This window comes from Hyperolius riggenbachi, chromosome 6, assembly GCF_040937935.1.
Source record: "Hyperolius riggenbachi isolate aHypRig1 chromosome 6, aHypRig1.pri, whole genome shotgun sequence".
Classification (NCBI taxonomy): Eukaryota; Metazoa; Chordata; class Amphibia; order Anura; family Hyperoliidae; genus Hyperolius; species Hyperolius riggenbachi.
Window position 1 is genome coordinate 370,120,475 of NC_090651.1, and position 238,788 is coordinate 370,359,262.

At 46.2% G+C, this 238,788-nt stretch overlaps 4 protein-coding genes across 5 annotated transcripts in view; 3 read left to right on the forward strand and 1 right to left on the reverse strand.

Annotated features, from left to right (window-relative positions):
- Positions 1-14,536: 14,536 nt before the first annotated feature.
- Positions 14,537-156,646, reverse strand: LOC137521934 (uncharacterized). 2 transcript variants are annotated; one of them, XM_068241880.1, is made up of 9 exons: positions 156,574-156,646; positions 82,922-83,012; positions 44,760-44,804; positions 43,918-44,321; positions 40,166-40,228; positions 36,728-36,994; positions 18,850-19,057; positions 15,240-18,050; positions 14,537-14,803 (listed from the first exon to the last, which is right to left on the reverse strand). In XM_068241880.1, exons 3-8 carry the CDS (start codon positions 44,792-44,794, stop codon positions 17,963-17,965), a joined length of 1,065 nt encoding a protein of 354 aa, XP_068097981.1. In that variant the 5' UTR covers positions 44,795-44,804; positions 82,922-83,012; positions 156,574-156,646; the 3' UTR covers positions 14,537-14,803; positions 15,240-17,962. The 2 variants fall into 2 exon arrangements, with proteins under 2 accessions (XP_068097981.1, XP_068097982.1); XM_068241881.1 differs by lacking the exon at positions 36,728-36,994.
- LOC137522281 (chymotrypsin-C-like) lies at positions 80,638-115,291 on the forward strand. Its single transcript, XM_068242311.1, has 9 exons — positions 80,638-80,689; positions 82,392-82,493; positions 104,566-104,654; positions 105,974-106,074; positions 107,841-107,966; positions 109,112-109,248; positions 109,732-109,877; positions 113,356-113,508; positions 115,143-115,291. The coding sequence occupies exons 1-9, from the start codon at positions 80,638-80,640 to the stop codon at positions 115,158-115,160; spliced, it is 924 nt and encodes a 307-aa protein (XP_068098412.1). The 3' UTR covers positions 115,161-115,291.
- On the forward strand, positions 129,305-189,660 carry LOC137522282 (chymotrypsin-like elastase family member 2A). The gene is made up of 8 exons (XM_068242313.1): positions 129,305-129,344; positions 137,307-137,395; positions 138,889-138,986; positions 140,870-140,998; positions 145,825-145,961; positions 146,058-146,203; positions 156,142-156,294; positions 189,548-189,660. Exons 1-8 carry the CDS (start codon positions 129,305-129,307, stop codon positions 189,563-189,565), a joined length of 810 nt encoding a protein of 269 aa, XP_068098414.1. The 3' UTR covers positions 189,566-189,660.
- Positions 189,661-233,282: 43,622 nt separating this feature from the next.
- The window catches only part of LOC137522283 (chymotrypsin-like elastase family member 2A), a 13,054-nt gene continuing 7,548 nt past the window's right edge, over positions 233,283-238,788 (forward strand). The window contains exons 1-2 of the mRNA XM_068242314.1: positions 233,283-233,322; positions 234,698-234,786. Of these exons, the coding sequence (XP_068098415.1) occupies positions 233,283-233,322; positions 234,698-234,786 (129 nt within the window). The remainder of the gene's footprint in view (positions 233,323-234,697; positions 234,787-238,788) is intronic.

The following is a 238,788-nucleotide window of genomic DNA, read 5'->3' on the forward strand; positions in this document are numbered from 1 at the left end:
CTCTCAAACTGCCCTCCCTCTACTGTAGCCAGTATTGAGCAAAAATGCCAATATTCTTTTCGCAATATATTTTTCTCGTTTCCACACTACATTTTTTAGCAGTAAAAATAAAAAATGTTTCCACATTTTTGTGGTTTTCGTGGTGAAATGACGATTTTTGCATCATGAAATTTTTCTCATAATCAAAAACAGCATTTTCAATGCAAAAACCACTTTGGAAAAAATTCCCAAGCAACTCCGACTGTACCCTCTCATAAGCATCACCCCTTCTTGGGGTCCTACTGCACCCTCTCAGTATCACTGAAGGAATAAACTCTCATATCCCCACCATGGACTGAACAGAAATGCTTGGAGATGGACAGATTGCTAACATAAGAGTCATTGGATCTCGAAGGCTCCACAGCAATGTTCCACAACCCTAGTACATAGCGATCGTGTGGTAAAACCTACTTATTGTCTGCAGCAAAGATTACAATGGATCACATAAACAACTATACTAGAGAGGCAATTAATATCAGTGCTGGACAAAGCCAACAGTGGGCCCCTGTGTAGAATAAATGAGTGGCCGAGGTCATAACAGATCATCGTTTCATCGGTGGATCCAAGTAATGTTGATAGCATAAAAGTAAATAAATCTAGATTACATTCTATAGGCACTGTATTGATGTAGAATACATGTTTTACGTGTACACTGCTGAGCCCACAAGAAATTATGACATCATATCGCACATGCTCCTGAGAAAAAGAGATGAACTTAAACTTTTTTAAATGGAAAAAGGTCCCATCTACAAACGCATATTTTCATGTGGCTGAATAGTGTATTGGCTAAGTGCACCACCGTTGACATGGGTGAGGGTGACCAGGGTTCAAATCTTGGCTAGGGTCAGTACCTATTTAGTAAGGAGTCCTTAGGCTATTTATATAGCACTGACATCTTCGGCAGCACTTTACAGAATACATAGTCATGTCACTGACTGTCCTCAGAGGAGCTCACACTCTAATCCTACCATAGTCATAGCCTAATGTCCTACCATATTATTATTATGTATTTATGTAGCACTGACATCTTCTGCAGCACATTACAGAGTACATAGTCATGTCACTAACTGTCCTCAGAGGAGCTCACAATCTAATCCTACCATAGTCATAGTCTAATGTCCTACCATATTATTATTATTATGTATTTATATAGCACTGACATCTACTGCAGCACATTACAGAGTACATAGTCATGTCACTGACTGTCCTCAGAGGAGCTCACACTCTAATCCTACCATAGTCATAGCCTAATGTCCTACCATATTATTATTATGTATTTATATAACACTGACATCTCCTGCAGCACATTACAGATTACATAGTCATGTCACTGACTGTCCTCAGAGGAGCTCACACTCTAATCCTACCATAGTCATAGTCTAATGTCCTACCATATTATTATTATGTATTTATATAGAACTGATATCTACTGCAGAACATTATAGAGTACATAGTCATGTCACTGACTGTCCTCAGAGGAGCTCACAATCTAATCCTACCATAGTCATAGTCTAATGTCCCACCATATTATTATTATGTATTTATATAGCACTGACATCTCCTGCAGCACATTATAGAGTACATAGTCATGTCACTGACTGTCCTCAGAAGAGTTCATAATCTAATCCTACCAAAGTCATAGTCTAATGTCCTACCTTATTATTATTATGTATTTATATAGCACTGACATCTTCTGCAGCACTGTACAGAGAACATAGTAATGACACTGACTGTCCTCAGAGGAGCTCACAATCTAATCCCTACCATAGTCATAGTCTAATGTCCTACCTTATTATTATGTATTTATATAGCACTGACATCTTCTGCAGCACTGCACAGAGAACATAGTAATGACACTGATTGTCCTCAGAGGAGCTCACAATCTAATCCCTACCATAGTCATAGTCTAATGTCCTACCATAATATTGCTATTATTATGTATTTACTGTATATAGCACTGACATCTTCTGCAGCACATAGTCATGTCACTGACTGTCCTCAGAGGAGGTCACAATCTAACCATTCCCATAGTCGTAGTAAGAGGCAACCAAATGGGAAAAAACGACTCATGTTGGCAAAACCTTTTGGCATGGGTTCCCGTCTTTCTGTTGTCATGTCGCATTTTGAGCTCCACAGGGGGAATGGAACGCAACCGTCACGGGACAATAAATGCAGAGTCTGAAAAATGTTGTATGAAGGTGTCGTTTGTGCAATCACTCGCAAACGTCAGTAAACGCATTGAGATGATTGCTCCCATTTATTTCAGTGCAGGCATCTGTTGATCCCGGTAGTAAACGAAGCCCTTGAAAGCCCGTGTGAAAGGGTTTTTTAAAAGACCACTTTCACGAGAAACTTTAACATTTCAAATACATATTTGTAGGTGGGGCATTTTTTTCCAGAGTAGAATGCACTATGAATTCCTTTTCTGCAATGTTGCTGTTGCATACAGTAGTCAGATAACAATCTGACAGGTTTTTGACAGGTCTATAGTCACATGGGGGGTTCTCAACATTTCCCTTTTGCTTATTGCTTTACAATGACACTGTGGAAAGGATCTATACAAACATGTGGGGTAGCCTTCCTACTATGCACACTATTTTTGCAGTTGGACCGAGCAACTGCTGTTGGCCGAGGCATAGGCTGAAGAGGCTCCAGTCTCAGGGCGCAGTGTAGGAGGGGCGCACAATTCATTCAGCTGTCATTCCCAATTGTGTTTGAAGCACAAAGAAATAAGAAAAGGGCATACATAGCAGTGACTGCAAGTTAGATAACTAAAGATTAAGGTGTTGGGGGCACCTGGGGCGCCTCTTAGTCTAATAGCAATGAAGGCTAGGATGGGAGGGATGGAGGGGCGCACTTTGGTGTCTCAGCCTTGGGTGCTGGAGGACCTTGTCCCGGCTCTGGGGCTGAGCCCGCGTGGTGCACTAAGGCTGTCTCTCAGTGCGTCTCTCTCCCCCCCTCTGGTTGTTTGGACTGCCGTCTTGCTGCTAATGTAACGTAAGTTCCACCTATCTCACCTTTACATTGCTTTGCGCTTAGCACGGGCTCTTATTACCAGGGCCGGCCTTAGGTTTCACAGCGCTATTTTCGCGATTGAAATTGCCGCGGCCGCGATTTCAATCGCGAAAATAGAGAAAACTAAAAGGCGTAGGGCAACGATTTAGGTGTCGCCAGAAAGAGGAGAAAGAGAGCTTTAAAATGATATCAATCTTTCCATAGTTACTTGTATTACACAGGGCGACTAGAGTTGGGCCGAACGGTTCGCCGGCGAACCTGGTTCGCGCGAACCTAGGTGGTTCGCGTGCGGGTACCGCACGCGAACTTTATTGCGGAAAAGTTCGCCCCATTGCGGTTCGCCCCATAATGCACTGAGGGTCAACTTTGACCCTCTACATCACAGTCAGCAGGCCCAGTGTAGCCAATTAGGCTACACTAGCCCCTGGAGCCCCACCCCCCCTTATATAGGCAGGCAGCGGCGGCCGTGGCCACTCGTGTGCCTGCATTAGTTAGAGTAGGGCGAGCTGCTGCAGTCTCTCATAGGGAAAGATTAGTTAGGCTTAACTTGTCCCTGGCTGCATACCTGTTCATTGATCCTGCCACTGCATACCTGTTCATTGATCCTGCCACTGCATACCTGTTCATTGATCCTGCCACTGCATACCTGTTCATTGATCCTGCCACTGCATACCTGTTCAGTGATCCTGCCACTGCATACCTGTTCATTGATCCTGCCACTGCATACCTGTTCATTGATCCTGCCACTGCATACCTGTTCATTGATCCTGCCACTGCATACCTGTTCATTGATCCTGCCACTGCATACCTGTTCATTGATCCTGCCACTGCATACCTGTTCATTGATCCTGCCACTGCATACCTGTTCATTGATCCTGCCACTGCATACCTGTTCAGTGATCCTGCCACTGCATACCTGTTCATTGATCCTGCCACTGCATACCTGTTCATTGATCCTGCCACTGCATACCTGTTCATTGATCCTGCCACTGCATACCTGTTCATTGATCCTGCCACTGCATACCTGTTCATTGATCCTGCCACTGCATACCTGTTCATTGATCCTGCCACTGCATACCTGTTCATTGATCCTGCCACTGCATACCTGTTCATTGATCCTGCCACTGCATACCTGTTCATTGATCCTGCCACTGCATACCTGTTCAGTGATCCTGCCACTGCATACCTGTTCATTGATCCTGCCACTGCATACCTGTTCATTGATCCTGCCACTGCATACCTGTTCATTGATCCTGCCACTGCATACCTGTTCAGTGATCCTGCCACTGCATACCTGTTCATTGATCCTGCCACTGCATACCTGTTCATTGATCCTGCCACTGCATACCTGTTCATTGATCCTGCCACTGCATACCTGTTCATTGATCCTGCCACTGCATACCTGTTCATTGATCCTGCCACTGCATACCTGTTCAGTGATCCTGCCACTGCATACCTGTTCATTGATCCTGCCACTGCATACCTGTTCTGTGAACCCACCACTGCATACCTGTTCTGTTCAGTGGACCCGCCACTGTATACCTGTTTAGTGAACCCGCCACTGCATACCTGTTCTGTTCAGTGGACCCGCCACTGTATACCTGTTCAGTGGACCCGCCACTGCATACCTGTTCTGTTCAGTGAACCCGCCACTGCATACCTGTTCTGTTCAGTGGAGTTTGGTGTGTCAGTGTGAAGCAGTACCTTAATTACACTCCCTGATTGATGTATACACATGCAAGATGTTTTAAAGCACTTTAGGCCTGTCATTTAGCATTCAATGTGATTTCTGCCCTTAAAACGCTGCTTTGCGTCAAATCCAGATTTTTCCCGGTGACTTTTGGCGTGTATCCCACTCCGCCATGCCCCCCTCCAGGTGTTAGACCCCTTGAAACATCTTTTCCATCACTTTTGTGGCCAGCATAATTTTTTTTTTTTTTCAAAGTTCGCATCCCCATTGAAGTCTATTGCGGTTCGCGAACTTTAACGCGAACCGAACCTTCCGCGAAAGTTCGCGAACCCGGTTCGCGAACCTAAAATCGGAGGTTCGGCCCAACTCTAAGGGCGACACTTTCCCCAGTGTCAGCAGCTCCATTCAGCAGAAAAAGTCGCCCTGTGTAATACAATGTAACTATGGAAAGATGGATATCATTTTAAAGCTCTCTTTCTCCTCTTTCTGGCGACACCTAAATCGACGCCCTACGCCTTTTAGTTTTCTATATTTTCGCGATTGAAATCGCGGCCGCAGCAATTTCAATCGCGAAAATAGCGAAAACTAAAGGACGTAGGGCGGCGGTTTATATATCATTGGAAAGAGGAGAAAGAGAGCTTTAAAATGATATGCATCTTTCCATAGTTTCTGCACTGCTTGGAGTCCCTTTAAGATTGCAGAGATTTGACCTATTATAAGGAGCTTTTATACAGAAGGTGCAATAGCATTATAAGAGCATTGTAAATGGCACAGTGTTTTCACATTGAGTTACCTTTAGCTTAGGTTCAGCTCCGATGAGCAGAACGCAGCAGCAGCAATGCTTTCCCGATGGGAAAGTTCACATTGCTCCGTTCCGCTCTCTGTGTTCCGCTCGTCGGAGCGGACGTTCCCGACCTGCCCCATCCTTCCGCTCCGATTCACGGAGTGGAACGCAGCGCAGGAGCGGATGTGCTCCAATGTGAACTGAGCCTAAAAGCCCCTTGAAATAGGTTAAATCTCTGCAATAAGTATAAATGATTCATAGTTACATAGTTACATAGTTATTTTGGTTGAAAAAAAGACATACGTCCATCGAGTTTAACCAGTATAAAGTAAAGAGTAAGATTCAATCTCCCATAGCATGAAATGATTTATTGAACTGTTTCCTTGTTAGCACTGTTAATCGATTTCACTACTCCTGCAATCAGCTTGAGTGACTCAGTCTCTTAAAATGATTCAGTCTCTTAAAAATGATTCAATCTCACCACTTTCCCACGTTAAAGGGAACATTAAAGCGGACCCAAACCAAACATTTTTTTAATTCAAAATATTTAGTTGCACCACTCTGACACATACAAAGATAAATAAACACTCCTTCAAGCCTATGAGCATTTCAGTGCATGCTTTTCCCCCTTCTCTTTTCATAACTAGAGTTATACAGGTGGCAGCCATTAGCAATTCCTCCTTTGCTGGACACCTCCTACTCCACCAGTTTGCCGGATTCTGTCCCGGCAATATGAAAGGAAGGGAGGGGATCCTCCAATAAATGTAAAATATTTTATATTTGTCACCATGCAGCTGAAAAAAGGCTGCAATTTATCGTTCTAATTTAGAAAATAGATTTTATTTCTGAAATCTTGTATTTTTTATTTGGGTCCACTTTAACTGAGAGGGATATGGATGTTTCCTTTTAAACAATACCATTTGCTTGTCAGTCCTGCTGATCTCTTTGGCTGCAGTAGTGACTGAATCACACACCTGAAACAAGCATGCAGCTAATCTAGTCTGACTTCAGTCAGAGCACCCGATCTGCATGCTTGTTGAGGGGCTGTGGCTGAAAGTATTAGAGACACAGGATCAGCAGGGGAGTCAGGCAACTGGCATTATTTTAAAAGGAAAAACCCATATCCTTCCCAGTTTAGGTTCCCTTTAAAAACCATTTCCCCTTGGCCTGTTTGAATCACTTCTGCTTCTGCCGATTTGGCTCTTTAGTTGTATAAAATGCAACTCACATAGTATCTGGGAGGGGTGGAGGAGACACAGGACTCAGAATCAGAGAGTCTTTTTTAGATTGGGCAGCACGAGTTCCGGCGGGTGACTCGTTTGTTAGCAGCCGCTGCCGTTCTCCTTCAGCTGCTGAACCTTACTTATATCAAACTACCCGCTCCTCAGGTTCAGCATTTATTATAACCGCTGTAACGGTGATTCCTGACTGCAGTGGATTACACCACTGAAAACTAGGTAGGCAGCAGTTATGTTTGTGAGATGCAAGTAAAAAAACACCCCTAACAAATGGATTAGCCTCCCAGTCCGTCATCCATCACTGTTTACATAAACTGAGGATTACATGTTGCTTTCATAGCTCCCAACTGTCCCTTTTTCGGGGGGACAGTCCCTCTTTGGGAGCCCTGTCCCTCTGTCCCTCTTTCCTCCTCATTTGTCCCTCTTTCAGGACTTTGTCCCCCTTTGTATATAAATATATATGTATGTCTATATTAAAAATGTGTTTGATTGACTCTAAATTTTATTCCCATCCTTTAAATTGATGTATTACTAATTTTAAAATGTTACTATGAAGGAAAATTAACCAGGATAGAAAGGACCAGCGTGGTTTGAATTATAAAACAACATATTTTTCTTATGACATTTTTATGGTATGCGTGACTAGAGGTGTGGTGGGACGTGGTCAAGGGTGTGGCAGGGGCGTGGCTTAAGTGTCCCTTTTTCTCATCTCAAAAAGTTGGGAGGTATGTGCTTTGATGAAACCATTCATTCTTTTGAAAAACTTTTCACACAATTTTAGAAGGATTTTTAATATTTTGTGCATAAATCACTTCTTTTTTTTTTTTTTTTCATCATTAGCGAAAGAACCCCTTAAAGGGGAACTGAAGTAAGAGGTATACGGAGGCTGCCATATTTATTTCCTTTTAATCAATACCAGTTGCCTGGCAGCCCTGCTGGTCTTTTTCTCTGCAGTAGTATCTGAATAACACCAGAAACAAGCATGCAGCTAGTCTTGTCAGGTCTGACTTTAAAGTCTGAAACACCTGATCTGCTGCACGCTTGTTCAGGGGCTATGGCTAATAGTATTAGAGGCAGAGGATCAGCAGGGCTGCCAGGCAACTGGTATTGATTAAAAGGAACTAAATATGGCAGCCTCCATATACCTCTTACTTCAGTTCTCCTTTAAGGAAATTAAAGTTAAACACTCAACAGACATAGCAAAGGAACAGAATGACTTTAGGCTGGTTTCACACCAGGACGTTGCGTTTTAGGGGACGTTATGGTCGCACAACGTGCCCCTAACACAACGCCTGTTGCTCCCTGCTTTGGACGTCAGAGTGAGCCGCGTTTTGCAGCTCACTCTGGCGTCCGTGATGCGTACTCTTGGACGCATGCGGCATCACGTGGTCCCGCCGGCCAATCGCCGCACAGAGCGGCCGCTCCAGGAAGTAAACACTGCACGTCACTGAGTGCAGTGCATATTAATTAGCCATGTGCCTGTCCGCTCTCCGCTCCTCCCCAACGTTACTGAGCATGTGCAAGCAGTCTAACGCGGCTCTGCCGCTTACAAAGTACTGCATGCAGTACGTTGTCTTATGGCGCAGCGTTACTAAGTAATGCAACGTGGGCACTGTGAACAGCCCATTGATTTTTCATTGCTGTGCGGTGGGGTGCGTTACAGGCTGCTCTAACGTGCGCCTGTAACGTCCCACTGTGAAACCAGCCGTAGGCAAAAAAATATCACACAAGCAATATAAAAATTAAAGCAAACTTTATTAGTACAGTATAAAGAGATTACATGATGTATAGATAATAACCCATATAAAACCCAATAAAACATTATTTCCCAAAAAGAACACATTCTTTGTAATTACAATCTATGGATATGATGACTGTATAACTGACATAACTGTACGTAAAGAATAATTTTCATTTGCAAAATAAAAAGCGAAAGATAACCAACAATTACATAATGATTGAATCTGTGTATATGAAGAAAATGAACGTTTAATTTCAAAACATGTTAAATATGCAATTGGACATGTTATATTTGGAATGAAGCAGTCAGATAGAATGCCAAGGTATTTTGGTGCTGCATGTTTTAGAATGGGGCGCTGAAGACCACCACACCAAAAAAAGCTTGGCATAAACGGGTAACATTGGACCTTCTAACGAAGCAGCATGTGCCAGGATTTTACACTTGTCGGTTCAGTCTCAGCCCTGCTCATTTTGGCACTAGGGTGGGTTGGGGATTTTGCTACAAAGTGAATGATGCCAAACTGCCATAACGGAATCTACACAAAAAGATTTAGGCGTCATTATTTTTTTCAATATGTATATGGTGCTGCTATCAGCCTAATAACATGCTTAAAGTGAATGTTTACCAATTTAAAAATAAAAAAGTCAGATACTCACCTAAGGAGAGGGAAGGCTCAGTCCTAATGAGCCTTCCCTCTCCTCTCCCAGTGCCCGTTCCCGCGCAGGATCCCCCGTAGCAGTATTCGACCAGTTCGGTCAAATACTGCCACTTCCGCAGCCGAAGGGATGTTTCGGAAGCCTTCGGGAGCACTCGGGCTCCCAAAGACGGGCCGCTCCATACTACGCATGCGCGAGCGCCCTCTATGAAGCACTCGCACGTGTGTAGTAAGGAGCGGCCCGTCTTCGGAAACCCGAGTGCTCCCAAAGACCTCCGAAGTCCCTGCGCCGGCGGACGCGAACGGGGGAGCCAGCGCAGCACCGAGGGCACTGGGAGAGAAGAGGGAAGGCTCATTAGGACCGAGCCTTCCCTCTCCTTAGGTGAGTATCTGACTTTTTTATTTTTAAATGAGTAACCATTGGCTTTAAAGTCCTGATTATTTTATCAATAAGTGTTATTAAAGAGGAGCTGTTAGGTATAAGGTCTCAGAGAAAATAAACACATATATCAGTAGCTAAATATTGGCTGTACTTACATTACATATGCATTTCACTGTCCACGTTTGGATTTCACAGAATTTTTATATAGTATTTGCAGAGAATGATGCTCCTGACAGCTCATGACAGGTTCCATGTTTGTCTGTCTCCTATGAAGCCAAATGTGTCGTCATGTCCTGCCTGCTTCCTGATGATTCCACTCACAGAAAAGCTCGTACTGAATAACACTACTGTGCAGTGAATATTAATTAGCCATGTGGCTAGGAACAATAGCGGACTCCTGCAGTGTACTCTGCCGGGAGATTTATCAGTGCTGTGCGCTGGACAGAGTAACATGTTATTGTTACTTGACCCTGTAACTTCTCATTAGCAGCCGAGGGGAAGGCCCCAGAATGCTTTGCTGTATGGTATGCGGCTTGCGGCTTTTTAAGAGCTTGGGTCTAACAGCTTTGCTGATAAGCACACATCAAATGAAAGAGATTTTTATCTTCAGTATTGCCTTTTTGGCTTCCTTCTAAACTGTTTAACACAGGAGAATAGAGGTTTAAATTAGCTTTTGCAGCCTGACAGTTACTCTTTAAAATAAAAATATGGAAGTTTAGTAACAGCCAAACTTAAAGTGACCTTGATAAGGTTCCCATTAACGATACAATTTTTTCGTTCAGATTCGATCTTACAACCCAATTTGACCGATCAAAACAAATCAGTAGGCATTTATCGATTTTTCCCATTAACAGGACGATTTAAGAAGATTTTACATTCCGATTTCATCATAAAATACAACTTTTGGATCTATATTTTTTCCATTTCCAATCAAAGAATTGTTTCACATCGATTTGCGCCACACACTGCGCAGTTTTCCAGTGTGATCATAAAAATCCCTTCATAAAGAATTAATCTGAAGGAAAAATTGTACCGTTAATGCGCACCCTTGCAATTGCTCACATAGCAAATTGCTTGAGCCACACAAACCATGTCTCCCTATTGACTGGCAACCTATCATGTCTCTCAGTGTCTAGGCTACAGATGGACCCGCCCTCTCACATGACAGACATGGTTTTGCTGTCCTGAAAGGGACTGGGGTAAGAGAAGGCTTAAGTTTATCATTGAAAAGGGGACAGACACATGTGAATCGGGCTGAGCAGGTAAAATTTGGTCATTTTATTGAAAACAGGGTGAATGCCTATTCTTAATACTTGCATTAATAAGAAGAAAGCAATTACTAGGGCTATAACTATTTTTAGTACATCCCTTAGGGCCCTTTTACACTTAAAGCGTTGGTATGCATAAGTACGGGTCGGTACGTGTTTTTTCCATTGCAGTGCACTGTGAAAAAGATTTCTGTTAAATCGCGTATAGTGGGAACTGAGCCAATAGGAAACATGGTCATTACTTTGAAAATCAGTTATAACTGAGAGCAACTGATTAAGTGTAAAAGGGGCCTTACTCTAGTTTTTTGTAGATAATTATTATTACCGTCACACAAAGCTGACAACAAGCGATAAACCGAAAGTCTTTATCATGCATCCTCGTATGACACTCTATCAACAATCCACGGACACTAAGAGTAAATGTAATATCTCCTGTCCCCTGAGAGCTCCCGCGCATGCGCAGAGGATGTGTTGTCGTATAACGTTGGTAAATTCTTCACACACGGATGAATATTACACGATAACGACCGACAATGACACAAAGTTTCAAGCTAGTTAAAGTGAATGGGAATCTGGAAAAATAATCAACTGGATACTAACGTAAGGAGAGGGAAGGCTCTGGATCCTGTAGAGCCCTCCCGCTCCACTCTCGGTCCCCGTTTCAGTGCTAGCTCCCTGGTAGCAGTATTCCACCAATTAGTCAAATACTGCTCTATCTGCCGGCGAAGGAGGGTTTGGAAGTCTGCGGGAGCCCGAGTGCTCCAGAAGACGGGCAGTTCCATACGGCGCTCTCTCACGCACAATCACGCATGCGCAACATGGATCAGTTCATCTTTGGGAGCATTTGGGCTCCTGAAGAGTTCCAAAGCCTCTCACGGAGGAGGAGTCAAGCAGGGAAGCCAGCGCTTAATGGAGTGGACCGGGAGAGAAATGGGAAGGCTCTATAGGACCCAGAGCCTTCCCTCTCCTTAGGTAAGTATCTGGTTGATTTTTTTTGTTAAGATTCCCATTAGCTTTAAGTGACTCTGCCCAACAATGGGTAGGAATTCTCATCCACTGTCGTTAGACCTAACACACACACACACTGTTGAAAGATCGTTCATTTTGTGATATATTTTTAGAGATCAGTCTACTTTGTATGGAGACCATTATTCTTACTCCTTACATGGGTAATTTCTGTCAGAAGTGCAGGTATACATGCCTGCAATGGAGTCACTGATGACACATGCATATACTCACCAAAACTGTGGCTGCCACACCCACAACAATGTGATGAAACATGCACTGGTTCATGTACTAGATACATTGTTGCGGCTAGGCCATTACAGCCACAGTAAAGGCGCTGGGAGATACAGGAGATCATTAAAGCAACTCCTGAGAACTTCAAGATATCATAAGTGACCCAGCAAAGCCAGGACTGAATTCTGTGAAATCAATTCTTCAGTTAGAGGGTAAGAAGTGATCAGTTAAGGTTCACTTAACTGATGCCCCCTAGTGGTTAATTAATTCAGTCCAAGTTGGCTGAATTGATTTTGATATTTTTCGGGGACCACCAGAGATACCTTTATTAAATCATACTCGCAGGTGGTGCGGATCACATGTCACAGTGATCACCTGATAGATCATCGATGCAGTTACATCAGTATGCCTCTACAACTTGCAATCAAGAAGCAGAGGAGGACAGCTTGCTGCAGTGTGCCCCAGCACGTCACAGCCATCGTTTTTCTTAAATTAAAATTGGGGAGAAGATGAGACGGCCGACAAGATGGTTGTAATTCTAGCTTGCATGCAAAATTATTGCAAAATGTATGCGGCTTGGAACTGGACCAATCAAGTGTACTTCCTGATGATTTTGATTGGTCAATTTTCATGCTCCATAAGATTTGCATTAAATTTCCAGGCAACTTGGATTTTTTAGCATTTTATTGACCGTGTCCATTGAGGAGGTGTAGAAGTGATGGGTTGTTATTTCTTCCCGTGTCTCCACATGAATTCCTGTATTTGGTGACCCTGTCTCCGGAACAGGAAGTGAGGGAAACAAAAATGGGAATAAATAACCTCAATGATATCTGAAACTCTCGCACTCACATTTAAGAAAAAAAAGTTTATTTTTTGTTTCTTTCTGTCACTCTTGAAATTTTCCCCCTGACTCTATTCTTAGTGACCTTGCGGTTAATTCACAAAGCAGCCTTAAAGAGAAACTCCAACCTAGAATTGAACTTTATCCCAATCAGTAGCTGATACCCCCTTTTACGTGAGAAATATAATGCTTTTCACAAACAGACCATCAGGGGGCGCTGTATGATTTTGTGCTGAAACCCCTCCCACAAGAAGCTCTGGGACCGCGGTACTCTGGGCAAACTGCCACAATGTAACAATGTTCACAGACAGGAAATAGCTGTTTACAGCTGTCCCTAAGGGCCCTTTCACACCAGAGGGATTTTTCGGCGTTTTAACGCCACGGCTGAAGTTGGCGTTTTGCTAGGTAAAAGAAAGTCCATAGACTTTCATTTTACCTTTCACATCTAACTCGGCGTTTTGGAGCATTGCGTTTCAACGCTCCCAGGAGCTTTTTCAGGGCTGTTAACAGCCGAAGTTGGCTGTTGGCGTTTCAATGATAGTCAATGGAAAACGCCAACTTCAGCGTTTTCAAAGCCTTTTCAAAGCGTTTTACAGCTATCTTGTTCACTTATTTTTATAGAAGAAAAAAAAAAGGACGTTTTCATATGGGCTGTAAAACTCTTTCAAAAGGCTTTGAAAACGCTATGTATTGGCGTTAAGCAAAAGGCTGACTTTCAGCCTTTTCTACCTCAGCCTCTAGTGTGAAAGAGCCCTAAGGGCCCTTTCACACTAGAGGGCTTTTTCGGCGTTTTAACGCCACGGCCAAAGTGAGCGTTTTCCAAGGTAAAATGAAAGTCCATAGACTTTCATTTTACCTTTCACATCTAACGCCGCGTTTTGGAGCGTTGCGTTTCAACGCTCCCAGGCGCTTTTTCTGGGCCTACCGCGGCGTTTCTTATTACAATTGATAGTGATGTATTGGCGTTAAAATGCCTTGAAAACGCCTTCAAAACGACTGCAGCCAAAACGCAGCGTTTTAACCTTTTACCGCTGCCTGTAGTGTAAAAGAGCCCTAACAGCCAAAACAGCTAGGAGCAGCTACATAACCTGCCCACAGTAACAAAGTCACCATGTAATAAATGTCAGAATGTAAATCGGGGAGAGGAAAGATTTTACAATGAGCAAACACTGCCTAAATCATTTATACATAATTATGGTAAAAATGAAGCACTTTTTTTACTACATTATTTTCACTGGAGTTCTCCATACACCCCATACACACGCTCATTAGCGGTCTTTTATGCAGCACAATTATCAAACAACTTTTGTTGTGAAACAAGTTGAAACAACCAAAACAAAGTTGCTTGCTATTGTTCACACAACTGATAAAACTGATAAGATGCCAATCCAATTGTTGGATTGACGTCTTATCAGTTGTTTGAACTTTTTTGGGTTGTTTTAGCTTGTTTCACAACAGCAGTTGTTTGATAATTGTGCTGCATAAAAGACCGCTGTTGAGAGAGTGTATGGGGCTTAATGCTGTAACGCATGGATTAACACACCTTATTTAAGTGCCTAATTATTAATGTGCCTAAAGCCATATTGCTTAAAACTTATGTCCGTCAAATATATAAGTAACGACTAAGGCAAGAAACAATCCCAAATGGTTTACCACATTAAAGACAGAAAATATACTTAATTTTAAGATATAATATCAATATGCCCAATGGAGACTGTGTTATGTATTCAACAATGTGTTAAAGGGTATAAAACTCAAAATTGTATCTATGCTTCCAAATATTAAGCACAGCATAAAACTACAAAAAAACAAAACAAGGAAAGGCTGCTTTCAAGTCATTGGAAGGCCCTGATAACATTGCCGGTTAAAGGGACGCTGTAAATTCAAAAACTTCCCATGGGGGGTACTCACCTCGGGAGGGGGAAGCCTCCAGATCCTAATGAGGCTTCCCCCATCCTCCTGTGTCCCACGAGGGTCTTGCTGCAGCCCTCCGAACTGCCGCCCGACAGATCCCACAGCCTGTTCAATATTTACCTTTCCAGGCTCCAGCGGGGGCACTGTTGCGGCTCTTCTGATGGAGATTGGCGGAAATAGCCGATCTCTGTTGGGTCCGCTCTACTGCGCAGACACCGGAGACTTGCGTCTGCGCAGTAGAGCGGCCCGACGGAGATCGGCTATTTCCGCCTATCTCTGTGGGAAGGAGCGGATACTGCGCCTGCGCTGGAGCCAAAGGGTTAATATTTACGTCGCCGCCGCTCCGGGAGGATTTTCGCCACCGCTGTGGGACCGATGAGGACGGGGGAAACCTCAATAGGATCCGGAGGCTTCCCCCACCCGAGGTGAGTACCTCCTAGCAGAGTTTTTTTCGTTGCAGATTTTCTTTAAAGCTAACTGATAACATTGTTTGTTTGTTGGACACATTATCAGATGGTCTTGTAATTAAGTAATTACTGAGGAAATAAAGTAGATAAAGTTATCCGTTCATTCCTGGATAGAGGGGAAGCTTTTCATATATTGCATATTTATGCTTCCCAAACAGCTGAAGACAATTTGATCATTTTGGAAAAGTAAGGGCAATGTCATCAGTTAGATTCAGAGTGAAGAAGAAGCTTGAAATTTTAACCCTTCCAGTAAATTGGAAACCATTTATATCCTTTTTTTCTATTAGTCTTATGCTGTGTTTAATGTGCTAGATCAAAGATAAAGTTTTGAATTTAATACCAGTTTTCAGAAATAACACTTTAAATTTGTAAACCGTTACATGCTAAAGTAACATGCTTAAAGATTCACACATCACAGCATAATGCCCGGTTCACATTAGCATTCCCTGTCCGGATTTTCCTGATCTGATCCGGACGGTATACTGTACAAACGGAACGTACGTTCTGCATAGCAATGCAAAGGCTATGCGGACGTTCACACGTGTCCGTTCCGTACAGTACGGAGCCAGACCGGATCCGGACTCCGGACACTTTTCCAACATGCGCTATTTTTAGGGTCCGGATCTCCGGCCCCCGCACCCGGACCGGAGCCGGACCTGAGCCTGACAGCACCATCCGGAACACAGAAACCAATGGGAAACGGAAGGCACAGAACACACTGCCGACAAAAACCTGACGTTCTACCCCACTTCCTATGCGTATCCAAGCGGCCATTTCGGATGGGGACACATGGGTCAAGCATGTCTGGAGTGGAGCAGCAGTGACTTACGTGCTGGAGCTGTTTGGCAGAATGTCGGAGGTGGAGGTGAGGCCTACAGCGGAGGAACCTGATTCTACAGGTGCACCAGGTGCACCTTCTGCTGACCCCAACATTTTTTTATTTAAATTTCACTATTTTTTGCCCACGGATCCGGATGGCAGCCTGATGCATGCCTGATACAAACGGACCGGATCCGGATCGGATCGGAACCATACGGTTCTGATCAGGATCAGGTCCTGATCCGATCAGGATCCGGTCCGTTTACTTGCCAAAACGCAAGTGTGAACGGGGCCTTAATCAACCCATTTGTCTCTTAAACAGAAGTGAGGGAAAATCTTCCCAACCGGTAACCAGACAGAAATAAAAAACAAAATATGAGGGTACGTAGGGCTTCCCTCCATCTACCCAAAATGGAAAAAAATTACCTTGATCTTGACATAAGGCAAGCTCCTCACCTGCCATATAGTCACCAGATCTTTGCAAGCCAAAATGATCATTCACGATTATCTCAGCCATCAGTTAGTGACAGTAATGCCCGCTGGGCTCAGCCGAGATGCACCTACTTCCACAGAAGAGGAGGGGCGAAGCAGGAGGCTCCCCTACAACACCTCGGAGATACAGAAACCAGCCAAAGATACTGCCACAGCCAACTAAGTGCAGAAGACAAAGGATGCGTGCGCAAACAACACGCCAACAGCTGAAAGAACCATCACTACAGCTGTCAAAAGTTAAATATAACTGCACCCCCTTTGTTCCTAACCATTAGTTGGCAAGTTGACTAGAAAAAAAAGAGTTGAAAGAAAATAGTTGAAACATTTTGAAGGATCAAAAAAGATATATGGGCGTAAATAAGGAATCCAAAGAAAAAATAAGGCATCTTCAAATGGATACTCTTCTCTGTTGCAGAAGACATTTCATCACATTTACAGAGTGACTTCTTTGTTCTAATCAGATAAGGAGATAGCAAGGGAAATTTATGTAAACATTTAGCTCAGTCGGTCTAGCTAACTTAAGCTGATAATGCAGATCCAGATAGTTTAAGTGCCTGTTTAATGTTTGTAGTGTATCCGAATTATCCAGGCAAACAAGCTAAAACAGCATGGTTGATGATAAATGGTGCAGAAACCCCCTTTTTCACGGTCTGAGGTGGGTTTTTCCAGTCACATAGATGGCCTCTTTAACCCCTCTAGTGAACCAGTTTTCTACTCAGTTTATAATGTGCCATACTCAAAAGAGTATCCTTTCTCCTTGAGAAGTAGGTAGACCGCAGAGTCCTTACTTGAATAATTACCCCTGCTATTTTGAGGCATTTTCATATTCAGGGGTGGCTTGATTTATCAAGTGTAAAAATATCTGCTTGGCTCAGTACGCTAGACTGCATGCAACACGTTTTTTTGCTTGTGTGGTTTAATGGTTGGATCTTTGGGATTTACAAGTTTCTATCTTAGTGACCTGTTGGGTCTAAAGATAACAGTGTTGGTAGGACTGATGAAATGTGTTCTACAGCACAATGAAGGTGTCCAGCTGGCCCCACCTTATTTTGTCTTTAGTGGAACAGTGACCTAGACACATAAATAAATGGCAGGTATTACTTTTCAAAGCCTAACCAATTCGAGCGTAACCAAATTCTTCTCTAGAACAGGTATAAAAATTTACTGCAAACACAATATTAATGGGAAGAAGAAAAACAAGAAAAGAAAAATCATGCAACATTTCGGAAGCATCATCTAAAACATATGAAATAATTGGACTGAATAGCTGCACTTGCAACCACGCAAGGTACACATATACTGGATAAGCAAGAAAATGATTGACGGAGACTATTGGACAACCAGCTGTCATGACTCGTAAATTCGAGGACGGCGCTAGTCAAGGTTCCCCTCCTCCTGGAGAACCATTCAGGGGCTGTAGAGCAAGGGGGTCTTGTGGTTGCTGCTGATGGTTCTTCGGACACAACCTGCAAATACATCAGATACAGTTGAGGACATGTGCAGCCATGCGTGCAAAATAAATATTACAAAGCAAAAAGAATTTGTGTACTTCTTTATAAAGTTATATTGAACACAAATATCACAACTGTAATGGAGGCGTTGGACTGTCTTCTTGACTTCTCCTAATTGTTATGCATATGTTCAGTTAAAAAATATCCCCTACAGTCAGAAAAAGAATCTACACTTACTTTAAATTCAGGGGAGAGTATTGGCCACACATTGGCGGGGAGAGGGGACACTCAACCTTCCTCCCTCACCTCGGGCTCTCTCCTCAGTGCTCCCCCTCCAGCATCAATCAGTGGCAGCAGGCAGCAGGCAGGAAGGAACACATACCCTCATGCGTTCCACGCACCTGGAGGTTCCGCTCCCTAAGTGTTTGACGCTACTTCCTGTTTAAACACTTAGAGATTGGACCTCCGAAGTGGATGGAGGTGTGTGTTCCTGCCCGATGCCTGCAGCCACTGATTGATGCTGGATGGGAGTGTTGAGGGGAGAACCCGAGGTGAGGGAGGAGGGGGGAGTGTCCAAATGCAAATACTTCTGAGTTTATGCAAATCGTTATGCAAATACCTGCAGCTTGAAAATGGACCAATCAATTTAAACCTGGACTTAAAATGATTAGTCCATTTTCAAACTGCATTTATTTGCATTAAAAAAATGCATACATTTGCATGAACTCTGATATATTTGCATCTCATTGATCATCCCTACTGTTAACTTGCCTGTATTTAATAAAGCTTTGCTGAAAGCGTGTGTTTACCTTACCTGTTTCTGACCAACAGGGCAACCATGGCAACTACTATGGCAATTCCAGTCAGAACGCCTAGGATAATCAAGGTCAGCATCCACCAAGCATTCCGAATGGTGTTGTTGTCTTGGACATCCGTGTTCTGCGTAGGTGCAACGCGTTGAGTTGGAACATCTTCACGATGAACAAACTTTTCTAGAGCCGATTTCTCATCACTGAACGAGCCTATAAAATAAGTAACGTTAGCTGGCTTCATCAGGCTTGGCTCTGTGTAGAGCCTGATTAACTAAAGTCTTTTAGGACTGTTGGATATCAATGGAGATAATATAAGTAAACCCTCAAACCTCTTTTAGTCTTTTAGTGCACACCAAAACCTCTAGCAGATCTGCAAAATGCTAGCAGTTTTTGGATCAGATTTCAGAACGATTCTAGGCCTGTTTAGAGAGGTTTTCTACACATGCCTAGCGTTTTTTGGAGCGTTTTTGTGTAGCAGATTACAAATATTGTTACAGTAAAGCTATTACTGAACAGCTCCTGTAAAAAAAAACGCCTGGAAAACCGCTCCGATCTAACGTTTGCCAGAGCGGTGCAGCAGGAGGCACGTTTGCGGTTTGCTAAAAACCTCAAACCGCTGGTGTGCACCATCCCAATTAAATACATTAGCCAAGCGTTTTCACAGGCGAATGCGGTTGGCGGGTCGCTCCTAAAACCGCTCGGTGTGCACTGGGCCTCAGTCGTTTGAACTTGAATAAAAGATTGGAGGCACAGCAAAATAAATAAAAGAAATACTAAAAGAAGGGCACTTATGTCCTACAAAAAATAAACAAACAAGGATGGCAAGGGGGGTGCGGTTTGGATTTTTTAAGGAGGAACTGTAGTGAAAATAACATAAATGATTAAAACTACAGATTTCTAACATTATTCGCTTAGGCTATATTCACACTTTAAATCACCAGCACTACCGCAAGTGCTGAGCGATTTATTGAGCTTTTTAAAAGCGCTTTTCCCTGTGCTTTGCGTTTAGAAAAGCGCTTTTCTAAGCACTTTTGCTGACCGATTGAGATTTTCACTTCCTGACATCAGTCAGGAAGTGAACTCTTTGACCTGGAAATGAATAGATACAATGTATAAATTCCTAAAAGCACTCAGAAATCGCTATACAAAGCACTTTTCAAGCACTTTGCAATTTCCCTATACCTTCCATTGAGCCAAAACGCTCAGAAAATGGTACATGTAGCGCGTTTGTGATTTTAAAGAAATGGAAACGCCCACATGTGAGCACTCTCATAGGAAAACACTGCACAAGCACTTTTAGAGCGGTTCCTAAAATCACCAGCGCTTTACAGAAACTCTCATAGTGTGAACAAGCTCTGTGACCTTGTTCACATTGCGTTCTGCTCGCGTGTCCATCCGCGGTGGGCTTTATTTGTGGTGTTTTTTTTTCAATTACCGGCGCATGGGTGGGCGATTCGTTTTTGTGGTTAGCGGTTTCCGATGCGTTTTTCCCGAGCGTTTTGGTAATTCACTCCCTGACGTCAGTCAGGAAGTGAACTCTTTGACCCGGAAATGAATAAATACAATGGGCTTGATTCACAAAAGCGTGCTAACAGTTAGCACGCTGGTAAAAAGCCCTTTATCACGCCTAAACTCAGTTTAGGCGTGATAAGTTTAGGCGTGATAACTATAGCACCAATTGGGTTAGCACCGCAGTGCACAGCTGATCAAGTTTTGCACTAGCAAAGTCTGGTGCGTGCGAAATGTCGCATAGAGTTGAATGGCACTGCTTTGCGCGCAGGACTTTGCGCGCGATCTAAACGTATCTAAACTTATCACGCCTAAACTTATCATGCCTACACGGGGGGTAACTAGGCCCCACCGGGCCCCCCTGCAGAATTTCTGAGCGCCCCCCCGGGGCCTGCTCAGGGCCGTTTTGTGGGGGCTGGAAGGGTCGCAGCATGAGGGGAAAGCCATGGCCACAGTCGACGGAGAGGGGGGGACGTCCCTCACCTCGGGGCTCTCCCCTCTGCGCTCCCCTCCAGCTTAAATTTGTGTCCGGGCAGCGGCGGCAGCAAACAGATACATAGCTTCCGTGCGCTCCACCAGCCTGCGTTCCTCTCGCTAGCCTCTGACACGACTTCCGGTATAACAGAAAGTCCCATCAGAGACTAGAGAGAGGAACGCAGGCTGGAGCGCACGGAAGGTATGTATCTGTCTGCTGCCCGCTGCTGCCCGGACACACATTTAAGCTGGAGGGGAGCGCAGAGGGGAGAGCCCCGAGGTGAGGGACGTCCCCCCTCCCCGCCGACTGTGGCCATGGCTTTCCCCTCATGCTGCGACCCCTCCAGCCCCCACAAAATGGCCCCGGGGGGGGGGGGAGCAGTGGCTGCAGGCCATATCGTTACCAGTGCGCCTAAACTTATCACGCTTAAACTGACTTTAGGCGTGATAAGGGGCTTTTCACTAGTGTTGGGCGAACAGTGTTCGCCACTGTTCGGGTTCTGCAGAACATCACCCTGTTCGGGTGATGTTCGAGTTCGGCCGAACACCTGACGGTGCTCGGCCAAACCGTTCGGCCATATGGCCGAACTAAGAGCGCATGGCCGAACGTTCCCCGAACGTTCGGCTAGCGCTGTGATTGGCCGAACGGGTCACGTGGTTCGGACCCGAACGCGCTCTGATTGGCCGAACTGTCACGTGGTTCGGGTAAATAAATACCCGAACCACGTCATATCTCCGCCATTTGTCTGTGGGTTTAGCTTTGGGTAGGCAGGCAGGGTAGTTCGCGCTCCAGCCACGCTAGCCAGGGTCCCCCCCAGTCATTGTGTGTCGCTGCTGGGAATAGTAGTACACCGCTCGCTCAGCATTCTGTTTACTGCCACTCTGTGTACCTCGCTCAGCCACACTATATAGCATTCTGTTTACTGCCACTCTGTGTCTGCTGGGAATAGTAGTACACCGCTTGCACAGCCACACTATATAGCATTCTGTTTACTGCCACTCTGTGTACCTCGCTCAGCCACACTATATAGCATTCTGTTTACTGCCACTCTGTGTCTGCTGGGAATAGTGGTACACCGCTCGCTCAGCCACACTATATAGCATTCTGTTCACTGTTCTGTGTCTGCTTGGAATAGTGGTACACCGCTCGTTCAGCCACACTATATAGCATTCTGTGTACTGTTCTGTGTCTGCTGGGAACAGTAGTACACCGCTCGTTCAGCCACACTATATAGCATTCTGTGTACTGTTCTGTGTCTGCTGGGAACAGTAGTACACCGCTCGCTCAGCCACACTATATAGCATTCTGTTCACTGTTCTGTGTCTGCTGGGAATAGTGGTACACCGCTCGCTCAGCCACACTATATAGCATTCTGTTTACTGCCACTCTGTGTACCTCGCTCAGCCACACTATATAGCATTCTGTTTACTGCCACTCTGTGTCTGCTGGGAATAGTGGTACACCGCTCGCTCAGCCACACTATATAGCATTCTGTTCACTGTTCTGTGTCTGCTTGGAATAGTGGTACACCGCTCGCTCAGCCACACTATATAGCATTCTGTTTACTGTTCTGTGTCTGCTGGGAATAGTGGTACACCGCTCGCTCAGCCACACTATATAGCATTCTGTTCACTGTTCTGTGTCTGCTGGGAATAGTGGTACACCGCTCGCTCAGCCACACTATATAGCATTCTGTTTACTGTTCTGTGTCTGCTGGGAACAGTAGTACACCGCTCGCTCAGCCAGAGTATATAGCATTGTGTTTACTGCCACTCTGTGTACACCGCTCAGCCAGACTATATACCATTGTTTACTGACACTCTGTGTACACCACTCAGCCACACTATATACCATTGTTTACTGACACTCTGTGTACACCGCTCAGCCAGACTATATACCATTGTTTACTGCCACTCTGATTCTGCTGGGAACAGTAGTACACCGCTCGCTCAGCCAGACTATATACCATTGTTTACTGACACTCTATGTACACCGCTCAGCCAGACTATATACCATTGTTTACTGCCACTCTGATTCTGCTGGGAACAGTAGTACACCGCTCGCTCAGCCAGACTATATACCATTGTTTACTGACACTCTATGTACACCGCTCAGCCAGACTATATACCATTGTTTACTGCCACTCTGATTCTGCTGGGAACAGTAGTACACCGCTCGCTCAGCCAGACTATATAGCATTGTGTTTACTGCCACTCTGTGTACACCGCTCAGCCACACTATATAGCATTGCGTACTCTGCCAGTCAGTGTGTATATTGCTGGGATCAGTAATACTCCACTCACCGTCAACCACTATATGAGCTCAACATGAGTTCCCCAGAGACCTCCGCTGTGAGCAGCACTCCCAACAACAGCAACAGCCAACGCCCCACGCAAGCTATAACATCCACCCCAGCAGCCAGTGGTCAGCAGCAGCCCTCCCCGGAGGAGAACGTTGTGTCCATCAGTCCGTCGCCAGAGCGATTAATGAGGGCTGCCATTGAGGAGATGATGGGGCCTGATGTGGAGGAGGAGGTCTGGCTCAGGCCAGCATCCCAAGTTAATGTTGAGGACGATGAGGGGTCTGTGTCTGGGGATGTTGGGGTGGCAGAGGTGGTGGGTGGGTCAGACTCAGGAGAAGAGTTGTATGATGAGGATGATGATCGGGACCATCTGTATGTGCCTCAGAGTCCGACCCCGGAAAACATGTTGTATCGTGTGTTTAGGTACTAAAATCTGCGTTCCCTCCCAGTAGTGTTGGGCGAACAGTGTTTGCCACTGTTCGGGTTCTGCAGAACATCACCCTGTTCGGGGTGACTATATAGCAGACTATATAGCATTGTGTTTAATGCCACTCTGTGTACACGGCTCAGCCACACTATATAGCATTGTGTTTACTTCCACTCTGTGTCTGCTGGGAACAGTAGTACACCGCTCACCCGCCACTGTATAGCATTGTGCTCTGTGTCACTGCTGACAATAGTGGTACACCGCTCACCCACCACTGTATAGCATTTCTGTACTGCCACTGTACTGCTGCCAGTCAGCATGTACTTTAAGGATAAGTGAAATGAGGAAGAAATCCGGTGAAAGAGGGAGGGGCAAGGGAAGAGGTGTTTCCCCTGACGGTTCACGTACAGGCCACAGGGGAGCACCCAAGAAAACCCACTCAATACTGCCCATGTTGTCCAGGACAACAACCCTCACAGATCCAAAAGAACAGGACCAGATAATTACTTGGATGACCTCTCAAGCGTCCAGCAGTGGGTTAAGCAGCACCAGCACATCACGCACGAGGTCCGAGTCCTCAGCCAGTTAAAGTCTGGGCTTTCTTTGAAGACTGCACTGAGGATGTTACCATGGCGATTTGCAAGGTGTGCAAGACCCGCCTGAGCAGGGGGAAAAGTATTAACAACCTCTCCACCACCAGCATGAGCCGCCACATTCTATCCAAACATCCCACTCTGTGGGCAAACGCGGCAGGACAGGGTACCACCAGCAACACTGCCTCCCTTGGGTTCACCAGACTCACCACCAGACCCGCCTCAGCAGCAGCAGTAGCCCAGCCATTGCGTGGTTCACAACATTCACAAACATCAGACGATGCTGACACTGTCACTTTCCGGACTAGTGCTCTTGAGGTCTCCCAGTGTTCATCAAACACAACAACCAACAGCCCTTCGGTGTGCAGCGCTACGGTTGAGTTGTCTGTTTCTGAGATGTTTGAGCACAAGAGGAAATTGCCAGCAAATGACCCCCGGGCCGTGGCAGTAACAGCCAGCCAGCATAGCCAAGCTTCTGGCCTGCGAAATGCTGCCATATCGAGTGGTGGAGACAAACAGCTTCAAGGGCATGATGTCAGTGGCCATCCCACGTTACGTGGTTCCCAGCCGCTACCACTTTGCGCGCTCTGCAGTGCCTGAGTTGCATGAGCACGTGGTCAGCTAAATAACCCGAAGCTTGAAGAATGCCGTTGCCTGCAAGGTTCACCTCACCACTGACACCTGGACGAGTGCGTTCGGCCAGGGTCGATACATCTCCCTTACCGCGCACTGGGTGAACCTTGTGGAGCCTGGCAGCGATTCCTCACCTGCTACGGCGCGGGTGTTGCCCACGCCGCAAACAGCTGGATAACAACAGCAGCACCTACCTCTCTGACTCCTTCTCCTCCAACGCATCTCAAAGCTGTACCTCATCCGGAAATGCTAACCCAGCACCAGCAGCAGTAGGATCGTGGAAGCAGTGCAGCACAGCTGTTGGCATGCGTCAGCAAGCGTTGCTGAAGCTGATCTGCCTTGGGGATAAGCAGCACACAGGGGAGGAAATTTGGAGGGGAATAAAGGAACAGACGGATTTGTGGCTGGCACCGCTGGACCTGAAACCGGGCATGAAGCTAGACACCTGGCACGAACTGGCAATGTACGCAATAGAGGTGCTGGCTTGCCCGGCAGCCAGCGTTATGTCGGAACGCTGTTTCAGTGCTGCCGGAGGCATCATCACAGATCGGCGTATCCGCCTCTCCACAGAAAATGCAGACCGTCTGACTCAAATTAAAATGAATCAATCCTGGATTGGAAACGACTACGCAACACTCCTGGACCCCAACCAAGTAACATGACCGATGAACATCTGGGATGGTTTAGCGTTTCCGGTCCCTGTTTATTGAACCTCTCATCTGTATTACATTTATGACTGCATGGCGGCAAAAAGCATTGCTGCTATATCCGCACGCTTTTTGTCCTCATGCAAGGCCTGGGTTGTTGTGTCTCACAAAGCGTGGCCTTCTCCTCCTGCGCCTCCTCCTGTTCCATCACGTGTGCTGCTGCTGCTGCTGGGTTACCGTTGCCGCGTGGTCCCTGTTTATTGAACCTCTTATCTTTATTACATTTATGACTACATGGCGGTACAAAGCATGCTATCCGCACGCTTTTTGTCCTCATGCAAGGCCTGGGTTGTTGTGTCTCACAAAGCGTGGCCTTCTCCTCCTGCGCCTCCTCCTGTTCCATCACGTGTGCTGCTGCTGCTGCTGCTGCTGGGTTAGCGTTGCCGCGTGGTCCCTGTTTATTGAACCTCTTATCTTTATTACATTTATGACTACATGGCGGTACAAAGCATGCTATCCGCACGCTTTTTGTCCTCATGCAAGGCCTGGGTTGTTGTGTCTCACAAAGCGTGGCCTTCTCCTCCTGCGCCTCCTCCTGTTCCATCACGTGTGCTGCTGCTGGGTTAGCGTTGCCGCGTGGTCCCTGTTTATTGAACCACTTATCTTTATTACATTTATGACTGCATGGTGGTACAAAGCATGCTATCCGCACGCTTCTTGTCCTCATGCAAGGCCTGGGTTGTTGTGTCTCAAAGCGTGGCCTTCTCCTCCTGCGCCACCCTCCTCCTGTTCCATCACGTGTGCTGCTGCTGGGTTAGCATTACCGGTCCCTTTTCCTGGAACCTCTTATATGTATTACATTTATGACTGCATGCCGACAAAAAGCATGTTACCTGTGCAAAGAAAACAGACATTTCCCGCATTTAAAAGACAGTTTTCCCTTTGAAACTTTAAAATCGATTTTCTCAAAAACTATAAGCTCTTTTTGCTAAATTTTTTTTTCCTCTTGTACCCACTCCCAAGGTGCACATACCCTGTAAATTTGGGGTATGTAGCATATAAGGAGGCTTTACAAAGCACAAAAGTTCGGGTCCCCATTGACTTCCATTATGTTCGGAGTTCGGGTCGAACACCCGAACATCGCGGCCATGTTCGGCCTGTTCGGCCCGAACCCGAACATCTAGATGTTCGCCCAACACTACTTTTCACCAGCGTGGTGCAATGGTTATCACGCCTAAAGCCTTTTAGGCATGATAACTGGGTTATCACCGCTTTGTGTATCGAGCCCCATGTGTTTATTCTTAAAAACGCGAAAGCAATCGCTGCTCAAAGCGGTTTTGTGAGCGTTTTGCGTTTTTCCTATAACTTCCATTGAGGCGAAGTTGCCTCAAAAATGGCTTCAAGCACCGCTTTTTAAAGCGGAAAGCAAAAGAGCTGCTCATATGTGAACTGTCTCATACAGAATCATTGTGTAAGCGCTTTCAGGGCGATTTTGAAAAATCGCCCGGGGTTTAAAAATACCAAAAACGCCTGCAGTGAGAACAAGCCCTTATAGATTATTTAGTCAGTGTTTACCCATTGTAAAATCTTTTCTCTCCCTGATTTACATTCTGACATTTATCACAGGGTGGCAACAACTTTAGTCCTGTTATGTTCATTACTGCAGAATGTTTGCATACTAAGTGTTCCGAAGACAGTAAAAATAATACCTGGGGGTGGGGCGAGAGAATTTTGCTAAACAGCCTAGGCTAAGCATCACTGGGAGGGCGGGGCAAAAAACCAATATACAGCAATATATAGACACAGGAAGTGTTTCTGATGCAGACACCAGGAAAATTACTGTATACGTGGGTATCCTTAATTATTTATTATTTGTCACTACAGTGCCTCTTTAAATATGATTAGCTATGAAACCATAGTAAGAGTTGACAAAGGCTTAGTGAATTGGAATTAATGCTGCTTCAGTGATGGGCAGCACTTGTAATATGAACTTTTTAAACACATTTCGGATATCATGAATTTATGTCCAGATTTATATGTGCAGTGTTGGTGACTAGAAGTAGCGTTGCTCATCATGAGCTAATCACGAGTAACCATGGTGGTTACTCGTGATTCAAATGAGTTGTAATTGTAGCAGCTGAATGGCTGTATGCGGCGGGGTTAATTACCCAGAATGCCGCCATCCGCCCTGAGCGACCTATTGGTCACGTTGCAAGCCTCGCCATGGCACGCTTCCTCCTTCAAGCCGCAAGGATGACATGCGCTACAGCGAGGCTTGCAACGCAACCAATCGGTCGCTTGCAAGCTCTTTGAAACTCAGAGCGGATGGCGGCATTATGGGTAATTAACCCCGCCACATACAGCTGCTCAGCTGCGGCAATTAGAACTCATTTGAATCACGAGTAACCACCGTGGTTACTCGTGATTAGCTCGTGATGAGCAAGGCTAAATAAGTAGCATCAGTTACACAGCCGCTAATTCCCTTTTATTAATATTTGCTCTGGTGTGCTATGAACCCAAATGCAAGTACATTACTAGGAGATAATTTTCATCTTCTCTTTAAAGAGAATCTGTACTCTAAAATTCTTACAATAAAAAGCATACCATTTTATTCATTATGTTCTCCTGGGCCCCTCTGTGCTGTTTCTGCCACTCCCTGCTGCAATCCTGGCTTGTAATTGCCAGTTTTAGGCATTGTTTACAAACAAAAGACATGGCTGCTAACCAGCATGTGATAGGCTGAGAGAAGCTCAGTCTGTGACTCATACAGAGCCTGGAGGGGGCGTGGAGAGGGTGTGTATGACTTCTACCTATCACAGCAGAGCAGCACATTCCTGCCTGAGCCGAAAAAGCCGGCAAAGGAAAGAAGATTAGATGATATAACAGAGATAATACAGCCACTGTGCAACTAGGAAAGGCTGCAGTAAGACAGACCACATTAGAACAGGTATAGCAACTTATAGGATAGAAGAAATCAGGCTGCAAAATTTTGTTACAGAGTCTCTTTAAAATTACTTTTTAGCATTTTAAAATTGAAAAAGTGCCCCAATGTTGGTGAAAGGGTACTATCAAATTTATTTTGAGTATGTATATGGCTTGAAAGGCATTTTATGACAAGGTGGGAAAATATCATCTAAGAGACAATTCAGGAGAAAAAAAAAAAGAGTTGGATATGGGTACTTTTGCCACTCAGTAAAATAAATGTTTTGTCTGCTTATTGTCTAGGTCCAAGGAGGAGGACATTCTTGCTAGGGACATGGCTAATAAGCGAGAAGGGGAAAGGTGGTGGGCTGATGTGTCATTGGCTGAGCATTGTAGATGGGAAAGTAGTCAACGTCTGAGTTAAAACGAAACTTCCTGCTATCAGAACTTAAGGGGATCTTAAGCGTTCCTAAAAGGACAACTGGGAACCAGTACCTGCTAGAGATGGTCAATGATCTGCAAATCATTCCAAGATTATACAAATACTGTATGCAAATGTGCAAATTTATGTAGGCTTGAATCAAATTTTCGACATCTCATTGACCATCCTAGGTCCTTGCCACATCAGGGATGGTCACCATTGCTTACCCGCCATCTTATTAGTTCTAATCCCCTCCCTTGGAAATACCCCCCCCCCCCTTTAATTGTAAGCCTGTTTGGTAGGACCCTCCTCCCCATGTGCTCTTCTCTTCCACCATATGAACTCAATGACTCATCTGCTATATTTATCACTACATTGCAATCTGTGCACCATTTTTTATTGTTACATCACAATTGTGTGCACTATCTTTTAATGCTGTAATTTTCCTGAGTAACATTGTTTAACCACTTCCCCACCACAGGTTATTTTCCCTTAAAAACCAGACCAATTTTCACATTTCACTCCCCTCCCATTCATTCATCAATAACTTTACCGCCACTTATGACACCAAAATGATCTATACATCGGGTGGTATTTTTTGTTAATTATTTTATTTTAGCTGCATTTTAAGTGGAGTAATAAGAAAAAAAAATGAAAATATGCCGTAGATAAAACCAACATGTTTATTTTTCCCTTTTATTACAATGTTTAAAGAGACACTGAAGCGAAAAAAAACTATGATATAATGACTTGTATGTGCAGTACAGCTAAGAAATAAAATATTAGGAGCAGAGACACAAGTCTAATATTGTTCCCAGTACAGGAAGAGTGAAGAAACTCCAGTTGTTATCTATGCAAAAAAGCCATTAAGCTCCACGAATTTCAAAGTCGCAGAGAGCTCTGTCTTCTGAAGCTTATTATCTCAAGTGTCTGGCACTGTATTGTTTTTTTTTTCCTGCAGAGAACAGTACAAAAGTTCACTAGCCTGCTCTGTAAAATCATTTAGAATGCTGAGTATTGTGTAAACTGCAAATAGTAGAGAATGATGCAATGTTATAAAAAAACCTACATAACTGAAAATAAAAATATGACACTATTTTCTTTGCTACTAATGTTCTAGTAATTATCCATACTACACAACTCATTTATTAAATCATATTTTTTTTTAGCTTCAGTGTCTCTTTAAATTGTGTCCCTAGTACAATGAATCACGACAATATTTTATTTGTAAATAAAGGTGTATTTTTTCCATTTGCATTTCTTTATACTAGATCAGTAATTACAAGCAATACTTTGCAAAAGTAGTAGTGATATACCATAATGGCATACACATTAAAAAAACTCCCTAAGGTAACTATTATTTTTTTCAGCAATAACTATATTTTTTTAGATAGGAGGGGGAAATGAGGGATTAAAATTGGGTATTTTTTTAAAATGTATTAACATTTGTAAGAGCATTTTTATTTTTGACCACTAGATGCCCCCATACTATCCTGTGCACTGAACCAGGGCTGTGGAGTCAGTACAAAAATCCACCGACTCCGACTCCTCAGTTTAGGATTCCACAGACTCCGACTCCGACTCCTCGACTCCGACTCCTCTAATTTGCATATTACAATCTTGTTGATTGATTCTGTCATGCTGCCCCTATGTTTTGGAACTCCTTACCTCAACAGATCAGGACAGCTCCATCCCTGGACGTGTTTAAATCCAGACCCACCTGTTCAGTTTGGCATTTGCAGAAATATAACTTTTGTTGTGTGAATACTTCATCCTACTAATTACTGAATCTGAGAGAGCCTAAGCGCTTTGAGTCCTATGGGAGAAAAGCGCTATAGAAATGTTATTGTATTGTATTGTATTGAAAGTATGTAACGTGAAATTCGTCTTAACTGCTAACGCTTAGGAATTTTAAAAGACAACTGAAGTGAGAAGGATATGTAGACTGCCATATTTATTCCCTTTAGACTAAAACTAGTCCTTGGTAAGAGTACTTGTAAAAGGTACAAACCGGAACAAAGAACATCTATAAGGCCCTAGGCAATGTAACCGTGGGTACATGTAAGAGTGATGTGCAGGTACTCTGCAGGGGAATAAGGAGATTCTTCCTCTATTACACATTCTTCAGGCACAATCTGAACATGGATCAGGCCCTAGGCAATGTAACTGTGGGTACATGTAAGAGTGATGTGCAGGTACTCCGCAGGGGGAAAAGGAGATTCTACCTCTATTACACATTCTTCATGCACAATCTGAACCAGGATTATGGGTGATAGACAACACCTCTGTGTTCAATGTGCACAACATTCTCAGTGGATTCCCTGCAGCTCTGTGGGGACTGCATATGTAGAGTATAGTACTACTGTGTAACAAAGTAAACCTGAGACAGATGAAATTAAAGTTTTATACATACCTGGGGCTTCCTCCAGCCCCCTTCAGGCTAATCAGTCCCTTGCTGTCCTCCTCCGCCACCTGGATCTTCTGCTATGAGTCCAGGTACTTGAGCAAATCAGACGTAGTGCCCATGCACACACTCCGCTACCGGGAGCGTACTACACCTGCACAGCCAGGGCCGGATTTGTACTTTCCAGTGCCCTAGGCCTGCTGTCATCTACCCCCCCCCCCCCCCCCCGCCACCACCACCACTACCAAAAAACATTCTGACCAACACTGACTATCGATCATTGGTTTGAATGGGCTCATTTCAGTTGTGCTGCTCTGCCTCCCATTCAGCCAAGAATCAGAGGATGCTCTGTCTGCTCAATAATTCCTGCAATTTGTGCTCCTGCCCGAATGTGCACAGCAGCCAATAGTGTTCTGGGAATGCATACTTGAGAAATGACGCTGATATATGTACTTGTCAAGAATGCATAACACTATACTGGCGTTGGTTGCTGTGCACATCTGGGCAGGAGCAGAAAACTTGCACAAGTCGCAAGTGGCCAGAGCATGCGCTGCTTCTTTGTCCTCTGTGAGACTGGCTGCAGTCAGAGCCACAAACAGGTGACAGGGAGCGTGAGTGGCCAGAGCATGCGCTGCTTCTTTGTCCTCTGTGCGACTGGCTGCAGTCATAGCCACAAACAGGTGACAGGGAGCGTGAGTGGCCAGAGCATGCGCTGCTTCTTTGTCCTCTGTGAGACTGGCTGCAGTCAGAGCCACAAACAGGTGACAGGGAGCGTGAGTGGCCAGAGCATGCGCTGCTTCTTTGTCCTCTGTGCGACTGGCTGCAGTCATAGCCACAAACAGGTGACAGGACAGCTTAATGGAGAGGAACAGAGAACAGGTAAGTAGCAAACATCCTATCAATACCCACTTTGGATGTTTGGTTGTAATTAGAGCGGACCTGAACTCAGAACTTCCTCTCTGCTTCAAAAGATACACAATAACATAATAACCTTTAAAAAAAACATTTCTTTGTTACAGCTGATACAAATCCTGCAATAAATCGGCAGTGTCTACTTCCTGCTTTCATGGAAGCAGACATATTGTTAACATCCTGTGCTTTCAAATTAGCTTAGATGTTGTGGCAGTCAGGGGACACAGGAGAGATCAAATTACAATGTCAGATTAGACACAGATGAGGGGGAATTACACAGGCTCTCTAAAAAATACAAGGTAGATTTTTCTATGTTTTCCTTCTGTCCTGTGCAAGAGTTCAGCTCCACTTTAAAGCATCTGAATGATATTTATTTATATTTGAAAAATCTATGTATCTCTTTTGAATGTTGAAAGTACATATGGTGGTTTGCTCTAACATATTGACAGTATACGGGAACAAAGTCTTAAGAAGGCTTATTCACAGACAGATTACTTTTTTTTCTTTTAAGCCAATAAATGGTATCATCCTCATTCAAAACTCTCTGCTTTTGCTGTGGCTAAAATGGTACAATGCTTTACTGCTACAGGAAAGGAGAAGGATGCCAAACTATACAGACTAGCATAGAGGTAGTAACAGCTCAGGTGACAGTGACAGTTTAGCAATGAAAGTAAAGCAAACAGCATTTTTATTCCTGTCATAGATGGTAGGAACAGAAAATGAGTCAGGAAAGAGTTAACTGAGACCACTGCTGGCTAGGAAGAAAAAAAAACCCTAAAGCCATAAATTTAAGTAGACTAGAGATAAGAAAGTGTAATTTACAGCTGCTGGGGTCAGTGTATCACAACTGTAAAGGAGAAAGTGAAGAAATTAGCAGGGTTCACTGATGTCTTTGAATGCCTGCATTAAAACTCAGCGGAACTAAGTTCCATCTGCTTTGTAATGCAAATCCCTGGTATTTCTCACATCAACTTGTATGATCATAATAAGAGGAATTGATCATCAGATGAGGTGACAGCAGATGTTGATTGAGAGAGAGACTTGCTGGAATTGAGGAACTCTGGAATTCAGCTATTAGTGCAGAGCAGGGCGCTGGCTGGGTGCACTGTGGGACCAGAAGAGGTGATTAATTTTGACATATGACCTCTTTTCTCTCCAAGTCATGCTCCCCTTCTTATCTTATCTGATTTTATCGCCCTAGGCCGTGGCCTTTGTGGCCTTTCCAGAAATCCGGCCCTGTGCACAGCACTATTGCGCAGGTACAGAATGTTCCTGGCTGTAGGAGCGGCATGCGGCCGGACTGCACTGAGTGGCTGAATTACTGGGACTCATAGCAGAAGATCCAGGTGGTGGAGGACAGCGAGGGACTGATTAGCCTGTAGGGGGCTGGAAGAAGTCCCAGGTATGTATAAAACTTTTCTTTTCATCCGTCTCAGGTACCCTTTAATGTGTAGTCACCAAACCACATTTTAACAACATATCAAATTATTTGATTTCATGAGCAAAGAGTACATTTGCATTAATCAGAATCAACACAGAATTATTTCCATCTCATTGACCATCTCTATTAGTGACACGGCTACACATCAGGCTTTATTCTTACAGCATAGATGTTATTTAGTATATATAAGAGATTCCTGTGTACACATCATATATACTGTACAGTCACAATCAGATATGTATATCTGACTTTAAAAATACGGAGCACAAGTAACTAATTTTGATTGGTTTACAGTATTTCATTTTTGTGGACTAAGCAGAGCTATTACTGTATGTATAAAATATTCATGATTACTATTATCTGAGAAATAGAACATTTTATCATATTTTTCCCGACTCCGACTCCAGGCACCCAAAATTGCCCCGACTCCGACTCCACAGCCCTGCACTGAACAGTACACAGGAAGTAGAGAAGAGCTGTGAATGACGATGGATCGGGCATCTCATTGATGCCAGATCATCATTCACTATTGGCACTGTGATCGGTGAATGGGAACACATGTTCCTATTCACCATTTGGTACTTTGCCACAGTGGGCGGTCACGGGAGATGTGGGGGGTCTCAGTAGCTTTTAGAGGGGGCACACAACGGTGTAAACAGCTCGATACGTGTATCTACGGCCCTGGTGCTGAAGTGAAGTCCACAGGGTCGTAAATACACAATGCAACGATGGGGAACTGGTTAATGTCTCCCATATCTTGTGTACAGCTTTGTGTAATATGATAGCGCTTAAAGTTTAATAATAAAAATAGTCCCACTGTTATAGAGAGAAAAGGTCATGGTGGCCACATTACTATGGTGGGGGTGAAGAGGTAGTCATGGTGATCACACTTGTTATGTAACTCCTAACAAAAGCTCCCCCTGGAAGATACCATTTGAGAAGGGAGAGGGGGGTGTGACTCTGGGGGGGAGGAGATTAGCTGGAGGAACCCATGACTTGTCGTTATGCCATTAATGTGTTACCAAACAAATGATTGTATTTATCCCTGGCAATGTCTGTAGCAATATCGGGTGCTGAAATAAATAGGATGTATTTAAAACAAACCTGAAGCTAAAATAAACTAATGAGATAATGAATTATGTGTAGTACAGCTAAGACATAGGACATTAGTAGCAAAGAAAAAGGTTTTCCAGTACAGGAAGAGTTAAAAAACAAAAAAAATTTCAGTTGTTATCTATGCAAAAGAGCTTCTCTGAGCTATTAGACCTGGTGGGTCGAATGCAGTCCTGTTTTATGAAGCACTTACATTGCCAAGAAACAGCGAGAGACAGCTTGAGATAAGGTTTTACTGCATGAAAGTTCAAAGAGTCATTAGCTCTACTCTGTTTTACTGCTTAAAACAGAGGGTAGTTTTAAAACTGCAACTGTGACAAAATGATGCAGTGTTATTAAATAAAGCTAAATAACTGAAAATAAAAACGTATGAGACTCTTTTTTTTTTTTTGCTACTGATGTTCTATTCATTATCTGTAGGCTTGAATAAGGACAACATGTTTTTATACTGGTATGAGGCTCAAGGCCAAGGCAGAGGCTAGAGAGGCTCCAGCCTCAGGGCGCAGTGTAAGAGGCGGCGCACAACTCATTCAGCCATTGTTCCCCTGTTGTGTTTGAAGCAGAGAGAAATAAGTAAAGAGGATACATGGCAGTGACTACAAGCCAGATAACTAGAGATTAAGGTGTTGGGGGCCCTGTGGCACCTCTTAGTCTAATAGCAATCAGTGTGTGACGGCTGGGGAGGCAGGGATGGAGGGGCGCACTTTGGTGTCTCAGCCTTGGGTGCTGGAGGACCTTGTCCCGGCTCTGATGATGCTGATGATATTTAATGCCAAAACTCTTTCTCAGCCTGTATAGCTAAACTTGTGAACCCAGAATTTAGGATGCCTCTGTGACAGTCTGAGTCCCAAGTCTATGAGTATTGTGTAAAGGAGGAGTCTTATCTCAGCTAACAACCTCCCACCCCATCTAGATGTTCTATTTCACTTAAAGAGACACTGAAGCGAAATAAAAAAAATGATATAATGAATTGGTTGTATAGTACGGATAATTACTAGAACAGTAGAAGCAAAGAAGATATTCTGATATTTTTATTTTCATTTATATAATTTTTTTTATAACATTGCATCAACATTCTCTAATATTTGCAGTTTACACACTACTCAGCATTCTAAATGATTTTAAAGACCAGGCTAGTGACCTTTTGAACCCTTCTCTGACCAGAAAAAGAAAATACTTTGACAGACACTTCAGATAACAAGCTTCAGAACACAGAGCTCTCTGCGACTTTGAAAGTCGTGGAGCTCAATGGCAATTTGCATAGATTACAACTGGAGTTTCTTAACTTCTCCTATACTGGAAACAACATTAGACTTGCGTATCTGCTCCTAATGTTTTATTTCTTAGCTGTACTACACATACAAATCATTAGATCATTTTTTTTCACTTCAGTGTCTCTTTTAGACATCTTAATGATGTATTTATGCTTGAAAAAAAATCAATGTACCCCCTTTTGATGTTGCATGTATATAGCTGTCTGTTCCATCAGCCTGCAAGCAAACAGGATTGAAGCCAGACGAAGGCTTTGCAGCTGAAAGCTCAGTTATACATACACTCGTCAGATTGGCAGCAGATAGATAAGAAATGCATCTGATTATCTATCTGATGCGTTTTTAGAACATTTTTTACCAGGATAGAATTCCAATAGATTTCAGTTTGAAATCTATTGAAATTCGATCTGATGGCATTTTTTTGCCATCAGATTTCCATTAAGGCCAATGCAAACTGATAAGCAATCTCATCAGATCGACCTAAATTTTCCACCCTGCCAGTTCGATGGAAATCTATCGAAATCGATCGAAATCGGCCATCGATCGGTGGATTGGCCAACCGATTTGCAAACAATCAATCGATCGATCGATCGTGATTGATCGGTCGGCCAGAAAATCGGCTGAGCGTATGGGCCCATTTATTCTTTTAAGTTAGCCAATAAATGGTATCATCCTGACTCAAAACTTCTTGCTTTCGTCATTATCTGTACTGCACATACAATTCATGATATCATAAGTTTTTGTTTTTGTTTTTTTTGCTTCAGTTTTGCTTTAACAAGTTGCCCTTTTACTTGTCCCCCTGGCTTGTACCTTCATACGTTCCGCGCAGGGTCATCATGTGTCCATACTCCAGATAGTAATCATCGTGCTTCAGTTGGGTGACTAGTAGTAGAAAGCTCTTGTTGATGAGAGAGACATGAATGTGTTTGCAGGGCCTGGTGTTTGGAGAGATTTGAGGAAGGATTTCGCACACGGAACGCAAACCTTGCGTGATGCCCAGGATGACGTCATCGAGAGAAGCATTGGTGTGGAAGCTGTAAGCGTGCCAGGTGCCTGTGAACAGGGAGGCTGCAGAGGCTGGAAAAGTGCAGAAAATGAAAATGATAGTGATCACGAGCACGTGTGTATGGAGGAAGCAACATGCATAAGCTTGGTCATGGATGATTTGGTGCTCTAGGACCTAGGCCCTCAACGTGTGGTACACATACCCCAGGGGGTACTTCTGATGGTTCCAGGGGTTACTCGGGCTTGTTATGCTTGACCGAGAATAACAAATTTACAGTTTTAGAAAATGCTAAATCTTATTTAACGATTTGAGGACCGTGGTGTTAAACCCCCCCTAGTGACCAGGCCGTTTTTTACTAAAATGACCACTGATTCTTTAAAGAGACACTGAAGCGAGAAAAAAACTATGATATTATGATTTGTATGTGTAGCACAGCTAAGAAATAAAACATTAAAGCAGGCCATACACTGGCTCGATTCACGGCCGTTTCGACAGCAGATCCGATCCTGGGATCGGATCTGCTGCCAATCGATTGCGCTAAACGCACCCGCCGATCCGATTCCCTCCCGAAATCGGATCGGACCGTCGATCGCGCCGTGCGGGAAATTACCCTCGATCGCCTGGCGGTAGGAGCGCGTCGCTTGCGGCGTACGATTCGGGCCCGATCCGAGCATGTATACATTACCTGAAGCTGGCTCCGGGGTCCTCTTCTCCTCGCTGCACCGCATTTCCGCATGTCCCAGTGTACGCTTATACTTCCTGTGTCACTCCGGTGACCAGGAAGTTGAAATAGAGGGCGCTCTATTTGAACTTCCTGGTCACGGAGTAACACAGGAAGCGCCGGGATGGAGCAAGAACAGCGGTGCGGTGCAGTGCGGAGAAGACGCCCGGGAGCCAGCCTCAGGTAATGTATATGGGGGGGGGACAGGCGGCAAGAGCAGCTGAACAGATTGTGATCGGTTTCAGGCTGAAATCGATTCACAATCTGTTTGCAGTAAAGGCAGCCATACGATACCCAACTGATCAGATTCGATCAGATAGGGATCTGTCAGCTGGTCGATCTAATGGCACATCGACCAGTGTATGGCCACCTTAAGATCAGATACATCAGTCTAATTGTTTCCAGTACAGGAAGAGTTGAGAAACTCCAGTTGTTATCTCTATGCAAACAAGCCATTAAACTCTCCGACTAAGTTAGTGTGGAGAGGGCTGTTATCTGACTTTTATTATCTCAACTGTTCCTGGACTATTTACTTTTCCTCTGCCAGAGGAGAGGTCATTACTTCACAGACTGCTCTGAAAGAATCATTTTGAATGCTGAGTATTGTGTAATCTGCACATATTATAGAATGATGCAATGTTAGAAAAAACACTATATACCTGAAAATAAAAATATGAGAATATTTTCTTTGCTGCTAATCTTCTAGTAAATATTCATAGTACACAACCAATTCATTATATCATATATTTTTTTCGCTTCAGTGTCTCTTTAACGCGGAATGAAGCCCAGCATTTCTTCTTTGCTCTAAAAGATTATTTACAGCATATTATATACTACCATTTTTTTTTTCTAGAACAGCATTCAACTACTAGTTAAACACAGGCCTTACTTAAACTCCCTGCAGAGACAGCCCACATCTGAACTAGTAATTACCTTGTGTTTAACATTAGCTTGTGTTTATTTAATTGTATCAAGTGAGGAATGTAAACACCTCTCTGACTGTGCAGACACTCCAGAATACAGAGAGCTACTCAGAAATCATTCATGGGTACATTACAAATACACCAGTTATGAATAAAATGCAATTGCAAAATTCAGAGCTAACCCTAAGGGCTGGTTCAGACGGGCGTTTTTGTGGCGTTTAACGCAGCGTTTCAGACGCAGCGTTTTTTGGGATCTACTGCCATCCCATGCAAGTGAATGGGAGCGTTTAGAGCTGGCTTTTGCAGGCTTTCATGAAAGCCTGGCAGTAGATCCCAGCGTTGCGTCTAGTCTCAAAAGCAACGTGCTGCTTTCAGAGGCAGTAAATGCGAGGAAACAATAGCAGAGATCAGAACTGCTAGCCTTGAACGCTTTTCAAAAGCTTTCAAAAGCTAGCTTTTAAACGCTGGCGTTTGAACGCAATGCCAAGCAAAAGCTCAGCAGATGCCCGTGTGAACCAGCCCTTAAGAAACTCCAGTTGTTATCTCTATACAAAAAAAGCCATTATCTCTACGACTTTCAAAAGTCGTGGAGAGGGCTGTTTTCTGACTTTTATTATCTCAACTGTTAATTAACTATTTACTTTTCCTCTGGTAGAGTAGAGTTCATTATTTCACAGACTGCTCTGAAAGAATCATTTTGAATGCTGAGTGTTGTGTAATCTGCACATATTATAGAATGATGCAATGTTAGAAAAAACACTATATACCTGAATAAAAGTATGAGAATATTTTCTTTGCTGCTAATCTTCTAGTAATTATTCATAGTACACAACCAATTAATTATATCATATATTTTTTTTCGCTTCAGTGTCTCTTTAAGGCCTAGCTGCAGGGCCGCACAACTCAGCACACAAGTGATCTCCCCCCCCCCACTTTTTCCCCCTTTTCTCCCCACCAACAGAGCTCTCTGTTGGTGGGGTCTGATCGCTCCCCCAATGGTTGTTTGTTTGTTTTTTAATACATATTTATTTATTTTATTTTTTCAACTAACGCGGTCTGCATTTGCTGATGATCTAGAAATGGTCTACTGCTGCCTCCAGAATAGGGATGCTCATTCGATTTCGTGGAATTGAAATTTCCGAATTTCCGATCGGAAATCTGAATTTCCAAGCGGAACTCTGAAATTGGAAAACGGAACTCGGAAATCGGATTTCTGCAGAAATACTGCATTACTGCAATTCGGTAATTTTAGGCCAATCACAGAACTCGGAAGCATTGGACCAATTTGGCAAATCAGAGAATGCAAAAAATGACCCAAAAAAACCCACTACTCGGAAATCGGAAATCCGAACTCGGAAATTGGAAACCGATCAGAAATCCATGAAATTGGTAATCGGCATTGACGGAAATCAAAATTTCTGCAGAATCAGAAATCGACATTTCCGACCATCCCTACTCCTAAAAACCTGCTGAGGGGTTTGACAGTCATGTACGGTGGAAACCCAAAGTACTCTCACAGTGACCCAGCAGTGCAGTATGTAAGGACATGTGGTGCAAGTCATGTGTACACATAGTAAGCAGCACACAGCAGTACTCACTTTGTGTGACGGCCATGCACAAGCCGGTGAGGAGGAACAAAGTGGTGAATGTCCCGGACCGACCTATAGACGGGGGAAGAGAGAAGTGATATGGTTTTCTTATTTATCTATATTAAATAACAACTGTAGTCTCAGAATAACATTAATAAAATGGCTTGTTTTTTACAATATTCGAGTGAATGAAAAAAGGTCGCCGTGAAAAAGGGGCCGGCTGGAAAACGAAATGGTGTCGGTGGCTAACGAAATCTGATAACGATAAGTATTGTTGTCAAACTTGGTTAACGATAAATACCGTTGTTAAAATAGATGGGACATAATAACAACAAGATATTAATATTAAAAATTGTTACGTAATTCAACAATACAGCTTAACCCAACTCTACTCTCACACAGAACCCTCCCCTGGTGGTGCCTAAAACTAACCACTCCCTTGGTGGTGCCTAACACTAACCACCCCCCAGTGGAGACTAACCCTAACCACCCCCCGGTGGTGCCTAACCCTAACCAGCCCCCTGGTGTTGCCTAAAACTAACCGCTGCCCAGGTGATGCCTAATCCTAACCACTCCCTCTGGTGGTGCCTAACCCTAATCACCCCCCGGTTGTGCCTAACCCTAACCTCCCCCCCCGGTTGTGCCTAACCCTAACCAGCCCCCTGGTGTTGCCTAAAACTAACCACTCCCTCTGCAGAAACACCCTTTTCTACATAAAAACAATAATATCTTTGATAACATAAAATCTGTACATACAAACAAAATAATATGATAAAAACTATAACGTTGCAGGCCTCTAAAACGATAACATGCTTCAAAAACTTTAATGTTGTAATGTTGTTAACAATATTTATCGTGGCGCCCATTTTTCTGCTTTTTTTTGTATTAACGATAATTGCATTAAAGTCTATAGCGGTGCCCTTTTCGTCCACTGTCAGCCGGCGCCCTTTTTTCCTACTGCCCAATTTTCAGTTATAAATTCCTGTATTAAAGGGGCACTATGGCGCAACAAAGTGTAAAATTTAAAAGTGCATGTACACCTATACAAATAAGAAGTACATTTTTCCCAGAGTAAAATGAGACATAAATTACTTTTCTCCTATGTTGCTGTCACTTACAGTAGGTAGTAGAAATCTGACATTACTGACAGGTTTTGGACTAGCCCATCTCCTCATGGGGGATTCTCAGCATGGCCTTTATTCTTTATAAAGACATTCCCTGAAAATGATTTATACAAATATGCTAGCCAGCCTCCCTGCATGCTGCACAGTTTTTTGGCAGTTGGATGGAGCAATTGCCATTTACTAAGTGCTTCTGAAAATAAAGTAAATCCTGAGAACCCCCCATGAGGAGATAAGCTGGTCGAAAACCTGTCGGTTCTGTCAGATTTCTACAACCTACTGTAATAGATCCACACAAAGGACCGGCACCACACAAAGTACTTAAGGTTTTATTGATGCAAACATGATATCAACAACAGACCGCTGTTTTGGCCTCCTCAGGCTTTTGTCGAGTTGCCTAGTGATCACTTGGCAACTTGACAAAGGCCAGAGGAGGCCGAAACAGCGGTCTGTTGTTGCTATCATGTTTGCATCAATAATACCTTAAAGAGCTATAAGTACTTTGTGTGGTGCCGGTCCTTCATGTAGATCTATTGCTGTGACAACCGGGTACCGGAGTGAGGATCTTGGCACACCAACATTATTTATTGGAGCCTTGGTGGTGCTCCTGGACACTTGATAAGCATACAACCTACTGTAAGTGACAGCAAAATAGGAGAAAATTAAGGTATGTCTCATTTTACTCTGGAAAAATGTAATTCTTATTTGTATATGTTTACATGTACTTTGAATTTTACACTTTTTCGCTATAGTGCCCCTTTAAGTCAGTGTTTGCCCATTGTAAAATCTTTTCTCTCCCTAATTTATATTCTGAAATGTATCAAAGGTGGCAACATCTTTAGTACTGGCAGGTGATGCTCTGCGGAATGTTTGTTTACTGAGAGCTCTAAAGCCAATTGGAAAGATCTCTGGTTTCTTTGAATGTTCTGGGGAAAGAATTCTGAATTATAAACAGCCTAGGCCAAGCTTCAGTGGGAGAGCGGGTCTATCATACCAATATACAGCACTACATTGCTATAGAAGTGTTTCTGATGCTGATTCGCTATTGTTTTGACGGTTTCTCTTTAATATGAAGCAAACCCCAGGAACTTCTCACTCATACTGGCCTCAATTCTGGTATGGTTATTAAACAAATTACCTCTTATGAGGTAATTTACCTCATGAGGTAATGCCATTTAGTAATTCTGGTAGGTTTTAGTCATGAGATAAACTGTGATCTAATTCATGAGGTATTTTGCATTAATTTTACCGAAAATATCTAAACTCATGGAAATTAGGGGCAGGTTAGCACATTATTTACTGATCAGTTTAAAGGTACTCCGAGCGCTGACTAAAAACGAAATTGGTACTCACCTGGGGCTTTCTGCAGCCCACCGTCGGTCGGGAGGTCCCACGGCGTCCTTCTGGCTCTTCTCCCAGGGCCTGGCCAGAAATGGCTCCCCGTCAGCTCCTGGCGACACTGGGCCCGAGTGTCGGGCTCCCTCTTCCTGAAAGAAGTCGTCACCATGCCGGCCGCCTCGTGTCATCACGGCGGTTGGTGTGACAGTCATGCCGGCCGCTGTGATACCGCGAGGCGGCTGGCGTGGTGACGACAGACGTGACATATCAGGAAGAAGGAGCCCGACACTCGCCGGGAGCCACCGGGGAGCCATTTCTGGCCAGGCCCTGAGAGAAGAGCCAGATGGACACCGTGGGACCTCCCGACCTACACTGGGCTGCAGAAAGTCCCAGGTGAGTACCAATTTCGTTTTTATTTAGCGCTCGGAGTCCCTTTAAGACCTGCCTGTACCTGGAAGTAAAGTAAATTTGTATGCATTTTGCAGTTTTTAGTGGAGTTCCTATTGCCGTTTTAGTGGAGTTCCTATTCAGGCTGTGTAATAGAATAATAGAAATAAAACTCCAAATATTAACTGGATTTTTTTTATAAGGGATGCCTATAAATATACTTTTCATACATAATCAAATATACCCCCCCCCCCCATTAAAAAAAAAAAAAAAAACATCTTCCAGTGTATAGGTAACCATAAGTTCCCCCAGTATAGGTAGCATCCCCACTATAGCTAAACAGAAGTAGCTCCCTCAATACAGGTAACTAACCAGATGGGCCCCCAGTATTAGGTAGCCAGAAGTAGCACCCCCATTATAGGTAGCCATATTTGAGGGGGGTGGTACTAGGTGGTACTAGGTAGTCATAGGGGCCTTCAGTATAGGTAGCCAGAAGTAGCCCTTCCCCCTCAGTACAGGTAGCCAGAGGAACCCCCCAGTCCTGGTAGTAAGATGTGACCTCCTCCTTCCATGCAGTGTAGCATGAGCGTAGGAGAGAATTAACTCACCTCTCCAGACTTCACCAACGATTTCCAGGTGTCTCCATCACTATGATTATAGCACCCTCTTTCATCACATAACGCGTGTGGTACAGAGAGGGTGCTGTAGTCATGGAGACAGGGTGCAGACAGTGAATTAATACCTCTCCTACACTCTGCTCGCACTACTCTGCACCTCAGGAGGACTGCTGCGGACCCCCTTACCGCCACTCACAATGAGCCCCGTTGGAAACAGGCCCTATAACCTCCCCTATGGTGCTCCCTAGGCCACTAGATCCCTGTATGAATTTAGAGCTCACTGTATGAATATACCTACCAGAAGACACCCCAGGAGACAAGACCACATGTTTGGCGTTATTGTCATCAACCAGATTTATCTCAGAGTGTTTATGCTTCTCTGAGTGACGTTTTTTCTGGTTCGATCTTCTCTTCTTTGCGTTTCCTGTCTTATCTTCTTTTGACTTCTGATCTTTCTCCTCCACGGAATTTTCTGGGTTAGTTTTATCGGTTTCTTCTTCCTCCGTTGTTTGCAGAATGGACTTCTCTTGGACGGTGTCAGGTTCGGCCTCTGTTGGTCTTTCCTTGATCACTTCCACTGAAGAATAGTTACTCCACAGCCGCTTGGGAGGAAAGTCTTCTAAGCTTTTAGGTGGCTGAGCTGCAGCTGAAGAACCATCTCCATATTTCTTTGGGTGAACTTCCTTCACAATTTCCTGAGACCTGCAAAGAGAAAACAGAGATATTTAGCTCTTGGTTTTGGTCAAATGTTTTTCTGTTAGTGAGCCATTTAGATGTCTGGGCCTACTTTGTTGCTACAACTTTGTTAAGAGAGTCATGAGGTTGGCTGCTCAAGATGGCCAAGAAAGCAGTTAAGAGTTTTTTTGTTGTTGTTTGTTTGTTTCTTTCAAATGAAATTAAGTTTTTTTGCATTTTGTCTCAGAGACATAAGAACTACTCTTTTTCATCCACCTACTGTTGCCATGAATTGAATCTGATTTGCTTAATGTGTACCTGAAGTGACATATAGCTTAATAACATGATTATACTGAACAGTACCATTCTCACTCAGAGGTTGACTATGGCTCAATTTTCTTTTTTAGCAGTTTAATTCTGGCATACTGTCCATACTCTTCCTCTATTCTCTTCTTTATCACTTACCTAGTTTCCTGCACAGGTAAAGGGATCCGAGCCATGATTCAGATTCTGTTGAGAAATGACAAGCACAAATTAGTCAACAATGGTTACTACAAATAACGGATAGTAAATACAAACTACAAACGTGGGATTTTCAATGTGGATCTTAGAGTGATTATCTGCTTACTAAAATTTCACCACTAGGTGTCACCAGCTATACCGCGGTTTCCTACACAGCCAACTGTAGCCTAAAGAGTCAGAACCAACAATCTTCTCATTGAAAAGTGTTAGAGCACCTTGATAAAGTAGGATTATACTCAAACCAATTTTTTATAATGAAAACTAAAATACCAGTAACTACTCTTAGTTACATAAAAGAAAATGTAAAGCAGTCCCAAACATTCCATGTGTGTACAAATGCTTATTTTAAATGCAGAGAGCAGTAGAAGCTTGCTTATCTCTCATCATCGGCAAAGGCAAGAATCTCCCTGTACGTGTCTTCACTCAGCTGAAAAAGAAACATCATCACCCTGGCAACAGCTGAGTCACTTTAGCAGAAAGAGAGGGGGGCAGAGTAAAGACACAGGCACAAGGAAATTTTTGCCTTTGCCAATGAACAGAGATACGCTAGCCCAGGGGTCAGTAACTGTAACAATATGTGTCAGCAAGTAACAGAGTCCTGATTATATGGTGATCTGCAGAATCACCAATAATACAAGTATACCAGCAGCTAATGTGATAGCAAGGATAGTGCTTGGTGCAACAGTAGTACTGATAGGTTTAGCTATACCGCACCAGAGGAGCTGGTGGGCACTAACAGTACAGAGACCCTCACCAGAGACAAGGGCCCTCTGGTGAGAGTAGATTGGTCAGACTAATCGAGTTGGCAACAGACAGACAGATACGGTACTAAATCAGAAGGCAAAGGCAAAAAGGTTTTAACAGGCAGAGTCGGCAGCAAGATCAGATGGGCAGAAGTACAGAATAACTGAGAGTAAAAATAGTCAGAACGAGCAAGAGTCATACACAGATAATAAACAGTATTTCGATTATAATTATGGCTATCAAACAATTCCTATCACTGTGTGAAATCCCCGGTTTCCTCCCGGATCAAAGCACACCGGATCTATCTAAGGTCTGAGCGCTAACACGAAGTATTCGCAACAGCAGACAAGTTCTAACTGAATCCTCCGGGCTTAAGAGCCCGAGGAGACCCTGAGGCACGCCCCCTTGTGCCCAGCCAATCAGCGGCGGCGGGCACATGGCGTGACGTCAGCCGACCCGCAGGTCAGCTGAGACGTCTCTTCGCCGCATAAAGGTCGTGACACTGCGCGCGCACACGCGTCAATGCGACCCTATGAGCGGCAGACAAACCCGTCCTCGGCGTGCTAGACGCCCGAGGCACGGGTGACCGGATAGGCAGGGAGACGGAGGCAGCTGCGGTGACGGTGCTGTTAGCCGCAGCTGCCCCACTATTTGTTCCAGTAACCTTTTTGGCTGAGAGAGCCATAAACGCCACATATTTTGAAATGTAATTCTGCGAGAGCCATACAATCTGGTACAGTAGGGCTCACGTCCCTGTTGCCATGGTGATGTGTATACATTTGATCCGCCGGGCAGTGGAAGTGTCAGACATCAGCAATTTCCCCAAGAGCCAGACAGGAGAAATACCGACTAACAGCTTGTACAATTAGCTAGCTGACTTGGGGGTTGATTCACTTTGTAGGATGAGATCCCTGCACTTTGGCCCAATAGGCTGCCTGTCAAGTGACAGGCAGCCTATTGGGCCAATCAAAGTGCGGGAATCTCGTCCTATAGAATCTGACAGGGCCCAGAGTGGAACAATTGGAGCAGCCGTTCATTTTGGGGGGAGCGCGAGTAAGTTAGTAGTGCATGTTACAGCAGCAGCGTGCACTACTTTGAAAATGTTACTTGTGCTGCCACACTAAGCTGCGCTGCTTGAGCAGTGTAGCTTAGTGAATCACCCCCTACTGATTTGTCTGTGAGCCAGATGCAGCCATCAAAAGAGCCACATCTGACCCCCGAGCCATAGGTTCCCTACGCCCTGCGATAGCCTGTACTGCTCTCTGCAGTGAAAATAAATGACTTTACAGACAGGGAATGCTCAGGAAGGCTTTCAAAAGGTCTTTTATGTCACTTAGACTTTGTCCACATTTAAATCGAAATCGCTGACGCCATCGGTTTTCGATTTTTTTGCGCAATTTTTTTTAGTGCCTCCCGGCACTTACCTGCGTGCTGCAATTTTTTTATGAAGCACTTTTCTAAGCGCATTTGCAGAGCGATTCTGTTTTTTTCACCCGGAAATGAATAAATACAATGTCTTTATTCATAAAAGCGCTCGGGAAATCGCTATACAAAGCACTTTTTCAAGCGCTTTGCGATTTCCCTATACCTTCCATTGAGGCAAATTGCCCCAAAAATGGTCCAGACAGCGCTTTGGCGAGTGGATCGGAATCGAACCGCTCAGATGTGAACTCTCTCATAGGGAATCATTGCACAAGCGCTTTCAGGCCGATTTTGAAAATCACCCGCGCTTAAAAAAAGGCGAAACCGCCCTCTAGTGAGAACGAGCCCTAAGAGTAGTTACTGAAATTGAAGGTTTGGAAGTATAACGCCACTTTAAAAGATTATACAATGGGCAAACACTGACTAAAATCATTTATACATCAATATTGTAAAAAATAAGCTTTTTTTTATTCATGAAAAAAAACTTATGATATAATGAATTGTAAGTGTAGTACGGATAAGGAATAGAACATTAACCCCCCTGGCGGTATGAAAAATTCCGCCAGGGGGCAGCGCAGCAGTTTTTTTTAATTTCTTTATTTTTTAAATCATGTAGCGAGTCCAGGGCTCGCTACATGATAGCCGCTGCTCAGCGGCATCCTCCCGCCCTCTTCGATCGCCTTCGGCGATCTCCAATCAGGAAATCCCGTTCAAAGAACGGGATTTCCTGGAGGGCTTCCCCCGTCGCCATGGCGAAGGGGCAGGATGACGTCAGCGACGTCGGGGCGTCATTGGGAGTCCCGATCCACCCCTCGGCGCTGCCTGGCACTGATTGGCCAGGCAGCGCACGGGGTCTGGGGGGGGGGGGCGTGCCGTAACGAATAGCGGCGATCGGGCGCGAGGCAGCGGCGATCAGTGTGCTGGCGCAGCTAGCAAAGTGCTAGCTGCGTCCAGCAAAAAAAAATTATGTAAATCGGCCCAGCAGGGCCTGAGCGGCACCCTCCGGCGGCTTACTCCGTGTCACACACGGGGTTACCGCTAAGGAGGTTAATATCAATAAATAAGTCTCATATTTTTATTATATATATATATATATATATATATATATATATATATATATATATATATATATATATATATATATATATATATATATATTAATATTAGCTGGACGCCCGGCGTTGCCCGGGTATGTATTTGGCTAATGTTGGCTCTGCCCACTTTTCCTAACCCTAACACACAATTACTTAATGACCAAGTATGTCAGCTTTGTGGTCTTTGGCATCAATAATTTGCAATGAAATAAAATTAATCTGATTGGATGTGGCTCCACCCCTTTTCTGAATTTGAACCCCAATCACCCAATGGCCAATTGTACCAGGTACAGGTGATTAACAGTGCAAGAATGGCAGCAATTAAATATTCCCCTTAAAAATCAATAGGTGGATTTTGACTGGCTTTTATAGGCTCCACCCACTTTTCTGAATATTAATCCCAGTCACCCAGTGACCAACTGTGCAAAGTTTGAGAACCCTACCATTAACAGTGTTAGAATGGCTGCAGTTTACATTTGCGCAAAGAAATTTTTATTTTTCTCCACCCACTTATTTCCTAACATTGTTCAGGTATGTATTTGGCTGGTGTTGGCTCCGCCTACTATTTCTAACCCTAATACACAATTACTCAATAACCAAGTTTGTGAGCTTTGCGGTCTTTGGCATCAATAATTTGCATTGAGATTAAACAAATCTGATTGGCTGTTTGTGGCTCCACCCCTTTGTCTGAATTTGAACCCCAGTCACCCAATGCCCAACTGTACCAGGTTTAAGGCTTGCGCCATTAGCAGTGCAAGAATGGTAGCAATTACATATTCCCCTTGAAAATCAATAGGTGAATTTTGATTGGCTTTTGTAGGCTCCACCCACTTCTCTGAATATTAATCCCAGTCACCCAGTGACCAACTGTGCAAAGTTTGAGAACCCTGCCATTAACAGTGTAAGAATTGCTGCAGTTTACATTTTCTCAGTGAAATTTGCATTTGTCTCCGCCTACTGATGACCTGGCATTGCCCGATTATGTATTTTGCAGGTGCCAGCTGCGCCCACTTTTCCTAACCCTAACACACAATTAATCAATTACTCAATAACCAAGTTTGTGAGCTTTGCGGTCTTTGGCATCAATAACCTGCATTAAAATGAAACAAATCATATTGGCTGTGTGTGGCTCTACCCTGTTTTATGAATGTAAACCCCAGTCACCAAATGATCAACTGTACCAGGTTTGAGGCTGGTGCCATTAACAGTGCAAGAATGGCAGCAATGAAATATTCCCCTGAAAAATCAATAGGTAATTTTTGATTGCCTTTTGTAGGCTCCACCCACTTTTCTGAATATTAACCCCAGTCACCCAGTAACCAACTGTGCAAAGTTTGAGAACCCTACCATTAGCAGTGTAAGAATGGCTGCTGTTTACATTTTCCCAGTAAAATTTGTATTTGTCTCCGCCCACTTATGACCCAGCATTGCCCGCTTATGTATTTCGCTGGTGTTGGCTGTGCCCGTTTTTCTAACCCTAACGCACAATTAATCAATTACTCAATTACCAAGTTTGTGAGCTTTGCGGTGTTTGGCATCAATAATTTGCATTGGAATGAAACAAATCTAATTGGCTGTTTGTGGCTCCACCCCCTTTCTGAAATTGAACCCTAGTCACCCAATGATCAACTGTACCAGGTTTGAGGCTTGTGCCATTAACAGTGCAAGAATGGCAGCAATGTAAATATTCCCCTTGAAAATCAATAGGTGGATTTTGATTGGCTTTTATAGACTCCACCCACCTTTCTGAATATTAATCCCAGTCACCCAGCGACCAACTGTGCAAAGTTTGAGAACCCTGCCATTAACAGTGTAAGAATGGCTGCAGTTTACATTTTCCAGTGAAATGTGTATTTGTCTCCGCCCCCTTTTTGGTTATGGGAATAAAAAGTATCCTATACTTTATTCCAGGTAATGTACTATGTGTGTGCCAAATTTCATTCAAATCCGTTCAGCCGTTTTTGCGTGATCGAGTAACAAACATCCAAACATCCGAACTTTCCCATTTATTATATTATTAGGATACACAGTATATATACATTGTTATACTATTGCATCATACTGTCATATTTGCAGCTTAGAAACCACACTCTGGCCCGTATGCAATTAACTTTTTCTCCTGAGTTTTCTCCAAGGCGATAATTTTTCATCTTCTATTAAAAATAACTTTTAAGCATTTTGCAATGGGAAAAGTACCAAAAAGTAATTGTAAAAGTACTATAAACATTATTTTGAACATTTTCTTGCTTGCTGGCGGTTTTAAAGGCACGTTATTGAAAAGTTTGAAAATATCACCTAGGTGAAAACTAAGGAGAAGAAGTTAATTGCATTAAAGCCCTAAAACAGGGGTCAGGAACCTTTTTGTCTGAGAGAGCCATAAACGCCACATATTTTAACAAAGTAATTCTGTGAGAGCCATGCAATACGTTTCAAACTGGGACAGTAGGGCTCACATCCCTGTTGCCATGGTGATCTGTATACAGTTTATCCGCCGGGCAGCAGAAGTATCAGACACGTCTTCAGCTTCTCTTGAGTTTCAGTAACATCAGCAATTTCCCCAAGAGCCAGACAGGAGACATACCGACTAACAGCTTGTACAATTAGCTAGCTGACTTGGGGGTTGATTCACTTTGTAGGACGAGATCCCCGCACTTTATAGGCTGCCTGTCAAGTGACAGGCAGCTTATTGGGCCAATCAAAGTGCGCGGGATCTCGTCTTACAAAAGTCACTGGACCTGACAGGGACCAGAGTGGGAAAATTGGAGCAGCTGTTTGTTTTGGGGTAGCGCGAGTAAGTTAGTAGTACATGCTACAGCACTACTTTGAAAGTGTTACTTGCGCTGCTTGAGCAGTGTAGCTTAGTGACTCAACCCCTACTGATTTGTATGTGAGCCAGATGTAGCCATCAAAAGAGCCACATCTGGCTCCCGAGCCATAGGTTCCCAACCTCTGCCCTAAAACAATGCAGAAATAATGACCCTTTGAACTTTCCTGCAGTAAAACCTTATTTCAAGCTGTCTCTCACTGTTTCTTGGCTGTTTAAAGAGACAATGAAGCTGGAAAAAATATGATTTAATGATTTGTATTTGTAGTACAGCTAAGAAATAAAACATTAGGAGCAGAGACGTAAGTCTAATATTGTTTCCAGTACAGGAACAGTTAAGAAACTCCAGTTGTTATCTATGCAAAAGAGCTATTGAGCTCCACGACTTTCAAAGTCGCAGGAAGCTCTGTCTTCTGAAGCTTGTTATCGCAAGTGTCAAGCATTGTATTTTCTTTTTCTTTCCAGAGGACAGGTCAATAGTTCACTGGCCTGCTCTGTAAAATCATTTAGAATGCTGAGTAGTGTGTGAACTGCAAATATTAGAGAATGATGCAATGTTATAAAAAACACTATATAACTGAAAATAAAAATAGGAGAATATTGTCTTTGCTACTAATGTTCTAGTAATATCCGTACTACACAACCAATTCATTATATCCCCAAAGGAGTAAAATATTAGTTTAACCTCCTTGCCGGTCTAAAAAATCCGGCAAGGAGGCAGCGCTGCACTTTTTTTTAATTTTTTTTTTTTAAATCATGTAGCGAGCCCAGGGCTCGCTACATGATAGCCGCTGAGCGGCGGCATCCCCCCACCCACTCCGATCGCCTTCGGCGATCAGAGTATGCAGGGAATCCCGTTGAGAACAGGATTTCCTGCAGGGCTTCCCCGGTCGCCATGGCGACCGGGTGGGATGACGTCACCGACGTCGTGGACGTCGTGACGTCAGAGGGAATCCCGATCCTCCCCTTAGCGCTGCCTGGCACTGATTGGCCAGGCTGCGCAGGGGTCTGGGGCGGGGGGGGGCGGCTCGGCGCGGCGGGTAGCGGCGAATCGGCGGCGAGCGGCGGCGATCGCGTACTACACGCAGCTAGCAAAGTGCTAGCTGCGTGTAGGAAAAAAAAAATTATGCAAATCGGCCCAGCGGGGCCTGAGAAATCCTCCTGCGCAGGTTACCCCGAACTGTGTTCGGGATAACCGGCAAGGAGGTTAAAAGAAATCTGCATTTTTGTTATAAAATTGTTACCGGCAGAGTTCAGAGCTGGGCAAATCTTTCTTGTAAGTTTCATTAACTGCTTGAGAACCCCAGGTTTTTTTTTTTAACTCTTCTTGTACTGGAAAACAACATGATACTTTTTTCTTTGCTACTAATGTTTTATTTATTTCTTAGCTGTACTACACCTACAATTCATTATCTCATAAGTTTATTTTCGATTCAGGTTTACTTTGATAAAAAGATACCTTTTAAAAAATCCATCAGTTGCTGTGAATGTCGGACAACCCTTTCTATGCGGTGCTTGAGGCCCTTGCATGTGAATGACACGCCTTGGAACAGATTGACTTGGGTTCGAGCCAACCGCAGGTGAAATCCCATTTCTTTTACTTATGTAAAAAAAGCCTCCATTTGTAACTATGCAACAGCACCTTGTGCCTGGGGCTGGAGATTGAGGAAGGGAGAACTTTATGTACACACAACGGCAGCCGTGTCTGTCAGGGGTTTACCGTAGTCATAGCAACACACGACACACCTCGCCTTCATCATTACCTCAGCATGAAACCCTTTTCTTTAAAAAATTGTTTAGGAAGTGTAAAGTTAGCCATCTATCTATCAATGATGGGCAGAATGACCAAGACACAGATCTCTAATGTATCTGATCGAATCTGATTAGAGAGAGATCTGTTTGCTGCCATATCAGGAATCAGCCTTGTACGCAGGGGCGCTGCTAGCCCCAAAGATATGTGCCCCTGATCTATTCTGGGGTGCCCCGGATGTCCCTCAGGCAGAGTCAGCTGTGGTGCCTCAATGGTGGGCATGCTGGGAGCTGTGGTGCATCAATCGGGGGTATGCTGGGTGCTTTGGTGCCTCTATGTGGCTGTGGTTCTTTTATGGGGGCATGCTGAGAGTTGTTGCCTGAATAGGAGGCCCTTGGGAGCATGGGAGGGGGCAAACTAGAAGGTCAAGAAATGCTGTGGGGCAACTGCCAGATAACCTGGTGGCAGGTCAGTCCGCCCAGCAGAAAGCCAGTGCAGAAGCCAAGTAACTCTGCCTAGTTATGTTTAATTTGGCACTGCCTATTTATGTGTTATGCTGCATTCTTTTTTCTTTCTCTTAATGGCGAAGGGGCTTTATGGAACATTTTGCTGGGCAGGCCTACTTTGACCACTTAAGTACATGTAAATTTGGCTCCACCCATGACCACACCACATTCTGGTGCGTGGCTACACCCATTTTCTGGCTGGAGTGCCCAAAAGTACCCCAGATCTCTTCGGATCCTAGCAACCCACATAGCTCCCAACTGTCCCTCTTTTGGAGGGACAGTCCCTCTTTGGGAGCCCTGTCCCTCTTTCCTCCTCATTTGTCCCTCTTTCAGGACTTTGTCTATCTTTCTATGTAAATATATATATTTCTCTACTAAAAAATGTGTTTGATTGACTCTAAACTTTATTCCCATCCTTTAAATTGATATATTACTCATTTTAAAATGTTAATATAAAGGAAAATGAACCAGGATAGAAAGGACCAGTGTGGTTTGAATTATAAAACAACATTTTTTTTTCCGGAAATCTTTATGGTATGCGTGACTAGGGGTGTGATGGGGCGTGTTCAGGTGTGTGGCAGGGGCGTGGCTTAAGTGTCCCTCTTTCTCATCTCAAAAAGTTGGGAGGTATGGCAACGCCCCTGCTGCCCCTCAAATGTAAATATGCCCCCCCCCCCCTTTCATGTCTGTGCATTGTAATCTCACCTGTCAAGCTTCATCGACTCCTGGTCTCCCTCGCCATCTCCCCCTAGAGCCACATCACACAGAGCCCCCACGAGGTGGCACATATACCACGTAACTGCGCATTGTCAGTGGCCGGGGGTACATCGCATTTATCAGTCGTGTAATATTGCAGTAAGGGCCCTTTTCCACTAGCTTCAAAAAGTGGATCACAGCCATTTGGCCTATTGCAGAAGCACCACAACATGTAAATCGTGGTGCTCATTTCCCACTAGTGTGTGGGAAAAGAGGAACTGTAACACAGGATTGAACTTCATCCCAATCAGTAGCTGATACCCCCTTTCCCACGATAAATCTTTACCTTAAATAGATCATCAGGGACGTCTGTATGGATGATATTGTGGTGAAACCCCTCCCACAGTGCGATGTCATGACCATGGTCCTACAGTTTCCTGTCTGTGATTGCATTGTGGGAAATAATTGCTTTTTCCAACTGCCAAGCATAGCAGGATCTTCCTCTCAGTAACGAACATTCCGTACAGATCACCTGGCAGGACTAAAGATGTCACCACCAGTGATACATTTCAGAAAATAAATCAGGGAGAGGAAAGATTTTACAATGGGCAAACACTGACTAAAAAATCTAAGTCCTGCCCATAATTATCTATAAGGGACATGGGGTAGGAGAAAAAACACAAAAAGAGCGCACTCAGAAAACTGATGATAAAAGGGAGACCAGTCGGTCGTAGACAGATCTCACCTGATGTGGTGGCTGAAATGCCCTTATGGGTAGTATCAGCTTGCAGGCTTTTGTCCCTCTCAGACCAGGGACCAGGTCAGAAGCAGGCTCTTTGTCCAAAGGGATCCTGTGGCTTGAAGCAGGATATCAGGAGCAGCTGTCTGGTTTGTAGCTGTTGGAGTCCCAGCACTGGCTACAACACCAGAGCTGCAGGCACCTGTGGGCTGTATGAGACTCAATCCCTTAGCAGAGAGAGTCTCCTTCCTGAAAAGTTAGCAATCCACACACTGCTCTGTTCAGATACACCACAGCAGTGGCTGGGTGGTGAGCAGTAGCACTGAGGTGGCTGAAGGAAAGCACAGGAGACCCGTGCTGGAAGTAACTGATTCTTTAATTAATGTAACAAATACAACTAGTTTCAGGAGGCCATTCCTCCTTTCTTTAGGCAAACCGTTACTTCCAGCACGGGTCTCCTGTGCTATCTTTCAGCCACTTCAGTGCTACTGCTCACCACCCAGCCACTGCTGTGGTGTATCTGAACAGAGCAGTGTGTGGATTGCTAACTTTTCAGGAAGGAGACTCTCTCTGCTAAGGGATTGAGTCTCATACAGCCCACAGGTGCCTGCAGCTCTGGTGTTGTAGCCAGTGCTGGGACTCCAACGGCTACAAACCAGACAGCTGCTCCTGATATCCTGCTTCAAGCCACAGGATCCCTTTGGACAAAGAGCCTGCTTCTGACCTGGTCCCTGGTCTGAGAGGGACAAAAGCCTGCAAGCTGATACTACCCATAAGGGCATTTCAGCCACCACATCAGGTGAGATCTGTCTACGACCGACTGGTCTCCCTTTTATCATCAGTTTTCTGAGTGCGCTCTTTTTGTGTTTTTTCTCCTACCCCATGTCCCTTATAGATTTCTCTGCCACTGCAAGTGGACCACACAGTGCAGCACCGACTTCCATCACCCAACACATCCTCTACATATAGAAGACTAATTTTATCCAGCTCGCTCCCCCTGTTCTCATTTCAGCACGGGGGTTATTTAAGTTTACCTATCTGCCTGCCCATAATTATTCATACCCCTGCCAAATTTTGACTTAAAGTTACTTTTATTCAACCAACAAGTTATGTTTTGACGGGAAATGACATAGGGTGTCTCCCAAAAGATAATAAGACGATGTACAAGAGGCATTATTGTGAAAAAAAAAATTCTCAGCTTTTATTTACATTTGAGCAAAAAGTGTCCAGTCCAAAAATATTCATACCCTTCACAAACTGTCACAGTCTGTGGGAAATCCAAAGTTGTATACCACTCCAAATAGTCCAAGCTGTTCTAAAGCACCCTAATTACCCTGATTAATTGGGAACAGCTGTTTTAATCAACTCAACAGGTGAAAAACAGCAGCTCTCTGCAGTTGGTTTGTGGACAGTCATGGCTAAGACAAAGGAGCTTAATGAGGACCGGCGGATGCACATTGTGGCTGCTCACAAGTCAGGAAAGGGCTACAAGGCCATTTCTAAATGTTTTCAAGTTCTAGTGGCTACAGTGCAAAGTATTATTAAAAAAAGTTCTGCACTGTGGAAAATCTCAGAGGACACGGTTGGAAGCCAAAAGTGACACCTGTGCTGGCCAGGAGGATAGTGAGAGAGGTGATAAAGAATTCAAGGATCACCACCAAGGCCATCCTTGTGAATCTGGGCTCTGCTGGTGACAATTTCTCAAGGCAGACAATCCAACGGACACTGCACACTGCTGGGTTCCACAGATGCAGACCAAGGAGGACGCCACTTTTCCAGATAAGGCACACAAAAGCTCGCTTGGCCTTTGCAAATGCTCATCTGGACAAAGAAGAAGACTTCTGGTCTTCTGTGTTATGGTCAAATGAAACAAAAATTGAATTGTTTGGTCACAATGATGTTTTCTTCATTTGGCGTAAAACAGGAGAAGCCTTTAACCCAAAGAACACCATCTCCACTGTCAAACATGGTGGTGGTAACCTAATGCTTTGGGGGTGTTCTTCAGCCAGTAGACCAGGGAACCTAATCAGAGTAAATGGCACCATGAAAAAAGAGCAATACATGAAGATTGGGCACCAGTGGACATTTCAGCATGACAATGACCCAAAACACACAGCAAATGTGGTAAAGAATTGGTTAGTAGACAACAACATTAACGTTTTGGAGTGGCCCAGCCAGAGTTCTGACTTAAATCCAATTAAGAATCTGTGGAGAAGGCTAAAGATCAGGGTGATGGCAAGAAGATCCTCCATCCTGAAAGATTTGGAGCTCATTGCTAAAGATGAATGGGCAAAAATACCTGCGGAGACATGCAAAAAGCTGGTCTGCAATTATAGGAAGCCTTTGATTACTGTAATAGACAATAAAGGCCTTTCTATTGATTATTGAGAAGGGTATGTATATAATTTTGGACTGGACACTTTTTGCTGAAATGTAAATAAAAGCTGATAAATGTTTTTTTTCCCCACAATAATGCCTCTTGTACATCGTCTTATTATCTTCTAGGAGACACCTATGTAATTTCCTGTCAAAAAAGTACCTGCTGGTTGAATAAAAGTAACTTTAAAGTGAACCAGAGACGAAGCACCCTCATGTATTTTACCATATATATCAGTGGGAACATTAGAGAAAACACCTACCCTGCTCTCTGTTTTATCCTTCACTGCTCAGCCTGCTTGTTAGCAGCCCTGATACAATCCCTGACTGAGCATTCAGTCTGGCTTTGCTCATTATAGCTGAGTCATTATAGCAGAGCCAGAAGGGGGCAGTCTTGGGCTTGAAAAGACATCAGAGAAGACAGACTCAGCTATAATGATATCAGGGCTGATAACAAGCAGGCTGAGTAGTGAAGGATGAAGCAGAGAGCAGGGTAGGTGTTTTCTCTAATGTTCCCACTGATATATATGGTAAATACATGAGGGTGCTTCGTCTCTGGTTCACTTTAAGTTAAAATTTGCCAGGGGTATGAATAATTATGACCAGCACTGTATAAATGAATATTGAAAAGAATAAGCAATTTGTGTTCATTATATAATTTTCCTCTTTAAATGTGTACATGTATTTAGTTTTGTGAGCTAATTTTTGAGACAGGTTTGCTTTATTCCCAGCGATAGCCGTGCTGTTTGTCAGGCACTGATGTCATACACTTCCAGGAAACCGAAAGCCCAAAGCCTTTCACACAGAAAACAGGTCTGGCAGGCCACAGTGGTGGAGCGCACTGCAGTAACCCTCTACATATCCCTTCTCTCAATCCATAGCATGCCGTATATTGGACATTAGCAGCACTGTGGCAGTGCTCAGCACTCTCGTTTTCGAGTCTTGGGTGAAAATATCCCCACGGACACTATTTACTTGATGTATAATGGAACTGAATGGTGGTGTTTGTGTCCAACGCTAAATGCACACTTTGTCATCCTTAATCAGTGAGTCGTTCTAAGAGATGGTTTTAAAGGGAACCCGAGGCGAAAGGGATATTGAGGCTGCCATATTTATTTCCTTTTAAACAATACCAGTTGCCTGGTCGTCCTGCTGATCCTCTGCCTCTAATACTTTCAGCCGTAGACCCTGAACAAGCATATGCAGATCAGATACTCTGACTTATCTAACTCAGGTTTTACTCGATTAGCCACATGCTTATTCCGGGGTTTTTGACTCAGACACTACATATGCCATAAGATCAAAAGGACTGCCAGGCAACTGACATTGTTTACAAGGAAATAAATATGGCAGCCTTAAAGGACAACTGCAGTGAGAGTGATATGGAGGCTGCCATATTCCCCTACCTCTCGTGTCCCTACCTCTCCCTCTAGATTGTAAGCCTTTGGGCAGGGTCCTCCTCCTTTTGTGTCCTACCTGATCATGCACCTCCATTACTGTGCACCCATGCTATGCATCTGAGTGAACCTAACTTGCCTAATCTCCATGCTCCATCCAGTGACTGACTAAGCATTACCTGGTACTCATACTGTACTGTGTGATCTCCATGCTCCATCCAGTGACTAAGCATTACCTTGTACTCATACTGTGCTGTGTGATCTCCATGCTCCATCCAGTGACTAAGCATTACCTTGTACTCATACTGTGCTGTGTGATCTCCATGCTCCATCCAGTGACTAAGCATTACCTTGTACTCATACTGTGCTGTGTGATCTCCATGCTCCCATCCAGTGACTAAGCATTACCTTGTACTCATACTGTGCTGTGTAATCTCCATGCCCCATCCAGTGACTGACTAAGCATTACCTTGTACTCATACTGTGCTGTGTGATCTCCATGCTCCATCCAGTGACTGACTAAGCATTACCTGGTACTCATACTGTACTGTGTGATCTCCATGCTCCATCCAGTGACTAAGCATTACCTTGTACTCATACTGTGCTGTGTGATCTCCATGCTCCATCCAGTGACTAAGCATTACCTTGTACTCATACTGTGCTGTGTGATCTCCATGCTCCATCCAGTGACTAAGCATTACCTTGTACTCATACTGTGCTGTGTGATCTCCATGCTCCATCCAGTGACTAAGCATTACCTTGTACTCATACTGTGCTGTGTGATCTCCATGCTCCATCCAGTGACTAAGCATTACCTTGTACTCATACTGTGCTGTGTGATCTCCATGCTCCATCCAGTGACTAAGCATTACCTTGTACTCATACTGTGCTGTGTGATCTCCATGCTCCATCCAGTGACTAAGCATTACCTTGTACTCATACTGTGCTGTGTGATCTCCATGCTCCATCCAGTGACTAAGCATTACCTTGTACTCATACTGTGCTGTGTGATCTGGTCTTTCTTCTATTCCTGTATTGTCATATTGCTGTTTGTCACCCCTAAATATTGTCTGTAACCTAAACTAATGTCCAGCGCTGCGTAATATGTTGGCGCTTTATAAATACAATAAATAATAATAATAATAATAATAATATTTATTTCCTTTTAAACAATACCAGTTGCCTGGCTATCCTTCAGTTCAGTTGTCCTTTAAAGGGACACTTAAGTCAAACAAAAAAAATTAGTTTTACTCACCTTTGGGCTTCCAACAGCCCCCTGCAGCTGTCTGGTGCCCTCGCCGTCTCCCTCCGATCCTCCTGGCCCGCCGGCAGCCACTTCCTGTTTTGGTGACAGGAGCTGACAGGCTGGGGACGCAAGTGATTCTTCGCGTTCCCAGACATATTAGCACCCTCTATGCTGCTATATGGTATATGATATATGCGATAGCAGCATAGATGGCGCTATTGTGGCCAGGAACGCAAAGAATCACTCGCGTCCCCAGCCTGTCAGCTCCTGTCACCGAAACAGGAAGTGGCTGCCGGCGGGGACAGGAGGATTGGAGGGAGACGGCGAGGGCACCGGACAGCTGCAGGGGACTATTGGAAGCCCCAGGTGAGTAAAACTCATTTTTTTTGTTTGACTTAAGTGTCCCTTTAAGGGGCCCATACACTGGTCAATATCAGCCATCGATCAATCGATTCTATAGAATCGATCAATCAAAAATCAATTCTGTCAAATCTATCAATCGATTTGCGGCTGATTTCAATCGATTTTGTTCGATTTGATCTATCTGACAGGATGGAAAATCTAGGTTGATCTGCTGCTGGCCCATAGAGTTGCATTGGATCTAATGGTCCAATAATGCATCTAGATCCATTTTCAGTAGATTTCCAATAGATTTCATTCTGAAATCCATTGGAAATCTGTTCCTAGTGTGTGGCACACATCGGATAGATTCCTGTCAGATTCGACTTGACAGGGATCTGCCAGAAATCTATCTGATAGTCGAATCTGCTGCAAATCTGTAAGTGTATGGCTACCTTTAACCCCTTAAAGGACTTACGAGCCCAAAATTTAAAAAAAAAGTTCCGTACCTGTATGATTTTTGAAGGCATGGAGGATGCCATCCGTGCAGTTCCGCCGGGTTCCCGCTGCTTAATCTCCCCCCCGGCCGGATCCTGACCCCACAGCCCGGGTCTCTTGCCTCCTCAAAAATGGCTGCCGGAGGAGGCCGCGGCTGCGCAGCTCTAGGGCCTTCCCCCCGATCCCGGGCTGTGGGGTTGGGATCCGGCCTGGTGGGAGATTAAGCAGCGGGGACCTGGTGGAGCTGCACGGAGGGCGCGGATGGCGTCCTCCGTGCCTTCAAAAATCATACAGGTATGGAACTCTTTTTTAAATTTTGGGTTAGTAAGTTCTTTAACAGCAGCGTGGCAGCCCCAGGACCACCAATTGGCATGAAGTGCTAGGGGCGGGGATTGCAGGCGATCGCCACTCGGAGACTGTTAGATGGCGAAACTGCTGTCTACTGCTGTCTATTTACAATGCAATCTACGGCAGCGCTGTACTGGGGACAGCTGTGTGACACGGCTGTACCCCTGGGAGGCAGGAGAGCGATCGGCTGTCATAGGCTGATGTCTATGAGAGCCGATTGCTGGGATTGGCTGCCGGGAAGAGGGAGGGAGGGTGGAAAATAAAATAATTTTTAAAAATGCCCAAATTTATTTAAAAAAAACACACAAATAAATTAAAAAAAAATAAACAAACACCCCAGCAGCAATCAGAGCCCACCAACAGAAAGCTTTGTTGGTGGGCAGGAAAAAAAAGGGGGAGAATCACTTGTGTGCTGAATTATACGGCCCTGCAGCGAGGCCTTAAAGCTGCAGTGGCCTAAATTGTAAAAAATAGCCTGGTCACTAGGGGGTGTAAGCCTACGATCCTCAAGTGGTTAAAGTACCACTGTCGCGAAAATCTTAAAATGTAAAATACTTGAAAATGTATACAAATAAGAAGTACGTTTCTTTCAGAGTAAAATGAGCCATAAATTACTTTTCTCCTATGTTGCTGTCACTTGCAGTAGATAATTGAAATCTGACATTACTGACAGGTTTTGGGCTAGTCCATCTCTCCATGGGAGATTCTCAGCATGGCCTTTACTCTTTTTAAAGACATTCCCTGAAAAAGATATTTAAAGATCCTGGCCAGCCTCCCTGCGCGCTGCACACTATTTTTGGCAGGTGGACGAAGCAACTGCCATTCACTAAGTGCTTTTGAAAATAAAGAAACCCTGAGAATGCCCCATGGGGGATGAGCTAGTCCAAAGCCTGTCAGTTCTGTCAGATTTCTACTAACTACTGTAAGTCACTGCAGCATAGGAGAAAAGTAATTTATGGCTCATTTTACTGTAAACACAAACGTACTTCTTCTCTGAACATGTTTACATATACTTTACATTTTAAGATTTTAAGATTTTTCACGACAGAGGACCTTTAAGAGTTTTGCAGGAAAAAAATAAACAAAAGAAACCGTCATTTGCAGAAGAAGCTGGAGAAAGGTTAGATTGTTTTGTTGGCCTACTTTTGGGCCGCACCTTTATCAGAGACACCTCAGTTTCCGTGAGTCAGTGATTCACAAAATAATTGCTCTTAAAGGCTGTTAAATCAATCCAGATCAACAGATTGAATTCCTTAAAGCAGACCTGAACTCTTGTACAGGACTGAAGAAATACATAGAGGCCTTCTTCTCCATCTTCTCTTCACTTCCTGTCCCGTTCTGTGACAAGCGGAAGTTCTAACAGTAGAGGGCGCTCTACTGTTTGAACTTCGCCTTCTCACAGGGCGGGACAGGAAGTGAAGAGGAGATGCAGAAGAAGGCGAGCTGGAAGAAGGGACAGCACGGACCCGGGGACTTGCGCCAGCGGACAGGTGATAGTATTGCTGCTTCAGTCATCGCCAAATCCAACGCTGCTAACGATGCGCTCCCGACCCACTGGCGATCGAGTGAAATTTTCCACCTGGACAGATCGACTGAATCAATTGATTTCAGGTAGAAATTAATCGGTGAACGATTTCACAGTAGATTTCATCACAGTGATCGAATCTGCTGTATATCGGCGGGAAATCCACATAGTGTATGGGTAGCTTTAGCCAGTACACTATCTAGCTGACCCCCTAACATGAAATCCTAACATCACAACATAACAAGCTGGCATTCTCTCATCGTAAAGTAGGATGAAACTCCATATTAACAGAAAAAAAAAAATCCAATAAAAATGATTTTGCTGTTTTTAGTGTTCTCTGGCAGATTTAGGAGAGAAGTGATATGAAAAAATGAAAATAATATTTTTGCTGCTTCTTTGCTGTTTCCTGGTGACTTCACTTCTGCCCATTCCTTATTTTTCAACCAAGCTTAGTGTTTATTTTCGCTTCCTACCGCCACAGCCAACTGTCCCTCCCAGTGCTAACATTACTTGCTGCTCTTGTGACTTGATAATACTTTTAACTTTGAGATTGTCTAAAGGGGCCCATACACCTAACAATTTTCCCGCCGATATACAGCCGATTCGATCACAGTGATCGAATCAGCTGTGAAATCGCCGCGCACACCGCTGACAGAACGATCGATTTCCGTCCGAAATCGATCGTTCCCAATGATTCCTGTCAATCCGTCCGTGCGGAAGATTTTTCTCGTTTGCCGGCGGGTCGGGAGTGCGTCGATAACGGCGTTCGAATGCCCGATGACTGACGCAATACAGCGGGTATACATTACCTGTTCCGCCGGCGCGACTCCCCTGGTCCCCACTGTCTTCTTTCCATGCTGGGTTCCGGACCGCTGCAGCTACACAGAACTTCCTGTCCCGGCAGGAAGTTTAAACAGTAGAGCACCCTCTACTGTTTAAACTTCCCCTGGACAGGAAGTTCAGTAGCTGCAGGAACGGTCTGGAGCCCGGAGCAGAGAAGAAGACAGCGGTTACAAGGGGAGTCGCGCCGGCGGAACAGGTAATGTATGCAGGGGGGGGGCGGCAGCGGCGGCAACAGCGGCAGCTCCACAGATTGTGATCGGTTTCAGGCTGAAATCGAGTCACAATCTGTTTGCAGTAAAGGTGGCCATACGATCCCTCTCTGATGAAATTCGATCAGAGAGGGATCTATCTGTTGGTCAAATCTGATGGCAAATCGACCAGTGTATGGCCACCTTTACTGCCTTAGGATTTGGCAGTATGGAGGGAGAGGTTTGGTCTTTGTTTTATGGCTATAATAGTCATATGCTGTAGTTTAGTCAGATGATGGGAAGGGTGTGAACTAATACAAAGGTCAGAGGGTATTACTAATAAGAGGGCGGTAGCTGTGGCTAGTAGGCTACCAATTAAAAGGCTGCCTAATACAACCTTTGCAACCAAAATTATGGTATGGGGCCCAGTGATTTATAGCCTTGCCCCTGCAAGCAAATTTATTTTTACTCATTACATACAGTATGTGCATATTCACTGCGTTCCAAATTATTATTTAAATTGTATTTTTAAGTGTCATAAAGATTAATGTAATGTAAGAGGGCTTTGATATTAACCACTTAAGTCAGCGGGTATTCAGGTAATAATAACGGTCCGTGATCACAACCCAGATTTGAACCATGATCACGAAAGCATTCGGCACTGAATCTGTGATCGAGAGGTGATCATGATCTGACCTTGTGATCAGGACAAACAGCTCATGATCACAGGTTACCTATGATCACGAGCTTGTGATGAGCAACACTACTCATTACATACAGTATATGCATATTCACTGCGTTCCAAATTGTTATGCAAATTGTATTTAAGTGTCATAAAGATTAAATATTTTGTTTTTCAATTAAACTCATGGATGGTATTATGTCTCAGGGCTGTTTTGAACAATGAAATTAATCTCAGACACCTCTGATAACTAGTTTGCCAGTTGAATCTGATTAAAGGAAAAACTACTAAAAAAGTGGGTTCCACATTATTAAGCAGACCACCATTTTCCAGCAAAATGAGAGAGAAAAATGATCCCTCTGCTGTTGCAGTGTGAAATAGTTGAAAACAAATACATCAGATTAAGAGAACAGCTGCTAAAATGCCGTTACAAAGCAGTAAACACATATTTGAAGCTGCTGATTGGTGCCTCCGGAGTCCAGCGAACATCCAAGTGCAGGATTCTCCAGAGGATTTCAGTGCATTAACCTTCTATTCAACCATCCCTAACCTAAGCTCACAAGCAGAAACAGCTGCAGTGGACCCAGAACTACAAAAAGATTAATTTTTCAAACAGTCTTGTTTACTGATAGTGCTGTGTAACTCTTCATGGTCCAGATGGATGAAGTGGTGAATGGTTGGTTAAAAGCCACCACATCCCTGCAAGGCTGCAATGTAACCAAGTAGGTGGTAGAGTACTGTTTTGGGTTGGAATCATGGGAAGAGAGCTGCTCGACCCCTTTAAGATCCCAAAAAGTGTGAAAATTACCACTAAAAAGTATGTGGAGTTTCTGACTGACCACTTTCTTCCAGGAGGAAGAAAAAGAAGAGCTGTATTTTCTGGGATAAAATCATCTTCAAGCATGACAATGTACCATCTCGTGCGGCAAGGATTACCTTTGCCTCATTGCCTGCTATTGGCATAAAAGGAGAGAAACTCATGGTGTGGCCCCCATCCTCTACTGACCTCAATCCTATCGAAATCCCCATAGCTAACCAGCCTAGGCTGTGACATCACTGGGAGGGTGGAGCTACATTCAACATGCAAGAATATATAGATGTAGGAATTGTTTCTGATGTTGAAACCAGGAAAATTACTATAAAAGTAGGTATCCTGAATCTTTAACGTTCAAAGCATTTTTTTTCATACAGGTTTGCTTTAAAAAAAAATTGTGCTGAGAGCCGTGCTATTTACCACACACTGATGTCATTCCGTTTACAAGAAACTGAAAGCAATTCATATACAGAACAGGCCTGGCTGGTCACAGTAAAACATGAAAAGTGTACACTGCACTACCACCCCCCCCCCCTCTATATAGCCCTCCCCCAATCCATTTCATACCATATATGGACAATAGCATTTCTGCTGTTCAGTTAGTGTTGGGTGTAAATATCACCAAAGTGCGACTATCTCCATGCAGTTTGTACTGATCGCTCTATATTTGTGTCGATTTCCTCCTTGAGGTTCGGTTTACTCTCAAAAGCATATTGCTAAATGCCTGGCCAAACTGGCTTTAGCAATACAATCCATCACACACAGCCAATCTAATACAATTAAATATTCCACATGGTGTTAAACCACGTGCAAAGATGCTTCTGTTGACCTGATTGGAGGGTGAAACGTGCATGATGGAGCTACAGTAACTCCACTGACATTATTTATTACTAGCTGATGACCCGGCGTTGCCCGGGAATGTATTGGGCTGTGTTGGCTCCACCCACTTTTACTAACCCTAACACACAATTACTCAATGACCAAGTTTGTGAGCTTTGCGGTCTTTGGCATCAATAATTTGCATTGAAATGAAACAAATCTGAGTGGCTGTTTGTGGCTCCACCCTTTCTGAATTTGAACCCCAGTCACCCAATGACCAACTGTACCAGGTTTGAGGCCTGTGCCATTAACAGTGCAGGAATGGAAGCAATGAAATATTCCCCTTGAAAATCAATAGGTGAATTTTGATTGGCTTTTGTAGGCTCCACCCACTTTTCTGAATATTAATCCCAGTCACCCAGTGACCAACTGTGCAAAGTTTGAGAACCCTACCTTTACCAGTGTAAGAATGGTTGCAGTTTATATTTTCCCAGTGAAATTTGTATTTGTCTCCTCCCCCTTTTTGGTTTAGGGGGGGAAAAAAACATTAAATATGTTATTCCAGGTAATGTACTATGTGTGTGCCAAATTTCATTCAAATCAGCCATTGTTGTGTGATCAAGTAACAAACATCCAAACTTTTGCATTTATAATATTAGTAGGATTATTATTATTTATATAGCACCAACATCTTCCGTAGCGCTATACATATTACAAAACAAATAGTGGGGAGCAAAGAAACACAAGACATTCAAAACTCTGCACAATCAGGACATCCAGCAATACAAATACATAAATAGTTGAAGAGTGGTTTGAGATATCACCAATACTGGTACATGCCCATATGATGGATTACAGCAGAATAAGAAACACTAGGAGGAGGTCCCTGCCCTTGCAAGCTTACAATCTAGAGAGTAGTGAGTTGGAGACATTAGTGAAGAAGACACAGGAGTTAGTGGATGAGACAGTGAGCCTCCACAGCTGACTATAGCAAGTTATAGGGTCTGTTTCCACTACACGTAGATTCTGGATGCAGAAAAACTGACTCCAATGAAAGCCTATGGGCCTGTTTCCACTAAACGCAATTTTTCTGATGCAGATTTCCCATAGGCATTCATTGGAGCAGGGATGAGCAGAAACTACGCCATTGCATACTTACGCATCGTAGTTCGTATCTACGCATCGTAGTTCGTAGGTGAAGTTTCAAAACTACGCTTACGAATTTACGCGTAGAGAAGTACCGCTACGCGTAGCTTATGCCCACTATGCATAGTTAACATGTGTATTGCGTAGTTAACTACGAATGCGGTACTCGCGTCTAATTTTCCGCGTGCGGCTGCATGCTTACAAATTTACGCATTGGAATGTACGCATCGAAGAGTTCACGGTAAGCATTTAACAGAGGAATTAATGCGTAACATTTTCTGCATGCGGGCATAAGCATCCGCATACACTACGTTTCGCACTACGCGCAATTGCGTATTTTAACGAGTAGTCTACAAAATGCATACAAAGCGAATATTTGATTTCGAAGCCGTAGTTTGGCAAAGCGTAATTGCGTAAAACTACGCGTATTTCCAGCGTAACGAAGTTGGCTGACTAGGACCATCCCTGCATTGGAGTCAATTTTCTGCATCCAGAATTCGCGTGTGGTGGAAACAGGCCCTTAGGCTTGTCTAAACAGGTGTGCTTTGAGAGAATGTTTGATGGTTTCTAGGTTCGGAGCATGACGGACAGGCTGGGAAAGAGAGTTCCAAAGAAGAGTTGATGCTCATGAGAAGTCCTGGATGCAGGAATGAGAGAAGGTCACCAAACTAGAGGACAAGAGGGTCTCCTGAGAAGAGTGAAGGTTCCGGATGGGATGGTATCTGGAGAATAATGAGGAAATGTATGGCGGTGGCAGCTTGTGCAGGGCTTTGTATGATAGCGTGAGGAGTTTACAGGTGAAACTCGAAAAATTAGAATATTGGGCAAAAGTTCATTTATGTCAGTAATTCAACTAAAAAGGTCAAACTAATATATGAAATAGACTCATTACATACAAAGTGATATATTTCAAGCCTCTATTCATTATAATGTTGATGATTATGGCTTACAGCTTACGAGAACCCCAAAGTCAAAATCTCAGACCATTAGAATATTGTGAAAAGGTTCAATATATTAGGGTGTGAGTGTCAGACTCTAATCAGCTAATTCATCCAAAACACCTGCAAAGGGTTCCTATTTCATATATTAGTTCCACCTTTTAAGTTGAATTACTGAAATAAATGGACTTTTGCACAATATTCTAATTTTTCAAGTTTAACCTGTAAACTGGGTCCTTTGAGTAAATGGTAACCAATGGAGAGATTGGCAGAGAGGTGGATCAGAGGTGCGGGAGGAGACGTGGATGAGGCGAGCAGCAGGGTTCAGTATGGACTGGAGAGGTACCAGTGTTTTTTTTCGTAGGCCACAGAGTCGGGTTTTACAGTAATCAAGACGGGATTTTATTAAAGGATGTACAAGCATTTTTGTAGCTTCCTGAAAGGAAGGGACAATTTCCGCACTGACATCATTGTACATGGTGATACAGAACAAGCAGCAGGGCATGATGTGGTGTGGGTCATCATGGTTGGATGCAGCCGTAGACCACCAGGGAAGCTATATTGGGGAAGCCCTAGACCACCAGAAAAGCTATATTGGGGTAATCTCTAGACCACCAGAGAAGCTATCCTGAGGGAAGTCCTAGACCACCAGAGAAGCTATATTGTGGAAGCCCTAGACCACCACGGAAGCTATATTGGGGGAAGCCCTAGACCACCAGAGAATCTATATTGGGGAAGGCCTAGACCACCAGAGAAGCTATATTGGGGAAACCCTAGACCACCAGAGAAGCTATATTGGGGAAGGCCTAGAGCACCAGAGAAGCTATATTGGGGAAACCCTAGACCACCAGAGAAGCTATGTTGGGGAAACCCTAGACCACCAGGGAAGCTATATTGGGGAAGCCCTAGACCACAGGGAGCTATATTGGGGGAAGCCCTAGACCACCAGGGAAGCTACATTGGGGTAATCCCTAAACCACCAGAGAAGCTATATTGGGGGAATCTCTAGACCACCAAAGAAGCTATATTGGGGGAATATCTAGACCACCAAAGAAGCTATATTGGGGGAATCTCTAGACCACCAAAGAAGCTATATTGGGGGAAACGTGGGGCCTGCCAGAACATAGAAGAGCTTTATTATTATCAATTAGTCCTATTTAACCTATGGCACGATGGGTGAGAGGAACCGTTACTTGCTTACACCTGGTTGAATGCCTTTGTAATCTTACCATCTCCTCATAAATCACAGTACAGCTCATAATTGTTGGTTCTTAGTACAGCTTAAGCTTGACATAATTATGAATTCTCACGTGCACGTAAATCACATGCTTACAAGAAATTAAATGTCTTGATATCGGGCAATAAATCTTTCTGGTGTAGCCCAAGGCTTAAACTACATTCACACCTGTCCAATCTGCTTCCTGAAACTATCTTTACAAATTGTTTTGGGTGACAGTTTCGGTATGAGCTTTGTACAGACGTGCTATTTGGCTTTGAGCCAAGCAGCATGTTCTGCTCTAAGGAGGAACAATCATTAACCCATCTCCATTCTCCACTCAAAACATACTCCCAGCAAGATGGAACTCTAGAAGCAATAACTTCCTTACTGACTGGTGTAGGTAGTATAGGGACCATTTCTATGGTGAGGACCTCAATACTGGTGAAAAGGTCTAGTGCAGAATATTGCATGCAACCCATTTTGGAAGCTAATGTATGCCATTTTTTTTATACCGAATACAGTATTGCAACCTATTTATTTTATTGCTCCTTAAGTTCCAGATTGCTGCAAGTGTGTTTTGACTGGAGAGGGTAGATAATTGTTGATATGTTAAATGACCACTTCCCTCAGCACCTGCTTTCCCCTTAAAATTCTCATGCCAGCAGGATAAGCATGGCTGCCTTGTGTCTCTGCTCTGTGGAGGGGGTAAGAGCGAGGAGACACATGGAAGGCACCTTGCTAAAGGAACATTCTTTGCTCTATGGAAGTGGAGGGAGGAGACACATGGAAGGTACTAGGCTGAGGAAACATTCTTTGTTCTGTGGAAAAAGAGGGAGGAGACACATGAGAGGGCCCATGCTGAGGGAAAATGTTTTTGCTCTATGGAGGGAAGGGAGGAGACATGTGGGCGTTACCAAGCTGAGGGAACGTTCTTTATACATGCAAGAAACAACAGACATTGAGGGACAGCAATCCAACAAGCTGGGGGTCGCTACAGGGAGGCCAGCAACAATGTGGCTGTGATTCACAAAGCTTATTCACCTGTTTTTACCTTCTCTATGTTACTTTTTTAAGCTGCCAAAGAGCAAAAATATAATATAATTAAGGCAAGAAAAGTTAGATTGAAATGAAATTAATAAGGAACAACTTACTTCAAGTGATTGTTTTGCTTGTAAATGTTCTGAAATGTTATTTTTATCAATTAGGTGACAAATAAGACATTTATGAGAAGTTTTGTGAATAGAGCCCATTGTGGGACATCTGTACACACGTTACATTTACAACCAAGGCTAAAAGCAACGGTCAATTTGACCAAAGAAAAGCCACAGTGTGTATGTCGATTTAGAGATGATGGATCAGCACAATGACCACACTGTGACAATCCAGCCCCGCGATCCCGTCTAAAAGACGTTAAAAGACCGGTTGCTGGATCGTCAGAAGAAGGTAGTTAATGTGACAGAGCATGCCAATCCCATCTAATCTGCTACCGTTAGCGTTAGCAGGAAGTACGGTGAGCAGACTGACAATAGAGATTGGTCACACAACTGCCGACAATATGCAATGTGACAATCACTCACCAATCTCGTATTACTAGGCTACTGTTGCCATGCAGGTCTCATGCACTAGAGACTTCTGGAGGCAGATTCACTGTGTGCCATGTAAACGGTTAAGATTGGTTGGAGGGGCCCATACATGTACAATCCCGATTGTTTGTATAATCGGTAAACTAAAAATATCGGTTTTGCGTTGGAAATCGGGTAATTTCACTGCCACCACTGTCCGGTTGAATGGAGCGGACAGTGTCCAACTAGCTACTCCTAAAAGGAAGAAACGGTTATTTACAACCTAGCTAGCAAATCAACAATTTATAAGAAAATTAATAACACAGTGTGGTAGTATGATTCTTCAGAGGGAAGATTCATTGTAGCAGGAATCAGATGACCAGAACAGGCACAAGACTGAACGATAAAATTGTTAGTTTTATTCTAAAACCACATACACACAGCCTACTTTAGCCCACAGATAAATATACCTGTCCGGCAGAACAGATTGGTTTGATAGAAAGAGAGTAGAGATGAAGGCCATATGCAATTCACTTTTTCACTTGAGATATCTCCAAGTTGACATTTTCACACCTTGTCATAAAATCCCTTTTAAGCCACCAGCAAACCATAAAATACTCAAAACTATTTTGATAATACTTTTTCTTTACATTTTAGTACTTTTTAGATTGCAAAATGCTGAAAAGTTATTTTAAAAAGAAGTTGACAAATTATCTCCTAAGAGAAAACTCAGGTGAAAAAGTTAATTGCATATGGGCCAGAATGTCTTAATGTACAGTTCAAATACCGTTATTGGTAGTCCATGCGGCAATCGCAAGTCTTTGGCGGAAAGTCCAAGATGGCGATTGCCATGCCTTTGTGAGAAATAATCCAAGTGCTTTGCCAGTGTCCAGCTGGCTGTCCTATGTTATTAGACAAAGAATTCAGATTATGGACTTTGGACCTTGGACAACCTGGGCCGAGTTAAGTTATAGCCCTTCACTTCAGCAAGGAGGAGTTAGGGCGGGGATCACACATCTCTTTGGAACCTGAGAGGTGCCAGCCCCTTCTCATGGAGACAGGAATATATCTGAATCATGATAGGTATTCTATCTCCAAAACCGTACAGGTTATGTCAGAACAGAATTTATCAATAACAATGATCTCAAACTTGAGGGGTCAGACCCCTGGGGTATTAAAGGGTTACGTTAAACCGGTCTTACTTCAATTCTGGGAGTCTGATTAGTTAGGAAACCTCTCAGAACCAGCGTGCCACGGAATCCCACAACCTGTACCGATTTGATGGGCATAGAGACTTGCAATGCCATGAATTATGAAAGAATTATGAAGAAAATGTGAAGAAAATATGGATATTGGGGATTCCTGGGTCACAGTGGGCCAGCTACTTCCAGGGAAAGTTGATAAGATCTATCCCTTTTGCTGCTCTGGGTGAAGGTGTCAAAAATACAGACACCCTTCTCCCAGAAGCTTGGTTTTTTACGATTTCTGTCAAGCAGAAACTAGATTGATGGCCTTGGCCCACAGCAGGGGGACTATGTCCTTCCAGGGCACAGCTTTTCACACTTAGTTGAAAGGTCCTGTAATTAGAAGCTATCAAAGAGCCAGGGAGAAAAAAAAAGTTGATTTAAAAAAAAAAATGTCATTTTGGTTGCTTGCAATGAAACTTGCATTCGTGACGTAAATGGCGCACACACGGTTTTCTCAGGAACCGTGTAAGCGTCACACACACAATTATAAATGATGAATATCATTAGGTGGAATTCAGCACACACAATTATAAATGATGAATATCATTAGGTGGAATTCAGCAATGGATACTTAATGTTCACATTTCAGGTTTTACATGGGAAGTTTTAATCACTCCCAAGAGGACCTGTCTATAGTTCTTTACAGTAAAAGATGAACTCTAGCCAGTGTCAAATATAGCCTAAAAGGAAGTTTGAAAGTTAGAAAGGGTGCGTCTTTCAAGGTCCAGGCCTGATAACTTCCTCTGAGCTCACAAACATCCAGGTTTCCTGCAGCCATCAGGCCCTGCTTACTTTTGCACTCAGTGCCAAAAGTATTGATCAGGCAGGATGAAAAACGTAAAACAATCAGGGGGAGGGCAAGAACATTGGCAGATTGATGGCCTATAGCTTTGCAATGCATTGAATAGTACAACTCTGCAGTTCGATTAATCTTCAATAGATTCCCTGCTGGAATGTATTGGAAATTGATGTGCAGTGTATGGTAAGAATCCATTTCTTATAAATCAATTGTTTTTCAGAAAGGAATCGATTTTTTTGTTATGCCGACACACTTACAGTCGTAATAAGGATAGTAAAACACTAATAAATATTACCAATATTTTACTACATCTAAACCTAACCCCACTCTCACACACAGAACCCCCCCCCCCCTCTACTGATACCCTAAGACCAGGGGGGTGGTGCCTACTCCTAAGACCCCCCTGGTGGTGCCTAACTTTAAGACCCCCTTGGTGGTGCCTAACTCTAAGACCTCCCCCCGGAGGTGCCTAACCCTAAGTCTCCCCTGGTATTGCCTAACCCTAAACCCCCCCCCCCCCCACTTCCTGAGGCCTAACCCTAAACCTCCCTTTCCTGACGCCTAACCCTTACATCCCCTTCCTCCGCTGCAAATAATGTTTGTACAAAAAGCGATACATTTCTAAGATAATACATTTCAAAACGATAATTTACAAAATTGTAATTCTCAAAATTGAATTTCAAAATGATTAAAAAAAAGTTAAAGTGATACTTTTCCGAATGATATTTTTCAAAGTACTTATAGTTAAAAAGAAAAAAAATAGGTTAGAAAGGCCAAATTCCTTTCTTGGCGCCCAATAGCCGATATTTTGCATTAGCACCTTTGGGACGCCCAAACAATCCATTAGCCACAGGTACCCATATTGCCTTATTCCGGGGGCAGCTGATAGTAGAATATTGGCAATCGTATGTTACTGATATTCTAACTATCGCCATCATCTGGCGCCGAATGAACAGGCGCCGAGTCAATAAGTACTCATCCACTCCCGATTGCAAATACAGAAAATCTTCCATATTTATGGAGCTTTAGAGCACCAACATCAGAAAAATAATAATCCAGAGCATAGAAATCCTGGATTACTGGGCGCATTGCATTATGGGTACTCAACGGATGTGAGACCTGAGCTGAAGGATGTTTGAGAAGTCAGTATATTGGCAATGCAATTGAGAGGTTTCCCAGTTTTATGCCCACGCACACAGGGCCGGCCCTAGACTTTTTGCCGCCTGAGGCAAAATTTAAAAAATTTAAAAAATAGTTAAGTTCCAGCATATATATAAGAGGCAACGGGCGGGGATCACTCACCTTTTCCGCGTTAGTGGGCGGCGTTGCAGGAAGTGACGTCAGTGGAGCGCTCGCTGGAACGCGGAAAAGGTGAGTGATCCCCGCCCATTGCCTCTTATTTATACGCTGGAACTTAACTATTTTCAGCTGGAGGGGAGCGCAGATCGGGGGACCCAGGCGAGGGAGGCGGGGGTCCGACCCCCCCTCCCCACCGCTAGGCCCAATACCCCCTTTCTGCCCGCTACTCCTCCAGCTCGGCGGGCGGCCCCCCACCCACGGACAGGCGGGTGCTGCCCCCCCAGATGTGCCGCCTGAGGCAAATGTTTCACCCCGCCTCATGAGCGGGCCGGCCCTGCATGCACAGTTGTTCACTACATTTATAGTATAAGCTTCTGTTCATTTAAAGAGGAACTGAAACCCAGGATTAAACTTCATCCCAACTGCCCAATGGTCAATAGCCCTCCAGTGGAAATCCACTGGTTTGGAGTTAGCTTTGGTTACTCAGCGTCTTGACTTGATGATGTTAATTGATCGAGTCTATTATTATAGTGTTGAGAATATAACAAGATTTGATCTTATTTGGGATGCATGGAAAACGTATAGACAATCTTAGTTCCCCTTGGACAGATGTGTGATGGGTTTCTATTTGTTTGAATGCCTCTGACATTCGGGACTCTTGTGTTTAGACAGGATGTTATTTTTCTTTTCCCTTTTTTGTTTTTTTTATTTTTCTGTTTGTTTTTATTTTGGGGTTGGTTTTAGTTTAGAGGTTTTTCTTTCAGTCAAGAAGAGCAACGTACTATAGAACTTATTAGATTGGACTGATCCCTAGGATCTCAGTAGGAGGCACTCTTGTGCCCCATTTCCTAGGTTGAACGGTATGGACATTGGTATTTCGCTCTTCAATATATATGTGCGTAGGATGTGTATCCATGTTTGATATTATTCTTTTTTTTGTATTTGTTCTGCTATCTCTAGCTTGTTGTTGTATTTGCCTTATTGTACAATAAAGCTCTTTATAAAAAAAAAAAAAATAAACTTCATCCCAATCAGTAGCTGATACCCCCTTTCCCATGAGAAGTCTTTACCTTTTCTCCAACAGATCACCAGGGGGGTGCTGTATTGCTGAATGTCAGTGAATGGATAGTGTACTGGTTAAGGGCTCTGCCTCTGACATGGGAGACCAGGGTTTGAGTCCTGGCTAGGGTCAGTACCTATTCAATAAGGAGTTCAAGGCAAGACTCCCTAACACTGCAGGGTGGCCTCCTGAGCGCGTCCCAGTGGCTGCAGCTCTTGAGTGCTTTGAGTCCAACAGGAGGAAAGCGCTATACAAATGTTTGCATTATTATATTGTGGTGAAATCCCTCCCACAGTGTGATGTCATGACCATGGTCCTGACAGTGTGCTGTCTGTGAACCTCGTTGCATTGTGGGAAATAATGGCCTTTTCAAATTGCCAAGCAAGCAGCATCTCCCTTTGTGCATAGAACAAAGGTACAGATCACCTGACAGGACTAAAGATATTACCACCTGTGATACATTTCAGAATGTAAATCAGGAAGAGGAAAGATTTTACAGTGCACAAACCCTGACTAAATAATTTATAAATTATTATTGTAAAAAAATAAGCAATTTTATTCATTATGTTAGTTTTACTACAGTTCCTCTTTAAATAAAACTGTGGGATACGTAATTTAAAAAAACAACAACAAAAAAACATTTTTACGAGAAGGAGGAGGGATACAATTGTTTTTCTCACAGTTTACTTTCACACCGGGTTCACATGAAAGGAAGACAGATGATTCTGTATCCTTCAGCTGTTGCCTAGTGCGTTGCTTGTTTATGGATTCCACACGTCGCATAACTACAGATGTGATTACATTATGACTTCAGCTGGTGAATGTGGTTTATGTTTACATGTAATGCGAGCCATTAGGCCACCAGGCTGACGGATATAACAGGTGACTCATATGGAAGCATCCATCTGAAAATGGCGCCTGTGAATAATGGCGCACAGTGTTGCCGCTAATCCGTTTGCCGCTTATCGCTATTTAACGTTAAAGCCTTATTGTTATTTAGCGTTAAAGCCTTATCGTTATTTAGCGTTAACACACAGAACCCTCTCTGTACCTATCCCTAACCCCTAAACCCCCCCGGTGGTGCCTTACCCTAACCACCCCCCTGGTGGTGCCTAACCCTAACCACCCCCTGGTGGTGCCTAACCCTAACCACCCCCCTGGTGGTGTCTAACCCTAACCACCCCCCTGGTGGTGCCTAACCCTAAGACCCCCCTGGTGGTGCCTAACCCTAAGACCCCCCTGGTGGTGCCTAACCCTAACCACCCCCCTGGTGGTGCCTAACCCTAAGACCCCCCTGGTGGTGCCTAACTCTAAGACCCCCCTGATGGTGCCTAACCCTAATCACCCCCTGGTGGTGCCTAACCCTAACCAACCCCCTGGTGGTGCGTAACCCTAACCACCTCCCTGGTGGTGCCTAACCCTAACCACCTCCGTGGTGGTGCCTAACCCTAACCACCCCCCTGGTGGTGCCTAACCCTAACCGCATCCATCTGAAAATGGCGCCTGTGAATAATGGCGCACAGTGTTGCCGCTAATCCGTTTGCCGCTTATCGCTATTTAACGTTAAAGCCTTATTGTTATTTAGCGTTAAAGCCTTATCGTTATTTAGCGTTAACACACAGAACCCTCTCTGTACCTATCCCTAACCCCTAAACCCCCCCGGTGGTGCCTAACCCTAACCACCCCCCTGGTGGTGCCTAACCCTAACCACCCCCTGGTGGTGCCTAACCCTAACCACCCCCCTGGTGGTGTCTAACCCTAACCACCCCCCTGGTGGTGCCTAACCCTAAGACCCCCCTGGTGGTGCCTAACCCTAAGACCCCCCTGGTGGTGCCTAACCCTAACCACCCCCCTGGTGGTGCCTAACCCTAAGACCCCCCTGGTGGTGCCTAACTCTAAGACCCCCCTGATGGTGCCTAACCCTAATCACCCCCTGGTGGTGCCTAACCCTAACCAACCCCCTGGTGGTGCGTAACCCTAACCACCTCCCTGGTGGTGCCTAACCCTAACCACCTCCGTGGTGGTGCCTAACCCTAACCACCCCCCTGGTGGTGCCTAACCCTAACCACCCCCCCCTGGTGATGTATATTGTACTGTAACTATACCTAACCCTACTCTCACACAGAACCCTCCCTGTACCTAACCCTAACCACCCCCTTGGTGGTGCCTAACCCTAAGACCCCCTGTTGGTGCCTAACCCTAAGACCCCCATGGTGGTGCCTAACACTAAGACCCCCCCCTGGTGGTTCCTAACCCTAAGACCACCTGGTGGTGCCTAACCCTAAGACCCCCCAGTGGTGCCCAACCCTAACCTTGAGAGTGTTACATTAAATCCATTTACCGCTTTGCAGTTAAATAACGTCTGCAGTTTGGCTTATGTAGGGCGCTATTGATAAATAACGTTAGTGTGTGCCACTATTGATAAATAACGTTAGTGTGTGCCACTATTGATAAATAACGTTAGTGTGTGCCACTATTGATAAATAACGTTAGTGTGTGCCACTATTGATAAATAACGTTAGTGTGTGCCACTATTGATAAATAACGTTAGTGTGTGCCGTTTTTCTTCTTTTTTCCCTGTGCGCCATTATTATGCAGTACTAACGATAAATAGCGATAAGCGTATCTTTTTAATGCGGCGCCATTTTTATGCATAGGCGCTGTGCGCCATTATTCACTGATCCCCCCTAACCACCCCCCCTGGTGATGTATATTGTACTGTAACTATACCTAACCCTACTCTCACACAGAACCCTCCCTGTACCTAACCCTAACCACCCCCTTGGTGGTGCCTAACCCTAAGACCCCCTGTTGGTGCCTAACCCTAAGACCCCCCTGGTGGTGCCTAACACTAAGACCCCCCCCTGGTGGTTCCTAACCCTAAGACCACCTGGTGGTGCCTAACCCTAAGACCCCCCAGTGGTGCCCAACCCTAACCTTGAGAGTGTTACATTAAATCCATTTACCGCTTTGCAGTTAAATAACGTCTGCAGTTTGGCTTATGTAGGGCGCTATTGATAAATAACGTTAGTGTGTGCCACTATTGATAAATAACGTTAGTGTGTGCCACTATTGATAAATAACGTTAGTGTGTGCCACTATTGATAAATAACGTTAGTGTGTGCCACTATTGATAAATAACGTTAGTGTGTGCCACTATTGATAAATAACGTTAGTGTGTGCCGTTTTTCTTCTTTTTTCCCTGTGCGCCATTATTATGCAGTACTAACGATAAATAGCGATAAGCGTATCTTTTTAATGCGGCGCCATTTTTATGCATAGGCGCTGTGCGCCATTATTCACTGATCCCCATATAAATAGCTAGGGAACAGATTGCTCCTTTGTATTTCTTTGCAGAGGTTTTCTTCAACCAACCTGCTTGGATATTGGAAGTGACCATTTACAGCCGACCTGAACTCAGAACTTCCTCTCTGCTCTCAAAAGAAAAGCAACAGCATAATAGCCTTTACAGAAAAAAAAAATGTTTGTGACAGCTGATACAAATCCTGCAAAAACTCTGCTTTCGTGGAAGCAGACATAGGGTTAACATCCCGTGTTTACCAATTAGCTGCTCTGCCGTGGCAGTCAGCTGGCACAGCTGGGAGATCAAATTACAGTTTTAATTAGTCACAGATGAAGGGGAATTAGACCGGCTAAACACTCTGAATGAATTTAATTTGAAGGTGTCATGGTCTTTAAAAGTGGGTGTGGCTGTTTATGTCCCTTTGTTCTATCCTTATGACCTTTATTCTAATGCTTTTTATGAATGTGTTCATTACTATTCTGACCATCAATTATTGTACGCCCAGGGCTGGTTCTAGACTTTTTGCTTCCTGAGGCAAACTTGTGAGGATGCCCCCCCCCCCCTCCCCCAATTTGGAATGATCACGCAGCACCTGACAATTTACTCTGCTTCCTCTAATGTTCTCACATGACATGCTGCAGCTCAACACAAAAAAAATGCTGCCCCTAAATTCCCTGCGCCTGATGCAAATGTTTCACCTTGCTTCATGAGAGAACCGGCCCTGAGTATGTCCCATATTACAGTGTGCTCTCTATCATACTTTCCTCAACAACCACGATGGGGAAAAATGCCGAGGAAGCCCTGTAAAGTACCCAGTGAACCCTGGTTGAGAAACCCTGCTCTAAATACATACAGGGTGCATGTCTCTATGCTTACCTTCTGTCCTGTGCAAGAGTTCAGCTCCACTTCTACCCTTATAGCACTCGGCTCTACATAACGTGTCACTTTTGGCTGTGCTTTGTCATACGTCATGCTTGGGAAACTCTTTTGTAGCAGGTCGGGTCACATGATAAATGACATGAACAGAAGTAATTGGCATAGCAGGCATGTACTGTATAAAGCATACAGTCCTCAGGAAGAATTCATTGGGTCTGATTCACAAAGCGTGTTTGTTGAATGATCTCACCTTACTTCTTAACTACCAATTTATCTCTCCTTAAAGGGATACTTAAGTCAAAAATAAAAAATGATTTTTACTCACCTGGGGCATCCCTCAGCCCCCTGAAGCTGTATGGTGCCCTCGCAGCCTCGCTCCGATCCTCCTGTCCCCGTCGGCGGCTACTTCCGGGTTCGGCGACAGCCGCCGACAGGCTGGGAACGCGAGTGATTCTCTGCATTCGCAGCCGCTATATCACCCTCTATGCTGCTATAGCGTATATGTTAAACGCTATAGCAGTATAGAGGGTGATATAGTGGCTGGGAACGCAGAGAATCACTCACGTTCCCAGCCTGTCAGCGGCTGTCGCCGAACCTGGAAGTAGCCGCCGACGGGGACAGGAGGATCGGAGTGAGGCTGCAAAGTCACCATACAGCTTCAGAGGGCTGAGGGATGCCCCAGGTGAGTAAAAATAATTTTTTATTTTTGACTTAAGTATCCCTTTAAAGTGACCCTGAGCAGTGACTTAAAGAGAACCCGAGGTGAGATTCTAAGAATGGAATCAGCACACAGAGGCTGGGTCTGCCTATACTGCCCAGCTTCTGTTGCTATCTCAATCCCCCTTAAGTTCCCCCTGCACTCTGCAATCCCTCATAAATCACAGCCACGCTGTGCGGGCTGTGTTTACTTCTGTATTGTCAGTCTCGGCTCTCCTCCCACCTCCTACATAGCTCCGGTCCCCGCCTGTGTCCCTTCCCTCCAATCAGCAGGGAGCGAAGGGACGCGGGCGGGGACCGGCGCTATGCAGGAGGCGTGGGGAGCGCCGAGACTGACACTACAGAGGTAAACACAGCCCGCTGTGACACGCTGCGTGTCGACAGCACTGCTGTGATTTATGGGGGATAGCAGAGCGCGGGGGGGCTTAGGGGGGATTGAGATAGCAACAGAGGCTGGGCAGTATAGGCAGACCCAGCCTCTGTGTGCAGATAGCATTCTCAGAACTCACCTCGGGTTCTCTTTAAATTAAAAGATTACACTTACCTGGGGCTTCCTCCAGCCCACCGTAGGCCACGAGGTCCTTCGGCATCCTCCTGGCTCCTCTCCATTTGCCTCCGCTGGCCCCCGTTACCGGCGATACCCGGGCCGGGTGTCAGGCCGGCTCTTCCTGGTTCCTGACGCATGGTGTCATCACGCCATCTGCTACGCGTAATCACAGCCGCCGGCGTGACAGGTCTGCACATGCGCGGTTTGCTAAACCGTGCATGCGCAGACCTGTCACACCGGCCGGTCGTGAAGACACCATGCATCAGGAACCAGGAAGAGCCAGCTCGACACCCGGCCCGGGTATCGCCGGTAACGGGGGCCGGCAGAGGCAAACGGAGAGGAGCCAGGAGGACGCCAGGGGACCTCGCGGCCTACGGTCGGCTGGAGGAAGCCCCAGATAAGTGTAATCTTTTCATTTAAGTCACTGCTCCGAGTCACTTTAAATGACTCAACTCATGATTTATCTCTTTATCGCTTTGGGCCTGATGCAGTATAGTACAGTAGAGTTGAGGGACCCGACCTTTCAACACGGGATAATCCCGCAAAAAACAGGACGCTTGGGAGGCCTGTGAGATCCCCAAAATCAAAATCTAAAACCATTAGTATATTGTGAAAATGTTCAATATTCTAGGCTCAAAGTGTCGGATTCTAATCAGCTATTTCATCCAAAACACCTGCAAAGGGCTCCTATTTCATATATTAGCTTCACCTTTTAAGTGAAATTACTGAAATAAATGATCTTTTGCACAATATTCTAATTTTTCGAGTTTCACCTGTATTTGTAAGTTGAGTCTTATGTTAAACATGGTGAAATGTAGATAATGATTTCCTTTAGACAGCTCTGCATTTGGTTGGTTGTTTTTTCAAAGCACTTATAAATTGTTTTAAACTACTTTTAACAGTTTATATTAATTGTTCTTTATCATGGAATATCTGTAGTGGAGATTTTGATGTTACTATTTTGTAAGTTTTGCATATTTATACTATTAAGCTGTGGTGTTTATATTTTTTTTTTTATAAAAACCCTTTTGAACACTAAACTACTTATAACAGTTTATACAACACTGTAACAGTCAACAACTAAAATATGAAATAAGAAAAACGATGTTGTATATTTTATTCATGACGACAACTCTGAAACATTGTAATTTGAGCCAGTGGCGTAGCTAAGGAGCTTGGGGCCCCAATGCAAGTTTTACATGGGGCCCCAAGCATCCTATTGATGTGGAGCCCCAAAACCTACCAAGGACAGCTGCAGTGTCAGAGAGGTGTATTTGGAGTAAGTAAACAGTTTATTAAAGGGATTCTTAAAAAGTGGCCTGAGAGCCAGCATTTCTACTTTGCTCTAAAAGATTCCTCACAGCTTGAAAGCTACTTTTTTTTTAGCAGAACATCACTGAAATGGTTTAACAAAGCACTTTCTCCTGCTATTCAGCTTCAGATTCGCATCCAAACTGGAGATAACAGTATCTTTGTTTACATTCCAATGTTGTTAATATGTGTAAACACTGTGTAACAAGCTAAAAGGAACTCTCTGTGCTTCAAACACACACAGAGTTCAGAATAGCTCATTAAAAGATGTTATTATGCAATAAAAAGCAGTTTGAATAAAATGCAATGACAGCTATTAGGGCACAATAAACTACACTTTGGAAACTTGTAATTTGTAGACAGACAATATTACTTATGCACAAAAGCAAATATGTTAACTGTATAAGTAATAAAAAGTAGGAAAACACATTTTTACTGAATGTTATGTCGGAGTTTTAGACCACTTTAAGTCTATTTAAAAAAATCATTTTTTACTCACCTGGGGCTTCTACCGACCCCCCGCAGCCATCCCGTGCCATCGCAGTTACTTACGGAGCCTGCGGTCCCCCCGCCGCCAGCTAATTTTGGCCGACGGACTCAATGCGCCTGCACAAGCCTGCCCACGTGTCTTCTTCTTCGAGTTCCTGTCTGCAATAGTGCTATTGTGGACAGGAACTCGAAGAACACTACACATTGCCAGGCCTTATCGGTGAATGGAAACTAGCTGGCGGCGGAGGACAGGAGGATCTGAGAGTGACTGCGAGGGCACGGGACGGCTGCAGGAGGCTGGTAGAAGCCCCTGGTGAGTAAAAATTATTTTTTTTTTAAAAGACTTAAGTATCCCTTTAAGGATAACCACTATGCAATGTACATATAGAGGTGTTCATTACCAGCATGATAGCACCGATTAAAAGCTAATCAGATAAATGAAGGAGTGCCTCTAGGGGCCCTGGTGCAGACCCAACCTCGGCATCCCCTATTGCCTCACCACTGACTGATTGAGCAGATTGTAAGTAGGGGACTGACAGGGGACTTCCTGAAAGCTGATGGAGTCAAGCAACTGCTATCTGGCCTGTCCCTGACATGATAATCACGTTCGTGTAAAGAGTCAGTAAAAAGATTGTGACTTTGCAACGGGTTCTACCTAAACTTTTCACTTGGAGTTGCAAACTACGGTAGACACACATAGTGTAATCTGCTATTTTGAGAAAAAAACAAGGCATTACTTACTGATAAGTCAGATCACGAAGAACAGCAGCCACACAGGAATACTGACAGCGCCCACTGGGAGTAGGTTGCTTGTTTTGGTAGAAGAGAGGCACTGCTCAGAGAAAGAGGAGGAGGAAGATGATGAAATAAGTAAGGAAGTCAGTTGATATTCCATTCCAGACCTGCCCAGCACTGTTTAACTCCTGAAGTTTGTTTTCTGTGTGGATATTGGAGAACCCAATAGGTGACAACTCAGGACCAGGGCCAATACAGAATTCACTTTTTCTCCTGTGTTTTGTCCTAGGAGATCATTTTTCATCTTCTCTTTAGAATCACTTTTCAGCACTTTTCCAATTGAAAAAGTACCAAAAAGTAGGTGGTAAGTGCTATTAAAAGTATTTTAAAGGATACCCAAGGTGACATGTGACATGATGATATAGACATATGTACAGTGCCTAACACACAAATCACTATGCTGTGTTCCTTTTTTTTCTTTCTCTGCCTGAAATAGTTAAATATCAGGTATGTTAGGGGCTGACTCAGTCCTGACTCAGACAGGAAGTGACTACAGTGTGACCCTCACTGATAAGAAATTCCCCTTTTTATATATTTCTTGCTCTCAGAAGCCATTTTCTGCTAGGAAAGTGTTTTATAGCTGGAATTTCTTATCAGTGAGGGTCACACTGTAGTCACTTCCTGTCTGAGCCAGCCACTTACATACCTGATATTTAACTCTTTTAGGCAGAGAAAGAAAAAAAAGAACACAGCATAGCCATTTGTGTACTAGGCACTGTACATACACATGTCTATCTCATCATGTCACATGTCACTTCGTCCTTTAAAGAAAAACTGTAATGAAAAAAACCTCTCTGGGGGATACTTACCTCAGGAGGGGGAAGCTTCTGGATCCTAACAAGGCTTTCCCCATCCTCCGGTGTCCAGCGCTGCAGACCCCCCGAACAGTGGCGAGGAAAATATTTACCTACCCCGATCCTGCGCAAGCGCACTCGCGGCTCTCCGGGCTAAGGCAGAAATAGCCGAACCCGATCAGATCCGCTCCACTGCACAGACGCGAGTCCCTAGCTGCAGCGCAGTAGAGCAGATATGATCGGGTTCAGCTTTTTCCACCTTGCCTGAAGCAAGAGCCGCTCGTGTGCTGGCGCAGGATCGCAGAGAGGTAAATATAGCCTGCGCACCCAGCGCTGGATTCCTCCCTCATTGGGACCCTGATCGCCACCTGGTGGTGCTCTCCTGCACGCTGATCTGGATGAAAAAAATTGTGATGTGAGAGAGATGAGAGACCAGGCTTATGAACCATTCGAAAACAGCCTGCGGACCAGTGGTTAGGGACCCCTGCTTTAACCCTCCTGGTGGTAACCCCGCGCAAGGAGGTGGTAAGCCGCGCAGGAGGATTTCTCAGGCCCTGCTGGGCCGATTTGGATATTTTTTGTTTTTTGCAACACGCAGGTAGCACTTTGCTAGCTGTGTGTGCATTCCGATCGCCGCTGCTACCCGCCGATTAGCCGCCGCTACCCACGCCGCGCCGCCTCCCCCCCAGACCCTGTGCGCTGCCTGGCCAATCAGTGCCAGGCAGCGCTGAGGGGTGGATCGGGATTCCCTTTGACGTCACGACGTCGATGACGTCGGTGACGTCATCCCGCCCGTCGCCATGGCGACGGGATAAGCCCTCCAGGAAATCCTGTTCTTTGAACGGGATTTCCTGATCGCAGATCGACGGAGGCGATCGAAACAGGTGGGGGGATGCCGCTGCGCAGCGGCTATCATGTAGCGAGCCCTGGGCTCGCTACATGATTTAAAAAGAAAATAATAATTAAAAAACACTGCTGCGCTGCCCCCTGGCGGTTTTTAATAGACCACCAGGAGGATTAAAAGGCATTTTATTGAATGAGTTTAAAAATATCACTTAGGAGGGAACTTGGGAGAAAAAGTTAATTGCCTGTGGGCCATGGACCCTTATTCAATCCACTTTTTCTCCTGGGTGATATTTTTATACCTTACCAATAAAATTCCATAGAAGCCACCAGCAAGCAAGAACACTTTTTTTCACCTACTTTTAGATATTTTTTTAGTTACTGAAAAGTTAGTGTAAACAGAGGATAAAAAATATCTCATAGGAGAAAACGTAGAAGTATTAAACTTGTATAAGGGCCAAGGTGACAGATACAGAAAACTAAACCTGCAGTAAGGGGAAAAAAAAGTCAGAATTAGGCATCCCTTGCTATCTGACTTGTTTGAAATGGCACAGTTACTGGCCTGAGGAAGTGGGCAGGACCCACGAAACACATTGCCTGTGCAAATACAAATCTTCTTATTGTTTAGTCCTTGTTCGTGTCATTGGAGAGGTAAGCCACCTCTTATTTTCTTATTTTTGTAACACTCCTACCTGCTAATGGTTCCAGCAAGGTCTCGGGCAGCACTGGGCTGCTGCAGGTAGCTTCCTCTTCCGATTTCTGCAGCGGCATCCCCAGCACTCCTGCGGCTGTGACTCAGCATGTAAATTACTCCAGCCTTCCCAGGGGGACGTGCCCATCCCAGAGCAGTTCTTATAGGTTGAGGAGGCGGGTCTAGTGGGTGTCAGCTGACACACTGGTCAGCTGCCACTTTTCTGCTGGAACCTTTGCTGATTAGCCAGTTACTTTTCTGGGCTGGTCTGTGATCTTTCCCACCTGTATATAAGCTCTGTTCAATCAGTTGCTTACTGCCCGTGATAGCAATCAGTACGCTGGTATTGCTGGGAACTTTATCACTCCATAATAATCATATTATATTTCAATGCGACTTTCATTATTGTATTTCAATGCGACTGCCAGACTGACTTAGATACGACCTTAGCTTTACTGACCACTCTCTCGCCTAGTCCTTTGTACTGCAGCCATCTGATCTAACGTGTATGACCTTAGCCTGTTACCGACTCCGATTCTGCCTAGTCCTCTGTACTGCAGCCATCTGATCTAACGTGTATGATCTTAGCCTGTTGACGGCTCCGATTTTGCCAAGCCCTTTGTACTGCAGTCATCTGATCTAACGTGTATGACCCTAGCCTGTTACCGACTAAGATTCTGCCTAGCTCACCGTACTGCAACCAGCTGATTTTGTGTATTAGTCCACATAGCACCTATCGTGATAATTTTATTGTGCTTTTAACAAAGTTCAGGTAAACCTGTAGATGATCCAGAGGCTTCTTCAATCCTCCTGCAGCTCAGGAAACTCTTCTTCTTCTTGGCCACTCTCCCGTTCTTGCATGAGCATGGCAACACTGTGCCGGTTCATCGCTGACAGCACAGAGGAAACAAAAACTGTGTGGCTTGGTGCTATTGCGCAGGCAGTCATTGTGCCTGTGCAGTGCAGCTGTGCTCGTACAAGGACGGGAGTGGCACTGTGCAAACATATTCAGCAAGCCCTATGTTCGGAGGGTCCCAGCGATGGATTGGTAGGGGGGGGGGGGGGAGAGGATGGGTGAAGCCCTCTACTGACGTAGGTGTCTAACTTTCATCATTTTTTTTTCACCTACAGGTATACTTTAACCATATACATGACCTCATATATATATCAAGGAAAAGCTCTACACCTCAATCCAGAATGCACTACAGTGCACTCACTCAGCTGGAGCGGCCCCTTCTATATATATATATATACAATACAATGTCCACAGAAGGCAGCGCTACACAACTTAAACCATGGGGCAATATATGCTCTAAAAGTTCATATAGGCTTTATGTGATCCACATCCACTTCTAAATGGTTAATCTTCTTAATGTTCTCAGTGTCTTCCTAATTCTTCCTGCTACCTCCACCAACACCCTGTGAGCTGACACTCACCGGACACAAAGACCTCCACTCAGGTCTAGTAAAGCCTTGGGACACTTCAGGCCGTCCCCCACCACACCAAGAACGACTTGTCACCACTCTGTTCTTTTTACAGCAGATGTATCTTCAAGCGTATAAACCTCAAAACAAATGCCTCACATAGTGTTAAACCATCCAAATTTATTAAAATATAAAATTGATTGCACTCACAGACTTTCTTCTTTGTATTATAGCATAGAGTTTGGGTACGGGCTCTCCCCCATGTAGTTGGGCCCCGGCTGGCACCTGTAGTTCCTCGGCTGAAGATTTCAATGGCATGCACCTCCACTTCCTCCTCAGGCCCAAACGCCGCTCGTCCGCCCACTCTAATAAATAGCCGCTTTCACTTCCGCATCCTATGCCCGCCTTACATGTTTCATCTACCGACTTATCAGAAGCTAAGTTAGCTTCTGATGAGTCGGTAGACAAAACATGTAAGGCGGGGCATAGGATGCGGAAGTGAAAGCGGCTATTTGTTAGAGTGGGGAGTTTGGGTACGAGGGAGAGCCCGTACCCAAACTCTATGCCATAATGCAAAGAAGAAAGTCTGTGAGTGCAATCATTTTTATATATGTTACGGCCAGAACCCGTAGTGTGGCCACTTCGCGTTCTGGCCAGCCACTTCGGGTTCTGGCTGGCCAATGTGCAAAGTGGCCGCAGCGCAGCGGCCAATGTTAGAAATGTTATGTTTACGCCGTCTCGCTGCGGCCAAATTGATGACAACCTTGCTTAATTTAATTCAATATAGCCGGCGGCAATGTAATAGATGAAGCCGCCTGCTTTCGCACTGGCTCTCTCCTCCCCCGCCTCTCTCCTCTCCCCGCCTCCCATACAATAAGTAGCAGCCGGCGGGGACATGCAGCCGGAGAGTCGTTCGTCGCGGCAGGGGCAGCAGAGCGGGGAGGCTGCAGACATCGCTTCTGCCAGCAACCGCTCTGCAGGAACGGCAGGATTCCCCTGTCGCGACGAACGACTCTCGGGGACACGCGTGTCCCCGCCGGCTGCTACTTATTGTATGGGAGGCGGGGAGAGGAGAGAGGCGGGGGAGGAGGAGAGAGGCAGTGCGAAAGCCGGCGGCTTCATCTATTACATTGCCGCCGGCTATATTGAATTAAATTAAGCAAGGTTGTCATCAATTTGGCCACAGCGAGACGGCGTAAACATAACATTTCTAACATTGGCCGCTGCGCTGCGGCCACTTCGCACATTAGCCGGCCAGAACCCGAAGTGGCCACACTTCGGGTTCTGGCCGTAACATACAGGGAGTGCAGAATTATTAGGCAAGTTGTATTTTTGAGGAATAATTTTATTATTGAACAACAACCATGTTCTCAATGAACCCAAAAAACTCATTAATATCAAAGCTGAATATTTTTGAAAGTAGTTTTTAGTTTGTTTTTAGTTTTAGCTATTTTAGGGGGATATCTGTGTGTGCAGGTGACTATTACTGTGCATAATTATTAGGCAACTTAACAAAAAACAAATATATACCCATTTAATTATTTATTTTTTACCAGTGAAACCAATATAACATCTCAACATTCACAAATATACATTTCTGACATTCAAAAACAAAACAAAAACAAATCAGTGACCAATATAGCCACCTTTCTTTGCAAGGACACTCAAAAGCCTGCCATCCATGGATTCTGTCAGTGTTTTGATCTGTTCACCATCAACATTGCGTGCAGCAGCAACCACAGCCTCCTAGACACTGTTCAGAGAGGTGTACTGTTTTCCCTCCTTGTAAATCTCACATTTTATGATGGACCACAGGTTCTCAATGGGGTTCAGATCAGGTGAACAAGGAGGCCATGTCATTAGTTTTTCTTCTTTTATACCCTTTCTTGCCAGCCACACTGTGGAGTACTTGGACGCGTGTGATGGAGCATTGTCCTGCATGAAAATCATGTTTTTCTTGAAGGATGCAGACTTCTTCCTGTACCACTGCTTGAAGAAGGTCTTCCAGAAACTGGCAGTAGGACTGGGAGTTGAGCTTGACTCCATCCTCAACCTGAAAAAGCCCCACAAGCTCATCTTTGATGATACCAGCCCAGACCAGTACTCCACCTCCACCTTGCTGGCGTGTGAGTCGGACTGGAGCTCTCTGCCCTTCACCAATCCAGCCACGGGCCCATCAAGACTCACTCTCATTTCATCAGTCCATAAAACCTTAGAAAAATCAGTCTTGAGATCTTTCTTGGCCCAATCTTGACGTTTCAGCTTGTGTGTCTTGTTCAGTGGTGGTCGACTTTCAGCCTTTCTTACCTTGGCCATGTCTCTGAGTATTGCACACCTTGTGCTTTTGGGCACTCCAGTGATGTTGCAGCTCTGAAATATGGCCAAACTGGTGGCAAGTGGCATCTTGGCAGCTGCACGCTTGACTTTTCTCAGTTCATTGGCAGTTATTTTGCGCCTTGGTTTTTCCACACGCTTCTTGTGACCCTGTTGACTATTTTGAATGAAACGCTTGATTGTTCGATGATCACGCTTCAGAAGCTTTGCAATTTTAAGAGTGCTGCATCCCTCTGCAAGATATCTCAGTATTTTTGACTTTTCTGAGCCTGTCAAGTCCTTCTTTTGACCCATTTTGCCAAAGGAAAGGAAGTTGCCTAATAATTATGCACACCTGATATAGGGTGTTGATGTCATTAGACCACACCCCTTCTCATTGCAGAAATGCACATCACCTAATATGCTTAATTGGTAGTAGGCTTTCGAGCCTATACAGCTTGGAGTAAGACAACATGCATAAAGAGGATGATGTGGTCAAAATACTCATTTGCCTAATAATTCTGCACTCCCTGTATATACATGACCTCAGCCCAGTGCTGCTCGACCTCAGCCCAGTGCTCAGCCATATCCATGTTCTCTGCCTGGTGCCTGCTGTACCCATTTTTTGGCCTGGAGCATAGCTATGCCTGATAGTGTTGCAGCTTGAATTCGGAGCACCCCAATAATGCTGAACACCACACTTCAGAACCCCTTTAGTACGGAACAAGCAGACATGGTCAGGAGGAGTTCACTACTTATGCTTCAAAGCCCATTTTATGTGACTCCGGTTCTTCCTCCCTCCGGCTTTGTTTCAAGTTAGTTATGCCGAACACCAACAACTGAGTCCTTGGCCTGAGGTTTGACTGTACTCATTTTTTTTTTTTGTAATCCAGCACCAGACCAAACCCATGTCCTTAGCCAAGCGCTTAGTTGTACCTATTTTGTTGGCCTGGTGCTCATCAATACATGTGCCTTTAACTTTGTGATCAACTACACACATTCTTTTGGTTGGATATCTGGTTATACTAGTTCTGATTAAAGGAGCAGAAGTGCCAATAAAAGGTTGTTAGGCATCAGGATAGGCTTAATGTTTAGGAGGTAAGTTAAAAAAAATGTATCAACAAGGTGGTTTTCCTGTAAACCTGTAATGACAAAAAGTTCAGTAACACAGAGAAGATGTGATTTGGCGAGTGCACTCTACAAAAAAGCCGTGAACCATATACAAAAATGATGGTGCAACATCCAGAATCAATAGAAAGTCCATTCAGTGATATCGAAAGAAGTAAAGCATTCCAGGAGCAACTCATCCAATATAAAACTTGAACTTTTAATTTGCTTCTTTGTAAAAAACACAATGGTAACACACGGCTAAAATACAAAATGTATAATACTTAACAGGCCATTGCAGATGGATAGAGGTGCGGAGGTGAAGTCGACGGCCGTTTCGCCCCACAATGAGGGCTTTCTCAAGACCGAACACCCCAAAGTGGTGGAGAGTAAGGCTGTATAGCACGGTTACCTCCCCCTACACAGCTGGGTGCGGCAATGCAATCCGCCCACCCATACAGCCAATCGTCAATAGTATGTGCTGCCCCATTCAGGTGTGACCACACTCACCTGTAGTAATCCGCCGGTCATAGGGCTTCCAATCAGGGGGATGGTAAGGCGGGTATCTGCAGTAATACCGCCGGAAGGCGTCATGATTAGTGTGACGCAGACCGGCGGTATTACTGCAGATACCCACCTTACCATCCCCCTGATTGGAAGCCCTATGACCGGCGGATTACTCATTGTGGGGTGAAACGGCCGTCGACTTCATCTCCGCACCTCTATCCATCTGCAGTGGCCTGTTAAGTATTATACATACATTTTGTATTTTAGCCGTGTGTTACCATTGTGTTTTTTACAAAGAAGCAAATTAAAAGTTCAAGTTTTATATTGGATGAGTTGCTCCTGGAATGCTTTACTTCTTTCGATATCACTGAATGACAAAAAGTTCCCTTGGGGGGTACTCACCTCGGGTGGGGGAAGCCTCAGATCCTATTGAGGTTTCCCCCGTCCTTCTGTGTCCCACGGCGGCGGCGAAAAAGCTCCCGGAAAGGCGGGGATATTTACCTTCCCGGCTCCAGCGCAGGCGCAGTATTGGCTCTCCGTTTGGAGTTAGGCGGAAATAGTCGATCGCTGTCAGGTTGCTCTACCACGCAGGCGCAAGTCTCCTGCACCTGCGTAGTAGAGCGGACTCGACAGAGATCAGCTATTTCCGTCTATCTTTGTGCTGAGTGCCTCAACAGCGCCACTGCTGGAGCCAGTGAAGGTAAATATATTAGCCTTGTTGAACTTGTCGAGCCCGGATTGCCGGACACTTCGGGGGAGCCGGCACTGGACTGCCTGCAGCTACAGCAGAGGGGAAGCCTCATTGGGACCCCTACTGAGATGAGTACCCCCAGGGGACATTTTTTTTTTGTTACAGGTTTCCTTCAGGGGATCAGTTTGTTTTGGGCAATTAATTAAAATATCCAGTTGGCAAATGTATTACATAGCCAAGTTGGAAATGATTGGCGTAGATAGTAGATGATAGATACAGTAGTAGTAGATAATACATGGCGCCAGGACTCAATTCTTCTACTATATATACACATACACTGAAGTCAGGCTAACCCTGCAATTATGACCCCTGTACTGTACATCACTATGTGGGGTCATTTTAGGGGGAGGGAGTACATCTTTAGGTAAGTGGATGGGGTGAAAGAAAAAAACTTGTATTAGGCTTTCCAAAATTGCATCAAAAAACACAGATCATACGTCCGTGTGCACCAGGCTCACAACAGACCTGTTTTTGAATGAGTACTATTTTTGTATTTCTACACTGTCCAGGTGGCAAGATTGTTTCATCATATTGCGCGTTGTGACCTCCTGGTACCAGGTACCAGTATCATCATGAGTGTAACTAGACTTAATAGTGTTCCCCTCCAAAAATGATAGCATGGGGGAGGAGGAGGGCCCCCAAAAAGCTCCCGGGCCCCCCTGCGATGACAGGGGTCGCAGGAGTGATTGTTACGCCCATGAGCATCATCATTCACTGCACTAGCTCCTTGCTAATGGAAACGTTATTGCTGATCCATATTTTGAAAGTCGTTTTATTTTTCACAATAAACAGTAGCTAGAGATTATGGGGCCCCGTAGCAAAACTTTCATGGGGCCATGCTATCTAGGCACTCTTGAGCACCTGCTTCTCCCCTATAGATATGGGTTAATTTAGAGTGACCAGATTTTTGAAGGCTCAACCTAAGACGGGGGGAACTGGGGGGGGGGGGGGGGGGGGCAGCTGCGGCGAAAAACAGGGGATGCGGCGCGTGCAGCGCGTTGCGGCGAAAAATTTAGTGTCTGCAGCGCGCGCGAAAAATGGGCGTGGCCATGACATTCTATGGGCGGAGCTAACGTAATGATGCAACAGCGAGGCATAAGAAAGCAGTGTTTACGCCGTGATGTGGTCAAACGTGGATTCACATCATAGGTGTGCAGAAACTGTGTGATGCTATTTAATAGTATACCGTAACCCCAAAGCAGCAAACACAGCCAACTATGACCATTAAATAATAAATGCAGCAACAGTTACCCCAGACACCACAAAATAAACGCAATGGGCAACATTTCAGCACAAAATAAACGCATTGCGGGCAACATGTCAGCATAAAATAAACGCAATGGGGGCAAACATGTCAGTACAAAATAAACGCAATGGGGGCAAACATGTCAGTACAAAATAAACGCACTGCGGGCAACATGTTAATACAAAATGAACGCACGGCGGGCAAGCATGTCAGTACAAGATAAACGTACTGCGGGCAAACATGTCAGTACAAGATAAACGCACTGCGGGCAAACATGTCAGTACAAGATAAACGCACTGCGGGCAAACATGTCCGTACAAAATAAACGCACTGCGGGCATACATGTCAGTACAAGATAAACGCACTGCGGGCATACATGTCAGTACAAGATAAACGCACGGCGGGCAAACATGTCAGTACAAGATAAACGCACTGCGGGCATACATGTCAGTACAAGATAAACGCACTGCGGGCAAACATGTCAGTACAAGATAAACGCAATGCGGGCAAACATGTCAGTACAAAATGAACACAATTTGGGCAAATATGTCAGTACAAAATGTGGGCAAACACTTCACCTGCAAGAAAAAGCATTTACTCACCTGGCAGAAGACGTCCCCTCACGCAGCCGGCCTCTGGTGTGTGCAGCTCCCCCTGGCCTGGACGATCTTCAATCTCCCGCTCAGCCTCTCACAGGCAGAGCAGGGCTACGGCAAGATGGCGTCCGGAGGCGGAGCCCTGTACTGGAGACAAATAGTCTCCAATACAGGGCTCCGCCTCCGGATGCCATTTTCCCGTAGCCCTGCTCTGCCTGTGCCTGCCGGAGGAGAACATTGCAGGCTGGAGCGGGGCTGCAGGGAATGAACTAGCGCAGCGTCTAGCAGACGCTGCAGCTAGTTCACTGTACGGTGGCCAGAGTCCCGAGGCCGGGACGTCCCGCTGCTAAAAGCGGGACGTTTCCCGGGACCTCATGCAGCCTGGGACAGCGCCCCCCGAAGGCGGGACGCGTCCCGGGTAAAGCGGGACGTATGGTCACCGTAGTTAATTGCCAATTTACATCCTCATGCTATCTACACTGCATATAGTCCAAGGGCACTGATAGTCAGAGGGTTAAGGAACACAAGAAAGTTAAAGAGGAACTCCAGCCTAAACAAATATACTGTCATTAAGTTACAACAGTTATGTTAATTAAAATAGAACCTTAATATAATCTCTTACCCACCCTGTTTTAAAAGAATAGGCAAATGTTAGTGATTTCATGAAGGCAGCCATATTTTTGGCTGAAAGGAGGGGACAGGGAGCATGAGACACACTTCCAACTGCCCTGTGTCCTGATCACCTAGAGGCAAGATTAATGAATGATTAATGACTTATTATAATTAATCGGCCATCTGAAAGGTGTGAAGCCTTTCATTGTTATTAAATTGTTTACAATCGAGTTAAGATATTTTTTGATACCAATAAAATGAGTTACCCTATTCTTGAGATACTCATTGATGCTGTTTCCATGGGCAATGTCTCTTTCCAGGTTGGTAAATAGGCCTATTTTTAACATTGAGTCTCAAGCAACCAGAAAGTCTACTTATCTGGAATCAGCCGATAGCTGAGACTCTTGTGTAGTATGAACAAATTGTACAGTATAGGTGTTAAGGTGGCCACTAACGGTCCAATTTCTAACGAAAAATCATTAGAGCGATCAGAAATTCTGATCGGATTGGTTGAAAATAATCTCAGTTGATGGGCACAATCGATTATGAACGATTATTAAAAAAAAATGTCCGACTGGATTTTTATCAAACCAAAATTTGGATTTTCTTGATTGGTTGTGATAGATAGGAAACAAAGAATGGTGCGTTGATGGTGTAGTGAGCGATTTTTGTTCCGATCAGAATTTCTGATCTCTCTGACGTTTTTTACCTAGAAATTGGATCATTACTGGCCACCTTTAGGAATCAGGTACTGTCATGCAGTTCCTGCCTGCTGGTGGTAGTATTGAGTTGGACTACACTGCACTTCCACCATCCACCAGCAGGTGGCCTGTTACTATTGTGCTTAAAGGATATCACAACTGACATGTGGCATAATGAGATAGACATGGGTATGTACAGTGCCTAGCACACAAATAACTATGCTGTGTTCCTTTTTTTCTTTCTCTGCCTGAAAGAGGTAAATATCAGGTATGTAAGTGGCTGACTCAGTCCTGACTCAGACAGGAAGTGACTACAGTGTTACCTTCACTGATAAGAAATTCCAACTATAAAACACTTTCCTAGAAGAAAATGGCTTCTGAGAGCAAGAAAGAGATAAAAAAGGGGGAAATTCTTATCAGTGAGGGTCACAGTGTAGTCACTTCCTGTCTAAGTCAGGACTGAGTCAGCCACTTACATACCTGATATTTACCTCTTTCAGGCAGAGAAAGAAAAAAAGGAACACAGCATAGTTATTTGTGTGCTAGGCACTGTACATACCCATGTCTATCTCATTATGCCACATGTCAGTTGTGGTATCCTTTAACCACTTCACCACTGAGGGGTTTTACCCCTTGAACACCAGAGCAATTTTCACCTTTCAGCGCTCCTTCCATTAATTTGTCTATAACTTTATTATTACTTATCCCAATGAAATGAACTATATCTTGTTTTTTTCGCCACCAATTAGGCTTTCTTTAGGTGGGACATTATGCCAAGAATTATTTTATTCTAAATGTGTTTTAATGGGAAAATAGGAAAAAATGTGGGAAAAAATTATTACTTTTCAGTTTTCGGCCATTGTAGTTTTTAAATAAAGCATGCTACTGTAATTAAAACCCATGAAATGTATTTAACCATTTGTCCCGGTTATAAAACTATTTAAATTATGTCCCTATCACAATGTTTGGCGACAATATTTTATTTGGAAATAAAGGTGCATTTTTTTCAGTTTTGCATCCATCCCTAATTACAAGCCCGCAGTTTATAAAGTAACAGTGTTATACCCTCTTGACATAAATATTTAAAATGTTCAGTCCCTAAAACTATTTATGTTTTTTTTTTATTGTATTTTTTTTTTTTAATTACAAAAAAAAAATAAAAAAAATTGGGGAGTGTGGGAGGTAATGAGTTAATTTATTGTGTAAATGTAATGTTTGTTTATGTAAAATGCTTTTAGGGTGTAGTTTACTATTTGGCCACAAGACGGCCACAGTGTGTTTGTTTACATGCGACCTGTAAGCGTCCTTCCGGACGCTTACAGGAAGCAGTAGGAGGCTGGGAGAATCACTATGATCATTGCGGGGGTTAGATCAACGAACGGGAATGGATCTTCCCGTTCATTGATCTCCGTGCGAGCAGGCGGCGGCGTGCAAGAGCGGTGGGTGTGCGCGCACGAGCGGCGGGAGCGCGGACAGCGGCGGTAGCGCGGAAGGTACGGATTTCTCCGTCCCTGGTTTTTTAGGGGGGAAAAAAAGGACGGAGAAATTCGTACCGCAGGGGTTTAAGTGGTTAAAGGGGAACCATCGCAAAAATCTTAAAATTTAAAACACGTACAAATAAGAAGTACGTTTCTTCCAGATTAAAATGAGCCAGAAATTACTTCTCTCCTATGTTGCTGTCACTTACAGTAATTAGTAGAAATCTGACATTACCGACAGGTTTTGGGTTAGGCCATCTCTCTATAGGGGATTCTCAGCATGGCCTTTATTATTTATAAAAAAAATTCCCTGAAAATGATTAATACAATGATGCTGGCCAGCTTCCCTGCTCGCAGCACACTATTTTGGCAGTTGAACGAAGCAACTGCCATTCCCTAAGTGCTTTTAAAAATAAAGAAAACCCGGAGAACCCCCCTATGAGAAGATGGGCTAGCCCAAAATCTGTCGGTAATGTCAGATTTCTACTACTTACTGTAAGTGACAGCAACATAGGAGAAAAGTAATTTATGACTCATTTTACTCTGGGAGAAATGTACTTCTTATTTGTATGTGTTTTAAATATCAAGATTTATGTGACCGTTCCTCTTTAAGGACACACAGTTTCCTTTCTGGCCAGCGGGTTTTTCAGGAGCACCACTGTCTGCAGATTCTCACTCACTCCACCAGCAACATCCTGTATTTGCAAATCACACTAATTATCTGGACTAAATAAAGGCTGTCTTTTGCTCCACCCTGTTGCCAAAACTTTCCTCCTCCCAAGTCTAAGTATTCTGGACACTCCTGTTCCTGTACCTGTTACCTGATTCTGTTTCTGATTGCCTGTTCCTACACCTGTATCTGCCTTGGTTCTGTTTATGCTTGCTCCCTTGTACCATGCCTGTATCTGATTATCTGCTGCACAACCTTGTATTTCATCCTGACCTTGCACTTGTCTGTTCCCTCTCGCCCTGCTGCCAGTTGTATATTTGTATTTATATTTTGTATTTATTAGTTAGTTAGTTTCAGGGGTTCGTGTGCACACTGTGTTACTTTGGTTGATGTTTTTTTGTATATATTTTGCATTGAGTGATTGCATATGGTTTGCACTTAAAGTAGAGGTCCAAGCTAAAATAAAAATCCACTTACCAGGGGCTTCCTCCAGCCCCTGGCAGTCGTTCTGTGCCCTCGCCGCAGCTCCGGTGTCTCCCGGTGTCCTTCGCTGCAGAAGCCGACCTCGCCAGGTCGCCTTCCGGGTCGGCTTCTTGTGCGCTCCACGGTGCGGGTCAACGTCCAACGTCATCAGATATGTACTGCGTAAGCGCAGAACCACTGTGCAGTACATAAATGATGACGTCGGCTAAACCACGTGACCCACCCAATGGAGCACACAAGAAGCCGACCTGGTGAGGTTGGCTTCTGCAGCGAAGGACACCAGGAGCCACCGGAGCTGCGGCGAGGGCACAGGACGGCTGCCAGGGGCTGGAGGAAGCCCCAGGTAAGTGGATTTTTATTTTTTATTTTAGTCTGGATGTATCCTTTACTTTGCATGTGATGTTTTTGTATGCACGTTTTGCACTGACAGTGCCTTACAATAAAGCGTGTTGCACATTATACTCTTGTTTAAGTGCCTGTATCGCTGCACACCATGGTCAGGCTCATGATAGAAGCCTGTGGGAGACCCATGACTCTAGGGGGAAGACTCATCTCTTCCGCATTCCATGTGCTGGAGCTCCAATCACCACTGGTCTTCTCTTTCTATGCTGCTCACTCTACTTCCTGATTAGCAGAAGTAGAGTGAGCAGCGGAGGCAGAGAAGACCAGTGACGATTGGAGCTCCAGCCATAGAATGCGGAGGAGGTGAATCTCCCTGCCCGGTCGCTGCTCTAATTTCTGGAGAGCACTGGAGAGGAGGGAGTGTGTGCCACCGCTCCCCCCCCCCCCCCCCCCAGGGCTACCTATACAATTATACCAGGCTACATATACTTTGGGCACCTATACCTGGCTACTTATATTGGGGTCACCTTTATTCGGCTACCTATGCTGTAGTCACCTATACCTGGCTATCTATACTGGGTCACCTATGCCTTGCTACCTATACTAGTGGCACCTATACCTTGCTACCAATACCATGCTAACTACACTCAGTGTACCAATACCTGGCTACCTATACTGGGGGTACCTATACCTGGCTACCTATACTGGGGGCACCTATAGCATGATACCTATACTGGAGGCACCTATGCCCGACTAACTATACTAAGGGCACCTATACCAAGCTTCCTATGCTTGGGGCACTTACACCAAGCTACCTATACTGGGGGCACCTATACTAGGCTACCTATACTGGGGCACCTACAACAAGCTAATTATACTGGGGGCCCCTATACCAGGCAACCTATACTGTGGACACCAATTCTACCAGTGGTGGGCCGAAATTTCGTACATACAAAATTTCACATCAAAATTTGCAATTTCACATCGTAATCGTAATGCGTAATTTCAGGGAAAATCGTAATTAATTTTGTATGTAATAGTAATATTTCATAATTTTGCATAATTTTCCCACTTCATTTTTGCAAAATTTCACGTAATTTTGTGCCGACTTTAGTGGTTAATAGAAAAGCCCCATACATGCTATTGACACCAAACTTGCTAGATATATTAAGGAGAATAGTGGGTACAAGTCAAAAAAAAGAATTACTTTTCTCCTATGCTGCTGTCACTTACAGTAGGTAGTAGAAATCTGACAGAAGTGACAGGTTTTGGACTAGTCCATCTCTTTATAGGGGATTCTCAGGGATATATTTATTTCCAAAAGCACTTAGTAAATGGCAGTTGCTCTATCCAACTGCCAAAAAAACTGTGTAGGGAGCAGGGAAGCTGGCTGGCCAGCATCATTGTATAAATCCTTTTTCGGGAATATCTTTATAAAGAATAAAAGCTTTGCTGAGAATCCCCTATGAAGAGATGGACTAGTCCAAAACCTGTCACTTCTGTCAGATTTCTACTACCTACTGTAAGTAACAGCAACATAGGAGAAAAGTAATTTATTGGTCATTTTACTCTGGAAAAAATTACTTCTAACTTGTATGTGTTTGCATATGTTTTACATTTTACAGTTTTTCGCTGTAGTGCCCCTTTAAGTGGGCAATGTACGGCTATTTTCCCTTTTAGAGGCCTTGGTTAGGGGAAGAGTCAAGGCTAAATGATTGCAGGAGTTTTCTGTAAGGAACAGATGCGTCGTTTCTCAGAACTACTTGTAATATTTTATATGCTACAAAAGAATATTGCAGCTGTTTTGTACATGATGTATATTTTGTGCTCCTGCTTTGCTTTGATTACTTACAGAAGTGACAGGTTTTGGACTAGTCCATCTCTTCATAGGGGATTCTCAGCAAGGCTTTTATTCTTTATAAAGATATTCCCGGAAAAGGATTTAAACAATGATGCCGGCCAGCTTCCCTGCTCCCTACACAGTTTTTGGCACTTGGACAGAGCAACTGCCATTCACTAAGTGCTTTTGAAAATAAATATATCCCTGAGAATCCCCTGTGGAGAGATTGACCAGTCCAAACCCTGTCGCTTCTGTCAGATTTCTACTACCTACTGTAAGTGACAGCAACATAGGAGAAAAGTAATTTATGGCTCATTTTACTCTGGAAAAAATGTATTTCTTATTTGTATATGTTTGCACATATTTTAAATTTTACAGTTTTTCGTTGTAGTGCCCCTTTAAGCCGAAGGGTTGTTTATTTTTTGCATCTGAGGAACTTTCCCCTCCCTTTCATTTGCCAATAACTTTATCACTACTCATCACAATGAATTGGTCTATATCTTGTTTTTTCTGCCACCAATTAGGCTTTCTTTGACTGATACATTCTGCTAAGAATTATTTTATTCTAAATCCATTTTAACCGGAATATTAAGAAAGAAATTGAAAAAAAAACATTATTTCTCAGTTTTTGGCCATTATAGTTTGAAATTAATACATGCCACCATAATTAAAACCCACATATTGTATTTGCCCATCTGTCCCGCTTATTACACCATTTAAATTAGGTCCCTATCACAATGTATGGCGCCAGCATTTTATTTGGAAATAAAGGTGAATTTTTTTAATTTGCACCAATCACTATTTACAAGCCCATAATTTAAAAAAAATATATTAATATACTACTTTGCCATGCATATTTAAAAAGTTCAGACCCTTAGGTAACTATTTAAGTTTTTGGTTTTTTTAAATTGTAATTTTTCATTTTTTGGTATTAAAAATTGTATGTGGGTAATTTTTGGTGTGGGAGGTAAACAGCTAATTTTAAATGTAAAAAATGTATTTATTTATTAAAAAATTGATGTGTGTGTGTGTAGTTTTACTATTTGGCCACAAGATGGCCACAGTGAAAAAGTCCTGGAAGCGTGATCGTATGCTTCCAGGAAGAAGAATGAAGACGGGGTACTTTTTGTGAGATGGGCTGAACTGTTCGCTTGCGAACACCACATGGGGAATGTCCTTGGTGTAACTTCCGTGTTCGCAAGCCTTCTCAATACTGTGCAGACGCTTTCCCAGGGGCCGGGCATCCTTGATCACGTGCCTGCAGCCAGGATCACCCTTTGTGACGTCATGCGCATGTGCAGAGCGCTCCCAGCTGCGGGCGATCAAGGATGCACAGCACCAGGAAAGCGCCTGCGCAGTATTGAGGAAACTTGCGAACACGGAAATGACCCCGAGGTCATTCCCCATGTAGTGTTCGCAAGCGAACAGTTCAGCTAACACTAGTCATAGGCAGTTGTAGAAATTATGTAATAAATACCTGTATTTACAATACATTATTAGAACTTTTTAACTCCATATCTTCATAGTAAGAATACTAGCACGTATTAATAGGATTGTTTCCTGTATATGCCTTTGGTGGAAAAATCGCAGAGCACCAGCCTCTGGCCCCCATGGTGCAAGCGGTCTGTAGTACTGCTTCCCGCCATGAACTGTACTGTACTGCACTGGGACCAAGTTCCTGTGCGTGCAAGAAGGACTTTTTTGTTGGGGGGGGGGGGGGGGGGGAGGAGTCCATTCCCAAAATGCCCTCAAAAGAGTGCAAAGTTTGATCTGGCAACACAAAATGTGGGGCTTAGTGGAAAGAAGAACAAGGTTCCATATGGCCATGATGATAGTTTGAAGGGTTGCCCATGCTTCATGTATGCGCAGGAGGGCTCCATACCATTATGAAAGAGGAGCATCAACCCTGATATGCAGGAAATTTTTTGACAAAAAATATATATTTTTTATTGCTGCATTTGGTCTAGTTCCAAAGTGCTTATATTTGCATACAATTTCCATCAACTTAGAATGACGTATTAGTATCTCGGAGGTCCCTGCCCTTGCAAGATTACATTCTATATGACGACTACTGCACGACAGACCCTGTTTCTCCGCCAGTGAGAATTATAGTGGTTAGAATTTTGGTTAATGTTAGTAGCAGTATAAGTATGTTTCACTAGGGGCCTTCAGGGACAGCTCAGTGATGTATAACAAGACAAGACACAGAACATTTATATCGCACTTTTCACCTGGTAGACTCCATCCTCCAGAGCTGCAGCCACTAGGGCACACGCTATAGGCAATAGCAGTGTTAAGGAGTCTTGCCCAAGGTCTCCTACTGAATAGGCTGGCTTACTGAACAGGAAGAGCGGTAATTCAAACCTAGGTCACCTGTGTCAGTGGCAGAGCCCTTAACCATTACACTATCCAGCCATAGAGGCCCTGTTAGCCCCTGTCCCAAGGCAGAAAGATTGCAGCAGTCTCCCTCCAAATGCTGTCCTCCTCACAGGAGCCACACTGGGCCATTTGGCATTTTTTTTAGTTCAGCCTCTGGGTGTGGGCTCCTCTCAGTAGTAAACAAAACATCTGATTGGCTGCCTTACAGCTAGGTCACTGTTTGGCAGGAGAGGGCTGCTGGTTGGGCAATGTCTAATGTACTACCACATGTAATAAGACACATAAAGGGTCTGGTGGTCTGGTCTGGTGACCTCAGAGCTTCACAGATTTTTTTCATCACTATTGTCTTGACTCAGCAGTGATTTGTAGTCTCAAAAATGAAGTATACTGAGTTCCTTCAAGTGCGCAAATAGTTTCCTCTGATCCCAACTTCTTCTCCTGTAATTCTTGTGTTGATGGAGCATGGAGCTCTTGTCCTGTGAATATCTCAGTGCTCACCCACCTGGTCCCTGGGATATTAATAGGCTTATTCCTTCTTCTTATCTCTTCTACGAATAATGACCCTGACTTGGTAAGACAGGTCCTCAACCCATGTTCTACTAAGAGAAATGTGGACCATTCTTATTGGGTGCTGCTATCGTATCTATAGGATGTTGTCTACAAATAGTAGACAGGTGATGTATATAAATGGTTTGACGTTGGACATTACTAACTTCTTCTAGCAGTCAAAATGTTCAAGCTTGTGGTCCTCGCCATTTGCCTGGGATACGGTGAGTTTCCCTCTTATTAAGAACAGTGGTGGGACGAAATTTTGCAAATGTGAAATTTGTGCATTGAAATTCGCAATTACACATCGTAATCATAATGTGAAATATTAGAGAAAATCGTAATTAATTTCGTATGTAATAGTAATATTTCCTAAGTGCATGTAATTTTGTGCCGATTTTGGCGGTTAATAACATAGCCCCGGGGGCGTAACTAGGCCCCGCCGGGCCCCCCTGCAGAATTTCTGAGCGGGCTCTCCCCTCTGCGCTCCCCTCCGCCTTAAATCTAAGTCCGGGCAGTGTCTGGGCAGCGGCGGGCAATCTTCGGGTGATCCGGATAGTAGTTATCCGGATGACACCCAGCACTGCTGTGCTGTGCGGGGCGGGGGGGGGGGGTCAAGCTTACCCTTCTGATGTCTTCTCCGGCCGTCCCTCGGCACCTCCCACAATGCGTTCCACTCGGCGCTCACGTGACTTCAAACACTTCCTCCTTCAACCCGGAAGGAGGAAGTGTTTGAAGTCACGTGAGCGCCGAGTAGAACGCATCGTGGGAGGCGCCGACGAGCGGCCGGAGAAGACGTCAGAAGGGTAAGCTTGATCCTCCGCCCAGCCCGCACAGCACAGCAGTGCTGGGTGTCATCCAGATAACTACTATCCGGATCACCCGAAGATTGCCCGCCGCTGCCCAGACACTGCCCGGACTTAGATTTAAGGCGGAGGGGAGCGCAGAGGGGAGAGCCCCGAGGTGAGGGAGGGGGGGGACCTTCCCCCCTCCCCGCCGAATTGCTGCATGGCTTTCCCCTCATGCTGCGTCCCCTCCAACCCCCACAAAACGGCCCGAGCGGGCCCCAGGGGGGGGCCGGGCCCCCCCGCGGGTGCAGGGGCTGCAGGCCCTATTGTTACGCCAGTGCATAGCCCCCACACATCCTATCGCTAACGAAATTGCTACATATATTAAGAAGAACAGTGGGTACAAGTAAAAAAAAAAGAATTTTTCAAAAACAATTTTTTTTTGAATAAAATCGATTTTAAAAATGCAAAAAAAAATGGTTTTTAAACTGTCTTTATTTTAGGGTTTAAAAAACATTTTTTTCTTTGCATTTTTTAAATCGATTTTCTCAAAAACAGCAAGGACTTTTTGGAAAAACTGCTTTTGACTTTTACCCAAAATTCTCCTTCACAAATGTAGCAATTGTGGTGTCATTAGCATGTATGGGAGCTTTGCTGTTCACGATTAAATTCGGCATGACATTACGCAAAAATTACGCGTCATTTTAAGCAAAATTACGAATAACCATACGAAATCAATTGACTGCACAAATCGTAATTACGTATAGGCGTAATTATGAAAATTTGGCAAAAATTTGTGTCATCATAATTAGCTGCTTACGGTCATCACTAATTTGGAATGTCATGTGCAGCTCCTAGTGGGTACTGGGATTGAATCCCATCTCCAGGTACAGGGGGTCACCTAGTTATCTGCAGCACCTGGGGTAGGGCTTGTATTTGTTTGTGTAGCAGCTCCTGGATTAGCCAGAGGCATTGCTTGGTCCTAGAAGACTTGCAGCTGCCTCGAGAAGGCCACAGTGGCAGGGTTGGGCCGAGGCAGAGGCGAGAGAGGCTTCAGCCTCAGGGCGCAGTGTAGGAGGGGGCAGGGCGGGGCAGAGGCGAGAGAGGCTCCAGCCTCAGGGCGCAGTGTAGGAGGGGGCGCACAACTCGCTCAGCTATCAATCCCCTATTGGGTTTGAAGCAGAGAGAAATAAGAAAAGAGGATACATGGCAGTGACTGCAAGCCAGATAGATAACTAGAGATTAAGGTGTTGGGGGCCCTGGGGCGCCTCTTAGTGTGACGGGCAGCTAGGGTGGGAGGGATGGGGGAGGCGCACTTTGGTATCTCAGCCTTGGGTGCTGGAGGACCTTGTCCCGGCTCTGCACAGTGGGCAACTCCAAATACTGGAGGGTTGAGTTAGGAATAGTGAATATTTTGTTATGGATTAAACCAAATTGGTTACGGTATTTATTGTGTGCTCAACTGGTTATTTTTGCAGCCTTTTCCTGTGGCGTGCCGGCCGTAGCACCGAAACTCACCAGGGTGGTTAATGGAGAAGATGTGGTGCCACACAGCTGGCCTTGGCAGGTATGCCGTCCCATTCTTAGTTTCAGATACTTTTTATTAATAAACACAGGAAGGAAGTGAACTGCTGCCATTACTTCAAACGTGGGTCCCTAAAAAGGGCTGGCAAAGTAATACAACTGAGTATACAAACTTCAGGCATAAGTCAGTAAAACATTGAAAAAGTTGAACCATATACAGGTAAAACTCGAAAAATTACAATATCGCAGAAAAGTCCATTTATGTCAGTAATTCAACTTGAAAGGTGAAACTAATATATGAAGTCGGAACCTTTTGCAGGTGTTTTGGATTCATCAGTTGATTAGAGCAGGGCGGGATTTACCAGAAGGCACTGTAGGCATGTGCCTGCAGGCGCCTGATGATGGAAAGCCGGCTCACTCCCCTCCCTGAGCGCCTCCCTTCTTCCCTACACAGAGTTCTGAAATATGAGGTTACTCACCCAGCTTTCGGCATTCCACTGGCGAGACCCCCCTTTAGCTGGAGACACCTCTAGCTACCTAATATTTGTAGAAACCTCTAGCTACTTAGTACTGAGCATACCTCTGGCTGAAACCAGTAAGATGGAAGCCAGAGGCGCTCTGGAATAAAGGGTGCTACAATTATAAAAGCAGTGAGTGGTGGCAATGAATGGAAATTTGGGTGCTTCTCCTGCTTGTTAATTGTGGCTTTGCAGAAGAGAGGGTTAATGGTTAGGCACCAAGGGGGGTAATTGTTAAGCAGCAGTAGAGGGAGGGTTAATGCTTTGACATTGGTAGTGAGAGGATTTAAGGGTTAGGCATCGGTAGAGGGATGGTTAACGGCTAGGCATCGGTAGGGAGGTTTCTGTGTGAGAGTAGGGTTAGGCTATGTCATAGTGAAATATCGGTAAATATTATATTATATTTTACTATAGGAATTAAGTAGTAGAATATGTGTCAATTTACCAATATTCTACTAGGTGCAATATCCGGTGCCTTTTTTTCCAAGCACCTTTTTTACATGTACATACCTCCGGCTTCCTAACACTAAGAGGCGTCTACCCAACTATGACGGGTATGGTAGTTAGGGATAAGCTACAGCTGGGCTAGCCAGCACACTAGTTGCGGTGCGGTTCGGTGGGTGTTTGTAGGTCCTCAAAGTCTCGTGTGCCAGGGTACTGTGCCTATAGGCTCCTGTGAGGTAAATCTAGGCTTGTAGAAGTGATTAGTCATTACAGACATGGTTTTTTTAATTATATTTGAACAACTGAGGCTGCAGCCATCAAACAGGATCATAATTGGCTCTACCATTTGATAAATGATGGTGACATACGATACAATGCTAAATGACTTTGAATTCCACAGATCTCCCTGCAGTACCAGGGAGCCAGCGGGAACTGGGGACACACCTGCGGGGGCACCCTGATCACTGACCAATGGGTCCTGACCGCCGCTCACTGTATCAGGTACGAACACCAGGCCCTGAACAAATCTGCAAATGTATGCAAGTCACTTATATTTGTTTTTACCCGCAACACAGTTGTAGGCACATCTTTATGCCCCTCCACTTTCATTTTTTTTGCATGTTTTATGCCCCACCCATATTAAAACTTCTTCTGGGCTGCCGTAGGAGACCTGTTCCCATGCAGAGAGTCTGATTAACTAAGGTTTTAACAAACTGCTGAGCAGGTTGTCTCGGGACTAGCCAGCCCCTAGCAGATTAAGTGTCCCTCGCCGCAGATCCGCTCCCAGCTGGCCTCTCATCCATTACAGCCGTCACCTCAGCGAGGTCGTCAGCTTCTGCGCCCGCGACGCTCGTGATCGCGCAGACAAAGCCAGGAGTGTTCTGCAAAAATGCAGAAGTATTGCCCCTGCACAGAACACTCCAAGCCATGGCAATGCAACCATGAGTGGCACGGCCGCATGCTTCCGCAGGTGCAGAGGCCGCCAACCCGGCAAAGGGAGGGGGCCTCGGGAAACCGGCTGGGAGGGACACATAAGCTGCCAGGGTCTGGAGGAAGCCCCAGGTAAGTAGATCTGCTTTACTTCTTAAAAACGCCTGATGTTTCCTTCAAAGGACAACTGTAGTGAGAGGTATAATATGGAGGCTGCCATATTTATTGCCTTTTAAGCAATACCAGTTGCCTGGCAGCCCTGCTGATTCTCTACCTCTAATACTATTAGCCATAGCCCCTGAGCAAGCATGCAGCAGATCAGATGTTTCTGACATTATTGTTAGATCTGACAAGATGAGCTGCATGCTTGTTTCTGGTCTGATTCAAACACTACTGCAGCCAAACACACCAGCAGGGCTGCCAGGCAACTGGTATTGCTTAAAAGGAAATAAATATGGCAGCCTCCATATACCTCTCACTACAGTTCTCCTTTAAGCCATAGTCCAACTAGTTCCAAACTGGAGAGAATCTTTCCCTAGCATACCTGAATGTTTACCTTTTTCAAGCAGGAAAAGAAAAGAAAAGAAAACTCGGGCTAGTTATTTGTATACTTGAAATTGTACATACCAGGGGAAATAACAATAGACCTTGCAAGGGATGCAGCCACGGGGAGGGGGGGGGGGGGGGGGCAGAAGCCGCAGGGGGCCCTGTGGGATGGGATGAGATGTTTATTTTCCCTGTCCTGAGAGACTGCCACTTAGGGTATTGTTTAAGTCTTAGTTTATCTAGATGTAGAGCCAGCAAGCAGTGGCGTAGCTATGGAGCTATGGGCCCCGATGCGAGTTTTACATGGGCCCTTCCCCCCAAGCACTCTATACATAACACTTGATACGATGCAACAAAACCTGCCAAGGTGATCTACAGTAATAGAGGTGCCAGAAGGGGATGGGAAACAGTTTGTTAATGATTACTACTATTCAAAGTATCTATAGAAGTTATTATTACCACCACAAGACCAATCAACAGCTTATACTTTGGTTTAGGAAGGGCCCATGGGGCCCCTCTGGCCCAAGGGCCCTGATGCGGTCACTACCTCTGCAACCCCTATTGCTATGCCACTGCCAGCAGGTCCTAGACTGTACGGTGACAAATTAGAGTTACACAGAGCTATAGATACAGAAAGTTCTAAGTTGTGTAGGGTAAGAGTCCTGGCAGGTGATAGCGGCTCAGAGTTATGGTAAGACTTGAGTTGTGTTGGGCCAAAACCATATTTATAAGCATTAGGCTGTGTCGGAGCCATACACAGAATCAACCCTTTTCATCTGTTGTTTTTGCAGCTCTGGAAGAGTTTACAGAGTGCTTTTGGGCAAACACAGTCTGGAGACAGCTGATGAGCCCGGCTCTGTTGTTGTCGGCACTGAGAAGATCATCGTCCATGAGAAATGGAGCTCTCTCCTTATTCGGTGAGTATGAAGTTGCCTGCTTAGAGCGGGACTACTGTAGCATGGTTGCTTTTGAAATAACGAGTAATGTTTATTGCAATGGCGCTGTTTCAGGATTAGTATTTTAAGGCTCTAAAAATGTTCAGAATTGCACCTTAACACAGGACTTAAGGTGTCCATTATTGGTACAATTTTTCCACAGATCCGGTCAGATATTTTTAATCAAATTGTACAGAAAATCTTGCTGTATGTGGAAAAAATGGACACTCAGACCAGCGGGGACCGTGGAGAGAGAAGAGGGCACACACTACCGGCTAACACGGAGCACTCCTAATGCGGAAGTGATGTCATTAGTCACTTCCTGTATGTGAAGTCAGGCGGGTAGCGTGTGATTTCTCCTCTCTCTCTGGTCGCCGCTGATCTGAGGTCTGTGCAGTGTCAACCAGCCCTCCCACCCTCACCAGCACACATACAGCATTTCCCAAAGTTTCCTCTTCTAAGGGAATTTGTAAGGCCGGTTTTACACCTGGCCATAGCGTTGCCGCGCGATGCTCCGCCTCCAATGCATCGCCAAAAACAAAATTCATAGGACCCTGCCACAGAGTGTACTGACAGGGTCATATGTATAGCGTGACACCCCCCCCCACACACACACATGCCCCTTACCGCCACCCTGCACGCCCTTCGCCACCCATTGGCACCCTTCGTCCAGTAATATACTCCCTGCTAGACAGGAAGTAAGTAACTTAGATTTACGGGTTTCCCCGTCGTAATCACATCAATCCCTGCATGCATACTGCACCACCGCCGCCATCGTATTTAAATCTTCTGCGTCGCCCATTGACTTACATGCATTCCACCACCACTGCGTGGCCACGCAAGTCCAACAATAAAGCTCTGTTGACTTTGCTGCAGGTCAGTAGCTTATTGGGAACATCCAACCACAACATGACGCAAATGTGTACTAGGCCCCATTGCCTTGCATTGTTGTTGCGGTACCCTGCGGCAAAACAGGGTAACGCAACGCAGGGCAAGTGTAAAAGGGGCCTGAGAGTTTCCATCATTTATACAAGGTTTGGAGCCCGAAATGATTTACTATGTGTAGACCACATTAAACACGTAACTGAATTTATATATATATATATATATATATATCTGTGTTCCAGTAACGACATTTCTCTGATCAAGCTGGCCGAGCCCGTTCCACTTAGTGACCAGATCCAGCCCGCCTGCCTGCCTGCTGATGGTGTCCTCTTGGCCAATGACTTCCCCTGCTTTGTGACTGGATGGGGCCGCCTGTACAGTAAGATAACTTTACCCATGCTCAGGCTTACATGGCAATGGCCATGGCATTTCTGACCTACAACTATTGATGGTCATGTCCAGGAGACCTCATGGAGGAGCATGTGATCAGTTTGGTCAGGTGATAGATATATAAGTCTCTGATTTGCTAGTCAGGATCATGTGCTAAAGCAGGATGTGATCATAGCAAATCAGAGCTTTGATCAGCTGATCAAACAAATCACATGCTTCTCCATGAGTTCTACTAAACATCACTACCTAGAATGAGTATCCATATCAGATGTTGTCATTCAAGTATGCCATCATTTGCTGAGTATTAATTCCAGGTGTTTGGCTCATGAATTAAGGAAGCCAGAAGATCAGTATAACACCAGGCAACAAGCATTTTGAAAAGAAGAGAATAAAAATGAAGTTGGCCCTATTCTTCTGACTTCACGTGATGGCTGTTGATGGTCTCCTGAACCTTCTACACTTTGTGTTCCAGCTAATGGACCCATTGCTGATGCTCTGCAGCAGGCTCTCCTGCCAGTGGTGGATCAAGCCACTTGCTCACGTTCTGACTGGTGGGGCTTCCAGGCCACCAGTAGCATGGTCTGCGCTGGTGGGGATGGAATTGTTTCTGCATGCAATGTAAGATATCATCTTTGTATGAGTAACATTTTAAGTACCGTATGTATACCATGTATATAGCGATTATCTAGTAAAAAAAAACAAAAAACAAAAAAAACAAAACTGAACAAGGCAAGTACTTAAAGCGGAGTTAAACCCAGCATTTCTTCTTTGCTCTAAAAGATTATTTACAGCATATTATATACGACCACCATTTTTACTAGAACAGCATTCAACTAGTTAAACACAGGAATTACAAGCTCCCTGCAGGGAAAGCTGGACACTGAAGATAACATTATCTTGCGTTTACTTAATTGTATCAAGCGAGGAATGTAAACTCTTCTCTGACTTTGCAGACACTCCTGAACACAGACAGGCACTCAGAAAGCATTTCTGGGGACATTACAAGATGAATAAACCAGTTATGAATAAAATGCAAAGGCAGCTCTCAGATCAAAAAAAATGTACTTTGGGAACTTGTAATTTCTAAATAAAAAATAATAGTTATGCACAAAAGCAAATATGATAACCGTGCATCTAAAAAGTAGGAAAACATGTTTTTATTGAATATTATGTCAGGGTTTTATACCGCTTTAAAGCAATCCTCTTGTTAAATATAATACTCGACTGTAAATCTAGAAATGTAACTGATTCACTTCATAAAAGTATAGGGGTCGACTTATACACGAGTGACAAGCAACACTGAGCATACTGAGTAATTGTGTACTATTTATGACATTCCCATTTACAGCAATTTACTCTTGATAAAGGAAATGCTAAGAAAACATAGGTCTGAAAGTCCTGGCCACAACAATTAACCTCCCTGGCGGTAAGCCCGTGCTGAGCACGGGCTATGCCGCGCAGGGGGATTTCTCAGGCCCTGCTGGGCCGATTTTGATAATTATTTTTTTGCAGCACACTCTGATCGCCGCCGCTCTGCGCCGATTGCCCGCCTTTCACCGCGCCGTGCCCCCGCCCAGACCCCGTGCGCTGCCTGGCCAATCAGTGCCAGGCAGCGCTGAGGGGTAGATCGGGTCTCCCAATGACGTCACAACGTCGATGACGTCGGTGACGTCATGCCGCCCGTCGCCATGGCGACGGGGGAAGCCCTCCAGGAAATCCCGTTCTTTGAACGGGATTTCCTGATCGGATATCGCCAGAGGCGATCGAAGTGGGCGAGGGGATGGCGATGCACAGCGGCTATCATGTAGTGAGCCCTGGGCTTGCTACATGATTTTTTAAAAAAAAAACTGCTCTGCTGCCCCCTGGCGGTTTTTAATAGACCGCCAGGGGGCTTAACAAGGAAAGGGGCAGAGGAAAAATACTGGGCTGCAGGAAAGGGGGGAAGGGGGTGTGAATAATTGCTGCACTTTGGGGCTTGGAGGAGGTATTGGCTGCACTTAAGGGACAGGAGGGGTTAATGGCTACAATACTTTATGCAGTGCAGTTATTAACCCCAAGTGCAGATGTTAATTCTTCCTGGTCCCCAAGTGCAGCCATTAACTTTGTTGGGTAGACTTATACTTGAGTCAATAACAAATTCCAGCTTAAGAGGGTCAAATGTTGGAGTCAGCTTACACATGAGGTCGACTTCTATGCGAGGATATACGGTATACTTATAATCTAAAGTATTACTTTTGGTGCTGAACCTTAAGGGTCCTTTTACACTTAATGCGCTTTAACACATTGCATTGATTTGCGGTGTGTTGCGTTGCAATGGTTTTGCAGATGCCAAAAAGTGACGCAACATGACGCAACTCAACGCCATGCATTAAATGCATTAAGTGTAAAAGGGCTCTAAAGGTTCAAAAGCCTATTGTGGAGATGTATTTACTGACAGCTGAACACATAATTCCACGTCATCTGATGTGCAGAAAAGCTAACAATGTTATAAATGTCGAAGAGGAATAATAAATTAAACATAACTCTCATTCATTCTAAAAAGTCTTGCTCATCAACAAGGCACTAGAGCTTTACATTTTGGTGACTATGCCTCTTTATGGCCTTGTTTAGGAGGCTTTAGCCTGCCATAATATCTTTTCTTGTCTATTTAATTTTCGTGCTGTTCAGCTTGGCGCCAGGCAAGCTGAATGACGGATCGCCCTGCTGCCGCTGAAACACCCGGCAATGTTAAATACTATTCACCCTCCGAGTCATAGCAACTCTATAGCATTGCTGCTATGGCCACGCCAAACTCAGGTGCTACGTGACCAGAGCTGTGCATTGAGAAGAGTCTTATAGGCCCTCATTCCTTCCCCTCTAAGAAAAAACACATTTAAAGGACCACTATCGTGAAAAAAGTAGGCAGTTAAAATCTGACAGAACTGACACGTTTTGAGCCAGTCCATCTCCTCGTGTGAGATTCTCAGGGTTTTCTTTGTTTTCTACACCATTTCCTGAACAGCAGTTGCAAACTCTAACTGACAAAATAGTGTGCAAGTGAGTAGGGAGGCTGGCTGGTATCTTACTCTTTTGGCAGTTAAACTGCTGTTCAGGAAATGCTGTTGAAAACAAAGAAAGCCCTGAGAATCCCCCATGAGGAGAACTGGCCCAAGGCCTGTCGGTTCTGTCAGATTTTAACTGCTTACTTTTTTCACGATAGTGGTCCTTTAAGAAAGACAAATCACCACCCCACAAGGACATGTTGTGCTCCACAACGTGTTTTGCCCCTTAGAAAAAAATGGGGGCTTCGTCAGAAGTAAATATAAAAGTACAATAGAGGGAAGGCTCTGGATACCATAGAGCCTTCCTGGTCCTCTGTCTAGCCTGTCATTCATGCACCATCCCTAATTGAAGTTATTTGAACTGTTCAGTCAATAGCTTCATTTCAGTCAAATAGCTTTTTGGCACTCTACCTTGGGCAGCCTTTATAACTACTAGCCATCATGAGTACGGTAGTTCCATAAACGTGGGCATCCATACAGCACACACTCGAGTCCTATAGTCGAGTCCTATAAGGCCTAGTTTCCATTTATGCATTTTGAGTTGTAATAGCTCCACATGTGAAATGCAAAAATTGGCTTATGCTTTCCAAAGAAGGCAATGGGAAGGCAGTTGTCAAACATGCAATCCGCAACCGAAAATTTGCATAAAATTTGCACATTTTTCTTTCTTTGGCCTCGTTTCCACTGTAGTGTGACACGGACGTGGCACCAATACAGATTCATGCCCGAATCCCACTCCCCAGCAACGGAGATTCCTATGTCCGAAAAAATCAAGAGGCTGTAGTTTTCATGTGCGAGCAACGGGAATGAATTTGCACTCGATCAGGACCCAGTGGAAACGAACCTCTCTTTGTGGAAACTCGCATGCGAATGTTCACACATAAAAGGCACACCTGTAGTGGAAACTCGGCCTAAAAGCTTTTTGCCCCTTTTTGCAGATTTTTTGTTTCATTAATTTGTGTGTCAGAGTCTCTGACGGATCTCCCAGTCTGGTCTGAAAATAAGGTTACCCCCATAACAGTCCCTGTAACTTCTGCTCTCCTGTTGTTCCGCAGGGTGACTCTGGTGGACCTCTGAACTGCAAGAGTGCCAGCGGAGCCATTGAGGTGCACGGTATCGTCAGCTTCGGTTCTGGAGTCAGCTGCAACTACGAGAAGAAGCCCACCGTCTTCACCAGAGTCTCTGCCTACATTGACTGGATCAACCAGGTAAGCCACGTTTAGGGTCATGTCACACTGGCTAAGTAACTATACTCACATATAAGCCAAATTCTGGGAGCAAAAAAGTGTCCCAAAAGTGTGCGCGTGTATGTGTGTGTGTGTGTGTGTGTGTGGCGGGGAGAGGGGGGGGGGAGACTTATATGCAAGTCATATATGGGAGACAAGAAGACACTTAAAGTGGAACTCCAGCCTAAACAAACATACTGTCATTAAGTTACATTAGTTATGTTAATTAAAATAGGTAATATAATCTCTTACCCACACTGTTTTAAAGAACAGGCAAATGTTAGTGATTTCATGATGGCAGCCATCTTTTTGGTTGAAAGGAGGTGACAGGGAGCATGAGACACAGTTCCAACTGTCCTGTGTCCTGAGCACCTCTCCCAGTTCCTAGGCAACGTGAATAACAACATAGGAAATCCCATCATGCTCTGCACAGCATCAGGGTAAAAAAGCCCAGGCTTTTTTTCTTTGATGGGTGGAGCTTAGGTAAAAATGCAGCTAAAAATGATGCTTTGGTAAGAAAAACAAAGTTCTGATGCTGTGAAACTGTTAAAGAAACTCCAAGCCTTTTCAGTTCTACTGAGTAGATTTTTAGTCAGGAGGTTCAATTTAAGCCTGGATCTCTAGCAAGTAGAGAACTGCAGAGAAACCAGGAGATGGCTGCCAGAAATGAGGAGAAGTAACTATAGATACAAGCACACTTGACTCTGCGTCACATACAGGGGGGGACTAGGTGGAGAGATTTGGGGGTCAGCTTACTTGCGGGTCACACATTATTAGGTTTTTGAGGGGGAGAAGTTAGGGGGGAGGCAGCCTATACACAGGATGGCTTATGCATGAGCATATACTGTAGTCAGTAATCATGGCAACTAGTTGCTGCAGCTATGGTGAACACCAGTTGCTATCTCTGACACCTGCGTTATATTATGAATTTGAGTAAAAGCTCTATTGTCAGTGGCTTATATATATTATGATCTTTTTGTACTCTATGAGAAACAACTTTTTGGGATGTGGGAGAAAACAGAAATGCCTGAAAGAAGCCCACACAGACAACATACAAACTTTATGCAGGTAGTGCCCCGGCTGGGGTTCAAACCAGGGACCCAATTCTGTAAGGCAAGAGTGCAATTCACCACACCACCGTGCTGCCCACACTATTCTGCTGCTTGCTAGCAGAATAGCATTTGAATGAGATGCCGGGCTTCAGGTTCAGACCCCCATCTGAACCTGCCCTAAGGCACTGAGTAGGTAAGGACAAAGCATACAGTAGGTACATAGTTACATAGTTTTTTGGGTTGAAAAAAGACATATGTATGACCATCGAGTTCAACCAGAAGTGGCAACACAACTCACTGCCAAGCACTGTCAAACTGACCACTTTGGAAGAAGAATGAGCATGTGACCCAGCAGGACATTTGCCAGAAGCTGCTTGGATCTGTTACCAGGTAGCAGATACCACTAATAGCACCCGTTAGCAGTAATGATGACTCAAAAATTAATTTGGAAATTTGATTCCTGTTCTGGGATTGGTCTGCCTGGGGGTCGGTCAGGGAGTTCCGCATTTGGATGAACAGTAGAAATTGTGTTTACTTCTTCCTGACTTGTGTCTCTTTTTCAAGAAAATCGCCAGCAATTAAGAGACATTCGGAATTCCCACTTGGCACCATCACATCTGGACCACAACAAGACGACAACAACACTCCCCAACGTGAATGTCATTGGTACGAGTTGGGGAATTTATCAAGCAATAAAGAAAAGTCAAACAGTGGCCATGTGTCCAAATCATTTTCTTATTTCTCTGTTACTTTTCTGAACTCTTAAAGAACAGCTCAAGTCATGTTTGTGTCACATAGGGCCTGATTCACAAAGCGGTGCTAACAGTTAGCACCCTGGTGAAAAGCCCTTTATCACGCCTAAACTCAGTTTAGGCATGATAAGTTTAGGTGTGATAAGTTTAGGTGTGATAAGTTTAGGCATGATAAGTTTAGGTGTGATAAGTTTAGGCATGATAAGTTTAAGCACCAACTGCGTTAGCACCGCAGTGCACAGCTGATCAAAAGTTTTGCGCTAGCAAAGTCTGGTGCACTTCGCATAGAGTTTAATGGCGCTGCTTTGCGTGCGGGACTTTGCACGCTATCTACACTTATCTAAACTTAGCATGCCTAAACTTATCACACCTAAACTTATCACACCTAAACTTATCACGCCTAAACTAGCTTTTCACCAGTGTGGTGCAAAGGTTATCATGCCTAAAGTCTTTTAGGCGTGATAACTGAGTTATCACCGCTTTGTGAATCAGGCCCATGGTGTGCAATCCATAACTATTGTTATTATAATTATTATGAATATCGTCATAGCTTTGAAAAATCACATCATCTTCAGTGATGCAAAAAACAATGGGTCATATCCTACTGACTTTTCTCCTGAGTTTTCTCCAAGGAGACCTTTTCAAGCCTCATCATTCAAATACTTGTAAAACTCCCACCAAGTAAGAAATGGCTTAAAGTAAGTTTGCTGTTTCCTTTTTACCTAACGTATTTTTTGGCATAAAAGATCCTCTGGACCATAAGTTGGGGACTCCCTGTATTTTCCATGTTAGACAAAGTGACTTTTTTTACCCATTTTTGAGGGAGAAAAAGTGTGTCTTATATGTCGAAAAATACGGTACTTTATAGTCCATTTTTATTTGCTACGTGCTGAAGAGTTCATTTTTAAAATAAGATGAAAAATGATCTCCATGAAGAACACACGGGATAAAAATGAATAGGATATGGCCCAATATGTGATTTTTAAGCCCATAAAGGGAAGTGAGGCATATCACACACAGTGGCGTAGCTAAGAAGCTGTGGGCCCCGATGCAAATTTTACAATGGGGCCCCCCAAGCACTCTATACATGACAATTGATACGGCGCACCAAAACCTGCCAATGGCAACTACAGTGTCAGAGGTGCAAGAAGGGGATGGGAAATAGCTTGTTAATGATTACTACTGTTCAAAGTATCTATAAAAGTGATTGTTATGAGCACAGGACCAATAGAGAGCTAATACTGTAGTTGAGGAGCCCAAGGGCCCAGATGCAAGTTTTACAATAACCCCCCCCCCCCGGTAACATTCTTTACAATTGATATGGCGCACCAATTGATATAGCACACCAAAACCTGCCAATGGCAACTACAGTGCGCAAAAGGTGGATGAGCGCATCACCAAATCCTAAGGATTACTTCTCCACAGTGGGAGGGACGAGTACTTAACAAGTTGCATGCAAGCTGTTACAGGAAATCAACACCCTCCAGTGGTAGACAGGTCATGTGTATGCTAGGTGTGTATTTTATCCCACAAGTGGGGCTTGCACTCTCTTGCAGGTATGCACTTATCTGTTTTTAAAGAGGAACTCCAGTGAAAATAATGTAGTAAAAAAAAGTGCTTCATTTTTTACCATAATTATGTATAAATGATTTAGTCAGTGTTTGCTCATTGTAAAATCTTTCCTCTCCCAGATTCACATTCTGACATTTATTACATGGAGACATTGTTACTGTGGGCAGGTTATTTAGCTGTTTCTAGCTGCTCTGGCTGTTAGACAGCTAATAACAGCTGTTTCCTGTCTCTGAACATTGTTACATTGTGGCTGTTTGCCAGGAGTACCGCGGTCTTCAGAGGTTCTTGTGGGAGGGATTTCAGCACAAAATCAGTCACACAGCGCCCCCTGATGGTCTGTTTGTGAAAATCATTGTCTTTCTCATGTAAAATGGGGTATCAGCTACTGATTGGGAAAAAGTTCAATTCTTGGTTGGAGTTTCTCTTTAAGTAGTGCTGCTCATTTTCTTGCCATGTACTAATTTATTTCATTTTTGGTCAGCTGCTCCCACTTAGCAGCCTTGCTTTTGGTGTATATGCAGAGCTTCTGTTTGGGTTCAAGGTGCGTTTGCAGTTTCTGGGGGGGCGCAGCGCATCTCTGATTGGAGGCCATTCGGAGGCGGCCTGGTGTTGCGCTGATCCACCTTTTGCGCAATTTTCAATTTTACTTGGTGGCGCACCCAGGCTATGCATATGCATAGGTTAGGATTTAGTTAGTGTTAGGCCCCTCCCATCGAGGATGACTTCTCCACAGTGGGAGGGACGAGTACTTAACAAGTTGCATGCAAGCTGTTACTGGAAACCAACATCCTCCAGTGGTAGACAGGTCATGTGTATGCTCAGTGTGTATTTTATCCCACAAGTGGGGCTTGCACTCTCTTGCAGGTAGGCACTCATCTGTTTTTAAGTAGCGCTGTTCATTTCCTTGCCAATGGCAACTACAGTGTCAGAGGTGCGAGAAGATGGTGGGGAACAGTTTGTTAATGATTACCACTATTCAAAGTGTCTATAGAAGTGATTATTATGAGCACAGGACCAATAGAGAGCTAATACTGTAGTTGAGGAGCCCAAGGGCCCAGATGCAGTCGCAACCTTTGCACACCCTATTGCTACGCCCCTGATTACACATCAATTAAGCAAGTGTAAGAAAGGTCAAGTTTATTTTGCAGATACTTAACTTTAGGTGGCAAGAAAACCTGAAAAAGCAATTGAACTCATGATAAATAGAAACAGGATAACTCTCAGGGGCATAACTACAGGGGAGCAGACCCTGCAACCGCAGAGGGGCCCAGAGATGTAAGGGGGGCCCAACTACTGCTTCCCTCCCTTTGATAAAGGGCTCCATCCTTCAGATCAGGTGTGTTTGTGGTTATACTTGTTATGGGTGTGAAGGTTGCCACATGTGTTTTATGATGGGCTTCCATGGTGGTGAGGTTCACCAGAGGTAGGCAAGGGTAAGGGTGTGAGCATTAAAGGGGTCCTATCAAAGTTTTGCTGGGGGGTCCCATGATCTGCAGTTACGCCCCCTGCCTGGAGCAGTAGTTCTAATGCATAGCACAAATCAATCTTACCAACTCCAGTCAAACCAAAAAGATGAGTGCAGTTTAGCAGGTCATTCTTAAAGGGGCACTATGATGAAAAACTGTAAAATTTAAAATACAGTGGCTTGCAAAAGTATTCGGCCTGCTTGAAGTTTTCCACATTTTGTCACATTACTGCCACAAACATGAATCAATTTTATTGGAATTCCAAGTGAAAGACCAATACAAAGTGGTGTACATGTGAGAAGTGGAACGCAAATCATACATCATTCCAAACATTTTTTACAAATAAATAACTGCAAAGTGGGGTGTGCATAATTATTCGGCCCCCTGAGTCTATACTTTGTAGAACCACCTTTTGCTGCAATTACAGCTGCCAGTCTTTTGGGGTATGTCTCTACCAGCTTTGCACATCTAGAGACTGAAATCCTTGCCCATTCTTCTTTGCAAAACAGCTCCAGCTCAGTCAGATTAGATGGACAGCGTTTGTGAACAGCAGTTTTCAGATCTTGCCACAGATTCTCGATTGGATTTAGATCTGGACTTTGACTGGGCCATTCTAACACATAGATATGTTATGTTTTAAACCATTCCATTGTTGCCCTGCCTTTATGTTTAGGGTCATTGTCCTGCTGGAAGGTGAACCTCCGCCCCAGTCTCAAGTCTTTTGCAGTCTCCAAGAGGTTTTCTTCCAAGTTTGCCCTGTATTTGGCTCCATCCATCTTCCCATCAACTCTGACCAGCTTCCCTGTCCCTGCTGAAGAGATGCACCCCTAGAGCATAATGCTGCCACCACCATATTTGACAGTCGGGATGGTGTGTTCAGATTGATGTGCAGTGTTAGTTTTCCACCACACATAGCGTTTTGCATTTTGGCCAAAACGTTCAATTTTGGTCTCATCCAACCAGAGCACCTTCTTCCTTATGTTTGCTGTGTTCCCCACATGTCTTGTGGCAGACTGCAGACGGGACTTCTTATGCTTTTCTGTTCACAATGGCTTTCTTCTTGCCACTCTTCCATAAAGGCCAACTTTGTGCAGTGCACAACTAATAGTTCTCCTATGGACAGATTCCCCCACCTGAGCTGTAGATCTCTGCAGCTCGTCCAGAGTCACCATGGACCTCTTTGCTGCATTTCTGATCAGCGCTCTCCTTGTTCGGCCTGTGAGTTAAGGTAGAAGGCCTTGTCTTGGTATGTTTACAGTTGTGCTATACTCCTTCCATTTCTGAATGATCGCTTGGACAGTGCTCCGTGGGATGTTCAAGGCTTTGGAAATCTTTTTGTAGCCTAAGCCTGCTTTAAATTTCTCAATAACTTTATCCCTGACCTGTCTGGTGTGTTCTTTGGACTTCATGGTGTTGTTGCTCCCAATATTCTCTTAGACAACCTGGCTCTGAGGCCGTCACAGAGCAGCTGCATTTGTACTGACATTAGATTACACACAGGTGCACTCTATTTAGTCATTAGCACTCATCAGGCAATGTCTATGGGCAACTGACTGCACTCAGACCAAAGGGGGCCGAATAATTACGCACACCCTACTTTGCAGTTATTGATTTTAAAAAAATGTTTGGAATCATGTATGATTTTTGTTCCACTTCTCATGTGTACACCACTTTGTATTGGTTTTTCATGTGGGATTCCAATAAAATTGATTCATGTTTGTGGCAGTAATATGACATAATGTGGAAAAGTTCAAGGGGGCCGAATACTCTTGCAAGCCACTGTACATGTGTACACCTGCTGACACATATTCCAGAGTAAACACACTGTAAATGTTTTACTTCCTGTGTTGCTGTGACTTACAGTGGGTCTTATGGCCCATACTCACGAGGGACTTTTGTCGCCTCAACACGCGGCGCGCGCGTGTTGCGGCGACAGGTCGCCCGTGAGTATGGGCCGTCGCACGCCCGCGCGCCCCCGAACTGTCGCCCGTCGCTATGTCGCCATGCGATTGAAACTTTCAATCGCATGGCGACAGTCGCCGCTGCCCCCCCGCCGCAACTGTCGCTAGTCCGCGTGAGTACGCGGACTAGCGACAGCAACCTCCATTGAGGTTCACAGACCTTCCGGCGGGGGGAGGAGGAACGTCAGCGACAGCTTCCGCCTTGCCGCTGGTCCCTCTTCCGCATGTGTACGCGGAGGGACCTGGCGAGAAGCTGTCGCCGGCCTGTCGCCCACACGCTCACGTGTGCTGGCGACAGGCGAGTTTTGCAGCCCGTGAGTACGGGCCTTTATGATCTGGCATTTCTGAATCTGTTACTACCAGCCAGGTGTTGGATTAGTCAATCTCCTTATGGGGGGTTCTCAATGTTTCTTCTAATTGTTTTAAAACCACTCCTTTACAAAGATGATTTTGAAAACAAAAGAAAACCTGAGAATCCCTCCATGAAGAGATGGATTAGTCCAAATCCTGTTGGTAACAGTTTCAGGATTGGTAGATCACTGTAAGGGACAGCTACACACAAAGTATAGCACATATACTCTGGGGGAAATGTACATCTTATATGTAGGTGTAAATATTTTTTTTTTTTAATTTTACAGTTTTTCACTATCATGCCCCTTTAACCTCTTAAAGGGAACCTAAACTGAGAGGGATATGGATGTTTCCTTTTAAACAATACCAGTTGCTTGCCAGTCCTGCTGATCTCTTTGGCTGCAGCAATGGCTGAATCACACACCTGAAACAAGTATGCAGCCAGGGGTGTAACAATACACCCTGCAAGGGATGCAGCCGCAGGGGTGCCCAGAAGCCACAGGGGGCCCTGTCCTGAGAGACTGACAACTAAGGGCAAGGAGAGAAAAATCTTTCTGCTCTTTGCACAATTGTTCTAATGACTGCATCTGCTCAGCCACTGATAAGCAATGATGCAAAGTTTTGCAGGCAAAGATTGGTAGACAGTCCCTATTCAGTGTGCAGCAGGGTCTTGTGTACAGGGCTGTTCTACCCCCAGCCTTTCTACTCCTCTCTACGGCTTGGTGCACACCAAAAAACGCTAGCAGATCCGCAAAATGCTAGCAGATTTTGAAACGCTTTTTCTTATTTTTCTGCAGCGTTTCAGCTAGCGTTTTGCGGTTTTGTGTGGCGGTTTTGGTGTAGTAGATTTCATGTATTGTTACAGAAAAGCTGTTACTGAACAGCTACTGTAACAAAAAACGCCTGGCAAACCGCTCTGAAGTGCCGTTTTTCAGAGCGGTTTGCGGTTTTCCTATACTTAACATTGAGGCAGAAACGCACCCGCAATCCAAAATCTGCAGCAGCCCGGGAGTATGCGTTTCTGCAAAACGCCTCCCGCTCTGGTGTGCACCAGCCCATTGAAATACATTACCCTAGCGGATCCGCACCCGCAAGCAGATCGCAAACCGCTGCGGAAACGCTCCGGTGTGCACTAGGCCTACGTGCTATGTCCTGAATTCTGTAGTGATGCGGGAGGAGTCTGGGCAGAGAAAAAAGCTTTCTCTGCATAATTGTTCTAATGACTGCATCTGCTCAGCCACTGATAATGAATCATAGCCTCTAGCACTTCACGCCAATTGGCATTGAGCAGTCGCTTTGATTTTGAGTACAGTGAAAAGGTTCACAATGCTTAAAGGGAAAAACTGTAACATTTAAAATATGTGAAACCAAATACAAATAAGAAGTACATTTTGGACTAGTCCATCTCTCTATAGGGGATTCTCAGGGATGTATTTATATTCATAAGCACTTAGTGAATGGCAGTTGGACAGAGCAAAAACTGTGTAGAGAGCAGGGAAGCTGGCCAGCATCATTGTTTAAATCCTTTTTAGGGAATATCTTTATAAAGAAAAAAACCCTTGCTGAGAATCCCCTATGAAGAGATGGACTAGTCCAAAACCTGTCGCTTCTGTCAGATTTCTACTGCCTACTGTATGGGACAGCAACATAGGAGAAAAGTAATTTATGGCTCATTTTACTCTGGAAAAAATGTACTTCTTATTTGTATCTGTTTGCACATCTGTATGGCCCGTGACCTGGCCATTTTCTACAAATCAGCACTTCACAAGTTCACAAATTTAAGGCTTTATTGCTCGGTCATACAATTTAGCACCCAAATGAATTTTACCTCCTTTTCGTCTCACAAATAGAGCTTTCCTTTGTTGATATCTGATTGCTGCTGCTAGTTTTATTTTTAATTAATAAAAAAAAGCCCTACATTTTATTAAAAAAGCAACATACAGATAACTGAATTGGCTTCTCCCTTAAAGGGAACCAGAGAGGAACTAAAAAAAAAAACAGAAAAAGCTCTTATACATACCTGGGGCTTCTTCCAGCCCCATACGCACGGATCGCTCCCACGCCGCCGTCCTCCGCTTCCTGTATCGGCGGTACCGGGTCCTGTCACTTCCGGCGGACGCAGCCAATTGTCCGCATGAGCAGGGGCTCCCTCCATACCCTTACGCGTGCGGCGGCTCAGTATGCAGCTGCACACGTAAGTGTATGCCGGGAGTCCCTGTGATGCGGACAATTGGCCGCGTCCTGCCGCCGACTGGCCGAAACTACGGGACCCGGTACCGCCGGATACAGGAAGCTGAGGATGGCGGCGTGGGAGAGATCCGTGCGTATGGGGCTGGAGGAAGCCCCAGGTATGTATAAAATCTTTTTTTCTGGGGCCTCTGGTTGCCTTTAACCACCCTGGCGTTCTATTAAGATCGCCAGGGCGGCTGCGGGAGGGTTTTTTTTAAATTTAAAAAAAACTATTTCATGCAGCCAACTGAAAGTTGGCTGCATGAAAGCCCACTAGAGGGCGCTCCGGAGGCGTTCTTCCGATCGCCTCCGGCGCCCAGAATAAACAAGGAAGGCCGCAATGAGCGGCCTTCCTTGTTTTGTTTAGATCGTCGCCATAGCGACGAGCGGAGTGACGTCATGGACGTCAGCCGACGTCCTGACGTCAGCCGCCTCCGATCCAGCCCTTAGCGCTGGCCGGAACTTTTTGTTCCGGCTACGCTGGGCTCAGGCGGCTGGGGGGACCCTCTTTCGCCGCTGCTCGCGGCGAATCGCCGCAGAGCGGCGGCGATCGGGCAGCACACGCGGCTGGCAAAGTGCCGGCTGCGTGTGCTGCTCTTTATTTGAACAAAATCGGCCCAGCAGGGCCTGAGCGGCAGCCATCGGCGGTGATGGACGAGCTGAGCTCGTCCATACCGCTAAGATGGTTAATTGGTCCTAGACTAAGATACATACACTACACAATACATACATAGACATATGACTAGATTGTGAGCCCCTCTGAGGGACAGTTAATGACAAACCAGTAAACTCTGTACAGCCCTGCGGAAGATGTTGGCGCTATGTAAATATTTGATTAACCTTCTTGGCGGTATGGACGAGCTCAGCTCGTCCATGACCGCTAGATTGCACCGCTCAGGCCCTGATGGGCCGATTTTAACAATTATTTTTTTTAAAACACGCAACTAGCACTTTGCTAGCTGCGTGTGGGGGACGATCGGCACCGCTCGCCACCGATGCGCCGCTACCCGTCGCGTAAGGCCCCACCCCCTCCCGAGACCCCTGCGCAGCCTGGCCATTCAGTGCCAGGCAGCGCTGCGGGGTGGATTGGGACTCCCGATGACGTCATCACGATCGTTGCCATGATGACGGGGGAAGCCCTCCAAGAAATCCCGTTCAGAACGGGATTTCCGCATGGGCTAATGCGCAGGAAGCGATCGGAAAGGTGAGTAAGACGCCTCCGGGAGGGGGGAATCATGTAGCTAGCGCTAGGCTAGCTACAGGATTTAAAAAAAAAAATCAAAAAATACTGCTGCGCCGCCACCCTGGCGATCTTAATAGAACGCCAGGGTGATTAAATATTTACCTAAATAAACAGCCTGCCAGCTCCAATCGCTGGCTGGCAGGCTGATTGCTGGAGTACCCTGTTTACAGTGACAGGAGCTCGCACGAGCTCCCATCAAATCTCGCTCCTCGCGAGATGACGCCATATGGCGGTGCAGAGGAACAACAGAGCCACTCTGCCGCCGCCATATGGCGTTAGGCGGTCGGAAAGAGGTTAAAGAAATATTGTTCCGCTCAGTGGATTTTTCCATACCTATGATCAAAACTGGAGGAGGATCGAAAGTTGGATTCTTAAGTAGTGGGGGTCGATTTAACATGGAAAGCTTATCTGTATCTGGAAGCAAGGCTTGTGAGTTCTCTGGCAGCTCCTTAAGAGGTACACCACATGGATAAAGTAGACTCTCCTCCCTCATTTGTGTTGCTAATGCTATTACCCCCTCCCCCAGTTTGATCAGTGAGTATAAAGTCTTTGCTGTGGTAGACGGATCAGTGAATAATGGTGCACAGCGCCTATGCATAAAAATGGCGCCACATTAAAAAAATACGCTTATCACTATTTATCGTTAGTACTGCATAATAATGGCGCACAGAGAAAAAAAGAAGAAAAACGGCACACACTAACGTTATTTATCAATAGTGCCATTCATTTGCCAAACAGCAGACGTTATTGCCCACAGTAACGTCATTTATCAATAGCACCCTACATAAGCCAAACTGCAGACGTTATTTAACTGCAAAATGGTGAATGGATTTAATGTAACACTGTCAAGGTTAGGCACCATCAGGGGGTGGTTAGGGTTAGGCACCACCAGGGGGGTGGTTAGGGTTAGGCACCACCAGGGGGGTCTTAGGGTTAGGCACCACCAGGGGGTCTTAGGGTTAGGCACCACCAGGGGGGTCTTAGGGTCAGGCACCACCAAGGGGTTTTAGGGATAGGTACAGAGAGGGTTTTGTGTGTTAACGCTAAATAACAATAAGCAGGGTCGGCCCGCTCATGAGGCGGGGTGAAACTTTTGCCTCAGGCGGCAAATTTCCAGGGGCGGCATCCGCCCGTCCGTGCGGGGAGCCGGCCGCCGAGCTGGAGGGGTAGCTGGCAGGACGGGGGTATTGGGCCTAGCGGCGGGGAGGGGGTCGTACCCCCCACCCTCCCTCGCCTGGGTCCCCCGTCCTCCGCTCCCCTCCAGCCTTACATAGAAGCAGCCGCTATTTGTAAGAGGCACGGGCGGGGAGGACTCACCTCTTCCTCGATCCAGCGTGCGCTCCACTGACGTCACTTCCTGCAACGCTGCAGGAAGTGATGTCAGTGGAGCACACGCTGGGAAGAGGTGAGTCCTCCCCGCCCGTGCGTCTTACAAATAGCGGCTGCTTCTTCTATGTAAGGCTGGAGGGGAGCGCAGTTCGGGGGACCCAGGCGAGGGAGGGGGGGTACGACCCCCTCCCCGCCGCTAGGCCCAATACCCCCGTCCTGCCAGCTACCCCTCCAGCTCGGCGGCCCCGCAGAGCGCCCCCCCCCCACCGGGGGGGGGGGGGGGGGGGCGGCGGAAATTTTTTTTTTGCCTCAGGCGGGAAAAAGTCTAGGGCCGGCCCTGACAATAAGGCTTTAATGTTAAATAGCGATAAGCGGCAAACGGATTAGCGGCAACACCATGCGCCATTATTCGCAGGCACCATTTTCAGATGGATCCGTGGTAGATGGCAGCTATCAGTCACTCTGCAAGCATTTGCAGATTATAAAAGCAGAAGCCACAGAGGAGAGCTGACTGAAGGTCCATACACACTCTAGATGGAAAACGGCACACACAAAAGAGTGATATCCCCCAATGATAAGTTATTTAAATGACATTGTGCACACACAATACAATTATGTGCTTCGAATACAGCATGCAGTGACACCTATATGTAATTACGAACTGTTAATTTAATTGATTTTCGTATAATCATTCATACATAAGCACACGTAATTACGCATGAATTTACGCATAATTTTGTGCTGACTTTAGCAGTGAACAGCAAAGCCCCCCTACATAGTATTGTCTTCAAAATTACTACGTATGTTAAAGAGAGTCTGAAGCGAAGAAGAATTCCTCTTTTTACTTTACAGTGCTCTTCAGCAATATGAGCAAAGATGAATTGCTGCATTCACGCCGCTAAACGATGTATTTCACCCCCCGAAATCCCGGGGCAAAATTCCGTGATTTTCCTGGTCGTGGATTTTGCTGCTCGGGGAGGCAGAGCTTAGTGCTGTAGCTCTGCCTCTTATCCAGTCAATCTGCGCTAATCGCCGCCTCTCCCCGCCCCTCTGAGTGAAAGAAGACTATGCTTGAACTGAAAGCACTGAGCTTTTCTCAACAAAGGTGGACTCTCCTTTTAAAGAAGGCGGTTCAAGTCATTAAAGCAAAGTGACACCCCTGTTTGGCACTTCCAGCAAGGTACCACTTAGCTTGTCTTACTATACTGTATTGTCCATAAATACTAGTTAAAGGACAACTATCAAAGTTAACTCAAATTCTAAATATCACATATATTTCCAGAAACTACTAGCAAATAGCAATACATCTTTTCATTTGTGTGAAGAAAAAATGGCATTTACAGAGAACAGTTGTCACTGTGGGCATGACTATGGAGGACTGTGTCCAGCACATCCAGCATACAGAAACAATCTTCACTGGCTCTATGTAATGATTGTGGGATTCTCTCCGTGATCAGCGCACAAGACGTACGCTGACACTGCGGAAATCCTCCACAAGCGTGTAATTTGCAGGAACCCAGCAAAAGGTGCAATGCACCTGTAGAGGGAAATTCCTGTCGACAGGGGGAGCTGTGGAGTGCAGAGGAACAGCTCCTCTGCCTGCCACACACGCCAGACAGGAATTGCACGAAGGGAAGAAACGCAGGGCAAGATAGCCCTGAAAGAGATTGAGCAAAGGGACAGATTGTATGTGTGTGCACCAAACTAGTCGCCAACCCGCGACGGTGCATACACAACAGCAGATATGAAGTAGGAACGCATTCGCGGGAGAGTCGATTGCCAGAGGTGACACAAGGCTACAGCAAGGCAGAGCACGAGAGTAGCAAAAGCACAGCAAATCATACAATGAGGAGATAAGGAAAATAACAAACGCTAGCTAAACGCGAACACCGCACTCATTCGCAACAGTGCACGTGTTTGTGCGTGGTCCCCGCGTGATAAGCACAACAGAGACAAGCATGCCTAACTAACCACCGACAGACAAACATGAAACAGAGGACGCGAGCGCTTGCTTAACAGTTACCTCACCGAGCTTCCAGCAAGCGGTCGTAGCAGACAAGACAGACACACGAAAACAGGAATACGTAATAGATACAAGCGGAGGAAAGAGGCGCCCTGGGATGATAAAAACGTTTAAAAACGACTAAAATAAGTAAGAATTTTGAGGTAGCTTACCTCTAAGACGAAATCTCTGCAAGTTATTACAAAAGATTTTTATTAGCACAAGCGGCAACGCGTTTCACGGGTCGCAGCCCGCTTCATCAGGCCAATTGCAGTGCCAAATGAATGAATTCCTAAAGCATAGGGAGCCTCTGCTTTAGGAATTCATTCATTTGGCACTGCAATTGGCCTGATGAAGCGGGCTGCGACCCGTGAAACGCGTTGCCGCTTGTGCTAATAAAAATCTTTTGTAATAACTTGCAGAGATTTCGTCTTAGAGGTAAGCTACCTCAAAATTCTTACTTATTTTAGTCGTTTTTAAACGTTTTTATCATCCCAGGGCGCCTCTTTCCTCCGCTTGTGCTAAGTATACCCCCGAACAGACTCTGTTCGAGGGGTGGTGATACGCCACTAGTGGGTCTCCACAGTGGTGGTCACAACCTTTTTCCTCTAAGAGAGCGACCGTTCCTCCGGTCCTGGCCAGGACCACCCCGAGTGGAGTCGGGTTTATTGTCTCCACCTGCTTCCTGTGGTTGGTTGCCCCCAGCAACCCTCCTTTGTGAGTAGTGCTTTTATTCCTTCCATTACCTTGGTGTTTTAACATATTGCACTACTGGGCTCCCGTTTTTTGTCTCCTGTGTCTTTTCCCATAGGGTGCTGCATCACCCCTACCACTACTGACGTAAGAGATACGATCCACTGCTCTTACCGTCAGAGCGAGTGTGATCCGAGTAAGGCAACAACAGAACAGAGGGGCCTACCAGTAACAACCGCTGCTCTGGTTAGCACCCCACAGACAGACAGAACAGGCAATACAAATAATGCAATCCTAACTGCACTAGGGAAACTGCCTAGTGCAGTTCCAGGAATTACTCTAGGCTAATCTTCAAACAAAGAGCAAGGCTGACACTCCAGGCGAGTGTTACACATGAACTAACTCTTATGACCAGCCACTTACTGTGGGAAACATAGCTCTTTATAGAGCAAGCCCACAGGGGATGTGGCTAGGCAATCTGCATGACAAACGTATACAAATTCCTTAGCAGCAAGCTGCAATACTGACAAAAGGTCTCTCTTCCGAGTCTTCCAGAGACCTGCAGAATGCAGACCTGAACAGTGGTCAAAAGGCTGCCTGCCTGCGCAGGCAGCCACGCGGATCCTCACACTCTAATGCTGTGAATAAATGTGTTCAGAATGATAGAAAGCAGAGATATAGCTTCAAATGTGTATAAATAAATAGCTGCAGCTCTGTCTGTTTGCAGTTTACAGCCAGGTGACAGTTCAGCCTCCCACTCCCCCCGATGCCGACACAAAATTGTTACAACCAGCTGATAAATAAGGAATTTTTTTCACATAGGCTGTGAGACCTTTGAAAAGCTTTCATTGTTGCTGGCTAAAAGCTCTATAGGTATGTGGGGTTTACAGAAAAACAGTTCCTTTGATAGTTGTTCTTTAAGGACCCCGACTGATGTTTGCTAAAGTAGTTTGGGACACGCTTAGGTTTCTCTTATCAAAGACCGTATCATGGGAAAACTACCAGCTTCTTTGCATGTGACAGAAATAAACTCAACATACAACTCTGTGTATACATATAAACACAGCACTGATAAGGTCCTCATATATATAAGACCGACCAGCCAGCCAGCAGACACGTATCTCAAACATGACCCCCTTCCTAGTGCTGGTGGTGTTGGTTGCTGGAGGTAAGTCTGAGTAGAAGGGGGTGTTGTTTTTTCTTTTATTTATGTATTTGTTATTATTCAGAGAAACATGAGGGAGTTATGCTAGATACAGTGGGTTGCAAAAGTATTCGGCCCCCTTGAAGTTTTCCACATTTTGTCATATTACTGCCACAAACATGAATCAATTTTATTGGAATTCCACATGAAAGACCAACACAAAGTGGTGTACTCGTGAGAAGTGGAACGAAAATCATACATTATTCCAAACATGTTTTACAAATAAATAACTGCAAAGTGGTGTGTGCATATTTATTCGGCCCACTTTGATCAGAGTGCAGTCAGTTGCCTATAGACATTGCCTGATAAGTGCTAATGACTAAATAGAGTGCACCTGTGTGTAATCTAATGTCAGTACACATACAGCTGCTCTGTGACAGCCTCAGAGGTTTTCTAGGAGAATATTGGGAGCAACAACACCGTGAAGTCCAAAGAACACACAAGACAGGTCAGGGATCGAGTTATTGAGAAATGTAAAGCAGGCTTAGGCTACAAAAAGATTTCCAAAGCCTTGAACATCCCACGGAGCACTGTTCAAGCGATCATTCAGAAATGGAAGGAGTATGGCACAACTGTAAACCTACCAAGACAAGGCCGTCCACCTAAACTCACAGCCATTGTTAACAGAAAGCATAAGAAGTCCCGTTTGCAGTTTGCCACAAGCCATGTGGGGGACACAGCAACAATGTGCAAGAAGGTGCTCTGGTCAGATGAGACCAAAATTGAACTTTTTGGCCAAAATGCAAAACGCTATGTGTGGCAGAAAACTAACACTTCACATCACTCTAAACACACCATCCCCACTGTCAAATATGGTGGTGGCAGCATCATGCTCGGGGGGTGCTTCTCTTCAGCAGGGACAGGGAAGCTGGTCAGAGTTGATGGGAAGATGGATGGAGCCAAATACAGGGCAAACTTGGAAGAAAACCTCTTGGAGTCTGCAAAAGACTTGAGACTGGGGCGGAGGTTCACCTTACAGCAGGACAATGACCCTAAACATAAAGCCAGGGCAACAATGGAATGGTTTAAAACAAAACATATCTATGTGTTAGAATGGCCCAGTCAAAGTCCAGATCTAAATCCAATCGTGAATCTGTGGCAAGATCTGAAAATTGCTGTTCACAAACGCTGTCCATCTAATCTGAATGAGCTGGAGCTGTTTTGCAAAGAAGAATGGGCAAGGATTTCAGTCTCTAGATGTGCAAAGCTGATAGAGACATAACCTAAAAGACTGGCAATTGTATTTGCAGCAAAAGGCGGTTCTACAAAGTATTGACTCAGGGGGCCGAATAATTACGCACACCCCACTTTGCAGTTATTGATTTGTAAAAAATGTTTGGAATCGTATGATATTCGTTCCACTTCTCACATGTACATCACTTTGTATTGGTCTTTCATGTGGAATTCCAATAAAATTGATGCATGTTTGTGGCAGTAATGTGACAAAATGTGGAAAACTTCAAGGGGGCCGAATACCTTTGCAAGCCACTGTATATACAGTGTATAGTAAGAAGCCTCTTCATTTCCAATTTATTAAAATACACCTGACGTGAGAGTGGTATGGAGGCTGCCATGGTTGCCTGGCAGTCCTGCTGATCTTTTGTGCATCTGTAGTGTCTGAATCACACACTTGGACCAAGCCTGTAACTAATGCAGTCACACTTCAGTCAGAAGCACCTGATATGCTGCATGCTTGTTCAGGGTCTAGAAACAAAGGAGCAGCAGGGCTGCCAGGCAATCTGCATTTTTTAAAAGGAAACAAATACGGCAGCCTTCATATCCCTCTTACTTTAGCTGTGCTTTTAACCACCTCAGGACTCAGCCTTTACCCCCCCCCCCCTTAAGGACCAGCGCTGATTGCTAAGATCTGTGCTGGGTGGGCTCTACAGGGGGGGTCTGATCGCTCCTGCATGCGTGTGGGTGGCGGGGGCACCTCAAAGCCCCCTCCACAGCAGAATTCCCCCTCTCACTCTTCTCCCTCCCTGCCCCAGAGATCGGAGGCTGCACAGGAACGGATCTGTCCTGTGCAGCCTCTAACAGGCTCCTGCCTGTCATGTGACAGCGATCCCCGGCCGCTGATTGGCCGGGTATCGCTGATCTGGTACAACACTGCTACTGTTAGCAGCGTTGTAAAAATGTAAACAAAGCGGATTATTTCCGCTTGTGTTTATATTTAGCCTGCGAGCCGCGATCAGCGGCCCACAGGCTATTCACGGAGCCCCCCGCCGTGAATTGACAGGAAGCAGCCGCTCGCGCGAGCGGCTGTTTCCTGATTAATTAGCCTGCAGCCGGCGATGCAGATGTGCGTCGCTGGTCCTGCAGCTGCCACTTTGCCAACGCGCGTTATGAGCAGGCGGTCGGCAAGTGGTTAAAGTCCTTTTAGGGCCTGTTTTCATTGCGATGCAGGACACATCCAAATCCCTTTAGCCCAGGGCTGGGCAAACATTTCCCCGCCCGGGCCTCATTGCTTACATTTCTCCCCTCCTTCCCCCTCCCTCCCTGCAGAGTTGTGAGCGGGCGGCAAGCAGGGAACTTAAAACCAACCAGCTCCAACTTCAGCGTTGTCTCCATGGCAACAGGGAATTACATGATTTGCCGTCAGGACGTGCCAGCATATTACACCCTGGCAGCCACCTGGCACGTCCTGACGGCGAGTCATGTGATTATTATCATTATTGTATTTATAAAACGTTAACATATTACGCAGTGCTGCACAATAGATAAATGGGTAACATACAAGGTAGGACATACAGGAAACTCACAACAAAAACAAGATCATGCAAATTATTTGATAACACAGTGTCATAGGTCAAAATAGAGACTGTTGTAGTCCACAGAAGGAGTGACTGACAGTAAGATACCATAATCAAGCTGGAGACATTAGGGAGGAGGGCCCTGCCAGAGGCTTACAATCTAAAGGGTGGGGGTGGAGACAATAGGTGCATCTGATGAGAGGGTGCCCAGTATTATGGTGCTGGTGTAGGGAGGGGTCTGCGAGCGTGAAAAGGTAGTCTTAAGGCGCGTACACACGCCAGACTTTTTCAAATTACGGTTAGCAGAACGACCACCCCGATGGTGGTCTGCCGACCTGTAGTTTGAAAAACTCTGGCGTGTGTACGCGCCTTTATGGTTTTGTTTGAAGGTATTAACCATTTCAGCCCGCGGGGATTTTTCACCTTATGCATCAGAGCAATTTTCACCTCCCATTCATTCGCTAATAACTTTATCACTACTTATCACAATTTATTGACCTATATCTTGTTTTTCCCGCCACTAATTAGGCTTTCTGTGGGTGGTACATTTTGCTAAGAGCTTTACTGTAAATGCATTTTAACAGGATTAATAAGAAAAAAATGGGAAAAATTCATTATTTCTCAGTTTTTGGCCATTATAGCTTTAAAATAATCCACACTACCATAATTAAAACCTATGTATTTTATTTGCCCGTATGTCTCGGTTATTATACCATTTAAATTTTGTCCCTATCACAATGTATGGCGCCAATATTTTATTTGGAAATAAAGGTGCATTGTTTCCGTTTTGCGTCCATCACTATTTACAAGCTTATAATTTAAAAAATGTTTGTAGTATACCCCCTTCAAAAGCATATTTAAAAAGTTCAGACCCTTAGGTAACTATTTATGTCTTTTTTTTTTTTTTATTGTAATTTTTTTTTTCTCCAATAAAAATTTTATTTGGGGAATATTTTGGTGTTTTTTTTAATGTTAGTATGTGTGTAAATTGTAATATAAAAAAATGTGTAGATGTAGTTTTACTATTTGGCCACAAGATGGCCACCTTCGTTTTTGGTTTCCCTCCTTGTACTTCTCGCTAAGCGGAAGTACAAGGGGGATGCGGAAATTCTTCCGGACAGAAGAACTGAAGCCTCACGGGTGAGCGTTTCGGTTTTTCTGCAGGGAAAAGGGATCGGTGATCGGGAACCATGTTCCCTTTCACTGATCCCAGGGCTACCGGGGGACACCACGGGGAGGCGGGGCGTGCCCGCGATCGCAGGCGGGAGCGCGCCGAAACGCGCCACAGCATCAGAGCAGTTGCCTGGACGTGAGCTTCACGTCCGGGTGGCAGAGATAGTTAAAGGTGGGGGCGAGTTTGATGGCTGGTGGGAGTGAGTTCCAGAGAGTGGGGGCAGCCCTAGTGAACTCCTGCAATCATGCATGGGAGTGAGATATGCGTGGTGCGACTAGGCGCAGGTCATTGGAGGATCGGATGGAGCGGGCTAGTATGTGCCTGTGGACAAGATCGGAGATGTAGGTCGGGCAGATCTGTTGCCATGGTAGCAATACCGGATGCCCTGTTACCATGGTGGCAACACTGTAATCTGCAAGCAGGTGATTTTTTTTAAGTTTCCCGCTTGCCGCCCGCTCACGACACTGCAGGGAGGGGGGGGGGGGGGGGAAAGGAGGGGAATCTGGCTGCCTATCAGAGGGCCAGATCTACAGCATAAGCGGGCATAGCTCCCAACTGTCCCTCTTTTGGAGGGACAGTCCCTCTTTGGGAGCCCTGTCCCTCTGTCCCTCTTTCCTCCTCATTTGTCCCTCTTTCAGGACTTTGTCCCTCTTTCTATGTAAATATGTGTATTTCTCTACTGAAAAATGTGTTTGATTGATTCTAAACTTTATTCCCATCCTTTAAATTGATATATTACTAATTTTAAAATGTTGATATGAAGGACAATGAACCAGGATAGGAAGGACCAGTGTGGTTTGAATGATAAAACAACTTATTTTTCTTATTAAATCTTTATGGTATGCGTGACTAGGGTTGTGATGGGGGTGTGATCAGGGGTGTGGCTTAAGTGTCCCTCTTTCTCATCTCAAAAAGTTGGGAGGTGTACACGGGCCTAATCTGGCCCGCAGGCCGTAGTTTGCCCAGCTCTGTTCTTGCCGTATCATGCACCATACTGTGTCATCAGCGCTGCGTAAGAAGTTGGCGCTTTATAAATACAATAAATAAATTAAATAAATTAATCTGGAAGAGCATCAGTTCCCAATGGATCTTTCTATAAATGCAAAATTATTAAAAAGTATACTGCACTGATTCAAATTGGGCCCCAGTGATTGGTATATCTCTGTCATAAACCCTAAGCTTTCAGCTCATAACCACGATGTCATCAATCCCTGCTGTTTATATGTGTGTGTATGGTCACTTGTGCCCATTTATAGGTTCCTACCCCCAGGGACGGGCCGAGGCAGAGGCAAGAGAGGCTCCAGCCTCAGGGCGCAGTGTAGGAGTGGTTGCAGGGCCGGGCCTAGGCAGAGGTGTAGTGTAGGAGGGGGGCACACAACTCACTCAGCTATCATTGCTCTATTGTGTTTTAAGCAGAGAGAAATAAGAAAATAGGATACATAGCAGTGACTGCAAGCCGGGTAACTAGAGGCCTGGGTGCCTCTTACTCTAATAGTAATCAGTGTGTGACGGCTGGGGTGGGAGGGATGGAGGGGCGCACTTTGGTGTCTCAGCCTTGGGTGCTGGAGGACCTTGTCCCGGCTCTGCCTGCCCCCTCTTTGCTTTTCATTACTTCCTATGGTAATTTAAAGGGAACATTCAAGCTGGAAAAAAAAATCCACTTACCTCAGGCTTCCTCCAGCCCCTGGCAGTCGTTCTGTGCCCTCGCCGCAGCTCCGGTGCCTCCCGTTGTCCTGCGCTGCAGAAGTCGACCTCGCCAGGTCGGCTTCTGGGTCGGCTTCTTGTACGCTCCACGGCGCGGGTTACGTGGTCCGGCTGACATCATCAGTTCTGTACTGTGCAGGTGCAGTAGTTCTGCGCCTGTGCAGTACAGACCTAATAACGTCAGCCGGACCACGTGAGCCACGCCATGGAGCGCACAGGAAACCGATCTGGTGAGGTTGGCTTCTGCAGGGCGGGACAACGGGAGGCACCAGAGCTGCGGCGAGGGCACAGGATGGCTGCCAGGGGCTGGAGGAATCACCAGGTAAGTGGATTTTGTTTTTTTTCCAGCTTGGACCTTCCCTTTAAAGGACACCTGAAGTGAGAGAGATATGGAGGCTAACATCTTTATTTCCTGTTAAACAATACCAGTTGCCTGGCAGCCCTGCTGATCTCTTTGGCTGCAATTGTTGCCTGATTAACACCAGAAACAAGCAGGCAGCTAATCTTGTCAGAAACACCTGGGGCTTGATTCACAAAACGATGTTAACTGTTAGCACGGGCGTTCTTAACAGTTAGCACGCGAAGTGCCGCTCGCTGACTTTTGCACGCGCAAAGCCCCGCGATCACGCAATCCCGGACATTTGCGCGTGCAACAGTTAGCACCATTTTGGGAATCAAGCCCCTGATCTGCTGCATGCTTGTTCAGGGTCTTCGACTAAAAGTATTAGAGGCAGAAGATCAGTAAGACTGCCAGGCAACTAGTATTGCTTAAAAGGAAATAAATATGGCAGCCTCCACGACCCTCTCGCTTCACAACCTTCATGAACCCTTTCCACTCCAATTATTTCATCACACTCCAGTTGGAGTGGGATGTATTATTATAGAATCTGGCAGCGGCACAGGCAGCCCAAATGCACCCACGTCATGTTTATATATTATGTGGCGCAGTGGTGGAGGATGGGGCTGGGGGCAATCAAAGCGTTGTACTTGGTTCAATACTTTGCTTTAGGGCCCATTCACACTAGGGCGATTAGCGGGTGATTCCTGCTAATCACCAAAGCACTAGCGCTTTTAAAGTGCTATTCTAACCTACGGCAGTGCTCTCACATCAGCGCCAATCGCAAAACGTATTATCTGCAGCATTTTTGCCGCGAGTCTGGAGCAATCGCGGTACGGTGCTTAGTAAAACGCTGATCGGGGATCGCTCTGAATCGCGGAAGTGTCCAGTGATTTTTACCATGATAATCTCGGTAAAATCACTTGCGCAAAACGTTTTTGCGATTTCAGATGTGAACGGGGCCTAAAAGAGGCTGACACTGTGCCGGACTTTACACTACAGCAGCGCCACCTAGCGGCAGCCATTTTTACCTTTCTTGGACTATGTCCGACATTGGGCCTATTCGGAAAAGTGCCATGGTATATGGAGGCTGTCATCTTCAGTGGTCTAACTCCCACGCTGATGCTCTGCAACACGCCATTAATGCCAAATCTTCTTCTTTATTGCCAAATGCAAGACATCAGTGGACAAATGCTTGCATGCTTCAGGCCTCACTCAGTCCTTACTCTGCCTTAGTCATTTTTTTCCATTACAGCCTAAGGCCAGTTTTGGAGAAGCTTTTTAACTCATGTAGGTATGTTTTCAGGAATGCCAAACACAAAGAAAACGTACAAATGCCACACAGATAGTGTCTTAGTCCAGATTTGAACCCAGCACCATAAGGCAAGAGAGCAGGGCTGGGCCGAGGCAGAAGCGAGAGAGGCTCCAGCCTCAGGGTGCAGTGTAGGAGGGGGGCGCACAACTCGCTCAGCTATAATTCCCCTATTGTGTTTGAAGCAGAGAGAAATAAGAAAAGGGGATTAGTGGCAATGACCACAAGCCAGATAACTAGAGATGAAGGTGTTGGGGGCCCTGTTGCCCTCTTAGTCTAATAGCAATCAGTGTGTGACGGCTGGGGTGGGAGGGATGGAGGGGCGCAGTTTGGTGTCTTTGCCTTGGGTGCTGGAGGACCTTGTCCCGGCTCTGCAAGAGAGTTACCCACAATGCCACTGTGCCATCCATCCATTTCCCAATTACCATAAATACTGTTTATATATTTATTTCACTTATAGATGCTAATTTATTTATTGCTATCTCTATAAATACCCCCAGCATGGCAAATTCAGGCCAAAGTATTTCATAATATAAATGCTCACTATGTATTACTATATATTATGCTAGGTAAATATATTGTACTACAATATTGGATATAACAACATTCTATTGTATTATGTTACAATATATATTTTACTATCCAGCTTCCAGCTGTGGAGTCTCCAAAACCCCGCCCTCCGTATCCCGTGTGGTGAACGGGGAGGAAGTGGTGCCGCACAGCTGGCCGTGGCAGGTGAGTCAGTTTACATAATGTGTGAGGGTGCGTACACACATACAATTGTAATAGGCCAATCTTACCACCTCCATGTAGCTTGAGGGCCAACAGATTTTGAATAATATGAACAGAGGTCTAGGTAAGCTCTCATGGTACATGAGAGTGGTAAATTGGTAAAATTGGTCAAGGATTGGCAAATTACAATTGGATGTATGTACACACCCTTATACCTCTGATATACAAATATACTATGGGCTCGATTCACAAAGCGGTGATAACTCAGTTATCACGCCTAAAAGACTTTAGGCGTGATAACCATTGCACCAGCAAAGTTATCACCGCTTTGTGCTCTAACTCGCGCGAAGTTTCCGCGCGTACGCGCGTACGCGCGTACGTGCGCGCGCAAAGTCCCATAGGGCTTAATGGGAGCTTCGCGCGAAGCGGGGGCCGCTGCGCGCGCGCGTGCGCGGTTGCGCGGAAAATTCGCGCGAGTTTCTTCTTATCATGCCTAAACTGAGTTTAGGCGTGATAAAGGGGTTTTCACAGGCGTGCAAAGTGTTTGCACCGCTTTGTGAATCAAGCCCTATATCTATATTCACAGGCAAATTCACTTTGTGATTGTTTTGTTTACTGTACAAAAGGTATTAGTGTAAAATGTACCACCCCAACCAGGGCCGGCGCTGCCATGAAGGCAAAGGGGGCAATTGCCCAGGGCCCCGACTGCTGATGTGCTCCCCACACCGCCCGACCCCGTAGGTGGTCTCCCCCTGACAGCTCCCGAGTCTGAGCCTGTAGACTCCACCCACCGTCTGGCTGAGATGTGCCTTGTCTCCGCCCCCAGTGTCAAGGATGCGCAGCAGAGACAGACAGTGGAGTGACGTGGGACTGCTGAACACATAGGGTGTGTGGGAGGGGTGTGTGGTGTGTGGGCGGGTGCTGGGCCCATCTCTGCTGATTGTTGTTCTGTCCCTTTGTAGGGAATTACTCTCAGCGTAATATTTTACTTTGAATTAAAACACATTGCCTATGCAAAGGTTATAATATCTCTGTTTTAACAGACAGCCTGTGTTTGGCACAACTGCATAAAATGCACTAAATACAGATATGGCAGCCCTGTCCCTCTGTCCCTCTTTCCTCCTCATGTGTCCCTCTTTCAGGACATTGCCCCTCTTTCTATGCAAATATATATATTTCTCGACTGAAAAATGTGTTTAATTGCCTCTAAACTTTATTCCCATCCTTTAAATTGATACATTACTAATTTTCAAATGTTGATATGAAGGAAAATGAACCAGGATAGAAAGGACCAGTGTGGTTTGAATAAAAAAAACAAACTTATTTTTATTAAGAAATCTTTATGGTATGCATGTCTACGGGGGTGACTAGGGGCGTGATCAGGGGCATGGCAGGGGCGTGGCTTAATGGTATGTTATCTCTAGTGTTCTCTGAAAGGAGTCATATCAGTTAGAATAACCTATAATAGACTGTTATTGTCTTCCTGTGGTGTACAGGTGTCCCTGCAGTACATCTACAATGGTTACTGGTACCACACCTGTGGAGCCCTTCTGCTCAGTGAGAACTGGGTACTGACTGCCGCTCATTGCATCAGGTAGGTGGCTGATATCTTAGCCCCACAAACTGTGAGAACCCAGTCATGCTTGAGGTCCTGTGGTGCATCTGCACTGCTGTAGATGGTGTCAACGGCAGGGCCGGTTCTCTCATGAAGCAAGGTGAAACAGTTGCATCAGACGCAGAGATTACGGGGGGGCATGTTTGTACTGTGTTTACACTAACAGCATGCAGTCAAAGTAGAAGGAGAAGCAGGAGGAGAGCGAAGTGAAGAGGTCATCATTGGGGAAAAGCGGCTTATTGTGCTTTGTGAGGAGTCTGACAGTGAGTGAGGAGGAAGGGGGAGGCAGGAGAGCAGCAGTGTTTCATTTGACTTGCACAGCAGTAGGTGAGGAGGTGGCACTGCTGTCCTGACTGAGGAAGAATGGAGTGGCTGAGGGTTAGCAGTTTTGTTTGTCACAGACTCACAGCCAGCTAGTGTGCTGTTGTGCTGAGTATATTGTCGGGTGCTGTGTGATCATTCCAAGTCTCAGGGGGGGGGGATGCCTCCTGGTCCTGCTGGTCAAATAACATCAGTGGGGGGACAGCAGTTGACCACAGGGCCGGGCCGAGGCATAGGCTGGAGAGGCTCCAGCCTCAGGGCGCAGTGTAGGAGGGGGCGCACAATTCATTCAGCTGTCATTCCTAATTGTGTTTTAGGCAGAAAGAAATAAGAAAAGGGGATACATGGCAGTGACTGCAAGCCAGATAACTAGAGATTAAGGTGTTGGGGAGGTGGTGGGCCCTGGGGCCCTCTTAGTCTAATAGCAATCAGTGTGTGACAGCTGGGGTGGGAGGGATGGAGGGGCCTCTTAGTCTAATAGCAATCAGTGTGTGACGGCTGGGGTGGGAGGGATGGGGGAGGGGCCTCTTAGTCTAATAGAAATCAGTGTGTGACGGCTGGGGTGGGAGGGATGGGGGAGGGGCCTCTTAGTCTAATAGCAATCAGTGTGTGACAGCTGGAGTGGGAGGGATGGAGGGGCGCATTTTGCTGTCTCAGCCTTGGGTGCTGGAGGACCTTGTCCCTGCTCTGGTTGACCATGGAACAGAAGAGGACCAAGAAGGCTCTATCATGGGGCCCAGAGCCTTCCGTCTCCATAGGTGAGTATCTGAGTCTTTCTGTTAGGTCACTTTGGCCCATATGCAGTTCTCCTAGGAGATATTTTCACACCATAGCTAGCAACAAAATGCTATCCAAGCCACCAGCAAGCACGTTTTTTTCTCCTACTTTTTAGTACTTTTCTAATTGCAAAGTGCTAAAAACTTGTTTTAAACAGAAGATGAAAAAAACTCCTAAGAGAAAACGCAGGAGAATAAAGTGAATTGCATATGAACCATGCGGTTCACGGTAATACTCATTCCAACGTGGTAGACTTGTAGGACATCTGCTTCTGATGTCACTCATTTAGGGCTGGGCCAAGGCAGAGGCTCCAGCCTCAGGGCGCAGTGTAGGAAGGGGCGCAGAGCCGAGACAGAGGCGAGAGAGGCTCCAGCCTCGGGGCGCAGTGTAGGAGGGGTGCACTACTCACCCAGCTATCACTCCCCTATTGTGTTTGAAGCAGAGAGAAATAAGAAAAGGGGATACACGGCAGTGACTGCAAGCCAGATAACTAGAGATTAAGGTGTTGGGGGCCCTGTGGCACCTCTTAGTCTAATAGCAATCAGTGTGTGACAGCTGGGGAGGGAGGGATGGAGGGGCGCACTTTGGCGTCTCAGCCTTGGGTGCTGGAGGACCTTGTCCCGGCTCTGCACTCACTCTCATCCTTCCCTCACTTCATACCCCTAGAAAGTTACCTGTACATTGTAAATTTTTTTACTTTACATGTTGTAGAAAGTTTACTACTACTGCACCAGTACATCATAGCTGTTTCCTTTTCTCTCCAGTTCCTCCAATACCTACAGGGTGATGGTGGGAAAACACAACTTCAGAGAGTTTGAGGACGGACAAAAGACCATCAGTGTTGCCAAACTCATCAACCACAGCAAATGGAACCCAAACAGGCTTTCAGCAGGGTAAGGCGCTGCCAGATTCCATTTTTCTCTCTTATGGTTAATTAAATTAAGGATTTTCTTATGACCTGTTCACCCTTTCACATGTCTGCACTTGATTATAGTTGTCATTTCAGGATTGTCTTACATGTACAGTGCATCAAAATTGTCTGGTAACAAGCACAGAAATTGTGGGCCCCCCTCAGCTCTGTTTACCAGCTGCCCTATGCCTGTTAGCAGTTAAAGGGGAACTTCACCCTAAACAAACATACTGTCATCAAGTTACATTAGTTATGTTAATTAGAATAGATAGGTAATATAATCTCTTAAAAGAACAGGCAAATGTTTGTGATTCATGGGGGTTGCCATCTTTGTCATGGGGGCAGCCATCTTTTTGGTTGAAAGGAGGTGACAAGGAGCAGGAGACACAGTTCCAAATGTCGTGTGTCCTGATTACCCCTCCCAGCTGCACACACTAGGCATCAAATGTCAAATTCAAAATGTAAAAAAAAAAAATTGCACCAAAACAGCAGAACGAAAACAACAAAATCAGAAATCCCATCATGCTTTGCACAGCATCAGGGGAAAAAAGCCTGGGCAGTTTTCTTCTGTGCAGCTAAAAATGAGGCTTGTATAAGAGAAACAAGTTCTGATGCTGTTAAACTGTTAAGGAAACACCAGGCCTTTTCAGTTCTGCTGAGTCGATTTTTAGTCCGGTGGTTCACTTTAAGAGTGCCTTCTGTCACGGAGAGAGAAAATCCTACCTTGGTCGCAAAGAACCTTACCATCTGTTAGTTTGCATGGGGATTTTCAGACACACTGCCGGGTTGCTGGATGTGTCTGGTAATTTAATACTAGAGGCTTATAGTGCAGCTTGACCACTTTGATAATGAGTTGGTCTGTCACCATTATCTATTGTGGCTATCAGTGGCGTAGCTAAGGAGCTGTGGGCCCCGATGCAAGTTTTACAATGGGGCCCCCAAAGCACTCTATACATAACAATTGATACGGCGCACCAAAACCTGCCAATGGCAACCACAGTGTCAGAGGTGCAAGAAGGGGATGGGGAACTGTTTGTTAGTGATTCAAACTATTCAAAGTATCTATAGAAGTGATTATTATGAGCACAGGACCAATAGAGAGCTAATACTGTATTTGAGAGAGGGCCCTTCGGGGCCCCTCTGGCCCAAAGGCCCCAATGCAGTCGCAACCTCTGCAACCCCTATTGCTACGCCCCTGGTGGCTATCCTCTGTCTCCCCGCCATTAACTAACTCAAGAGCTAGGTATTGCCACTAACCCTAGTTTGGCTACATAGCAGCCATACACAGTAACTAATCACTGCTACTCCCGCCTCTAAATAATGCAGCTACCACTGCTAATTGAGAAAGCTGGATTGGGCAACGCCATAGAAGAATTTCGCTGCTCAAATTACCTCCCTCGTTTTGCCATAGCCACAATTTTCACAGAGGCTTATGGCGCTTCCAAAATTTTCAGGTGCACTCTGCGCCCACTTAATTGTTTCACCTAGACATTGCCTCAAGATCCAGCATGTGGATCTCTAATGACGTCCAACACCCGAGCGACCTCTAATGTGCATTTCCATTCACCCTGCCCCCTCTAGGAGCCCCTTCATTGTACGTCACACATATACCTTCGTACCCCATCCACAACACAGAACATTTTCCTAGTCTTCAGGCTACACCACTGGGTTCAAAAATCTTGCCCAAGGGATCGAGTCCTGATCATTCAACAGTCATCAGCAGTGTGAACATGGCCTTCCTGTTCCTCGATGGAGTTCATCATCTGATGTCTCCGCCATATTCATATGCCAATATCAGTTTGGGAGGAAGCCAATGTACCTACCAGTATAAACTGTAAGGGTCAGATGCGCTTGGCTTCCTGACATACTACAATAGTTTGCTCCAATTAGCAGGGCTGCTCAACCAGATTCCAGATATGCGGGTAACCTGGATATCCAAACTTTTTTCAGCTATCCGGCTGGATTCAGATTCCGGATACCTGGGCCCAAATCCAGATAGCAAACAGCGGATAGTTGGTCGCATACCTGGATATCCACGGATATCCGGCAGATATCCGGATACTGTAACTAAGGAGATGACGTCCCTGACGTCATTGAGCCAATCAGAGGGCTCCCAGGGGCTCCCAGCAGCAGCCCTAGCAACCAATCACAGAAGGGAACCCTGGCCAGCCCCACCTGTCCTCATTGAGCCAATCAGAGGGCTCCCAGCCTAAGCCATGGCACCCAATCACAGAAAGGAACCTTGGCCATGCCCCCTTGTATAATAAGGAGAGCTGCCATGATGAGAAATCTCGTCCTTGCTTGTGAATGCTCACTGAGAGACATGCTCCAGTGCTGCTGGCCTAGCAAGTGCTGTATACAGTGATAAACCTAAAGCTGTTCAGTGATTAACCTCTTCACTATCACTACACTATTGTTATATTGTTAATTAGGTAGCTATCTTGATTTCATTCAGTGACAGTCAGAGTGTGTGCTGTAGGGCTGCTGCAGCTGCTATGTGTCTGTGTGTGTGCTGTGCACAGACCAGGCCAGCTGCTGCCTGCTGGCCAGCTAGCCTTAGCTACAGTATAGGTTAGGTTAGGGAATAGGATTACTGTGTTATTGTGTAGTTAGTACTGTAGTACTGCAGTCAGTGCTTGTAGTTGTTAGAGTAGTAGTACTACTGAGTTAGCTTACTACAGAACTGCTGTGCTGTGAGCAGTGCCAGTGTGACAGTTAGTGTGCACTAGTGTCTTCTCCTCTGCTGTCTGACTGTCACTTGGCACTTTGCACTTTGCATGTGGCACTTTGCACGTGGCACTTTGCACGTGGCACTTTGCAAGTGGCACTTTGCACATGGTACTTTGCACTTTGCACGTGGCACTTGGCACGTGGCACTTTTCACTTGGCACTTTGCACTTAGCACGTGGCACTTTGCACTTAGCACGTGGCACTTTGCACGTGGCACTTTGCACTTGGCACGTGGCACTTTGCACATGGTACTTTGCACGTGCCACGTGCCAAGTGCAAAGTGCCAAGTGCCATGTGCCACTGCAAAGTGCCAGGTCCGGCATGCTTCTGGCAGACGTTACACCTGCTGCTGCTGCATTGCCCTGCTCCTGCTGCCTGTGCTGCTCACACCGCCATGGTGCCACAGGCCACTGCTGCTGTGCTCATACCACCTATATTTAACCCAAAACACAATTGCTGTGTAATTTTTTGGGGGTGTCTGGGCTGAAAACAGTCATGTCCCAGATGTGCGGTTGGACTTTGGACACAATGGGCTTGATTCACTAACAGGCGCTAAGTGTTAGCGCCGGAGTAAAAAAGAGTTTTCCGATGCTTAGCCGGTTTGTGTGCCTTATCTGAGGTTAGTTTGCCTTATCTGAGGTTAGTGTGCCTTATCTGAGTTAGTGTGCCTTATCTGAGGTTAGTGTGCCTCATCTGAACTTAGTCCCCCTTAAGTAGCTTTGTGCACACTAAAAGATGCACAAAGCTACATCGCGCACTGCACCATCATATCATGTTGCGCCGTGCGCAAAGATTGGCGCATTACGCATTGTGCATCTTTTAGTGTGCACAAAGCTACTTAAGGGACACTAAGTTCAGATAAGGCACACTAACCTCAGATAAGGCACACTAACCTCAGATAAGACACACTAACCTCAGATAAGGCACACTAACCTCAGATAAGGCACACTAACTCAGGTAAGGCACACTAACCTCAGATAAGGCACACTAACCTCAGATAAGGCACACTAACCTCAGATAAGGCACACTAACCTCAGATAAGACACACTAACCTCAGATAAGGCACACTAACCTCAGATAAGGCACACTAACTCAGGTAAGGCACACTAACCTCAGATAAGGCACACTAACCTCAGATAAGGCACACTAACCTCAGATAAGGTTAGCGCTGTAGTTTGTGCCCACTAAGTGATAAGGCACACTAACCGGCTTAGTGCCGGTTAGTGAATCAAGGCCTATGTGGGCTGCACGAACGCTGTCTGGAACCTAGTCCTGATGTTAATTGACAGCCATTTTTTTTGGGGGGGAGGGGGGGATTTTAAGTCCCCACAACATCAATTAGTGTTTCCCTTTAAAAAGAATGATGCTACATGCATTTACCCTAACAAACGTTTTAAAAGCAATTTAAAGGCTACTTCCGATTTTGCTATCCGGATATCCGAATCCGGCCGGATACCCCGGATACTCAGGTCGGATATCCGATTCGGATTGCAAAAGTTTGAACTCGGATATCCGACCCGGATCGGATATCTGGGTATCCGGATCCGATTCGAAGCCGGATTTTGAAAAGGGGTATCTGAGCATCACTGCCAATTAGTGCCTGATGAAGCAGGATTGAACCTGCGAAATGTGTTGCACTGTGGAGTATATGAATAAAGCTACTTGTTGACAATAATCAACAGACTTGTGTCTGCTTTTAAACGGTTTTTAATACAATTCATACTTTTACTGGTGCCTCTGTTCCAACTTAAAGTTCATATCATAGTCCCCCCACTTCCTGTCTACAGAGAGTGATTTTTTTAACCTGAGTGTGGTCAGGTCTAATCCTCCCACCTGCCTATACAGTGTTTTCCTGAATGGTAACTATTGTTTTTGAGTATAATTTATTCATCTTAATTACTCAACACCTGTAATCTAACTTACTACACCATTGTGGGCCCTTGGTTTCCTTTTTGTGGAACCTACCAGTATGTTATTCTGATGTGGAGAAAAGGAGAACTTATAACCTCCATCACACACACATACTTGCACACATCTATACCCCTATACACATTTTTACTAAACATTTTTCTGTTACAGTAACGACATCTCCCTGCTGAAGCTGGCTGAGCCGATACAGTTCAGTGACACCATCCAGCCTGCCTGTCTGCCCCCTGCTGGCGCCATCCTGCCCCACAACTCCGGTTGCTACGTCACGGGGTGGGGAAACCTGGAAAGTAAGGAAAACCTTTTGTTTGTTTTGTATCAGTTCCATTCCCTGGAAGAACCTGAAATTAATTCTATCACTCATTCTAAAACTTTTATGCTTCCAGCTAATGGCCCCGCCCCTGACAGGCTTCAGCAAGGACTGCTGCTCGTTGTGGACCACGCCACCTGCTCTCAGTCTGATTGGTGGGGCAGAAATGTGCAGACAAACATGGTCTGTGCCGGAGGAGATGGCATTGTCTCAAGCTGCTATGTATGTATTTATCACTATGACCTTTTATCGCTTGCTATTATTGTCCATTATAGGTACGATTTTTAGTGAACTATTAGACTTAGAGAAGGACTTAAGAATACTGGTTGATAACAAGTTAGGTAATTGTACACAATGCCAAGCAGCCGTAGCTAAAGCAAATAAGACTCTGGGATGCATATAAAGGGAAATAATATCTCGAGATGCCAGTATACTACTCCCTCTGTATAAATCAGTTGTGAGGACACATCTGGAGTATGGGATACAGTTTTGGTACCACACTATACAAAGGACATTGATTTCCTGGAACGGGTACAAAAAACAACAACTAAATGAATCAGAGGGATGAAAGATCTCACTTACCAAACTGGGCTTATTTAGCTTGGAAAAAAAGCGACTGAGAGGTGACCTGATTAACATGTATAAATACATCAGAGGGCAATACAAAAGCTTGGCGGATGAGCTTGTCCCAAGGCTTTGTAAGACAGAAAAGGGGACATGATCTGCGTAGGGAGGGAAAAAACCTTTTTGTCATCTATTTAGAAAGAGGTTCTTTACAGCGGTTACATTGTGGAATATTTTTCCACCTAAAATACCAGTGAGGACAAACTCTATATCTGCATTTAAAGAGGCTTGAATGCTTCCTTGCATTGAAGGACATCCTTGCTTATAATTATCCACATAATGAGAGCAGGGATGAGCTCCAAATGAAATCCAAATGGGTTTAATTCTGATTTAATTACTGCACCTGAGCGGGTGGGTGAGGGCAGGGCCGGCCTGCCCATGAGGCGGGGTGAGGCGGGTTCCTCAGGCGGCAGGAAGTGGAGGGGCGGCACCAGGCTAGGGTTGCCACCCGGCTGGTATCTCTCCGCTGCCGGAAAAATATGTTTTTACCGGTGTGGTGAAATTTTTTGCAACTTTATCAGATTTTGCAACCGGTTGCACTTATTTATAGGTATAGCTATCAGAAAGTGCAACCTAACCATTGACTTCAACCTATCTGTATCAGAAAAAACAACCCAACCAAACCCTATTCTCACACAGAACCCTCCCCTCTTGCTCAACTAATAACCCCCCCCTGGAGGGAGCAATCCCCCCTCTTCCTCAACTAACAACCCCCCCCCCCTCCCCCGAGGGAACAATCCCCCGTCTTGCTCAACTAATAACCCCCCCTGGAGGGAACAATCCCACTTCTAGCTCAATGGGATCTGTGGTTGCAAAAAATTACAGGCGTGTTAACAGAGAGGAGCCACGCCTACGCAGTTATACACTGTCCTCTATGGCAAGTTGCAAAATATGATGGGTAGCAAAATTTTTCACTACACCGGCAATGTATCCAGCCGGTTATTTGGACTGTTCCACAAGAGCAGAGGGGGAGACGCCTGATCTATTACAATAATACTTCTAAGGCTACAGGCTGTTCTCCCCCTCAGGCTCCCTCCCCATGGTGCTGTTCCTGTTGATACATCCAGTGTGCTGCGTGCTCTACGTGACGTCACTGTGGAGCCTGAGGAAGCCTGTCAGGAGGGAGTGCTGAGCGCAGCCTGAGCGGACTGAGAGCCGAGGAGTTCTCTGTAAGCAAAAGTGATGGCAGAAGCAGCCGAGGAGGGGAGCCTGACTCTCTCCATCCCCCTCCCCTTGGTTACCGTGTCCTCCGTGTGTCTGCAGTCAGCCTGGTAAGCTATCGGCTCACATTCCTTTATCTCCTGACTTTCTTCTTCCCTCTGCCTGGCTATTCATTCCTTCTCTGCTCTCCTCAGCATGGCAGATTTATTGCTGATGCTGCCTGTGTGTAAATGTACACCCTTTCCCTGCTGGTTACTTGTCTTATTTGCTGCAGGACAGCCTCTTGTTTTCCTGTATGGATATGTGTATTTATTTATTTTTGGTACTACGTCCTGGCGCATTGCTGCTAATGGCATTTAGTAGAGTGACCATATTTTTGTGGGTCCAACCTGGGACGGGGGGGGGGGGGGGGGCGCGTCGAAAAGTGGGAAGGAGTGAGGAGCACGCAGCGGCGAAGACTGGGGGAGGGGGGCCGCGCCGAAAAAATGGGCGTGGCCATGACATTGTATGGGCGGAGCTAACGTAATGATGTAACAGCGAGGCATAAGAAAGCAGTGTTTACGCCATGATGTGGACAAACGAGACTTTGTATCATGGGTGTGCAGAAACTGTGTGATGCTAATAGTATACCGTAACCACAAAGCAGCAAACATAGCCATCTATGACCATTAAATAATAAATGCAGTAACAGTTACCCCGGACACCAGAAAATAAACGCAATAGGCAACATGTCAGTATAAAATAAATGCAATGCGGGCAAACATGTCAGTACAAAATAAACGCAATGCGGGCAACATGTTAGTACAAAATAAACGCAATGCGGGCAAACATTTCACCAGACAATAAACGCAATGCGGGCAAACATGTCAGTACAAAATAAACGCAATGCGGGCAACATGTCAGTACAAAATAAACGCACTGCGGGCAAACATTTCACCAGAAAAGAAACGCACTGCGGGCAAACATTTCACCAGAAAAGAAACGCACTGCGGCCAAACATTTCACCAGAAAAGAAACGCACTGCGGGCAAACATTTCACCAGAAAAGAAACGCACTGCGGCCAAACATTTCACCAGAAAAGAAACGCAATGCGGGCAAACATTTCACCAGAAAAGAAACGCACTGCGGCCAAACATTTCACCAGAAAAGAAACGCAATGCGGCAAACATTTCGCCAGAAAAGAAACGCACTGCGGGCAAACATTTCGCCAGAAAAGAAACGCACTGCAGGCAAACATTTCGCCAGAAAAGAAACAATGCGGGCAAACAATAACATTTCACTAGAAAAGAAACAATGCGGGCAAACATTTCACCTGGAAAAGAAACAATGCGGGCAAACATTTCACCAGAAAAGAAACAATGCGGGCAAACATTTCACCTGGAAAAGAAACAATGCGGGCAAACATTTCACCTGGAAAAGAAACAATGCGGGCAAACATTTCACCTGGAAAAGAAACAATGCGGGCAAACATTTCACCTGGAAAAGAAAGCATTTACTCACCTGGCAGAAGTGTCCGGCCTCTGGCGCGCTGCTCCGTCCCGGGACCGTCTTGTTCCTCCTGCTCTGGTCTCCCGCGCTGACAGGGCTACGGCAAGATGGCGCCCGAAGCCCTGTACTAGTGACACAAATAGGTCTCCAGTACAGGGCTCCGGCAGCCATCTTGCCGTAGCCCTGCTCGCCTGCTGGTGTCGGAAACAGACACCGGAAGAGGAGGCTGGAGCGGGGCTGCGGGCAATGAACTGGCATGGCGTCTATAGACGCCGCTGCCAGTTCATTGAGGAGAGAGTGGCCAGAGTCCCGAGGCCGGGACGTCCCGCTGCTGAAAGCGGGACGTTTCCCGGGACCTCATTAAGCCTGGGACAGCGGACCCCGAATCCGGGACGTGTCCCGGGCAATCCGGGACGTCTGGTCACTCTACATTTAGGACACCTGTAATATCATTAAAAAATAATAATAACTTACCTGGGGCTTCTACCAGCCCCCTGCAATCACCGTGTGCCTGCATTGGGACAAAATGATCCTCGGGTCCCCCGCCGCGGCTCACTTTAGTTTTTTTCGGTCAGGCGCGGCCACTGCGCTTGTGTGTTCCTGGCTGCACACGACTTCACTCCCACTCAGGTCCCCAGGAGTGTCCTGCACAGGTGCAGTACAAGGTTTCCTCATACTGTGGCGGATGCTCTCGGCTATGTGAGCGGGAGTCAGGAAGCCCGTGGCCAGGGCTGCACAAGCACATTGGCGGCGCCTGACCGGAAAAACAAAAGTGAGCCACGGCGGGGGACCTGATGATCGTTTTGTCCCGATGCAGGCACACTGCGATTGCAGGGGGCTGTTTAGAAGCCCCAGGTAAGTTATTTTTTTTTTAATGATATTACAGGTGTTCTTTAACAATTACCATATTTACCACATCTACATTCTATATTTTCAGGGTACATTAGCCCTAATGTAGATCTTTGTACGCTGGCCAATACAATATGCACCATCTTCTCCACGCGACCGGCAGCTTCTGCTCACTTTGTAATTCTTGGCAGTCATGCACATGTGTGCCGCAATGCATGCTGGGGGATGTAGTCCATGGATGCAACTACAGTGTTGTACTCGCATCCAGGGACCTCATCTCCCAGCATGCATTGTGGCATGCATGTAACTATACCAGGAATTATAAAGGCTGATAGAACCTGGTGATCAGGTGGAGAAGATGGCACATGTTGTATGGGCTGTAGGTAAGTAATGGTGCTCTACCCAGCGGCACACATCATTATGAACCTCCCTTATGTTGTATCCACACCATACAATTTTTTTGGCAGATTTACCTGCCAGATTATTTCCAGCATGTCCGATCTGAAGATCGATTGATTTTCTGAATATTTACTTCTATGGAAATCGATCAGAAAATCACCCAGAAAATCGATCGATCTTCAGATCGGACATGCTGGAAATAATCGATCTGGCAGGTAAATCTGCCAAAAAATTGTATGGTGTGGATACAACATTATGGGAAGGTTCGTTTTTAGTAAACACAGTACAGTAAATTCCAGTGCTCCAGTCACTTCTAAGGATACTTGTTATTCTGGGCGGGCTCACTCTTTGAATAACATTGCTACTTATCTAAAGTACATTTGGGCCTGTCCATGACCAAATATGACCATGGGCACTTTCTATTGTATGGTCACAGCCACTTTCCAGTGTGTGGGCATGCATATTTTTTTGCTACGTGTGCATAGGTATCTACATAGCACTGTCACTTAAAAGTTTCTAGAGCTACCCCTGCATATTCATGTCACTGACTGTCCTCATAATCTAATCCTACCATAGTTACAGTCCAATGTCCTACCATATTATTATTATGTATTTATATAGCACTGACATCTTCTGCAGCACATTACAGAATACATAGTCATGTCACTGACTGTCCTCAGAGGAGCTCACACTCTAATCCTACCATAGTCCTAGAGTTGGGCCGAACGGTTCGCCTGCGAACGGTTCCATGCAAACTTCCGTGGTTCGCGTTCGTGTCCCGCAGGCGAACTTTTGCGGAAGTTCGGTTCGCCCCATAATGCACCATGAGGGTCAACTTTGACCCTCTACATCACAGTCAGCAGGCCCAGTGTAGCCAATTAGGCTACACTAGCCCCTGGAGCCACTCCCCCCCCCTACTAAAAGGCAGGCAGCGGCGACCATTACGGTCACTCGTGTGCCTGCATTAGTGAGAGTAGGGCGAGCTGCTGCACACTCTCTCTCATAGGGAAAGATTAGTTAGGCTTAGCTTGTCCCTGGCTGCATACCTGTTCTGTGAACCCACCACTGCATACCTGTTCTGTGAACCCACCACTGCATACCTGTTCTGTGAACCCACCACTGCATACCTGTTCTGTGAACCCACCACTGCATACCTGTTCTGTGAACCCACCACTGCATACCTGTTCAGTGAACCTGCCACTGCATACCTGTACTGTTCAGTGAACCCGTCACTGCATACCTGTTCTGTTCAGTGAACCCGCCACTGTATACCTGTTCTGTTCAGTGAACTCGCCACTGTATACCTGTTCTGTTCAGTGAACCCGCCACTGTATACCTGTTCTGTTCAGTGAACTCGCCACTGCATACCTGTTCTGTTCAGTGAACCCGCCACTGTATACCTGTTCTGTTCAGTGAACAGTTTGGTGTGTCAGTGTGAAGCAGTACCTTAATTACACTACCTGATTGATGTATACACATGCAAGATGTTTTAAAGCACTTTAGGCCTGTCATTTAGCATTCAATATGATTTCTGCCCTCAAAACGCTGCTTTGCGCCAAATCCAGATTTTTCCTGGGGACTTTTGGCGTGTATCCCACTCCGCCATGCCCCCCTCCAGGTGTTAGACCCCTTGAAACATCTTTTCCATCACTTTTGTGGCCAGCATAATTTTTTATTTTTTCAAAGTTCGCATCCCCATTGAAGTCTATTGCGGTTCGCGAACTTTAACGCGAACCGAACCTTTCGCGAAAGTTCGCGAACCCGGTTCGCGAACCTAAAATCGGAGGTTCGGCCCAACTCTACATAGTCCTAGTCTAATGTCCTACCATAATATTATTATGTATTTATATAGCACTGACATGTCCTGCAGCACATTACAGAGTACATAGTCATGTCACTGACTGTCCTCAGAGGAGCTCACAGTCTAATCCTACCATAGTCATAGTCTAATGTCTACCATATTATTATTATGTATTTATATAGCACTGACATCTCCTGCAGCACATTACAGAGTACATAGTCATGTCACTGACTGTCCTCAGAGGAGCTCACAATCTAATCCTACCATAGTCATAGTCTAATGTCCTACCATATTATTATTATGTATTTATATAGCACTGACATCTCCTGCAGCACATTACAGAGTACATAGTTATGTCACTGACTGTCCTCAGAGGAGCTCACACTCTAATCCTACCATAGTCATAGTCTAATGTCCTACCATATTATTATTATGTATTTATATAGCACTGACATCTTCTGCAGTACTTTACAGAGTACATAGTCATGTCACTGACTGTCCTCAGAGGAGCTCACACTCTAATCCTACCATAGTCATAGTCTAATGTCCTACCATATTATTATTATGTATTTATACAGCACTGACATCTGCAGCACTGTACAGAGTACATAGTCATGTCACTGACTGTCCTCAGAGGAGCTCACACTCTAATCCTACCATAGTCATAGTCTAATGTCCCTACCATATTGTGTTGGTTGGGTCAGGTGCACCGTGTGGAGAGGAATCGTCACGATTCCTTTCTACACCCAACCAACACACTGTCTCAGCAAACCAACTCGGTCCCACTCCCTGCATTATACATGATTCATTTAAATCCTCTAACACATCCACTTTTAAGATGAGGGCTAAAGCCTGGCACACACTTTCAATTATGGTTGTGCCAATCACTGACCAATTTTACCACCTGCGTCATGTAGTATGAGGCTGGGCAGCAGATATTGCACACTATGAGCAGATTATGTAGGTATCCCTTATACTACATGAAGGCAGGTGGTAAAATTGATCAATGATTGGCCAATCGTAATTGAAAGGTTGTATCAGGCTTAGTTCCGCTAAGAAAGACAGGAGGGAGAACAAGCAGATGGAGACAGACAGGGATACACACCAGCAGATCCAGTGTGAAGCAGAAGGAAATGGCAGCGCTTCCAAACAGACGCAGCACCTGAATTGACTACCTGCACAAGTATGCAGAGCTCGAATAACGGGCAGGTTCCAGTGTGAAACTGAAGCTGTCTTCTTTAATTTATTTTAAGAAAAGGGGGGGGGGGGCGCCTTCACAATCTTTGCCTCAGGCAGCAGAAAGTCCAGGACCGGCCCTGGGTGAGGGATAGTAAACTTACCCAAATTAACCATGGCGTGCCTCACGCTGCATTCCATCTAGCGGTCACGTGACAACCACACTTCCTCCTCCGACCAGGAAACAGGAAGCGTGGCAGTCAGGTGAACGCAAATTGGAATGCAGTGTGAGGCACGCGGGGGACGCATTAAAGCAAATGGCTCCTGGGTAAGTTAACCATCTCGCACCCGCCCGCTCAGGTGCAGTAATTAATCTGGATTAAATCTGAATGAAACCCATTCAGATTTAGCTCATCCCTGAATGAGAGACGCCACTAGAGGGAGTGATAGAGACCAGACATTGCAACAGGGCTCTGCTGACAGATAAGTAATCGCTACAAGCACACTTCGCTCACAAATACTCTGCAATGGCAAGGCAAGGGGAGAACTAGGAGGGGTACAGGTATGCCCTTAGGTCTCAGCGCCCAGAGGCTGGTGCCTCCTGAGCCTCAGCCCAGCCCCACCCTCACCCATATCAAGTGTGGCTATAATAACCTCTGTTCTGGAGGGTATCAGGAAGGAAGAAGGGTTAAAAGACGGGCTTCCCCGCACAGCCCCTAATAGCCTTTGGAGAGAAGGGTAATGTCCTGTAAGACACATCTACTACTGTAGTCATTCACCTCAGTGATCAGCGAAAATGCAAATATTCTTTTCGCCGAAATTTCGCGAAAATAATTACTATTTTCGTTTTGAAAGGCGAAAATTCGTCGAATAATTTCGCATTTCTTTTCGCCTAAAGTCCGTTTTTTTCGCGTTTAATATCTAAGCCCCCTTACAAACTAGAATCACCAAATTTGCAGGGTATATTAAGGAGGTATGTGGGTACAAGAGGGAAAAAAATTAGCAAAAAGACCTAAGGCCTCTTGCACACTGCAAGCGATTCTGATTCCGCTTTTTAATCGGTTTTTACATCCGATTCCGATTTGCAGTTTGCTCCCTGCACACTGCAAATCGGAATCTAAATCGGATGTAAAAACTGATCAAAAAGCGGAATCTGAATCGGAATCGCTTGCAGTGTGCAAGAGGCCTTATAGTTTTTGAGAAAATCGATTTTAAAGTTTCAAAGGAAAAAAGTATACATTTAAATGCAGTAAATGACAATTACTGTAGCAAACCTAGCAGTAGTGTAAATTTAGTAATATCAAATGAAAGGGCCAAGTGCAAAGGGCCAAGTGCCAAGTGCAAAGTGTCAAATGCAAAGTGCCAAGTGCAAAGTGTCAAATGCAAAGTGCCAAGTGCAAAGTGTTAAATGCAAAGTGCATTTTGCACTTTGCATGGCACTTTGCACTTGGCCCTTTGCACTTTGCATGGCCCTTTGCACTTTGCATGGCCCTTTGCACTTTGCATGGCCCTTTGCACTTGGCCCTTTGCACTTTGCATGGCCCTTTGCACTTTGCATGGCCCTTTGCACTTTGCATGGCCCTTTGCACTTTGCATGGCCCTTTGCACTTAGCCCTTTGCACTTCCACTTGGCACTTTGTGCCTGCACTTGGCTCTTTGCGCTTGCACTTGGCCCTTTGCGCCCTTTGCGCTTGCACTTGGCCTTTTGCACTTGCACTTGGCATTTTGCACTTGGCATTTTGCACTTGGCATGGCCCTTTGCACTTGGCCCTTTGCGCTTGCATTTGGCCCTTTGTGCTTGCACTTGGCACTTGGCCCTTTGCACTGGCACTTGGCACTTGGCCCTTTGTGCTTGCACTTGGCACTTGGCCCTTTGCGCTGGCACTTGGCCATTTGCGCTGGCACTTGGCCATTTGCGCTGGCACTTGGCCCTTGCACTTGGCCCTTTGCACTTGCACTTGGCATTTTGCACTTGCCACTTTGCACTTGGCCCTTTGCGCTTGCACTTGGCCCTTGGCCCTTTGTGCTGGAACTTGGCCCTTTGCACTTGGCCCTTTGCACTTGGCACTTGGCCATTTGCGCTTGCACTTTGCCTTTTGCGCTGGCACTTGGCCCTTTGCACTTTGCATTTGACACTTGGCCCTTTGCACTTGGCCCTTTCATTTGATATTACTAAATTTACACTACCGCTAGGTTTGCTACAGTAACTGTCATTTACTACATTTAAATGTAAACTTTTTTCCTTTGAAACTTTAAAATCGATTTTCTCAAAAACTATAAGGTCTTTTTTTTCCTCTTGTACCCACATATCTCCTTAATATACACTGAAAATTTGGTGATTCTAGCTTGTAAGGGGGCTTAGATATTTAACGCGAAAAAAAAAACGGACTTTAGGCGAAAATTAATGTGAAAATATTCAGGCGAATTTTCGCCTTTCGAAATGAAAATAGTAATTATTTTCGCGAAAATTTGTTGAAATCGAAAATGGGATTTTCGATGCGAAAATGACTTTGGCGAAAATTCGCAAGCAACACTGATTCACCTGTGCTCATAGTCCTAAGTGGCTCATTATCCATTGTTTCATGATTTTAGTTGAGCTTTTAATAACTCTTAAGGAAACATTGGTGCACACATGCCTTTTAAGGAGATCTATGTCTTTCAGGGTGACTCTGGGGGACCCCTTAACTGCCAGAATGCAGCAGGAGCCTGGGAGGTCCATGGTGTGGTCAGCTTCGGATCTTCTCTCGGATGTAACTACTACAAGAAGCCTTCTGTCTTCACCCGCGTCTCCGACTACATCAGCTGGATTAACTCGGTAAGAGCACAATATGGCTACTGTTGTACCTTAAGGAGGAACTCCTGACTGCTGGCTGTTAGCCTATGATTTAGTATTATGGATAGCGCTCCAATTATAGTCACACAATTGCTGCTAGTAAGGCTAAAAAAAGTGGACAGTCTCTCAAATGTATATACGCTCCAAAGGGTAACAGTTCCACCTAAAAAGTTGCCTTAATATGATGGGTGGCGCTCCACATTAGGAAAAACACTTGCATAGATAACATCAGCAGTGCGTTTCAGATGGTATCACACTCACCCCGTCCAGTTGACCACTGTTAGATTGGTCATATATCGCTCGTGTGATATCCTGCACCACCTGTGCTCCTGCTTCCAGTCTTCCTCCTCCAGTGGTGCTCTCGGTGGGTGACAGCATTAAGTGTACCTTATGGGATGATAAATATCACATAGTACAGTTCCGTAGATATAAATTAACTTTTATTATAAAATTGCACTCACAAGTTGGTTAGGGTAAACAGTGCCTAGAGTTTGTGAACGGGCTCACCCCCGTGCCTCCCGGTCAGGCTCGCAGGTCAGACCATGCCACCGCCGCTAGTTTCCCTTCTTTTCCTGAGCGAAGCCGTGAGCGTTCCAGTAGTTGCTGACAGTCCGATAGGCTCCACCCCACGCATTTCTTCACTCCGCGTGACTCATCAGGGGCTAATTGCCCTAGTGTTTTTCTCTGTGAATTGTAAATAGGAATAACAAAGTGAGACAATTGTGCATAGTGAATATCCAACTGTAGCGCTTATCACTAGAAATTGTTATCCTATGATGACTGTTGGTTCGTAGTTTGACCTCATGACCAGGGATGCTCGGATGTGCCTCATCCACGAATTCGGAAATCCGCGTGGTTGCAAAAAAAAATCCGAATTCGGCCCCGCCGCATGCGGATTTTCGTTCGCGTCCACGCAACCATGCAAATTTTCTGCCGTGAATGGCGTAATCACGCGTGGATTCCCGCCCGGAGGCGGATTTTCTTTTAACGTTAATAACAAAGCCCCCATACATGCTACAATCCCCCAAATTGTATGGATTATCGAGGTGATAAGGGGCAACATAACTTCAACATAAAAAATTCCCCCCAAAAAATTTTTTCTAGAGAAAATGGATTTTAAAGTGAAATCAACACTTTAAATGGGGCTATTAATTGGTAATAAGTAGTTTTAAAAAGGGATATACGCGTTAAGCAGTCAAAGAGGTGAAGGCGAGTTCCAATGGCACTTGGCGGCGAAGGTACCGCTGGAGGAGGATGAGTGGCTGATGCCAAAAAGGCCCCAGAGAGGTTTTTGTAATTTTTTTTTTGTTTTTTTTGCAGCAATTAGCAATGACATCGCAGCAGAGTTGTCAGTGGACACGGGCAGTGTGAACGCAGAGTGCAGTGGTGGTAGCGACTGAGTCAGGAGAAGGACAATGCGGGCGGTCAGTTCAGCAGCACAGAAGGACCACGGCAACATACTGGTAGTAGTAGTAGCAGCACAGCGTCATAGTGCTGGGCAAAAAATTAAATGCACCCGGTGACCCGGGCAGTGTGAACGCAGACAGAGTACATTGGTGGAAGCGACTGAGTCAGGAGGAGGAGGACAATGCGGGCGGTCAGATCAGCAGCAGCAGCACAGAAGGACCATGGCAACATACTGGTGCTAGTAGTAGCAGCACAGCATCATAGTGCTGGCCAAAAAATTAAATGCACCCGGTGACCCAGGCAGTGATAACGCAGACAGAGTACATTGGTGGTACCGTGGTAGCGACTGAGTCAGGAGGAGGAGGAGGACAAAGCGGGCGTTCAGTTCAGCAGCAGCAGCACAGAAGGACCACGGCAACATACTGGTAGTAGTAGTAGCAGCACAGCGTCATAGTGCTGGCCAAAAAATTAAATGCACCCGGTGATCCGGGCAGTGATAACGCAGACAGAGTACATTGGTGGTACCTAGTGTTGGGCGAACATCTAGATGTTCGGGTTCGGGCCGAACAGGCCGAACATGGCCGCGATGTTCGGGTGTTCGACCCGAACTCCGAACATAATGGAAGTCAATGGGGACCCGAACTTTTGTGGTTTGTAAAGCCTCCTTACATGCTACATACCCCAAATTTACAGGGTATGTGAACCTTGGGAGTGGGTACAAGAGGGAAAAAAAATTAGCAAAAAGAGCTTATAGTTTTTGAGAAAATCGATTTTAAAGTTTCAAAGGGAAAACTGTCTTTTAAATGCAGGAAATGTCTGTTTTCTTTGCACAGGTAACATGTTTTTTGTCGGCATGCAGTCATAAATGTAATACATATAAGAGGTTCCAGGAAAAGGGACCGGTAACGCTAACCCAGCAGCAGCACACGTGATGGAACAGGAGGAGGCGCAGGAGGAGAAGGCCACGCCTTGTGAGACACAACAACCCCGGCCTTGCATGAGGGCAAGAAGCGTGCGGATAGCATGCTTTGTACCGCCATGCAGTCATAAATGTAATAAAGATAAGAGGTTCCATAAACAGGGACCGGCAACGCTAACCCAGCAGCAGCAGCAGCACACGTGATGGAACAGGAGGAGGCGCAGGAGGAGAAGGCCACGCTTTGTGAGACACAACAACCCAGGCCTTGCATGAGGACAAAAAGCGTGCGGATAGCATGCTTTTTACCACCATGCAGTCATAAATGTAATAAAGATAAGTGGTTCAATAAACAGGGACCACGCAGCAACACTAACCCAGCAGCAGCAGACGTGATGGAACAGGAGGAGGCGCAGGAGGAGAAGGCCACGCTTTGTGAGACACAACAACCCAGGCCTTGCATGAGGGCAAGAAGCGTGCGGATAGCATGCTTTGTACCGCCATGCAGTCATAAATGTAATAAAGATAAGTGGTTCAATAAACAGGGACCACGCGGCAACGCTAACCCAGCAGCAGCAGACGTGATGGAACAGGAGGAGGCGCAGGAGGAGAAGGCCACGCTTTGTGAGACACAACAACCCAGGCCTTGCATGAGGGCAAGAAGCGTGCGGATAGCATGCTTTGTACCGCCATGCAGTCATAAATGTAATAAAGATAAGTGGTTCAATAAACAGGGACCACGCGGCAACGCTAACCCAGCAGCAGCAGACGTGATGGAACAGGAGGAGGCGCAGGAGGAGAAGGCCACGCTTTGTGAGACACAACAACCCAGGCCTTGCATGAGGGCAAGAAGCGTGCGGATAGCATGCTTTGTACCGCCATGCAGTCATAAATGTAATAAAGATAAGTGGTTCAATAAACAGGGACCACGCGGCAACGCTAACCCAGCAGCAGCAGACGTGATGGAACAGGAGGAGGCGCAGGAGGAGAAGGCCACGCTTTGTGAGACACAACAACCCAGGCCTTGCATGAGGGCAAGAAGCGTGCGGATAGCATGCTTTGTACCGCCATGCAGTCATAAATGTAATAAAGATAAGTGGTTCAATAAACAGGGACCACGCGGCAACGCTAACCCAGCAGCAGCAGACGTGATGGAACAGGAGCAGGCGCAGGAGGAGAAGGCCACGGTTTTTGAGACACAACAACCCAGGCCTTGCATGAGGACAAAAAGCGTGCGGATATAGCAGCAATGCTTTTTGCCGCCATGCAGTCATAAATGTAATACAGATGAGAGGTTCAATAAACAGGGACCGGAAACGCTACACCATCCCAGATGTTCATTGGTCATGTTACTTGGTTGGGGTCCTGGAGTGTTGCGTAGTCATTTCCAATCCAGGATTGATTCATTTTAATTTGAGTCAGACGGTCTGCATTTTCTGTAGAGAGGCGGATACGCCGATCTGTGACGATGCCTCCGGCAGCACTGAAACAGCGTTCCGACATAACGCTGGCTGCCGGGCAAGCCAGCACCTCTATTGCGTACATTGCCAGTTCGTGCCAGGTGTCTAGCTTCGATACCCAATAGTTGAAGGGTGCAGATGGATTGTTCGACACAGCTACGCCATCTGACATGTAGTCCTTGACCATCTTCTCCAGGCGATCGGTGTTGGAGGTGGATCTGCACGCTTGCTGTTCAGTGGGCTGCTGCTGCATGGGTGTCAGAAAATTTTCCCACTCCAAGGACACTGCCGATACCGTTCCCTTTTGGGTACTAGCTGCGGCTTGCGTTGTTTGCTGCCCTCCTGGTCGTCCTGGGTTTGCGGAAGTCAGTCTGTCTGCGTACAACTGGCTAGAGGAGGGGGAGGATGTCAATCTCCTCTCTAAAGTCTCCACAAGGGCCTGCTGCTTCCATTTTGACCTGTCTGACTCTTTCTTCAAGCAGTTTTGGAACATTGTGTTTGTACCGTGGATCCAGAAGGGTATAAACCCAGTAATTGGTGTTGTCCAGAATGCGCACAATGTGTGGGTCACGTTCAATGCAGTCTAGCATGAATTGAGCCATGTGTGCCAGAGTCCTACCAGAATCCTCATCATCCTCTTGTGAGCGTTGTGATAGTTGTTGTGATGCATCATAGTCGTCACCTTCCTCCTGGTCTGCTTCTGCTGACCATTCGCGTTGAATTGTGGAAGTCCAACGTGCACCGCTCTGGCCCTCGTCAGTGGTGGCATGAAATTCCTGCTCCAACTCCAGCTGTTCCTCCTCCTCTTCTTCGTCATAGCTGCTGGGGCCAGCGTTCCCTGAGGCGGATGGCCTGATGTTGGTACCATCACGCTGATCGTTTTCTCCTTCAGATTCCCCCAGTTGCATCATGACAGCTGTTTCCTTGATTTTTAACATCGACCTCTTCAGTAAACACAGCAGTGGTATGGTAATGCTGACTGAAGAGTTGTCACTGCTCACAAGCAACGTGGATTGCTCAAAATTTTGGAGGACTTGGCAGAGGTCCAACATGTTGGCCCAATCGGATCCACAGAAGCTTGGCAGCTGGCCGGATGCGCCTCGGTACTGCGCCGTCATGTACTGGACCACTGCACTCTTCTGCTCGCAAAAGCGGGCTAGCATGTGCAGCGTAGAATTCCAGCGCGTAGGGACATCACACAGCAAGCGATGGTGGGGGAGATTGAAGCGCTCCTGCATCTTGGCGAGTGCCCCCGAAGCAGTACTGGAATTTCTACAATGTTTGGCCACTCGACGCACCTTCAACAGAAGATCGTCCACGCCTGGGTATGTCCTCAGGAACCGCTGAACTACTAGGTTCATCACGTGCGCCAGGCAAGGGATGTGTGTCAGCTTAGCCAACCTTAAAGCGCGAATGAGATTACTCCCATTATCACACACAACCATGCCCGGTTTCAGGTCCAGCGGTGCCAGCCACAAATCCGTCTGTTCCTTTATTCCCCTCCAAATTTCCTCCCCTGTGTGCTGCTTATCCCCAAGGCAGATTAGCTTCAGCAACGCTTGCTGACGCATGCCAACAGCTGTGCTGCACTGCTTCCACGATCCTACTGCTGCTGGGTTAGCGTTTCCGGATGAGGTACAGCTTTGAGATGCGTTGGAGTAGAAGGAGTCAGAGAGGTAGGTGCTGCTGTTGTTATCCAGTGGGAGGGACGGCGGTGCAGCTGTTTGTGGCGTGGGCAACACCCGTGCCGTAGCAGGTGAGGAATCGCTGCCAGGCTCCACAAGGTTCACCCAGTGCGCGGTAAGGGAGATGTATCGACCCTGGCCGAACGCACTCGTCCAGGTGTCAGTGGTGAGGTGAACCTTGCAGGCAACGGCATTCTTCAAGCTTCGGGTTATTTTGCTGACCACGTGCTCATGCAACTCAGGCACTGCAGAGCGCGCAAAGTGGTAGCGGCTGGGAACCACGTAACGTGGGATGGCCACTGACATCATGCCCTTGAAGCTGTTTGTCTCCACCACTCGATATGGCAGCATTTCGCAGGCCAGAAGCTTGGCTATGCTGGCTGTTACTGCCACGGCCCGGGGGTCATTTGCTGGCAATTTCCTCTTGCGCTCAAACATCTCCGAGACAGACAACTGAACCGTAGCGCTGCACACGGAAGGGCTGTTGGTTGTTGTGTTTGATGAACACTGGGAGACCTCAAGAGCACTACTCCGGAAAGTGACAGTGTCAGCGTCGTCTGATGTTTGTGAATGTTGTGAACCACGCAATGGCTGGGCTACTGCTGCTGCTGAGGCGGGTCTGGTGGTGAGTCTGGTGAACCCAAGGGAGGCAGTGTTGTTGCTGGTACCCTGTCCTGACGCGTTTGCCCACAGAGTGGGATGTTTGGATAGCATGTGACGGCTCATGCTGGTGGTGGAGAGGTTGTTAATACTTTTCCCCCTGCTCAGGCGGGTCTTGCACACCTTGCAAATCGCCATGGTAACATCCTCAGTGCAGTCTTCAAAGAAAGCCCAGACTTTGGAGCACCTGCCTCCTTGCTGGCGATTTCTGTTTGCTCCTCTTTTGCCTCTCACTTGAACTTCCACGCTTGTGGTGCCTGAAATTGCGCGCCGCCTACCTTGTGGCACAAGGCGAACTCGTGCAGCAGTGGGTTCTTCAACAGACTCATCTGTGCTGCTGCTACGACGGCGATGTTCTCGTTCACAAACAAAATCTGGGTCTCTGTCCACATTGTCCATACCCTCCTCTTCCATCTCCTCAAACTCGTCATATGTCATTGTGGGCCGCCGCCGTGGAGTAGAGCTCCCCACAACAACCTCTGCGCAGCACACTCCAACGTCGTCTTCCAGATCTTGTCGGCCGACCTCCTGCAATTGCAACCCCTCCTGCCCAAATTGCTTTGGGATTTGGGTTTCCGAGTCCTCCTCGGACTCGCCTTGTATTTCAGTGCGCGGTGCATTTCCCACAGTTAACGGTTGTGAATCCAGGCACAACATTTCTGGCTGTTCCTCCATTGACCTTTGAAAGGTGGAAGTTTGTTGGGCTGGGAATTGCTCCTGCGAATACCCCATTGTGTCCTGAGGTAATTCATCGGACTGGTTATCTGGCAGTTGTGTGCGTGGTGTCGCTGCCGGTTGTGTCAGCTTTGTGCCCACTGGCTCCTTGTAACTGGCTGAGGACTCGGACCTCGTGCGTGATGTGCTGGTGCTGCTTAACCCACTGCTGGACGCTTGAGAGGTCATCCAAGTAATTATCTGGTCCTGTTCTTTTGGATTTGTGAGGGTTGTTGTCCTGGACAACATGGGCGGTATTGAGTGGGTTTTCTTGGGTGCTCCCCTGTGGCCTGTACGTGAACCGTCAGGGGAAACACCTCTTCCCTTGCCCCTCCCTCTTTCACCGGATTTCTTCCTCATTTCACTTATCCTTACAGTACACGCTGACTGGCAGCAGTACAGTGGCAGTACAGAAATGCTATACAGTACCACTATTCCCAGCAGCGACACAGAGCACAATGCTATACAGTGACGGGTGAGCGGTGTACCACTATTCCCAGCAGCGACACATAGCACAATGCTATACAGTGGCGGGTGAGCGGTGTACTACTATTCCCAGCAGACACAGAACAGTAAACAGAATGCTATATAGTGTGGCTGAGCGAGCGGTGTACCACTATTCCCAGCAGACACAGAACAGTAAACAGAATGCTATATAGTGTGGCTGAGCGAGCGGTGTACCACTATTCCCAGCAGACACAGAACAGTAAACAGAATGCTATATAGTGTGGCTGAGCGAGCGGTGTACCACTATTCCCAGCAGACACAGAACAGTGAACAGAATGCTATATAGTGTGGCTGAGCGAGCGGTGTACCACTATTCCCAGCAGACACAGAACAGTGAACAGAATGCTATATAATGTGGCTGAGCGAGGTACACAGAGTGGCAGTAAACAGAATGCTATATAGTGTGGCTGAGCGAGCGGTGTACTACTGTTCCCAGCAGCGACACAATGACAGGGGGGACCCTGGCTAGCGTGGCTGGAGCGCGAACTACCCTGCCTGCCTACCCAAAGCTAAACCCACAGACAAATGGCGGAGATATGACGTGGTTCGGGTATTTATTTACCCGAACCACGTGACAGTTCGGCCAATCAGAGCGCGTTCGGGTCCGAACCACGTGACCCGTTCGGCCAATCACAGCGCTAGCCGAACGTTCGGGGAACGTTCGGCCATGCGCTCTTAGTTCGGCCATGTGGCCGAACGGTTTGGCCGAGCACCGTCAGGTGTTCGGCCGAACTCGAACATCACCCGAACAGGGTGATGTTCTGCAGAACCCGAACAGTGGCGAACACTGTTCACCCAACACTAGTGGTACCGTGGTAGCGACTGAGTCAGGAGGAGGAGAAGGACAAAGCGGGCGTTCAGTTCAGCAGCAGCAGCAGCAGCACAGGAGGACCATGGCAACATACTGGTGCTAGTAGTAGCAGCACAGCGTCATAGTGCTGGCCAAAAAATTAAATGCACCCAGTGACCCGGGCAGTGTGAACGCAGAGTGTAGTAGCGACTGAGTCAGGAGGACAAAGCGGGCGGTCAGTTCAGCAGCTCAGAAGGAGGACCATGGCAACTTACTGGTAGTAGTACCATAACACCAAAAAATTAACCAAGGTAGGCACTAGGCAGGTAGTAACTGTCTTTATAAAGGCAGGCATAGTTAACAACAGCACATGCAGCAGCCACTTCATGTCCCCCTGTGTCCGACAATAGGGGCCAGGAACTCACCTTCCACCCAAGCCTGGTTGATTTTCAGGAAGGTGAGTTTGTCCACAGAGGCGTGGGAGAGCCGAGAGCGCTTCTCTGTGACCACGCCACCGGCCGCACTAAACAACAATAACAATAACAATAATATTTATATAGCGCTTTTCTCCCTGGGGACTAAAGCATCTCTCTGAGAGGACACTGGAAGGAGGGCAGGATAGGAGTTCCAGGGCGTACTGGGAAAGCTCGCTCCAGATGTCCAGTCTCTTGACCCAGTACTCCAAGGGGTCCACGGGGCTGTCGGTGTCATTGAGCCCGCTGGATGACCCCATATAGTCAGACACCATGGTGGTCAGTCATTGCTTGTGCTGGTTGGTGGTGGATGCTGTGGCGGGCACCTCTGTTCTGGGCTGCTGCACTGCATACAGGCTCTTGCTTAGGCTCTTCAGGTCTCCGGGGCGCCAGTTGCTGCTGCTGCTGCTGGTGGTTGTTGTTGTGCTGCTAGTGGCAATGGCAGGCACCTCTTGCTGGCTTGGGAGAGCAGTTACAGTGGGGGTGGAAGGCTGGGGGAATGCTTCCAGTAGTCTGCGCACAAGGGCCTCCTTCAACTCCCTTGTGCGTTGCTCGGTGGTGGATGGCGTCATTAAGTCTCCCAGCTTCCCTTTCAGACGGGGATCAAGCATCAAGGTAATCCAGATGTCCTCCCTTGAACGCATCTGGATCACCCGGGGGTCCCTGCGAAGGCAGCGCAACATGTGCACAGCCATGGGAAACAAGTGGGCCCTGCCAGCAAGATCTTCCTCGTCCTCGCCATTGTCCCATAACGCATGCCTGTCCTCTTCCTGTGCCATGTCGTTGTCCTCCTCAAACCGCCATCCACGTACAACGCCTGCTGCACTCTGCTCCTCCTCCTCCACCTCATTCAGGTTAGGGACCTCCAACTCTTCCACTACCTGCTGTGTAGTGGTGCTCAAATACCCCTTTTTAAAATTCAAGTTTGGTCGAATTCGAATAGTAAATTATTCGAGGTCAGTCGAATATTCGAGTCGAATAATTTTTACTATTCGATTCGACCTCGGACTTCGAGCTCACTATTCGAGTCGGTATTCGAGCTCACTATTCGAGCTGACTATTCGAATTGGCCTTAAATAGCTTCCAACACTTGTTTTGAGGGTGAATGATGCAAGAAACATCTTTTTTTCCAAGTAACAACAGCAAGTGATTATGTGGGGATGTTCCTTTAAAAAAAAATGTGGAAAGAGAAGTTGTGTCCTTAATTTTGTTCAGTAGTGTTACTGTATATACTTGTTCTTCTTCTTCTTTATCTTTCTTCTTCTTCTTCTAGATCTTCTTCTTCTATATCTTCTTCTTCTTCTTCTATATTGTCTTCTTCTTCTTCTTCTTCTTCTTCATCATCTTCTTCTTCTTCTTCTTCATCTTCTTCTTCTTCTTCTTCTTCATCTTCATCTTCTTCATCTTCATCTTCTTCTTCTTCATCTTCTTCTTCTTCATCTTCTTCTTCTTCATCTTCTTCTTCTTCTTCATCATCTTCTTCTTCTTCTTCTTCTTCTTCATCTTCTTCATCTTCATCTTCTTCATCTTCATCTTCTTCTTCTTCTTCTTCTTCTTCTTCATCTTCATCTTCTTCATCTTCTTCTTCTTCTTCTTCATCTTCTTCTTCTTCATCTTCTTCATCTTCTTCATCTTCTTCATCTTCTTCTTCTTTTTCATCTTCTTCTTCATCATCTTCTTCATCTTCTTCTTCATCTTCTTCTTCATCTTCATCTTCTCCTTCTCCTTCTTTTTCAATATCGTCTTCTTCTTCTTCACGTATTTCTCTTTTCAATTTTTTTTAAAGAAATGCAGCTATTTTTGAGCGTAACAAATAGCTGGTGGGCGCACGCATGTTGGAAGCGCCATTGTATGTGCTCCCTGGCAGTGGAAACACAAAGACAGCAGGAGGTAAATTCAGCAGCAGGAGGAGGAGGATGAGTGTGTGGCAGCAGGCAGTCAATGAGGCAGGCAGCTCGCCGTGACATAATAGCCCTGGTACCTAGCGGTGATACCAGGGCTGTAAATAAACACAACAGGAGGTCCCAGACAGCGGTCGTGCAGCCCACATTGTGTCCAATACACAATTGGGACAACACAGTTCAACCCGGGCACCTCAGAAAAATTAAACCTTTTTTTTTTTTTTTAATGGTTTGTTTGGTTTTGGTTTTGCAACCAATATAGCTATTGTTTGACGTAATAGCTGGTGGCAGAGTGGCAGCAGAAGGTAATTCTGTGTACCCTGGCAGTGGGAAACACAGACAGACAGCAACAGCAGCAGGAGGAATGGAGGAGTAATGTGAGCAGCTATTGTTTGACGTAATAGCTGGTGGCAGAGTGGCAGCAGAAGGTAAATCATCTGTGTAGTGTACCCTGGCAGTGGGAAACACAGACAGACAGCAGCAGCAGCAGCAGCAGGAGGAGGTATGGAGGAGTAGTGTGAGTGTGGCAGCAGGTAGGCAGCGTGACATAATAGCCCTGGTACCTAGCGGTGATACCAGGGCTGTAAATAAACACAACAGGAGGTCCCAGACAGCGGTCGTGCAGCCCACATTGTGTCCAATACACAACTGGGACAACACAGTTTTCAACCCGGGCACCTCAGAAAAATTAAACCTTTTTTTTTTTTAATGGTTTGTTTGGTTTTGGTTTTGCAACCAATATAGCTATTGTTTGACGTAATAGCTGGTGGCAGAGTGGCAGCAGAAGGTAATTCTGTGTACCCTGGCAGTGGGAAACACAGACAGACAGCAATAGCAGCAGGAGGAATGGAGGAGTAATGTGAGCAGCTATTGTTTGACGTAATAGCTGGTGGCAGAGTGGCAGCAGAAGGTAAATCATCTGTGTAGTGTACCCTGGCAGTGGGAAACACAGACAGACAGCAGCAGCAGCAGCAGGAGGAGGTATGGAGGAGTAGTGTGAGTGTGGCAGCAGGTAGGCAGCGTGACATAATAGCCCTGGTACCTAGCGGTGATACCAGGGCTGTAAATAAACACAACAGGAGGTCCCAGACAGCGGTCGTGCAGCCCACATTGTGTCCAATACACAACTGGGACAACACAGTTTTCAACCCGGGCACCTCAGAAAAATTAAACCTTTTTTTTTTTTTAATGGTTTGTTTGGTTTTGGTTTTGCAACCAATATAGCTATTGTTTGACGTAATAGCTGGTGGCAGAGTGGCAGCAGAAGGTAATTCTGTGTACCCTGGCAGTGGGAAACACAGACAGACAGCAACAGCAGCAGGAGGAATGGAGGAGTAATGTGAGCAGCTATTGTTTGACGTAATAGCTGGTGGCAGAGTGGCAGCAGAAGGTAAATCATCTGTGTAGTGTACCCTGGCAGTGGGAAACACAGACAGACAGCAGCAGCAGGAGGAGGTATGGAGGAGTAGTGTGAGTGTGGCAGCAGGTAGGCAGCGTGACATAATAGCCCTGGTACCTAGCGGTGATACCAGGGCTGTAAATAAACACAACAGGAGGTCCCAGACAGCGGTCGTGCAGCCCACATTGTGTCCAATACACAACTGGGACAACACAGTTTTCAACCCGGGCACCTCAGAAAAATTAAACCTTTTTTTTTTTTTTAATGGTTTGTTTGGTTTTGGTTTTGCAACCAATATAGCTATTGTTTGACGTAATAGCTGGTGGCAGAGTGGCAGCAGAAGGTAATTCTGTGTACCCTGGCAGTGGGAAACACAGACAGACAGCAACAGCAGCAGGAGGAATGGAGGAGTAATGTGAGCAGCTATTGTTTGACGTAATAGCTGGTGGCAGAGTGGCAGCAGAAGGTAAATCATCTGTGTACCCTGGCAGTGGGAAACACAGACAGACAGCAGCAGCAGCAGCAGGAGGAGGTATGGAGGAGCAGTGTGAGTGTGGCAGCAGGTACGCAGCGTGACATAATAGCCCTGGTACCTAGCGGTGATACCAGGGCTGTAAATAAACACAACAGGAGGTCCCAGACAGCGGTCGTGCAGCCCACATTGTGTCCAATACACAACTGGAACAACACAGTTTTCAACCCGGGCACCTCAGAAAAATTAAACCTTTTTTTTTTTTAATGGTTTGTTTGGTTTTGGTTTTGCAACCAATATAGCTATTGTTTGACGTAATAGCTGGTGGCAGAGTGGCAGCAGAAGAAGGTAATTCTGTGTACCCTGGCAGTGGGAAACACAGACAGACAGCAGCAGCAGGAGGAGGAATGGAGGAGTAGGCGAGCAGCTATTGTTTGACGTAATAGCTGGTGGCAGAGTGGCAGCAGAAGGTAAATCATCTGTGTACCCTGGCAGTGGGAAACACAGACAGACAGCAGCAGCAGCAGCAGGAGGAGGTATGGAGGAGCAGTGTGAGTGTGGCAGCAGGTAGGCAGCGTGACATAATAGCCCTGGTACCTAGCGGTGATACCAGGGCTGTAAATAAACACAACAGGAGGTCCCAGACAGCGGTCGTGCAGCCCACATTGTGTCCAATACACAACTGGAACAACACAGTTTTCAACCCGGGCACCTCAGAAAAATTAAACCTTTTTTTTTTTTAATGGTTTGTTTGGTTTTGGTTTTGCAACCAATATAGCTATTGTTTGACGTAATAGCTGGTGGCAGAGTGGCAGCAGAAGAAGGTAATTCTGTGTACCCTGGCAGTGGGAAACACAGACAGACAGCAGAAGGGCAGTACACAGCAGCCCACTGTAGGTGTAAAATGTGTGGCTGCAGGCGACGTAATAGTCAAAGTGAACCAGGCTGGCTTAGTGAGCAGGAGCCAGGAGGTGGTAAAGGATGGTAAGGCACATTAACGATGGTTCCGGCAGCCAGTTCATGCCCCCCTCTCGCCGACAACAGGGGCCAGGAACTCGCCTTCCACCCACGCCTGGTTCATCTTGAGAAACATCAGTCTGTCCACAGACTTGTGAGACAGACGTGAGCGTTTCTCGGTGACCACGCCACCAGCTGCACTGAAGCAGCGCTCGGACAGCACGCTGGAAGGGGGGCAGGACAGCACTTCCAGGGCGTACTGCGCCAGCTCGCTCCAGATCTCCATGCTTTTGACCCAATACTCCATGGGATCAACAGGGGCATCGCTGTCAAGCCCGCTGTACGACCCCATGTAGTCAGCCACCATGCGGGTCAGGCGCTGGCTGTGACCGGAGGAGGATGCTGCTGCATGCATCTCCTCTGTAGTCACTGCTGCCGGAGCCTCTACAGTCCTGTAGAGCTCGTGGCTGAGAGACAGCAGGTCTGTGGGGCGCTTGCTGCTGCTGGATGCAGGCACCTGCTGCTGCCTCTGTGCTGGCTGCTGGACAGTGGGGGTGGAAGGCTGGGGGAAGGCTTCCTCCAAGCGCTCAACAAGGGCCTGCTGCAAGCTCCTTGTTTGTTGCGCTGGGTCTCCTCCTGCAGGCGGCAGGAACTGGCTCAACTTCCCCTTGAGGCGTGGGTCCAACATCATGCTGATCCAGATGTCCTCCCTCTGCTTCATCTGGATCACCCTGGGGTCCCTGCGCAGGCACGTCAGCATGTGCGCTGCCATTGGGAAGAGGCGGGTTACGTCTGCTGGCACATCGACGTCAGTGCTGTCCTCATCCTCCTCCTCTGCCGCCTCATCCTCTCTCCACCCCCGCACCAACTCAGCTGCGCTGTGCTGATCCCCCTCATCAGCAGCCAGGTCAGGGACCTCCACCAAGTCCTCCTCCTCCTCCCCCTCAGAGGTGGACTGCGCAGCTGGTTGCCGCTCCTGCTGGTCCAAGGCTGCCGCTCCCTGTTCCAGCAAAGCATCGAGGGCCCTGTTCAGCAGAGAAACCAGGGGCACCCACTCGCAGACCATAGCATGGTCCCTGCTCACCATGTTTGTGGCCTGCAGGAAGGGAGCCAGCACAAAGCACACCTGCTGCATGTGCCTCCAGTCATCATCGGGGACGATGGACGGGATGTTGCTGGTCTTGTCCCTTCTCTGAGCTGCGGAAACAGTGGCCAGGGCAAGGTACTGTTTGACAGCGTGCCTCTGTTCAACCAGACGCTCCAACATCGCCAGGGTGGAGTTCCAGCGAGTCGGAACGTCAAGGATCAGTCGATGGCGTGGCAGATCCAGCTCCTTTTGCACGTCTTCCAGGCTCGCACAGGCTGCAGCCGAGCGCCGGAAGTGACGCACAACATTCCTTGCCGTTTCCAGCAGTTCGCCCATCCCCTGGTAGGTGCGCAGGAACTTCTGCACCACCAGGTTCAGCACGTGGGCAAGACAGGGGATGTGGGTCAGGTTTCCCCTGTCTATTGCGGCAACCAGATTGGCCCCATTGTCGGCCACCACCTCTCCGACTCTGAGGCCTCTGGGGGTCAGCCAAATCCTCTCCTGCTCCTGGAGTTTGGCCAACACATGGGTTGCCGTCAGCTTGGTCTTCCCAAGGCTGACCAAGTGCAGCAGCGCTTGGCAGTGGCGGGCCTTCACGCTGCTGCTGAGGCGGGGGGTTTGGCCAGGTGTGCCGGAGGATGGCAGAGGATCGGAGGAACCTGCTGCAGTTCCCCTGACCCTGCGGGGTGGCACCACCCACTGTGTTGCTGCTGCTGCTGTGCCCGCTGCTGCTCTCCCATCCTCACCCCCTTCCACCAAGCTGACCCAGTGGACAGTGAAGGACAGGTAGCGGCCTGTCCCGAAGCGGCTGCTCCAGGAGTCCATGGTGACGTGGACCCTTTCACCAACCGCGTGCTCCAGCCCTCGCTCCACATTGGCCATCACAAAGCGGTGCAGTGCAGGAATGGCCTTGCGGGCAAAGAAGTGTCTGCTGGGGAGCTGCCAGTCTGGGGCTGCGCAAGCAAGCAGCGCACGAATGTCGCTCCCCTCCTGCACGAGCGTGTACGGCAGGAGTTGGGAGCACATGGCCCGTGCCAGCAAGTCGTTCAGCTGCCGCACGCGACGGCTGCTGGGAGGCAGAGCCCTAACCACCCCCTGGAAGGACTCGCTCAAAAGGCTCTGGCGTGGCCTTTTGCTGACACGGGAATCAGCAGACACAGCAGAGGAGGCCACTGAGGACTGGCTGCCAGAACAGGCCTCAGTGTCGGCGGCAGGAGTTGCAGAGGGGGGAGGAGCAGTGCGTTTCCGCACTCCTGCTGGTGCTGCTGGAGGAGCAGGAGGGCGGGTGGCTGCTGTTGCTGCTGCTGCTGCTGAAGGCTGTGCAGTGATGGGTGTGGTGCCACTGCCAGCACCAGATGCCTTCAGCCTCTGGAACTCCTCATGCTGGTGGAAATGTTTAGCCGCAAGGTGGTTGATGAGCGAGCTGGTGCTGAACTTTAAGGGGTCTGCACCTCTGCTCAACTTCCGCTGACAGTGGTTGCAAGTGGCGTACTTGCTGTACACAGTGGGCATGGTGAAAAACCGCCAGATTGGTGACAGAAACATCCCCCTACGGCATGGAAGCGCTGCTGCCTGTCTCCCTGTGGTGGTTGGGGGGGGGCTTGGGTGCGGCTGGTGGTGGTACTGGCTGATGCTGCTGCTGCTGCTGCTGAGCCTGAGACACCAGCAGGCTGTGGGACGCTGCCAATGCTTGCAATGATGCGCCTCCTTGCAAGGCCCACAAGCGCATCCTCCTCCTCCTCCTCAGAGCTGCTGAGGACGACATCCCCTGGAGGTGGTGGCACCCAGTCTCTGTCTGTCACCGGGTCATCATCATCATGCCCCTCCTGAAACATGTCCTGCTGGGATGATGACCCCCCAAACTCCTCTCCTGATGCATGGATGGGACGCTTGACTGTCGCCACAGTCTTGCTGTCCAATCCCTCCTCCCCCAAAGTGCCCATCAGCATCTCCTCCTCAAAATCGCCAACAACAGCAGACAATACCCTGATGGTGCCTGGGGTAAAAAGACTGCTGAGTGACAGGTCGGCGACTGATGGTGAACTGGCCTCCTCCCCAGGCCCTGCTGGGCGGCTGCTGCGAACAGGGGTGGTGGTGGTGGTGGTGGTGGTGGTGGTGAGGGTGGAGGCCTCGGATGCAGAGCTGATGGCGGGCTGCTCATCCTCCGTCATGAGTTGCACCACAGTGTCTGCATCCTTTTCCTCAATGGGACGTTTCCGACCCAGCTGGAGGAAAATGGGAGCAGGTGCTACACGCTGCTGCTGCTGTGTCTCTGCAGCGTGAGTTGCAGATGCTCCTGCTGGGCGGCGCCCAAGGCGTCCACGGCCAGTGGCTATGGGAGGAATGTTAGCCACTGACGCTGCTGCTGCGGAACTGTGCATGGTGGCGCGCCCGCGGCCGCGGCTTGCCACAATGCTGCTCCCTCTCCTCCTGATTCCCTTGCTGCCCTTCCCCTTGCCCAAACCGCGCTGGCTGCCACTTCCAGACATCTTCAATGTTTTGGGCGTATAGACAAAAGTTTTTTAAAAGGGCGGGTGAAAAGTGGGGTACTTTAATGGAGTGGGTTGGTTGGTGAGGTGACTGAGTGAGTGTCCCCTAGTACAGTAAGTAAGTAGTAACAGTCAGGAAGTACAACTAGCAGTTACAATAATCAGTAGTAATCACAAGTAAATTTAGTGTGTGTACACTCAGACAGTGAGTGCACGCACGCAGGAGCTAGTAGCCTATGAACACAGTGACTGAGTGTCCTAGACTCCTAGTACAGTAAGAGTAAGTAGTAACAGTAAGTAGAACTAACTTATTACAATAATCAATCAGCGATCAGAAGGAAATGGAGTGTGGGTGTGTGTACACTCAGACAGTGAGTGCACGCACGCAGGAGCTAGTAGCCTATGAACACAGTGACTGAGTGTCCTAGACTCCTAGTACAGTAAGAGTAAGTAGTAACAGTAAGTACAACTAACTAATTACGATAATCAATCAGCGATCAGAAGGAAATAGAGTGTGTGTTGTGTGTGTACACTCAGACAGTGAGTGCACGCACGCAGGAGCTAGTAGCCTATGAACACAGTGACTGAGTGTCCTAGACTCCTAGTACAGTAAGAGTAAGTAGTAACAGTAAGTAGAACTAACTAATTACAATAATCAATCAGCGATCAGAAGGAAATGGAGTGTGGGTGTGTGTACACTCAGACAGTGAGTGCACGCACGCAGGAGCTAGTAGCCTATGAACACAGTGACTGAGTGTCCTAGACTCCTAGTACAGTAAGAGTAAGTAGTAACAGTAAGTAGAACTAACTAATTACAATAATCAATCAGCGATCAGAAGGAAATGGAGTGTGGGTGTGTGTACACTCAGACAGTGAGTGCACGCACGCAGGAGCTAGTAGCCTATGAACACAGTGACTGAGTGTCCTAGACTCCTAGTACAGTAAGAGTAAGTAGTAACAGTAAGTAGAACTAACTAATTACAATAATCAATCAGCGATCAGAAGGAAATGGAGTGTGGGTGTGTGTACACTCAGACAGTGAGTGCACGCACGCAGGAGCTAGTAGCCTATGAACACAGTGACTGAGTGTCCTAGACTCCTAGTACAGTAAGAGTAAGTAGTAACAGTAAGTAGAACTAACTAATTACAATAATCAATCAGCGATCAGAAGGAAATGGAGTGTGGGTGTGTGTACACTCAGACAGTGAGTGCACGCACGCAGGAGCTAGTAGCCTATGAACACAGTGACTGAGTGTCCTAGACTCCTAGTACAGTAAGAGTAAGTAGTAACAGTAAGTAGAACTAACTAATTACAATAATCAATCAGCGATCAGAAGGAAATAGAGTGTGGGTGGTGTGTGTACACTCAGACAGTGAGTGCACGCACGCAGGAGCTAGTAGCCTATGGACAGTGACTGAGTGTCCTAGACTCCTAGTACAGTAAGAGTAAGTAGTAACAGTAAGTACAACTAACTAATTACGATAATCAATCAGCGATCAGAAGGAAATGGAGTGTGGGTGTGTGTACACTCAGACAGTGAGTGCACACACGCAGGAGCTAGTAGCCTATGGACAGTGACTGAGTGTCCTAGACTCCTAGTACAGTAAGAGTAAGTAGTAACAGTAGGTAAACTAACTAATTACGATAATCAATCAGCGATCAGAAGGAAATGGAGTGTGGGTGTGTGTACACTCAGACAGTGAGTGCACGCACGCAGGAGCTAGTAGCCTATGGACAGTGACTGAGTGTCCTAGACTCCTAGTACAGTAAGAGTAAGTAGTAACAGTAAGTACAACTAACTAATTACGATAATCAATCAGCGATCAGAAGGAAATAGAGTGTGTGTTGTGTGTGTACACTCAGACAGTGAGTGCAGTGCGCACACGCAGGAGCTAGTAGCCTATATGAACAGTGACAGTGAGTGTCCCTACGGGTACAGTAAGAGTAAGTAGTAAGTAAGTACAACTAACTAACAATAATCTATCAGTAATCAGAAGGAAATAGAGTGTGTGTACACACAGACAGTGAGTGAGTGCACACACGCAGGAGCTAGCTAGTAGCCTATAAACAGTGACAGTCAGTGAGTGTCCTACTCCTAGTACAGTATAACTACAATACTATTAGTAAAGGACAGCAGAAATACTGGTATAGATGAGAGAAATAAACAGAGGACAGCTGCCCACAGAGGCAAGGCCCCCCTGAGGCCTAAACCTGTAAGCTTGCAGCAGCTGCCTGTCTCTAATGTAACACACAAGCTACTAACTAAAATACAATGTCTAAATAACTAACAACAATATAGGTGTGTATAGGAGGTGTATGTGAGCAAAAACGCTAGGTAAATGACCACAATAAAGCTCTTGCTAAGCCAAAGCACAAAGGAGCAACTCTCTCTCTGTACAAGTCTCAGGCAAGCACGGAGAAACGGAACATGGCGGCCGCTATTTATAGGGTAGGGGCTGGCCAGGGTCCCCCTCTGTGATTGGCTGCCGTCAGAGGGCCTGGGAGCCCTCTGATTGGCTCTAAGGACATCAATCTGGGCTATGACGCTATTCGAGCTCGGTACCGAGCTCGAATAGCACCGTTTTGCTCGAATAGCTCGAATAGTGAATGGGCTATTCGAGTGTACTCGGATAGCCCATTCGAATAGCTCCAGCTATTCGGAGCTCGAATACCGAGCTCGAATAGCTGGAAAAGAGCTCGAATATTCGAGCTACTCGAATATTCGAGCTCTGCTGAGCACCACTGCTGCTGTGAGCCCTCCTCTGAGCTGGACTGTGCTGCCATCTGCTCCTGTTCTTCCAACTGCCTCAGGGCTTCATCCCCACGCTCAATTAAATTGTCCATTGCCTGCTCCAGTAGACAAACCAAGGGCACCCACTGGCACACAGAGGCCCGCTCCTCACTGACCATCTTGGTTGCCTCCAGGAAGGGACTCAGCACCAGGCATACTTGCTGCATCAGTGTCCACTGAGTGGCAGTAATCATGGGGACTTGCTGGTTGCTGGGGACACTTGGGTCTAGCATGTAGGCCCTAAGAGCCAGCCTGTGCTGACACAGCCGCTCCAACATGGCCAGAGTCGAATTCCAGCGAACTGGCATGTCGATGATCATCCGGTGTTGTGGCCTTTCATACTGCTGCTGTAAGGTGGACAAGAGTGCAGAGGCAGTGGCTGACAGGCGGAAAAAGCGTACCACCGCCCGGGCATCCTGCAGCAGCTCGCTCATCCCCTGGTAGGTGCGCAAGAAGCGCTGCACCACAAGATTGAGCACGTGGGCCAAGCAGGGGATGTGCTGGAGGTTTCCCTGCTGCACTGCTGCCACCAGGTTGGCCCCGTTATCGGCTGCCACATACCCCACTTCCAGGCCTCTGGGGGTCAGCCACCTCCGCTCCTGCTTCCTGAGGGCGGCCAGGACGTTGGTGGCCGTAAGCCTCTCCTTCCCCAGGGTCACCAATTTTAAAAGGGCTTGGCAGTGCCGAGGCTTGGCGCTGCTGCTGCCGAGGCGGCCTTGCTTTCCGGGTGCAGAGGGAGTGTCGTGACAGGACCCTTCTGCATCCCCCCTGATCCCGCGTGGTGGCACCACTAGCTGGGCTGATGCGCTCTTGTCCTCCCTCCCTTCCATCAGTGTCACCCAGTGGGCCGTAAAGGATAGAGTTGGGCCGAACCTCCGATTTTAGGTTCGCGAACCTGGTTCGCGAACTTCCGCGGAAGGTTCGGTTCGCGTTAAAGTTCGCGAACCGCAATAGACTTTAATGGGGATGTGAACGTTGAAAAAAAAAAAAAATTATGCTGGCCACAAAAGTGATGGAAAAGATGTTTCAAGGGGTCTAACACCTGGAGGGGGGCATGGCGGAGTGGGATACATGCCAAAAGTCCCGGGGAAAAATCTGGATTTGACGCAAAGCAGCGTTTTAAGGGCAGAAATCACATTGAATGCTAAATGACAGGCCTAAAGTGCTTTCAAACATCTTGCATGTGTATACATCAATCAGGTAGTGTAATTAAGGTACTGCTTCACACTGACACACCAAACTCACCGTGTAACGCACCGCAAACAGCTGTTTGTGTAGTGACGGCCGTGCTGGACTGGTGCGCACCATGGCGAGAGTGCAGGTTTTGGTGGCTTTACAGCCCATATGGTCGCCTGGCTGATGTAGCTGAATGACAGAACAGTGACTGTCCAGCTGATCAAATTTGGTCTGACCACAATGAGGCAACGACCTTATTATCGTGGGTGTGCCCCCCGAGACATTCATCTAGGCGCCGGTCATTGCTTCATTGTGATACGCAAGCCCCTTCACCACGGCAAGGTAATGATCACGAAGGGGAATGGGCGCATGTACATGCCTTTTCTTTTGTTGTTGCAGCTGCCCGCAGTGCAGCCAGAAAAATTAGGCAGTCATGTACACGCACCAGAAAAATTATTACAGCGGCCGCTGCTAGCAGCGGCCTAAAAAATTCAGCAATCCGCCTGGAGTCCCGGACCCTGTTGGTGGTGGCGGAGAAGGTAGTCAAGCGGCCTGCAGGCAGACATGCTGTGTGGAGGGACTGGGAGCGACTTAGTCTTCTTGGGGCAGGCCAGGCAGCCAGTCACACGGCGTGCAGGCAAAGATGCTGTGTGTGCGGGGACTGACTTAGTCTTGGGGCGGGCAGCAGCCCTCCGGGATCCATGCCTCATTCATTTTGATAAAGGTGAGGTACTTAACACTTTTGTGACTTAGGCGACTTCTCTTCTCTGTGACAATGCCTCCAGCTGCGCTGAAGGTCCTTTCTGACAGGACGCTTGCGGCAGGGCAGGAGAGAAGTTGGATGGCAAATTGGGACAGCTCTGGCCACAGGTCAAGCCTGCGCACCCAGTAGTTCAAGGGTTCCTCATCGCTGTTCACAGCAGTGTCTACATCCACACTTAAGGCCAGGTAGTCGGCTACCTGCCGTTCCAGGCGTTGGTGGAGGGTGGATCCGGAAGGGCTACGGCGAGGCGTTGGACTAAAGAACGTCCGCATGTCCGACATCACCATGAGATCGCTGGAGCGTCCTGTCTTTGACTGCGTGGACACGGGAGGAGGATTAGTGGCAGTGGTACCTTGCTGGCGTTGTGCCGTCACATCACCCTTAAAGGCATTGTAAAGCATAGTTGACAGCTGGTTCTGCATGTGCTGCATCCTTTCCACCTTCCGGTGAGTTGGTAACAGGTCCGCCACTTTGTGCCTGTACCGAGGGTCTAGTAGTGTGGCCACCCAGTACAGGTCATTCCCCTTGAGGTTTTTTATACGGGGGTCCCTCAACAGGCAGGACAGCATAAAAGACGACATCTGCACAAAGTCGGATCCAGTACCCTCCATCTCCTCTTGCTCTTCCTCAGTGACGTCAGGTAAGTCAACCTCCTCCCCCCAGCCGCGAACAATACCACGGGAAGGTTGAGCAGCACAAGCCCCTTGCGATGCCTGCTGAGGTTGTTCTCCTGCCGCTGTCCCCTCCTCCTCCTCCTCCTCCTCCTCCTCCCCCAAAGAAACACCTTGCTCATCATCCTCTGAGTCTGACTCGTCTTCTGCACACGACTTCTCTTCTTCCTCCTCCTCCCCCCTCTGTGCTGCCGCAGGTGTTGAGGAAACAGCTGGGTCTGATGAAAATTGGTCCCATGCCTGTTCCTGCCGTAACGGTTCCTGGTCACGCTCATTCACAGCTTCATCCGCCACTCTACGCACAGCACGCTCCAAGAAGTAAGCGTAGGGAATTAAGTCGCTGATGGTGCCCTCACTGCGGCTCACCAGGTTGGTCACCTCCTCAAACGGCCGCATGAGCCTGCATGCATTCTCCATCAGTGTCCAGTTGTCGGGCCAGAACATCCCCATCTTCCCAGACTGTTTCCTTCTACTGTAGTTGTAGAGGTAGTGGGTCACGGCTTTCTTCTGTTCTAGCAGGCGGGAGAACATGAGCAGGGTCGAGTTCCAGCGAGTCGGGCTATCGCAAATGAGGCGTCTCACCGGCATGTTGTTTTTGCGCTGAATTTCCGCAAAGCGTGCCATGGCTGTGTAAGACCGCCTCAAATGCCCACAGAACTTCCTGGCCTGCTTCAGGACATTCGCTAAGCCAGGGTACTTTGCCACAAATCTTTGAACCACTAGATTCATGACATGTGCCATGCAGGGTATGTGTGTCAGCTTCCCCATATGCAAAGCGGCAAGCAGATTGCTGCCGTTGTCGCACACCACGTTGCCTATCTCCAGGTGGTGCGGGGTCAGCCACTCATCCACCTGTTTCTTAAGAGCAGCCAGGAGAGCTGCTCCAGTGTGACTCTCCGCTTTGAGACAAGACATGTCTAAGATGGCGTGACACCGTCTTACCTGGCATGCAGCATAGGCCCTGCGGAGCTTGGGCTGTGTAGCTGGAGAGGAGAACTGCCACTCAGCCAAGGAGGAGGAGGACAGCGAAGAGCATGTAGCAGGAGGAGAGGAGGTGGCAGGAGGCCTGCCTGCAAGCCGTGGAGGTGTCACAATTTGGTCCGCTGCGCCCTGCTTGCCATCGTTCACCACCAGGTTCACCCAATGGGCTGTGTAGGTAATGTAGCGGCCCTGCCCGTGCTTGGCAGACCAGGCATCCGTGGTCAGGTGTACCCTTGACCCAACGCTCTTCGCAAGAGATGACACCACTTGCCTCTCAACTTCACGGTGCAGTTGGGGTATGGCCTTTCTCGAAAAATAAGTGCGGCCTGGCATCTTCCACTGCGGTGTTCCGATGGCCACAAATTTACGGAAGGCCTCAGAGTCCACCAGCCGGTATGGTAACAGCTGCCGAGCTAACAGTTCCGCCACGCCAGCTGTCAGACGCCGGGCAAGGGGGTGACTGGCCGAAATTGGCTTCTTCCGCTCAAACATTTCCTTCACGGACACCTGACTGCTGCTGTGGGCAGAGGAGCAGGAACCGCTCAAGGGCAGAGGCGGAGTGGAGGAGAGTGCCTGTGAAGGTGGAAGGGAGAAAGCGGCAGAAGCAGATAATGCACCTGATGGAGGAGGAAGAGGAGAAGGAGGGTGGCTTTGCTTTTGTGTGCTGCTGCTGCTTTTGCTCAGGTGGCCATCCCATTGCTGTTTGTGCCTTTTCTCCAGGTGCCTTCGTAAGGCACTTGTCCCTACGTGAGTGTTGGCCTTTCCACGGCTCAATTTTTGTTGGCAGAGCGAACAGATGGCTTTGGTCCGATCTGAGGCACACACATTAAAAAATTTCCACACCGCTGAGCCACCCTGGGATGTGGGCACTATGGGGACCTCAGCAGCTGATGCTGAAGGGCAAGTTGGCTGGCTGTACATAGGTGGCGATACATGGTGCCGGACTCTGCCACCAGCTGTTTCTGACGAAGAGCTGCCCCAGCTTCTTTCAGCAACTTCTCTCCTCCTACTACTCTCTGACTCCCCCTCTGAACTGTCCCCCTCTTCATCTCCTCTATTGGGAACATACAGAGGATCCCTATCATCGTCATCATCGTAATCATCCTGCCCAGCTTCGCTTGACTCAGAAAAATCCAAACATGCACCATCAGTAGGTCCTTCATCCTCCTTACACGTTACATCCATAGTGTTTCCGCGTAACGAAGACATATGAGCTGGTGAAAATTAATCTGGCTGTAACAACAATGGCTGTGCATCAGTGATTTCACCACTAAATAATTCTTGCGAAGTGTCAAATGCAGCGGAAGTGGTGCTAGTAGTAGCGCTGGTGGCTGAGCAAGATGAGGTGTTCTGTGTCGCTAAATACTCAACCACGTCCTGACAATCTTGGGACGTGATGGGACGTGCCTTCTTCCGAGCACTGTACTGTGGGCCAGGTCCACACGAAATTACATTTACACAACCTCGCGCAGACCTGCCGGGTGGCCTTCCTCTGGCTCTGGCACTACCTCTTCCTCTACCTGTTTTGTCCATATCGGGTATGCACGGAGTGGTATATCACACTGCGTGCACTCACGTAGGTAGGTGGGTTCACTTAACTGCACAGGTATGCGCACTGATGCGGTGGGTTCACTGAACAGAACAGGTATACAGTGGCGGGTTCACAGAACAGGTATGCAGTGGCAGGTTCACTGAACACAACAGGTATGCAGTGGCAGGTTCACTGAACACAACAGGTATGCAGTGGCGGGTTCACTGAACAGGTATACAGTGGCGGGTTCACTGAACAGAACAGGTATGCAGTGGCGGGTTCACTAAACAGAACAGGTATACAGTGGCGGGTTCACTAAACAGAACAGGTATACAGTGGCGGGTTCACAGAACAGGTATGTAGTGGCAGGTTCACTGAACACAACAGGTATGCAGTGGCAGGTTCACTGAACACAACAGGTATGCAGTGGCGGGTTCACTGAACAGGTATACAGTGGCAGGTTCACTAAACAGAACAGGTATACAGTGGCGGGTTCACTAAACAGAACAGGTATACAGTGGCGGGTTCACAGAACAGGTATGCAGTGGCAGGTTCACTGAACACAACAGGTATGCAGTGGCGGGTTCACTGAACAGGTATACAGTGGCGGGTCCACTGAACAGAACAGGTATGCAGTGGCGGGTTCACTGAACAGGTATACAGTGGCGGGTTCACTGAACAGAACAGGTATGCAGTGGCGGGTTCACTAAACAGAACAGGTATACAGTGGCGGGTTCACAGAACAGGTATGCAGTGGCAGGTTCACTGAACACAACAGGTATGCAGTGGCAGGTTCACTGAACACAACAGGTATGCAGTGGCGGGTTCACTGAACAGAACAGGTATACAGTGGCGGGTTCACTAAACAGAACAGGTATACAGTGGCAGGTTCACAGAACAGGTATGCAGTGGCAGGTTCACTGAACACAACAGGTATGCAGTGGCGGGTTCACTGAACAAGTATACAGTGGCGGGTCCACTGAACAGAACAGGTATGCAGTGGCGGGTTCACTGAACAGGTATACAGTGGCGGGTCCACTGAACAGAACAGGTATGCAGTGGCGGGTTCACTAAACAGAACAGGTATACAGTGGCGGGTTCACTAAACAGAACAGGTATACAGTGGCGGGTTCACAGAACAGGTATGCAGTGGCAGGTTCACTGAACACAACAGGTATGCAGTGGCGGGTTCACTGAACAGGTATACAGTGGCGGGTCCACTGAACAGAACAGGTATGCAGTGGCGGGTTCACTAAACAGAACAGGTATACAGTGGCGGGTTCACTAAACAGAACAGGTATACAGTGGTGGGTTCACAGAACAGGTATGCAGTGGCAGGTTCACTGAACACAACAGGTATGCAGTGGCGGGTTCACTGAACAGGTATACAGTGGCGGGTCCACTGAACAGAACAGGTATGCAGTGGCGGGTTCACTAAACAGAACAGGTATACAGTGGCGGGTTCACTAAACAGAACAGGTATACAGTGGCGGGTTCACAGAACAGGTATGCAGTGGCAGGTTCACTGAACACAACAGGTATGCAGTGGCGGGTTCACTGAACAGGTATACAGTGGCGGGTCCACTGAACAGAACAGGTATGCAGTGGCGGGTTCACTGAACAGGTATACAGTGGCGGGTCCACTGAACAGAACAGGTATGCAGTGGCGGGTTCACTAAACAGAACAGGTATACAGTGGCGGGTTCACAGAACAGGTATGCAGTGGCAGGTTCACTGAACACAACAGGTATGCAGTGGCGGGTTCACTGAACAGGTATACAGTGGCGGGTCCACTGAACAGAACAGGTATGCAGTGGCGGGTTCACTGAACAGGTATACAGTGGCGGGTCCACTGAACAGAACAGGTATGCAGTGGCGGGTTCACTAAACAGAACAGGTATACAGTGGCGGGTTCACAGAACAGGTATGCAGTGGCAGGTTCACTGAACACAACAGGTATGCAGTGGCGGGTTCACTGAACAGGTATGCAGTGGCGGGTCCACTGAACAGAACAGGTATGCAGTGGCGGGTTCACTGAACAGGTATACAGTGGCGGGTCCACTGAACAGAACAGGTATGCAGTGGCGGGTTCACTAAACAGAACAGGTATACAGTGGCGGGTTCACTAAACAGAACAGGTATACAGTGGCGGGTTCACAGAACAGGTATGCAGTGGCAGGTTCACTGAACACAACAGGTATGCAGTGGTGGGTTCACAGAACAGGTATGCAGTGGTGGGTTCACAGCACAGGTATGCGGTGGTGGGTTCAATGAACAGGTATACAGTGGCGGGTCCACTGAACAGAACAGGTATGCAGTGGCAGGTTCAATGAACAGGTATGCAGTGGTGGGTTCACAGCACAGGTATGCAGTGGTGGGTTCACAGAACAGGTATTCAGTGGTGGGTTCACAGCACAGGTATGCAGTGGTGGGTTCAATGAACAGGTATACAGTGGCGGGTCCACTGAACAGAACAGGTATGCAGTGGCAGGTTCACTGAACAGGTATGCAGTAGTGGGTTCACAGCACAGGTATGTAGTGGTGGGTTCACTGAACAGGTATGCAGTGGTGGGTTCACAGCACAGGTATGCAGTGGTGGGTTCACAGAACAGGTATGCAGCCAGACAGGAACAAGTTAAGCCTAACTAATCTTTCCCTGAGAGACAGTCTGCAGCAGCTCGCCCTACTCTCACTAACGCAGGCAGCACACGAGTGACCGTAATGGCCGCCGCTGCCTGCCTTATATAAGGGGGGGTGGGGCTCCAGGGGCTAGTGTAGCCTAATTGGCTACACTGGGCCTGCTGACTGTGATGTAGACGGTCAAAGTTGACCCTCCATGTGCATTATGGGGCGAACCGAACTTCCGCAAAGGTTCGCCTGCGGGACGCGAACGCGAACCACTGAAGTTCGCATGGAACCGTTCGCAGGCGAACCGTTCGGCCCAACTCTAGTAAAGGACAGGTAGCGACCTGTCCCAAATCTGCTACTCCACGAGTCCATGGTCACGTGGACCCGCTTGCCCACAGAGTAGTCCAGGGAACGGGCCACGTTTTCCACCGCAAACTTGTGGAGTGCTGGGATCGCGCTCCTGCTGAAATAGTGGCGACTGGGGACTTGCCACTCGGGGATGCCAAATTGGAGCAGCGTCCGCATGGCGCTCCCCTCCTGCACCAGGGAGTAGGGAAGCCCGGGCCAGCAAGCCATTTAGTTTGCGGATCCGCCTGTGGCTTGGAGGCAGAGGCTTGGTCAGACCCTGAAAGGTGTCGCTCAGCAGGGTCTGACGACGCTGGGATGCAGAGGAGACAGAGGAGAGAGACGAACACTGGCTGCCAGCCTCAATGTCTGTGTCCTGAGTAGCCGAGGTGGAAGAGCGCTTGCGTGCTACTACTGCTGCTGCTGTGGGGGATTCACGACCCTGAGGGAGGGATGATGCTGCTGCGCTGGTGGGCCTTCTGCTCTCAGGAACCCCTGCCAGCAGTGCCTGCTTCCTCTTAAACTCCGCATACTCGCGGCAGTGGCGGCTTCTCAGGTGGCCCTGGAGGGATGAGGTACCCATCTTGCTCAGACTTTTCCCACGGCTCAATCTTTTGCTGCATAACCTGCACACCGCATACCTTTTGTCATCAGTACATTCCTCAAAGCAATCCCACACTGGTGACTTTAATTTACTGCGGCCCCCACTAGCAGAGGGTGCAGCGGAACAATGTGTGGTAGTAGTTGCCGGGGGTTGCATGGTGGTGGTGCCGGCTGAAGCAGTGTCCTGTCTACTTCCTCCACGCCCACTGCTGCCGATGCCCCTACCCCTGCCTGACATTAGAGTTGGGCCGAACCTCCGGTTTTAGGTTCGCGAACCGGGTTCGCGAACTTCCGCGGAAGGTTTGGTTCGCGTTAAAGTTCGCGAACCGCAATAGACTTCAATGGGGATGCGAACTTTGAAAAAAAAAAATAATTATGCTGGCCACAAAAGTGATGGAAAAGATGTTTCAAGGGGTCTAACACCTGGAGGGGGGCATGGCGGAGTGGGATACACGCCAAAAGTCCCCGGGAAAAATCTGGATTTGACGAAAAGCAGCGTTTTAAGGGCAGAAATCACATTGAATGCTAAATGACAGGCCTAAAGTGCTTTAAAACATCTTGCATGTGTATACATCAATCAGGTAGTGTAATTAAGGTACTGCTTCACACTGACACACCAAACTCCACTGAACAGAACAGGTATGCAGTGGCGGGTTCACTAAACAGGTATACAGTGGCGGGTCCACTGAACAGAACAGGTATGCAGTGGCGGGTTCACTGAACAGGTATGCAGTGGTGGGTTCACAGAACAGGTATGCAGTGGTGGGTTCACAGAACAGGTATGCAGTGGCAGCAGGATCACTGAACAGGTATGCAGTGGTGGGTGGGTTCACAGAACAGGTATGCAGTGGTGGGTTCACAGAACAGGTATGCAGTGGCAGGATCACTGAACAGGTATGCAGTGGTGGTGGGTGGGTTCACAGAACAAGTATGCAGTGGCAGGATCACTGAACAGGTATGCAGTGGTGGGTGGGTTCACAGAACAGGTATGCAGTGGCAGCAGGATCACTGAACAGGTATGCAGTGGTGGGTGGGTTCACAGAACAGGTATGCAGTGGTGGGTTCACAGAACAGGTATGCAGTGGCAGGATCACAGTACAGGTATGCAGTGGGCTGAGGGCTCACTGAACAGAACAGGTATGCAGCCAGGAAGAAGTTAAGCCTAACTAATCTTTCCCTATATGAGAGACTGCAGCAGCTCGCCCTACTCTCACTAATGCAGGCACACGAGTGGCCGTAATGGCCGCCGCTGCCTGCCTTATATAAGGGGGGTGGGGCTCCAGGGGCTAGTGTAGCCTAATTGGCTACACTGGGCCTGCTGACTGTGATGTAGAGGGTCAAAGTTGACCCTCAGGTGCATTATGGGGCGAACCGAACTTCTTCCGCAAAACGTTCGCGTGCGGTACCCGCACGCGAACCACCTAAGTTCGCGCGAACCACGTTCGCCGGCGAACCGTTCGGCCCAACTCTACCTGACATATGGCGATATCCTTGCCTAGGCCGAGGTGACTCGTCATCCTGCTCTGCCTCTGACCATTCTTCCACGGACTCAGCAGGCTGCACATAGTTAGGGTCCACAACGTCGTCATCATCAGCAGCATCTTCATAATCCAGCTCTTCCTCTGACTCCACCGCCTCCTCTTCTGTCCCTACATCCCCAGACACAGACCCCTCTTCTTCATCACCAGAACCCAACAACGCTTGTGATTGTGGCCCGATCTCAATCTCTGCCACATCAGTCCCCAGTAAGTCCTGAGCTTCTTGCATCAGCAGGTTCCCAGAAGCCGGACTGAGGGACAGAACGCTGTCATCCTGGGAGGGCTGCTGACCAGTGGGTGCTGGGGTGGATGTCACAACAAGCGTGGGACGTTGGCTGCTGCTGCTTGGAGTGGTGCTCACAGTAGAGGTCTGGGAGGAAGTCATGATGTCCATGAGTACGTCAGGTTCCATTTGCTCAACCACCACACGGGGACCAGAAACTTTAAAATATTTGGACAATGGCGTCCGCTGACTCGGCCCAGGCTTTGCTGCCCCCCTTTCTGCTGCATCACGACCACGTACAGCTGGGCGTCCTCTCCCTGGACGTGGAGCAGTCCCAGAAGTGGCTGAGGCAATTCAACTCCGTTTCCTCTCACCCCGTGAAACCCTGCCAGACATGTTGCTAGTAATGAATCACTGGATGCAGTGGGCACAGTACAAGGTCACTGAAGGATGCACCAGGCACAGTACAATGGCACTGAAGGATGCAGTGGGCACAGTACAAGGTCACTGAAGGATGCAGTGGGCGCAGCAGTGGGCACTGGATATACAACTAGGTCACTGAAGGATGCAGTGGGCACAGTACAAGGTCACTGAAGGATGCAGTGGGCACAGTACAAGGTCACTGAAGGATGAAGTGGGCACAGCAGTGGGCACTGGATATACACCTAGGTCACTGAAGGATGCAGTGGGCACAGTACAAGGTCACTGAAGGATGCAGTGGGCACAGTACAAGGTCACTGAAGGATGCAGTGGGCACAGCAGTGGGCACTGGATATACACCTAGGTCACTGAAGGATGCAGTGGGCACAGTACAAGGTCACTGAAGGATGCAGTGGGCACAGCAGTGGGCACTGGATATACAACTAGGTCACTGAAGGATGCAGTGGGCACAGTACAAGGTCACTGAAGGATGCAGTGGGCACAGCAGTGGGCACTGGATATACAACTAGGTCACTGAAGGATGCAGTGGGCACAGTACAAGGTCACTGAAGGATGCAGTGGGCACAGTACAGGGTCACTGAAGGATGCAGTGGGCACAGCAGTGGGCACTGGATATACAACTAGGTCACTGAAGGATGCAGTGGGCACAGTACAAGGTCACTGAAGGATGCAGTGGGCACAGCAGTGGGCACTGGATATACAACTAGGTCACTGAAGGATGCAGTGGGCACAGCACAAGGTCACTGAAGGATGCAGTGGGCACAGCAGTGGGCACTGGATATACAACTAGGTCACTGAAGGATGCAGTGGGCACAGTACAAGGTCACTGAAGGATGCAGTGGGCACAGCAGTGGGCACTGGATATACAACTAGGTCACTGAAGGATGCAGTGGGCACACAAGGGTGTCACACTGTGTAATGAGATGCTCATATGCCAGCGAGCGAGCAGTGGGCACTGGGCACGGCACAAGGTCACTGACAGAATGAATGAACAGCGCTGGCAGAGAGTGGTGGCGCCGGCGGTGTGACTGGCTGCCTGCAAATAGCACAAGTGTATAACTGTCACTGGAATATACAAGTGAAAACTGCAGCTGCACTAACCTGCCTGCCTGCCTGCACTACACACAGATAATCCCCACTCCCACTACACTGACTACACTGCAGCACTGAACCTGCCTGCACTACACACAGTTAAATAATCACTAGACTCCCACACTCCCACTACACTACACTGACTACAACTAACTACAGCAATCACTCACTGACTAGCTAACTGTGTACAGTATAAGAGCAGTGTTAGCAAAAAAAAAACACTTTGTTTTTAACACAATAAATGCACTTGCTCAAACAACAATGGCCTGGAGATAATCCTCTCAGCACCACAGTCTAGCAAGGACAGAGCTTTTCCATCATGGCCGCCGCTTTATATTCAGGAGGGGAGGGCATAGCTCCCCTCCTGTGATTGGTTGCTAGGGCCTGGCTGGGGCACTCTGATTGGCCTGCAATGTGTCACTTCCGCATAGTTTGACGCATTTCCGCAAACCACGACTTCAGCGCCGGGTTTCACGAGCGTGAATGCGGATTTCTGTTCGCATTCACGCGAAGCCGAAGTAGATTTTCGTGGTTGAAAATCTATTCACGGATTTTCGTGTCCGAGGCGGAATGCGTCAAAATGGTCGTGAATCCACGCGTAAGTGTGATCACGACCTGCCGGTGAGCACCACTGCTCATGACTTCACACTGGTTCAACCAAAGGCTGGAAAAGGGAAGTGTTTAGACAACTTATATATATTGTGATATATAGGAGATTGGAGCAGTAGGTAGTTTTTTTTTAATTTGCAAATGTCTCTTTTGTTTTTTTCTTTTCTAAATGCATGATTGTCATTTCAAAAATATTCCATTAAAGTGTAACTGTAGGGGAAAAAAGTACTCCTATGAGATTCTCACATCGGGAAGGGGAAGCCTTTGGATCCTAAAGAGGATTCTAACCTGTAATACCTTCAAACAAGCCCTCAAGACTCACCCTCTCATGCTTGCGTACCCCTCTACATCAGTATCATAATACGTTCTGCTGGGCACCCTCTCAACAGATGCACCTATTGTCTCCACCCCCACCCTTCAGTTTGTAAGCCTCTGGCAGGGCCCTGTCCCCAGCGTTTCCAACTTGATTATGCAATCTTACTGTCAGTCACCTCTCCTGTGGACTAGAACAGTCTCTAGTTTGACCAAAGACACTGAAAATTGCTTGTCAACAGCATGCACATGTGCAGTAACAAAGACCCGCTCGGGGTCCGACGGAAAAAGCTGAGCCTAATCGGGTCCATGCTACTGCCCATGCACGAACCATGCTTACACAGTAGCACGGGCCCTCGTGCTCAGCTTTTTCCGCCTCTGTGCTACTGCGCAGACGAAGTGAGGTCTCATCGCTGGATCGGCCTAGCTAAAGGCGACGGGGAAGCCTGTCCAGGATCCAGAGGTGAATACCCCATGGGGCACTTTTTTCCCTACAGGGAGGGAGGTAAGTATTCATAATTGGCTGTAGCAAACCTAACAGATTTGCATTGTAAAGACTAAAAGACTGAGCCAGACCGGGACTAACACTTGTCAATCCATTTTTGTTTTTCAGACAATCGCAGCTAACTAACAGCATTTTGTACAGTATGCTCCTGATATGGATTACGAATGGTCAGCTAACAGCAAATGAACCATGATGTTTAATAAAACTCTGTAAACCCCTAACATGCTTGTCTTGAGTGATGATTCTTTAAAGTGGACCTGAACTCTTGCACTGGACAGAGGGAAAAATTAGAGACATGCACCCTGTATGTGTTTAGAGAGTTCATCCTGTCTAATTCCCCCTCATCTGTAACTAATCACCACTGCAATTTGATCTCTCAGCTGTTCAACTCAGGAATCTCGGCAGCCTCGACAGAGCAGCTAATCTGTAAACACAGGATGTTAACCCTACGCCTGCTTCCATGAAAGTAGGAATTAGACACACTGCAGATTTATTGCAGGATTTGTATCAGCTGTAACAAAGAAATGTTTTTCTTTAAAGGATACCTTAGTCTTAAATAAATTCAGTAATTGACACCCTGTATGTGTGTGTGGCACAGGCTTATTGCACCTCCTGTGGCCTGGCGTCTGTCTCTGTTTAGATGAAAAGCTCTTCAGTCCAAAAGTCCTGGTCGGCGGTGTCGGCACAGGTGCAGTATGTCCGCGGGAGTATCTGCCCATTCCCGTGGGGAAACTTAGCCAGCTCTGCTAAAAGGCAGCCTCCTGGGGTCCCCTCCATATACACCTGCCTACATATACTGGTGACATATACCCCTGCCTACATATACTGGGGACATATGCTCCTGACTACATATACTGGGCACATATATCCCTGGCTACATATACTGGGCACATATACCTCTGGCTACATATACTGGGGACATATACCGGGGACATATACACCTGCCTACATATACTGGGGACATATACACCTGCCTACATATACTGGGGACATATACCCCTGCCTACATATACTGGGGACATATACTCCTGACTACATATACTGGGCACATATACACCCTGGCTACATATACTGGGGACATATACACCTGCCTACATATACTGGGCACATATACCCCTGCCTACACATACTGGGCACATATACCCCTGGCTACGTATATTGGGGACATATACACCTGCCTACATATACTGGGCACATATACACCTGCCTACATATACTGGGGACATATACCCCTGCCTACATATACTGGGGACATATACCCCTGGCTACATATACTGGGCACATATATCCCTAGCTACATATACTGGGCACATATACCTCTGGCTACATATACTGGGGACATATACATTTGCCTACATATACTGGGCACATATATCCCTGGCTACATATACTGGGCACATATACCTCTGGCTACATATACTGGGGACATATACCAGGGACATATATACCTGCCTACATATACTGGGGACATATACCCCTGCCTACATATACTGGGGACATATACTCCTGACTACATATACTGGGCACATATATCCCTGGCTACATATACTGGGCACATATACCTCTGGCTACATATACTGGGGACATATACCGGGGACATACACACCTGCCTACATATACTGGGGACATATACCCCTGGCTACATATACTGGGCACATATATCCCTGGCTACATATACTGGGCACATATACCTCTGGCTACATATACTGGGGACATATACCGGGGACATATACACCTGCCTACATATACTGGGGACATATACCCCTGCCTACATATACTGGGGACATATACTCCTGACTACATATACTGGGCACATATATCCCTGGCTACATATACTGGGCACATATACCTCTGGCTACATATACTGGGGACATATACCGGGGACATATACACCTGCCTACATATACTGGGGACATATACACCTGCCTACATATACTGGGGACATATACCCCTGCCTACATATACTGGGGACATATACTCCTGACTACATATACTGGGCACATATACACCCTGGCTACATATATTGGGGACATATAAACCTGCCTACATATACTGGGCACATATACCCCTGCCTACACATACTGGGCACATATACCCCTGGCTACATATATTGGGGACATATACACCTGCCTACATATACTGGGGACATATACACCTGCCTACATATACTGGGGACATATACCCCTGCCTACATATACTGGGGACATATACCCCTGGCTACATATACTGGGCACATATATCCCTAGCTACATATACTGGGCACATATACCTCTGGCTACATATACCGGGGACATATACATTTGCCTACATATACTGGGCACATATATCCCTGGCTACATATACTGGGCACATATACCTCTGGCTACATATACTGGGGACATATACCAGGGACATATATACCTGCCTACATATACTGGGGACATATACCCCTGGCTACATATACTGGGGACATATACTCCTGACTACATATACTGGGCACATATATCCCTAGCTACATATACTGGGCACATATATCCCTAGCTACATATACTGGGCACATATACCTCTGGCTACATATACTGGGGACATATACCGGAGACATACACACCTGCCTACATATACTGGGGACATATACCCCTGCCTACATATACTGGGGACATATACTCCTGACTACATATACTGGGCACATATATCCCTGGCTACATATACAGGGCACATATACCTCTGGCTACATATACTGGGGACATATACCGGGGACATATACACCTGCCTACATATACTGGGGACATATACACCTGCCTACATATACTGGGGACATATACCCCTGCCTACATATACTGGGGACATATACTCCTGACTACATATACTGGGCACATATACACCCTGGCTACATATACTGGGGACATATACCGGGGACATACAGTATACACCTGCCTACATATACTGGGGACATATACCCCTGGCTACATATACTGGGCACATATATCCCTGGCTACATATACTGGGCACATATACCTCTGGCTACATATACCGGGGACATATACACCTGCCTACATATACTGGGGACATATACCCCTGGCTACATATACTGGGCACATATATCCCTGGCTACATATACTGGGCACATATACCTCTGGCTACATATACTGGGCACATATACCTCTGGCTACATATACTGGGGACACATACCCCTGGCTACATATACTGGGCATATATACCTCTGGCTACATATACTGGGCACATATACCTCTGGCTACATATACTGGGCGCATATACCCCTGGCTACATATACTGGGCACATATACCCCTGGCTACATATACTGGGCACATATACCCCTGGCTACATATACTGGGCACATATACCTCTGGCTACATATACTGGGCACATATACCCCTGGCTACATATACTGGGGACATATACCCCTGGCTACATATACTGGGCACATATACCTCTGGCTACATATACTGGGCACATATACCCCTGGCTACATATACTGGGGACATATACCCCTGGCTACATATCCTGGGCACATATACCCCTGCCTACATATACTGGGCACGTATACCTCTGGCTACATATACTGGGCACATATACACCTGCCTACATATACTGGGCACATATACCCCTGGCTACATATACTGGGCACATACCCCTGGCTACATATACTGGGCACATATATCCCTGGCTACATATTCTGGGCACATATATCCCTTTCTACATATACTGGGGACAACTGGCTGTTTGTCATTATGTACATTTACTGGTGAAAAGCTGTCTCTTATTATGTGCATTTACTGGGGAAACGCTGTCTCTCATTACGTGCATTTACTGGTGAAAGGCTGTCTCTCATTACCTGCATTTACTGGTGAAACGCTGTCTCTTATGTGCATTTTGTGGGGAAACGCTGTCTCTCATTACATGCATTTAGTCTACGTGTCACGGAGATCTGAACATTTGGTTTGATGTGTCATGACTCCAAAAAGGTTGGGAACCACTGTGTTAGGGGGTAATGGACATTTTTAAAATGGAGGACAGAGAATTCCATTGATCACAGTGGACAAACAGGACACAGGAGAGGAGAAAGAGATTGCTGAGTAGACTACACAGGAGGTAAGTATGACATGTTTATGTTTATTTTGACTTTTAATTTTCAGTTCAGGTTCTCTTTAAATATCATTTACCCAATTCTGAATTCGAGATTGAGATTTCGCAATCAATTGGTACAAGGAGTGAAAAATCAACTATTTTTTTTAAAATAATTAATTTATATATACATAAAGTTATCAGAACCATAGCAAATCGAATTATTGAATCATACAAAATCCCAAAGATACTTCTTGATATAAGCTTAATACACAATTAAAAATACTAATAATTAACCACAAGATGTTAATGGCTAAATAGCTAAGACTAATAAATCACAAGTAGGCCATGCAATCATAGAATAATATACATTTTACCTCTACTGTAATGTAATGAGGGGTGCTCGGAATTGAAATTTCCCATTCCGCGGTAATTCCGCATACCGCCGATCCGAAATTCCGCTTCCATTTCATTCCGGCCCAGTTCCACGGAATTCCGTCGGAAAAATCTCTCTCTCTCCATCCATCCATCCATACCTACTACACACTGCGTCCTGGGTTCAAATCCCAGGTATGGTATAAAAGCATGCTTTTCAAAAAAGTACAAATCCTTAATCATGCTACTTTTTCTATCGAATTGATCATAATGGTAGTATGGTTTATGCTAGGCCAGCTTTAGCATGTAGTGTGGGTCATGGTCTAGAGGGTAAGACAGATACCTACTACACAGAGAGAGAGAGAGAGAGATTTTTGGTGTTATTCCGGAAAGTTCTGCCGGAATTATAAAAGTTTCGCGGAATTCCGTTAGAGAGGTATAGGAATTCCGTTCTGACTATCGGAATTAATCTAATTCCGGCCGGAATCACGGAATTAATAATTACGCGGAATTTTCCGAGCATCCCTAAATAATGCACGATTTAGCTTGAGAACAAGGGAAAAGAGACTTGTCCTATCTAAAGAACTCTCCTATGCAGCCATAACATAGCATACATTTTACTTTACTGCAAACTCCTAATCATAAAGCAAAATCTAGTTGGAAAACAAAGAAGGAATATATTGATTCTGAGGAATTTTATCACCCGAACTTCTTTATTTCCCCATTAAGTCACCTGCTTGAATATCATAATATATATATGTAATAAAAAATAAAAAATGAACCGAAAGTAACAGATTATTCACAGTATACAATGCCGGGAAGGGCAATGTTTAGGGTATGACTATACAATATATGGATTAAACGAATATCCAAGCTAGTAACTTCATTGGTATTTATTTAATTAACCATAATGTCATCGACGTTGTGACGTCATCCGCAATCCCGATCGCCGTCATCGCGAAGCCTGGAGCCGATTGGGCAGCTGCGCCGGCGTTGGAACGCTGGGGGGTACGTATACCGGAAGGTATTGCAGGCGATCGCGGGGGACCGGTGCAACTTTGAGTATACGCTTAGCTAGCGAACCGCTAGCTAAAGCGGATGGCACAATTTAAAGAAAAAATCGTCCTGGGGCCATGTGATCCTCCGCGGCGGCTACCCCATATGTAGTACGGGGTTACCGCTAAGGAGGTTAAAGAGGAACTTCAGGGAAAATAATGTAATGAAAAAATATGTTTAATGTTTGCAATAATTATTTATAAATGATTTACTCAGTGTTTGCCCATTGTAAAATCTTTCCTCTCCTTGATTAGGGATGCTCACCACGTACTGCGGAATTAATTTTTCCGTGATTCCGTCCGGAATTTGGTGGTTCAAAACCAAAACGACCACCATGGGACCACCGCTAGGTCCCAAAGCTTACACGACACCTCCTGCGGTGCCAAAATGACCGCCATGGGACCACCACCAGGTCCCACAGCTTACGCAACACCTACTGTGGCACCAAAACCACCGCCATGGGACCACCGCTAGGTCCCAAAGCTTACGCGACACCTCCTGCGGTGCCAAAACGACCGCCATGGGACCACTGCAAGGTCCCATGGCGTAAGCGACACCTCCTGCTGCTAAAAAAATAAAATAAAAAATGACTGGGGGAACAGCCACTAGGTCTCATGGGCTACCATTTAGCAAAAACGAGGTTTCACTTGCAATTACTTTAATTTTTCCGCCGGAATGCGGAATTCTGCGGAAATTCGCAAAATTCAGCGGAAATGTAATGGCGACGGAATTTAGCGCTGGCGGAATTCCGCAATTCTGCGGAATGGAATTTGCTCTTTCCGATCATCCCTATCCCTGATATACATTCTAACATTTATCACATGATGACATTTTTACTGCTGGCATGTAATGTCAGTAAAGGAGATGCTGCTAGCTTTTACAGCAGTTAGAAACAGCTGTTATTTCCCACAATGCAACAAGGTTCCCACAGTATGATGTCAGTACCTAGGTGCTGACATCACACTGTGGGAGGGGTTTCACCACAATAACAGCTATACTGAACCCCCTGATGATCTATTGGAGAAAAGGTAAAGATTTCTCATGAGAAAGACGATATCGCCTACTGAATGGGATGAAGTTCAATTCTGGGCTACAGTTCCTCTTTAAGTTATAGTTCTTAAACAATTAAATGGTCCAGCATAATAATGGTCCTCCCATGAGAATTCGCTAAATACGCATATTAGGTGTTTAGTGCGCGAACGAGCGAAGTTTCGCGTGCACTGCGCAGTGCGAAACTTTACATGTGTAAAGTCTTACACACAAAACTTAGCGAGCGATTTCTTGAAGCTTCATGCGTGCTAACTACTTAGCACCCTAGTTAGCACGCCCAAAGCCTTTAGGCGTGCTAACTAGGTTAGCACCGCTTTGTGAATCGAGCCCATGGTGTACTCATGGAAATCCGTTGAAAATAGACAGTCGGCAATACAGAAAGGAAATGAGCCGGGCACTTATCCGAAGCTGCTGCTTTTTATTCCTTGTGGATCGTATAAACATACAAACGGTATAGTCCCGGGCTGTGACACATTACAGAGCGCTTGGCAGACTGCCTGCATTTTTTTAAAAAGCACCCAATAACTTGCATTAAAATCACGGTGAAATGACTCCAAAAATTGATGCAACGATTTAACCCCGGTTTTAATTTGTCAATGAGAGCATTTTTTTAAAAATGCAGACGCAGCACTGATGGTCAGCAAAGCACTCTGCAGTGTGTTTCTGCCCTGCAGCTGGCTTCAAGAGCTGGGGTGCAAGGGAAAGAAGGTCACACAGCAGCTGATTTTCTTTGAAAAAATGTATGTTAGGTCCAGACATGGGGCGGCCATCATAAACCAGGAAGAAAAAGACTCTCCTGCTCCACCCTAGTGTTGGGCGAACACCTAGATGTTCGGGTTCGAGAACGTTCGCCGAACATCGCCGCGATGTTCGGGTGTTCGCGCCGAACTCCGAACATAATGGAAGTCAATGGGGACCCGAACTTTCGTGCTTTGTAAAGCTTCCTTACATGCTACATACCCCAAATTAGCAGGGTATGTGCACCTTGGGAGTGGGTACAAGAGGAAAAAAAATATTTGAAAAAGAGCCTATAGTTTTTGAGAAAAGTTTCAAAGGAAAAACTGTCTTTTAAATGCTGAAAATGTTATGTTTCTTTGCACAGGTAACATGCTTTTTACCGCCAGGCAGTCATAAATGTAATAAAGAGAAGAGGTTCCATAAACAGGGACTGGTAACGCTAACCCAGCAGCAGCAGCAGCACACGTGATGGAAGAGGAGGAGGCGCAGGAGGAGAAGGCCACGCTTTTTGAGACGCAACCCAGGCCTTGCATGAGGACAAGAAGCGTGCGAATAGCATGCTTTTTACCGCCATGCAGTCCTAAATGTAATAAAGAGAAGAGGTTCCATAAACAGGGACCGGTAACGCTAACCCAGCAGCAGCAGCAGCACACGTGATGGAAGAGGAGGAGGCGCAGGAGGAGAAGGCCACGCTTTTTGAGACGCAACCCAGGCCTTGCATGAGGACAAGAAGCGTGCGGATAGCATGCTTTTTACCGCCATGCAGTCCTAAATGTAATAAAGAGAAGAGGTTCCATAAACAGGGACCGGTAACGCTAACCCAGCAGCAGCAGCAGCACACGTGATGGAACAGGAGGAGGCACAGGAGGAGAAGGCCACGCTTTTTGAGACGCAACCCAGGCCTTGCATGAGGACAAAAAGCGTGCGGATATAGCAATGCTTTTTGCCGCCATGCAGTCATAAATGTAATACAGATGAGAGGTTCAATAAACAGGGACCAGAAACGCTAACCCAGCAGCAGCACACGTGATGGAACAGGAGGAGGCGCAGGAGGAGAAGGCCACGCATTTTGAGACACAACAACCCAGGCCTTGCATGAGGACAAGAAGCGTGCGGATAGCATGCTTTGTACCGCCATGCAGTCATAAATGTAATAAAGATAAGAGGTTCAATAAACAGGGACCACGCGGCAACGCTAACCCAGCAGCAGCAGACGTGATGGAACAGGAGCAGGCGCAGGAGGAGAAGGCCAAGCTTTTTGAGACACAACAACACAGGCCTTGCATGAGGACAAAAAGCGTGCGGATATAGCAATGCTCTTTGCCGCCATGCAGTCATAAGTGTAATACAGATGAGAGGTTCCATAAACAGGGACCGGCAACGCTAACCCAGCAGCAGCAGCACACGTGAGGGTACAAGAGGAAATTTTTTTTTAGCAAAAAGAGGTTATAGTTTTTGAGAAAATCGATTTTAAAGTTTCAAAGGGAAAACTGTCTTTTGCGGGAAATGTCTGTTTTCTTTGCACAGGTAACATGCTTTTTGTCGGCATGCAGTCATAAATGTAATACATATAAGAGGTTCCAGGAAAAAGGACCGGTAACGCTAACCCAGCAGCAGCACACGTGATGGAACAGGAGGAGGGTGGCGCAGGAGGAGAAGGCCACGCTTTGTGAGACACAACAACCCAGGCCTTGCATGAGGACAAGAAGCGTGCGGATAGCATGCTTTGTACCGCCATGCAGTCATAAATTTAATAAAGATAAGTGGTTCAATAAACAGGGACCACGCGGCAACGCTAACCCAGCAGCAGCAGACGTGATGGAACAGGAGGAGGCGCAGGAGGAGAAGGCCACGCTTTGTGAGACACAACAACCCAGGCCTTGCATGAGGACAAGAAGCGTGCGGATAGCATGCTTTGTACCGCCATGCAGTCATAAATGTAATAAAGATAAGTGGTTCAATAAACAGGGACCACGCGGCAACGCTAACCCAGCAGCAGCAGACGTGATGGAACAGGAGGAGGCGCAGGAGGAGAAGGCCACGCTTTGTGAGACACAACAACCCAGGCCTTGCAAGAGGACAAGAAGCGTGCGGATAGCATGCTTTGTACCGCCATGCAGTCATAAATGTAATAAAGATAAGTGGTTCAATAAACAGGGACCACGCGGCAACGCTAACCCAGCAGCAGCAGACGTGATGGAACAGGAGGAGGCGCAGGAGGAGAAGGCCACGCTTTGTGAGACACAACAACCCAGGCCTTGCATGAGGACAAGAAGCGTGCGGATAGCATGCTTTGTACCGCCATGCAGTCATAAATGTAATAAAGATAAGTGGTTCAATAAACAGGGACCGGCAACGCTAACCCAGCAGCAGCACACGTGATGGAACAGGAGCAGGCGCAGGAGGAGAAGGCCATGCTTTTTGAGACACAACAACCCAGGCCTTGCATGAGGACAAAAAGCGTGCGGATATAGCAGCAATGCTTTTTGCCGCCATGCAGTCATAAATGTAATACAGATGAGAGGTTCAATAAACAGGGACCGGTAACGCTACACCATCCCAGATGTTCATTGGTCATGTTACTTGGTTGGGGTCCTGGAGTGTTGCGTAGTCGTTTCCAATCCAGGATTGATTCATTTTAATTTGAGTCAGACGGTCTGCATTTTCTGTGGAGAGGCGGATACGCCGATCTGTGACGATGCCTCCGGCAGCACTGAAACAGCGTTCCGACATAACGCTGGCTGCCGGGCAAGCCAGCACCTCTATTGCGTACATTGCCAGTTCGTGCCAGGTGTCTAGCTTCGATACCCAATAGTTGAAGGGTGCAGATGGATTGTTCGACACAGCTACGTGCGTCATCTGACATGTAGTCTCCTCTCTAAAGTCTCCACAAGGGCCTGCTGGTATTCTTCCATTTTGACCTGTCTGACTCTTTCTTCAAGCAGTTTTGGAACATTGTGTTTGTACCGTGGATCCAGAAGGGTATAAACCCAGTAATTGGTGTTGTCCAGAATGCGCACAATGCGTGGGTCGCGTTCAATGCAGTCTAGCATGAATTGAGCCATGTGTGCCAGAGTCCTGCCAGAATCCTCATCATCCTCTTGTGAGCGTTGTGATAGTTGTTGTGATGCATCATAGTCGTCACCTTCTTCCTGGTCTGCTTCTGCTGACCATTCGCGCTGAATTGTGGAAGTCCAACGTGCACCGCTCTGGCCCTCGTCAGTGGTGGCAGGAAATTCCTGCTCCAACTCCAGCTGTTCCTCCTCCTCTTCTTCGTCATAGCTGCTGGGGCCAGCGTTTCCTGAGGCGGATGGCCTGATGTTGGTACCATCACGCTGATCGTTTTCTCCTTCAGATTCCCCCAGTTGCATCATCATGACAGCTGTTTCCTTGATTTTCAACATTGACCTCTTCAGTAAACACAGCAGTGGTATGGTAATGCTGACTGAAGAGTTGTCACTGCTCACAAGCAACGTGGATTGCTCAAAATTTTGGAGGACTTGGCAGAGGTCCAACATGTTGGCCCAATCGGATCCACAGAAGCTTGGCAGCTGGCCGGATGCGCCTCGGTACTGCGCCGTCATGTACTGGACCACTGCACTCTTCTGCTCGCAAAAGCGGGCTAGCATGTGCAGCGTAGAATTCCAGCGCGTAGGGACATCACACAGCAAGCGATGGTGGGGGAGATTGAAGCGCTCCTGCATCTTGGCGAGTGCCCCCGAAGCAGTACTGGAAGTTCTACAATGTTTGGCCACTCGTCGCGTTCAACAGAAGATCGGCCACGCCTGGGTATGTCTTCAGGAACCGCTGAACTACTAGGTTCATCACGTGCGCCAGGCAAGGGATGTGTGTCAGCTTAGCCAACCTTAAAGCGCGAATGAGATTACTCCCATTATCACACACAACCATGCCCGGTTTCAGGTCCAGCGGTGCCAGCCACAAATCCGTCTGTTCCTTTATTCCCCTCCAAATTTCCTCCCCTGTGTGCTGCTTATCCCCAAGGCAGATCAGCTTCAGCAACGCTTGCTGACGCATGCCAACAGCTGTGCTGCACTGCTACCACGATCCTACTGCTGCTGGTGCTGGGTTAGCGTGTCCGGATGAGGTACAGGTTTGAGATGCGTTGGAGGAGAAGGAGTCAGAGAGGTAGGTGCTGCTGTTGTTATCCAGTGGGAGGGACGGCGGTGCAGCTGTTTGCGGCGTGGGCAACACCCGCGCCGTAGCAGGTGAGGAATCGCTGCCAGGCTCCACAAGGTTCACCCAGTGCGCGGTAAGGGAGATGTATCGACCCTGGCCGAACGCACTCGTCCAGGTGTCAGTGGTGAGGTGAACCTTGCAGGCAACGGCATTCTTCAAGCTTCGGGTTATTTTGCTGACCACGTGCTCATGCAACTCAGGCACTGCAGAGCGCGCAAAGTGGTAGCGGCTGGGAACCACGTAACGTGGGATGGCCACTGACATCAAGCCCTTGAAGCTGTTTGTCTCCACCACTCGATATGGCAGCATTTCGCAGGCCAGAAGCTTGGCTATGCTGGCTGTTACTGCCACGGCCCGGGGGTCATTTGCTGGCAATTTCCTCTTGCGCTCAAACATCTCCGAGACAGACAACTGAACCGTAGGGCTGCACACTGAAGGGCTGTTGGTTGTTGTGTTTGATGAAGACTGGGAGACCTCAAGAGCACTACTCCGGAAAGTGACAGTGTCAGCGTCGTCTGATGTTTGTGAATGTTGTGAACCACGCAATGGCTGGGCTACTGCTGCTGCTGAAGCGGGTCTGGTGGTGAGTCTGGTGAACCCAAGGGAGGCAGTGTTGCTGGTACCCTGTCCTGTCGAGTTTGCCCACAGAGTGGGATGTTTGGATAGCATGTGGCGGCTCATGCTGGTGGTGGAGAGGTTGTTAATACTTTTCCCCCTGCTCAGGCGGGTCTTGCACACCTTGCAAATCGCCATGGTAACATCCTCAGTGCAGTCTTCAAAGAAAGCCTAGACTTTGGAGCACCTGCCTTGCTGGCGATTTCTGTTTGCGCCTCTTTTGCCTCTCACTTGAACTTCCACGCTTGTGGTGCCTGAAATTGCGCGCCGCCTACCTTGTGGCACAAGGCGAACTCGTGCAGCAGTGGGTTCTTCAACAGACTCATCTGTGCTGCTGCTACAACGGCGATGTTCTCGTTCACAAACAAAATCTGGGTCTATGTCCACATTGTCCATACCCTCCTCTTCCATCTCCTCAAACTCGGCATATGTCATTGTGGGGGGCCGCCGCCGTGGAGTAGAGCTCCCCAGAACAACCTCTGCGCAGCTCACTCCAACGTCGTCTTCCAGAGCTTCTCGGCCGACCTCCTGCAATTGCAACCCCTCCTGCCCAAATTGCTCTGGGATTTGGGTTTCAAAGTCCTCGGACTCGCCTTGTTGTATTTCAGTGCCCGGTGCATTTCCCACAGTTAATGGTTGTGAATCCGGGCACAACATTTCTGGCTGTTCCTCCATTGACCTTTCAAAGGTGGAAGTTTGTTGGCCTGGGAATAGCTCCTGCGAATACCCCATTGTGTCCTGAGGTAATTCATCGGACTGGTTATCTGGCAGTTGTGTGCGTGGTGTCGCTGCCGGTTGTGTCAGCTTTGTGCCCACTGGCTCCTTGTAACTGGCTGAGGACTCGGACCTCGTGCGTGATGTGCTGGTGCTGCTTAACCCACTGCTGGACGCTTGAGAGGTCATCCAAGTAATTATCTGGTCCTGTTCTTTTGGATCTGTGAGGGTTGTTGTCCTGGACAACATGGGCGGTATTGAGTGGGTTTTCTTGGGTGCTCCCCTGTGGCCTGTACGTGAACCGTCAGGGGAAACACCTCTTTCCTTGCCCCTCCCTCTTTCACCGGATTTCTTCCTCATTTCACTTATCCTTAAAGTACACGCTGACTGGCAGCAGTACAGTGGCAGTACAGAAATGCTATACAGTGGTGGGTGAGCGGTGTACCACTATTGCCAGCAGCGACACAGAGCACAATGCTATACAGTGGCGGGTGAGCAGTGTACTACTGTTCCCAGCAGACACAGAGTGGCAGTAAACACAATGCTATATAGTGTGGCTGAGCCGTGTACACACAGTGGCAGTAAACAATGCTATATAGTCTGGCTGAGCGGTGTACACACAGTGGCAGTACACACAATGCTATATAGTCTGGCTGAGCGGTGTACACAGAGTGGCAGTAAACAATGCTATATAGTCTGGCTGAGCGGTGTACACACAGTGGCAGTACACACAATGCTATATAGTCTGGCTGAGCGGTGTACACACAGTGGCAGTACACACAATGCTATATAGTCTGGCTGAGCGGTGTACACACAGTGGCAGTATACACAATGCTATATAGTCTGGCTGAGCGGTGTACACAGAGTGGCAGTAAACAATGCTATATAGTCTGGCTGAGCGGTGTACACACAGTGGCAGTACACACAATGCTATATAGTCTGGCTGAGCGGTGTACACAGAGTGGCAGTAAACAATGCTATATAGTCTGGCTGAGCGGTGTACACAGAGTGGCAGTACACACAATGCTATATAGTCTGGCTGAGCGGTGTACACACAGTGGCAGTACACACAATGCTATATAGTCTGGCTGAGCGGTGTACACACAGTGGCAGTAAACAATGCTATATAGTCTGGCTGAGCGGTGTACACACAGTGGCAGTACACACAATGCTATATAGTCTGGCTGAGCGGTGTACACACAGTGGCAGTAAACAATGCTATATAGTCTGGCTAAGCGGTGTACACACAGTGGCAGTACACACAATGCTATATAGTCTGGCTGAGCGGTGTACACAGAGTGGCAGTACACACAATGCTATATAGTCTGGCTGAGCCGTGTACACACAGTGGCAGTACACACAATGCTATATAGTCTGGCTGAGCGGTGTACACACAGTGGCAGTAAACAATGCTATATAGTCTGGCTGAGCGGTGTACACACAGTGGCAGTACACACAATGCTATATAGTCTGGCTGAGCGGTGTACACACAGTGGCAGTACACACAATGCTATATAGTCTGGCTGAGCGGTGTACACACAGTGGCAGTATACACAATGCTATATAGTCTGGCTGAGCGGTGTACACAGAGTGGCAGTAAACAATGCTATATAGTCTGGCTGAGCGGTGTACACACAGTGGCAGTACACACAATGCTATATAGTCTGGCTGAGCGGTGTACACAGAGTGGCAGTAAACAATGCTATATAGTCTGGCTGAGCGGTGTACACAGAGTGGCAGTACACACAATGCTATATAGTCTGGCTGAGCGGTGTACACACAGTGGCAGTACACACAATGCTATATAGTCTGGCTGAGCGGTGTACACACAGTGGCAGTAAACAATGCTATATAGTCTGGCTGAGCGGTGTACACACAGTGGCAGTACACACAATGCTATATAGTCTGGCTGAGCGATGTACACAGAGTGGCAGTACACACAATGCTATATAGTCTGGCTGAGCCGTGTACACACAGTGGCAGTACACACAATGCTATATAGTCTGGCTAAACGGTGTACACACAGTGGCAGTAAACAATGCTATATAGTCTGGCTGAGCGGTGTACACACAGTGGCAGTACACACAATGCTATATAGTCTGGCTGAGCGGTGTACACACAGTGGCAGTACACACAATGCTATATAGTCTGGCTGAGCGGTGTACACAGAGTGGCAGTACACACAATGCTATATAGTCTGGCTGAGCGGTGTACACACAGTGGCAGTAAACAATGCTATATAGTCTGGCTGAGCGGTGTACACACAGTGGCAGTAAACAATGCTATATAGTCTGGCTGAGCGGTGTACACACAGTGGCAGTACACACAATGCTATAAAGTCTGGCTGAGCGGTGTACACAGAGTGGCAGTACACACAATGCTATATAGTCTGGCTGAGCGGTGTACACACAGTGGCAGTACACACAATGCTATATAGTCTGGCTGAGCGGTGTACACACAGTGGCAGTAAACAATGCTATATAGTCTGGCTGAGCGGTGTACACACAGTGGCAGTACACACAATGCTATATAGTCTGGCTGAGCGGTGTACACAGAGTGGCAGTACACACAATGCTATATAGTCTGGCTGAGCCGTGTACACACAGTGGCAGTAAACAATGCTATATATAGCGTGGCTGAGCGAGGTACACAGTGGCAGTACACACAATGCTATATAGTGTGGCTGAGCGAGCGGTGTACTACTGTTCCCAGCAGCGACACACAATGACTGGGGGGACCCTGGCTAGCGTGGCTGAAGCGCGAACTACCCTGCCTGCCTACCCAAAGCTAAACCCACAGACAAATGGCGGAGATATGACGTGGTTCGGGTATTTATTTACCCGAACCACGTGACCGTTCGGCCAATCAGAGCGCGTTCGGGCCGAACCACGTGACCCGTTCGGCCAATCACAGCGCGTTCGGGGTCCGAACCACGTGACCCGTTCGGCCAATCACAGCGCTAGCCGAACGTTCGGGGAACGTTCGGCCATGCGCTCTTAGTTCGGCCATGTGGCCGAACGGTTTGGCCGAGCACCATCAGGTGCCGAATAGGGTGATGTTCTGCAGAACCCGAACAGTGGCGAACACTGTTCGCCCAACACTACTCCACCCTGCAGGCTCCCCTCCCCCAATGCCTAGGGCCAGAGCAGAATCATCCACCAGGCTACCTAAGCAGGTGCCTGGGGCCTAGTGGGTGTCAAGGGGCCCACCTGCCTCCTTCTTTGACCTCTTTCCACTTCAGCTTACCGAAAGGACCACAAGGAGGCCCCAAATGTACTACCTTGCCTAGGGCCCCGTTACATCTTAATCCCTCTCTGCCTAGGGCCCTCCAATCAGTGAAGGGATGGAGCACCATCTTACTTGTGGCCTATTGGCTCTCAGTACTGCTAGTCATTAGTCAGATAGATAGTTTCAGTTTCACTGTTATTAGGCGCAGTAGCGCAGACCCAATGGGGCTTGGATTTTTCTGCCGAAGGTACGGGTCCGTGCTACAGCACAGGCGCAGTGCGGATGCACTTTGGGGGTCCTTATTCCTGAACGGCTTGGTGGAGCAAGATGGGAAAAGGCTCTGAATCCTCCTCCCGAGGTAAGTTTCCGGTGCAAACCTCACAGATTTGCTTAATATGACACTAACATGCCCAGCCCCAGATCGGTTCCAAGCAAAACCGGAACAGGGATATCATCCAAGATACCAACAACCTTCTCTTGACGCTGCACCCCCCAGTCGATCTCCACCTGGGCCTGGGTGATGAGCGAGAGGATGCCCCCCACTTTAGTAAGTATAAGGCATAGATCCCAAATGTCTCTATTTTGGAGGTAAGTCCCTCTTTGGGAACCCTGTCCCTCTGTCCCTCATTTGTCTCTCTTTCAGGACTGATCAGGGGTGTAACTAGAAATCACAGGGCCCCCCTGCAGAAATTTGGATGCCCCCGGCCCGCTCAGGGCCATTTTGGGGGCCGGAGGGGTCACAGCATGAGCGGAGAGCGTGGCCACACATCAGCAGGGAGGGAGGACAGTCCCCCCTCCCTCACCTCGGGCTCTCCCCTTTGTGCTCCCCTCCTGCATCTATCAGTGGCAGCAGAGCGAGCAGGAACACATACCTCTATCCACCGCGAAGATCCGATCTCTAAGTGCATCACGCTACTTCCTGTTGAAACAGGAAGTAGCGTCAGACACTTAGAGAGTGGAATCTCCGGCAGTGGAATGCATGAAGGTACAGTATGTGTTCCTGCCTGCCACCTGCTGTTGCTGATAGATGCCGGAGGGAAGCACTCAGGGGAGAGCCTAAGGTGAGGGAGGGGGGATTGTCCCCCCTCCCCGCTGATGTGTGCCCATGCACTCTCCTCATGCTGTGACCCCTTCTGGCCCCCAAAACGGCCCTGGGCGGGCCCTAGAGAGGCCCCCCCCAGAGGTGCAGGGGCTGCAGCCTCTATTGTTACGCCACTGTGACTGATGTACAGATCTGTGTAAATATATATATTTTATCTACTGAAAAATGTGTTTAATTGACTCTAAACTTTTTTCCTATCCTTTCAATTGATATAATGTTAATATGAAGGAAAATGAACTAAGATAGAAAGGACCAGTGTGGTTTGAAATATAAAACAACATATTTTTCTTTATAGTGTGCGTATGTATGTCAGGGGGCATGGTTAGAGGTGTGGCAGGGGTGTGGCTTAAGTGTCCCTCTTTCTGATCTCAAAAAGTTGGAAGGTATGCTAAGGTATTTCTATAAATGTATTGCGTATATAATTCAGACCAAAGCACAAACATAAAGAGTACCCTCAACCTTTAAAAACATACATACTGTTCAGCCATGATTCTAGATCAGGCATGGGCAAACTTGGCCCTCCAGCTGTTGAGGAACGACAAGTCCCACAATGCATTGCTGGAGTCTGACAGCCATAGTCATGACTCATAAAGGCAAATGCATTGTGGGATTTGTAGACCCTTAACAGCTGGAGGGCCGAGTTTGCCCATGCCTCTTCTAGATGCTAGAAGTGTACTATTATTCATCATCAAAGGATTTTTTCGGGCCTCTTTCACTTTGATTAGAACAGAGCAGATGACTGTGCTCTTCATGCTTCTTTTACACTGCAAATCGCAATTCCAATTTCCGATTTGCGATTCCGATTTGCGATTTTCACTGGATGCAGGCAACACTAGAAGAAAAACACCGAAAAAAATGCATCGTGCAGGACTTTTTTTAATCACATAAAAAATTGGAATTGCATGTAAAATCACATCAAAATCGGAATTCAGAATTGCATGTAGTGTGTAATGCCTGCCTGGTACACACAATGAGATTTTCTGTTAGCTTTACTGTGAGATCTATTATTTCCAACATGTCCGATCTGATTTCCGATTGACTTTCTGATCAATTTTCTATTCACTTCTATGGAAAACCGATCAGAGAATTGATCGGAAATCAGATTGCACATGTTGGAAATAATCAATTTGACAATAAATCTGCCAGAAAATCTCATTGTGTGTACCAGGCATAAAAACCCTGAAGGTAAATAAAACACACCATTGTAGAGGGAAGGCTCTGGACACTATAAGGCCTTCCCAGTCCTCTCTCCATCCAGCGCTGCCCACCTCCCCTTCGAGGATCCTCTTTGTTCTGGTCTTCAGCAGAGGCGTAGCTATGGTGGGCAAGGGGGGACACATGTCCCCGGGCGCAGCACTGTGAGGGCGCTCAGCACTGCTCCCCCCCCCCCCCCTTCGAGGATCCTCTTTCTTCTGGTCTTCGGCAGAGGCGTAGCTATGGTGGGCAAGGGGTTACACATGTCCCCGGGCGCAGCAGTGTGAGGGCGCTCAGCACTGCCATTGCACCCAGGGATGAGCTCCGGATAAAATTCAGATGAAATCCGAATAAGTTTCATTGGCTCTTATTACTGCACCTGAGCAGGTGTGTGCGAGGGGGGAAGGTTAAACTTACCCAGCAGGCTTCTTCTTTAACCCATCCCACGGCGCGTCCCACGCTGCGTTCCAAGCCGCGGTCATGTGGCTACAAACACTTCCTGCTTCCGGGTTGAAGGAGGAAGCATAGTAGTCACATGATGCGGCTTGGAACGCAGCGTGGGACGCGCCGTGGGATGGGTGCAGTAATTAGAGGATGAAATCAGAATGAAACTCATTCGGATTTCATCAGAATTTTATCCGGAGCTCATCCCAGGTTGCACCCCAATGTGCAGGTGGCTCGCTGGCTATGTGAAGTGCCCCTGCTTCTCTCCCACCTTCTCCGGGGGAGTGCAGAATCATTAACAGCAGCCGAAAAAGGCTATGTAAAGGGGGGGGGGGGCACATATGGCTATCTAAAGTGGTGCAGATTTAGCTATTTAAAAAGGGCACATCTGGCTATCTGAATGGGGTAAGGAGGCACATATAGCTATCTAAATAACATTTGACTTCCTCCAAGACTACAACCACATTCCGATGTGTGGCCACACCCATTTTGTCCAGAGGGGGGAGCAAAAACCAGTCGATGTCCCCGGGTGCTGAAAACCCTAGCTACACCTCTAGTCTTCTGCATGGCTTGTGCAGCCTTTGGAAGTATTTGTGTCCCCAACTACTTCCAAAGATGAGCACATTTGTACTGAGCATGGGCAATCCCAGACTTGTGCATGTGCAGTACAGATGCGCTCATCTTCAGAAGTCCTCGGATGGCTGCACCAAAGAGATATTCCATCTAGCAGGTCAAATAGCTTCCAACAGCACAGGAGAGACAGAGAGAGGATCAGGAAGCCTCTATGGTGTGCAGAGCCTTCCCTCTACTTAGGTATATATATAAAAACTTTTTGCCCTTTAAAATAACCCACTGACGTCAAAGGAAACCTCTATAATTATATTCCATATGCAGGGAGAGCAGTGAGATCTGATTTCTGTAACCCAGCTGTGTTTGCTGACACAGGTCACACCGCAGTCCGCAGATCAGATTGTACTGAGAAGTCCACATCTGCATCGCCCCCTCTCTCTCCATGTACTTTGATATTGCTGGAGGAGCGTTGCAGAAAGTTGACAGGTGGGCGGGGGCTAATCATTGACCGATTCGATCAGAAGAACTAAAGAACTTCACTCTCACTCCTTAGAGCAATACCGAAGAAAAAAAGAAAGAAAGAAAGAAAAGAGATGTAATTTCCAGTCAGAAAGGATGAAATCCATAACTTCCAACAGGTCCTATCTGATTTCTTATCATTTTTCTGATCGCTACTATACAAAATCGATCAGAATTCAGATCAGACCTGTCGGAAATTACTAAATCAACCCGATGATCTGGCGGGAAATTGCATGGTGTGTACCAGGCATAGCCGTGAACTGATAAAGGAAGCAGAATGGCAAAAGAATTGCACCACCTGTTGAGTTTATATCAATTCGTAAACTTTATTCCATATCTTTCCAAAATCTCAACAAGAATGGCTGAACAAGTGAGTCCTGATTAAATGAGTTCATCTTGGTTTCTAGGGTTTTAGGCCCAGTGCACAATAAAAGGCGCTAGTGTAATCGCAAACTCTCCGTGCTTTTTGAAGTTATTTTTTAGAGCGATTCTAGGCATGTGCCTAGCGATTTTCTAATCATGCCTAGAGATTTTTGGAGCATTTTGGTGTAGCGTTTATTATTTTTTATTATAGTGGAGCTGTAACTGAACAGCTTCTGTAACAAAAAAAGCTTGGAAAATCGCTTTGTTCTAGCGCTTTTCAGAGCGATTTTCCACTTTCCTATACTATGCATTAAAGTGGTCTAACACCCAGCATTTCAACCTTGCTTTAAAAGATTGCTTACAGCTTAGAAACTATTATGCCATATATTTTTTTTTTGGGCAGAAATTCACTGAATGGATTAAACATGACATTTTAGTGTTGCATTTAGCTAGAAATCCTCCTCTGTGCTGAGGTTTAGCTACAAATGTATCTATTTACAATGTAAATAAACAAACACCTCTCTGAGAGAGCGCAGAGGGCTTCCCAGACAGGCTTTTCAGAGGTCTACAGTATTTGCATTCCAGACATGATACATTTGTATCTAAACCTCAGCATGGAGGCTGATTTCTAGCTAAATGCAAAACTAAAATGCCATGTTTAACCCATTCAGTGAATTTCTGCTTAAAAAAAAAATCTGGCATAATAGTTTCTAAGCTGTAAGCAATCTTTTAAAGCAAAGTTGTAATGCTGGGTGTTAGACCGCTTTAAGGCTGAATCGTCTCAGAAATCAGCAGAAATGCTGCGGGTCGCATTTGCGTTTGGGAGAAAATCCCATCGCTCTGGTGCGCTCCATCCCGTTCATATACATTAGCCAAGTTCCTCTCAAAGTGCTAGCGTTTTTAAAAATGCTCAGAAGCGCTCTTGGTGCGCACCAGCCCCGAATCTTATCCTTAACCATTTGTAACAATAGATTGTCATGGAAAGTAGATATGTACCTGGAGGAAGCTAATGCCCAGTACACATTGTACAAAATTTCCCGTCAGAGCGACAGGTCAAATCAATAAATTTTGACAGATTCAATCACTTTACCGATGGAATTCCCGTTCACTTCTGTACAAAATCGATCAGAAAATCGATTAGAAACCTGATCGCACCTGTCAGAAAGGATCAAATCGATCTGACGAAAAATTGTATGGAGTTTACCCGGCATTAGAGACAGCTAGGCAATAGTAAGTTCTATGTTCCACTTCCCTCTGGTCCAACACAATGGCCTCAATTCTGGTAGCTATGTAACATAAATATTTTTGGTAGATAAAATACCTCATGCTGCATTTTCTGAAAGATTTTTCTGAATTTCCAAACATGAGGTAAAACATGTGCTAAATGCATAAAGTGCGGTATTTTTCAGCAGTAAATAATAATAATAATAATAATAATAATAGTCTTTATTTGTCTTCCATAAGTTAGGAAAGTCTTTGGAAGATGTTTTTTTTTTTTAGGGGGGAAGGTGTATTTCATTATGTAGCAACCTATGGAAAGTATATTTATAGGCATCCTCTATAAAAAAAAAAATAAAAAAAATATATTATATTTGGAGTTGTATTTCTTTTTCATGATATGGTTTTGAGTTGTATTTTTACTACTCTTCTCTACTACACAGCTTGCATAGGAACTCCACTAAAAACTGCAAAATGCATACAAATTGATTTTACCTCCAGGTACAAGCAGGTCTTTGGTCTAGTGCACACCGAGCGGTTTTGGTAGCGTTTTTAGAACCGCTTGCGGATGTGGAAACGCTAGGGTAATGTATTTCAATGGACTGGTACACACCAGAGCGGGAGGCGTTTTGCAGAAACGCATACTCCCGGGCTGCAGCATTTTTTGGATTTTTGAGGCGTTTCTGTCTCCAATGTTAAGTATAGGAAAAACGCAAAACGCTTGATAAAACGCCAGATCAGAGCAGTTTTCCAGGCATTTTTGTTACAGTAGCTGTTCAGTAACAGCTTTACTGTAACAATATCTGTAATCTACTACTAAAAAAAAAACGCTACACTAAAGCGCAAAACGCTAGCAAAACGCTTTATAATAATAAGAAAAAACGCTTCAAAAACCGCTAGCGTTTTGCGGATCTGCTAGCGGTTTTTGGTGTGCACTAGACCATAAAGAGACTCTGAAGTCTCCTAAAAACAAGGTTTTTACTTAAAAAATCTCTTTAACCTAATTGCCCCTCCTAAAACGCCGCATCCCTGCAGCTAACAACGCCATAAATCATCCCAAATTACATGGGGGGCATTGCGGGGCTCCTTCCGCATAGAGGCAGAGCTTTCAACTGTAGCTCTGCTTCACACGCGTCTATCGGTGCAGATCGCCGCCTCTCCCCTGCCCCTCTCAGTCTTCCTCCACTGAGAGGGGCGGTGGAGAGGCAGAGATACGCGCTGATCGACGCGCATGGAGGCAGAGCTGTGGCTGAAAGCTCTGCCTCCTCCAGCAGCAAAATCCACAACCAAGAAAGTCGTGGATTTTGCCGGGGGGAATTAGGGGTCATTTATGGCGTTTTCAGCCACAGGGATGCAGCGTTTTAGGAGGGGCCATTAGGTTAAAGAAGTTTTTAAAGTAAAAACCTCGTTTTTAGGAGACTTCAGAGTCTCTTTAAACTGTTCGGTAAATTATGTGCTAACATGCCTCCTAATTTCCATGAGAATAGGGATTTTCTGTAAAATGAATGCAAATTACCTCACAAATTACCTCATAATTTACCGCATGAGGTAAAACGATAAAGCATGACTAAAACCTACCAGAATTGCTAAATGTAATTACCTCATAAGGTAAATTACCGTACATGAGGTAATTTGTTTGAAAACCCTACCAGAATTGAGGCCAATATACAGTATCTTGAAATCTATAAAGAGCCAACTGTCACTTGCAAAGGAGCGGGAAATCATCAGTACAAGGGAATATTATTTCCTACTAGCTGGACGCCCGGCGTTGCCCGGGTATGTATTTGGCTAGTGTTGGCTCTGCCCACTTTTCCTAACCCTAACCCACAATTACTTAATGACCAAGTATGTGACCTTTGCGGTCTTTGGCATCAATAATTTGCAATGAAATAAAATTAATCTGATTAGATGTGGCTCCACCCCTTTTCTGAATTTGAACCCCAATCACCCAATGGCCAACTGTACCAGGTACAGGTGATTAACAGTGCAAGAATGGCAGCAATTAAATATTCCCCTTAAAAATCAATAGGTGGGTTTTGATTAGTTTTTATAGGCTCCACCCACTTTTCTGAATATTAATCTCAGTCACCCAGTGACAAACTGTGCAAAGTTTGAGAACTCTGCCATTAACAGTGTAAGAATGGCTGCAGTTTACATTTTCACAATTAAATTTGTATTTATCTCCACCCACTTATTTCCTAACATTGTTCAGGTATGTATTTGGCTGGTGTTGGCTCCGCCTACTATTTCTAACCCTAACACACAATTACTCGATAACCAAGTTTGTGAGCTTTGCAGTCTTTGGCATCAATAATTTGCATTGAGTGTAAAACAAATCTGATTGGCTGTTTGTGGCTGGACCTCTTTGTCTGAATGTGAGCCCCAGTCACCCAATGACCAACTGTACCAGGTTTAAGGCTTGTGCCATTAACAGTGCAAGAATGGTAGCAATTACATATTCCCCTTGAAAATCAATAGGTGAATTTTGATTGGCTTTTGTAGGCTCCACCCACTTCTCTGAATATTAATCCCAGTCACCCAGTGACCAATTGTGCAAAGTTTAAGAACCCTACCATTAAAAGTGTAAGAATTGCTGCCGTTTACATTTTCTCAGTGAAATTTGCATTTGTCTCCGCCCACTGATGACCCGGCATTGCCTGATTATGTATTTTGTAGGTGCTGGCTGCGCCCACTTTTCCTAACCTTAACACACAATTAATCAATTACACAATTAATCAATTACTCAATGACCAAGTTTGTGAGCTTTGCGGTCTTTGGCATCAATAACCTGCAATAAAATGAAACAAGTCATATTGGCTGTTTGTGGCTCCACCCCCTTTTATAAATTTGAACCCCAGTCACCCAATGATCAACTGTACCAGGTTTGAGGCTTGTGCCATTAACAGTGCAAGAATGGCAGCAATTAAATATTCCCCTGAAAAATCAATAGGTAATTTTTGATTGCCTTTTGTAGGCTTCACCTACTTTTCTGAATATTAACCCCAGTCACCCAGTAACCAACTGTGCAAAGTTTGAGAAACCTACCATTAACAGTGTAAAGCTGAGTACACACGTACGATAACGATCGTTCAAAAACGAACGATAACGACAATCGGAACGATAATCGTGCGTTCAAAAAGTGTGAACGATCGTTTTTGTGAACGATAACGATCGTTATCGTTCAATCGGACCGATCCAACCCGGCGGATTTTTTCGAAAGATAATCGTTCAATCGTTGCAGTGTGTACAAAGATCGTCCGATAACGCATGTTCTTATTGCCTGTCATAACGTCACTTCCGTTTGCGCACGCATTTTTTTATCGTTCGTCGTTCAGTACTTTATACTTATATCGTTCACGTGTGTACACAATCGTTCATTACGAACGATCTTTTCAGTCTAATTTGAATATCGTGTAAACGTCACGAATCGTTCGTAACGAACGATCTTTATCGGACGTGTATACGAACCTTAAGAATGGCTGCTGTTTACATTTTCCCAGTAAAATTTGTATTTGTCTCCGCCCACTTATGACCCGGCATTGCCCGCTTATGTATTTGGCTGGTGTTGGCTGTGCCCACTTTTCTAACCCTAACGCCCAATTAATCAATTACTCAATTACCAAGTTTGTGAGCTTTGCGGTGTTTGGCATCAATAATTTGAATTGGAATGAAACAAATCTAATTGGCTGTTTGTGGCTCCACCCCCTTTCTGAAATTGAACCCTAGTCACCCAATGATCAACTATACCAGGTTTGAGGCTTGTGCCATTAACAGTGCAAGAATGGCAGCAATGTAAATATTCCCCTTGAAAATCAATAGGTTAATTTTGATTGGCTTTTATAGACTCCACCCACTTTTCTAAATATTAATCCCAGTCACCCGGTAACCAACTATGCAAAGTTTGAGAACCCTACCATTAACAGTGTAAGAATGGCTGCTGTTTACATTTTCCCAGTAAAATTTGTATTTGTCTCCGCCCACTTATGACCCGCGTTGCCCTTTTATGTATGTGGCTGGTGTTGGCTGTGCCTAATTTCTAACCCTTATGCTGAATACACACGGTGCGTTCACGCACTCGATTTCCCGCTCGATTCCCGTCGATTCGTTTATTTCCAACATGTCCGATTTGGATTTCGATGGATCGTTAGGTCGATTCGGCATACTTTGCATGCGAATCGACCTAACGATCCATCAAAATCCAAATCGGACATGTTGGAAATAAACAAATCGACGGGAATCGGCGGGAATCGAGCGGGAAATCGAGTGCGCGAACGCACCGTGTGGATCCAGCATAACACACAATTAATCAATTACCAAGTTTGTAATCTTTGCGGTGTTTGGCATCAATAATTTGCATTGAAATGAAACAAATCTAATTGGCTGTTTGTGGCTCCACCCCCTTTCTGAAATTGAACCCTAGTCACCCAATGATCAACTGTACCAGGTTTGAGGCTTGTGCCATTAACAATGCAAGAATGGCAGCAATGTAAATATTCCCCTTGAAAATCAATAGGTTAATTTTGATTGGCTTTTATAGACTCCACCCACCTGTCTGAAAATTTAATCCTAGTCACCCAGCGACCAACTGTGCAAAGTTTGAGAACCCTACCATTAACAGTGTAAGAATGGCTGCAGTTTACATTTTCCAGTGAAATTTGTATTTGTACGTAAGGAGAAGCAGATAGCGTGCATCTTCCGTCTTAAGCATATGCATTTATTGCAGGTGTACAACATCAAAGTAGATTCCGTGCATAGCATAATTCCATTGTATCGTAAATAACTTGCAAACATTAAAGGCATGGTACCTTGTGGATTCCAAGTGTTAGCCTGTCAGCATGGGAGGTGGGAGTGCGGTACAGATGTGGGCCTGGCGACAGCCGTTTCGCGTCATCCTGGACGCTTGCAGGGGCAAACGCAGGATTTTTAGGGGGGGGGGGGGGGGGTTCCTGAAAGGTCCAGAAGCACGTATGTCCCGAGTGCTTCCGAATACAGGTGGCTCCATACTGCCCATGCACAAAAGTGCGCTGGCGTATTACGAAGCTGCCTATCTTTGGAAGTACTCAAGGACACGAGTGTTTCTGAGGGCTTCTGGTAGCAGCAAATTTGAACGGGGTACAGCGCTGGAACAACTCCCCAAGAGAGGAACAGGAGATAGACTTAGTTTGGACAATTCAGTGGAATATGCTACATAGTGTCACATAGCGCAAGCGATACCCATATGATGCAGGGATATATGCATCTGCGGAAGATGGCGGCGCTATATAAATACTAAATAATAATATTTTGCCTCACCAGGATTGCACTTTTATTTAGCTTTCCTGTATGACAAGAAGACACAGCCAGCTCTAGGGGAAGAGGGAAACAAAGGTGAATGAAGGAGGCTGGTGCACACCAAGAGTGCTTCTGAGCGTTTTTCAAATCAACAGTGATTTGAAAAGCGCTTGACTAATGTTACCCTATGTGGGTGTTCCCACAGCAGCGTTGTGATTTTTTCAAAATTGCAGGTATACTGCATGTAGCATGTTTTTGAGCAATTCATTCAAAAATCGCTCTGAAAATCACTTCACAAAATCACACTCACAAATTGCTAGCGATTGCTATTGTCATTTTGGCGTTGCACTAGCCCAGAGAGAAGAGGAGTGGAGAGAGACTGAGAATAGCCTGAGATGGAGCAGAGAACTTATCTGTATTGCAGTCCCACATCAGACAGGCTACTTGCCTGTAATCGGACTCCTGTCCCTGTCAGTCTCTCACACAAGTCAGAAAGAAGCCCTCCTGGAGTCTAGGGACTGTCAAAAACTTTTCAGCTTGTTAAACACCTTACCCACACATGCAGTCATTATAACAATGGGGAGAGACCAGACAGATGTTTGCCCACAGACCCTGAGTCCAGGCAAGCTCTGCATCATGCTGTGCATATTTACCAGCTTGCCTGCACTCTAATTTCATCATGTCGGGAAACTTCTGTGCTGTGGAGAGTCCAGGACTCCATAATCAACATTCTCTCACTGCAGGCTGCATCTTCTTGTGAGGGAAGCTGGGCTGCCTCTCTCATTCTATTAGCTGGAGGGAGGCACCAGAAGTAAGAAGGGAGGGAGAATGAGGCTGTTTATATTATGCGGCTTCCCTGGCTGAATACACAGCTCAGTGCAGGGGGGAGGTTCCAGACACCCGGAATAGCCCCCTCAGTTCGCCAGTGGCTTGGTCACGCCATATTCCACAATACGGCATGGAATACGGCGTGACCAAGCGTCCAGGAGGACGCGAAACGGCTGTCGCCAGGCTCACATATGTCCCGCACTCCCACCTCCCATGCTGACAGGCTAACACTTGGAATCCACAAGGTACCATGCGTTTAATGTTTTCAAGTTATTTATGATACACTGGAATTATGCTATGCACGGAATCTACTTTGATGTTGTACACCTGCAATAAATGCATATGCTTAAGATGGAAGATGCATGCTATCTGCTTCTCCTTACGTACAGATTAAGTTCCTTTTTTCAATTGTTACAGCGGAGCACACGTCATGTATAAGCAATCCATATAATATATAGCCTGTCAGTGACAAGTTGGCCACTTTGGGCACACCAAATTCGCACAAAAGCTGGAAGCAACATACCTCTTAAAGGAGAAGTGCCACGCCACTCTGTTTCTCTTTGAATTTGTATTTGTCTCCGCCCCTTTTTGGTTATGGGAATAAAAAGTATCCTATACTTTATTCCAGGTAATGTACTATGTGTGTGCCAAATTTCATTCAAATCTGTTCAGCCATTTTTGCGTGATCGAGTAACAAACATCCAAACATCCGAACTTTCCCATTTATTATATTAGTAAGATTATTCAATTCAATTCACTTTATTGTCATTGTGTAACACAACAAAATTACTTTTTATGACAACCCCACGGTGCATATAGGGATCATAGTGATAGTAACAAGGAAGAGAAGAAATTATACACATATGCCAGGTATTACAGATATTTAAACAATTTGTACACAGTGTTAATTATTTCAGAGAGGATTCAGAGTTCATCAAGTTTATGGCGGATGGGAAAAAGCTGTCTTTCAGTCTGTTTGCCTGTGTGCGGATTGATCTAAAATGTTTACCTGATGGAAAGAGCTCAAACAAGGCATTTCAAGGGTGAGTGTTGTCCTTGATAATGTTTTTGGCCCTTCTCACACTGCGAGTATTATACAAAAGTTCCAGTGATGGTAGTTCAGTGCCAATAATGGCTTTTGCTGTTTTAACAACTCGCTGCAGGGCTTCTCGAGTAGCCTTGGTGCAGCTGTTGTACCAGACCGTCATGCAATTGGTCAGAACGCTTTCTATAGTGCATCTGTTGAAATTAACCAGCAGCTTCTGTGGGAGGTTAGCGCTCCTTAGTTTTCTCAAAAGTAGAGACGTTGTTGTGCTTTGCCAGTTAGAGCTAAAGCATTGTCAGCCCAGGACAGGTTCTCAGCGATGGTGACTCCCAAAAATTTGACGCTGGATACTCTCTCCAAAGCCTCTGAATTGATCATTAGCGGTAGGTAAGTGGTCTTTTTGGTGGCATTCACTTTATTAGTGAAAGATCCTGTTATACCTTCCTTCTATTACCCAGGGTACATAAAAACCTTACCCAGCCACCCGGAAGACCAATTGTCTCAGGCATTGAGAAACTACTTGAAAAGAGCTGTACCTTTGTTGATTTTCATTTCCAACCACATGTTCTGGTAGTAAGCTATTACTTGAGGGACAGCATTCCCAATGAGCATATTTGCAAACAGATAACAGTAGTATCAATGGGTGCTACGTGTGCATCATCGATAGCTAACCTTTGGGGACTGTGGGAAAGAGAGACCCTATTTAGCCCATAATAGGAGAAGTACCAGGATCACATCCTGGGATGGTACCGATACCGTACTTTTTTGGACCATAAGACGCACCTGACCACAGAACGCACCAAGGTTTAGAGAACAAAGACCAGGGTAAAAAAAAAACTAAATCATGGTGTAGGGGCATCTTGGATCTTCTTCCCTCAATAACCCCCAATTATTTCCCTCTTGTGTTCTTCTTTGACTCTCCTGTGTCTCCTCTGTCCCCTTGTGTTCTTCTGTATCCTCCGTCCCCCTGTGTCTCTTCTGTTCCCCTGTATCTCTCCTGTCCCCATGTCCTCCTTTCCCCCCTCCCCGCCTCTTCTGTCCCCAGCATGGCATCTTTCCCCCTGGCTCGTGTCCCTGGCATTCCTGGTGTGGTCTCTGTCCCACTGCCCCATCTTTCCCCAGTGTGGCCTCTGTTTCCCTGCCCCTTCCATCCCTGACGTGGCCTCTGTCTCCTGCCCTGTGTCCATTCCATCCCCAATGTGGCCGCTGTCCCCCTGCCCTCCTAGTAGGAGAGATACTTACCATTACATTACTAATCTGGTGAAAAATGTGGCAGGAGTTGAGTCCTGTGACAAGCAGGGATTCTGTCTGTGTTCACGCTGGCTCCAGCTTAACAGTACTCCATTCAGGTTCCAGAGGCTGTGCAGCCAATCAGATGGGGGGCGCTGGAGAATATCATCCAATCACCGCCACCTGTTCTAACTGGAGCCTATGGCCCCTCGGGCCGGACCAGAGCTCCATTATTAGGCCAATCAGTGCACTCGCTGCTACTGAGCATACAAACCCAAAATGAGTCATTGTTGTTCCTTTTTGGTTATATTATATACCTTTATTCTAATATCCTACATTGGTACTCCTCTGGGTGGATGTCCAAAAGCTCACTACTTGCATACAAATATATTTTCCTGATTACTTTACAACATAAATACTAACCCCACAATTTTTGGAGTATGACTGATTGATGTTGACTATTTACCCATGTTATTTGTATTGTGTATATCAGACTTTTATACTGGTTGAACTCGATGGATGTATGTCTTTTTTCAACCAAAATAACTATGTAACTATGTAAGACTATTAACTAGTATATTCTGGGGGTCATGTAGTGCCTGCCACGCACATACAGTGGCTGGATGGTGTACTGGTTAAGGGCTCTGCCTCTGACGCAGGAGACCAGGGTTCGAATCTCGGCTCTGCCTGTTCAGTAAGCCAGACCCTATTGAGTAGGAGACCTTAGGCAAGTCTCCCTAACATTGCTACTGCCTATAGAGCGCGTCCTAGTGGCTGCAGCTCTGGCGCTTTGAGTCCACCAGAAGAAAAGCGCGATATAAATGTTATTTGTCTTGTCTTGTCTACTTAAGGCCTATACACAGGTTGGATTTTTACATCCCGCCGTTCAGTCATCCGCACGCCAAATCGGGCGTGTGTACAGTTCGTTGTTCGGGTGATAAGACTGGTCTTATCACCGGAACGATGGACTGTACACACGCCCGATTTGGCGTGCGAACGACTGAACGACGGGACGTTCAAACGACCCGTCATTCGGAAAAATTAGACGTGTGTATGGGCCTTAAAGGGATACTGTAGGGGGGGTCATGGGAAAATGAGTTGAAGTTACCCGGGGCTTCTAATGTGCCCGCGCAGCCACTCCCCAATGCTCCGGCACCGCCTCTGGTTCACTTCTGGAATTTCAGACTTTAAAGTCTGAAAACCACTGCACCTGCGTTGCCGTGTCCCCACTCCCACTTATGGCACCAGGAGTTAACTGCGCAGTCCCAGTATGGTCTGTGCCTGCGCAGTACGCTCCTGGTGACATCAGGGGGAACGAGGACACAGCAATGCAGGCGCAGTGGGTTTCAGACATTAAAGTCATAAATTCCAGAAGTGAACTGGAAGCGGGGCCGGAGCATCGGTGAGTGGCTGCATGGGCACAGGATGTCTGCGGGGACCATTAGAAGCCCCGGGTAACTTCAACTCATTTTCCCCCGACCCCCCCCCCCCTACAGTATTCCTTGAAGTATTGTTATTATTATCATTATAATCTTATAATTCTTGATAGATACATGCATTGAACCATGACTATTTTTACCTTATGAAAATGTTTTCCATTGGAACTTTGAACTGTGAAAAACCCCAATTTTTTGATAATTTTGTGCTATAAGCCCCTGTATGATTTTTTGTTTGCAGATTTATTCAATTCTCTTTTTCTCCTACGTTTTCCTCTGGGTGGTGTCGTCATATATTATCAACTAGCTGATTGCCCGGCGTTGCCTGGGTATGTATTTGGCTGGTGTTGGCTCCGCCCATTTTTTCTAACCCTAACACACAATTACTCAATGACCAAGTTTGGGAGCTTTGCGGTCTTTGGTATCAATAATTTGCATTGAAATTAAAAAATCTGATTGGCTGTTTGTGGCTCCACCCCCTTTTCTGAATTTGAACCCCAATGACCAACTGTACCAGGTTTGAGGCCTGTGCCATTAACAGTGCAAGAATAGCAGCAATTAAATATTCCCCTTAAAAAGCAATAGGTGAAGTTTGATTCACTTTTGTAGGCTCCACCCACTTTTCTGAATATTAATCTCAGTCACCCAGTGACCAACTGTGCAAAGTTTGAGAACCCTGCCATTAACAGTGTAAGAATGGCTGCAGTTTACATTTTCCCAGGGAAATTTGTATTTGTCTCCACCCACTGATGACCCGGCGTTGCCCGGGTATGTATTTGACTGGTGTTGGCTCCGCCCACTTTCTAACCCTAACGCACAAACACTCAATGACCAAGTTTGTGAGCTTTGGGGTCCTTGGCATCAATAATTTGTATATTCCCATGAAATGAAACAAATCAGATTGGCTGTTTGTGGCTTCACCCCCTCTCCAGCATTTGAACCCCAGTCACCCAATGATCAACTGTAGCAGGTTTGAAGCATCTGCTATTAGCAGTGTAAAAATGGCAGCAATTTAAATATTCCCCTTGAAAATCAACAGGTGAATTTTGATTGGCTATTATAGGCTCCACCCACTTCCCTGAATATTAATCTCAGTCACCCAGTGACCACCTGGGTTCAAATCTCGGCTCTGCCTGTTCAGTAAGCCAGCACCTATTTCAGTAAGGAGTTTCTTGTGCAAGTCTCCTTAACACTGCTACTGCCTACTGAGTGCGCTCTAGTGGCTGCCTCGCAAGCGCTTTGAGTCCGACAGGAGAAAGGCGCTATACAAATACTGCAATTATTATTATCTGGGCAAAGTTTGAGAACCCTGCCATTAACAGTGTAAGAATGGCTGCAGTTTATATTTTCCCAGTGAAATTTGGTTTTGGTTCCGCCCACTTTTTGTAACCTGGACACACAGTACCTCAATGACCAAGTTTGTGAGCTTTGGGGTCCTTGGCATCGATAATTTGTACTTTCCCATGAAATGAAACAAATCTGATTGACTGTTTGTGGCTCTGTCCCAGGTTTGAGGCTTGTGCCATTAACAGTGCAAGAATGGTAGCAATTTTAATATTCTCCTTGAAAAGCGACATGATGTGATTTTTGATTGGCATTTTTAGGCTCCACCCACTCTTCTGAATATTAATCCCAGTCACCCAGAAACCAGCTGTGCAAAGTTTGAGAACCCTGCCATTAACAGTGAAGAAAGGCTGCAGTTTACAATTTCCCAGAAAAATCTGTATTTGACTCCACCCAGTTTTTGTAACCTTGACACACAGTCACTCAGTGATCAAGTTTGTGAGCTTTTGGGTTCCTGGCATCAAAATTCTGCTAATGGAAGCAGTTTATGCAGCAAAGAAATCTGATTGGCTGTGTTTGGCTCTGCCCCTTTACTGAATTTGAACCCCAGACACTGAACAACCGACTGTAGCAGGTTTGAGGCCTCTGTCATTAACAGTGTAAGAATGGCTGCAGTCTCAATATTCCCCTTGAAAATCAGTAGGTTGAATTTTGATTGGCTCTTGTAGGCTCCACCTACTTTTTTGAATATTAATCCCAGTCACCCAGTGACCATCTGGGCAAAGTTTGAGAACCCTGCCATTAACAGTGTAAGAAAAGCTGCAGTTTATATTTTCCAATGTAAAAAGTTAGTTGTTTTTGGCTCCGCCCACTATTTCTAACCTTAACATACAGTCACTCAATGACCAAGTTTATGAGCTTTGGGGTCCTTGGCATAAATAAGTTGCATTTTACCATTGAAATTAAACAAATCTGATTGTCTGTGTTTGGCCCGCTCCCTTCAGAATTTAAACCCCAGTCTCCCAGTGACTAACTGTAGCAGATTTGAGGCCTCTGCCATTAAGAGTGTATGAATGGCAGCAATGTAAATATTCCCCTTGAAAATCAAAAGGTAAATTTTGATTGGCTGCTGTAGGCTCCACCCACTTTCCTGAATATTAGTCCCAGTCACCCAGTGGCCAACTGTGTCACATTTGAGAAACCTGCCAATAAGCGAACGGCTGAAATCAATCTAACAAATCTGATTGGCTGTTTGTGGCTCCACCCCTTTAGCGAATTTGGACCCCAGTCACCCAATGACTGACTGTATCAGGTTTGAGGCTTGTGCCATTAACAGTGTAAGAATGGTAGCAATGTAAATATTCCCCTTGAAAATCAATAGGTCAATTTTGATTGGCTGTTGTAGGCTCCACCCACATTTCTGAATATTCATCTCAGTCACCCAGTGGCTAATTGTGTAAAGTTTGGGAACCCTGCCATGTTAAAAATTTAGTTGTTGGCACCGGCCACTTTTTCTAACCTTGACATACAGTCACTCAGTTATCAAGTTTATCAGCTTTGGGGTCCTTGGTATCAATACTTTGTATAGTCCCATTGAAAAATAAAAATAAACAAATATGGCTGTTTGTGGCTCCGCCCCATTTCTGAATTTGAACCCTAGTCACCCAATGACTGACTGTATCAGGTTTGAGGCATATGCTATTAACAGTATAAGAATGGTAGCAGCTTAAATATTCCCTTTGAAAATCAAAAGGTGATTTTTATTGGCTTTTGTAGGCTCCACCCACCTTCCAAAATCTTAATCTCATTCACCCAGTGACCAACTGTGCAAAGTTTGAGAGACCTGCCATTAACAGTGTAAGAATGGCTGCAGTTTATATTTTCCAGTGAAATTTGTTTTTAGCTCCGCCCACTTTTTGTAACCTTGACACACAGTCACCCAGTGACCAAGTTTGTGAGCTTTCAGGTTCCTGGCATCAAAAATGTGTGAATGGAAGCAGTTTATCCACCAAGGAAATCTGATTGGCTGTAGGTGGCCCCGCCCCTTTAGTTAATTTGGACGCCAGTCACCCAATGACCAACTGTAGCAAGTTTGAAGCCTCTGCCATTAACAGTGTAAGAATGGCAGCAGTTTAAATATTCCCCCTGAAAATCAATAGGTGAATTTTTATTGGCTGTTGTAGGCTCCTCCCACTTCCCTGAATCTTAATCCCAGTCACCCAGTGACCAACTGTGGCAAGTTTGAGAACCCTGCGATTAACAGTCTAAGATTGGCTGCAGTTTACATTTTCCCATTTAAAATGAATGGCTGAAATTTGATTGGCTGTTTTATGCTCCTCCCACTTTTCCTGGATTCGTAACCTCTGCCACCAAGTGACCAACTGTGCCAAGTGTGGGGACTCTGGGTTGATTACTGTGAGAATGGCAGCCTTTTACATTTTTTCCATTGACTTGAATGGGTGAAATCTGATTTGCTGTTTGTAGCTCCGCCCACGTGTGCAGGGGGGCCGCAAGACCCCCAGAACATATCATCCCAGGTAGTAAGGAATCTGTGTACCAAGTTTCGTTCAAATCGGTCAAGCCGTTTTCGAGTGATCGCGGCACATACATACACACACACACACACACATACACACACACATACATACATACATCCGATTTTATATATATAGATAAAATGTATTTTACGCCACCAGCAAGCATGAAAATACAAAAAAGAATCTTGATAGAACATTTTTACCTACTTTCAGTGCTTTTCAAAAGCAGAGTACTGAAAAAAATATTTTACAGAAGATGAAAAATTATCTCCTATAAACTCAGGAGAGAACGTAAATTGAATAACGCCCACTGTATATTGATCTGTATAAGCGGGCAGAGATGTGCAAAACGCGGTATCTGTTTTAATGAATTAAATAAAAAAAAAAAATAAAAAAAAAGTTTTACTTTGCGCAAGGTATGTTCTTCCTTTGAGGTAGGAAATCTTTCTATTACATTCATTCTTATTATCCATATCAGTGATGCTCAAATACCCCTATTTAAAATTCGAGTTTGGTCGAATTCGAATAGTAAATTATTCGAGGTCAGTCGAATATTCGAGTCGAATAATTTTTACTATTCGATTCGACCTCGGACTTCGAGCTCACTATTCGAGTCGGTATTCGAGCTCACTATTCGAGCTGACTATTCGAATTGGCCTTAAATAGCTTCCAACACTTGTTTTGAGGGTGAATGATGCAAGAAACATCTTTTTTTCCAAGTAACAACAGCAAGTGATTATGTGGGGATGTTCCTTTAAAAAAAAAATGTGGAAAGAGAAGTTGTGTCCTACATTTTGTTCAGTAGTGTTACTGTATATACTTGTTCTTCTTCTTCTTTATCTTTCTTCTTCTTCTAGATCTTCTTCTTCTATATCTTCTTCTTCTTCTTCTTCTTCTTCTTCATCATCATCTTCTTCTTCTTCTTCTTCATCATCTTCTTCTTCATCTTCTTCTTCATCTTCATCTTCATCTTCTTCTTCATCTTCATCTTCTTCATCTTCTTCTTCTTCATCTTCTTCATCTTCTTCTTCTTCTTCTTCTTCTTCATCTTCTTCTTCTTCATCTTCTTCTTCTTCATCTTCTTCTTCTTCATCTTCTTCATCTTCTTCTTCTTCATCTTCTTCTTCATCTTCTTCATCTTCTTCTTCTTCTTCTTCATCTTCTTCTTCTTCATCTTCTTCTTCTTCATCTTCTTTTTCATCTTCTTTTTCATCTTCTTCTTCATCTTCTTCTTCATCTTCTTCTTCATCTTCTTCTTCATCTTCTTCATCTTCTTCTTCTTCATCTTCTTCTTCATCATCTTCACGTATTTCTCTTTTCAATTTTTTTTTAAAGAAATGCAGCTATTTTTGAGCGTAACAAATAGCTGGTGGGCGCACGCATGTTGGAAGCGCCATTGTATGTGCTCCCTGGCAGTGGAAACACAAAGACAGCAGGAGGTAAATTCAGCAGCAGGAGGAGGAGGATGAGTGTGTGGCAGCAGGCAGTCAATGAGGCAGGCAGCTCGCCGTGACATAATAGCCCTGGTACCTAGCGGTGATACCAGGGCTGTAAATAAACACAACAGGAGGTCCCAGACAGCGGTCGTGCAGCCCACATTGTGTCCAATACACAACTGGGACAACACAGTTTTCAACCCGGGCACCTCAGAAAAATTAAACCTTTTTTTTTTAATGGTTTTTTGGTTTTTGGTTTTACAACCAATATAGCTATTGTTTGACGTAATAGCTGGTGGCAGAGTGGCAGCAGAAGAAGGTAATGCTGTGTACCCTGGCAGTGGGAAACACAGACAGACAGCAGAAGGGCAGTACACAGCAGCCCACTGTAGGTGTAAAATGTGTGGCTGCAGGCGACGTAATAGTCAAAGTGAACCAGGCTGGCTTAGTGAGCAGGAGCCAGGAGGTGGTAAAGGGTGGTAAGGCACATTAACGATGGTTCCGGCAGCCAGTTCATGTCCCCCTCTCGCCGACAACAGGGGCCAGGAACTCGCCTTCCACCCACGCCTGGTTCATCTTGAGAAACGTCAGTCTGTCCACAGACTTGTGAGACAGACGTGAGCGTTTCTCGGTGACCACGCCACCAGCTGCACTGAAGCAGCGCTCGGACAGCACGCTGGAAGGGGGGCAGGACAGCACTTCCAGGGCGTACTGCGCCAGCTCGCTCCAGATCTCCATGCGCTTGACCCAATACTCCATGGGATCAACAGGGGCATCGCTGTCAAGCCCGCTGTACGACCCCATGTAGTCAGCCACCATGCGGGTCAGGCGCTGGCTGTGACCGGAGGAGGATGCTGCTGCATGCATCTCCTCTCTAGTCACTGCTGCCGGAGCCTCTACAGTCCTGTAGAGCTCGTGGCTGAGAGACAGCAGGTCTGTGGGGCGCTTGCTGCTGCTGGATGCAGGCACCTGCTGCTGCCTCTGTGCTGGCTGCTGGACAGTGGGGGCGGAAGGCTGGGGGAAGGCTTCCTCCAAGCGCTCAACAAGGGCCTGCTGCAAGCTCCTTATTTGTTGCGCTGGGTCTCCTCCTGCAGGCGGCAGGAACTGGCTCAACTTCCCCTTGAGGCGTGGGTCCAACATCATGCTGATCCAGATCTCCTCCCTCTGCTTCATCTGGATCACCCTGGGGTCCCTGCGCAGGCACGTCAGCATGTGCGCTGCCATTGGGAAGAGGCGGGCCACGTCTGCTGGCACATCGACGTCAGTGCTGTCCTCATCCTCCTCCTCTGCCGCCTCATCCTCTCTCCACCCCCGCACCAACTCAGCTGCGCTGTGCTGATCCCCCTCATCAGCAGCCAGGTCAGGGACCTCCACCAAGTCCTCCTCCTCCTCCCCCTCAGAGGTGGACTGCGCAGCTGGTTGCCGCTCCTGCTGGTCCAAGGCTGCCGCTCCCTGTTCCAGCAAAGCATCGAGGGCCCTGTTCAGCAGAGAAACCAGGGGCACCCACTCGCAGACCATAGCATGGTCCCTGCTCACCATGTTTGTGGCCTGCAGGAAGGGAGCCAGCACAAAGCACACCTGCTGCATGTGCCTCCAGTCATCATCGGGGACGATGGACGGGATGTTGCTGGTCTTGTCCCTTCTCTGAGCTGCGGAAACAGTGGCCAGGGCAAGGTACTGTTTGACAGCGCGCCTCTGTTCAACCAGACGCTCCAACATCGCCAGGGTGGAGTTCCAGCGAGTCGGAACGTCAAGGATCAGCCGATGGCGTGGCAGATCCAGCTCCTTTTGCACGTCTTCCAGGCTCGCACAGGCTGCAGCCGAGCGCCGGAAGTGACGCACAACATTCCTTGCCGTTTCCAGCAGTTCGCCCATCCCCTGGTAGGTGCGCAGGAACTTCTGCACCACCAGGTTCAGCACGTGGGCAAGACAGGGGATGTGGGTCAGGTTTCCCCTGTCTATTGCGGCAACCAGATTGGCCCCATTGTCGGCCACCACCTCTCCGACTCTGAGGCCTCTGGGGGTCAGCCAAATCCTCTCCTGCTCCTGGAGTTTGGCCAACACATGGGTTGCCGTCAGCTTGGTCTTCCCAAGGCTGACCAAGTGCAGCAGCGCTTGGCAGTGGCGGGCCTTCACGCTGCTGCTGAGGCGGGGGGTTTGGCCAGGTGTGCCGGAGGATGGCAGAGGATCGGAGGAACCTGCTGCAGTTCCCCTGAGCCTGCGGGGTGGCACCACCCACTGTGTTGCTGCTGCTGCTGTGCCCGCTGCTGCTCTCCCATCCTCACCCCCTTCCACCAAGCTGACCCAGTGGACAGTGAAGGACAGGTAGCGGCCTGTCCCGAAGCGGCTGCTCCAGGAGTCCATGGTGACGTGGACCCTTTCACCAACCGCGTGCTCCAGCCCTCGCTCCACATTGGCCATCACAAAGCGGTGCAGTGCAGGAATGGCCTTGCGGGCAAAGAAGTGTCTGCTGGGGAGCTGCCAGTCTGGGGCTGCGCAAGCAAGCAGCGCACGAATGTCGCTCCCCTCCTGCACGAGCGTGTACGGCAGGAGTTGGGAGCACATGGCCCGTGCCAGCAAGCCGTTCAGCTGCCGCACGCGACGGCTGCTGGGAGGCAGAGCCCTAACCACCCCCTGGAAGGACTCGCTCAAAAGGCTCTGGCGTGGCCTTTTGCTGACACGGGAATCAGCAGACACAGCGGAGGAGGCCACTGAGGACTGGCTGCCAGAACAGGCCTCAGTGTCGGCGGCAGGAGTTGCAGAGGGGGGAGGAGCAGTGCGTTTCCGCACTCCTGCTGGTGCTGCTGGAGGAGCAGGAGGGCGGGTGGCTGCTGTTGCTGCTGCTGCTGCTGCTGAAGGCTGTGCAGTGATGGGTGTGGTGCCACTGCCAGCACCAGATGCCTTCAGCCTCTGGAACTCCTCATGCTGGTGGAAATGTTTAGCCGCAAGGTGGTTGATGAGCGAGCTGGTGCAGAACTTTAAGGGGTCTGCACCTCTGCTCAACTTCCGCTGACAGTGGTTGCAAGTGGCGTACTTGCTGTACACAGTGGGCATGGTGAAATATCGCCAGATTGGTGACTTAAACATCCCCCTACGGCATGGAAGCGCTGCTGCCTGTCTCCCTGTGGTGGTTGGGGGGGGGGGGCTTGGGTGCGGCTGGTGGTGGTACTGGCAGATGCTGCTGCTGCTGAGCCTGAGACACCAGCAGGCTGTGGGACCTGCCTACTGCTGCTGCCAATGCTTGCAATGATGCGCCTCCTTGCAAGGCCCACAAGAGCATCCTCCTCCTCCTCCTCAGAGCTGCTGAGGACGACATCCCCTGGAGGTGGTGGCACCCAGTCTCTGTCTGTCACCGGGTCATCATCATCCTCCCCCTCCTGAAACATGTCCTGCTGGGATGAGGACCCCCCAAACTCCTCTCCTGATGCATGGATGGGCTGCTTGACTGTCGCCACAGTCTTGCTGTCCAATCCCTCATCCCCCAAAGTGCCCATCAGCATCTCCTCCTCAAGATCGCCAACAACAGCAGACAATTTACTCATGATGCCTGGGGTCAAAAGACTGCTGAATGACAGGTCGGCGAGTGACGGTGAACTGGCCTCCTCCCCAGACCCTGCTGGGCGGCTGCTGCGAACAGGGGTGGTGGTGGTGGTGAGGGTGGAGGCCTCGGATGCAGAGCTGATGGCGGGCTGCTCATCCTCCGTCATGAGTTGCACCACAGTGTCTGCATCCTTTTCCTCAATGGGACGTTTCCGACCCGGCTGGAGGAAAATGGGAGCAGGTGCTACACGCTGCTGCTGCTGTGTCTCTGCAGCGTGAGTTGCAGATGCTCCTGCTGGGCGGCGCCCAAGGCGTCCACGGCCAGTGGCTATGGGAGGAATGTTAGCCACTGACGCTGCTGCTGCTGCTGCGGAACTGTGCATGGTGGCGCGCCCGCGGCCGCGGCTTGCCACAATGCTGCTCCCTCTCCTCCTGATTCCCTTGCTGCCCTTCCCCTTGCCCAAACCGCGCTGGCTGCCACTTCCAGACATCTTAAATGTTTTGGGCGTATAGACAAAAGTTTTGTAAAAGGGCGGGTGAAAAGTGGGGTACTTTAATGGAGTGGGTTGGTTGGTGAGGTGACTGAGTGAGTGTCCCCTAGTACAGTAAGTAAGTAGTAACAGTCAGGAAGTACAACTAGCAGTTACAATAATCAGTAGTAATCACAAGTAAATTTAGTGTGTGTACACTCAGACAGTGAGTGCACGCACGCAGGAGCTAGTAGCCTATGAACACAGTGACTGAGTGTCCTAGACTCCTAGTACAGTAAGAGTAAGTAGTAACAGTAAGTAGAACTAACTAATTACAATAATCAATCAGCGATCAGAAGGAAATGGAGTGTGGGTGGTGTGTGTACACTCAGACAGTGAGTGCACGCACGCAGGAGCTAGTAGCCTATGAACACAGTGACTGAGTGTCCTAGACTCCTAGTACAGTAAGAGTAAGTAGTAACAGTAAGTAGAACTAACTAATTACAATAATCAATCAGCGATCAGAAGGAAATGGAGTGTGGGTGGTGTGTGTACACTCAGACAGTGAGTGACCGCACGCAGGAGCTAGTAGCCTATGAACACAGTGACTGAGTGTCCTAGACTGCTAGTACAGTAAGAGTAAGTAGTAACAGTAAGTAGAACTAACTAATTACAATAATCAATCAGCGATCAGAAGGAAATGGAGTGTGGGTGGTGTGTGTACACTCAGACAGTGAGTGACCGCACGCAGGAGCTAGTAGCCTATGAACACAGTGACTGAGTGTCCTAGACTCCTAGTACAGTAAGAGTAAGTAGTAACAGTAAGTACAACTAACTAATTACAATAATCAATCAGCGATCAGAAGGAAATGGAGTGTGGGTGGTGTGTGTACACTCAGACAGTGAGTGACCGCACGCAGGAGCTAGTAGCCTATGAACACAGTGACTGAGTGTCCTAGACTCCTAGTACAGTAAGAGTAAGTAGTAACAGTAAGTACAACTAACTAATTACAATAATCAATCAGCGATCAGAAGGAAATGGAGTGTGGGTGGTGTGTGTACACTCAGACAGTGAGTGACCGCACGCAGGAGCTAGTAGCCTATGAACACAGTGACTGAGTGTCCTAGACTCCTAGTACAGTAAGAGTAAGTAGTAACAGTAAGTAGAACTAACTAATTACAATAATCAATCAGCGATCAGAAGGAAATGGAGTGTGGGTGGTGTGTGTACACTCAGACAGTGAGTGACCGCACGCAGGAGCTAGTAGCCTATGAACACAGTGACTGAGTGTCCTAGACTGCTAGTACAGTAAGAGTAAGTAGTAACAGTAAGTAGAACTAACTAATTACAATAATCAATCAGCGATCAGAAGGAAATGGAGTGTGGGTGGTGTGTGTACACTCAGACAGTGAGTGACCGCACGCAGGAGCTAGTAGCCTATGAACACAGTGACTGAGTGTCCTAGACTCCTAGTACAGTAAGAGTAAGTAGTAACAGTAAGTAGAACTAACTAATTACAATAATCAATCAGCGATCAGAAGGAAATGGAGTGTGGGTGGTGTGTGTACACTCAGACAGTGAGTGACCGCACGCAGGAGCTAGTAGCCTATGAACACAGTGACTGAGTGTCCTAGACTCCTAGTACAGTAAGAGTAAGTAGTAACAGTAAGTACAACTAACTAATTACAATAATCAATCAGCGATCAGAAGGAAATGGAGTGTGGGTGGTGTGTGTACACTCAGACAGTGAGTGACCGCACGCAGGAGCTAGTAGCCTATGAACACAGTGACTGAGTGTCCTAGACTCCTAGTACAGTAAGAGTAAGTAGTAACAGTAAGTAGAACTAACTAATTACAATAATCAATCAGCGATCAGAAGGAAATGGAGTGTGGGTGGTGTGTGTACACTCAGACAGTGAGTGACCGCACGCAGGAGCTAGTAGCCTATGAACACAGTGACTGAGTGTCCTAGACTCCTAGTACAGTAAGAGTAAGTAGTAACAGTAAGTACAACTAACTAATTACAATAATCAATCAGCGATCAGAAGGAAATGGAGTGTGGGTGGTGTGTGTACACTCAGACAGTGAGTGACCGCACGCAGGAGCTAGTAGCCTATGAACACAGTGACTGTCTGACTGAGTGTCCTAGACTCCTAGTACAGTAAGAGTAAGTAGTAACAGTAAGTACAACTAACTAACAATAATCTATCAGTAATCAGAAGGAAATAGAGTGTGTGTACACACAGACAGTGAGTGAGTGCACACACGCAGGAGCTAGCTAGTAGCCTATAAACAGTGACAGTCAGTGAGTGTCCTACTCCTAGTACAGTATAACTACAATACTATTAGTAAAGGACAGCAGAAATACTGGTATAGATGAGAGAAATAAACAGAGGACAGCTGCCCACAGAGGCAAGGCCCCCCTGAGGCCTAAACCTGTAAGCTTGCAGCAGCTGCCTGTCTCTAATGTAACACACAAGCTACTAACTAAAATACAATGTCTATCTAACTAACAACAATATAGGTGTATATGGCAGGTGTAGGTGAGCAAAAACGCTAGGTAAATGATCACAATAGAGCACTTGCTAAGCCAAAGCACAAAGGAGCAACTCTCTCTCTGTACAAGTCTCAGGCAAGCATGGAGAAACGGAACATGGCGGCCGCTATTTATAGGGTAGGGGCTGGCCAGGGTCCCCCTCTGTGATTGGCTGCCGTCAGAGGGCCTGGGAGCCCTCTGATTGGCTCTAAGGACATCAATCTGGGCTATGACGCTATTCGAGCTCGGTACCGAGCTCGAATAGCGCCGTTTGCTCGAATAGCTCGAATAGTGAATGGGCTATTCGAGTGTACTCGGATAGCCCATTCGAATAGCTACAGCTATTCGGAGCTCGAATACCGAGCTCGGATAGCTGAAAAAGAGCTCGAATATTCGAGCTACTCGAATATTCGAGCTCTGCTGAGCACCACTAATCCATATTCCATTTTTAGGGCCGCCTCTTCCCTCCTAATTTAGTTGTGACTTGGATTATTGGATAGTGGAAGGATTGCTTGATTATCTGGTGTTAAATAGTTTTATCCAATGTGTTGTAATCATGTGATGGAATTTATGAATGGATACTTACTCAGCAGCTGGAACAATCCTTACATCACTTTGTTTCCTTGATTAGTTTGTGTTTGCTCTTTAGTGGCATTTGCACATATTGATTGATTGGTGCAGGACGCCCACAGTGTGTTTTTTATAAACATAGCAGTGATAAGGTCCTCCCGTATATAAGACCAACCAGCCAGCCCGCAGTCACATATCCCAAGCATCCCAAACATGACCCCCTTCCTAGTGCTGGCACTGCTGGTTGCTGGAGGTAAGTGTGGGGAGAACAGGGTACTATTTCCTACTTTTAGTAATGTGGTAGTCTGTTATTATTCAGGAAAATGTGTAGGAGCAGTGTGCGATATAGTGGAAGTTAAGAAGCCATGTTATATAAATTCAGTTTATTGAGAGGAATTTTTAAACTGAGAGGAATCTTTTTTCTCAAAGTATAGTTTGGACAATCTACTGCAGTATAATATAAAACAAGGGTCAGTTTATAAGACACATGCTAAGAGTTTTATTGACAACTCAAAGCACCGTTGATGTGTTTCGTTGGTAATACCGCTTCATCAGGAAGGGTGCCAAGTGAGTATCAGTGGAGCATGTAACTAAAAAACTCAAACCTAAGTTTATGTACAAAAGAAATTCTAATCTTTCTGGAGGTCTCAAAAATCAATGTAATAACTCCATCGTAAAGTTTGCACCTGCCTCTAAAAACAACATGCCAAAATGTAGACAAAATCTTCCACGCAGTGGTGTACCTAAGGAGCTATGGGCCCCAGTGCAAGCTTTACCTTGGGCCCCCCAAGCACTCTATACAGAACAAGGGATATGGTACGCCAAAACTTGCCAAGGACAACTACAGCGTCAGAGGTGCAGGGGGGGGGGGCGTGTTAATGATAACCACTATTCATAGCATCATATGGTAGTTTATACAGCACAATCTATATTAAAGGGAACCTGAAGTGAGAGGTATATGGAGGATGCCATCTTTAGTTGCCTGACTGCTGAGCTGATGTAATGCCTCTGAAGCTGCCTCCCTCAACCCTACCTACTAAATTCAGGCCAAAGTATTTCATAATATACTGAAAATTATCATTATGTGATATGAATGATATTGTATTATATTATGTTTAAAGAGAACCCGAGGTGTGTTTAAAGAATGTTACCTGCATACAGAGGCTGGATCTGCCTATACAGCCCAGCCTCTGTTGCTATCCCAAACCCCACTAAGGTCCCCCTGCACTCTGCAATCCCTCATAAATCACAGCCTGCTGTGAGGCTGCGTTTACATCTGTAGTGTCAGCCTCAGCTGCTCCCCCGCCTCCTGCATAGCTCCGGTCCCTGCCCCTGTCCCTTCCCTCCAATCAGCAGGGAGGGAAGGGATGCAGGCGGGGACTGGAGTTCTGCAGGAGGCGGGGAGAGCAGCAGACTGACACTATAGAGATAAACACAGCCAGCTCTGACAAGCTGTTTGTCAGCAGCGTGGCTGTGATTTATGAGGGATTGCAGAGTGCAGAGGGACCTTAGGGGGGTTTGGGATAGCAACAGAGGCTGGGCTGTATAGGCAGATCCAGCCTCTGTATGCAGATAATATTCTTCAAACCCACCTCGGGTTCTCTTTAATCATGTATTTTGTTATCCAGCATCCAGCTGTGGAGTCTCCAAAACCCCGCCCTCCATATCCCGAGTGGTAAACGGGGAGGAAGTGGTGCCGCACAGCTGGCCGTGGCAGGTGAGTGACTTTACAAAACACGTAATACCTCTAATATCTGTATATTTATAGCCAGGTGTGAATGTTATTCCACCAATCATTTGCGATTGTTTTATTTACTGCACAGAGAGTCATTTTAGCTTGAGAATCACAGAAGTGATGCAAAGTCTAATGTAAAGTGTAGTGTTGGAGCATCTGGTCAGTAATGGTACATTCTCCTGGGAAATTCTCCTTCTGATAAAGCTGTTAAGGAGCTCTGGCCTGGTCTCAGACACGCCTCTTGTAGACTTACGGAGCTTCTTTTTATGTGATGATGTCACTTTATTGCTCCTCCCACACAACTGCCTAAAAGGGCGATTCCTGGGAAGCTTTTTTTCAGGGAACCTTTTAGAACTGTTCAGTTTTTCTTACTTGAATTTTTTAATGTCTAAGCATTTAAAGAGGAAATATATTCAAGAAAATACATTGCATGTTCTTGATATGCACAATAAGGGAAAGAGGCGCCCTGATTTGAATAAAAGCTTTTAAAACCAGTTTAAAAACGAAAAAGAAAAATGAGGTATCTTACCTCAATGACGAAATCTCTGTAAACTTACAAAAGATTTTTATTTGAGCACAGGCAACGCGTTTCGCGGGTCTGAGCCCGTTTCCTCAGGCCAATACAGTGCCTAGAACAGCAGAAAGAGTTCCTCAATGTACATACATATACATATTTCATAAAAAATTATAAAAATAATAACGGTCAGAGTACATATATAAATGAATAAATAGCATAACATGATTTAATTTGGCAGATTTATCCATGCCCTAATAGTTGATTCCATGCTGTGCATATGCAAACGCATATTTATGCGCACGCACACACACATCAAAGAGAACACACTACTGTATCTCATATCTAAGGGCAAACTTGATGGTTTAGTCTAAGCTCCATTTGCCGTAATGCACAATACCATTATTATTATGCACCTTCTAGATGAATGATAAATATATAATATATATAGATATATATATGGAAAAAATAAATTATATACAGACCAAGGAAGAAAAAAAAAAAAAAAAAAGCTGGGGGGGGGGGGGGGGGGGGGGTTCCATTGATGATAATGTATGCATCATCAATTAAAAAGAACTAGGAACATAGTGGATAGTGTTCGAAAATTAGCCATGCGCCCATAGGAATGATATAATATAAAACACAGATATCTAGCAATGTATAAAAAATATAAACATATATATACACATATATACACATACATACATACACAACAACATAGGAAATACTAAAAACTTGGCCAGTTCTAAACAAAGACAAAATCCAGGCAGCGCTGCAAGCATTTCACAGTGTTGCTCTGCATAAGTAAAAGGAACTGGTCACTGACTTTTAAAAGCATTGCAGTACATTGTGCACAGCATAATACATGTTCAGTCAGCAGGGGGAGTAAAAAGGCAGGATACAATGGAGACCAGAAAACAACGTTGTAATACTCACCAAATGACAGAAATCATGTAGCATAGGGAGCCTCTACAGGACATTCCCTGTCTCTGCATTATATAACCTTACTTGATTTGTTTAAGCAGCTGCAGGTCTGCACACTCTCAGCAGATTAGGGAAGGGGAGGGTGCGTGATGATGTAATTACAGGAAGTAGTGGTGGGGCCATATTGGAAAGGGGCATAGCATAGGAAGGCAATGCATTTTGCCAGTCCTACGCTGGATTCATAGAAAAGATAGGACCAGGAGTTGATGTATTAAATTATTTGGCCACTAGATGGCGATGGGACTTTCTCATTAGCATCTCATTGCTAGTGGACTGGATTTCTGTTACTTATAGTGATAGATTTTGACAGTTAGTTGGTGAAAGACAAAATATATATTAAAATACATTGGTGCAATAGTGGATTATTTAGATAAATATCTAATAGTTACCACTAACTATTAGATATTTATCTAAATAATCCACTATTGCGCCAATGTATTTTAATATATATTTTGTCTTTCACCAACTAACTGTCAAAATCTATCACTATGAGAACAGAAATCCAGTCCACTAGCAATGAGATGCTAATGAGAAAGTCCCATCGCCATCTAGTGGCCAAATAATTTAATACATCAACTCCTGGTCCTATCTTTTCTATGAATCCAGCGTAGGACTGGCAAAATGCATTGCCTTCCTATGCTATGCCCCTTTCCAATATGGCCCCACCACTACTTCCTGTAATTACATCATCACGCACCCTCCCCTTCCCTAATCTGCTGAGAGTGTGCAGACCTGCAGCTGCTTAAACAAATCAAGTAAGGTTATATAATGCAGAGACAGGGAATGTCCTGTAGAGGCTCCCTATGCTACATGATTTCTGTCATTTGGTGAGTATTACAACGTTGTTTTCTGGTCTCCATTGTATCCTGCCTTTTTACTCCCCCTGCTGACTGAACATGTATTATGCTGTGCACAATGTACTGCAATGCTTTTAAAAGTCAGTGACCAGTTCCTTTTACTTATGCAGAGCAACACTGTGAAATGCTTGCAGCGCTGCCTGGATTTTGTCTTTGTTTAGAACTGGCCAAGTTTTTAGTATTTCCTATGTTGTTGTGTATGTATGTATGTGTATATATGTGTATATATATGTTTATATTTTTTATACATTGCTAGATATCTGTGTTTTATATTATATCATTCCTATGGGCGCATGGCTAATTTTCGAACACTATCCACTATGTTCCTAGTTCTTTTTAATTGATGATGCATACATTATCATCAATGGAACCCCCCCCCCCCCCCCCCCCCAGCTTTTTTTTTTTTTTTTTTTTTCCTTTTCTTCCTTGGTCTGTATATAATTTATTTTTTCCATATATATATCTATATATATTATATATTTATCATTCATCTAGAAGGTGCATAATAATAATGGTATTGTGCATTACGGCAAATGGAGCTTAGACTAAACCATCAAGTTTGCCCTTAGATATGAGATACAGTAGTGTGTTCTCTTTGATGTGTGTGTGCGTGCGCATAAATATGCGTTTGCATATGCACAGCATAGAATCAACTATGAGGGCATGGATAAATCTGCCAAATTAAATTCATGTTATGCTATTTATTCATTTATATATGTACTCTGACCAGTATTATTTTTATAATTTTTTATGAAATATGTATATGTATGTACATTGAGGAACTCTTTCTGCTGTTCTAGGCACTGTATTGGCCTGAGGAAGCGGGCTCAGACCCGCGAAACGCGTTGCCTGTGCTCAAATAAAAATCTTTTGTAAGTTTACAGAGATTTCGTCATTGAGGTAAGATACCTCATTTTTCTTTTTCGTTTTTAAACTGGTTTTAAAAGCTTTTATTCAAATCAGGGCGCCTCTTTCCCTTATTGTGCATAGTTATACCCCCGTACATGTTTGTCCGAGGGGTGGTGACAGAACACCCGTTGTTTTACCACGGTTAATGTTTTGTGCATCCTTTTTCATCTAAGAGAGCGACCGCAACCAGGTCCGTCCAGGACCACCCCGAGTGGAGTCGGGTTTATGGTCTCCACCTGCTTCCTGTGGTCGGTTGCCCCTTGCAACCCTCCTTTGTGAGTAGCCCTTTCAATCAATTGATTTCTCCACACACCTACTATTGACATACTGCACTATCGGGCTCCCTTTTTTGTCTCCTGTATCTTTTTTTTTTTCCCATAGGGTGCCAAGACACCCCAACCACGAATGTTCTTGATATGATCATTCAAAATGAATATCAGAAAGTAGACTTTTTTTTTTAGCTAGGACTTATGATACTTCGGAGGTTTTTCTAAGAACTTGGCTATACAGGACCATATATATATATATAGATTGATTTAATAACACTGGTTGGAGACTCTGGCCCATATGCAATTAACGTTTTCTCCTGGGAGATAATTTTTCATCTTCTATTTAAATAATTTTCCAGCACTTTTCAACTGGAAAAAAATACCAAACAGTTGGTGAAAAAGTAGTATAAAAATTATTGTGACTATTGTCTTGTTTTCTGGTGGCTTAAAA

Excerpts from the sequence above, each read along its gene's own strand:
- LOC137522281 (XM_068242311.1), top strand. The coding sequence starts at position 80,638 with ATGCATCAGGAACCAGGAAGAGCCAGCTCGACACCCGGCCCGGGTATC. Across the intron at positions 104,655-105,973 it reads CACACAGCTGGCCTTGGCAG|ATCTCCCTGCAGTACCAGGG; the intron begins GTATGCCGTCCC and ends TGAATTCCACAG. Across the intron at positions 107,967-109,111 it reads TGGAGCTCTCTCCTTATTCG|TAACGACATTTCTCTGATCA; the intron begins GTGAGTATGAAG and ends TCTGTGTTCCAG.
- LOC137521934 (XM_068241880.1), bottom strand. The coding sequence starts at position 44,794 with ATGGCTCGGATCCCTTTACCTGTGCAGGAAACTAG. Across the intron at positions 44,322-44,759 it reads TTACCTGTGCAGGAAACTAG|GTCTCAGGAAATTGTGAAGG; the intron begins GTAAGTGATAAA and ends TTCTCTTTGCAG. Across the intron at positions 19,058-36,727 it reads CCTGCGCGGAACGTATGAAG|GCTCGTTCAGTGATGAGAAA; the intron begins GTACAAGCCAGG and ends CTTATTTTATAG.
- LOC137522282 (XM_068242313.1), top strand. The coding sequence starts at position 129,305 with ATGACCCCCTTCCTAGTGCTGGTGGTGTTGGTTGCTGGAG. Across the intron at positions 138,987-140,869 it reads ACTGCCGCTCATTGCATCAG|TTCCTCCAATACCTACAGGG; the intron begins GTAGGTGGCTGA and ends TTTTCTCTCCAG. Across the intron at positions 140,999-145,824 it reads CCAAACAGGCTTTCAGCAGG|TAACGACATCTCCCTGCTGA; the intron begins GTAAGGCGCTGC and ends TTTCTGTTACAG.